Source organism: Colletes latitarsis, chromosome 12, assembly GCF_051014445.1.
Source record: "Colletes latitarsis isolate SP2378_abdomen chromosome 12, iyColLati1, whole genome shotgun sequence".
Taxonomy (NCBI): Eukaryota; Metazoa; Arthropoda; class Insecta; order Hymenoptera; family Colletidae; genus Colletes; species Colletes latitarsis.
Window position 1 is genome coordinate 26,701,734 of NC_135145.1, and position 288,358 is coordinate 26,990,091.

The 288,358-nt window shown below is 33.3% G+C and overlaps 12 protein-coding genes across 30 annotated transcripts; 7 read left to right on the forward strand and 5 right to left on the reverse strand.

The window, feature by feature from the left end:
* Window positions 1-1,208: 1,208 nt before the first annotated feature.
* Window positions 1,209-4,183, reverse strand: Ilk (integrin linked kinase). The gene is made up of 7 exons (XM_076779315.1): window positions 3,664-4,183; window positions 3,293-3,458; window positions 2,695-2,887; window positions 2,538-2,618; window positions 2,037-2,479; window positions 1,744-1,974; window positions 1,209-1,691 (listed from the first exon to the last, which is right to left on the reverse strand). Exons 1-7 carry the CDS (start codon window positions 3,750-3,752, stop codon window positions 1,545-1,547), a joined length of 1,350 nt encoding a protein of 449 aa, XP_076635430.1. The 5' UTR covers window positions 3,753-4,183; the 3' UTR covers window positions 1,209-1,544.
* A 648-nt stretch (window positions 4,184-4,831) lies between these two features.
* On the forward strand, window positions 4,832-6,567 carry Med27 (mediator complex subunit 27). The gene is made up of 4 exons (XM_076779993.1): window positions 4,832-5,157; window positions 5,229-5,489; window positions 5,738-6,038; window positions 6,111-6,567. Exons 1-4 carry the CDS (start codon window positions 4,913-4,915, stop codon window positions 6,243-6,245), a joined length of 942 nt encoding a protein of 313 aa, XP_076636108.1. The 5' UTR covers window positions 4,832-4,912; the 3' UTR covers window positions 6,246-6,567.
* A 2,987-nt stretch (window positions 6,568-9,554) lies between these two features.
* Window positions 9,555-10,700, forward strand: Ppib (peptidylprolyl isomerase B (cyclophilin B)). Its single transcript, XM_076779995.1, has 4 exons — window positions 9,555-9,743; window positions 9,958-10,165; window positions 10,237-10,421; window positions 10,487-10,700. The coding sequence occupies exons 1-4, from the start codon at window positions 9,651-9,653 to the stop codon at window positions 10,619-10,621; spliced, it is 621 nt and encodes a 206-aa protein (XP_076636110.1). The 5' UTR covers window positions 9,555-9,650; the 3' UTR covers window positions 10,622-10,700.
* Window positions 10,701-14,439: 3,739 nt separating this feature from the next.
* On the forward strand, window positions 14,440-15,361 carry LOC143349031 (mitochondrial import inner membrane translocase subunit Tim8 A-like). 2 transcript variants are annotated; one of them, XM_076779879.1, is made up of 2 exons: window positions 14,440-14,728; window positions 15,039-15,361. In XM_076779879.1, the coding sequence occupies exons 1-2, from the start codon at window positions 14,636-14,638 to the stop codon at window positions 15,225-15,227; spliced, it is 282 nt and encodes a 93-aa protein (XP_076635994.1). In that variant the 5' UTR covers window positions 14,440-14,635; the 3' UTR covers window positions 15,228-15,361. The 2 variants fall into 2 exon arrangements, with proteins under 2 accessions (XP_076635994.1, XP_076635993.1); XM_076779878.1 differs by having other exon boundaries at window positions 14,440-14,749; window positions 15,039-15,227.
* Pex3 (peroxisomal biogenesis factor 3) lies at window positions 15,206-16,947 on the forward strand. Its single transcript, XM_076779877.1, has one exon. It carries the CDS (start codon window positions 15,349-15,351, stop codon window positions 16,483-16,485), a length of 1,137 nt encoding a protein of 378 aa, XP_076635992.1. The 5' UTR covers window positions 15,206-15,348; the 3' UTR covers window positions 16,486-16,947.
* Window positions 16,948-17,462: 515 nt separating this feature from the next.
* LOC143349070 (uncharacterized) lies at window positions 17,463-20,818 on the forward strand. The gene is made up of 4 exons (XM_076779992.1): window positions 17,463-17,845; window positions 18,608-18,883; window positions 19,477-19,692; window positions 20,186-20,818. Exons 1-4 carry the CDS (start codon window positions 17,582-17,584, stop codon window positions 20,660-20,662), a joined length of 1,233 nt encoding a protein of 410 aa, XP_076636107.1. The 5' UTR covers window positions 17,463-17,581; the 3' UTR covers window positions 20,663-20,818.
* On the reverse strand, window positions 20,802-24,283 carry LOC143349072 (ADP-ribose pyrophosphatase, mitochondrial). Its single transcript, XM_076779994.1, has 2 exons — window positions 23,969-24,283; window positions 20,802-22,333 (listed from the first exon to the last, which is right to left on the reverse strand). The coding sequence occupies exons 1-2, from the start codon at window positions 24,192-24,194 to the stop codon at window positions 21,699-21,701; spliced, it is 861 nt and encodes a 286-aa protein (XP_076636109.1). The 5' UTR covers window positions 24,195-24,283; the 3' UTR covers window positions 20,802-21,698.
* Window positions 24,284-25,877: 1,594 nt separating this feature from the next.
* LOC143349067 (uncharacterized) lies at window positions 25,878-36,244 on the reverse strand. 3 transcript variants are annotated; one of them, XM_076779984.1, is made up of 13 exons: window positions 35,766-36,244; window positions 34,824-35,652; window positions 34,675-34,763; window positions 34,404-34,604; window positions 34,277-34,312; window positions 33,714-33,953; window positions 32,470-32,642; window positions 31,928-32,389; window positions 28,738-29,060; window positions 28,554-28,657; window positions 27,564-28,496; window positions 27,180-27,443; window positions 25,878-27,111 (listed from the first exon to the last, which is right to left on the reverse strand). In XM_076779984.1, exons 1-13 carry the CDS (start codon window positions 35,880-35,882, stop codon window positions 26,896-26,898), a joined length of 3,987 nt encoding a protein of 1,328 aa, XP_076636099.1. In that variant the 5' UTR covers window positions 35,883-36,244; the 3' UTR covers window positions 25,878-26,895. The 3 variants fall into 3 exon arrangements, with proteins under 3 accessions (XP_076636099.1, XP_076636098.1, XP_076636097.1); XM_076779982.1 differs by having other exon boundaries at window positions 25,880-27,111; window positions 27,180-28,496; window positions 35,766-36,243; XM_076779983.1 differs by lacking the exon at window positions 34,277-34,312 and having other exon boundaries at window positions 25,879-27,111; window positions 27,180-28,496; window positions 35,766-36,243.
* Window positions 36,245-36,252: 8 nt separating this feature from the next.
* Dtd (D-aminoacyl-tRNA deacylase) lies at window positions 36,253-38,016 on the forward strand. The gene is made up of 4 exons (XM_076779996.1): window positions 36,253-36,393; window positions 37,062-37,152; window positions 37,229-37,464; window positions 37,548-38,016. Exons 1-4 carry the CDS (start codon window positions 36,351-36,353, stop codon window positions 37,658-37,660), a joined length of 483 nt encoding a protein of 160 aa, XP_076636111.1. The 5' UTR covers window positions 36,253-36,350; the 3' UTR covers window positions 37,661-38,016.
* Gcc88 (GRIP and coiled-coil domain containing 88 kDa) lies at window positions 38,014-56,912 on the forward strand. Of its 5 annotated transcripts, none has more exons than XM_076779990.1 (10): window positions 38,014-38,139; window positions 38,387-38,486; window positions 38,589-38,689; window positions 38,755-38,919; window positions 39,266-39,411; window positions 39,509-39,743; window positions 39,818-40,127; window positions 40,189-40,490; window positions 40,558-41,018; window positions 56,843-56,912. In XM_076779990.1, exons 2-10 carry the CDS (start codon window positions 38,423-38,425, stop codon window positions 56,895-56,897), a joined length of 1,839 nt encoding a protein of 612 aa, XP_076636105.1. In that variant the 5' UTR covers window positions 38,014-38,139; window positions 38,387-38,422; the 3' UTR covers window positions 56,898-56,912. The 5 variants fall into 5 exon arrangements, with proteins under 5 accessions (XP_076636105.1, XP_076636100.1, XP_076636102.1 ...); XM_076779985.1 differs by lacking the exon at window positions 56,843-56,912 and adding an exon at window positions 41,081-41,248; XM_076779987.1 differs by lacking the exon at window positions 56,843-56,912 and adding an exon at window positions 41,081-41,248 and having other exon boundaries at window positions 38,589-38,683.
* A 1,522-nt stretch (window positions 56,913-58,434) lies between these two features.
* On the reverse strand, window positions 58,435-203,338 carry Cic (Putative transcription factor capicua). Of its 11 annotated transcripts, none has more exons than XM_076779976.1 (23): window positions 202,978-203,338; window positions 138,504-138,581; window positions 89,389-89,672; window positions 84,973-85,364; window positions 80,322-80,886; window positions 79,305-79,568; window positions 77,234-77,345; window positions 76,939-77,145; window positions 76,752-76,864; window positions 75,813-76,681; window positions 75,530-75,746; window positions 75,229-75,309; window positions 70,935-71,218; window positions 65,304-65,714; window positions 64,923-65,232; window positions 64,527-64,822; window positions 60,945-61,173; window positions 60,489-60,689; window positions 60,122-60,388; window positions 59,621-59,813; window positions 59,360-59,562; window positions 58,806-59,285; window positions 58,435-58,741 (listed from the first exon to the last, which is right to left on the reverse strand). In XM_076779976.1, exons 4-23 carry the CDS (start codon window positions 85,342-85,344, stop codon window positions 58,671-58,673), a joined length of 5,745 nt encoding a protein of 1,914 aa, XP_076636091.1. In that variant the 5' UTR covers window positions 85,345-85,364; window positions 89,389-89,672; window positions 138,504-138,581; window positions 202,978-203,338; the 3' UTR covers window positions 58,435-58,670. The 11 variants fall into 11 exon arrangements, with proteins under 11 accessions (XP_076636091.1, XP_076636094.1, XP_076636090.1 ...); XM_076779979.1 differs by having other exon boundaries at window positions 60,945-61,134; window positions 64,527-64,840; XM_076779975.1 differs by having other exon boundaries at window positions 79,305-79,574.
* A 9,622-nt stretch (window positions 203,339-212,960) lies between these two features.
* On the reverse strand, window positions 212,961-240,055 carry Trx (histone lysine N-methyltransferase trithorax). Of its 2 annotated transcripts, XM_076779252.1 has the most exons (11): window positions 239,805-240,055; window positions 237,915-239,322; window positions 237,243-237,809; window positions 236,751-237,169; window positions 236,531-236,692; window positions 236,075-236,470; window positions 228,115-234,413; window positions 227,888-228,050; window positions 224,839-224,985; window positions 223,288-223,480; window positions 212,961-223,177 (listed from the first exon to the last, which is right to left on the reverse strand). In XM_076779252.1, exons 1-10 carry the CDS (start codon window positions 239,967-239,969, stop codon window positions 223,307-223,309), a joined length of 9,900 nt encoding a protein of 3,299 aa, XP_076635367.1. In that variant the 5' UTR covers window positions 239,970-240,055; the 3' UTR covers window positions 212,961-223,177; window positions 223,288-223,306. The 2 variants fall into 2 exon arrangements, with proteins under 2 accessions (XP_076635367.1, XP_076635366.1); XM_076779251.1 differs by having other exon boundaries at window positions 212,961-223,480.
* Between the last annotated feature and the right edge of the window lie 48,303 nt (window positions 240,056-288,358).

A 288,358-nucleotide genomic window follows, 5' to 3' on the forward strand; every position in this document is an offset into this window, starting at 1 on the left:
TCTAAATAATCCTAATCGCGCTCAAAATAAGATTCTATTTAAACAATAAAATCGACCTTGAAATCTCTGCAAATTTATCAAAAAAAAAGTAGCACTTTTCATAGTCAAAAGAATTCTTGTGAACACTTACCCTCAATTTTGAAGTCTTGTGGCGTCGCTTCGCGTGCTCGCCGCCAGAGGGCTTGCGCTCTCACAAACGTTCCACGACTCTCAGTTCCTATATAAGCACTCCTCGAACGACGTCCAATATTCCAGTCTTTCGAGACTGGACTTGCCAAGGGGGGGGGGGCGTTTTTTTTTCTCGTCCTTTTACGATTTTCACGAGCAGCGCCATCAGAGGTATAGTAAACTCAAAAATCACATCTTAAATGTTAATAACTTTTCAACGAAGCCTCAATCAACAAATTGTTATTCTTGATTTTCGTCTTATTTTGGCCCCCAGAATCTCCCATTAAAATTTCATTCCCAGGAGTAACCAAACACCCTATATATAACATACCTCACCCCTGTGAATATATTAACTATTTATAAACATTCTTAAAAATGTTTTAAACAAAACTAAATTTCACTAAATTAACTAAACTTTTTCTCTGCCTTCTTCGATAATGAAAAAACATTAATAACGTTCATCATAAATTACTATATTCATGAAAATATTCTTTTTAATAGCGGCTATTTAAACAATTTCAACGAACTATTAAAACTCACGATCACAAAAAATGATAAACAATTCTTACATTATAATAGATGCTTTAACACTAATTCAAGTCTATTTGAATCGTCTAAATAATCCTAATCGCGCTCAAAATAAGAAAAATATAAGGTTCTATTTAAACCATAAAGTCGACCTTGAAATCTCTGCAAATTTATCAAAAAAAAAGTAGCACTTTTTATAGTCAAAAGAATTCTTGTGAACACTTACCCTCAATCTTGAAGTCTTGTGGCGTCGCTTCGCGTGCTCGCCGCCAGAGGGCTCGCGCTCTCACAAGCGTTCCACGACTCTCAGTTCCTATATAAGCACTCCTCGAACGACGTCCAATATTCCAGTCTTTCGAGACTGGACTTGCCAAGGGGGGGGAGGGGGCGTTTTTTTTCTCGTCCTTTTACGATTTTCACGAGCAGCGCCATCAGAGGTATAGTAAACTCAAAAATCACATCGTGTAGCATTCAATATCGACACAATAGGTGCAAATATTCAAACAGAGGGATTTGAAAAGAAACTAGAATAATGAATACACATTTATAACATTCAACAAACGACAATAATGTAACGAAATCCAACTGAAGTACGTTTAAAAAAGAATGTTAATATTTCATTAGACAACGTGTAGATAAGAATAAATACATTTATAAATTATATGCAACAGTAAACTCGTCACTGTATAAATACACTATGGAAGCTTTACGAGGCACATATCTTGAAATATTACTATAAAAAATAGAATTCAGTCGTTTTAATAGAGGCACTGCTTTTGATCCTTTCTTTCGGGGAATGAAGTATTTCTTTCAGTGTTTTTGCGATTAGAAAATGAGAAATGTTGCAGTTAGCGTTTCATTTTGTCGAGTATTGGGACAACCATGTCGAAAGATGGACGTTTCCCGGGATCCTCGTTCATGCATATTCGAATGAGCTTGGCGAGGTGCGGCGAGATCCCTGGCGGTATGCTGACGCGGAGATCCTCGAGTGCAATCTGAAAGATGACACGCGTGATCAAAAACTCATTTGAAATGTTTAAAACTGACCTTCATGCCGCACTCCATCGGCGAAAGGTCCGCGAATGGGACTTCTCGCGTCGCAAGCTCCCACAGCAGCACAGCGAAACTCCACATGTCACTGGCTTCGAGGTTTATGTCTGCTGGACGTTTGCTTAAAGCTTCTGGCGACATCCAAGCTGGCTCGTAGATCCGACCAACCTCTTGGAACGAGAATTTCGAGTCCGCCATGTTCACACGGGCAGTCAAATCCTCGTCGATCTACGATATGATAGATAAAAACTGATATAGGGAAGAATCGAAGCATGGAAGAGGGAACGTACCATAATGTGTTTGCTATTCAGATGAAATCTGCATCTGTTCTGCCTCTCCAGCCCGTGCAGGAACGCCATGGCTCTTGCAATGTCGAGAGCCAATCTCAATGCTCGCGCTGTGTCGACGACCACGCCTGTACCCCCATGGAGGAGGCGGTGCAAGCTACCGCGAGCCATGTACTGCGAAACAGTGGCCAATTGAGGCGGCTGATTGACGCAGCCAAGCACAGGGAGGACGTTGGGGTGTGAGAAAATCCTCAGTTTGGGGAACTCCTCGTTGAAGTCTCTCGAGATGCGCGCGGTGCAGTCGCGTATGTTCAAGATCTTCGCCACTATGTCGTTGTTCTGCCAGCGTCCCCGCCACGTCTCGCCGCTTGGCGTGCTCGCTAAATGCGTATGCAACGACAGGTCTGCCATGTTTATTCCTTTGTGCCTCGACAGTGTTGCATCTCCTGAACAAAATTAGAAATTCAATATTCCATCGAACAACATACACGATACATCACTTACTACTTCTGGTTTTCAGGCCCAACCAGCTCTGATCCTTGAACTGGATCTTCTTCAAATCCTGCCCGTACTCTACAGCCAAGTCTAACAAAAAGTTAAATCCTGCGTTAGTTCACTGTACCACAGACTTAATGTGGCTTTTTGATCATTGATTGGCTACCGTGCAGTCTCTTAGCAAGGAGACCCCTCGCTTTATCCAGAGGAGTGTCTCCATCTTTGTTCGCAATGGACACGAGAGCACCAGCAGCCACCAACTCTTCAGCGACTGGTTGGTCACCCCAAAAACAGGCATAGTGAAGAGCAGTGTTCCCATGCTCGTTTGTGACGTTAACGTCTGCGCGATTTCTGAGCAACTGCAAGTTTAAATTCTGTTCAAGTCTTTGCATCTTCGCTTCGTAGACAATATCTGAACTGCTCGATTCAAAGTTTGTTGCTAGAAACTTTTTTATTGTAATTCGCTGTGTTAACAGTTACGTTCAAATGCAAGATTTCTTTTAATCAGTGTATATTCAATTAAACAACAAATAATGTTTATAAGTTCTGTAACGTTAGGTTTAGAACCTTAATTAGGCCAAGCTTGAGTATCACGAGTCAGGCTCGTCGTTCAATTTCATGTCAAATGTGAATAACTCGACATTTCAACGAAACATGAGTACCACGAGTCAAACTAGTGAATATCGTGTTTCAAGCTCCGATATCAGGGCTCGTTTCTTCAGAATTTCAGCGTAGTGCAATTAATAGTGTTAGATTTACTTTACCAGTTGAACTATTTCCTTGTGACCGTGAGCGGAAGCAAGATGAAGCGGAGTATCGACTCCTCTGTTCGTAGCATTGATTCTCGCACCTCTGCTAACTAGCAACTCCGCCAACTTCAAGTGGCCTTCCTTGCAGCACCAATGGAGTGGACTGAACCCATGGTCATCGCTATAGATAGAACGTGAAGTCATGAATGAAGTAAAATTCAAGTCGAAACAACCATGACGAAGGAAACAGTCTGGTATTTGTTATATATTTGTTTGGAGTCAGTAAATGATTAAAATTCAACTTAACCAAAAAAAAAAATTTTTTAAATTCGAAAACCACAAGATTGAACGAGTCTATTTTGGGAAAAGAGTTTTCGTATATTCACCCTTGGTTCATGTCATGTTCAGTGTCGTCCAGCCAAACGCGCACTTGCATGGCGTTTCCTTCGCGACACCATTGAAAAATGTCCTCCATTTTCCCGAAATTATCAAACAAAATGAAGATATATGAGTATTGCGGCGGGGGAGTGGCAGTGTTTCGTACTCCACAACACTATAGTCGTCATATACTAAATATAACCATACTTCCGCGCGAGCGACACTGGCGCAAAAACTGCATAACTTCTTTATACTTGACGGACTAATTAATCCGTAGTATTTATATGAAAGTGTTGATCAAGTGTGACAACGTAAAAGTGAATATGTGTATTTGTACACCGTATAATGTCTGATATAATACAGATCGTGGTATAATGTGTGCAGAAATATACGTGTGACCATATATGACGCGTGGAATCGCGTAGTACTACTTCATCCAGGATGCGGTTACTTCATATACCCCACTTTTGTAAAAACTTCCTGGTTACTACCGCAGATGGCGCAGTGAGCGTCAAATGCCAACCGTCGAGATGGAGGCAGGGGTGCTCTAGGGGATTTGTTTCTAGGAACTCCCTAGTCCTCGCGATAATCACCAGGGCCCCCTGGTGCTAAAACGCCCAAGTTTGTCGTGGAATAGTTCCTTATTTCCAACGATAGATGGCGGTTTTTTATCGACCTCAGACCCTCTGGTGCTAAAACGCCCAAGTTTGTCGTGGAATAGTTCTCTATTTCCAACGATAGATGGCGGTCTTTTATCAACCTTGTGGAGGCAGTTGCGTTCTACACTGCCGACTGGAGGTTTGAAATCAAGGCTTGTTATGTTAGAAACGTTAATGTTAATGATTTTGTTTATTGCTAGGAGACGATTACAAAAAGATTGTTTAATAGATAATAAGAATACAGCAGAATCCTCCATACCTTCTAAAGAGCTGTATTTGTTAGTGTTTTACGGCTATAACCTCATGATTCAACTATTCCACGACAAACTTGGGCGTTTCAGCACCAGAGGGCCTAAAGTCGATAAATACGCGCCACTAGCGTTGATAATAACGAATTCCACGACAAACTTGGGCGTTTTAACACCAGAGGGCCAGAGGTCGATAAAAATCGCCATCTAGCGTTGAAGATAATGAACTATTCCACGACAAACTTGGGCGTTTTAGCACCAGAGGGCCCGAGGTCGATAAATAAGCGCCATCTAGCGTTGAAGATAACGAACTATTTGTGGAAGATGTTTTTGTGTACTTTTGAGGTTAAATGCCGGCAGTGTTTCCAAGGAAACTTAATGTCATAAATCCTCACTATGCTCGTATTTTAAACAACGATAAAATGGAACAACTGCAGACTGCATTGACAGCAATTAAAGTACTTCGTTCCAGTGTTGGCCAAGTATTCGATTCTCTGGGAAATGGATTAAGAGCAGATCATGGGGAGGAAAATAAAGAGAATAAATATTTGCTCGAATTGCAAGAACTCTTAACAACTGTCAGCGTTAATTTACGGTAATACTGTTGCGTTAGAAAAGTACATTCATCTTGTAGATGTATTATATTCAATCTTTTTTCTTATTTAGAGACGTCGAACAAGCTGTGAGTAGTTTAAATCCACCGCCAGGGCCATTTAATCTAGCAAGTACTGCGTATCTTAGTCAAGAGACTACGCAAGAAAGACAAGCATTGTACAGTACGCTGGTAAACAGTTACAAATGGACCGACAAAATTCACGAATACAGTAACGTTGCTCAAACACTGCTTAGCCAAAATTCGTTGAAAAGGTCTTCTAGTAGAACAAAAAGAGGCAGAGTTCAAACGAGTAATCACAATGTTCCTCAACAGTAAGTTTAATAATTCCAGCTGTTCGACACTTTGACTGCCACGACGACAGGACCGTCAGATGCAAGATTTCGTAGAAATTAACCTTTCATTTTCAGTGTTCCAATGAAAATTTTTAACTGCTCAGAATGCACTAAGTGTCAATTTTCATTCAACTCCGGTCACCGATGGTCACCGTGGCAGTCAAAGTGTTGAGATACAAGATATTACGTATTGTTATAGAATTGTTACGATATGTTTTGCTTCACAGGCAAGTAGATTCGATGATAGCTACTTTCGATAGACTTTTCAATGACATGACAGTATCTATATCACGACCATTTGCATCAAACGTAGTGTTACATGTTACGCTGGGACACGTTTTAAAAGGGGTGATAGCATTTAAAGGTGTAATGATTGAATGGGTGGTTGTTAAAGGTTATGGTGAAACTATGGATCTGTGGACAGAATCCAGACACAAAGTTTTCAGGAAAGTGACAGAAAATGCTCATGCTGCGATGTTGCACTTTTATTCGCCAGCATTACCTGAATTAGCTGTTCGATCATTTATGGTAAGTAAATTATAGATTGTAAATAATTTGATCATTTAATGAAACTTGATATCTTGCATTCTTTTTTCCTAGACTTGGTTCCACAGCTTGAATAATTTATTTAGCGATCCATGCAAACGTTGTGGCTTGCATCTACATAGTGCCTTACCCCCAACATGGAGAGATTTTCGAACCTTGGAACCTTATCATCAAGAATGTAAACCATAATAATTTCTATTAGTCTTCCATGACGTAAAAAGAAAAGTGTATTATAATTTTGTTCTTTTGAAAATATATTTAATGTACGTAACACCAGAGGGCGCCACTAGCGTTCGCGCCTTTTTTTAAATCTTCAGTGTTACCAGTCCTCCAACAAAAAATACTAAACCTAGGGACAATTATATCACTAGATCGAGAATGTTCGATCGATAATCGAATTTTCTACGAGTTTCCTGTTTCTTATATTTGTGGTTACGTAGTAAACACACCTTCGTTTATAAAAATCAATGAAATTTGTTTAACTTCACATCCCTGGAATAAATTTATGATCAAGTAAATGCGTTTGCTTTGTATCTAATATGTAACCTTTTCGTAACTAGTAAGATGTTAACTCGTTGCTAATATTTCTTGTTGATGACACTAAGAAAACCTGAGTAATCTGTCAGTAACTCTTCGTTTTTGTTTTATTAGGTATTATGTAAATTTTTTCTTATTTATTCGTGTGAAAACATTACATTTGAGTAAATGCCCAATCTGTTCATTGCATGCTAATTTTTACATTATTTTTATATAATTTAACCATGTAATACAACGCCATAGAGTAACTAGTGATTGCTAGAACTGCTATTTATGAATCATGAATAATTTGGTCACGTTTAATTTTACACTATTATTTAAATGAATAATATTACGATGTTAACATTGATATTTTACCCTTCAAAATACTGATATAAAATAGGGGAAAAATAATTGAATTACTTTTTATTTTTAAAACATAGAGTAATTTAAAATTTATGTTATACAGGGTGTTATTCAAAAATATCAATTTGTTGATGGAGGCTTCGTTAAAAAGTTATTAACGTTTAAAGTTTCCCCAGTAATGAATTTTTTTCTCGAAAGTGGGTAGGATTTCGAGGTTATGTCTAATGACCAAAAATGATTGCTATTGACCCCCACAGCAAACAATATTTTTTTCAGAAAGATTTGAAATATTTTAATTTCGTCGAAAAATTTCACAGCTTCTCGAATTTTTTTCTCAAAAGTGGGTAGAATTTCGAGGTTATGTTTAATGACCAAAAATGATTGCAATTAACCCCCGCAATTGAAAATAATTTTTCCAGAACGATTTGAAATTTTTTTTTTTCGTCGAAAAATTTTGGCGCCAAATTAGATTTTCGGTTAGGAATTTTTTTCTCGAAAATGCGTAGGAATTTGGGGGTATGTGTAATGACCAAAAATGATTGCAATCGACCCTCGCAACAGAAAATAATTTTTTTAGAATGTTTTGAAATTTTTTAATTTCGTCGAAAAATTTCAAATCTTCTCGAATTTTTTTCTCGAAAGTGGGTAAGATTTCGAGGTTATGTCAAATGACCAAAAATGATTGCAATCGACCCTTGCAACAGAAAATAATTTTTTTAGAACGATTTGAAATATTTTACTTTCGTCGAAAAATGGCGCATAATTAGATTTTCGGTTAAGAATTTTTTTCTCGAAAATGCGTAGGAATTTGGGGGTATGTCTAATGATCAAAAATGATTGCAATCGACCCTCGCAACAGAAAATAATTTTTTTAGAATGTTTTGAAATTTTTTAATTTCATCGAAAAATTTCAAATCTTCTCGAATTTTTTTCTCGAAAATGGATAAGATTTCGAGGTTATGTCAAATGACCAAAAATGACTGTAATTGACCCCCGCAGCTAACAATATTTTTTTCAGAACGATTTGAAGTATTTTAATTTCGTCAAAAAATTTTGGCGCCAAATTAGATTTTTGGTAAGGAATTTTTTTTCTCGAAAATGCGTAGGAATTTGGGGGTATGTCTAATGATAAAAAATGATTGCAATCGACCCTTGCAACAGAAAATAATTTTTTTAGAACGATTTAAAATTTTTTAATTTCGTCAAAAAATTTCAAACATTCTCGAATTTTTTTCTCGAAAGTGGTTAGGATTTCGAGGTTATGTCTAATGACCAAAAATGATTGTAATTGCCCCCTGCAGATAACAATATTTTTTTCAGAACGATTTGAAATTTTTTAATATAATTATTAATAACTTTTTAACGAAGCCTCAATCGACAAATTAGTATCTTTGATTTTCGTCTTATTTTGGTCTCTAGAATCCTCCATTAAAAATTTTCCCAGAAGTATTCGAACACCCTGTATGCAAGCTACGTCAAAGTATTTTACAAGAAATAATTCAATCAAAATATACAATTGTAATTACAGTAAGCAAATTCACGCAAACACGCTGCAAGTCGGAACGAAAGAATCACGATCACGGTTATGAATGAGGTTAAGTCACGACCATGATCGTGATTTTGCAATTACTATAATAAATAACGATTAGTGACTTTGCTCGCCATCTTTAGTAACAACTATGCTACACTGTGACAACGTTACAACATGACTGAACAAAAACAGACAGTGAATTGTAGCGACAATGATATCTGGAATAGAAAGCTTCCTTTCAATTATATCAATCTCCAGAACGTTTTATTCATTCGACCATATACAGGGTGTTCAATCATTGAAAATTAAAAAATTTCAAATCGTTCCAAAAAAAATATTTTCGATTGCAGGGGTCCATTACAACCATTTTTGGTCATTACACATAACCTCGAAATTTTACTCATTTCCTAGAAAAAAATTCGAGAAAATTTGAAATTTTTCGACAAAATTAAAAAGTTTCAAATCGTTCCAAAAAAAATATTGTTAGCTATGGGGGGCAATTACAATCATTTTTGGTCATTAGACATACCCCCAAATTCTCACGCATTTCCTAGAAAAAAATTCGAGAAAATTTGAAATTTTTCGACAAAATTAAAAAATTTCAAATCGTTCCAAAAAAAATATTGTTAGCTATGGGGGGCAATTACAATCATTTTTGGTCATTAGACATACCCCCAAATTCTCACGCATTTCCTAGAAAAAAATTCGAGAAAATTTGAAATTTTTCGACAAAATTAAAAAATTCCAAATCATTCCAAAAAAAATATTTTTGACTTTAGGGGTCAATTACAATCATTTTTGGTGAAAAGTCATATCCCCGAAATCCTACCCATTTCCTAGAAAAAAATTCGAGAAAATTTTGGAATAGTTTAATCAAAGAATATAAATATTTTATTCTGATATTTCTTAGGCTTCCATAGTGAATACTTCTATTCCAAATTGTGTGCAAGCCTGCCCATAATTCGCTTCAACTTTCTATTATTTTTAATTCTTCGTAAAATTGTTCATACGTCACTGCACGAGTGAATGTAACCAATCGCACGGTCCCACATTTCTAACGTATGCGCGCGCACAGGGCTCCACGTTCGACTGTGTCCAGCACAGTGCGTTCCACTCTGACAGAGCGCAGTCGTTGAGAAGCCTTTGTCCAGTTGGCTCCTGACGAATTAAAACATTCAATAATGAAATTACTTTTGTTAGTGGGTATCGTCCTGTCGGTCTTTTGTTCGAGTAGTAACGCCGACGATAAAAAAGGCCCGAAAGTAACAGACAAGGTAAGCAAATTTCCTGTATCGATTCATACACGATAACAAAGGATTCATGTTTCCATATAGAGTTGGTAAGAATAAAATTTCTGAAATTTCTCTATTATAAAATAACAATTTCATTTATCTTTAATTTGTAGTATTTTCATTTATCTGTAATTTGTAAATTCCATTTAATGGTTTGTAACATTTTTGTTAAAAATAAGTCAATGCGTACGTATAGGTGTGGTTTGATATTACCATCGATGGCAAACCCGAAGGAAGAATCGAAATTGGTCTGTTCGGGAAGACTGTCCCGAAGACAGTCAAAAACTTCGTAGAACTGTCTAAAAAGCCTCAGGGGGAAGGATACAAGGGTAGCAAGTTCCATAGAATCATTCGTGAGTTTATGATCCAAGGAGGAGATTTCACAAAAGGAGATGGAACCGGAGGTTTGACTCGTCATCGATTCGCACATTCAACACGGAGCGACACAGTTCACTTAAAAGTTTCCAACTTTCAGGACACAGTATTTACGGAGCTCGCTTCGAAGATGAGAACTTCAAACTGAAACACTATGGCGCAGGATGGCTGTCCATGGCAAACGCTGGCAAAGATACCAACGGTTCTCAGTTCTTTATTACCGTTAAGAGAACTCCGTGGCTTGACGGTAGACATGTTGTGTTTGGTAAAATAATTAAAGGAATGGTACGTCATAGATATGTTAGATACGTATTAAAGTGTACAATTTTTACGTGAGAATATTTTTACAGGATTTAGTTCGAAAAATTGAGAATGTGAACACAGATACTCGCGATAGGCCAACGAAGGATGTTGTAATTGCTGATTGTGGAGCTGAGGCTGTAACTGAGCCATTCAGCGTATCGAAGGAAGATGCTGCTGAATAAGCGTTACATTTTCCTCTGTTTTTTTAAGTCTAAACAATTTCCAATCGCTGTGTATTAAAAGGACAATTTTGTTTACTCTGATTCTGTATGCCTCGAAACTTGATTAGGGAAGAATATACTATTGAAAATTTTGCTCTAAAATCTGTAGAAACTTGCTTCGATATAATTGTTCAAAGTATTAATATGTTTCTTTAAAGTATAGTTTAATTGAAACTGATTATAAAGGTTCAGTGTAGAATCTTTATTTTTGGTAAGCTCTATCACATATCTAAAATAGAATTTTATAAAATACACGGAGTTAAGAAATTGCAACATTGCGTGTATGGTATCTTATCATCCACTGTTATCGTATTCCAACTTTTATAAGAACGTATATACATGTCAGGACGCGCAATAAATTTTATATATCTGTAATCGCATTTTTAAAAGTAATAAATATAATTTGTTTAAAATAGTGCGTCACTTTTTTGCTGCATAGTTTTATTGTTAATTGTTATCTAGCGAGAAGTAGAGTGATAGAAGGTGATATTAGATGAGATGAGAGTTAGAGTAAGCAGCGGATAGAAATAGTTGAGTTTTTTCCATTAGTATTGCGGGAACGTAGCCTTTCACTTTAAAGTTCATGACATTCTCACAAGCCTCGATCGTGAATTCTCCATTCAATTACGTGCGATGGATATTTATTATGCGATTAACGTTGTTACCGAAGTATGGTAATGTATCGAAATTGAAACATTTTTGAAAAGTGGAGTTAAGCTTTTCAACTCCATATGCATGTAGGGTATATAGGGTAAAATTTTAATGGGGGATTCTGGAGGCCAAAATAAGACGACAATCAAGAATAACAATTTGTTGATGGAGACTTCGTTAAAAAGTTATTAACAATTAAATTCAAAAATTTCGAATCGTTCTGGAAAAATTATTTTTAGCTAGAGGAGTCAATTACGATTATATTTGGTGAATAGACATACTCCCAAAATTTTGCGCATTTTCGAGAAAAAAATTCGGGAAAGTGTGAAATTTTTCGACAAAATTAAAAAATTTCAAATCGTTTTGAAAAAATTATTTTCGGTTGCAGAGGTTAATTGTAATCATTTTTGGTGAAGAGTCATATTTCCGAAATCCTATCCATTTTCGAGAAAAAAATTCGAGAAGGTTCAAAATTTTTCAACGAAATTAAAATATTTCAAATCGTTCTGAAAAAAATATTGTTAACTGTGGGGGTCAATTGCAATCATTTTTGGTGAATAGACATAACCTCGAAATCCTACCCAATTTCGAGAAAAAAATTCAAGAAAGTATCAAATTTTTCGACAAAATTAAAAAATTTCAAATCGTTTTGAAAAAATTATTTTCGTTTGCAGAGGTTAATTGTAATCATTTTTGGTCAACAGACATAACACCGAATTCCTACCCATTTTCGAGAAAAAAATTCCTTACCAGAAATGTTACCCCGAAAAATTTTAAAAATGTCATAACTTCTGAACGGATTGGACAATTTTAATGTTCAAAAAGCCAAACGCCGCGTATTTTAGTGTAGAATATGTAGCAATTATAAAAATATTGGAAAAGTTGCACCTTGACCTCGCAAAATGAGAAAAACCCCATAAAAATGGTTGTAATTTTGAAACGGCCATAACTCCTACAATAATGAATATATTTCAATGAAACTTTTTTCTGAAGTAGAGCTCATAGATATCTACAAAAAAGTATTAGACAACTTTTCTGTAAAGCGTCAAACAAATTTATTAAAAATCAAAAACGAAATTTTAAGAAAAATCGACAGGGGGTAGGTACTGAAATTTTTCGATAAAAAAAAAAATTCCAAAATGTTCTAAAAAAATTATTCTTAGTTGCAGGAGTCAATTACAATAATTTTTGGTGAATAGACAAACTTGTTTTTTAATTCTGCAAAATGAGAAAAAAACCTATAAAAATGGTCCAATTTTCAAACAACCATAACTCCTACAATAGTCAATATATTTGATTGAAATTTAGTTTGGAAGTAGAGCTCATGGTTACCTACAAAAAAGTATTAGACAACTTTTCTGTAAAACGTTAAACAAAATTATTAAAAATCAAAAACGAAATTTTAAGAAAAATCGACAGGGGGTAGGTACTGAAATTTTTCGATAAAAAAAAAAATTCCAAAATGTTCTAAAAAAATTATTCTTAGTTGCAGGAGTCAATTACAATAATTTTTGGTGAATAGACAAACTTGTTTTTTAATTCTGCAAAATGAGAAAAAACCTATAAAAATGGTCCAATTTTCAAACTGCCATAACTCTTACAATAGTCAATGGATTTTATTGAAATTTAGTTTGGAAGTAGAACTCATGAGTATCTACAAAAAAGTATTAGGCAACTTTTCTGTAAAGCGTCAAACAAAATTATTAAAAATCAAAAACGAAATTTTAAGAAAAATCGACAAGGGGTAGGTACTGAAATTTTTCGATAAAAAAAAAAATTCCAAAATGTTCTAAAAAAATTATTCTTAGTTGCAGAAGTCAATTACAATAATTTTTGGTGAATAGACAAACTTGTTTTTTAATCCTGCAAAATGAGAAAAAACCTATAAAAATGGTCCAATTTTCAAACTGCCATAACTTCTACAATAGTCAATGGATTTCATTGAAATTTAGTTTGGAAGTAGAACTCATGAGTATCTACAAAAAAGTATTAGACAACTTTTCTGTAAAACGTTAAACAAAATTATTAAAAATCAAAAAAGAAATTTTAAGAAAAATCGACAGGGGGTAGGTACTGAAATTTTTCGTTAAAAAAAAAATTCCAAAATGTTCTAAAAAAATTATTCTTAGTTGCAGGAGTCAATTACAATAATTTTTGGTGAATAGACAAACTTGTTTTTTAATTCTGCAAAATGAGAAAAAACCTATAATAATGGTCCAATTTTCAAACTGCCATAACTTCTACAATAGTCAATATATTTCATTGAAATTTAGTTTGGAAGTAGAGCTCATCGTTAGCTACAAAAAAGTATTAGAGGAAATTTCTGTACAGTATCAAACAAATTTATTAAAAATCGAAAACGAATTTTAAAGAAAACTCGACAGTGCCTAAATTTTTTGACGAAAAAAAAATTCCAAATCATTCTGAAAAAAATATTGTTAGCTGTGGGGGACAATTACAATCATTTTTGGTCATTAGACATACCCTCGAAATCCTATCCATTTTCTAGAAAAAAATTCAAGAAGGTATCAAATTTTTCAACAAAATTAAAAAATTTGAAATCGTTCTGAAAAAAATATTCTTAGTTGCAGGGGTCAATTACAATCATTTTTGATCATTAGACATACCCTCGAAATCCTATCCATTTTCTAGAAAAAAATTCAAGAAGGTATCAAATTTTTCAACAAAATTAAAAAATTCTGTATTTAACCAGCATCGTGCATTAACCTGCAGAGATCAATACCATAAATTCAGACATAGTGGTTTATGTCGTCTCCCAGGAAGAATAAATGTACAAACTGTTGCACTGAACAATAATATTCTTCCATTAGTCTTAATAAACCGAATATACGTCTTCTCTCTTTGGCGATATCGAGAGGAGTAACTGCGCATGCGCATCCTCGCATCCCTCCAAAAGCGCGCGTTTTATTAACTAATCTCACCAACCACCTATCCCAAAATCCCTAACCCACGACTAGAAATTAACTAACTCATCTTAACCTAGTTACCACCAGATGGCGCGTCGAACGCCGGGCGCTACTGGCCGCTGGTCGCTACACAGAAATCGCATTATTCCGAAGAATAACATGTAGTTCTATTGAACTTAAACCTAGAAAGTTTACCATTAACCTAAGAGTATTATCGTTATCGAGTTTGTTAACTTTATTTCTGCCGAGAAAGTCACTTACTGCGGATGTAATTTTGACTGTTTTACTGGTCGTTCGCGCATATGAAATTCGGAATAAGGTTCGTACGAGTGATAACGATCTAAAGGTCGAATGTTTCCACTATTTCAGTATTAAAAAGTACCGTGGGGATTAAAGAATGAGTTTTATGGAGGAGCAAAGGTCGCAAGGTGCGGTTGATGAACGATTTGAAGCCTTCATAGAGACTGAAGCTAAAAAGCAGCAGTTTCAAGTTAGTCGCGAATTGATATCGGTATTTTCATTACGATGTTCGCGATTCTGTGAGAATTCTTTCAAGTCAAACTACCAACATTAATTCAAATGTATATATAGCACAATTACAAGGAAAAAGTAGTCATTAATATTAACTTTGTATGTAACAGTATAGCAATAATCGAAACTGTATCTTTTAACAGTGTCTTACACCGTTTCTCTAAACGAATTTATTCATATATAAAGAATGCATTTTCTCAGTTAAATCATCCGACACATAAAATATATGTGCTTCTCAAACACTCTCAAACGTAACGATTTACTTTCAGGGTTTGGCGTTTAATTTAACTGACATTTGTTGGGAAATCTGCGTTGAGAGTCCCACTTCACGTTTGGGTCCAAAAATTGAGAAGTGTCTGATAAACTGCGTAGATAGATTCATCGATACGACAAATTTTATCACGAACAGATTAGAACGTGTAGTTTTAAACAACCGTGGTGAAATGGACGTACAGTAAATAGCTTCGTGATCGAGGGGAAAGCGAACAATCGAATTCCAGGGAAATACGTTATCGATGTTTGAGACAAACTATGCGCATTTTACACCCAACAGCTACTTCACGTAAATTATTTTAGAAGATGTTATCGAGAATCCGTGCTTTCATTAACCGTCACAGGCAAAAGTTTATACTGGGAAGCGTCGTTATCAGCAGTGTTATTTTCATAAGATACATGCAACGCAAGCTTCGAGAATGGCAAGAGAAAGAGATAAGGGAGATGCTCGAAAGGACGAAAAGGAGACAGTACTTTGATTGTACCGAGAAAACTTGCGATCAGATGATTATTTCCCTCGCATCGACTTTGAGAGTCTCTATAATGAAGGTTGTAGATACGGAAGTGATTCTAAATAAACTTAGAAGCGGCTGCACTGACAAAATAGTGTGTTGGAATGAGTTAAGAGTTACCACGATCACTAAGTCGGCTGTAATAATATATTCGTACGCCATGTTAGCTACTTTAATAAGGATTCAGTTTAACGTAATGGGTGGCCACGTTTACAAAGACACCCAGAAACCCAATGGTACCACCACAGAAAACATTGTACAGACGAAATATATGTCTCTCTCAGGTAGTTTTATGCACGACGGAATAAAAAGATTAAGCTCGCTTATAAAAGATAAAGTCGCAGAAATAGTAACCCCGATGTCTTTGAAAGATCAGGTATACTTAAGGGATATAGAAGAAATATATTGGGCATTAACGTCGTCTATATCTACAGATACCTCGAGGGATCCTGTGAAAAATCTTGCCAAATACATGTTAGAAATAAACTGCGATCAACAAGAAACCACGATAGGGAAATTAATCAACGAAACTCTTGATCTCCTGGAGAGCGAAGAAGTACAAAAGATTACGCAGAGTAATATCAGGAGTGGGTTTAGTTTGTTGGTGGATCACATTTCTGCATTTTTCATTCAACCATGCGCAGCGAAGAACGACAAAACCCCAAATGATATTTCGATACCAGGAACATCGAGTCAGAATCATACGACTTGGAAGAAAATAGGTAACGAAGAAGCAAACTGCCATGAGAATTCATTCGTCAGTATCAGTCAGGTGTCGATGCCCATGGCTAAAATAATACCAATCATAAATTGCCAAGTACCGGATAAATCTGCTTCGCAAAATTTTCAGGCAGATTTATTGCAACATTTTGTGACAAATAACGAACTTAAAACGCTCGGTGCAAATATTTATGAAGCATTTAGTTTTTAAGTCCAACGATGGAAATATTGAAACTGTACACAGTACGCGACATGGCATTACGCAAAATTACAACGTATGATCTTGAACTGTACATTATTTCAAATAGAAGCGCATTGTTTTTAAAAGAAAAATACAAATGTATCTTTTGTAGCAGTACGTTGTAACAAACGTTTTGTTAATTATAATATGTTAAGATTTTGAAAAGACAAGTCTATTAGTTTTGTATCCAATTTATATTCATATCTTAGTAACGGGGCTACTACAGTTGTATGTAATGCAAAAATAGAATTGTAAAAATATGTCTCGATCCTCTTGTTATCGTACATAATTTTCTCAAGGAATTATAATACATTTTTACTTTTCGAAAATGCTTTCTTTCATTTCGATTTCTTCAGCTATTAATTTAGAAATGTAAACAACGAATATTTATAATTAACTTAATCTTTGAGTAATAAAGATAATATGATTCAACATTTTTTCCGTGCTATTACTTTAATGAATAAAAGTATTTATAAGAATGGAAATTATGTTTAAGGCGACTTCGTTCGACTCGTTAACACTTTAGGTACCTATGTCATAAATTTAGAGATGAATTGCTACTTTTGAATCACGAGTGATTCGATCGCATTCATTCCCAATCACGATGATTCGTGATTTTGTGATAAATCACTAACTGTAGTCAGTGTCCGTAACTTTGGCGCTGTGCACGCTGTCGTGCCCCTAGCGACGAAAGCGCGAACTGTTCTTTACCCTAGCGGTGACAGTCGCAGCCATTATCTCAAGCCTAGTTTAGAACACGTGCATTGTAGAAGGAGCATTTTTGTTTAACATTGTTCTTAAAAATAAATATAGTGAAAAAAACTCGCCGCTAGGGTGAAGAACAGTTCGCCCTTTCGTCACTAGGGGCGCGCCAGCGTGCGCAGCGCCAAAGTTACGGACACTGGCCACAGTTAGTGATTTAGCACGCCATCTCTAGTCACGATACATCAGTGCGCTGCTTTGCCTTCCGAGGTGAGGGCGCATTGTAGATAATAGTAAGGTCGCGGTGAAATTGAAAGACGATATTTGTTAAATTTTAATTCTATCAACGTCGTAACAAGCAACTATGTGGAAATTTGTAACTCGTGGTATTCGTGAAACTCTAGAACGTCGTACGTGTCGTACAAATGTTTATTCGCAAACGTCCCAAGATAATAACCCTAAAAATGAGGTTAAAACCAATTTGACGTGCAATCACAAGTTCCTGGCACCAAGCTTCTCGGTTTTCAATCAGGAATTTTGTGGGTCAGCGAAAGCTGACGATGCTAAAGACAAGAACCAAGATTCCAAATGGAATACGAAATATACTTGGTCGGATGCTGTGGGATGGGTAAATTGCGTCGTTATACTTATCTTACATATTTACTTGAAGTATGAGAGTTTAATTATTTTCTATGACAAATACAAAGACAAATGAAATTTTCAAAATTTACAATAAACAAAAAGTTTTATTTATTCCATATTTAAAAACGTCTGTTCATTCTGTATCAAACGAGTTTAAAATGTGTGTTAAATTTATTTTGACGATCACTTATTTTATACTTTGTAAACAAAGACTATTTGTTATCGTAATGTGAACTTCATTTCAAATTTTTCACATCAATTTGAGGCGATGCATTTTGTATGAAAAATGTCTCAACTGGAACAGACTACGTCTCCTAAACGGTTGCGAATACTTATGTGCATCGGTGCATCGGAAAAATGCAACTGCACTCTTTTTTTAAATGGAAACTTACATTTTTTAGTGCATCAGTCGATGTAGTTTCTTATCCTCTACATAAAAGTATTAATATACTTATGCTCTAAACTTAATCGTTGGGAAGTTATCGAAGGTAAAAGTTCTCTGAATTATTTCGGTCTCTCAGCAAGCGTACCAGAGTACTTATGTTACAACGAGTGTTCGAACGATCCTTCATTGCAGTCCCAAGCATCGTTCCATCCGTTTCTACGCATCGTCATTTAACATCTTTTTCTATTCCCAACCGTTTAAGAGGTACCAGCCTGTTCCAGTTGCATGAGACACCCTGTATACATAACTTCATTTAGAAATCTGTAATGTAATTGATCTATTAAACGAATAATTTTTTAACAGAGCAGTGTATTAGCCGTTGGATGGGTGGTATGTCAAACGTTGTGTCTTCGCAGAAGACTTTTCGAGAAGGAGAAGAGCGAATCTTTACAAAGCAAGCTATCTCAATTTTCAGAAGCACGTTTCAGCCACTTATTTGGCCAAGTGTTGAATTTAAAGTCAAAGCATATTCTACCTGTTACTAACTGTGTTGGAAACAGTAACAAAAAGTACGTACAAGAGGATTCAGACGTAGAGTGGAAACCAGATAAGCCGTTCGGACCAATCACCATCGAAGAGGTGAGAATGTTGTTTTGTAGACATTACAATTCATAATGAAACAAACATTTTCAATAGATAATAATAGAAAAGTAGGAATATATATGTATACCTGACCATCATACCACAATTTGTAATTTCCAATAATCTTTGTGCATTTTTTATCTGTAAATAACACTTATGGTTTTCATTTCATTTGTTTTTAATTTCTAACATGTAATTTGACCTTTCCGTAATCATCCAATGTACTATTGTTTCAAGTATTTTATTGTGGAAACGTAATATATTTCTGTAAAATTAAAAATAGAAACATAAATTTATAATCTTATTTTATTTCCTTCCCGAAACACATTTTTTTTTCATTCGATCTGAATGTAATATAGTACCGTTGAAGAAATTATTGGAGACATTTTTATTTATTTCTAATAATTACAAGTTAATTAAAATATTTATCGATTAATAGATTGTTAATTCCTTTAATGCTCTTTAATGTAATTAAAAAATCATGCATTTTTAAATTCTTTGCATAATATGGACAACAAAAATATGTATATGTTACGTAACAATGATTTTTGTGAGCGTTGTTTAATACTTATATTCCTGTGCATTCTTAGGCTCTCAAAGAAGCTACAGATGAATTTGCCAATGTTCATAAATTGGCTATGGGTGAATATGAGCTTCGTTACGGTCTGAAAGCTTTAGAAGAAAAACGTTATACGGATGCAATAAAGCATTTTGATACTGGTGCCAAACTATCGTCTACTGCTAGTATGTTCAATTTGGGCTTGTGTTACGAATTAGGGCTTGGAACATTAATCGATCATGCAAAGGTACGATATTACTTTTCAACGAGTCCTCAAACTTTGTATATATTTCAATCCTTTCGATATCAATGGTGACTACGGTCATTCATTAGAATGAACCTCATGCCCTAAGCCTAATAGTTCAAGAGTTATGATAGTAAAGTTTACTAAATTTATTTAAATAGAACTTACGAAGACAGTTACATAGCGTAGCCAGAAAAATGAGCCAAATTCTATTTCTGAGGAGTGTCTACTTATCATTAGTTCGCACCGTGCAGTAATATTTAGTGCACCATTTGATGCTGCTTAATTTGTATCGCCAGTCAGTTTAGGGACTTTTCTCAGTTACATGAGACAGTACGTAAGGTCAATACAACTTGCATAAGAAACCAATAATTTATATGATGCGAAAAAGTATCAAATATCAACACTCTGTCTTCAAGTTTGCCATATCGAAAGGGTTGATTGAAAATGAATTAACCACATAATATTAATAAAACATGTATCTCTATTTCCTTAGGCTGCAAAATATTACAATGATGCAGCAGAACAAGGTCATGCAGATGCCATATATAATTTAGGAGTATTTTATGCTCAAGGCAGAGGTGGTTTGTCAGTAGATGTTGCTAAAGCTCGTAGTTACTTCACTAAAGCAGCGACGTTAGGTCAAAATCAAGCGCAGCGTGCACTTGATTTAGAGAAACGTTATTACCAATCTAAAGAGAAAGAAAATAATATATCGTACGCAGACAAACGTGAAATTACTGTAAATTATATACAGAATAGCAAGAATGTGAAACATATTCTTAAAAAGTTAATCAATTACAATAATCCGTTAAATACACATTTGAGCGTAGAATCTTTAGAAAATTCGGATTATAATCAAGTTGGAGTAGAAGCTAAGAGTCCAACGGAAGTATTCTTAGACATACTTGGTTTAAACAACCCAAATATATTGCCCGTACCAGTGAGGTCAAATTGTACCGTGCCATGTTGAAGCGCAAGAAATAATTGGAAGTGAAAATATAAATTTCTGTTATATTTCTTTTATAACGTTTATGTAAATTATATAATTATTTCATATTCTCACTTCCATGATTATTAATTGTATGGCAAGATCTATTGAACACAAACAGTATTTTTACAAAAATATTTATTGTTTGTTATAGTATACTTGTAAATAATTGCTTTTAAAAATATTCCCGAAACAATATTGTGATTTAAGGTAGCATATAGGATTTCATTTTTATGCCCAACAGAAATAGATCTTGTTTCATTCAAATAAATTCACATTCTTTTCGTGAATAGATATATCATGATTTTTACACATTATCTTTGGTAAGATACGTAGTGGGTACAAAGGTTCCAAGTTTAATAGTTACTTAAATTTAAACAGTTCCAAAATGGATTGTACTGTGATGAATACATAGTTTACGTATATACATGTAATATATGTCGGGGAATGAGTCAAAAAGTTCAACTGTGGTTCACGAAGACCATTCATATTTATGATTCTCATTCATACGGTTTTCCACTACTCTTGCGTAGACAAAACTGAGTCCTCGCTCTTCTTAAAATACTTCCAAGATCCTGGGTACGTTTAACAAGGTGTCCTTCTTTGCATCGTTTACAATGAGTCCCAACGTAACTTATTTTATTTCAATTGGACATCCACAACGATTTCACTTAATGTACAAAACCCTTCGCGATTAAATATTTCATAATTTAATCCTAAATAGATGCTTACGAATAGCTTCCTTCGAAACTCTGTTATCGGTGAACCCCACAACGTTGACTACTATTGACATGACTTGTACGACAAATGAAATATATCATAGTTCTTTGGAAAATTATATTATTCATTCTTTTTTATAATACATGATTTCATTATTTTCTATGAAACGTATAAATTGTTCTTTATAAAACATATTTTGTGTGCGTGTAAATGTCTTCAATACATTTTTTGTAAATACAAGTATAAAAATAAAATTTTCTCAAACAAGCAGTAGCATTTATGTTTTCGTAGAGAATCGTCACCAGTGTGCATTACGCTTTCGTACTGTTCTCTTAATGAGTTCGATATGATTGGCATATAAATTCAGGTTTCTATCGACGGTCATCCACTTTGCATTACGTGCATCATCTCCTGCTGTTAAAGTTATCTGACCAACAGCGCTACCATGTTCATCGTGGAAATTTGAAGCTACGGTTTCCATCCAAGCATTGTCTGTGTTTCTAGGATCATCCACGTATCCTTCGTAGAGTTCTTCTCCTTTCTCAAAAAATTCTTTGATGGAGCTTTCTAACTCCTCCTTTCCTATATCGTCCTTTTCCAGGGAATTCATAGCTTCTTCCATGAATTCTCTTTTGAGCGTTGTTGAGATGGTCTCACCCGGGTCAACCATACCGCCAGGTATAGCCCATTCTCCTGAATCTCGTCTTTGTATCGCAACAAACTGCAGAATCGGTTTGTCAGTTGTTTTGTCAATTTCCAACGCTCCAGTAGCGTTTCGTTTCCAGCGAGTTACGATCGGATCCGCCGCGTGATTCGGTCCCCATCGTCCCAGGAGACCACGTCCGATAACACCGGTACGACCGACAGGATTTAAAGGATAACCATCCTCGTTTATAACATAATCACCCGTAAAACTTTTGCGATTCACCTTTTCTGTTGACATGGAATTTGTACAACAAAGAGTATTACGACACACGATGTGAATTTTGGTAACAAATACAGCAGCTCACGAAAGTATTCGACTGCTCGCTATTGAAACTTTAAACAATAAATCCATGTTAGATTTAAATTAGGAAAGTAGTGTTGTAATAAGTATCAAAGTTAGTACAGGATTCTTTTAAAATAGAGTGACTGTTACTTAAAATTGTACTGAATTATTGAGACTCATATGGAGGTATATAGTGTAATGTTTCTTTATTTGATACATAAAAATACAAAAAAATATTTAGTAGTACTCAGTGAATTAAATAAAATTTGAGGTTGTGTATGAAATTTAGCTGTCGGTAAAAATCGTACACTGTCGGTAACGTAGGAAATCCGGTGAATCCCCAATTGCGTGTGAAATTTAGCTGTCGGTAAAAATCGTACACTGTCGGTAACATAGGAAATCCGGTGAATCCCCAATTGCTTTTTGTCTAACACTTAGCAACCATAGAATTTAGCTGATTTAGCAGCATTCTGATTGTTATATGCGTTGTTCTGCCAAAAAATCAATAAAAAAAAGAGCGTAAATTAGTTATTTACTACTATAAAAACAAACAAGTAGTAGTTAGTAAAATTATTAACAGAAGTAGAAGCACAGTTCTATGTATAATAAAACGATACAAAGTGTAGTGAATAAATTAAAGGAGAGATCTCATAAGAAAATGAATATCAGAGATGAACAATGGGTTGTTAGAAAGATCAAGGATGATCCAAAGATTAGTGCTGCATAATTAGCGTCTCAATATTAATATAAACAAGTTTTATTATATATTATTCTGAAACTGTATCTTATTTTCTCTGTACAATTTTTACTAACAGCTAAGTTTACCAATATTTCTAATCTTTCATAGAAAAATATTATTTGCTCGTTTAATTTCTAAACATTCAAATACTTTTCCTGTTTCGAACTCCTACAAATAGTGTTAGATTCATTTCAAATTTTAATATACGATCTCAATACTTGTGTCTTGTAATAGTTACAGCGTTACCATCAGATCTCAAGTTAACCATACACATTTTATCGTTTAAAATTTCTTTTTTTTAGCGAGCATTCGAATATTTTCGTGAATCACTGTATCGTGTTCGATCGACATAGCAGCAATGTCCTTCTAAACTTCCATGTATGACGTAACATTACGACAAAAAAGGTATGATGAATGATAATTGTAAAACAACCGTACGAAGGTTGAATGGACAAAAAAATCAGTATGCATGAATTTTTCATGTTAACGATGCATATATCATGGTAGAAAAATGAAAAACAAATTGAGATTGATAATTTGGTTTCGCTTGGTTCAGAAACCCTGGAATGTTTATTTTAAATTATAATTTCCACCAAAAATGAGTATGTATTAATAATGCTATTTGATAACAACAATTAAAGAATTTTTTTATTATTCTATCCCGACAGCGTTTTTACAGTAATTTGTGTCGCAATTTAAATAGTTTAAAATTAACCTACAATTCCTGCAATTTCTGAAAAAGTCAAGACCACAAACTATGTGGAAGAATTTTGAGGTTAGGTGCGATCAATTTGAAAAATATCGAATGAAACGGAAGCATATTTTACGTGTAGTTTCTCACCATCGAAAGTGTTCCAATTTGGTTTGAACGAAGCATCTTCGATTTCCGGATCCGCCCAGGGTTTACCTTCAAGAACCGAAGCGGTGTATTTGACTGGTTCGTATTCCGGGAAATCGACGTTCCATGGCACTTTATCTTCAGGCACTTCGAACCGTTTCACATTGCTAGAGGGGTAGATACCCTGTCTGCATTTATAGTGCATCATTCTGACCAACGTATTGCGCATAGAGACGTGTTTGGATTATCGTCGAGGTGTGTTGACGATTGAAATTAGATTTAAAGCAGTTACGACGCAGTCTCCTGCGAGTTATGAAAATTACACGAACCTCAGTCGGTAAAGTAACTGAACACCGTTTTACGTATTGAGAAAGCAAATCATTAATATTCACATATTTATTCAGTATGTAAAAACGAAACGGTCCTCTTAAATCTTTTTGAAAATGTTTTGTCTTTTACAGGCAACAATCAGATATGCGTAAATCTCAGTGATGTAAGGTAGACTTGTTATCTAATGGAAATTTGCATCACATGATTGGTGAATTAATTTCATGAGTCATGAGATCATTTTCGTAAATAACCATTCTTATCGGTTCAAAATGGAGAATGGTTGTGGCACAGATCTATCATTTAACAGGACAATAAGCTCATAGGTTAAAATATAAATATGACAGAACACGCATGCGCTACTATATATCACATCTGAGAACACTCAGGGATGGCAAAATGGCGGCTCGCGAGCCAGTCGTGGCTCTTTTCCTCGCTTTTCTATTCTGCTTAACACTTCGAATGTCACCCATATATGGGTGACAGGATTTACCATTATGATAGAAAAATGCATTCTCGAGTTAAGACAACGAGGGAAATGAATTTGAATGGAATTTGTGAATTCTAACGAGGTTACGAAAATAAGTACCGAAACGAATTTTAGGTTATGTAACTCACAATCACAATTTTACTTTTGCAGAATATTATTTTGGTCTGGCAGTGAATGTGGTAAGCGTGAAAGAATTTCCTTCTTTGTGTCTCTTATGTCGCTGGATCTAGATTTGGCATAATTGAGTGCATCGAGGGCAACGCCAGTCAGAGATGCCAGTCTCGAACAGTAGACAAAGACAGACTGACGCATGCGCTCTTTCTCGATTCTCCGAAGCTACCCGAAGTTTCTCACGAGGCGGTCCGAAGTTGCTTCGGGAAACTTCGGAGAATCGAGAAAGAGCGCATGCGTCAGTTTGCTTTTGTCGACTGTCGAGACTCCACGAGCTCACTTACGCGCGATCTGGCACAGTGTGAGTAGTGCACTCGATCTCTGTCTCTGACGAGGAATTCCCGGTATCCCCGATGCTCGATTTGGTAACACTGATAACTTGTTATTAACATGAGTCTGTCGATTGTAAATTTGTTTTATTTTTATGCAAAAATTTTGATAGTCCATATAACTTTGTTTTTATTAAATAATACATGAAATGTTACTAATCTGTTTTCAGTATAATTTCAAACAGAATTTAATGGATATTGCAATTGTTAGGTGTAGAATTATTTAATTTTTATACACTATGGAATAAATTTACATATGACTATATCATATAGGAGTGACTGCATTATTATTCAAGACGTAATACATTGTAATAAAATGTTTTTAACAATATTATTTACTAGAAGTACATGATTTTCATATCCATTGATATATTACGTATATTATAAAAATAACTGTAGGGTTTTATTTTATCTAAATCGAGTAATTTAATAGACACTGACATAAAATCTTTATTACAAAAAATAAATTAATTCACTCTACATACAAAAATACATAACTAATATTAATAATACTCTCTATTCAGTGATGATTTAATAATTATACCACTATCAAAGATCATTATTATCAAAACATAACGATGATGACACCGGTAAAATTAATAGTATATAATGTACAATAGATAATGCATAAGTGTCGCAAGTTTCAATCAAGATACGATAAATTTCCAAAATATATATTTCAAAATCATAACATTTCTTTTGAGAATGTTTCTTTTTTCGAGAATAAGAGAAAGCTTACTAGAAACTAGCCTTAAAATTATCGTAAAAAGTTTCATAAAACAAAAGTAATCGCAGCAGTCTGTAGTTTGATAATTATGAGTATATTACACGCATGGGCAATCTTACAAAATAAATTATAAGATTAGAGAAAATTATGGCTTCTTACTTCATTTACAACAAAATGTTTACACGTGTTTGTACAAAACATTTTCTACGTATCTGCTCAAAAATTGAGATGAAATCGACAAAAGTTTGTTCCACTCGACTCTTACATTCTTTCAGATTTCTGAGTTCTAGATCAACATAACCTTCTTCAATTTTAAATTTCAATGTACAAATTGAGAACAATTTCTTAATACTCAAGGGTATACTTCGACATTCTTAGCCATAAGGAAAGTACATTTATTTCGCTAGAGCAACTTAAAGTCTACGAGAACACCTATTTCGTAAGAAAAAAAGAAGATCTATTAATGATCCAGTCTTGCGTTATAATATGTCATAATGTTTAATGAAAACACGTGACTAAGAGTTTCTATCTCACTTATCCGGTAGTACTCGTTCATGCTTTAATTTATAAAATTATGAAATGATTATAGTTCTATTCTCTTTTTACAATTTCACATCTCTTCCAACTAACATGTAGATTTTAATAACTAGTACTCTATTAATTAACCGGGAAATTGTACTTTCGTATTTGCCTTTAAAATTAACGATTAATAATTCTATCAATGTACATATATCGATTTTAACTTATTGGTCCCTAAAATAAAAATCTTCTAATACAGTGTTGTACAATAAAGTGCTTTAAATTAAAAAATATCTAGCCTCTTCTAACTACGGTTTGCTTTTAAACTACGAAAGCTATATTGCGTACTAAAATATTAATACATATTTCAACATTTACTTTTGTACTTCAGTGTAAGTCGCATTTGTTCTATCCTTTCTGTATACTGACATTCAAGTTCTTTGAGCTTTGTCGCTACTTGTTCCTCTTGAGTACTAACAATTGCGTCAAGTTTCTGTTGTACTTGATTCATGGCTCTTTTGTACCCTTCTTCGATACGTTTACATTCACTTAACAAGAATTTCTCTTTATTTTCCGCGTGCTCCTAAAATAATTTGCGCATTAAATCTGAAATACACACAGAAATCTCTTTACTTTGGCATTATGAATTACCTTGTAATTGTTCGCTGTCTTCTTCGCTGACTGATACTTATGTTTCAATATATCGATGTTGTTTTTCATTTCTTTCTCCTTCTCTTTCAGCGTGTCTATTTCTGCCTTCAAATTCTCTTCGCTTTCCTTCAGCTGTTGCAATTTTTCATTCATTTCAACTTCTTTGTCTTTTATTTCCCTAATCTCTGTGGCCCATTTAGTCATTACTTGGGCCATTAAATTTCTCTCCTCCTCCACGTCATTTTCTTTCTGACTCAACTCTTCCTGTAACTTTTCGATTTTCAACTTTCGCGCTACCAATTCTTTGTAGTAAGTTTCAAGTTTTGTTTCGATCATTTGACTAACAAATTGCTCCTTCGCCTTGAAAGACGAATGAATCTTTACCTTTTCCGATAGCATAGCTTCTTTCAAAGTCTCCACTTCCTGCGCCTTTTCATTACATCTGGTTTGTAGTTCCAATAAAACTGTCTTATACCTCTCTTCTAGCTCCTTTCTCTTCTCTCGATGCTGTTCCTCAATGCCCCTAAGTTCCTCCACAACTTTCTGTTCCATCTCTTCACGGACCTCTTTTATCATAATTTCTTTCAACTTTTGAAAGTCTGTGCCATCGCTAGAACTTCGCGGTGATAAATTCAATTCTGCAGACACTTGCTTCTGATTTTTAACATACTGTTCGAACTGCTTGGCTTGATTTTTCAATTTCAAGACAAGTTGTTCCCTTTCTTCCTTTATCTTCTCGAAGTCCTTCAATCTTTCCAATCTCTCATCCTTCCCTTGCAAATCTTTCTCCAATTGTTTGATTCTTTGCTCCATAACCAGATCGCTCTTCCTCCCAGCTTTTAAAACATTTATTTTGCTGCTCAACTGCGTCACCAAATCTTTGTAATGAGCGAGTTCTTTCTCCAGTTCGCACTTCGAAGACACTTCGTTACTTTTCTTGAACCTACTTTCAAAATTCACGATTATTTTCTTGGCTTCTGACAATTCTGCTTCCAACTGTGAGATTTTATCCTTGGAAATGTTTCTCTCGCCATATAAGTTTTCACATTTAGTTTTTAAAGCTTCATTTTCCACTTGATATCGAGCTACTTTCAGTTTTACATCGTCAGAATCCTCCATTTTAGAGATTTTATTAATTAAATCATTCTTCTCGCTGATTGCATTTTCGTATTTCTTTTTCCATGACTCCTGGGAAATTTCTATTTGTGCTATTTTCAATCTGGTATCGTCCAACTCAGACTGATATTCAGACATCTTTTTATGTTCATCGACAGCAGCATGCAATTTTTCCTCTAAACGTTTGCAGTCCTCTTCCAGCTATAAATGTATCAAATTTAAAACATTGTATGTATACATTTATTAAAATGTACATACCTGATTAATTTTTTCTAAATGTTCAGAACAATGATCTGGCAAAAGAACGCTTATTTCTTGATTCGGATGAGCATTGCGCAGTTCTTTCAATGCTTCCTCTTTAGCTGTAAACATTGCATATCATTTTTTTAATACAGAATGCAATAAAGAATATAAAAGTACTTATAATACTTATAATACTTACCTCTTTCAATTTCTTGATGAATTTTCTTTGTGTATTCTTCTTTTTTCTTTCTTTCGTAACTCAAATCTTTTTCTAATTCGATCACTTTAACTTTATACGTGTCACACTCTTGCGTGAATTTTTCTGCTATTTTTATTTGTACCTGCAAGTCATGTTTATATTTTTCAATGTCCTTTTCACGTTCCTCTAGCGTAGAATATTTTTCTTTTAACATTTTGATTTCAGACTTGTGTTCACTTATCAACTGCTCCTTTGTACTACAGACATCTATATACAATTCCTTAACACGATCCAACTCTTTTTGTGTTTGTTCTAATTGCACGCTATAAATTAAAACATTCCTTACATACGAGTGCATTATTAAACATTCTAACGTACATTGCAATTTTATTATATAATTATTTATACAGAGTGATCGACCACTGCTGGGGGAAATTTTAATGGGGGACTCTAGAGGCCAAAATAAGACGAAAAGGAAGAATATCAATTTGTTGATTGTGGCTTTGTTAAAAAGTTATTAACGTTTAAAGTTTCATCGGTAATAAATTTTTTTCTCGAAAATGCGCAGGATTTTGGGGGTATGTCTAATGACCAAAAATGATTGTAATTGCCCCCTACAGATAACAATATTTTTTTCAAAACGATTTGAAATATTTTAATTTCGTCGAAAATTTTTGGCGCCTAATTAGATTTTTGCTAAGGAATTTTTTTCTCGAAAATGCGCAGGATTTTGGGGGTATGTCTAATGACCAAAAATGATTGTAATTGCCCCCCACAGATAACAATATTTTTTTCAGAACGATTTGAAATATTTTAATTTCGTCGAAAATTTTTGGCGCCTAATTAGATTTTTGCTAAGGAATTTTTTTTCTCGAAAATGCGTAGGAATTTGGGGGTATGTCTAATGACCAAAAATGATTGTAATTGCCCCCCACAGATAACAATATTTTTTTCAGAACGATTTGAAATATTTTAATTTCGTCGAAAATTTTTGGCGCCTAATTAGATTTTTGCTAAGGAATTTTTTTTCTCGAAAATGCGTAGGAATTTGGGGGTATGTCTAATGACCAAAAATGATTGTAATTGCCCCCCACAGATAACAATATTTTTTTCAGAACGATTTGAAATATTTTAATTTCGTCGAAAAAAGGCGCGTAATTAGATTTTCGGTAAGGAATTTTTTTTCTCGAAAATGCGCGGGATTTTGGGGGTATGTCTAATGACCAAAAATGATTGTAATTGCCCCCCACAGATAACAATATTTTTTCCAGAACGATTTGAAATATTTTAATTTCGTCGAATAATTTTAGTACCTCTTCGAATTTTTTTCTCGAAAGTGGGTAGGATTTCGGGGGTATGTCTAATGATGAAAAATGATTGTAATTGCCCCCTACAGATAACAATATTTTTTTCAGAACGATTTGAAATATATTAATTTCGTCGAAAAATTTTGGCGCGTAATTAGATTTTTGCTAAGGAATTTTTTTTCTCGAAAATGCGTCGGAATTTGGGGGTATGTTTAATGACCAAAAATGATTGTAATTGACCCCCACAGATAACAATATTTTTTCCAGAACGATTTGAAATATTTTAATTTCGTCGAAAAATTTTTGTACCTTTTCGAATTTTTTTCTCGAAAGTGGGTAGGATTTCGGGGGTATGTCTAATGACCAAAAATGATTGTAATTGCCCCCCAAAGATAACAATATTTTTTTCAAAACGATTTGAAATATTTTAATTTCGTCGAAAAAAGGCGCGTAATTAGATTTTCGGTAAGGAATTTTTTTCTCGAAAATGTGTAGGAATTTGGGGGTGTGTGTAATGACCAAAAATGATTACAATTGACCCTTGCAACAGAAAATATTTTTTTTAGAATGATTTGAAATTATTTAATTTCGTCTAAAAAATTTGTCCATCTATTCGAATTTTTTTCTAAAAAATGGATAGGATTTCGAGGTTATGTCTAATGACCAAAAATGATTGTAATTGCCCCCTGCAGATAACAATATTTTTTTCAGAACGATTTGAAATATTTTAATTTCGTCGAAAAATTTTGGCGCGTAATTAGATTTTTGCTAAGGAATTTTTTTTCTCGAAAATGCGTAAGAATTTGGGGGTGTGTGTAATGACCAAAAATGATTGCAATCGACCCTTGCAACCGAAAATAATTTTTCCAGAACGATTTGAAATTTTCGAATTTAATTGTTAATAACTTTTTAACGAAGCCTCCATCAACAAATTGGTATTCTTGATTTTCGTCTTATTTTGGCTTCTAGAATCTCTCGTTAAAATTTTTCCCAGGAGTGGATACTAGAGGCCAAAATAAGACGAAAATCAAGAATACCAATTTGTTGATGGAGGCTTCGTTAAAAAGTTATTAGCAGTTAAATTAAAAAATTTCAAATTGTTCTAAAAAAATTATTTCCGATTGCAAGAGTCGATTATAATCATTTTTGATGAATACACATACCTTCGAAATCCTATCCATTTTCGAGAAAAAAATTCCTTACCGAAAATCTAATGTGAGGCCAAAAATGGTTCCCCGAAATTTCGTGCGAATTTTTTAAATATCATAACTCCTGAATGGATTGCAGGATTTTAATGTTTCAAAATGCAAATAATGCATATTTTGGTGAAGAATATGTAGAAATTCTAACAATATCGAAAAAGTTGTTCCTTAACCCCGTAAAGTTAGGAAAACCCCATGAAAATGGTCCAATTTTCAAACAGCCATAACTCCTACAATAGTCAATGGATTTTATTGAAATTTAGTTTGAAACTAGGTCTCCTGGGTGCCTACAAAAAAGTATTAAACAACATTTTCGTAAAACGTCAAACAAAATTACTAAAAATCAAAAACAAATTTTTAAGAATAATCGACTGGTGCCTAAATTATTTGGCGAAAATAGAAACTTCAAATCGTTCTGGAAAAATTATTCTTAGTTAGAGGGGTCAATTACAATAATTTTTAGTCAATACACATACCTCTGAAATCTTAACCACTTTTGAAAAAAAAATTCATTACTGCTGAAACTTTAAACGTTAATAACTTTTCAACGAAGCCTCAATCAACAAATTGGTATTCTTCATTTCCGTCTTATTTTGGCCTCTAGAATCCCCCATTAAAATCGTTCCCATCGTTGTCGAACACCCCGTATAATTTAATACAAATGACCATGTTCACACTTACGATAATTGCACTATTTCAATTTGTGCTTCTTGTCGAACTTTCTCTACAGTCTTAGCATGTATTTCTAAATACTCTTTATTGTACTCGTTAATGGTGTCTTTCGCTTGCTGATTCATACTCTCCTGGTGCAGCTTTTTAAGCGTCTCCTGATTAATTGCTAATGATTCCTCTAGCTTTTGCTCTAATCCGATTTTCTCCTCTCGCAGTAATTCATGTTGTTTCTTTACATCGTTCAGGTGATCGGATAGTTTCTGTATTTGAGCGTTCGCTTTTATAGCTTGATCTGTAAGTACAGATTTAAGTTCTTGCTCCAACTCGTTAACGCGTTTAGCGTATCGAGCCGCTTCTTGCCTGCACGTATCAGCCATCGTCAAAGCTTTCTCGACTTCTTTCTCCTTTTGCGATAAAGTATTCTCTAATCGAGTTATTTCCTTTCTTTTAACAGCATGTCCAGCTAAACACCTGAAAATTAATAATAAAGAAGCAGATATTAAATGAAATAGCGATTGAGTATAATATTATTTTAAGTAAATATTGTTTACCTTTGTAATTCCCCCCTTAGTTTATTTATCATATCGTCAGATGGCTTTGATTTCGACCTATTGTGAAGATCGCCTAATTTCATTTGTCTAATAGAGTCAGATTCTTCCTCCAACGTTGTTGTCAGTAACGAATCATATTGTACTACATCTCCTCTCGCCACTTCTAATTTATTCTACAAATACATTTATATTCATGTGCAATTTATTTCTAGTTTGAATGTACATATACAGAAAGATTTTAATAGAGGATTCTGGAGGCCAAAATAAGACGAAAATCAAGAATAACAATTTGTTGATGGAGGCTTCATTAAAAAGTTATTAACGTTTTTAAGTTCTAATTTAAAGGAATTTTTTTCTCGAAAATGGGTAGGATTTCAAGGGTATGTCTAATGACCAAAAATGATTGTAATTGCCCCCTACAGATAACAATATTTTTTTCAGAACGATTTGAAATTTTTTTTTTCCGTCGAAAAATTTCATACATTCTCGAATTTTTTTGTACAAACTGGGTAGGATTTTGAGGGTATGTCTAATGACCAAAAATGATTGTAATTGACCCCAGCAGCCAAAAGTATTTTTTTTAGAACGATGTGAAATTTTTTTTTTCATCGAAAAATTGAGGCACCTACGCCATATTGATTTCTTTTAAAAATTAGTTTTTGAATTTTAGTAATTTTGTTTGACGTCCTACAGAAAAGTTGTTTAATACTTTTTTGTAGGTATCCACGAGACCTACTTTCAAACTAAATTTCAATAAAATCCATTTACTATTGTAGGAGTTATGGTCGTTCGAAAATTAGACCAGTTTTATGGGGTTTCTCCCCGTTTACGGGGTCATGGATCAACTTTTCTTATATTTTTGCAATTTCTACATATTCTTCACTAAAACACGCGTTGATTGTTTTTTTAAATATTAAAATCGTTCAATCCGATCAAAAGTTATGGTGTTTTCAAATTTTGGAGTGCCATTTCTGACCTGAAATTATATTTTCGGTAAGGAATTTTTTTCTCGAAAATGGTTAGGATTTCGAGAGTATGTCTAATGACCAAAAATGATTATAATTGATCCCTGCTACCGAAAATAATTTTTCCAAAACGATTTGAAATTTTTTAATTTAACTGTTAATAACTTTTTAACGAAGCCTCCATCAACAAATTGCTATTCTTGATTTTCGTCTTATTTTGGCCTCTAGAATCCTGTATATAATTTCTCAGCTCCTATCACGATTTAATTTAGAGAATACCTGTAATTCCTGAACCAACTTTTGCATTTCTTCTTTCTCTTGCGTCAGAATCTTAATCTGTGCTTGAAATTGCATTAACTGCTGAGTATTATTCGTGGCCATCAGATTGTGGCATTGTGCTTGACTCTCTTCCAATGCTTGTGCCAGACGGTTCATAGTATCCCCTTTCTCCACCATAAGCATCTCGTGTGCTCTTCTCACATCGACCAACTTATTTTCCAAAGCAACGTATGACGTTTCCTGTTGATAAAAAAGAAACATTACATACTATGAAATAAAATAAGAAAACATTTTCCAGGGATGTGCGGGATCCTCTAAATTCCAGTCATGGAAACATTCGAGATTCCTAGAATGCTGGAAAAAATTACAAATTTTTAATTTTCAAGAATCCTCCAAAATCATTGGGAATCCCGCACACCTCTGATATTTTTCTACAATCTTATCATGCAACATTTCTCATTGGTTGAAGAATTCGTTCACTCGAAAACCAACATAATTTATAAACATTAATACTTGAATTCGAGAAGACAATTATACTTTGTGAAAAAATATCAGAAACTTGCCCATATACAATGAGTCTTGGCATCCACATTGAGCAGCTATGACAAATACACCGAAATCGTTTTTTCATTCAAGTATGACCATCAAATTAAAAATAAGTGTAAACTTTAAGGATAAGTTTGTAAATACCTTTGCGTTAAGCTTGTCTGTGAGGACATTTATTTGAGTTTGCATATTTCTCATTTCAACTGCGTGCTTTTCTTGCGCCTGCTTTAAAAATTTCTCATGCGTCTTGTCATTCGTTTGCAATGCCTGTACTCTTTCTAATACGGATATCTTCTGTTGCAATTCTATCACAGAATTTCTTGCAACATTCAGCTCCACTGTTGTCTGCAATTTATATGAAATTAGCAATAGAGACAATTACATTAATAAATTAGAAAACACTAAAGAATCTCACGTTTTCGTTAGCTTTTTCCAAAACTGCATTCTTTTCTTTCAACGATGTTATTTGATTGTAAAGATCAACAATTTCTGCTTTCGCATCAACTATAAGAATTCACAAAATTTTATAACGTATACTTATCGTAATGTTTCGTTAAACCTTACCCAAAGCATGCTGCGTTTGGTTCCTCGACATGCTTGCTCTGTCAATTTCTGCTTGTAAAAGCGTAATCCTTCTACTAAGCTGATTCTTTTCTTCCTCCTTCTCCAATTGCAGCTGTTGCATTTCTTCCGTTAATCTTTTGATCTCTCTCATTCGAACCGTATACAAAACCTCCAATTGTTCTTTGCTTTCATATTCAGCAGTTTTATAGGCCACGCTGTTGTCCTGCGGCCTACCGTTTGGACTTGACTTGTAACAGTGATTCAAGTGATCGGAAGTAATATTATCGCTTCCAAAATCACAGATTTGTTTGCATTGTACATTATTTTCATAACCGTCGATGTAACCATTATTTGAATAAGCTTTACGTTGAGCATCGTAATGATTAGATGGTGTTTGATAATTATATGGATAATATTCTTCGTCGACTTGAGATCTTAAATCTCTAGTAAATCCAGAATTTGGTGTTTCAGCAACGATACTATGAGTGTCGTTGCTCCTACTCTTAGAATACGGCGTATCTGTTTGATCGTACACATCGAAATCTCTCTGTATCTCAGATATCGAAGGTCTAATTTCCAACTCCGATCTGTGATTTGTCATAGCATTGTCATAGTTTGAATTTTCAACATGATCGTAATGCCCAAATTCTTTCTGCAGCTGTGATACAGTCTGGCTATTGGGAGACGCAGCCTGTTGAACACAGGAATTAATCCCCGTATTCGAGTCATCCACTTCCTTAGTACTATCTCTATAATGACTGCTATTCACCGAACTAATGTCATCGTCTTCCTCCAAGTCGTTGAACGCATTAGTCAGGAGATCTTTGATCTAAAAAGTTAAAGCTTGCGTTAAACTCGTTTCTTCCAAGTGGAACAGAAGATCGAAGGTAATGTCTCGTAATAAACTTCTACAGGAATAAGTTAACATAAAGTAAGATACACCTCCTTGTTACGTCGCTTGATATCTTCCTGTTCTTCGTCCTCTTCTACGCCTTGTGTGCTTGTGTTTAATCGTATACTTTCTGAGCCTTGGAACAAGCTCAGACCTGGGCCCTCCATCCCTAACGTCTGGCATGCAAGAACTAATCATGAAAGCCAAACATTTGCACCCAACATATTTTTGTTTATAACACCATAACCTAAACGCAACAAGTGGGTCACAGAAAATTAATTTCAGCTACCATCTTGAGCCCAGCGATAGATCGCGAACTCTTGACGGGGTCATTTTTTATCAGTCCCGATGAGCTCGGTGGAAACAACCTAATGAATATTGAACCTTTTAAGCGATTTATGCCCTCTGTAATTTGCTTGTAAACAATCTTTGAAAAGTCAAACTGCACTACAGGAAGTCCATACGCGGAAATAAGCTTTCCGAATGCTCCGACTTTCCTATTGGCTCGTTCGTCGAGTGTCACTAGTAGCGCATTTGGTCGTAGCAGCGTATTTTCTTGGAAAAAATATGCAATAAGGAATTTATTTCCGACGATACGGCGATTGCATCCACGATATTACGAAGCGACGTTCGATATGAAAGCAGTAATACAACGGGTGACGAACGCGAGCGTTTCAGGTAATGATTAAGGTTATACAGGGTTCATTGCAATAACCAAATGATCCAAAATATAAATAAGAGTCAGACCAAATTTATGGAACGAAAAAAATATTTAATATTTTGGAACGCGATAAGTAACCCATTTGCATCATAAATATGAAAAGAAGGCCCAATTTTTTCAAGTATAGAAACTTCATATTTCAGGGAAAATAAATTGCTGATATTTTATATGTCACTGATAATGGCGGAATTGTTGGTTAGTTTGGAATGTTGAATGCTTGAAGCCACTTCACAATAAATTGAAGATTGCGCTACTGGTTGTACTCTACCGTTCACTACGTATCACTCATTTTCCAGTCGAACGTAGACATTCCATTGGGTCGCTGATCTTCGCTTGATCTTTTCGTGCCAATGGTACTCAAAGGCACCTGATGTTTCAGTCTCCGGTTTGTGACTGAACCAGACTATTATAATTTCAAGTACGTGGATCTGTACGACCAAACTTGAGCGTATATGCTAATGATGCAAATGGGTTGATCAATCGACCATAGACGATTGAAATTTGAGTCACAAAATGTTCCACGATTCTTTACTAATACATTTTGCGTTAGGAGTTACGTACCATTTCGTGTTACTACGATTGTGTATTCGTACAGCACCGATGTGACTGTGGCATAATTTTTCAGTTGACGGTGAAATTATTAGTAACATCGGGAAAGGTCTTTGCATCTTAATCGGTATCAAAAGAGAGGACTCGATGGAGGATATGAAATATATGTAATAATACTTTTTTTCTTTGTATCGTAGTTGTTTCATAGTTGTACGAAATGAGAAACAATGTTGTTGTCCTTAGAGTAAGAAAAATATTAAATACTAAAATATTTGATGGCGATAATGGTAAAAAGTGGAGCGCCAGTGTGATGGATAAACAGTACGAAATATTGTGTATCAGTCAGTTCACGTTGTACCATAGTCTGAAGGGAAATAGATTAGATTTCCATAGGGCTATGCCCGCGCAAGATTCAGAATCATTTTATAATAAATTTCTTACCGAACTTAGTAGAAATTATAAACCAGAATTAATTAAAGGTAATGACCAATATAATGCATCGTTATAGTTGATTATAACTCAGAGATATTGTTAGTAATAATATGTTTATATATCTCTACAGATGGTAAATTTGGTGCAATGATGGAAGTTAATATACAAAACAGTGGGCCTGTAACGTTAGAAATAGAATCCCCAATTAACTCGAATAACTTGAATCGATCTATTGAAGCCTAATGAATCTTAATAAAATTTATAATGATCTATTTAGTAAAGCTTTATCAACAATTGCTCGATAGAAAGAGACAAAATTTGGTTCGATAACTGTGTAATTTTGCGAGTGCAAATACTAAATAATTTCTTGAAATTGTCTTGACGCAAGAAATAATTTGTCTTTGTATTCATTCTTCAGCGTGTTTGTATATTTTCCAGGAACAAGAATTGTAGAGTAATAGCTCGTAGCGTAATATTTAATCAGCTGAGGAACATATGCATTTTATCATTAGAAATTGAAGTGCGAACACTTAGAAATATTGTTTTCAAACTTTTATATTACCATATTGTTAAAATAAATGTTATTTGTCATAGAAAAATGTGTTTATCTTTAGAAGATCGTTTTATCTATCGAAAGAAACGATAAGTTCGACGTCAGACATTGAACATTGAGGATTTTGGATGAGGAATTCATATCCAGATAGCGATTCGACAATAAGTAAGTAACAAATGCGGTGATTTTCACTTAGGCCAACTTCTGTTTTTTTTTAGTATGATTTGAAATATTTTAATTTAATTTTTTAATAACTTTTTAACGAAGCCTCAATCAACAAATTGATATCTTGACTTTTGTCTTATTTTGGTCTCTAGAATCTCCCATTAAAATTTTTCCTAGCGCCCATATAAGGAAAATTATAAAAACTAAATCAAGCATTACTTTCTTCAAGCAATTTAAATATTTTCTTTTAGGAATTTTTCAATCTATCAATATTTTAATGAGATACAATGGAAGACATTAGTGATCACAAAAAATCTGAAGAACTAAATTTAGAAGATCATACTTTGGAAGGTACGTTCAATATATAATAATATTACTATAAAACTGGTATAAATTTTCAAATTATTAATAAGTATTATTATTTTTCAATACTGATAAATAATTGTACATTAGAAAAGTCAGATGGCCCATCGCAAGGAGAAAAGGCAGATGTCGAAGATCTGGAACCGTGCAAATCTATAACAAATACTGTAAACGAATCACCAATTGTACAAGTACGATAACATTAAAAGGATTCAATAATACAAAATGAATAATAATTTCAAATGTTTACTTTCAGTCGTGTGGAATTCAAACAGACTCCGCAAATACAGAAACTGTGCAGGAATTGAAGAATCAGTTGGGCACTTTAATGAATTCTCTAGCCACTCTTTCGGCTGAAAAGTCGAAAATGGAAGCAAACTTTCAAGTAGATAAGAAACAGCTGAGAAACGAGCGAGATGAAGTACGTTTCTACCATCTTCATTAATTGAAACAATTTCAAACATTGAGTTTCTTTTTGAATCCAGCTTTACGCAAATGGTTTAAGACTGTTTTGTGGTCTTTCTTTAGCTTAGCGGTCTACTTCGATTTCCATGATTTTATTCTCATCCTCCATCGAAGCAAAATTGTAAAATATACTGAATTTTCTCTTTGTTAACTTCCATCTATTACACCATGTAACCCACCAATTGATCAACTAAAAGACTGAAAGAATTTTTCCAACGACTACGAGTCTCAATTTGTCACTGTTTAAGTAAAAAATATTTCTTTTCCCCATAATACATATATTAAATATGAAACTGTTGCAGTATGAGAAACTAGTGAAAGATTTAAAAGAGAAACTAAAAAAAACGCAAAATACAAATTACTCAGACACCGAGCATATAAAATGTAAATTAATCATGGAACGTCACGAAAGGGAAAAAGAGCAAGCAGATCATGCCAAAATGATAAAGTACGTGGCAAATATAAAGAAAAGTAAATAGAAAATACAGCATTCGGAACTATTGTCACGCAGAAAGGATATTAACTTTTCTTCGCTGTCTCGTCAGGGAGCTCCAGAAGTTGGTGTACGATGAGCGCAGAAGCAAGGAACAGTTAGAATCACAGTTGAAAAGTCAGTTCGCAAATAAGACGCAGTGTAAAATACTAGAAGCTGAATTAGAAATAACTAGAAACAAGCTCAAGCAAGCGGAGGAGGCAGCCAAAGAGACACCTCCAATTTTGCTATCGCTCCAATCTGAAATGGCTCTCATGAAAAAGCAGCATCTAAATGCAATACACGAAGTAACTCCAAAATACATAGAATAATTAAATTGATATTCTCTAATCGGATCTGAAGCTATCGGTTTGTTTTTAAGGAGCAGAAACGAGCTGCTGCTGCGGAGCAACAAGCTAGAGTTTTGGTACTGACTCACGAAACAAGAGTCGCAGTCTTGGAAGCAAGACTTGCTGAGCTTTCTGACATCGTTGGAGGGTACGACAGGCTCAGGCAACAAGATCAACAAGCCATTCAGAAACTGAAAGACCAGCTAATGAATTTGCAAGACTCTGAACGCGACTATCTCACTTTGAACAACGAACCGGACGAGATCATCTCCAAAATAAAAAGCCTTTACAGTAAATTGTTAAATTTGGATAATAAGAAAAACGAGTCAGCGCATGTTAAATGTGAGTCAGAGAAGATATAAGCCTAATATGGAGAAAGTTACTAATGTATTTTTTGTTTTAGCACTGTTGCATAGTTTAGATTTGTATGACAAGCAACAGATCGTCGATTATAAGGAAAAGTATGAGAATCTACTTCAAGAATTTGAGGAGTACAAGCAGCAGATGATATATAAATATAATAATGCAAATATGGCTCATAATATTCAGAGTCAAAATATGACAGCGCATGATAAGAATAATAAAACACAATTGCACCTTTTGAAGGCGCACAATAATAATTTGGAAGAGAGGATACGTATTCTGAGTAATGAAATTGTGAATAAAGAGACTGAGTTACGGTTGAGCTTGGAACACCAGAAAAAAGCAAGTTCTATTTGTTGTTTTTTAGTAGATTTACATTGAATGGAGTTAAGAAGTATTAATTTTGCAGTCCTTTCAAGACGAACGCGCGAAACTGGAGCACACGTTGCTACAGAAGGACAACGAGTTTCGCAGCAAAATGTCCACATTGGAGCAGCAATTGTCGCGCCAACGGGAACGATCGATGGCTCTAATTGAAGAGAAGGACAAGGAAATATTGACTTTGAAAACCTCGTTTCACGCATTGCTGCCTAAGAAAGAGAATACTATTGCAGAGAATGAAACAAATGTTCCAAAGTACGAAAGGAGAGGTGAACAGGTGGTTGACCTAGTGACAGGACTGTTAACGAGCGACAGTCCTCCTATATTACATTACAGCCAGGAACTGGCGAGGAAGGAGGTCCAAGTGTCAGCTTCCAGGAGGAGGATTTTAGAGTTGGAAGCTGCATTGAGAGAGAAGCAGAGAGAGATCGTTCACGCCAAGGAGAAACAGAAAGAAGAAACGAAAGCTTTTCATGCACAGATTGCAAGGTAATCTTAGCGTAAAGCTCATCGAAAGGATGGTATATTTATGTGTGTAATTGACGTTGCAGGCTCGAAGCTTGCAAATCTAGAGAGGGTGCTAATCTTGAATATTTGAAAAACGTTTTCATAAACTATTTAACGACAAATGATGTTTCCAGCAAACGACACATGCTAAATGCTATCTCCACTGTACTGCGTTTCACTGCGGAGGAATTAAATAAGATTAAGCATTGATAGTTAGGTTTTTTAAAAAGGGATATAGAATCCCAACATTCCTCATATTATGTATATAATTTAATCTAATGAAATGTAAAGAGAAGTTAATATAAAAGTTTTGGATGAAATGTTTGTAACAAAGATTTTCACAATTTCTAGTGAAATATGTACACGTGAATTGTACCTTCTATTTTTAATATATTGTTACAAAATGTTACTGCAGTTTGATGGACTTAGGAGAAGAATAATGTAGAAAGTTTGTCATTGGTTTATATTGTAATCTTACAATTACATAATTGGCAAATGTGGAGAACTTAGAAGGAAAATTAAGCTCTTTGTTGACATACAAAGTACGGACATTTTGATACATTGATTAATAACATTGCCACTATATGTTCGAACTTATGTTTTCGATATTGGGGGAATAACTCTTAAATGCTCGCGGTTTTTCAGATTCGACTACCTCGAAATTAACAACAGAAACACGCATTTTCTTTTACATATTCCGTCGTGTTTATTTGTAATTCAGTTTTATGCTACGTGCGTTATGTACAGAGACGTTTGGCATGTATTTAGCAAATTCTCGGTGAAAAAACTGAAGAACTCATCGACAATGTCCTGGATAAATATAGATCGTACGCTTCGAAGATGTCGATGTTCCATAGATCATAGAAATTTCTGAAAATTTAAAATATCAATCTGTAAATATTCAATGTGTGATGAAACACAAAACAAACGACTAAGAAATTAGTATTCTTGGAATTCTAATCTTCGACATTCTTCGATCGTGATCGTGCAAACTTCGTGAATTTCCTATTTCTCAGACGTAATTTCTGCACAGGTTTGCGGTCTGAAGAACGCGTGAAACGTGTCACGTATCCTCCCGTGTCCCAATTGAACGTTTTTATTTATTCTCGAGACGTAATGCTCACCTGTTCGATGGTTTTCAGAACTCGGAACGTCGGCGATTGTCAACACAGATTACAACATTTTATTTTCATAACACTCGTTCGATATTTTATAATCAGACATCGGTATATAATATATATGTCATTCTTTGATATATATATATATTTCATTAAGAATATTTCTTGCGTATAATATTCCGTATTTATCTGCTTTCTGGTAATTTGTAATTGGTTGTCTGCTGAGATCTTTGTTTTTGTTTCTTTTACGACAGTATACACACACACACACACACTACGCGCGCGTGTGTGAATTCATATGTAAGTGTTTTTGATTCATGTCGTTTTTGTTTCTTTTACGACAGTATACACACACACACACTACGCGCGCGCGCGTAGTGTGTGCGTGTGTGTGTGTGTGAATTCATATGTAGGTGTTTTTGTTTCTTATACGCGCACGCGCGTAGTGTGTGTGTGTGTGAATTCATATGTAGGTGTTTTTGTTTCTTATACGCGCGCGCGCGTAGTGTGTGTGTGCGTGAATTCATATATATGTGTGTGAATTCATATGTAAGTGTTTTTGTTTCATATTGTTCTTGTGTCTTTTACGACAGTATACACGCACACACACACACACACACACACACTACGCGCGTAGTGTGTGTGCATGAATTCATATATATGTGTGTGAATTCATATGCAAGTGTTTTTGTTTCACATTGTTCTTGTGTCTTTTACGACAGTATACACGCACACACACTACGCGCGCGCGCGTAGTGTGTGTGTGTTTCGATTCATGTGTGTGTGCGTGCGAATTCATATGTAGGTGTGTGTGTGTCTTTTACGACAGTACACACGCACACACACTACGCGCGCGTAGTGTGTGTGTGTGTGTGAATTCATATGTAAGTGTTTTTGTTTCATATTGTTTTTGTGTCTTTTACGATAGTATACACACACACACACACTACGCGCGCGCGCGTAGTGTGTGTGTGTCAATTCATGTGTGTGTGCGTGCGAATTCATATGTAGGTGTGTGTGTGTGTCAATTCATGTGTGTGTGTGTTGTGTGTGTGTGTGAATTGATATGTAGGTGTTTTTGTTTCATATTGTTTTTGTTTCTTTTACGACAGTATACACACACACACACACTAAGCGCGCGTAGTGTGTGTGTGTGTGTGAATTCATATATAAGTGTTTTTGTTTCATATTGTTTTTGTGTCTTTTACGATAGTCTACACACACACACACACTACGCGCGCGCGCGTAGTGTGTGTGCGCGTAAATTCATATGTAAGTGTTTTTGTTTCATATTGTTTTCGTATCTTTTACGACAGTACACACACACAAACACACACACCGCGAATTCATATGTAGGTGTGTGTGTGTGCGCGCGCGCGCGCGTGAGAGAGAGAGAGAGGGGGGAGAGAATTCATATATAGGGCGTGTGTGTGTGTGTTGTTTCTTGTATAAGAAACAAAAACAAAAATCTTCTATATATATATATATAATATACATATATATTCTTATACAAGAAACAGTACATATATCTATATATGCTGTTTCTATATGATATCGTTAATGTACAGAGGCCCTTAGATAACGTATCCCCGAGAACAATCTTCGTGTATGTTGCGACAACATCCCTTTTGTGCATCTCGCTGAAAGTACCAGCGCCCTCGCCATTAATTTACACGTATCGAAAGATCGAAAGCTGATCGTAATAGGGGTGCATGAGTAACCGAAATTTCCGACGCGGTTCCTTGCCACACAGAGTCTGGCACTTTATACATTCAGGTACAATTTGGGGTTAGTGAATTGCAATTTCGAAAAGTTAGGAACCCGATGGTTCTCAGTTTCGTTGCCTTGGAGTCTTTGGTTAGACAGTTTGTGGGATTCTTAACCACTCGAGGCTCAGCTGTTCTTCAGGTGTACGGTCAGAAATGTATTCTAGGGTTTGAGCAAGAGTTTCATGTGTGACACATTGTACAGTGACGATACCCCAATTCTAGCCGTGAATAGGGCAAGAATGGTTATGGAGACCCCACTACTATGCAGCATGACGTCAGAGTAAGCTTCTTCAGTGGGAATAAGGCAGCGTGAAGACATCTACTTGCCCCGTTTGGGTTGTAGCTGCCTAGCCAACAAGTCATCATTGGATAGTACTATATGGAGATTATTCCCACTGGAGAGGCTTGCTTTGGCGTCACGTGGCATAGTAGGATGGAATCGTAGTTGTAAGCAGCCCAACCAATAACAATAACGCGTGTGAAGTGGCAAAAATGGCTATGGAGACCCTACTACTACGTAGCATGACGTCAAAGCAAGTTTCTTCAGTGGGAATAAGGCAGCGTGAAGACCTCTAGTTGCCCTGTTTGGGTTGTAGCTGCCTAGTCAACATGTCATCTCCATATACTACTATTCAATGATGACTTGTTGGCTAGGTGCATCGATTGGTGGTAGCGCAATAGCAACACCTGCTCTCACATTATTGGTTGGGCTGCCCACAACTACAATTCCAACGCATGATAAAGAATGTGAACCAAATGTATAGAGACAGAGCAGGGTAGGACAAGACTGACAGGCATTGGCGTAGCCATACACTCAAAATACTAGGCCAAAAGGGCAAAATACTAGGATGAATAAGGCAAAAATGGCTATGGAGACCCTACTACTACTTTTCAATGGGAATAAGGCGGTGCAAAGACCTCCCCTCCTTGCTTTACCCCATTTGGGGTGCAAGTGCTCAGCCAAGAAGTCATCGCAGGGTAGTAAATAATGAATTAGCTCAAAAAGACGAAATCAGTAGAATAAACAGACAAGTAAACAAAAAGTAGAAGGGGGTAAGCTCGACAATGGTTTGTGGTGGCTTGTTGTATGGGGGTGAGTGAGTAAATGAGATAGCAGGACGAAAGAAAAGGGTGAGAGTGGTAGCATTGCGTCAGTCTGCTAGATAAAGCCATTTGAGACATACAATTATGTTTCATAGATTTTAATTCTAGATTATCTCACTCATCGCGGATAATCGACCAATCATATGTGGCAAGAATGTTTCGAAACCCTAATTCGACCTCGTTTGACATAAAATTGTCGGGTACTCAGGCATCTCTGGCAATCAATGAACTCTCTGCACCTAGAAGCTCCTCATCTATTGACTACTTCCTGATCAGCAAGTGTTTTCATTATAATCTTAATACAAAACACTAATATTTTATACAACGATAACCTCATACCCTCTGGTATACAATTTGTATTAAAATTATAATAAAATTGAGCTCGACGGAGCTATTCGAGCCTCTAAAAAAGCAAATGAAGTAGTCCACCAATGCATTGCATTGCAAGACTGTCGAAGTATCACTCTTCCGCCAGTAGATGGCGCAGTGTGTTTGCATCCCCACTCCTGACTCACAGCCATTGGTCGAATACGATGACGAAATCAGTGACAGCCAATCAGAGGACTGCAACAAAAGGGGATGTAAACACACTGTGTCTCGTCGAAGGACTTGGAGAGCACACAGGGTGTTCCACCCCTGGAAAAATTTTAATGGTAGATTCTAGAGGCCAAAATAAGACGAAAATGAAGAGTACCAATTTGTTGTTTGAGGCTCCGTTAAAAAGTTATTAACAATTGCGTCTGCAGTGGCGCGATGGGGGCTCTCAGGCTGCGCCACCACAGACGCAATTGTTAATAACTTTTTAACGGAGCCTCAATCGACAAATTGTTATTCTTTATTTTCGTCTTATTTTGGTCCCTAGAATCCCCCAGGGGCGGCCAAACACCCCGTATTTTTCTGTTTCAAAGACAAATACAATAAACGGTCATGGACTTTTGTTTACAAATATATATATATATATATACGTATGTAATAACTCCTTAATTGATTCAATCTTCGTCTTAAGACCGACTATACAGAGAAACGATACAAAATACCTACTAAAACGAACGTAACCTTGTGCATTATTCGTTACAATAGGCGACAACGATGGTTCTTTATCGTACAGTGATGCAACACGATTTGTTACGATTTTAAGAGCGTGGTTTTAGGTTTCATTACAGTAATTTTTCGCTTAAATCCGAATATCGGTATTTTTCATTGCACGAGATAGAACAATAGCAGAAATTTGAAAGTGATTTCGAATGTTGTGTTGGTACTGATGGGAATTAAAATTTTTTTTTTATGGTAAGAACAATGTCAATCTCTTGTGTGAGCAATGTGACATTTAAAATGGACGATAATTACGATAAATGAGCCCTAATTTTTGACGAACTTTGTCAACAAAATGGCAAAAATTGACGAAGGTCTTTTTATAGTGATAGTTCGATTTTTAGTAGGTGGTTCTGGGAAAAATTTTAATGGGGGATTCTAGAGGCCAAAATAAGACGAAAATGAAGAATATTAATTTGTTGATTGAGGCTTCGTTAAAAAGTTATTAACGTTTAAAGTTTCAACAGTGATGAATTTTTTTCTAGAAAATGGGTAGGATTTGGGGGGTAGGTTTACTCACCAAAAATGCTTGTAATTGACCCTTGTAACTAAATATAATTTTTTTAGTATGATTTGAAATTTTTTAATTTTTTCGAAAAATTTCATAGCTTCTTGAATTTTTTTCTCGAAACTGGGTAGGATTTTGAGGGTATGTCTAATGACCCAAAATGATTGCAATTGACCCCCCTAGCTAAATATAATTTTTTTAGTATGATTTGAAATTTTTTAATTTTTTCGAAAAATTTCATAGCTTCTTGAATTTTTTTCTCGAAACTGGGTAAGATTTCAGGGGTATGTCTAATGACCCAAAATGATTGCAATTGCCCCCTCTAGATAAATATAATTTTTTTAGTACGATTTGAAAATTTTTAATTTTTTCGAAAAATTTCATATCTTCTTGAATTTTTTTCTAGAAAATGGGTAGGATTTTGAGGGTATGTGTATTGACCAAAAATCATTGTAATTGACCCCCCTAGCTAAAAATAATTTTTCCAGAATGATTTGAAATTTATTAATTTTTTCGAAAAATGTCATAGCTTCTTGAATTTTTTTCTAGAAAATGGGTAGGATTTTGAGGGTATGTGTATTGACCAAGAATGATTGTAATTGCCCCCTCTAGCTAAAAATAATTTTTCCAGAAGGATTTGAAATTTTTATTTTTGCTAAATAATTTAGGCATTTACCAACAGTCGATTTTCCTTAAAAATTCGTTTTTGATTTTTAATAATTTTGTTTGACGTTCTACAAAAATGTTGTTTAATACTTTTTTGTAGGTATCCACGAGACCTACTTCCAAACTAAATTTCAATAAGATACCTTTACTATTGTAGGAATTATGGCCGATTAAAAATTGAACCACTTTTATGGGGGTTTTCACATTTTACGGGATCAAAGAGCAACTTTCCCAATATTTTTAGAATTTCTATATATTCTCTACTAAAATACGTGTTGATTGCTTTTTTGAACATTAAAATCCTTCAATCCGTTCAGAAGTTATAACATTTTAAAGATTCGCATGAAATTTCGGGGAACCATTTCTGATTATATTTTCGATACAGAATTTTTTTCTCGAAAGTACGTAGGTTTTCGAGGGTATGTGTAATGACCAAAAATGATTGTAATTGCCCCTTCTAGCTAAAAATAATTTTTTTAGTATGATTTGAAATTTTTTAATTTTTTCGAAAAATTTCATATCTTCTTGAATTTTTTTTCTCGAAACTGGGTAGGATTTCGAGGGTACGTCTAATCACCAAAAATAATTGTAATTGCCCCTTCTAGCTAAAAATAATTTTTCCAAAACGATTTGAAATGTTTTAATTTCCCCGAAAAATTTCATCACTTACTCGAATTTTTTTCTAGAAAGTGGTTAGGATTTCGGGGTTATGTCTAATCACCAAAAATGCTTGTAATTGCCCCTTCTAGCTAAAAATAATTTTTCCAGAACGATTTGAAATTTTTTAATTTAATTGTTAATAACTTTTCAACGAAGCCTCCATCAACAAATTGGTATTCTTGATTTTCGTCTTATTTTGGCCTCTAGAATCCCTCATTAAAATTTCTCCCAGGGGTGGCGGAACACCCTGTATACATATATATATATATTGTTTAAAAAAATTATTTTCCATTTCGCGATATAAATACAAGTCCATCGTAAACGTCACAATGCTCTCGAGTAAATTACGTGTTGACTTTGTTATACTAATGCCTCGTATCATTTAAATTGTTCTCTAAAAAACGTGACGCATCTGTAAGTCAAAATGGCCGCACTGGCAATTTGGTCCAACTGGTTCTCGTATAAGGGCATCGGAGTTAAAATCTGCCAATCGTGACCAACCTTTTGCACACGTTGCATTTACAATTCACATATCTACGCATGTAATACAGTATGTACCAAAATGAGTATATAGAGCGACGAAATAACACGAAACACTGACACATATCTCAACATCCACAGAAACCAAAACAGTAATTTAAATGGCCGCCATAAAAGGGGGGAAGTATCAGAAAAATAGAAGAAAAATTCGAAATAATTGGCATTAAGGATTGTTAAAGTATATTTTTATGCTTTCATCGAGTTTACAATGATATTTTCTGATAACAATATTGTGTTCGATTTGTATACTCATTTTGAAACAGCTTCCACGTAACAGATGCAATTTATTTTTCTTTTGTGAATTAATTGAATTATGTTTAAACAATCATGTTTAATTATGCAAGAAATTATTAAGTAGAATTCTTTAATGAATATATAGCAATTTATCTTCGAGATAATAATAATTGAAAGCGACCTGTACGTTTAACTGTCTCTGATACTTAAAATATTATGTGCATAGATATACAATATGTGTGTATATACAGGGTGTACGGACAACCGTGGGAGAAATTTTAATGCGGGATTCTAGAGGCCAAAATAAGACGAAAGTCAAGAATACCAATTTGTTGATGGAGGCTTCGTTAAAAAGTTATTAACGTTTAAAGTTTCAACAGTATTGAATTTTTTTCTCGAAAATGAGCAGGATTTCGGGGGTATGTCTGTTCACCAAAAATGATTGTAATTGACCCCCGGAAGGGAACATAATTTTTCCAAAACGATTTGAAATTTTTTTTTTTCCGTCGAAAAATTTATACTTTCTCGAATTTTTTCCTGGAAAATGGTTAGGATTTCGGGGGTATGTGTAATGATATAAAATGATTATAATTGACCTCTGTAACCGATAGTAATTTTTCTAGAATTATTTGAAGCTTTTCAATATTCAGGGTAACAAGACAGTTGTGGTCAGACATTATATTTTTAGTAATGAATTTTTTTCTCGAAAATGGTTAGGATTTCGAGGGTACGTCTAATGACCAAAAACGATTGTAATTGACCCTTCTAGCTAAAAATAATTTTTCTAGAATGATTTGAAATTTTTATATACGCCAAATAACTTAGGCACCCTACCCCCTGTCGATTTTTCTTGAAAATTCGTTTTTTATTTTTAATAATTTTGTTTGACGCCCTACAGAAAAGTTGTCTAATACTTTTTCGTAGGTATCCTCGAGACCTACTTCCAAATTAAATTTCAATAAAATCCATTGACCATTGTAGGAGTTATGGCTGTTTGAAAATTGGACCAGTTTTATGGGGTTTTCCTAACTTTAAGGTGTCAAGGATCAATTTTTCGAATATTTTTGCAATTTCTAAATATTCTTCATCTAAATACACGTCGTTTGCGTTTTTGAAAATTAAAATCGTTCAATCCGTTCAGAAGTTATGACGTTTTCAAATTTTGGAGTGACATTTGGTAGCTTCTTGAATTTTTTTCTCGAAACTGGGTAGGATTTTGAGGGTATGTGTATTGACCAAAAATTATAGTAATTGACCCCTTTAGCTGAAAATAATTTTTCCAGAACGATTTGAAATTTTTTAATTTTTTCGAAAAATTTCATACCTTCTTGAATTTTTTTCTCGAAAGTGGGTAGGATTTCAGGGGTATGTCTAATGACCCAAAATGATTGCAATTAACCCCTCTAGCTAAAAATAATTTTTCTAGAACGATTTGAAATTTTTTAATTTTTTCGAAAAATTTCATAGCTTCTTGAATTTTTTTCTCGAAAACGGTTAGGATTTTGAGGGTATGTGTATTGACCAAGAATGATTGTAATTGCCCCCTCTAGCTAAAAATAATTTTTCCAGAACGATTTGAAATTTTTTAATTTTTTCGAAAAATTTCATATCTTCTTGAATTTTTTTCTCGAAAGTGGGTAGGATTTCGAGGGTACGTCTAATGACGAAAAACAATTATAATTGACCCCTCTACCTAAAAATAATTTTTCTAGAATGATTTGAAATATTTTAATTTTGTCGAAAAATGTAGGTACCAACCCCCCGTCGATTTTCCTTAAAACTTCGTTTTTGATTTTTAATAAATTCGCCTGACGTCCTACAGAAAAGTTGTCTAATACTTTTTTGTAGGTACCCACGAGTCCTACTTTAGGAAAAAGTTTCACTGAAATATATTCACTATTATAGAAGTTATGGCTGTTTGAAAATTGGGCCATTTTTATGGGGTTTTTCTCATTTTGCTTGGTCAAGGATCAACTTTTCTTATATTTTTGCAATTTCTACATATTCTACACTAAAATGCGCGTTGATTGCTTTTTTAAACATTAAAATCGTCCAATCCGTTCGGAAGTTATGACGTTTTAAAGATACGCATGAAATTTCGGGAAACCATTTCTGATTATATTTTCGGTAAGGAATTTTTTTCTCGAAACTGGTTAGGATTTCGGGGTTACGTCTATTCACCAAAAATGCTTGTAATAGACTCCTGCAACCAAAAATAATTTTTCCAGAATTATTTGAAACTTTTCAATATTAAGGATAACAAGATAGTTATAGTCAGACATTATATCTTCAGTAATGAATTTTTTTCTCAAAACTGGTTAGGATTTCGGGGTTACGTCTATTCACCAAAAATGCTTGTAATTCACTCCTCTAGCAAAAAATAATTTTTCCAAAACTATTTGAAATTTTTTTTTTCCCGTAGAAAAATTTCACACCTTCTCGAATTTTTTTCTAGAAAGTGGGTAGGATTTCGAGGGTATGTGTAATGACCAAAAATGATTATAATTGCCCCTCACAACCGAAAATAATTTTTCCAGAATTATTTGAAACATTCCAATATTAAGGATAACAAGACAGTTATAGTCAGACATTATATCTTCAGTAATGAATTTTTTTCTCGAAAATGGTTAGGATTTCGGGGTTACGTTTAATCACCAAAAATAATTGTAATTCACCCCTCTAGCTAAAAATAATTTTTCCAAAACGATTTGCAATTTTTAAATTCAATTGTTAATAACTTTTCAACGACGCCTCAGACAAGAAATATTCTTAATTTTCGTCTTATTTTGGCCCCCAGAATCCCCCATTAAAATTCTTCCCACAATTAACCCAACACATATAGTCCTTTTACCCCCATCACTTACATAGTACAATTAAAAACATTGTTTCTCGCATATCATTCTCCATTAAAACATTTTACCAAACGTTCTCTATTTCCCTCTGAAAAAACAACACTGGATATGTATGTATATCGCGTTTTTTGAACCTGACATCGAACGGAACTTGTCCGAAACTGTCCACGCTCGGTACTCTACGCGTAATTTCACACAACAATGGCTCTTTCGAGTATTTCTCAGCTTATTCTCGATCTCCATATTCGCCAATGTTATTAATTCCTTTCATCTTTCGTATCGTTTTACTACTAAGTTTACTTTCAAGAGTTCGAACTTGTTAGAAACAGGTTTGGTTCCGTGATTTCTGTCAAAACTTACGATTACATCTTACTTTTCTGTCTTTTCTTTCCTCGTACATGCGCAAGCAATGACAAAAGGGGAAGAATATCCGCGTATCTTCGAATATATATCGTTAATAAGAAAAATACTTGTTCCTTTTCTTTCCCTTAGATCGCGTAATAAGCTCGTGAAGTGCATCGTCGATACCGCGAAGACCGCGGATGTTCTTCGCATGAACGCGTGAAAATGGCGAACAATTAGAAAGCACGATTCAAAAACGAGTATTCAAACGCACAAGCAACTGATTATTCACTTCTGTAATTAAAAAGATTTCGTTGAAATGCAAACGTCGAGGACGCAGAACAATATTTACATAGTTTATATCGTAACACTGATAATCACATTTCCTCGGTCTTAATTAAAATTTACATACGGAATTTAATTATGTACATGAAATTCTGTTGGCAAGGGACCACCCCGAGATGTAAATCTCCAATTTCGATGAAACTTCGCAGTTATGTAGTTCTCGTAAATCTATTAGACACGTATTTTTTTGTAGCTGATAATATTCACTTTGAGGGGTTGAAATCGGTCCTCAAAGTTCGGGGTTCGAAACATACTTTGTTGAATATCTCGGGAACTATTAGAGATAGGGGTGTGCTTCAAAGGGATGAAATTTGTGTTTTTAAACGGCGAATTTGATGGTGTAAAGAGATTTGCGAAACTTTTATTTGTTTAAACAATATGTTGAAAAATAGCACTTTTTTTTATTTTTCTCGTTGGATATCAATGATTTTTTTTTCTACATTTGTACAGGGAAACTACACATCCATGTACAAAATACGGATAAATTGGAATTTTGATTTTTTTATAATAAAGAATGATTTTATATTTGTAACTTTTTTTCGTAGTTCGTGTTGTACGAAGTACCAAATCGCATACAGGGTGTTCGACAATCATGGGAAAAATTTTAATGGGAGATTCTGGAGGCCAAAATAAGACGAAAATCAAGAATATTAATTTGTTGATGGTGGCTTCGTTAAGAAGTTATTAACGTTTAAAGTTCCGCCAATACTGAATTTTTTTCTCGAAAATGCGTAGGAATTTGGGGGTGTGTGTAATGACCAAAAATGATTGCAATCGACCCTTGCAACAAAAAATAATTTTTTTAGAATGATTTGAAATTTTTTAATTTCGTCTAAAAATTTTTGTACCTTTTCGAATTTTTTTCTCGAAATTGGCTAGGATTTCGAAGTTACATCAAATAACGAAAAATGATTGTAATTGACCCTCACTGCTAACAATATTTTTTTCAGAACGATTTGAAATATTTTAATTTTGTCGAAAAATGTAGGTACCTACCCCCCGTCGATTTTCCTTAAAACTTCGTTTTTGATTTTTAATAAATTCGCCTGACGTCCTACAGAAAAGTTGTTTAATACTTTTTTGTAGGTGCCTATGGGCTCTACTTCAGAAAAAAGTTTCATTGAAATATATTCATTATTATAGGAGTTATGGCTGTTTGAAAATTGGACCATTTTTATGGGGTTTTTTCCCGTTTACGGGGTGAAGGATCAACTTTTCTTATATTTTTGCAATTTCTACATATTCTTCACTAAAATACGCGTCGAATGCCTCTTTAAATATTAAAATCGTCCAATCCGATTAAAAGTTATGACGTTTTCAAATTTTGAAGTGACATTTTATACCTTCTTGAATTTTTTTCTCGAAAGTGGTTAAGATTTCAGGGGTATGTTTATTGACCAAAAATTATTGTAATTGACCCCTCTAGCTAAGAATAATTTTTTCAGAACGATTTGAAATTTTTATTTTTGCCAAATAATTTAGGCACATACCCCCAGGCGATTTTTCTTGAAAATTCGTTTTTCATTTTTAGTAATTTTATTTGACGCCCTACAGAAATGTTGTCTAATACTTTTTTGTAGGTACTCATGAGCTCTACTTTAGAAAAAAGTTTCATTGAAATATATTCATTATTGCAGGAATTATGGTCGTTCGAAGTTTGGACCATTTTTATTGGGTTTTTCTCATTTTACGGGGTCAAGGACTAACCTTTCGAATATTTTTGGAATTTTGACATATTCTACACTAAAATACGCGTCGTTTGCTTTTTTAAACATTAAAATCGTACAATTCGTTCTGAAGTTATGATTTTTTAAAGATTCGCATAAAATTTCAGGGTACCATTTTCGGCCTACAATTATATTTTCGCAAAGGAATTTTTTTCTCGAAACTGAGTAGGATTTCGAGGGTATGTTTAATGACCAAAAACGATTGTAATTGATCCCTCTAGCTAACAATAATTTTTCCTGAACGATTTGAAATTTTTATTTTCGCCAAATAATTTAGGCACCAACCCCCTATCGATTTTCCTCAAAAATTCGTTTTTGATTTTTAATAATTTCGCTTGACGTCCTACAGAAAAGTTGTTTAATACTTTTTTGTAGGTACCTATGGGCTCTACTTTAAAAAAAAGTTTCATTGAAATATATTCATTATTATAGGAGTTATGGCTGTTTGAAAATTGGACCATTTTTATGGGGTTTTTCTAATATTACAGGGCCAAGGAACAACCTTTCCAATATTTTTATAATTTCTACATATTCTACACTAAAATACGCGGCGTTTGGCTTTTCGAACATTAAAATCGTCCAATCCGTTCAGAAGTTATGCCATTTTAAAGATTCGCATGAAATTTCAGGGTACCATTTCTGGCCTGCAATTATATTTTCATTTAGGAATTTTTTTCTCGAAAATGGTCAGGAATTCGAGGGTATGTCTATTGACCAAAAATTATTATAATGTGTCCCTGCAATCAAAAATAATTTTTTTAGAACGATTTAAAATTTTTTAATTCTGTTGAAAAATTTCACACCTTCTCGAATTTTTTTCTCCAAACTGGGTAGGATTTCCGGGGTATATCTATTCATCAAAAATGATTGTAATCGGCCCTTGCACCCAAAAATAATTTTTCCAGAATTATTTGAAACTTTTCAATATTCAGAGTAATAAGACAGTTATGCTCAGACATTATATCTTCAGTAATGAATTTTTTTCTCGAAAATGGTTAGGATTTCGAGGGTATGTCTATTCACCAAAAATGCTTGCAATTGCCCCCTCTAGCTAAAAATAATTTTTCCAGAACGATTTGAAATTTTTTATTTTAATTGTCAATAACTTTTTAACGAAGCCTCCATCAACAAATTGGTATTCTTGATTTTCGTCTTATTTTGGCCTCTAGAATCTCCCATTAAAATTTCTCCCCTGTATGCGATCTGGTACTTCGTGCAACACGAACCACGAAAAAAATTACAAATATAAAATCATTCTTTATTATAAAAAAATCAAAATTCCAATTTATCCGTATTTTGTACACGGACGTGTAGTTTCTCTGTACAAATGGAGAAAAAAAAATCATTGATATCCAACGAGAAAAATAAAAAAATGTGCTATTTTTCAACATATCGTTTAAACAAATAAAAGTTTCGCAAATCTCTTTGCACCATCAAATTCGCCGTTTAAAAACACAAATTTCATCCATTTGAAGCACACCCCTATCTCTGATAGTTCTCGAGATATTCAACAAAGTATGTTTCGAACCCCGAACTTTGAGGGCCGATTTCAACCCCTCAAAGTGAATATTATCAGCTACAAAAAAATACGCGTCTAATAGATTTACGAGAACTACATAATTACGAAGTTTCATCGAAATTGGAGATATACATCTCGGGGTGGTCCCTTGTGAGATTCCTATCGTTAATAAAAGCAGAGAGTTGATTTCAAACGATGCGTTTAATCGAAAAATATTAACAATAATCGTTTCCAGGGTCCAGCGAACCATCTGCAAACTGCATTTGTCTAGATTGGTACAGATTTTAATACCTCAGCCTTATTATTTTTTCCTACGGTACGTGTAATATATATTGTATATATGTTCTATATGCATTTTAAAATATTAAGTATTTGACTGTGTCCGTCGCTTCTTCATTTTTTTTTTTAGTAAAATTACGCTTTATTATGCGTGTACTTTCTAGCACAGTGCCACCGATGCTGTACATAACAAAGATCCACTGTACGGTTATACGCAGAGTCATTTTACCACTTCTATTACCATTAGTTTCTCTCACATAAGGTTTTTTACATCGTTCGGCGGCCGATATATATAATTACATAACAATTTTAAAAATATTTCAGAATCAAACAGAGAAATAATAAAATGACTAAGATAGCAACTTAGAACGTAGTAAAAATACATTAATTGCAAATAATAATAATAGTAATAAAAAAAGAAAGTTACGAAGGTGCAAATGGGGGGGGGTTTGATCGGTGCTTTATACACGGAGGGGGTGAGGAAGGAGCGTAGGAAGAGAATTACGGTGAAGAAAATGCCAGTAGAGTAGCCGCCATTTTACTTTACTTCTGTTTCCCTAGATCACAGTCACATGTATGGCTGCTAAATCACGGACCATCTTTCATCACCATTTCTAACGAAAAAAAAGAGAGGAAGAAAATTATGAAAGTACTTTCAGAATCTTATCAATACTGGAAAATAGTTCGCTAGTTTATACAAGTACAAAATATAATCCGTTTAAATTCTTCGAGGGGGCAAGTGGGAGACACTCGATCCCTGTTAAGATCTCTTCCTGTACGTACAAATATTTAAAACACTTTCCAGCAGAGGGTACGGTTTCTCTGAAATTAAAAAACAGCTAACGTAAAACATATCGAGGGAATCGAAACTCTAAAATGAGGACTCGAATGGATCCAGCGTATTGTAAATCATGATGATCAATTTTAAAATACGATAAAACAGATGCAACGGATACGAAACACCTTACGGTCTGGGAACTGCGAAGAATATTTCTTGACCAGCCTGACCGATGAACATTAATGATTAATTTCCTTTTCTTTCTGTTCGCAGAAGTGATCGGTGCAGATTTCAAGTGTCTCGTCTCTCAATCGCTTGCCACCGGTGAGTCAAACGCTCCATAGAAAACTGATAAACCGAGAAATGGTAAGAGATTAATGTAATTATATACAAATAATAATATCCTAACAGTTTAGGAGAGGGTTAACTTTGGAGGGGGTTTGGGGGGAAGGCCCAGAATCTGCAATCGTATCCTAATCCTGTCCGAATGATCATTCTACAAATTACAGCGTTACATTCTACCACTTCGGATTTACCCTATATTTCATAATATATATATTCAGTTAGTGTATCGTATATTTGTTCTATTTACAAAATATGTAGAATAGACATTGTTCCTATCCTAACTACAATATGCGTGCCGTGGCGCGAGACTTTAAACCTTTCAAGGTGCGCTTTTTATAAACATATCGCTAATTACATAATCTATTTTACAGCCAAATTCAACAATCCCCGCTGAAACTCAGCGCGTTGCCCAAAAATTTCGAAGCTTCTGTAACGTAAAAGGGTAACTTTATCGATAAAATACGTTAAAACAAACGGGGTACGAGTTGGAGATAAAAACAAACGAGTTTGTCAGGGCCCAAAAAAAAAAAAAAAAAAAAAAGAAAAATAATACGGCCTGTATAAAACCGCTTACGACTAAATTGGCCCAAAAGAAATAAACAGACCAATTTTAAAATATTCATAAAATGCGTGTGGGGAACGCGTTGAATTCCAGCAGAGCTCTAAAAACAGTAGATAAGTACTTTCAAGAATATTGGAAACATATTAGATATTATCTATATCAAGTGGTGTCTAACAATTAATTCTTCGCTATTTGAGGGACTTATTACGCATGCATTGCCTTGTTTGTCGCCGCACAATGGCACGATTTCCTTCGTCTCCGCTGTTATATATTCTATGTATCACCAAAGAATCGTAGATACTCGAAACCTCCCATTCAAAGTCACGCTATAGTATATACAAGTAAAATAAACATATTTGTTACTGCATTACGTAGATTTTGTGCAATATTTATCGCAGTTCTCTATAGTTTCCTCTCGTCTCCATCTATATCATATATAAAGTATAACTAAAGTATATAAACTCTGATTTCATTTTATAATGCTTCGTTAATCCTAATATTCTCTAATTACGATTCTCTCTCCTTTCTTCAGACACACCACACGCACTCTATTTCTCTCTACCTGGATCTCATAGCATTTTTAACAATGTTTAACAACGGCTTAGGCCTTCCATAATCCTGCCAAGGTGTTTCGATGTACAAATATCGGTCGCGCTTGCAATTGTACAACTATGATTTTCATAACGTAGTAAAATAGCTCCCGCACTTCTATCATTAACCTCTTCTATAAGTCATCTTTGGATTTAGAATGCAGAGTAGTATTGTCTTTCCCTCCGACAGAAGGAAGCTTACCTTTTTCGAATTGCACGTCTCGAAACAGTTAACACGAGATTGTTTTAAGCCTCTAATTTCCTAACTTCACCAGGCGATCGTCTCACGATTATCCAATGGAACACAGTTATTCGAACACACGGTCATCGAGTCAACGTCTCGGCGATGCCACCCCCAAGCTTCTTCCCTTTTATATACAATACGAAAAATGCACTGATATGTGTACATCAACTCACCTTGATATGCCTGTCTAAATCACCTGCAACAGGTTACATCAAAAGTTTGAATTGCACTAAAGCCTTGCAGCACTTTACAACTTGTACATCAACGATTCCCCCGATAAAACCTCTCTCTTCAATGGATAATGATGTACTCGTGCTGTGGAGTAAGGGGATGCATAGTATCACAGTTGGCACGTGGGTGCTAGCTACCACTGCTGCTTACAGGCAGTGAATGTGGAGCTCCCATCGATGTAGGTGGAGCAGTCAATGGTCCTGCAAGAGCAACGTTCATGAAATACCCACTGTATCGTCCCCAACTACACAACTCAATAATTACCAGTCACGTTGGGCGAAGGCTCAGCAACTGGCAATGGGCTAACCAGACTGTTAGCGCTCATTGGCGTCGAATTGGCTTTCAACTTTTGCCTAACTTCCCTGATCTTCAACTGCAAACTCGACTTGTTAGGGAATATATCCGAATGTTTCGTTTGAAACGCTGTGGTCGCTTGCGTCGAGGGGAAGTAGCCGTTCTCTTGGAACAGCTGCATCACGAGGAGCCGGCGTTGTTCCAACACTTTTCTATGACCGCGTTCGTTCTCGCTTCTGCCAATCCCGACTGAATTCACAGCACCTCCTCCAGGCGTCTTTGGCGTTCTAGGAGAATTCGCGTCGACGTCCCCTACTATGTCGCTGGCGGTTCTGTACGCGTCAACGTTGAAGTCTGGACCAAAGAACGTGTTTCCCGTCAACTTGACACTGGAAGTTGATTTTGGAGTGGCGGACACTGACGCGTCTGACTCGATGTCGTCCTCATTCACTATTTGAAAATACAGTTTTACTAAAATGAACGGAAAAACAAGACTACATCTCTTATTAAGGTGTTGAGATTACTTGTAGGCCTATGAGGTCCCTGCGCAGATTTCTTTCGGTAGCTTTGCATTTGCATCGACGATTGCAAGCCTGTCGTCACTACTGAACCGTGGCCAGACGATCCTGCTGTACTGATACTGATTGCACTTGGACTCTGTATGTCTTCTGGCTTGAATTCCGGCAAGGACGAGAACTTCTCTTGGAAGTTGACTTGTTCGAGAACTCTGGAAACACACACGCTGGAGTAATTGAAATAATGAAGCTTAAGCTGTCTTTACATACCTGTCCATTCCGTCTTCAACGTTTTTCTTGAAGAAAGATCCCTTCTTTGTGGATGGTGAAGGTGATGCATGAGATTCTGAAAAATTTTGTTGTATCTGCTCCGTGGTTTGGGATGTGTTTGCTTGTGGACGATTGTCGCAATGCTGGGACGTCAGAGGCCCATGGTCTCCTGCATTCGATGTGGGAGGCATTGCTACGAAGAGAACATATTTCACTCGTTGAAGTTGGTTTAACCGAAATCAAATATATATGTCTGACATGTGGACCTCGCTTCAGTTCACAGATTCTAAACAGCTTCTTAGATGGTGAATAGTCTGTTTATTCAACATTTATTTTGACCGTAACCTGCTTTCGAACCAAAGGTTGCCACTTCGACACTTTCTACGGAGTCAATTGAAGCATCGTTCATATGAACTGTTTCCTTTCGAAGCGAGTCCCACATTTTACGATACATGAAGTATATAGAGAAATGATTAAGACATTACGATAAGAGAATTATACCCATTGATTGTCTCCTTTGTAATGGTGCTCGACCAAGTTGTGCCGGAGTTGGGGCAAGCATGAATGGACCTTTAGTTGGACCTATATCATTATTTTGGGCTTCGTCCATGGAATATGACTTATTTGCTGAGACGTCAGTGCTACCGTGATTACTGAGAGGTGTATGAGGAGTATGTGGAGTAGATGGCTGTTTATGCTTATCGTTCGTAGCAGGCAGAAGAATACTCATCGTATCTTTTCTATCTTGCTCAGATTTTACATTAGTTACTGTAACAAAAGTAGATTGATCTCCAATTTCCTTTTAAATATACACTTTGAGACATTTCAGTCTCAGTGTCAGTGAATCGAAACATATATTACACCTTACCATAAAACTGAGCGTGATTGTTTCCTACTTGGTTCTCATTTTTCTCAGGTTCTGCGAGACGTGCTATCGGATGACCAATGCCTCGGTAAGTCGACGTTGTAGAAGTTGTCGAAACCGAGTAAGGTTTACTCACAATAACACTTTGAGTTTCCAGTTTATTAGAAACTAAACCTTGCGCAGATATGTTGCGGTTGCCAGCATCTTTAATAAATAACACGCTTTTAGTTCTTATGCACTTTACGGAGTGTGGTAAGGTGTTCGATCACTATTGCGAACAATTTTAATAGGAGATTTTAGAAACCAAGATGAAACAAATTTCATTCGCTTCGAGGGGTGGCTGAACTGAATAATTTATTTCAAAAATTGCTGACAACCAAATGGAAATACTCAAGTATCATATGAAATGACACGAAGGCTATGTTGATTGTAAAATGATTGTTCGTAGAGTAGACTTACCAGAGATTGGGATGTGAAAGCCACAGTACATCCGGGGATGTGGTGGTGTTGGGCCAAGGTACTGCGATCCCTGCTGCGGTTTGGAAACAGCCACCAAATCGTTATCGAGCAATGTTAGAGTGAACGATGGTTGATAAGGGACAGCTGAAGTAAGGGGGCGAAGAATAGTGCCTAAGGACTGCAACGGCTGCTGTTGTTTAAACAGAGCCATCATGGATTTTGACCCACACTGTTAATATTGTTAAATTTACAACTTAATCTCTGAGTTTATTCGCATGTGTTTACATGTTAATCTTTGGAAACGCAAGGGTCCGATGCTCCCTCAATTCAGGTTTATTAAAAAAAAAAATTAAATAATATTGTAGCGATGCAAGTAGGCACGTGCGAATAGCACTCGAATTGTACTAATTAACATTTTACTAACCTTATTCCCAAACATTTATTTAATTGAAAACTAGTCATAATAAAATATTAATCTTGGCAACATAATTGTAAAAAAGGAAGTAAAGATTAAAAAACTTGACAATTTCTACACTCATACCTCATTATACGCTGTGGTTCTTAGCGATGTTCAAACTTATCTCAAAGAATTTTTCAAAATTTTGTAAATTGTTCAACTTACAGATGTGTAAAGTAGAGTGCTACCTTTTTTTTAGAAAAATTATAGCTACTGAACTAGCAAACCGATAAGAATATGCTTTGGGCTGCTTGTAGCGTAGACATTAGAGTACCAAATAAAAATTGTTTGAAACAATTGTATAGAAACAATGCTCTGCTTTTGGAAACGTTTAAGAATCTAAAGAAAAATGACAAGAGCACTATTTGTCCTCTTGATGGATAGTTTTTCAAAAAATTTGTTGAGGAATGCAGTGTCACCATCTATCAGACTTATTCAAATGGGACTTCCCCGTGCTAAGCCTGGAATGTTGGTAGTATTCGATGGTGAAACATTTCCTCTTTTTATTTCCGTAAAAGTTATGTAGTATTAAAGCATTATTAGAGTAATAATAACTACATAAAATACGTTCATGTTAATGGTGGCCTTTCCCAAACTATAATAATAGACAATTTAAAATTGGCCCTATAAAAATTAATTTCGGTGAACACTGTGTCATCATGTTCATATAAGCTACAGTTGTCATTGTTTTAGAAGATGTGAGATATTTATAATACTACTGGAAATTTAGGAACTCATTCTCTGTCGATGACACAAGTTTTTGGAAACATTTCTGTGCCGCTACTTGATGAAGTAGATTCATGACTGGGGAAAAAGATTTAATTTCTATTAAAAGAGAAGGTTTAAAAATGCATATTCAGAAATTTTAATTTTAGATGATTTAGGGGAACATTATTCACTTTTCAAACAAGAAAATTGAATAAATTGCTCCAGCTTCGTTCTGAAAAGTGTATGTCAACAGGACAGAGTGGAGCACATTCTGTGCGTGTGTATGACTCACAGATTAAAATGTGTAGTTAATGCTTGAAAAATCATTGACGAAGACAAACTCTTAAGGTTCTGAACTTTCTTTTGCAAATTTGAAATAACTACTCCAATTTTTTGAAATTAAATCATGAACTTGTATATCTCAACTTTTTAATTTATTAAATTAGTCGTTCAATTAATCCTTAAATATTTTACCCATTCTAAATTATGTCTATCAGTATTTGTCCATTAGCATCGCAAGATAGATATAATGAAATGCTTTTTAAAAAATCTTTCTAACACTCTACGAATTAAAAAAAATTGTTTTTCACTATTTTTGTTGTAATTGAAACAAATGTCCTGCTTTTGTACCGGAGAAATGTTTAAGAATCTAAAGAAAATGACAACACAGCCACAGTTGTGTTTCGACAATTTAAAAATTAGTTTCAGCAACAAGGTGGTTATACTTGTCGTTGTTTTAAAGAGTATTCGATCATATCCTAGTAGGGGCACAGAAATATTTCCAATAATTAGTGTCATTAAGCAAAGAGTGAGTTTCTAAATTCCCAGTAGTATTATAAATATTAACTGTCTTAACAGTGATCGCATATCCTTTAAAACAATGGCAGGTATAACCACCTCGTTGCAGAAATTAATTTCCATAGCCAATTTTAAATTGTCAAGAGGGCAAATATGGTTATGTTGTCAGTTTTCTTTAGATTTTCAAATATTGAAAACCCTGGCACTGTCAGGACAATTGTAGCAAAAATAGTGGAAAACAATTTTCTTTTAATCGGTACAATATTTATTTGATACTTTAATGCCTTCGCTGCAAGCAGCCAAAAACGCATTCTCATCCGTTAGTTCAGTAGCTATAATTTTTTTAAAAAAGATAGCACTCAACTTTACATCCCTAAGGGCTACGATATAGTCAAAATTGAACATAGTTTGAAAGCGTACTCTTAAATATTTCCGCAGTAAAAAACAGGGCATTTGAATTGCAAAAAGAATAATGGAAAACAATTCTTTTTAATTGGTACAATTTTTATTAGTCTACTTTCTTTGCTGCAAGCAGCCAAAAAGGCATTCTCATTCATTTGTCAGTTCAGTAACTATAATTTTTTAATCACTCAACTCAACTTTATGTGTAGTTATTTTTACTGATTGTAGTTGGTAGCACTGGAACGGGGGAATAACCTTGAAGTAGTGTGTAATGTTGTGAGGGAACATGTGGAGAGATATATACATTTATTGTTAAAATTAGAAATAAATGTGTTTAAGTATAATAATGAGTTGTTTAGAATTACTGGCCCCCAACACTTTACAAGTCTGTAACCTCAAAAATTTACTCAACTTTGGAAAATCCTTTGAGATACCTTTAAATGTCACCAAGGACCACAACGTAACAAAAATTGATCATTATTTGAAAACTTACTCCAAAAAAATCTCCGAATGACTTGTGTTTTGGCCATAACGGTTACTATTATTAGTCAATTCATTCACCGTACAATGAGGTATGCGTGTATATTGGTCAAAAATGGTACATAGGTACGAACACAGACCTTTTAAGTATTCACACATGCCTGAGTGAAAAGGAAAAACAAAACACTGCTATAAAGGGTGTTCCAGGTTTTGGGTAGTCTCGAAAGGGCCCCAGTGGACTATCGTTGTGAGATTTAGAAGAGAAGGGGAGCGGGGAGAAAAGAACCGAAACCTAAAATTTCAGTTTTTAAATATAACTAAGTGCCATTCGAATTATAATGTATTTTGTGGTTCATCTCCTCACCCAGGCATTCGAACTCCCCTTAGTGATGAAGATACATGTGCCCCAAACCAAATTGAGTGTTCGATGGGTCATTCGATAGCTCATCGAAAGGAAACCCTTAACCCCAATTCTACTGGATAAAAAATTATAAAAAAATTCAGAGACATTTGGGGTAGCGGAGCACATATTTTGGAAGTTTTTCAGATCGAAGGACCAGGCAGTAAAAAATAAAAGAATGCTGACAAATTGAAGCAGTTGCAGGCTTGCAATAATCTTTAAAATATACCAACAAAGTTTGATTCAAAACCTGGGACACCCTGTATGTAGTACATTCCTGCCACGTCTGGGTTATTTTAGGTATGCACGTTGAAATGTTTCTAATAGTAGCACTTACAGAATGTAGCACCGGAGCAGCTGTAAATTTAGGCATGTTCCTCCCATTTTCATGAATGCTTGCCACCAGATTGCTCATGCTATATTGAGTACTGTACTGCTGCTCGGTTTTCACTGGCTCTGGCTTAATAACTTTCGGAGATATTGGCATTGTTATGAACGCTCCGCCAGTAGGCTGGAAGCCTGACACTCCAGTGGGATTCACAGGACTGTGATAAGGATACGTGCTCGATAAGACTGACACAGTTCCTGCCTTGTCCATAGACGCGTGATGGTACTTCGTCGTGGTTTCGATACCTGTTGAAGGTATTCGTGCTAGACAAACGGAGAAATTGGCTTTATCATAGAATACTACATTACTAAACATTGTGATATTTAATTGTATATTGAGACGAACCTTTTATGGGTTTAGGCCTACAGGTGACTTCTTGTTTGACGGTTATTGCCTCCCTTTTCTGGCCACTCATAGGCGAGAACCGCGACTGAGAGTAACATTTCTTATCGATGTCTTCATCCTGTACGTCGTTATCGCTGTCAGTTAGTTTATCTTTGCATTTCAAGTCTATTTCAGGCTGTGGATCCTCGCAGATCACCATCTGATCCTCGTCCGACGCGTTACCATCTTCGTCCTGCTTTATTTCAGGCTCTGCACTCTCGACTGGCGCGGGCATCTCCATTATCCGATGTGTGTGCGATTGATTGATAATCTGGACAACAATGAATTGCTTTATGTGACAAAGGGTCAATTATTGTTTAAACTTTGTGGGTTTGAATTTACCTCAATAGTGGGGACATCGTTATAGACTGCAGTAACGGGGACGGTGATTTCGTCGGTACCCCTCGGCGTTAAGGGTACGTCTTCCGCTGGTGGCCCCATGTCAGTGTCCTCGCCAGTGCTGTTCAGTTTCCCCCGAGATTCGCTACCTTTGAAACTCGTCGTCGAAGATTTCCGCCTGTCTTTGCTGCACCACTTCCAATCTGGATGCGCTTTGAAATGCGCCTCTTTCACCTCCGACGCAAGGTCATGGTACTTTTGCTTCTCCTCTGGGCCTAAAGCGTACCACCACTCCCCTAATATTTTGGATACAGTACGGTTATCTTGATTCGGGTGTCTCTGATGTACCACTGCACGATGACGTTTGGAGAAAATCATAAATGCATTCATCGGTCGGCGTATCCTATCTTTAGTCTGTAACATTATATTGTGAAGGTAGAGTTTTAGTATTTACATAACAAGGGACCACCCTGAGGTGTATATCTCCAATTTTGATGAGACTTCGCAGTTATGTAGTTCTCGTAAATCTATTAGACACGTATTTTTTTGTAGCTGATAATATTCACTTTGAGGGGTTGAAATCGGCCCTCAAAGTTCGGGGTTCGAAACATACTTTGTTGAATATCTCGGAAACTATTAGAGATAGGGATGTGCTTCAAATGGATGAAATTTGTGTTTTCAAACGGCGAATTTGATGGTGCAAAGAGATTTGCGAAACTTTTATTTGTTTAAACAATATGTTGAAAAATAGCACATTTTTTTATTTTTCTCGTTGGATATTAATGATTTTTTTTTCTACATTTGTACAGGGAAACTACACATCCGTGTATAAAATACGGATAAATTGGAATTTTGATTTTTTTATAATAAAGAATGATTTTATATTTGTAATTTTTTTTCGTAGTTCGTGTTGCACGAAGTACCAGATCGCATACAGGGGAGAAATTTTAATGGGAGATTCTAGAGGCCAAAATAAGACGAAAATAAAGAATACCAATTTGTTGATGGAGGCTTCGTTAAAAAGTTATTAACAATTAAATTAAAAAATTTCAAATCGTTCTGGAAAAATTATTTTTAGCTAGAGGGGACAATTACAAATATTTTTGGTGAATAGACATACCCTCGAAATCCTAACCATTTTCGAGAAAAAAATTCATTACTAAAGATATAATGTATGAGCATAACTCTCTTATTACCCTGAATATTGAAAAGTTTCAAATAATTCTGGAAAAATTATTTTCGGTTGCAGGAGTCGATTATAATCATTTTTGATGAATAGATATACCCCGGAAATCCTACCCAGTTTGGAGAAAAAAATTCGAGAAGGTGTGAAATTTTTCAACAAAATTAAAAAAATTTAAATCGTTCTGAAAAAATTATTTTTGATTGCAGGGACCAATTGTAATAATTATTGGTCAATAGACATACCCACGAAATCCTAACCATTTTCGAGAAAAAAATTCCTAAATGAAAATATAATTGCAGGCCAGAAATGGTACCCTGAAATTTCATGCGAATCTTTAAAATGGCATAACTTCTGAACGGATTGGACGATTTTAATGTTCGAAAAGCCAAACGACGCGTATTTTAGTGTAGAATATGTAAGAATTATAAAAATATTGGAAAGGCTGTTCCTTGGCCCTGTAATGTTAGAAAAACTCCGTAAAAATGGTCCAATTTTCAAACAGCCATAACTCCTGTAATAGTGAATATATTTCAATGAAACTTTTTTCTGAAGTAGAGGCCATTGGTTCCTACAAAAAAGTATTAAACAACTTTTCTGTGCGACGTCAAGCGAAATTATTAAAAATCAAAAACGAATTTTTGAGGAAAATCGACAGGAGGTTGGTACCTAAATTATTTGGCGAAAATAAAAATTTCAAATCGTTCTAGAAAAATTATTGTTAGCTAGAGGGACCAATTACAATCGTTTTTGGTCATTAGACATACCCCTGAAATCTTAACCACTTTCGAGAAAAAAATTCAAGAAGGTATGAAATGTCACTTCAAAATTTGAAAACGTCATAACTTTTGAACGGATTGGACGATTTTAATGTTCAAAAAGCCAAACGCCGCGTATTTTAGTGTAGAATATGTAAGAATTATAAAAATATTGGAAAGGTTGTTCCTTGGCCCTGTAATGTTAGAAAAACTCCGTAAAAATGGTCCAATTTTCAAACAGCCATAACTCCTGTAATAGTGAATATATTTCAATGAAACTTTTTTCTGAAGTAGAGGCCATTGGTTCCTACAAAAAAGTATTAAACAACTTTTCTGTGCGACGTCAAGCGAAATTATTAAAAATCAAAAACGAATTTTTGAGGAAAATCGACAGGGGGTTGGTGCCTAAATTATTTCGCGAAAATAAAAATTTCAAATCGTTCAGGAAAAATTATTGTTAGCTAGAGGGACCAATTACAATCGTTTTTGGTCATTAGACATACCCTCGAAATCCTACTCAGTTTCGAGAAAAAAATTCCTTTGCGAAAATATAATTGTAGACCGAAAATGGTACCCTGAAATTTTATGCGAATCTTTAAAAAATCATAACTTCTGAACGAATTGTACGATTTTAATGTTTAAAAAAGCAAACGACGCGTATTTTAGTGTAGAATATGTAGGAATTCCAAAAATATTCGAAAAGTTAGTCCTTGACCCCGTAAAATGAGAAAAACCCAATAAAAATGGTCCAAACTTCAAACGACCATAATTCCTGCAATAATAAATATATTTCAATGAAACTTTTTTCTAAAGTAGAGCTCATGAGTACCTACAAAAAAGTATTAGACAACTTTTCTGTAGGGCGTCAAATAAAATTACTAAAAATGATAAACGAATTTTCAAGAAAAATCGACTGGGGTAAGTGCCTAAATTATTTGGCAAAAATAAAAATTTCAAATCGTTCTGAAAAAATTATTCTTAGCTAGAGGGGTCAATTACAATAATTTTCGGTCAATACACATACCCCTGAAATCTTAACCACATTCGAGAAAAAAATTCAAGAAGGGATGAAATGTCACTTCAAAATTTGAAAACGTCATAACTTTTGAACGGATTGAACGATTTTAATATTTAAAAAAGCAATCAACGCGTATTTTAGTGAAGAATATTTAGAAATTGCAAAAATATGCGAAAAGTTGATCCTTGACTCCGTAAACGGGAAAAACCCCATGAAAATGGTCCAATTTTCAAACAGCCATAACTACTGTAATAGTGGATATATTTCAATGAAACTTTTTTCTGAAGTAGAGCCCATAGGTACCTACAAAAAAGTATTAAACAACTTTTCTGTGAGACGTCAAGATAAATTATTAAAAATCAAAAACGAATTTTTGAGGAAAATCAATAGGGGGGTTTTGGTGCCTAAATTATTTGGCGAAAATAAAAATTTCAAATCGTTCTAGAAAAATTATTGTTAGCTAGAGGGACCAATTACAATCGTTTTTGGTCATTAGACATACACCTGAAATCTTAACCACTTACGAGAAAAAAATTCATGAAGGTTGAAATGTCACTCCAAAATTTGAAAACGTCATAACTTCTGAACGGATTGGACGATTTTAATGTTTAAAAAGGCAAACGACGCGTATTTTAGTGGAGAATATGTAGAAATTCTAACAATATTGAAAAAATTGTTCCTTGACCCCGTAAAGTTTGGAAAACCCCATAAAAATGGTCCAATTTTCAAACGACCATAACTCCTACAATAGTGAGTGTATCTCATTGAAATTTAGACTGGAACTAGAGCTCATGGATAGCTACAAAAAAGTATTAAACAACTTTTCTGTGGGACATCAAGATAAATTATTAAAAATCAAAAACGAATTTTTGAGGAAAATCGATAGGGGGTAGGTGCCTAAATTATTTAGCGAAAATAAAAATTTCAAATCGTTCAGAAAAAATTATTGTTAGCTAGAGGGACCAATTAGAATAGTTTTTGGTCATTAGACATACCCCTGAAATCCTACTCAGTTTCGAGAAAAAAATTCCTTTGCGAAAATATAATTGTAGGCCGAAAATGGTACCCTGAAATTTTATGCGAATCTTTAAAAAATCATAACTTCTGAACGAATTGTACGATTTTAATATTTAAAAAAGCAAACGACGCGTATTTTAGTGTAGAATATGTAGAAATTCCAAAAATATTCGAAAAGTTAGTCCTTGACTCTGTAAAATGAGAAAAACCCAATAAAAATGGTCCAAACTTCAAACGACCATAATTCCTGCAATAATGAATATATTTAAATGAAACTTTTTTCTAAAGTAGAGCTCATGGGTACCTACAAAAAAGTATTAGACAACATTTCTGTAGAGCGTCAAATAAAATTACTAGAAATCAAATATGAAGTTTCAAGAAAAATCGATGGGTGGTAAGTGTTTAAATTATTTGGCGGAAATAAAAATTTCAAATCGTTCTGAAAAAATTATTCTTAGCTAGAGGGGTCAATTACAATAATTTTCGGTCAATACACATACCCCTGAAATCTTAACCACATTCGAGAAAAAAATTCAAGAAGGGATGAAATGTCACTTCAAAATTTGAAAACGTCATAACTTTTGAACGGATTGAACGATTTTAATATTTAAAAAAGCAATCAACGCGTATTTTAGTGAAGAATATTTAGAAATTGCAAAAATATGCGAAAAGTTGATCCTTGACTCCGTAAACGGGAAAAACCCCATGAAAATGGTCCAATTTTCAAACAGCCATAACTACTGTAATAGTGAATATATTTCAATGAAACTTTTTTCTGAAGTAGAGCCCATAGGTACCTACAAAAAAGTATTAAACAAGTTTTCTGTAGGGCGTCAAACAAAATTACTAAAAATCAAAAATGAAGTTTTAAGAAAAATCGACTGGGGGTAGGTGTCGACGAAAAAAGAAAATTTTCAATTAATTCTGAAAAAATTATTTTCGGTTACGTGGGTCTATTACAATCATTTCTTGTCATTACACATACCCCCGAATTCCTACCCAGTTTCTAGAAAAAAAATTCAGTATGGTCAGAACTTTAAACGTTAATAACTTCTTAACGAAGCCACCATTAACAAATTAATATTCTTGATTTTCGTCTTATTTTGGCCTCCAGAATCTCCCATTAAAATTTTTCCCATGATTGTCGAACACCCTGTATGCGATTTGGTACTTCGTGCAACACGAACTACGAAAAAACTTACAAATATAAAATCATTCTTTATTATAAAAAAATCAAAATTCCAATTTATCCATATTTTGTACACGGATGTGTAGTTTCCCTGTACAAATGTAGAAAAAAAAATCATTAATATCCACCGAGAAAAATAAAAAAATGTGCTATTTTCTAACATATTGTTTAAACAAATAAAAGTTTCGCAAATCTCTTTACACCATCAAATCCGCCGTTTAAAAACACAAATTTCATCCATTTGAAGCACACCCCTATCTCTGATAGTTCCCGAGATATTCAACAAAGTATGTTTCGAACCCCGAACTTCGAGGGCCGATTTCAACCCCTCAAAGTGAATATTAGCAGCTACAAAAAAACACGTGTCTAATAGATTTACGAGAACTACATAACTGCGAAGTTTCATCAGAATTGGAGATTTACACCTCGGGGTGGTCCCTTGTAAGAGACTGTTTTGATTTCAACTCACTTTAAGTGGACTCTGAGGCTCTTTGGAATGCAACGCACTAAGGGACTGGCTGCGTCTCTTATTGGCATTAGCCTCGACTTCCGCAGGTGTTGTTGGTTCTGCTTCAAAGACATCGTCGTCCTCTTCTTCGGCTGGTGTGATGGGGTCTGGGCCTGGGCCAGGCCCGTCTTCGCCAGGGGTGCTCATGCTTATTGGAATCGGTGGCGCGCTCAGAGGAGGACTCAATGCAGATGGCGGAGGACTTACTTCTGACTGATCCAGCACCGTCGTCTGCCAGGAAAAGGCTGCAATAAAATTTGGTTGTTAGTTGAGACTGATCAATAACAACTAATAAAATAAATTAAGCTTCATGTCGAATTCACATGAAATTAAATGAATGAAATAATACTATTGCAAAATGTTGACCATTTCAAGTAACTTTAAAATATCTTAACCGTCGCTTCTGAATAGTTTAATTATTAATTATTATTTATTTATTGATAAGTAATAATATTACAGCAAAAATGAAAGAAATCACCCTTCCCCAACATTAAAGTAACATTAAATATTGAATGTGATTTGCAATTTTAATTAAAGTAGGATAATGTGTAGTACATTGTTGAAATACGAGCAAGAAACTGATTAGTTGGTATTTGTTGTAATGTAGATAATAATTTTATTGAATTGTGAAGATGCAACACTAATAAAATGTACATTGTATTTATATATAAATTTTTCAATAAATGTAGATTGTAATTATTGTTTTATACTTGATTTTGAATCAGAGTTGGGAGAATTTTATTTACAAAAAAGTTAAGTTGGTTTACGAATGAAGCTAAAATTTGCACTCGTTAATCGCGAATAAAGTTTATTTAACTCTGCTTTTGATATGTTTCAACGATTATAATAGAATAATGATATTTTTTATCATATGACATTTATTGATGATAATATATGTTCGTGAACTATTTCATTTGTAATTTATAAAAATGAAGGGTAAAGTAAATATTGATACTATATTTTTATTTCTGCATTTCTGCTGTTGCATTATATGTAATTTATAAGTTATGTGTTTAACAAATACAGGGTGTTCGACAACCATGGGAAAAATTTTATTGGGGGATTCTAGAGGCCAAAATAAGATGAAAATGAAGAATACCAATTTGTTGATGGTGGTTTCGTTAAGAAATTATTAACGTTTAAAGTTCTGACCATACTGAATTTTTTTTCTAGAAACTGGGTAGGAATTCGGGGGTATGTGTAATGACAAGAAATGATTGTAATAGACCCACGTAACCGAAAATAATTTTTTCAGAATTAATTGAAAATTTTCTTTTTTCGTCGACACCTACCCCCAGTCGATTTTTCTTAAAACTTCATTTTTGATTTTTAGTAATTTTGTTTGACACCCTACAGAAAAGTTGTCTAATACTTTTTTGTAGGTACCCATGAGCTCTACTTTAGAAAAACGTTTCATTGAAATATATTCACTATTACAGTAGTTATGGCTGTTTGAAAATTGGACCATTTTCATGAGGGTTTTCCCCGTTTATGGAGTCAAGGATCAACTTTTCTTATATTTTTGCAATTTCTATATATTCTTCACTAAAATACGCGTTGATTGCATTTTTAAATATTAAAATCGTTCAATCCGTTCAAAAGTTATGACGTTTTCAAATTTTGAAGTGACATTTCATACCTTCTTGAATTTTTTTCTCGAAAGTGGTTAACATTTCAGGGGTATGTGTATTGACCAAAAATTATTGTAATTGACCCCTCTAGCTAAGAATAATTTTTCCAGAACGATTTGAAATTTTTATTTTCGCTAAATAATTTAGGCATCTACCCCCTGTCGATTTTTCTTACAAATTCGTTTTTCATTTTTAGTAATTTTGTTTGACGCTCTACGAAAATATTGTTTAATACTTTTTTGTAGGTATCCACGAGACCTACTTCCAAACTAAATTTCAATAAAATCCATTGACTATTGTGGGAGTTATGATCGTTCGAAAATTAGACCAGTTTTTGGGGGTTTTTCTCACTTTACGGGGTTAAGAATCAACTTTTCGAATATTTTTGGAATTTCTATATATTCTACACTAAAATACGCGTCGTTTGCTTTTTTAAACATTAAAATCGTCCAATCCGTTCAGAAGTTATGACGTTTTCAAATTTTGGAGTGACATTTCAACCTTCTCGAATTTTTTTCTCGAAAGTGGTTAAGATTTCAGGGGTATGTCTATTGACCAAAAATTATTGTAATTGACCCCTCTAACTAAAAATAATTTTTCTAGAACGATTTGAAATTTTTATCTTCGCCAAATAATTTAGGAACCTCACCCTCTGTCAATTTTTCTTAAAACTTCCTTTTTCATTTTTAGTAATTTTGTTTGACGCCCTACAAAAAAGTTGTCTAATACTTTTTTGTAGGTACCTATGGGATCTACTTTAGAAAAAAGTTTCATTGAAATATATTCATTATTGTAAGAATTATGGTCGTTTGAAGTTTGGACCATTTTTATGGGGGTTTTCTCACGTTAGGGGGTCAAGAATCAACTTTTCGAATATTTTTGGAATTCCTATATATTCTCCACTAAAATACGCGTCGTTTGCTTTTAGAAATATTGAAATCGCCCAATCCGTTCAGATGTTATGACGTTTTCAAATTTTGGAGTGACATTTCAACATTCTTGAATTTTTTTCTCGAAAGTGGTTAAGATTTCAGGGGTATATCTATTGACCAAAAATTATTGTAATTGACCCCTCTAACTAAAAATAATTTTTCTAAAACGATTTGAAATTTTTATTTTCGCCAAATAATTTAGGAACCAACCCCCTGTCGATTTTCCTTAAAAATTCGTTTTTGATTTTTAATAATTTCGCTTGACGTCCCACAGAAAAGTTGTTTAATACTTTTTTGTTGTTACCTATGGGGTCTACTTCAGAAAAAAGTTTCATTGAAATATATTCACTATTATAGGAGTTATGGCTGTTTGAAAATTGGACCATTTTTATGGGGTTTTTCTCATTTTACGGGGTCAAGAATCAACTTTTCTTATATTTTTGCAATTTCTATATATTCTTCACTAAAATACGCGTTGATTGCATTTTTAAATATTACAATCGTTCAATCCGTTCAAAAGTTATGACGTTTTCAAATTTTGGAGTGACATTTCAACCTTCTTGAATTTTTTTCTCGAAAGTGGGTAAGATTTCAGGGGTATGTGTATTGACCAAAAATTATTGTAATTGACCCCTCTAGCTAAGAATAATTTTTCCAGAACGATTTGAAATTTTTATTTTCGCCAAATAATTTAGGAACCTCACCATCTGTCGATTTTTCTTAAAACTTCATTTTTCATTTTTAGTAATTTTGTTTGACGCCCTACAAAAAAGTTGTCTAATACTTTTTTATAGGTACCCATGGGCTCTACTTTAGAAAAAAGTTTCATTGGAATATATTCATTATTGCAGGAATTATGGTCGTTTGAAGTTTGGCCCATTTTTATAGGGGTTTTCTAATTTTGCGGTGTCAAGCATAAACTTTTTGAATATTTTTACAATTTCTATATATTCTCCACTAAAATACGCGTCGTTTGCCTTTTTAAACATTAAAATCGTCCAATCCGTTCAGAAGTTATGACTTTTTAAAGATTCGCACGAAATTTCTGGGTACCATTTTCGGCCTGCAATTATATTTTCGCAAAGGAATTTTTTTCTCGAAACTGAGTAGGATATCGAGGGTATGTCTGTTGACCAAAAATGCTTGCAATTGACCCCTGCATCTAAAAATAATTTTTCCAAAACGATTTGAAATTTTTCTTTTTCCGTCGAAAAATTTCACACCTTCTCGAATTTTTTTCTCGAAACTGAGTAAGATTTCGAGGGTACGTCTGTTGATCAAAAATGCTTGCAATTGACCTCTGCAACTAAAAATAATTTTTCCAGCACGATTCGAAAGTCTTTCTTTTCACCCATAACTTTCATCACTTACTCGAATTTTTTTCTCGAAAATAGTTAGGATTTCGAGGGTACATCTATTCACCAAAAATAATTGTAATCGACCCCTCTAACTAAAAATAATTTTTCCAGAACGATTAGAAATTTTTCAATTTAATTGTTAATAACTTTTTAACGAAGCTTTCATTTTCGTCTTATTTTGGCCTCTAGAATCCTCCATTAAAATTTTTCCCACGTGTGGCCGAACACCCTTGTATAAACTGCTATTGTATGCAATTATATGCACCATTGACAATATACTTTACAACAAATATGAACACAATCGTACATTTTGTTTGGCAATGAGAATTCAAACCTTTTTTCCAGTTGCGCACTGCATTATTCAGTAATGATGGGGGATGGGGCTGGTATACAGGAGGAACATCATGGCTGCCATCTGTGAAAGCCTTTCCGTTTAGTCAAATCCACTAACATTACGAAGATATTAATGCAAAATCATGAAACTGAATACTCATTTCACCACTTTGTAAAGTGGTAACCTAACATCAAACTATATTTTATATCAAATTGTTATGTCTCAGCTAAAGCGTAAACATTTAACTACAAAAGTCCAAAAGAGCAAAGCTGAAGGAGTATAATACACGTCCTGAACTTACACAACACTCCGTTGTTTTTCGAGCTTTCTTCTCTAGATTGCTGAGTCTTTGGAATCTGTACCAAGTGTCCAGGTTGAACGATTACATGCTGGAAGACGCTGGTTGGTGTAGGTGGATTTGAAGCTTCTGCAGTGGTTGTCATCACTACACTCGTGGGTGGCGGTTGACTCCTCTGCAAATCCATGTGTGTGGACACGTGAGTGGCCACTTTGCTTGCCTGACAATACAAAATGCCGTTAACACTGAAACCAATAATTAATAATATTCCACTAGAACCACTTACTTGCTGCAAAACCGACAGTTTGTCAATATGGACGGATGAGACAGCAGGCGACTGTGGAGGCTGACATTGCGTTTGATGCAACGACGGTGGAAGCTGACCCAAGTGATTCATCAATCCCGGCCTATACTTGTCCTCCTGATTAGCTATGTGGCCTGCTGCGGATACGTCCATACTATTCTTTATCACAAGATACTTCTTTTCGTGCTGATGCTGCATCACGTAGATCGGCTGGCTCTGCGTTTGCGGCTGAGCGTAGTCGACTGGCTGCTCCAGAGGCTTATGCAAGAGAGTCAAGTTCTGCGGCGCTGGCGCGGACAGTGGCATGTGAGGCGAGTGGGACTGTTTCAATATCTGCGAATTTTGCTCCGGGATTTCAGAATGATTGGGGAACCCGTTGTTTGTCGTGAGTGCGTGTTGAAGAATTATGCCCTGTTGCTGTTGGGCTATGGTCGTCACGACAGAAGGATGACGCGGCGGTGGGCTCTGCTCCGACCACGCCAACGTCAAGTTGGATCCAGGTATGCCACGGCTCACGGGAGAGATTCGTATCACGCTTGTTCCTATGCTAGCGGGGACAGGGGCCGTTGGAGCTGGTCGATTTGATCTGACCACTCGATTAGGTTCAGGCTTTATCACCTGTTGCTGATACTGAGTAAGAAACGTGGACTGAGTTGGCGAGTGCTTCCATTTCGCGCCAGGCGAGATCAATGGAGGGGCATGATGAGCGGGACTTGAGATGGGCATAAACACATTGTTTTGATTGAGACCCAATGGTGGGACTGGGGACTGATTGATGCACGGGGATATCGAAGATTGTCCTGTCGGCGACGAGAAGGCTGGTGTTGCTGATCTAGAACTTCCTAAAGACACTGCAATAACAGTACTATCGTCAGTATACATAGGTGCATGACTGCAGCAAGATACGAACAGAAAACTCACCAAGCATATTAGCAGCTTCAGTTTCGTCCTGATCAAATCGACCAGCAACTCTTCTATCTCCATAATTTGGAGAAGTGTCAGAGTCCCTCGACGTCTCTTCGCCATCCATTTTGCTATTGCAGAAACACGTGATTACGCAACGAGTCTTTTATTGATGATTTATGGGAATTATCGCGAATTTGCTTACCCAGGAAACGTATTTGTTGGACCCCTCAGACCAGATCCTTTTAAACTAAGATGACGAGAACAATATCCCCTTCGTTGGCTTTCTTTGGAACATCCCTCTTTGCTACAGAGTCGACGCCACTGTTTACCATTGAACTTTTTTCTAACTCCACTTGGTGTAGCCACTACATCACCTTTTTTATATCTATGTGGCGTTGCCGCCTGAGATCTATTTAACGTGCAATAAAGAATTCATGCATCTATAGTAGTCCCTTTTAAATGTTAACAGAGTCATTGTATGCGAACTACTGTGATACCTGGGCGTGGCTGCTTGAGAACGAGGAGTTATACTGCGTTGTTCAACTAGACTACTGGTACTCCCCCGACTTTGCATACTGCTCCTTTTACTGCTTCCTGATAATTTTGCATCTGTCAGTTGAATACATTTGAATTACTATACTATTGTTTTAATAAGATACGTAACACAAGTTATGCAATATATCAAAATATGTTTGATCCTTGATCAACTAGCAACTCAAGACGATTTTGCAAACATTTGACGAAGTCTCACAGTTAACGTAGAATGATTTTCTATAGAAATTTGTTACGGAGTCATTCCATGAGTATGCTTTCAAACCATGTTCAATTTTGAATATATCGTAGCCCTTAGAGATGTAACTGAACTAACAGATGAGAATGCGCTTTTGGCTGCTAGCAGCGAAGACATTAGAGTATCAAATAAGTATTGTACCGATTAAAGAAAAATTGTTTTCCACTATTTTTGCTGCAATTGTCCTGACAGTGCCAGGGTTTTCAATATTTGAAAATCTAAAGAAAACTGACAACATAACCACATTTGTCCTCTTGACAATTTAAAATTGGCTATGAAAATTATTTTCAGCAACGAGGTGGTTATACCTGCCATTGTTTTAAAGGATATGCGATCACTATTAAGACAGTTAATATTTATAATACTACTGGGAATTTAGAAACTCAGTCTTTGCTTAATGACACTAATTATTGGAAATATTTCTGTGCCCCTACTAGGATATGATCGAATACTCTTTAAAACAACGACAAGTATAACCACCTTGTTGCTGAAACTAATTTTTAAATTGTCGAAACACAACTGTGGCTGTGTTGTCATTTTTCTTTAGATTCTTAAACATTTCCCTGGTACAAAAGCAGAACATTTGTTTCAATTACAACAAAAATAGTGAAAAACAATTTTTTTTTGATTCGTAAAGTGTTAGAAAGATTTTTTAAAGAGCATTTCATTATATCTATCTCGCGATACTAATGGACAAATACTGATAGACTCAATTTAGAATAGGTAAAATATTTAACGATTAATTGAACGACTAATTTAATAAATTAGAAAGTCGAGATATACAAGTTCATGATTTAATTTCAAAAAATTGGGGTAGTTATTTCAAATTTGCAAAAGAAAGTTCAGAACCTTAAGAGTTTGTCTTCGTCAATGATTTTTCAAGCATTAACTACACATTTTAATCTGTGAGTCATACACATGCACAGAATGTGCTCCACTCTGTCCTGCTGACATACACTTTTCAGGACAAAGCTGGAGCAATTTATTCAATTTTCTTGTTTGAAAAGTGAATAATGTTCCCCTAAATCATTTAAAATTAAAATTTCTGAATATGCATTTTTAAACCTTCTCTTTTAATAAAAATTAAATCTTTTTCCCCAGTCATGAATCTACTTCGTCAAGTAGCGGCACAGAAATGTTTCCAAAAACTTGTGTCATCGACAGAGAGTGAGTTCCTAAATTCCCAGTAGTATTATAAATATCTCACATCCTCTAAAACAATGACAGCTGTAGCTTATATGAACATGATGACACAGTGTTCACCGAAATTAATTTTCATAAGGCCAATTTTAAATTGTCTATTGTTATAGTTTGGAAAAGGCCACCATTAACACGAACGTATTTTATATAGTTATTATTACTCTAATAATGCTTTAATACTACATAACTTTTACGGAAATAAAAAAAGGAAATGTTTCACCATCCAGTACTACCAACATTCTAGGCGTAGCACGGGGAAGTCCCATTCAGATAAGTCTGATAGATGGCGACACTGCATTCCTCAACACTACTTGAAATTTTTCAAATCATAACCCCAAAAAGAGATATTTAATTTAGGGGGACATTATTTACCTATCAAACAAGAAAATCCGTCAACAAAAATTGAATTCTATAACTTTGCTCAGCTTCGTGCTGAAGAGTTTATAAAATTTTTAAGAATCCTTTCTTAATTTCAAAGAACATGTCAAAAATTGAATACGCCTGAACTAGAATATCCTCTTAAACCTTTCTGTTAAAGTATCTACATTTTAAATGTATGTAGTAGAGTTTCATCTAACCTGCATCCGAAGGGAATGTAATATCTTCCCTGTCTAAGTCATCTTCGCTCTCTAAGTCATCGTAAGGTCGATTCCCATTACTTAATGCTATGCTGGCAGAATGTGCAGAAGTGCCTAAAGTCATGAGAGGACTAGTGCCAGTCGTTCTGTAATAACTGCTTGTGTCATTATGAGTTGATATATGAGATGTATGTTGAGGAGTGTGATGGAGTTGTAAAATTGGCACTGCTGTTGGAGCTTCCGAAGAATTTCGATAGCCATGTTCTGTAACTAACAAAATATTTCTCTGAAATTAATAAGACAAGTATACGTATATTACATAGAGTTCTCCAATAAGAAAGATTAAACTTTCAATCGTTACAGTCACCATTTGTTGTTCACTTGGTTGATTATATTCTAAATTCTTAGTATAGCGTAAGAAACTATTAGTACTGTATAATGAGCCCCCAGATTATCTTTTGTAGCTTTAATTTTCTTTAAATTCAAAGTCCTATCGCTCTCATTGGAGAACGCTGCATTAACCCCTCGAAGCTCATATTTTTCCAAGAATGATCAGTTTTCTGGACTTGCTTCTAAACTATATAAAAATGTGGTTCTTGTTAATTACAATGCTGTTTCTAACCTATAATTTGATGGGAAACGTTGGTATCCCTTGAACTGTTGAATTAAACACAAATATCATTTTTCAAAGCAGTCAGACTCGGGCAAGAATAATTTAATTTTCTCTAAATTCAAAGTTCTATCGCTCTCATTGGAGAATGCTGCATTAACTCCTTGATGCTCATATTTTTCCAAGAATGATAAGTTTTCTGGACTTGCTTCTAAGCTATATAAAAATGTGATTCTTGTTAATTACAATGCTGTTTCTAACCTATAATTTGATGGGAAACATTGGTATCCCTTGAACCGTTGAATTAAACACAAATATCATTTTTCAATGCAGTCAGACTGGGGTATGAGCGTTAAGGGGTTGACAAGACACATTAATTATTACTGTATTATATAGAGAAGCCGTACCAATTCCTTCAACCCTTGAAGAATCACAGTCTTCCAATCCCTCTTCTAGTTCATCCCACCAAGGAGGCTGCACTAACCGCAGATCTGCACGTTTCACAACATAACTATCACTCTGATCATCTTCCCTTGGTATCTTAACAACAAAACGTTTAGGCTTTGTTAGAATCTTGCACACCGTTCCTTTTACAAACACTTTAGCCGCGTCTGTGTGATTGTTTGACGTTGGACACCTGATGCAAACTTTTGCATCTAAAGTCACTTGCCCTACGGAGGGGCTTGCGTCGCCTATGACGTCGTACCTTCCCGCACCCAAAACGTCAGTGTAACGCACTAGTTTCCTTTCCCCGTCGAATTCTATGTAAATCTCTCCTTGAACAACGTTACGTATAACACCTGGATAATAATATGAATCCCTTAAAGCTAACACTCTGTGGTCGCGCCACTCACTGAGATCAATAGCAACAGTAGCAGGCCGAGGACGAGAACGCAAAGGTTCTTCTCGAAGAGAATAATCCACTGCTGTACTTTGGGGTGGTAAAACTACCACCGAATGTGCTGAGGATATCTGAAAACACACATGGATATTATAATTAGTAACCGTTACACTATGATTACTTAGTTCAATAATGTTTCCAACTGTTGCGTTGGTCAATTTTGTGAAGACGCCTGAAAATATTTAACGATACCTATGAGCTATGATATTGAAAGCTATTCTTCTGGGAAATGTTAGAGATACAAGATCTTTTTCTTCATTATTAGGATATAAACCTTTTACATGGCAAGCAGATAGAGACTCTCATCTTCAATTCTTTCAAATACAAATTTCTGAAGTTTTGAACAGCTCTAGCAATTTCTAACGATGTTTATGCTATTTTTATATGCTCATGCTTTTTCATAGTGAAAGAGGTTTAAAGAACTTTCGATTCTCGACTTAAAATACCAGACTGCATGTAATCGTTATACTATGATTACTTAGTTCAATAATGTTTCCAACTGTTGCGTTGGTCAATTTTGTGAAGACGCTTGAAAATATTTAACGATACCTATGAGCTATGATATTGAAAGCTATTCTTCTGGGAAATGTTGGAGATACAAGATCTTTTTCTTCATTATTAGGATATAAACCTTCTACATGCCAAGGAGATAGAGACTCTCATCTTCAATTCTTTTAAATACAAATTTCTGAAGTTCTGAACAGCTCTAGCAATTTCTAACGATGTTTATGCTATTTTTATATGCTCATGCTTTTTCATAGTGAAAGAGGTTTAAAGAACTTTCGATTCTCGACTTAAAATACCAGACTGCCATTTTAAATATTCAAAACGCATTTCATTTGTCTCTAAATATGTATGTTTAGAGTGTCTGGACATTGCATTTCGTTTTAGCTTGGACAAAGGAATTTATAACAACTTGTTTTCTTTAAAAAAGCATTGAAGTGAAGGAGCAACCGTGGGAAAAATTTTAATGGGGGATTCTAGAGCCCAAAATAAGACGAAAATGAAGAATACCAATTTGTTGATGGAGGCTTCGTTAAGAAGTTATTAACGTTTAAAATTCCGTCAATTCTGAATTTTTTTCTCGAAAATACGTTTTCCATTTTTAATAATTTTGTTTGAGGCCCTATAAAAAAGTTGTCTAATACTTTTTTGTAGGTACTCATGAGCTCTACTTTAGAAAAAAGTTTCATTGAAATATATTCATTATTGCAGGAATTATGGTCGTTTGAATTTTGTACCATTTTTATTGTGTTTTTCTCATTTTACGGGGTCAAGGACTAACTTTTCGAATATTTTTGGAATTTCTACATATTCTACACTAAAATACGCGTCATTTGCTTTTTTAAACATTAAAATCGTACAATTTGTTCAATAGTTATGATTTTTTAAAGATTCGCATAAAATTTCAGGGTACCATTTTCGGCCTGCAATTATATTTTCGCAAAGGAATTTTTTTCTCGAAACTGAGTAGGATTTCGAGGGTATGTCTAATGACCAAAAACGATTGTAATTGGTTCCTCTAGCTAACAATAATTTTTCTAGAACGATTTGAAATTTTAATTTTCGCCAAATAATTTAGGTACCAACCCCCTGTCGATTTTCCTTAAAAATTTGTTTTTCATTTTTGGTAATTTTATTTGACGTCCTACAGGAAAGTTGTTTAATACTTTTTTGTAGGTACCTATGGGTTCTACTTCAGAAAAAAGTTTCATTGAAATATATTCACTATTATAGGAGTTATGGCTGTTTGAAAATTGTACCATTTTTATGGGGTTTTTCTAATATTACAGGGCCAAGGAACAACCTTTCCAATATTTTTATAATTCTTACATATTCTACACTAAAATACACGGTGTTTGGCTTTTCGAACATTAAAATCGTCCAATCCGTTCAGAAGTTATGGTATTTTAAAGATTCACATGAAATTTCGGGTACCATTTCAGATTATATTTTCGGTAAGGAATTTTTTTCTCGAAAAAGGTTAGGATTTCGAGGGTACGTCTATTGACCAAAAATTATTATAATTGGTCCCTGCAATCAAAAATAATTTTTTTGGAACGATTTTAAATTTTTTAATTTTGTTGAAAAATTTCATACCTTCTCGAATTTTTTTCTCCAAACTGGGTAGGATTTCCGGGGTATATCTATTCATCAAAAATGATTATAATCGACCCCCGCAACCGAAAATAATTTTTCCAGAATTATTTGAAACTTTTCAATATTCAGGGTAATAAGAGAGTTATGCTCAGACATTATATCTTCAGTAATGAATTTTTTTCTCGAAAATGGTTAGGAATTTGAGGGTATGTCTATTCACCAAAAATGCTTGTAATTGTCCCCTCTAGCTAAAAATAATTTTTCCAGAACGATTTGAAATTTTTTATTTTAATTGTTAATAACTTTTTAACGAAGCCTCCATCAACAAATTGCTATTCTTGATTTTCGTCTTATTTTGGCCTCTAGAATCTCTCATTAAAATTTTTCCCATGATTGTCGAACACCCTGTATGCCATCTGGTACTTCGTATAACACGAACTACGAAAAAAATTACAAATATAAAATCATTCTTTATTATAAAAAAATCAAAATTCCAATTTATCCGTATTTTGTACAGGGTCGTGTAGTTTCCCTGTACAAATGTAGAAAAAAAAATCATTAATATCCAACGAGAAAAATAAAAAAATGTGCTGTTTTTTAACATATTGTTTAAACAAATAAAAGTTTCGCAAATCTCTTTACACCATCAAATTCGCCGTTTAAAAACACAAATTTCATCCATTTGAAGCACACCCCTATCTCTAATAGTTTCCGTGATATTCAACAAAGTATGTTTCGAACCCCGAACTTTGAGGGCCGATTTCAACCCCTCAAAGTGAATATTATCAGCTACAAAAAAATACGTGTCTAATAGATTTACGAGAACTACATAATTGCGAAGTTTCATCAAAATTGGAGATTCACACCTCGGGATAGTCCCTTGTAAGTAACTAACAACTACCCACAGACGCAACTGTTAATAACTTCTCAACGAAGCCTCAATCAACAAATTACTATTCTTGATTTTCGTCTTATTTTGGTCTCCAGAACACCCGATTAAAATTTTTCCCATGAGTGGCCGAAAACCATATACAGGGTGTTCGACAACCATGGGAAAAATTTTAATGGTAGATTCTACAGGCCAAAATAAGACAAAAATCAAGAATAGTAATTTATTGATTGAGGCTTTGTTAAGAAGTTATTAACGTTTAAAGTTCCGGGGAGCTCCGATCAGCTACGTCTGAACTTCAAACGTTAATAACTTCTCAACGAAGCCTCAATCAACAAATTACTATTCTTGATTTTCGTCTTATTTTGGTCTCCAGAATCCCCCATTAAAATTTTTCCCAGGGGTGGTCGAAAACCATATACAGGGTGTTCGACAACCATGGGAAAAATTTTAATGGTAGATTCTAGAGGCCAAAATAAGACAAAAATCAAGAATAGTAATTTATTGATTGAGGCTTTGTTAAGAAGTTATTAACGTTTAAAGTTCCGGGGAGCTCCGATCAGCTACGTCTGAACTTCAAACGTTAATAACTTCTCAACGAAGCCTCAATCAACAAATTACTATTCTTGATTTTCGTCTTATTTTGGTCTCTAGAACCCCCCATTAAAATTTTTCCCATGGGTGGCCGAAAACCATATACAGGGTGTTCGACAACCATGGGAAAAATTTTAATGGTAGATTCTAGAGGCCAAAATAAGACAAAAATCAAGAATAGTAATTTATTGATTGAGGCTTTGTTAAGAAGTTATTAACGTTTAAAGTTCCGGGGAGCTCCGATCAGCTACGTCTGAACTTCAAACGTTAATAACTTCTCAACGAAGCCTCAATCAACAAATTACTATTCTTGATTTTCGTCTTATTTTGGTCTCCAGAATCCCTCATTAAAATTTCTCCACGATCGAACACCCTCTATAGTTAGAAAAATCTCCTTTACAATGTCGAATTAAAATAAAAATTAAATACACGAGTTCAAATGATGAACCAAATCATTAATCGTTACAGTTTATATTTTCCGAGTATATAGTCCTCTCTGTTGGCAGTCTATGTAAAAGTATATTTGCTATTTCGAGGGTTAAGTATAGCAAAACGTTCCAATTCTTGCACGTACTTGATAACAATCTGATTCTTGTTGCTGTGGAGATTGCCGAGTTGCTAAGGTTGACTGCTGGACTAAACCTGATTGACCGAGTGGCATGTTCGGCGCCCGTATGTTCACCATATTGTTTATATTGCTTGTTACATTGCTGATTTTGTCCATCTCCTCGAGCTCCGACGGATCGAATTTTCGTTTCTTTGGAAGTTTCTTAGCGCTGATCGTTGGATCGGAGAGATCCCGCTGGGGAGGCGCCGGCGGCGGGGGTGGTTGTTCCAGAATAGATTTTTTTTCAATCGAACTTCCGCCACCACCCCCGCCTGCTCCATATTGTCCGCCTCCAAGGGGGTCCCGTTTCTCGTGCATCTCAGAATGAGCAGTCAGCATTTTGGCCACCTCACGCTGCTCTGAAAATTGAAAATACACACATTAGAATCTTGCAATTTATTAATTATTAATTATTGATTTTAGAAATCTTGATTGTAACCATTTAATCACCCCATCTTCCCCCCTATTTTGTACAGAAAGCCAAGAATTAATGTGTTGGTTGAGAACGAGGGTTGAAAATGTTAATTAAAAGTAGTTTGTTTTAGTAATTTTATTAATTTTATTTTTTAAGTAATTTTATTAATTTATTCGATATTTCAAGTAATTTTATTAATTTATTCAATATTTCAAGTAATTTTATTAATTTATTCGATATTTCAAGTAATTTTATTAATTTATTCAATATTTCAAGTAATTTTATTAATTTATTCAATATTTCAAGTAATTTTATCAATTTATTCAATATTTCAAGTAATTTTATTAATTTATTCAATATTTCAAGTAATTTTATTAATTTATTCAATATTTCAAGTAATTTTATTAATTTATTCGATATTTCATTCATTAGATATTTTAAACAATTTGTTATTAGGCTGTTACAATGCAGTGCCACGAATTTGATTATTTAATAATTAATTGTTGATTTATCGTTGGTGTTTAAATAATAACCGAAAATATATTTAATTATAGATTTATTGAAATCGTCAAATTGAATCCAAGTTACAGAGTTTGTTAATATTATTTTGTTGGTAATTTATTTTGAATTTGATTATTGTTACTATATGAATATATGTAAATATTATAATTAAAAAAAATACTTAGAATTAGATATGAATAGAGTCAATAAATATTAAGTTTGCAAAGGCTACAACAATTTTTTTTTTTAATTTCAACAAATTACTGTTGAAATTAATTCAACAAATCTTGTCGAATTTTTTTCTCGAAAATGGTTAGGATTTCGAGGATATGCGTAATAACCAAAAATGATTGTAATTGACCCTTGTAACTAAATATAATTTTTTTAGAATTATTTGAAATTTTTTTTTTTTCGTCGAAAAATTTCATATTTTGTCGAATTTTTTTCTCGAAAATGGGTAGGATTTCGAGGATATGTGTAATAACCAAAAATGATTGTAATTGACCCTTGTAACCGAATATAATTTTTCTAGAATTATTTGAAATTTTTTTTTTTTCGTCGAAAAATTTCATATTTTGTCGAATTTTTTTCTAGAAAATGGGTAGGATTTCGAGGATATGTGTAATGACCAAAAATTATTGTAATTGACCCCCACAACTGAAAATAATTTTTCCAAAACGATTTGGAATTTTTTTTTTCCAGTCGAAAAATTTCATATCTTCTCGAATTTTTTTCTAGAAAGTGGGTAGGATTTCGAGGATATGTGTAATAACCAAAAACAATTGTAATTCACCACTCTAGCTAAAAATAATTTTTCTAGAATTATTTGAAATTTTTTTTTTTCGTCGAAAAATTTCATATTTTGTCGAATTTTTTTCTCGAACATGGGTAGAATTTCAAAGATATGTGTAATAACCAAAAATGATTGTAATTGACCTCTGAAACTAAATATAATTTTTTTAGAATTATTTGAAATTTTTTTTTTTTCGTCGAAAGATTTCATATTTTGTCGAATTTTTTTCTCGAAAATGGGTAGGATTTCGAGGATATGTGTAATAACCAAAAATACTTGTAATTGACACTTGTAACTAAATATAATTTTTTTAGAATTATTTGAAATTTTTTTTTTTTCGTCGAAAGATTTCATATTTTGTCGAATATTTTTCTCGAAAATGGGTAGGATTTCGAGGATATGTGTAATCACCAAAAATGATTGTAATTGACCCCAGTAACAAAATATAATTTTTTCAGAATGAATTAAAAATTTTTTTTTTCGTCGACACCTACCCCCAGTCGATTTTTCTTACAAATTCGTTTTTGATTTTTATTAAATGTGTTTTACGCTCTACGAAAATGTTGTTTAATACTTTTTTGTAGGCATCCACGAGACCTACTTCCAAACTAAATTTCAAAGAAATCCATCGACTATTGTAGGAGTTATGGCCGTTTGAAAATTGGACCACTTTTATGAGATTTTTCTCATTTTACGGGGTCAAGGAGCAACTTTTACAATATTTTTAGAAATTCTACATATTCTCCACTAAAATACGCGTTGATTGCTTTTTTAAATATTAAAATCGTCCAATCCGTTCAAAAGTTATGGCGTTTTAAAGATATGCATAAAATTTCGGGGGTGCATTTCTTAGATGTTCGGTCAGGAATTTTTTTCTCGAAAATGGGTAGGATTTTGAGGGTATGTGTAATAACCAAAAATTATTGTAATTGACCCCAGTAACTAAATATAATTTTTTTAGTATCATTTGAAATTTTTTAATTTTTGTCGAAAAATTTCATATCTTCTTGAATTTTTTTCTCGAAAATGGGGGGGATTTCGAGGATATGCGTAATAACCAAAAATTATTGTAATTGACCCCAGTAACTAAATATAATTTTTTTAGTATCATTTGAAATTTTTTAATTTTTGTCGAAAAATTTCATATCTTCTTGAATTTTTTTCTCGAAAATGGGGGGGATTTCGAGGATATGCGTAATAACCAGAAATACTTGTAATTGACCCCAGTAACTAAATATAATTTTTTTAATATTGTTAGAAATTTTTTCAATTTTGTCGAAAGATTTCATACCTTTTCGAATTTTTTTCTCGAAAATGGGTAGGATTTCGAGGATATGCGTAATAACCAAAAATGATTGTAATTGACCCCCGCAACCGAAAATAATTTTTCCAAAACGATTTGAAATTGTTTAATTTTGTCGAAAAATTTCATAACTTTTCGAATTTTTTTCTCGAAAATGCGTAAGAATTCGGGGGTATGTCTAATGACTAAAAATGATTGGAATCGACCCTTGCAACATAAAACAATTTTTCCAGAACGATTTGAAATTGTTAAATTCAATTGTTAATAACTTTCTAACGAAGCCTCCATCAACAAATTATTATTCTCGATTTTCGTCTTATTTTGGCTACTAAAATCTCCCATTCAATTCTTTCCCAAGGTTAATCGAACACCCTGTATATTCAAAAAATACACAACTATTAATCAACTCAAATTTTAAACAAGATAACAATAATTAAAGTCTTTCTTGCGTTTCCTCTTACGGACATATACTTACGAACAATATGTCATTACATTGTTTTTAATAACAAAATTAGATTAAATGTTACTTTAACTCATATCAATATCGATGATGGCAGCACCATCAACCTGAAATATCAAAGCAAATGCTTTGCAAGTTTATAATACTTAACCCCTCAGTCACTATGCGCCACCATAGTTGTGGCCATCATTCGACACTTTGGCGCTTCTACATTAATACCGTCATGCCTCTAGTGGCCAAATAACAGAAACAATTTCACCACCAAAATCACACACTCTCTCTCAGTTCACAAGTATCATTTGAGTTTTATTAAATAAATAAATAAATATACGTTTAATTTGATTCACCTCGTTCACTAATATATTTGAATATAGCCACAAGCGCTATATAGTGTCTTTCGCGAGTGCCATCTATCTGAACAACTCGCCACTACAGTGTCTTTCGCGGACGCCATCTATCTGAACAACGCGGTACCATAGTGTCTTTCGCGGACGCCATCTATCTGAACAACGCGCCACTACAGTGGCGCACTCTACCGACACACTCGCTCACCATCTGAATAAAGTAATCGTTTTCAAATATTCTTTCACACTAATTTTACATTCACATCGATTCTTAATTATTTCCACAATATACAGCTTATTTTATTGAATTTCTTGCTTTTCATTTAAATAAATATACCATTTGATTTTTCTTTCTTTATATTCATTTGATTTGATTCTGACGTTGGTCTTCGTGTTGCACCATACTGAATTGTATTATTAATTACTAGAATAAATTGTCAAAGTTAAAATGCGTCTAAACTCGTGCAAAGAACACATTGCAGTGCCGTATCATTTACACGTAATTTGTCGTGTCTAAGAGGTTAGAAAAAAGAATTCGACTCGTGGAGGGTTGAAGCGTATACTTACAGTCCGTACAGTCGAGAGGGGGCTGCGTGCTGAAATGTGGCGAGTTGACGCTGGGAGGGTGGTGACACCTGCTGGGCGCATACCTCAGCACCCGGCTGTCGGGGACAGGATGCGTCGAGTCTGGGCTCTCTCGTCTTTGTCTATCTTGCGACGGGGCTGCTGTTCCCTCTCCCAACTCCAATTCTTCTTCCCAGCCCCAACTGCCGAGCATCCTCCTCCGAAAATTCTCCGCTTAGGCGAACACTTCCCTCTTCTTTCTTAATTGTCTTCTTCTAGTCAATGTCCTGCGCAATAGAACGTATTTCGGAACTGTTACCAACTCTTCTGCGCATTCGACTCACATTTATTATATTTCATTTATTATTATACATTTGTCTTGTTTGCTACGCCACAATTTTAAGGGAATTTTTTTCTCCCCTTTAGAGATTTTTTTACTCCCCCCAACAGATAGAGGGAAACTAATTTTGGATAAAATTTTAAAAAGGAGATATTTCCATTTTTGTTTGATGCTGCGCAGTAGAACGTATTTCGGAACTGTTACCAACTCTTCTGCGCATTCGACTCACATTTATTATATTTCACTAATTATTATAGATTTATTTGTTTTGTTTGCTACGCCACAATTTTAAGGGAATTTTTTTCTCCCCTTTAGAGATTTTTTTACTCCCCCAACAGATAGAGGGAAACTAATTTTGGATAAAATTTTAAAAAGGAAATATTTCCATTTTATTTTGATGCGCAGTAGAACGTATTTCGGAACTGTTACCAACTCTTCTGCGCATTCGACTCACATTTATTATATTTCACTAATTATTATAGATTTATTTGTTTTGTTTGCTACGCCACAATTTTAAGGGAATTTTTTTCTCCCCTTTAGAGATTTTTTTACTCCCCCAACAGATAGAGGGAAACTAATTTTGGATAAAATTTTAAAAAGGAGATATTTCCATTTTTGTTTGATGCTGCGCAGTAGAACGTATTTCGGAACTGTTACCAACTCTTCTGCGCATTAGACTCTCGTTTATTATATTTCATTTATTATTATACATTTGTCTTGTTTGCTACGCCACAATTTTAAGGGAATTTTTTTCTCCCCTTTAGAGATTTTTTTACTCCCCCAACAGATAGAGGGAAACTAATTTTGGATAAAATTTTAAAAAGGAGATATTTCCATTTTTTTTTGAGGCTTTGGATTTTGGATTCTTTTTTATTATTGGGTGACTGTGATTAAGGGGGTGAATGATGAAAGAAAGGGTAAAAAAATGCAATTTTTGGGATCGTTTTATACTACAGAAAGTATAGTTGTTGACAAAATTGATTTTAATGATATACACTCGATATTTATGTATTATTCGATATTTTTATTTGGAATTTTGGTAATTTCCTGGTCTTCTTTTTTGATATGTGTTTTATTGTTTTGAGAATTCATTAATTGCTTTTAAAATGGGAAACTTTTAGTATTATTTGAAATTTTTAAATTTTGTCGACAGATTTCATATCTTCTTGAATTTTTTTCTAGAAACAGGGTAGGATTTTGGGGGTAGGTCTAATGACCAAAAACAATTGTAATTCACCCCTCTAGCTAAATATAATTTTTTTAGTAGGATTTGAAATTTTTAAATTTTGTCGAAAGATTTCATATCTTCATGAATTTTTTTCTCGAAAATGGGAAGAATTTCGAGGGTATGTCTATTCACCAAAAACAATTGTAATTCACCCCTCTAGCTAAATATAATTTTTTTAGTACGATTTGAAATTTTTTAATTTTGTCGAAAGATTTCATATTTTCTCGAATTTTTTTCTAGAAACAGGGTAGGATTTTGGGGGTAGGTCTAATGACCAAAAACAATTGTAATTCACCCCTCTAGCTAAATATAATTTTTTTAGTAGGATTTGAAATTTTTTAATTTTGTCGAAAGATTTCATATCTTCTTGATTTTTTTTCTCGAAAATGGGAAAGATTTCGAGGGTATGTCTATTCACCAAAAACAATTGTAATTCACCCCTCTAGCTAAATATAATTTTTTTAGTAGGATTTGAAATTTTTAAATTTTGTCGAAAGATTTCATATCTTCATGAATTTTTTTCTCGAAAATGGGAAGGATTTCGAGGGTATGTCTATTCACCAAAAACAATTGTAATTCACCCCTCTAGCTAAATATAATTTTTTTAGTAGGATTTGAAATTTTTTAATTTTGTCGAAAGATTTCATATCTTCTTGAATTTTTTTCTAGATACAGGGTAGGATTTTGGGGGTATGTCTATTCACCAAAAACAATTGTAATTCACCCCTCTAGCTAAACATAATTTTTCTAGAACGATTTGAAATTTTTTAATTTTGTCGAAAGATTTCATATCTTCTTGAATTTTTTTCTAGAAACCGGGTAGGATTTTGGGGGTAGGTATAATGACCAAAAACAATTGTAATTCACCCCTCTAGCTAAATATAATTTTTTTAGTAGGATTTGAAATTTTTTAATTTTATCGAAAGATTTCATATCTTCTTGAATTTTTTTCTAGAAACAGGGTAGAATTTTGGGGGTAGGTCTAATGGCCAAAAATAATTGTAATTCACCCCTCTAACTAAATATAATTTTTTTAATAGGATTTGAAATTTTTTAATTTTGTCGAAAGATTTCATATCTTCTTGAATTTTTTTCTAGAAACAGGGTAGGATTTTGGGGGTAGGTCTAATGACCAAAAACAATTGTAATTCACCCCTCTAGCTAAATATAATTTTTTTAGTAGGATTTGAAATTTTTTAATTTTGTCGAAAGATTTCATATCTTCTTGAATTTTTTTCTAGAAACAGGGTAGGATTTTGGGGGTAGGTCTAATGGCCAAAAACAATTGTAATTCACCCCTCTAGCTAAATATAATTTTTCTAGAACGATTTGAAGGTTTTTAAATTCGTCGAAAGATTTCATATCTTCATGAATTTTTTTCTCAAAAATGGGAAGGATTTCGGGGGTATGTCTATTCACCAAAAACAATTGTAATTCACCCCTCTAGCTAAATATAATTTTTTTAGTAGGATTTGAAATTTTTTAATTTTGTCGAAAGATTTCATATCTTCTTGAATTTTTTTCTAGAAACAGGGTAGGATTTTGGGGGTAGGTCTAATGACCAAAAACAATTGTAATTCACCCCTCTAGCTAAATATAATTTTTCCAAAACGATTTGAATTTTTTTTTTTCCTGTCGAAAAATTTCATACCTTCTCGAATTTTTTTCTCTAAAATGCGTAGGAATTCATGGGTATGTGTAATGACATAAAATAATTGTAATTGTCCCCCGTAACCGAAAATAATTTTTCCAGAACGATTTGAAATTTTTGAATTTAATTGTTAATAACTTTTTAACGAAGCCTCCATCAACAAATTAGTATTCTTGATTTTCGTCTTATTTTGGACTCCAGAATCCCTCATTAAAATTTTTCCCTCGCTTGTCAGGACACCCTCTATCCATTTATCAAAATTAAAAAGAAATTGTAATTTAGTGTATCATATTTCACAATTTCATATTCCTTTTAATCTGCTCAATTAATCATTCCACATTTAATAACTCAACACATCGAAAGAATCATTCTATATCACGAAACAACGTAAACAAAAAATTCAATCAATTTCCAATTTTTCTAACCTAATAAAATCGCCTTTCAGTAAATCTCAATTACTAAATCTATTCTATATCGGAGAAACGTGATTCTTAACCTATTTCAGGCACACTACCTCTAGTTAAATCATTCAGAAACATTGAAAATTAACATTTAAGCAATGGCCGCCTCAAATCCTTCACATTTCGTCAAACTCCAAATTCCACAAATTCCAAGCTACAAGTGGCGCCAGAGTCATATTTCCACCAAACGAAACAAAAAAGTCACTATCCAATTTTCACCGCGACTGACACATCGACTGACGCCAAACTCGGTAAACAACTGTTGATCGTATCTTTCGTAAACCCTGCCACGTGTTGAACGAATAAAAAACCTCGGTTGGTTCGTTTTCAAGAGCCCGACGAACCTCGTTCGGGAAACCGGACGATAATCGCTGGGAATCGATACACACTTCCTCTTTCACAGATCGCGTGTCGACCTTCCGGCGCTGACAGGAAAAACAGAAACTCCGACATAACCTATTCCGTGAAACCGCGCTTGGAACCGGCACACGGTCCCCGTGGCAGCGCCGGCGAAGGTTCCACGGGCGACTGACGAGTTGTCAACAGGCGCTTAGTTGCCGCCGCCGCCGCCAGCGACGCGGAGGAGTACGAGACCACGCACGAAAGGAAACAAACGCGAGATAGGAAAGTTTCGAGGTGAGACAAGGTCGATCCTCCTTCGCGCATCGATTGGAAATCACCGTTGTCTATCCGCCCCGACCGGCGCGTCTCGCGAGAGTCTTGCATATGGAGGAACGAGCAAAAAGAGTGGGGAGAGTGGGGGGAGGCGCTGAGTGCGCGTGAGCGACGAGGACAGAGCGTTGGAGCGAGAGAGACGGTGAAGTAGGAGGGAGGGGGAAGAGAGAGAGACGTTACTACGCTTCTCCGCCTCTTTCGCGATCTGACACCGAGTCCTGAGAGCATTAGTTCGCCCCCCGTGCCACAGAGGGCTGGAACCGAAGATTTTTGGTGAGGTTTTACTAACAAATGAACATTCACATATCGATTTTTAATCGATTGGTGTTGTTTTTGAAATTTTTACTGGGTTTTAGAGATTCAAGAATTGGGGAAATTGACTATGAATTGTGGATATATTGAATTGGTACAGTTTAAGGTTTTTGAATGTAGGTTTGGTGATTGAATAATGTAGTTTCTTTTTCTAGGGGGTTTTGAGGATCGCGTTTAAGGTTTTTATCAAATTGAAAAATATTAATTATGACTGGAGTTATTTTATTTATTGTGTTGGGAACGTAACGTTGAATGTATTGCGGAATATTTTTGCAAAATGATTTCAAATTTTTTTTTTCGAAAAATTTTACATTTGAATTTTTTTGTAGGAAGGGGGTGGGATTTCGAGGGTATGTTTAATGACCAAAAATGATTGTAATTTACCCCTATAGACGACAATATTTTTTTTAGAGCGATTTGAAATTTTTTAATTTTGATGACAAATTTCATATTTTCTGGAATTTTTTTCTAAGAAATGAGTAGGATTTCAAGGGTATGTTTAATGACCAAAAATGATTGTAATTAACCCCTACAGGCGACAATATTTTTTTTAGAGCGATTTGAAATTTTTTAATTTTGATGACAAATTTTATATTTTCTGGAATTTTTTTCTCGAAAATGGGTAGGATTTCAAGGGTATGTCTATTCACCAAAAATGATTGTAATTAACCCCTACAGGCGACAATATTTTTTTTAGAGCGATTTAAAATTTTATAATTTTTGTCGACAAATTTCATATTTTCTGGAATTTTTTTCTAGGAAATGAGTAGGATTTTGGGGATATGACTCTTCACCAAAAATGATTGTAATTGACCCCTACAGGCGACAATATTTTTTTTAGAGCAATTTGAAATTTTTTTTTTCGTCGACACCTACCCCCAGTCGATTTTTCTTAGAAATTCGTTTTTGATTTTTAATAATTTTGTTTGACGTCCTACAGAAAAGTTGTTTAATACTTTTTTGTAGGTACCTATGGGTGCTACTACAGAAAAAAGTTTCATTGAAATATATTCACTATTATAGGAGTTATGGCTGTTTGAAAATTGGACCCGTTTTATGTGGTTTTTTCAATTTTGCGGGATCAAGGATCAACTTTTCGAATATTTTGGCAATTTCTACATATTCCTCATCTAAATACGCGTCGTTTGAGTTTTTGAAAATTAAAATCGACTAATCCGTTCAGAAGTTATGATTTTTTAAAGATTTGCACAAAATTTGGGGGTACCATTTCTGGCTTGCAATTATATTTTCGGTAAGGAATTTTTTTCTCGAAAATGCGTAGGATTTCTGGGATATGTCTCTTGACCAAAAATGCTTGCAATTGACCCCTGCAACTAAAAATAATTTTTCCAAACCGATTTGGAATTTTTTTTTTCCGTCGAAAAATATAGGCACCTATTTTTTGTCGATTTTTCTTGAAAATTCGTTTTTGATTTTTAGTAATTTCGTTTGACGTCCTACAGAAAAGTTGTTTAATACTTTTTTGTAGGTATCCATGAGCTCTACTTCAGAAAAAAGTTTCATTGAAATATATTCACTATTGTAGGAATTATGGCTGTTTCAAAATTGGACCATTTTTATGAAGTTTTTTTCATTTTGTGGTGTCAAGGACCAACTTTTCGAATATTTTTGCAATTTCTACATATTCCTCACCTAAATACGCGACGTTTGAGTTTTTGAAAATTAAAATCGACCAATCCGTTCAGAAGTTATGATTTTTTAAAAATTTGCACAAAATTTGGGGGTACCATTTCTGGCCTGCAATTATATTTTCGGTAAGGAATTTTTTTCTCGAAAATGCGTAGGATTTCGGGGGTATGTCTATTGACCAAAAATGCTTGCAATTGACCCCTGCAACTAAAAATAATTTTTCCAAACCGATTTGAAATTTTTTTTTTCCTTCGAAAAATTTCACACTTTCTCGAATTTTTTTCTAGAAACTGCGTAGGAATTCAAGGGTATGTCTATTCACCAAAAATGATTGTAATTAACCCTTAAGGCCAACAATATTTTTTTTAGAACGATTTGAAATGTTTTAATTTTGTCGACAAATTTCATATCTTCGCGAATTTTTTTCTCGAAAATGGGTAGGATTTCGGGGATATGACTCTTCACCAAAAATTATTGTAATTGACCCCTACAGCCAAAGATATTTTTTTTAGAACGATTTGAAATTTTTTAATTTTGTCGACAAATTTCATATCTTCTCGAATTTTTTTCTCGAAAATGGGTAGGATTTCGGGAATATGACTCTTCACCAAAATCAATTGTAATTCACCCCTCTAGCTAAATATAATTTTTTTAGTATGATTTGAAATTTTTTAATTTTGTCGACAAATTTCATATCTTCTCGAATTTTTTTCTCGAAAATGGGTAGGATGTCGGGGATATGACTCTTCACCAAAAACAACTGTAATTCACTCCTCTAGCTAAATATAATTTTTTTAGTATGATTTGAAATTTTTTAATTTTGTCGACAAATTTCATATCTTCACGAATTTTTTTCTCGAAAATGGTTAGGATTTCGGGGATATGTCTCTTCACCAAAAATGATAGCAATTAACCCCTACAGCCAACAATATTTTTTTTAGGACGATTTGAAATGTTTTAATTTTGTCGACAAATTTCATATCTACTCGAATTTTTTTCTCGAAAATGGTTAGGATTTCGGGGATATGACTCTTCACCAAAAACAATTGTAATTCACCCCTCTAGCTAAATATAATTTTTTTAGTATGATTTGAAATTTTTTAATTTTGTCGAAAAATTTCATATCTTCTCGAATTTTTTTCTCGAAAATGGGTAGGATTTCGGGGATATGTCTCTTCACTAAAAATGATAGCAATTAACCCCTACAGCCAACAATATTTTTTTTAGTATGATTTGAAATTTTTTAATTTTGTCGACAAATTTCATATCTTCTCGAATTTTTTTCTCGAAAATGGGTAGGATTTCGGGGATATGTCTCTTCACTAAAAATGATAGCAATTAACCCCTACAGCCAACAATATTTTTTTTAGTATGATTTGAAATTTTTTAATTTTGTCGACAAATTTCATATCTTCTCGAATTTTTTTCTCGAAAATGGGTAGGATTTCGGGGATATGTCTCTTCACCAAAAATGATAGCAATTAACCCCTACAGCCAACAATATTTTTTTTAGAACGATTTGAAATTTTTTAATTTTGTCGACAAATTTCATATCTACTCGAATTTTTTTCTCGAAAATGGTTAGGATTTCGGGGATATGACTCTTCACCAAAAACAATTGTAGTTCACCCCTCTAGCTAAATATAATTTTTTTAGTATGATTTGAAATTTTTTAATTTTGTCGAAAAATTTTATATCTTCTGGAATTTTTTTCTAAGAAATGAGTAGGATTTCGGGGATATGTCTCTTCACCAAAAATGATAGCAATTAACCCCTACAGCCAACAATATTTTTTTTAGAACGATTTGAAATTTTTTAATTTTGTCGACAAATTTCATATCTTCTCGAATTTTTTTCTCGAAAATGGGTAGGATTTCGGGGATATGACTCTTCACCCAAAACAATTATAATTCACCCCTCTAGCTAAATATAATTTTTTTAGAACGATTTGAAATTTTTTAATTTTGTCGACAAATTTCATATCTTCTCGAATTTTTTTCTCGAAAATGGGTAGGAATTCGGGGATATGACTCATCACCAAAAATGATAGCAATTAACCCCTACAGCCAACAATATTTTTTTTAGAGCGATTTGAAATGTTTTAATTTTGTCGAATTATTATATCAATCATATATTTCCATATAATCCAAAAACTAAACGTTTTCCAATACAAAATTGCCTAAGAAACTAATATATCTAAAATAAGAAATACATATCTCATTTCTCAATACAAATTATCTAAGAAAATAACATATCCAAAATAAAGAATACACTTCTCTTTCATTGCTCCACATTTGTCAGAAACAATTACATTCAAAACATTAGACATAGCCCAATCAAATAAAACATAAATATAAAATCAATCACAACATAGTACAAGTAATTACAAAATATTCTATACGTTATTAAATCGTCAGAATTTTTTATCTTTTGATATCTTGATGGTTCAAAATTCATTCCAAATATTTTTTTAATTATCTTTATTATATCTAAGAATTTGGTATCTGTGATGGTTCGAAAGTTACACTAAAATTTTTTAATATTTTTCCGTGCAAACCGTACTTTGGTATCTTCAATGGTTCCAAAATTATTCTAAAATGACACTAAAATTTTTTAATATTTTTCCGTGCAAACCCTACTTTGGTATCTTCAATGGTTCAAAAGTTCTACCAAAATATTGCTAAAATTTTTTAATATTTTTCCGTGCAAACCCTACTTTGATATCTGTGATGGTTCAAAAGTTACACTAAAATTTTTTAATATTTTTCCGTGCAAACCCTACTTTGGTATCTTCAAAGGTTCCAAAATTATTCTAAAATGACACTAAAATTTTTTAATATTTTTCCGTGCAAACCCTACTTTGGTATCTTCAATGGTTCAAAAGTTCTACCAAAATATTGCTAAAATTTTTTAATATTTTTCCGTGCAAACCCTACTTTGATATCTGTGATGGTTCAAAAGTTACACTAAAATTTTTTAATATTTTTCCGTGCAAACCCAACTTTGGTATCTTCAATGGTTCCAAAATTATTCTAAAATGACACTAAAATTTTTTAATATTTTTCCGTGCAAAGCGTACTTTGGTATCTTCAATGGTTCAAAAGTTCTACCAAAATATTGCTAAAATTTTTTAATATTTTTCCGTGCAAACCCTACTTTGATATCTGTGATGGTTCAAAAGTTACACTAAAATTTTTTAATATTTTTCCGTGCAAACCCAACTTTGGTATCTTCAATGGTTCCAAAATTATTCTAAAATGACACTAAAATTTTTTAATATTTTTCCATGCAAACCCTACTTTGGTATCTTCAATGGTTCAAAAGTTCTACCAAAATATTGCTAAAATTTTTTAATATTTTTCCGTGCAAACCCTACTTTGATATCTGTGATGGTTCAAAAGTTACACTAAAATTTTTTAATATTTTTCCGTGCAAACCCAACTTTGGTATCTTCAATGGTTCCAAAATTATTCTAAAATGACACTAAAATTTTTTAATATTTTTCCGTGCAAACCCTACTTTGGTATCTTCAATGGATCAAAAGTTCTACTAAAATATTGCTAAAATTTTTTAATATTTTTCCGTGCAAACCCTACTTTGGTATCTGTGATGGTTCAAAAGTTACACTAAAATTTTTTAATATTTTTCCGTGCAAACCCAACTTTGGTATCTTCAATGATTCCAAAATTATTCTAAAATGACACTAAAATTTTTTAATATTTTTCCGTGCAAACCCTACTTTGATATCTGTGATGGTTCAAAAGTTACACTAAAATTTTTTAATATTTTTCCGTGCAAACCCAACTTTGGTATCTTCAATGGTTCCAAAATTATTCTAAAATGACACTAAAATTTTTTAATATTTTTCCGTGCAAACCCTACTTTGGTATCTTCAATGGTTCAAAAGTTCTACTAAAATATTGCTAAAATTTTTTAATATTTTTCCGTGCAAACCCTACTTTGATATCTGTGATGGTTCAAAAGTTACACTAAAATTTTTTAATATTTTTCCGTGCAAACCCAACTTTGGTATCTTCAATGGTTCCAAAATTATTCTAAAATGACACTAAAATTTTTTAATATTTTTCCGTGCAAACCCTACTTTGGTATCTTCAATGGTTCAAAAGTTCAACTAAAATTTTTTAATATTTTTCCATGCAAACCCAACTTTGGTATCTTCAATGGTTCCAAAATTATTCTAAAATGACACTAAAATTTTTTAATATTTTTCCGTGCAAACCGTACTTTGATATCTTCAATGGTTCCAAAATTATTCTAAAATGACACTAAAATTTTTTAATATTTTTCCGTGCAAACCCTACTTTGGTATCTGTGATGGTTCAAAAGTTACACTAAAATTTTTTAATATTTTTCCGTGTAAACCCAACTTTGGTATCTTCAATGGTTCCAAAATTATTCTAAAATGACACTAAAATTTTTTAATATTTTTCCGTGCAAACCCTACTTTGATATCTGTGATGGTTCAAAAGTTACACTAAAATTTTTTAATATTTTTCCGTGCAAACCCAACTTTGGTATCTTCAAAGGTTCCAAAATTATTCTAAAATGACACTAAAATTTTTTAATATTTTTCCGTGCAAAGCGTACTTTGGTATCTGTGATGGTTCAAAAGTTATTAAAAAATGTTTGATGCGTCCCACTGAGCGTGGCCAGGGCTCCTCCGAGGAAAACAACGCTCCCGATGGACGGTGGCGTGGGTACTAAGGGGGAATGCACTAACCTCGCTGCCCCCTACCACAAGGCTGACTCACGTTGCCCGGCTCGGCCGCCATTGTGTCCGTGTCGCCTCTCTCTCGTTTTCGCGAGGGTGTGCATGTGCACCGGGACGAAATTCAAAACCTGTTACGTGACGCCCCGGAGACGTCTGAATCGAACTCGACCGTTTTTATTCAAAATCCCCATCCGTGGATCGACTTCGAAGTTCCTAACCTTCCGTCTCACGAATGACCTTCAAAATAGTTCGAACGATACGAGGAGAAACAATAGATCGAGTTTAATATTCGGGAGATGTTAGAGTTGGTAATTTTCTGATGTCACTAGCGTGTTTCAGGGCATGCTTTCTAAGACTAAAATCCCTAGTAATAATATTAATTATAGCCATGAGAATGTTGGTTGCTTAGGGGCTGTAACTATTTTAAAAATGGCTGACAAAACTGTGTTTTATGTTTCTTTCTTTCGTTTGTTAAATGGTTGTTTTTAAACGTTTTCTTCGTGTTACAGAGTTGAGAATATTTACTATTTTTTGTATTATTTACATGTGGAAAATAATTCTTTTAGTATGATTTGAAATTTTCTTTTTGTAGACAAATTTCATATATTCTCGAATTTTTTTCTGGAAACTGGGTAGGAAATCAGGGGTATGTGTAATGACCAAAAATGATTGTAATCGACTCTTTCAACCGAAGGTATTTTTTTTAGGACGATTTGAAATTTTTTTTTTTGGGGCCAAAAAATTTCATATATTCTCGAATTTTTTTCTGGAAACTGGGTAGGAATTCAGGGGTATGTGTAATGACCAAAAATGATTGTAATTGATGCCTGCAAGTGAAAATAATTTTTTCAGAACGATTTGAAAAATTTTTTTAATTTTGTCGAATTTCATATTTTCTCGAATTTTTTTCTCGAAAGTGCCTAGGAATTCAGGGGTGTGTGTAATGACCAAAAATGATTGTAATCGACTCTTTCAACCGAAGGTATTTTTTTTAGAACGATTTGAAATTTTTTGGTTTTCGTCAAAAAATTTCATATATTCTCGAATTTTTTTCTAGAAACTGGGTAGGAATTCAGGGGTATGTGTAATGACAAAAAATGATTGTAATTGATGCCTGCAAGTGAAAATAATTTTTTCAGAATGATTTGAAAAATTTTTTTAATTTTGTCGAATTTCATATTTTCTCGAATTTTTTTCTCGAAAGTGCGTAGGAATTCAGGGGTGTGTGCAATGACAAAAAATGATTGTAATGGACCCCCATAACCGAAAATAATTTTTTCAAAAGAATTTGAAAAATTTTTTTTTCTTCGAAAAATTTCATATCTTCTCGAATTTTTTTCTGGAAACTGGGTAGGAATTCGGGGGTATGTGTAATGACCATAAATGATTGTAATTGATCCCTCTAGCTAAAAATAATTTTTTTGAAATTTTTATTTTCGCTAAATAATGTAAGCACCCACCCCTTGTCAATTTTTCTTAAAATTTCGATTTTTATTTTTAGTAATTTTGTTTGGCGCTTTACAGAAAATTTGTCTAATACTTTTTTGTAGGTATCCATGAGCTCTGCTTTCAAACTAAATTTCAATGAGATACACTCACTATTGTAGAAATTATGGTCGCTTGAAAATTCGACCATTTTGAGATGGTTTTTCTCACTTTACGGTATCAAGAAACAACTTTTTCAATATTGATAGAATTTCTACATATTCCCTACTAAAATACGCGTCGTTTGCAGTTCGAAAAATTAAAATCCTCCAATCCATTCAAGAGTTATGATATTTTAAAGATTCAAATGAAATTTCATATCTTCTAGAATTTTTTTCTAGAAACTGAGTAGGAATTCGGGGGTATGAGTAATGACAAGAAATGATTGTAATGGACCCCTACAGCTAAGAATATTTTTTTTCAGAACGATTTGAAATTTTTTTAATTTTGTCGAATTTCATATTTTCTAGAATTTTTTTCTCGAAAGTGCGTAGGAATTCAGGGGTATGTGTGATGACAAAAAATGATTGTAATCGACTCTTTCAACAGAAGGTATTTTTTTTAGAACGATTTGAAAAATTTTGTTTTTGTCGAATTTCATATTTTCTCGAATTTTTTTCTCAAAAGTGCGTAGGAATTCAGGGGTATGTGTAATGACAAAAAATGATTGTAATCGACTCTTTCAACCGAAGGTATTTTTTTTAGAACGATTTCAAAAATTTTGTTTTTGTCGAATTTCATATTTTCTTGAATTTTTTTCTATAAACTGGGTAGGAATTCAGGGGTATGTGTAATGACAAAAAATGATTGTAATCGACTCTTTCAACCGAAGGTATTTTTTTTAGAACGATTTGAAAAATTTTGTTTTTGTCGAATTTCATATTTTCTCGAATTTTTTTCTCGAAAGTGCGTAGGAATTCGGGGGTATGTGTAATGACAAAAAATGATTGTAATCGACTCTTTCAACCGAAGGTATTTTTTTTTAGAACGATTTGAAAAATTTTGTTTTTGTCGAATTTCATATTTTCTCGAATTTTTTTCTATAAACTGGGTAGGAATTCAGGGGTATGTGTAATGACCAAAAATGATTGTAATCGACTCTTTCAACAGAAGGTATTTTTTTTAGAACGATTTGAAAAATTTTGTTTTTGTCGAATTTCATATTTTCTTGTATTTTTTTCTCGAAAGTGCGTAGGAATTCAGGAGTATGTGTAATGACAAAAAATAATTGTAATTGACCCCTATAGCTAAAAATAATTTTTCCCAGGACGATTTGAAATTTTTGAATTTAATTGTTAATAACTTTTCAACGAAGCCTCCATCAACAAATTGATATCCTTGTAAAAAGAATTCTCTCTAAATCCACTTACAAAACTGTGCAATGATCTATTCTGCACTATACATTTTTTAATTTATCCAGAATTATTTAAAAATAATTATTAAACTCAATATTCAAAATGTTTAATTTACTACAATTACTTCGTTTATACTATGTTTCCCTTTAAAACTATGGAAAATTCACACAACGTGATACTTATCCTCACGCGCGAGAAAATTATAAAAATGGTGGCTTATCGTTTAATAAAAGCTTCAGTATTTTATCTTAACTATTGTTATCTCGTCTCTAATTGTGAATGAAATCATTGAGGCAACGTTTCACGTTATCATTTAAAAATCTAACAAATAAAAAATAAACAACTTATCTAACCAGTTACTCCTTAAATAAACATAGAATAAAACATTCAAAAACAAAAATTAAAATGTCACGTGTCTCAAATTTCTTTTATTTATTATTCAACTGAAATTTTACCCATTTTTTATACAAATTAAATTTTTACGAGTGTCTAGAAAATATGTAAACTGTACTAATTCGTTAATCTAAATCCATAAATTTTAATTGTAATAATTACAGGAATAACACACGCAAAACTGTGAATTTGTAACACTGGTGCATCGTTAAGATTAACTCGCTGCCATCGAGGTAAAAATGAGTCATAGCGCGTGAGTAATATGATAAAAGTGGGGTTTTAATTGTTCCATAGTCGCAATACTGTAAAATAACTGCACTTACACGGCTCCAAACAAGAAAGGTCGTAACTCCACGCGATTTACGAAGTTAAATTAATAAATTGATCGTTTAAAATTATGTCAAATTACGTCAGCGTTATTTACTGAAGAAAAATAATTTAAATGAAAGATTTACTCTTAAAAATTTAATTAAAAACGATTTTATACACTATTTTTAAAATAAAAGCAAAAGTAATTTTTCCAACGATAAATATCAATTGGAATACATTTTACAAATAAATATCGAAATTATTTCTTTGGTGGACCAAATTATTTGGCAAAAAATTTGATAAAAAGCTTTTAAAAGCTTATTTTGGCCTCAGATAACTAATAAATTGACGAAATTGAACATGGATTAGTTTTTAGAATTTTGATTAAATATATTTTTGTTATTAGTTAATCAATTTCGTTATAATTTGGTATAAATAAACTTTATACATGTGGTCATTTATAATCAAAAATTTATCGCAAAATTTTAAATGCATCCCTTGATTTCAACCCCTCAAAAGCAACGAGGGAACGAAAATTTATGGGGTAGACAGTTTTGAACATTTAATATCATTTTTCTCGAAAACTATTGTCTTCATGATAAAAATCAATAGGGCATAAAATGTGTATTTTGTTGGGGCCTACAACTTTTATCCGAAGCATTTTTCAAAATTCCCATTATTTACGGAAGTAAATGTAAAAATAAAATTTAATGTATGAAGTTTCGAACATATAATATCGTTTTTCTCGAAAACTACTGTCTTCATGACAAAAATCAATAGGACATGAAATGTGTATTTTGTTGGGGTCTACAACTTTTATCCGAAGCATTTTTCAAAATTCCCATTATTTACGGAAGTAAATGTGAAAATAAAATTTAATATATGAAGTTTCGAACATATAATATCGTTTTTCTCGAAAACTATTGACTTCATGACAAAAATCAATAGGACATAGAATGTGTATTTTGTTGGGGCCTACAACTTTTATCCGAAGCATTTTTCAAAATTCCCATTATTTACGGAAGTAAATGTAAAAATAAAATTTAATGTATGAAGTTTCGAACATATAATATCGTTTTTCTCGAAAACTATTGTCTTCACGACAAAAATCAATAGGATATAAAATGTGTATTTTGTTGGGGTCTACAACTTTTATTCGAAGCATTTTTCAAAATTTCTATTATTTACGGAAGTAAATGTAAAAATAAAATTTAATGTATGAAGTTTCGAACATTTAATATCGTTTTTCTCGAAAACTATTGTCTCCATGACAAAAATCAATAGGACATGAAATGTGTATTTTGTTGGGGCCTACAACTTTTATCCGAAGCATTTTTCAAAATTTCTATTATTTACGGAAGTAAATGTAAAAATTAAATTTTATTGTATGAAGTTTCGAACATATAATATCGTTTTTCTCGAAAACTATTGTCTTTATGGCAAAAATCAATAGGACATAGAATGTGTATTTTGTTGAGGTCTACAACGTTTATCCGAAGCATTTTTCAAAATTTCTATTATTTACGGAAATAAATGTGAAAATAGAATTTGCGCCAAATTTCACTATCACACTAGTAATCAGCACGCCAAAATACGTGAGAATCCTGAGTATAAAAAAAATCGAAGGTATAAATCTCAACTATAGCTTCTTTATAATAACAATGTTTATTTATAATAAAAAATTTATCACAAAATCTTAAATGGCTGACTGTATATGAAGTTTCGAACATTTAACATCCTTTTTCTCGAAAACTATTGTCTTTATAACAAAAATTAATAGGACATGAAATGTGTATTTTGTTGGGGCCTACAACTTTTATCGGAAGCATTTTTCAAAATTCCCATTATTTACGGAAGTAAATGTGAAAATAAAATTTAATGTATGAAGTTTCGAACATATAATATCGTTTTTCTCGAAAACTATTGTCTCTATGACAAAAATCAATAGGACATAGAATGTGTATTTTGTTGGGGCCTACAACTTTTATCCGAAGCATTTTTCAAAATTCCCATTATTTACGGAAGTAAACATGAATAAGTGTGAGTCTCAAGGATATCCACACAGAACTAATAAAACACATAGAAGGCGTAGTGTAAATAACTTTTAGGCATCTGCTCGTCGTAGACGCGTGTTTACGTCGGTATCGTCGCGTGTCGAGTTACGCGACACTTAATATTGCCAAAACAGGAGACTTCTTTAGCGAGGAGAACCGAGGTTCGATGTCACCCCAAATAACGATTGGAAAATGCCTTACGAAAACATTGAGCTAATTGGATTACAGTAGGGTGCACGTGTTGCGTGAGGAAAACCGTGTTCAGAGAATTATATTTCCGGAAAGTAATTAAATTGACAACGTTGTAGTTCTATGTAATCTTTATTTTTTATTTACAACAATGCATTGCATCATATACAGGGTGTTCGTGGGGGAAATTTTAATGGGGGATTCTGGAGGCCAAAATAAGACGAAAATTAAGAATATTAATTTGTTGATGGAGGCTTCGTTAAAAAGTTATTAATGTTTAAAGTTCCGACTGTAATGAATTTTTTTCTAAAAAGTGGGTAGGATTTCGAGGGTATGTGTAATGACCAAAAATTATTGTAATTGACCCCTAAAGCGGAAAATATTTTTTTTGGAGCGATTTGAAATTTTTTAATTTTGTCAAATTTCATATTTTCCTGAATTTTTTTCTAGGAAATGAGTAGGAATTCGAGGGTATGTGTAATGACCAATAATTATTGTAATTGATCCCTAAAGCGGAAAATATTTTTTTTGGAGCGATTTGAAATTTTTTAATTTTGTCGAATTTCATATTTTCTTGAATTTTTTTCTAGGAAATGAGTAGGAATTCGAGGGTATGTGTAATGACCAAAAATTATTGTAATTGACCCCTACAGTCGAAAATATTTTTTTTGGAGCGATTTGAAATTTTTTAATATTGTCGAATTTCATATTTTCTTGAATTTTTTTCTAGGAAATGAGTAGGATTTCGGGGATATGACTCTTCACCAGAAATGATTGTAATTGACCCCTGTAACTAAATATAATTTTTCCAGAACGATTTGAAAAATTTTTTTTTCTTCGAAAAGTTTCATATCTTTTGGAATTTTTTTCTCGAAAGTGTGTAGGAATTAGGGATTATGCCTGTTGACCAAAAATGCTTATAATTGACCCTAGCAAACAAAAATAATTTTTCCAGAACGATTAGATATTTTTTTTTGTCGCCAAAAAATTTAAGTATCTATGCCCTGTCGATTTTTCTTAAAAATTTGTTTCCCATTTTTAATAAATTTAGCTGGCACTGTAGAGAAAAGTTGTTTAATGCTTTTTTGTAGGTATCAATGAGCTCTAGTTCCCTACTAAATTTCAATCAAATTCATTCACTATTGTAGGAGTTATGGCCGTTTGAAAATTGGACCATCTTTATGGGGTTTTTCTCATTTTACGGTATCAAGAAACAACTTTTTCAATATTATTAGAATTTCTATATATTTTCCACTAAAATACGCGTTATTTTTCATTTTGAAAAACTAAAATCCTCCAATTTATTCAAGAGTTACGACATTTTTAAAATTCGCGTGAAATTTCAGAAAATCGTTCACATCAGATTTTCAGTAAAGAATTTTTTTCTCGAAAGTGCGTAGGAATTCGGGGGTAGGTCTATTGACCAAAAATGCTTGTAATTGACCCCTGTAACTAAATATAATTTTTTTAGTATGATTTGAAATTTTTTAATTTTTTCGAAAAATTCCATATCTTGTCGAATTTTTTTCTCGAAATTGGGGAGGATTTCGAGGGTATATGTAATGATCAAAAATGATTCTAATTGACCCCTGTAACTAACTATAATTTTTCCAGAATGATTTGAAATTTTTATTTTCGCCAAATAATTTAGAGGCACCCTCTGTCGATTTTTCTTAAAAATTCTACGTTTTTTATTTTTAGTAATTTTGTTTAAAGCCCTACAGAAAAGTTCTGTAATACTTTTTTGTAGATACATATGAGCTCTACTTCCAGAATAAATTTCGATGAGATACACTCACTATTGAGGGAATTATGGTCGTTTGAAAATTGTACCATTTTTAGGGGGTTTTTCTCATTTTACGGTATCAAGAAACAACTTTTTCAATATTATTAAAATTTCTATATATTCTCCACTAAAATACGCGTTATTTTTCATTTTGAAAAACTAAAATCTTCCAATTTATTCAAGAGTTACGACATTTTTAAAATTCGCGTGAAATTTCAGAAAATCGCTCACATCAGATTTTCAGTAAAGAATTTTTTTCTCGAAAGTGCGTAGGAATTCGGGGGTAGGTCTATTGACCAAAAATGCTTGTAATTAACCCCTGTAACTAAATATAATTTTCTTAGTATGATTTGAAATTTTTTAATTTTGTCGAAAAATTCCATATCTTGTCGAATTTTTTTCTCGAAATTGGGGAGGATTTCGAGGGTATATATAATGATCAAAAATGATTGTAATTGACCCCTGTAACTAACTATAATTTTTCCAGAATGATTTGAAATTTTTTAATTTTCTCGAAAAATTCCATATCTTGTCGAATTTTTTCTCGAAATTGGGGAGGATTTCGAGGGTATATGTAATGACCAAAAATGATTGTAATTGACCCCTGTAACTAACTATAATTTTTCCAGAATGATTTGAAATTTTTTAATTTTCTCGAAAAATTCCATATCTTGTCGAATTTTTTTCTCGAAATTGGGGAGGATTTCGAGGGTATATGTAATGATCAAAAATGATTGTAATTGACCCCTGTAACTAACTATAATTTTTCCAGAATGATTTGAAATTTTTTAATTTTCTCGAAAAATTCCATATTTTGTCGAATTTTTTTCTCGAAATTGGGGAGGATTTCGAGGGTATATGTAATGACCAAAAATGATTGTAATTGACCCCTGTAACTAACTATAATTTTTCCAGAATGATTTGAAATTTTTTAATTTTCTCGAAAAATTCCATATCTTGTCGAATTTTTTTCTCGAAATTGGGGAGGATTTCGAGGGTATATGTAATGACCAAAAATGATTGTAATTGACCCCTGTAACTAAATATAATTTTTTTAGTATGATTTGAAATTTTTTAATTTTCTCGAAAAATTCCATATCTTGTCGAATTTTTTTCTCGAAATTGGGGAGGATTTCGAGGGTATATGTAATGATCAAAAATGATTCTAATTAACCCCTGCAACCGAAAATAATTTTTCCAAAACAATTTGAAATGTATATTTATTTAATCAGTTCCTATGCAAAGGGCGCCGCCATTTTCCAGCGCAAATACTACCGGAATTTTTAGGTTATGTAATTCACGATTGTCCAAAATCAAAGTTTCGATCTCGCAAACAATTTTACGGTTTCAGACTGGCAGTCGACGCGTTAATGGAAGAAAAGGTTAAAAAAAATCTTAAAACGATTGGAAAGTTCGCGAATTATACGTGAGGTCGTGCAATACAATGGAAACCGTCGTTCCAGAAATTTCAGTCATATGCAAAGGGCGCCGCCATTTTCCAACGCAAATACTACCGGAATTTTTAGGTTATGTAATTCACGATTGTCCAAAATCAAAGTTTCGATCTCGCAAACAATTTTACGGTTTCAGACTGGCAGTCGACGCGTTAATGGAAGAAAAGGTTAAAAAAAATCTTAAAACGATTGGAAAGTTCGCGAATTATACGTGAGGTCGTGCAATACAATGGAAACCGTCGTTCCAGAAATTTCAGTCACATGCAAAGGGCTCCGCCATTTTCCAACGCAAATACTACCGGAATTTTTAGGTTATGTAATTCACGATTGTCCAAAATCAAAGTTTCGATCTCGCAAACAATTTTACGGTTTCAGACTGGCAGTCGACGCGTTAATGGAAAAAAAGGTTAAAAAAAATCTTAAAACGATTGGAAAGTTCGCGAATTATACGTGAGGTCGTGCAATACAATGGAAACCGTCGTTCCAGAAATTTCAGTCACATGCAAAGGGCGCCGCCATTTTCCAGCGCAAATACTACCGGAAATTTTAGGTTATGTAATTCACGATTGTCCAAAATCAAAGTTTCGATCTCGCAAACAATTTTACTGTTTCAGACTGGCAGTCGACGCGTTAATGGAAAAAAAGGTTAAAAAAAATCTTAAAACGATTGGAAAGTTCGCGAATTATACTTGAGGTCGTGCAATACAATGGAAACCGTCGTTCCAGAAATTTCAGTCAGATGCAAAGAGCTCCGCCATTTTCCAACGCAAATACTACCGGAAATTTTAGGTTATGTAATTCACGATTGTCCAAAATCAAAGTTTCGATCTCGCAAACAATTTTACGGTTTCAGACTGGCAGTCGACGCGTTAATGGAAGAAAAGGTAAAAAAAAATCTTAAAACGATTGGAAAGTTCGCGAATTATACGTGAGGTCGTGCAATACAATGGAAACCGTCGTTCCAGAAATTTCAGTCACATGCAAAGGGCTCCGCCATTTTCCAACGCAAATACTACCGGAAATTTTAGGTTATGTAATTCACGATTGTCCAAAATCAAAGTTTCGATCTGGCAAACAATTTTACTGTTTCAGACTGGCAGTCGACGCGTTAATGGAAGAAAAGGTTAAAAAAAGTCTTTTTTTCTGGAAACTGGGTAGGAATTCGGGGGTATGTGTAATGACAAAAAATGATTGTAATCGACTCTTTCAACCGAAGGTATTTTTTTTAGAACGATTTGAAATTTTTTGGTTTTCGTCAAAAAATTTCATATCTTCTCGAATTTTTTTCTAGAAACTGGGTAGGAATTCAGGGGTATGTGTAATGACCAAAAATGATTGTAATTGATGCCTGCAAGTGAAAATAATTTTTTCAGAACGATTTGAAAAATTTTTTTAATTTTGTCGAATTTCATATTTTCTTGAATTTTTTTCTCGAAAGTGCCTAGGAATTCAGGGGTGTGTGTAATGACCAAAAATGATTGTAATCGACTCTTTCAACCGAAGGTATTTTTTTTAGGACGATTTGAAATTTTTTTTTTTGGGCCAAAAAATTTCATATATTCTCGAATTTTTTTCTAGAAACTGGGTAGGAATTTAGGGGTGTGTGTAATGACCAAAAATGATTGTACTTGATGCCTGCAAGTGAAAATAATTTTTTCAGAACGATTTGAAAAATTTTTTTAATTTTGTCGAATTTCATATTTTCTCGAATTTTTTTCTCGAAAGTGCCTAGGAATTCAGGGGTGTGTGTAATGACCAAAAATGATTGTAATCGACTCTTTCAACCGAAGGTATTTTTTTTAGGACGATTTGAAATTTTTTTTTTTGGGCCAAAAAATTTCATATATTCTCGAATTTTTTTCTAGAAACTGGGTAGGAATTCAGGGGTATGTGTAATGACAAAAAATGATTGTAATTGATGCCTGCAAGTGAAAATAATTTTTTCAGAACGATTTGAAAAATTTTTTTAATTTTGTCGAATTTCATATTTTCTCGAATTTTTTTCTCGAAAGTGCCTAGGAATTCAGGGGTGTGTGTAATGACCAAAAATGATTGTAATCGACTCTTTCAACCGAAGGTATTTTTTTTAGAACGATTTGAAATTTTTTGGTTTTCGTCAAAAAATTTCATATCTTCTCGAATTTTTTTCTAGAAACTGGGTAGGAATTTAGGGGTGTGTGTAATGACCAAAAATGATTGTAATTGATGCCTGCAAGTGAAAATAATTTTTTCAGAACGATTTGAAAAATTTTTTTAATTTTGTCGAATTTCATATTTTCTTGAATTTTTTTCTCGAAAGTGCGTAGGAATTCGGGGGTGTGTGCAATGACAAAAAATGATTGTAATGGACCCCCATAACCGAAAATAATTTTTCCAAAAAGATTTGAAAAATTTTTTTTTCTTCGAAAAATTTCATATCTTCTCGAATTTTTTTCTGGAAACTGGGTAGGAATTCGAGGTTATGTGTAATGACCATAAATGATTGTAATTGATCCTTCTAGCTAAAAATAATTTTTACAGAACGATTTGAAATTTGTATTTTCGCTAAATAATTTAGACACCTACCCCCTGTCAATTTTCCTTAAAATTTCGATTTTGATTTTTAGTAATTTTGTTTGACGCCTTACAAAAAAGTTGTCGAATACTTTTTTGTAGGTACCCATGAGCTCTGCTTTCAAACTAAATTTCAATGAGATACACTCACTATTGTAGGAATTATGGTCGTTTGAAAATTCGACCATTTTTAGATGGTTTTTCTCACTTTACGGTATCAAGAAACAACTTTTTCAATATTGTTAGAATTTCTACATATTCTCTACTAAAATACGCGTCGTTTGCAGTTAGAAAAATTAAAATCCTCCAATCCATTCAAGAGTTATGATATTTTAAAGATTCAAATGAAATTTCATATCTTCTAGAATTTTTTTCTAGAAACTGAGTAGGAATTCGGGGGTATGAGTAATGACAAGAAATGATTGTAATGGACCCCTACAGCTAAGAATATTTTTTTCAGAACGATTTGAAATTTTTTTAATTTTGTCGAATTTCATATTTTCTTGAATTTTTTTCTCGAAAGTGCGTAGGAATTCAGGAGTATGTGTAATGAAAGAAAAGGAAGAGTTAATGGAAGAAAAGGTTAAAAAAAATCTTAAAACGATTGGAAAGTTCGCGAATTATACGTGAGGTCGTGCAATACAATGGAAACCGTCGTTCCATAAATTTCAGATGTTCCATCGAGATTGTGGAAATTCGAAAACTACAACGCGAGGTTGCAACAGACGCGTACTATAGCACGTGGAGATCCAAATGCAGTTGTACACGAATGCCCACGCGATATTATGCAAAAAGTAGTTTGCGCAACGTCTTTATTAGCGGTCCGCTTTCCCACTGCGCAACGCTCGCGGCGAAGGAAAAAAAAAAAAATCGTTTCCACTTTAATTTATCGCGATCATAACATTATACCATCCAGCGGAAATTAATCAATTTCTAGTACGCGAGCAGCTTTCTACAAACGTGTTTCGCGTACTGGTCGTCTTCAATCGTTTCCTAAGAATCACTGCAATGCAAATGGACGAAATCTGACCAGTTTAGTTTGAATTCTCCCGCCATTTGGTGGGCGTCCATTTTCCAAAAACATCGAGTTTGATGGTTACTGTTGAGATTTTAGTGTATATTATTTTAATTGTTTATGGTTTATTTGTAACTACTGAGAAGACAGTAGGCAAATGGACGAAATCTGACCAGTTTAGTTTGAATTTTCCCGCCGTTTGGTGGGCGTCCATTTTCCAAAAACATCGAGTTTAATGGTTACTGTTGAGATTTTAGTGTATATTATTTTAATTGTTTATGGTTTATTTGTAACTACTGAGAAGACAGTAGGCAAATGGACGAAATCTGACCAGTTTAGTTTGAATTTTCCCGCCATTTCGCGGGCGTCCATTTTCCAAAAACATCGAGTTTGATGGTTACTGTTGAGATTTTAGTGTATATTATTTTAATTGTTTATGGTTTATTTGTAACTACTGAGAAGACAGTAGGCAAATGGACGAAATCTGACCAGTTTAGTTTGAATTTTCCCACCATTTGGCGGGCGTCCATTTTCTAAAAACATCGAGTTTGATGGTTACTGTTGAGATTTTAGTGTATATTATTTTAATTGTTTATGGTTTATTTGTAACTACTGAGAAGACAGTAGGCAAATGGACGAAATCTGACCAGTTTAGTTTGAATTTTCCCGCCATTTCGGGGGCGTCCATTTTCCAAAAACATCGAGTTTAATGGTTACTGTTGAGATTTTAGTGTATATTATTTTAATTGTTTATGGTTTATTTGTAACTACTGAGAAGACAGTAGGCAAATGGACGAAATCTGACCAGTTTAGTTTGAATTTTCCCGCCATTTGGCGAGGCGTCCATTTTCCAAAAACATCGAGTTTAATGGTTACTGTTGAGATTTTAGTGTATATTATTTTAATTGTTTATGGTTTATTTGTAACTACTGAGAAGACAGTAGGCAAATGGACGAAATCTGACCAGTTTAGTTTGAATTTTCCCGCCATTTCGCGGGCGTCCATTTTCCAAAAACATCGAGTTTAATGGTTACTGTTGAGATTTTAGTGTATATTATTTTAATTGTTTATGGTTTATTTGTAACTACTGAGAAGACAGTAGGCAAATGGACGAAATCTGACCAGATTAGTTTGAATTTTCCCGCCGTTTCGTGGGCGTCCATTTTCCAAAAACATCGAGTTTGATGGTTACTGTTGAGATTTTAGTGTATATTATTTTAATTGTTTATGGTTTATTTGTAACTACTGAGAAGACAGTAGGCAAATGGACGAAATCTGACCAGTTTAGTTTGAATTTTCCCGCCGTTTGGCGGGCGTCCATTTTCCAAAAACATCGAGTTTGATGGTTACTGTTGAGATTTTACTGCACAGTATATTATTCGAACATTTAATATCGTTTTTCTCGAAAACTACTGTCTCCATGACAAAAATCAATAGGACATAAAATGTGTATTTTGTTGGGGTCTACAACTTTTATCCGAAGCATTTTTCAAAATTCCCATTATTTACGGAAGTAAATGTGAAAATAAAATTTAATATATGAAGTTTCGAATATATAATATCGTTTTTCTCGAAAACTATTGTCTTCATGACAAAAATCAATAGGACATAAAATGTGTATTTTGTTGAGATCTACAACTTTTATCCGAAGCATTTTTCAATATTCCCATTATTTACGGAAGTAAATGTGAAAATAAAATTTAATATATGAAGTTTCGAACATATAATATCGTTTTTCTTGAAAACTATTGTCTTCATGACAAAAATCAATAGGACATAAAATGTGTATTTTGTTGAGGTCTATAACTTTTATTTGAAGAATTTTTCAAAATTCCCATTATTTACGGAAGTAAATGTGAAAATAAAATTTGCGCCAAATTTCACTATCACACTAGTAATCATCACGCCAAAATACGTGAGAATCCAGAGTATAAAAAAAATCGAAGGTATAAATCTCAACTATAGTTTCTTTATAATAACTATGTTTATTTATAATAACAAATTTATCACAAAATCTTAAATGGCTGACTGTATATGAAGTTTCGAACATTTAACATCCTTTTTCTCGAAAACTACTGTCTTCATCACAAAAATCAATAGGACATAAAATGTGTATTTTGTTGAGATTTACAACTTTTATCCGAAGCATTTTTCGAAATTCCAATTATTTACGGAAGTAAATGTGAAAATAAAATTTAATATATGAAGTTTCGAACATATAATATCGTTTTTCTCGAAAACTATTGTCTTCATGACAAATATCAATACGACATAAAATGTGTATTTTGTTGGGGTCTACAACTTTTATCCGAAGCATTTTTCAATATTCCCATTATTTACGGAAGTAAATGTGAAAATAGAATTTGCGCCAAATTTCACTATCACACTAGTAATCAGCGCGCCAAAATACGTGAGAATCCAGAGTATAAAAAAGATCGAAGATATAAATCTCAACTATAGTTTCTTTATAATAACTATGTTTATTTATAATAAAAAATTTATCACAAAATCTTAAACGGCTGACTATATATGAAGTTTCGAACATTTAACATCCTTTTTCTCGAAAACTACTGTCTTCATGACAAAAATCAATAGGACATAAAATGTGTATTTTGTTGAGATCTACAACTTTTATCCGAAGCATTTTTCGAAATTCCAATTATTTCCGGAAGTAAATGTGAAAATAAAATTTAATATATGAAGTTTCGAACATATAATATCGTTTTTCTTGAAAACTATTGTCTTCATGACAAATATCAATACGACATAAAATGTGTATTTTGTTGATATCTACAACTTTTATCCGAAGCATTTTTCAATATTCCCATTATTTACAGAGGTAAATGTGAAAATAAAATTTAATATATGAAGTTTCGAACATATAATATCGTTTTTCTCGAAAACTATTGTTTCCATGACAAAAATCAATAGGATATAAAATGTGTATTTTGTTGATATCTACAACTTTTATCCGAAGCATTTTTCGAAATTCCAATTATTTCCGGAAGTAAATGTGAAAATAAAATTTAATATATGAAGTTTCGAACATATATCGTTTTTCTTGAAAACTATTGTCTTCATGACAAAAATCAATACGACATAAAATGTGTATTTTGTTGGGGTCTACAACTTTTATCCGAAGCATTTTTCAAAATTCCCATTATTTACGGAAGTAAATGTGAAAATAAAATTTAATATATGAAGTTTCGAACATTTAATATCGTTTTTCTCGAAAACTACTGTCTTCATGACAAAAATCAATAGGACATAAAATGTGTATTTTGTTGAGATCTACAACTTTTATCCGAAGCATTTTTCAAAATTTCTATTATTTACGGAAGTAAATGTGAAAATAAAATTTAATATATGAAGTTTCGAACATTTAATATAGTTTTTCTCGAAAACTACTGTCTTCATGACAAAAATTAATAGGACATAAAATGTGTATTTTGTTGATATCTACAACTTTTATCCGAAGCATTTTTCAATATTCCCATTATTTACGGAAGTAAATGTGAAAATAGAATTCGCGCCAAATTTCACTATCACACTAGTAATCAGCGCGCCAAAATACGTGAGAATCCAGAGTATAAAAAAGAGGTGGAGTTGCAGAGGTCGATTACAATCATTTTTGGTTATTACACATACCCTTGAATTCCTACGCATTTTCGAGAAAAAAATTCGAGAAAATATGAAATTCGACAAAATTAAAAAAATTTCGAATTGTTCTGGAAAAATTATTTTCAGTTGCAGAGGTCGATTACAATCATTTTTGGTTATTACATGTACCCCTGAATTCCTACACATTTTCGAGGAAAAAATTCCTGACCGAAAATCTAATGTGAAGCCAGAAATGCACCCCCGAAATTTCATGCGAATCTTTAAAATGTCATAACTTCTGAACGGATTGGGGGATTTTAATGTTCGAAACGGCAAACAACGCGTGTTTTGGTAAAGAATCTATAGAAATTCTAAAAATATTCGAAAAATTGTTCCTTAACCTCGTAAAGTGACAATAACCCCATAAAAATGGGCCAATTTTCAAACGGCCATAATTCCTACAATAGTGAATGAATTTGATTGAAATTTAGTAAGAAACTAGAGCTCATAGGCACCTACAGAAAAGTATTAGACAACTTTTCTGTTGGGCGTAAAATAAAATTACTAAAAATCAAAAACTAATTTTTAAGGAAAATCGACAGGGGGTTGGTGCCTAAATTATTTGGCGAAAAACAAAATTTCGAATCGTTCTAGAAAAATTATTGTTAGCTAGAGGGACCAATTACAGTCTTTTTTGGTCATTAGACATACCCTCGAAATCCTACTCAGTTTCGAGAAAAAAATTCCATTGCGAAAATATAATTGTAGGCCGAAAATGGTACCCTGAAATTTTATGCGAATCTTTAAAAAATCATAACTTCTGAACGAATTGTACGATTTTAATGTTTAAAAAAGCAAACGACGCGTATGTTAGTGTAGAATATGTAGAAATTCCAAAAATATTCGAAAAGTTAGTCCTTGACCCCGTAAAATGAGAAAAACCCAATAAAAATGGTCCAAACTTCAAACGACCATAATTCCTGCAATAATGGATATATTTCAATGAAACTTTTTTCTGAAGTAGGGCTCATGAGTACCTACAAAAAAGTATTAGACAACATTTCTGTAGGGCGTCAAATAAAATTACTAGAAATGAAAAAGGAATTTTTAAGAAAAATCGACTGGGGGTAAGTGCCTAAATTATTTGGCAAAAATAAAAATTTCAAATCGTTCTGAAAAAATTATTCTTAGCTAGAGGGGTCAATTACAATAATTTTTGGTCAATACACATACCCCTGAAATCTTAACCACTTTCGAGAAAAAAATTCAAGAAGGTATGAAATGTCACTTCAAAATTTGAAAACGTCATAACTTTTGAACGGATTGAACGATTTTAATATTTAAAAATGCAATCAACGCGTATTTTAGTGAAGAATATATAGAAATTGCAAAAATTTAAGAAAAGTTGATCGTTGACCACGCAAAATTGAAAAAACCCCATAAAAATGGTCCAATTTTCAAACAGCCATAACTCCTATAATAGTGAATATATTTCAATGAAACTTTTTTCTGAAGTAGAGCTCATGGGCACCAACAAAAAAGTATTAGACAACTTTTCTGTAGGGCGTCAAATAAAATTACTAAAAATCAAAAACGAAGTTTTAAGAAAAATCGATGGGGGATGCCCTAAATTACACGACGAAAAAAAAAATTTTTAAACGTTCTAAAAAAAATATTTTTGGCTGCAGGGGTCAATTATAAGCATTTTTGGTCATTAAACATACCTTCGAAATCCTACCCACTTTCTAGAAAAAAATTCGAAAAAGTATGAAATTTTTCGATAAATTTAAAAATTTTCAAATCGTTTTGGAAAAATTATTTTCGGTTGCAGGGGTCAATTACAATAATTTTTGGTTATTACACATACCCCCGAAATCCTACTCAGTTTCTAGAAAAAAATTCGAGAAAGTATGAAATTTTTCGATAAATTTAAAAATTTTCAAATCGTTTTGGAAAAATTATTTTCCGGTGGGGGAGTCAATTACAATAATTTTTGGTTATTAGACATACCCCCGAAATCCTACCCACTTTCTAGAAAAAAATTCGAGAAAGTATGAAATTTTTCGGTGAAATTAAAAATTTTCAAATCGTTTTGGAAAAATTATTTTCGGTTGCAGGGGTCAATTACTATAATTTTTGGTTATTACACATACCCCCGAAATCCTACCCATTTTCTAGAAAAAAATTCAGTACTGATGAAACTTTAAACGTTAATAACTTTTTAACAAAGCTTAACAATTGATCAGAAATAAACTAACATTTAGAAGAACTTATTACAAAAACTTTGCAATTAATATTAATAAACAAACTCCTAAAAAATAATTATTGATACTGAAAACGAAAATTTTGATTAGCCAACAATTTTGGTAAAATAAATAACACAAAAAAATTCGTCATATTCCCTCTAAAACATTATTAATAAATAACTATTAATTCCATCGTACAATATACCCCCCTTTGCACTGCTAATTTGCCCCCTTTCGATGTTCCTTGAGTACCCCCTAACCCCCCCAATGCCTCAATTAAAATTCTTATTTCAGTATCAAATAATAAACAATTAACTATTATTAAAATCAAGAAAAGAGTGGTTCCTAGAAACCACGAGAAGTCCTCAAAAAGACATAATTAATAAACAAGTGTTACTTCCATCGTACAATGTACCCCCCTTTGCACTGCTAATTTGCCCCCTTTCGATGTTCCTTGAGTACCCCCTATCCCCCCCAATGCCTCAATTAAAATTGTCATTTCAGTATCAAATAATAAACAATTAACTATTATTAAAATCAAGAAAAGAGTGGTTCCTAGAAACCTCGAGAAGTCCTCAAAAAGACATAATTAATAAACAAGTGTTACTTCCATCGTACAATGTACCCCCCTTTTGCACTGCTAATTTGCCCCCATTCGATGTTCCTTGAGTACCCCCTAACCCCCCAATGCCTCAATTAAAATTCTTATTTCAGTATCAAATAATAAACAATTAACTATTATTAAAATCAAGAAAAGAGTGGTTCCTAGAAACCACGAGAAGTCCTCAAAAAGACATAATTAATAAACAAGTGTTACTTCCATCGTACAATGTACCCCCCTTTGCACTGCTAATTTGCCCCCTTTCGATGTTCCTTGAGTACCCCCTATCCCCCCCAATGCCTCAATTAAAATTCTTATTTCAGTATCAAATAATAAACAATTAACTATTATTAAAATCAAGAAAAGAGTGGTTCCTAGAAACCACGAGAAGTCCTCAAAAAGACATAATTAATAAACACGAAAGGTCCTCAAGACCTAAACGTCCATTGAGGCTGCTCCGTCAACCTTGCGCCGACATCCGCAGTCGGTATTACCGACTGCAGGTATGACGTCACCGCGTTTGAAATACACCCATCCCCCCCTCCAGCCCCCCCAGCGCCCCCCCGCAGAAGAACATCGAGCCTGCAACCGATACTTTCCCCGCCCCCCCGGGGAACGTCATCGTGCACAGGTGCCATTCAAGTTCAAGTACGGTACACGGGTCCCGAGGGGCGCGTTACAGCCCCGGGGGGCGCGTTGCAGCCCCGGGGGGTTGCTGACTCCAAGCCTGGGGGGGTGCTTCGAAAGTCCAGGGTGGGTATCGACTGCAGGAATTACGCGTGAAGGAGAAAATGGTGGATCAAATGGGAGCGGTGCCACCCGCGGCTGGGCCGCTCGCCAGGTTCTCCTGAAGGGGCCAGCCTTCCAGGGGGCCCGGGGGTCTTGAAACCGATACCTGTGCCCTCTCGAGAGACCCCCGGACCCAGCTCTGTTTACTTCTTTCACCTCGGTCGCGGCGAATGGCCTGAATGGGGGGGGTCAAATGGCCGCGCGGAGGTACGCTGCCTGCTTGGCGCGGCGTTTGGGCCAGCTCCCAGCCACAATGGGGCCCCGCGCTGGAGGGGGGTGGGGGTCCTAGGCTAGCTGGGGGTATAAATCAACTGTACGACGGGAATTACTAAGCTTCAGGTAGACAGGGAACTCGGCCCAACGACGATTCTCCGGCTCATTGTGGCGCGTCCCTGCCCCCTGTCTTGGGGCACCTGCCTCTTCTGAGGATTTTAACGCGTTGGACCCCCATGTAACGCACTGTGGCGGACATGCTGATCATTATACTTCCGTTAGTGTCTTATTTTGTTGATAGAATCGTTTTATTTTTGTTAGGTGACTCTTTAAGAGAGGTGGGGACACGCTATTAGAGCATTTGCTTTGAATTTCTTGCCTCTTCTAGGGATTTTAGTGCTTTGGACCCCCATGTAATGCACTGTGGCGGACATGCTGATCATTATACTTCCGTTAGTGTCTTATTTTGTTGATAGAATCGTTTTATTTTTGTTAGATGACTCTTTAAGAGAGGTGGGGACACGCTATTAGAGCATTTGCTTTGAATTTCTTGCCTCTTCTAGGGATTTTAACGCGTTGGACCCCCATGTGACGCACTGTGGCGGACGTGCTGATCATTATACTTCCGTTAGTGTCTTATTTTGTTGATAGAATCGTTTTATTTTTGTTAGGTGACTCTTTAAGAGAGTTGGGGACACTATTGAGATGTATGCTTAGAGCATTTGCTTTGAATTTGTTGCCTCCAAAGCAGTTTTAGCTAGTTTGTTTGTGTGTTTAGGCGGTGTGTATACATGGACAATGGTCCAAAGTTGTATTTAGCGACGAAAGTAAGTTCAATTGTTTAGAATCAACAGGTAAAATTCATGTGAGATGTGTTGGAGCAAAGTGTACCAAATGAAATGTTAATGAAAATGGTGGATTCGAATTTGTTTGGGGGTTACTATTAATGGAACAGGTTCCATTTGTTGTTTCGAGGGAACGATGGATCGTTTTGTTTATTTAAACATTGTTAATTTCATTGATGATTGTGAATTATCAGCAGTTGGATTTATCAGGCTGATAAGAGGCGAAAGTATGTGAAAAAAATTGTGAAATAATTTTTGGATGAGAAATTAATGTTTTAAAATGGCCGACACGAAGGTAGGATTTAAATGTAATTGTTGAAAAAATGTTAACGAATTATATAAATTAATGGAAGCTTCTTGGAATTCGATGCATTTGTTTGATGCAATCTTTGCAAAGAAGTTGTGCAATTATTAAAACAAATGGTAAAATAACAAAATATTAAAATTAATATGAGTTGAAGTAAGATTTAATCTAATTTTATTATTAAAAATAATGTAGTGACATTGATAATATTATATTTTTCGTAAGACGAAACGCAAGAAAGACTTTAATTATTGTTATCTTGTTTAAAATTTAAGTTAATTAATTATTATGTATTTTTTAAATATACAGGGTGTTCGGCTACACTTGGGAAAAATTGTAATGGGAGATTCTAGAGGCCAAAATAAGACGAAAATTAAGAATATTAATTTCTTGAGGCTTTGTTAAAAAGTTATTAACAATTAAATTTGAAAATTTCAAATCGTTCTGGAAAAATTATTTTTGGTTGCAAGGATCGATTACAATTATTTTTGATGAAGAGTCGTATCCTCAAAATCCTACGCATTTTTGAGAAAAAAATTCTCAAAAGTATGAAATTTGTCGACAAAATTAAAAAATTTCAAATCGTTCTGGAAAAATTATTTTTGGATGCAAGGGTCGATTACAATTATTTTTGATGAAGAGTCGTATCCTCGAAATCCTACGCATTTTTGAGAAAAAAATTCGAAAAGATATGAAATTTTTCGACGAAATTAAAAAATTTCAAATCGTTCTGGAAAAATTATTTTTGGTTGCAAGGATCGATTACAATTATTTTTGATGAAGAGTCGTATCCTCGAAATCCTACGCATTTTTGAGAAAAAAATTCGAAAAGATATGAAATTTTTCGACGAAATTAAAAAATTTCAAATCGTTCTGGAAAAATTATTTTTGGATGCAGGGGACAATTATAAGTATTTTTGGTGAAGAGTCATATTCCCCAAATCCTACGCATTTTTGAGAAAAAAATTCGAAAAGGTATGAAATTTTTCGACGGAAAAAAAAATTTTTCAAATCGTTTTCAAAAAATTATTTTCGGATGTAAGAATCGATAGTAATTATTTTTTGTCATTTCACGTACCCCCGAAATCCTACGCATTTTTGAGAAAAAAATTCTCGAAAGTATGAAATTTGTCGACAAAATTAAAAAATTTCAAATCGTTTTGAAAAAAATATTGTTAGCTGTGGCGGTCAATTACAATCATTTTTGGTTATTAGACATACCCCCGAATTTCTACGCATTTTCGAGAAAAAAATTCCTAATCGAAAATATAATCTGTAGCCTGAAATGGTGCCCCAAAATTTCATGCGAATTTTTGAAATATCATAACTCCCGAACGGATTGGACGATTTTAATTTTTAAAAACGCAAACGGCGCGTATTTAGATGAAGAATATATAGAAATTGCAAAAATATTCGAAAAGTTGATCCTTGACCCTGCAAAATGAGAAAAACTGAAAAGCCATTTTATAAAAATGACCCAATCTTCAAACGACCATAACTTCTAGAATACTGAATGTATTCCATTGAAATTTAGTATGGAAGTAGAGCTCATGGATACCTATAAAAAAGTACTAAACAAAATTTCTGTAGGACGTAAGACAAATTTATTAAAAATGAAAAACGAATTTTTAAGAAGAATCGACAGGAGGTAGATAATGAAATTTTTTGGCGAAGAAAAAATATTTCAAATCGTTCTAAAAAAAATATTATTGGTTGTAGGGGTCAATTACAATTATTTTTGGTGGATAGTCATATCATCGAAATCCTGCGCATTTTCGAGAAAAAAATTCTCGAAAGTATGAAATTTGTCGACAAAATTAAAAAATTTCAAATCGTTCAGAAAAAAATATTGTTAGCTGGGGGGGTCAATTACAATCATTTTTAGTTATTAGAAATACCCCCGAATTCCTATGCATTTTCGAGAAAAAAATTCCTAAGCGAAAATATAATCTGAGGCCTGAAATGGTGCCCCAAAATTTCATACGAATCTTTGAAAAATCATAACTCCTGAACGGATTGGACGATTTTGATTTTCAAAAACGCAAACGACGCGTATTTAGATGAAGAATATATAGAAATTGCAAAAATATTCGAAAAGTTGATCCTTGACCCTGCAAAATGAGAAAAACTGAAAAGCCATTTTATAAAAATGGCCCAATCTTCAAACGACCATAACTTCTAGAATACTGAATGTATTCCATTGAAATTTAGTATGGAAGTAGAGCTCACAGATATCTATAAAAAAGTACTAAACAAAATTTCTGTAGGACGTAAGACAAATTTATTAAAAATGGCAAACGAATTTTTAAGAAGAATCGACAGGGGGTAGATGATGAAATTTTTCGGCGAAGAAAAAATATTTCAAATCGTTCTAAAAAAATATTATTGGTTGCAGGGGACAATTATAAGTATTTTTGGTGGATAGTCATATCCCCGAAATCCTACGCATTTTCGAGAAAAAAATTCTCGAAAGTATGAAATTTGTCGACAAAATTAAAAAATTTCAAATCGTTTTGAAAAAAATTTTGTTAGCTGTGGGGGTCAATTACAATCATTTTTAGTTATTAGACATATCCTCAAATTCCTAAGCATTTCCAAGAAAAAAATTCCTAATCGAAAATATAATCTGTAGCCTGAAATGGTCCCCCAAAATTTCATGCGAATCTTTGAAATATCATAACTCCTGAACGGATTGGGCGATTTTAATTTTCAAAAACGCAAACGACGTGTATTTAGATGAAGAATATATAGAAATTGCAAAAATATTCGAAAAGTTGATCCGTGATCCTGCAAAATGAGAAAAACTGAAAAGCCATTTTATAAAAATGGCCCAATCTTCAAACGACCATAACTTCTACAATACTGAATGTATTCCATTGAAATTTAGTATGGAAGTAGAGCTCATGGATACCTATAAAAAAGTACTAAACAAAATTTCTGTAGGACGTATGACAAATTTATTAAAAATGGAAAACGAATTTTTAAGAAGAATCGACAGGGGGTAGATGATGAAATTTTTCGGCGATGAAAAAATATTTCAAATCGTTCTAAAAAAAATATTATTGGTTGTAGGGGTCAATTACAATTATTTTTGGTGGATAGTCATATCCCCGAAATCCTGCGCATTTTTGAGAAAAAAATTCTCGAAAGTATGAAATTTGTCGACAAAATTAAAAATTTACAAATCGTTTTGAAAAAAATATTGTTAGCTGTGGGGGTCAATTACAATCATTTTTAGTTATTAGAAATACCCCCAAATTTCTACGCATTTACAAGAAAAAAATTCCTAATCGAAAATATAATCTGTAACCTGAAATGGTCCCCCAAAATTTCATACGAATCTTTGAAAAATCATAACTCCTGAACGGATTGGACGATTTTGATTTTCAAAAACGCAAACGACGCGTATTTAGATGAAGAATATATAGAAATTGCAAAAATATTCGAAAAGTTGATCCTTGACCCTGCAAAATGAGAAAAACTGAAAAGCCATTTTATAAAAATGGCCCAATCTTCAAACGACCATAACTTCTAGAATACTGAATGTATTCCATTGAAATTTAGTACGGAAGTAGAGCTCACAGATATCTATAAAAAAGTACTAAACAAAATTTCTGTAGGACGTAAGACAAATTTATTAAAAATGGAAAACGAATTTTTAAGAAGAATCGACAGGGGGTAGATGATGAAATTTTTCAGCGAAGAAAATATATTTCAAATCATTCTAAAAAAAATATTATTGGTTGTAGGGGTCAATTACAATTATTTTTGGTGGATAGTCATATCCCCGAAATCCTGCGCATTTTCGAGAAAAAAATTCGAGAAGGTATGAAATTTGTCGACAAAATTAAAAAATTTCAAATCGTTTTGAAAAAAATATTGTTAGCTGTGGGGGTCAATTACAATCATTTTTAGTTATTAGAAATACCCCCGAATTCCTACGCATTTCCAAGAAAAAAATTCCTAATCGAAAATATAATCTGTGGCCTGAAATGGTCCCCCAAAATTTTATGCGAATCTTTGAAATATCATAACTCCTGAACGGATTGGACGATTTTGATTTTCAAAAACGCAAACGACGCGTATTTAGATGAAGAATATATAGAAATTGCAAAAATATTCGAAAAGTGGATCCTTGACCCTGAAAAATGAGAAAAACACTATAAAAATGGTCCAATTTTCAAACAGCCATAACTCCTACAATAGTGAATATATTTCAATGAAACTTTTTTCTGAAGTAGAGCTCATGAGTACCTACAAAAAAGTATTAGACAACTTTTCTGCTGGACGTCAAATAAAATTACTAAAAATCAAAAACGAAATTTTAAGAAAAATCGACAAGGTGGTAGTTGCCTAAATTTTTCGACGAAACAAACATTTCAAATCGTTCTAAAAAAAATATATTTGGCTGTAGGGGTCAATTACTATAATTTTTGGTGAAGAGTCATATCCCCGAAATCCTACTCATTTCCTAGAAAAAAATTCCAGAAGATATGAAATTTTTCAAAAAAATTAAAAAATTTCAAATCAAACCAAAAAAATTATAGTCACTTGCAGGGGTCAATTACAAGCATTTTTGGTGAATAGACACACCCTCGAAATCCTCCCCATTTTCGAGAAAAAAATTCGACAAAATTAAAAAATTCTTCGTTGGTCGTAAATGCTACACTATTTTTTTTTTTTTTTTAATGATAGATAGGCTATTTTGTACTGAGACTTTGCAGATACATTTATTCATCTTCCAAGCATGTACGATATTTTTTTCATGGAAAAATATTAAAAATCGTGGGAATTGTAACTTCTTATTTAATGGCTCCTTTGGAAAAGGTGCTCCAATGGCTTCCAGGGTTCCAGATAATTTTAAACAGAGGGGGTTAAAGTATCTTCATAAGGAGGGTTGTAGTTACAGCAGGAACCAGGGAGAAGTCGAAATCCTGATAAACAAAGAAATGGCGACGCTTCGAGTTTCGAATTTCTATTTGTCAATCGTTCGTTCGTCTTTAGCGTATCGAAAAAAATAGTAGAGCTCAATATTTTTTTAAATCTCCAGTTCCAGCTATAGTGGCGTGTCTGCTGAATATTCCCTCCAAATTTGAAGTCGATCGGTCCGCTGGATCTCGAAATATCACGTGAGCCAGTTTAAATGCGTTTTTTTTAAACAAGAAGCTATAACTCCCGCAATTTTTAATATTTTTTGATGAAAAAAATACTGTGCATACCTGTGGGACGAATAAATATATCTGCAAAATTTCGCTACGAAACGAGCTGCCTGTCGTTAAAAAAAAAATCGCGAAAAAAGGCCGGAGAAATGACAGCGTAGACAGCAATGCTCCCTTAAAGGCTCTCGAGTCTCTTACGCGAGATAGTACGTTTTTAAAGTTCGTCTCGATGACCTTCAGTTGCGTGATAAAGACGCGATTCGTGACGTATGGAAGAGTGAATGAGATGTTATCGACTAATATCCCGAACGCCACGCGCGATGTTTGCCCATAACTGGAGTAAATCGTCGACAGTATCTATAGCCACGTTGGACTAATCTATGAAACGTTAAACAAATTTTTTTATCGCCTGACATAATTGCTGTATGAATTAACCGATCAGCTGCTACTATCGTAGCTACACGTTAAAAGCGTTTGACGTTCCACGGAATTTTATTTACACGATTGTTGGCGAAAGCAACCTAGTTATCGATTTGAAATCAATATTCCGTTTAACAAAATGGCATCCACGAGTAAATTTAATAATGATATTATAGTTCTCGAATTTTTTTCTCGAAAGTGGGTAGGAATTCGGGGGTATGTCTAATGACCAAAAATGATAGTAATTGACCCCTGCAACCGAGTATAATTTTTCCAAAACGATTTGAAATTTTTTTAATTTTGTCGAATTTCATATATTCTCGAATTTTTTTCTAGAAAATGGGTAGGATTTCGGGAATATGTCTAATAACCAAAAGTTATTGTAATTGACCCCCGTAATTGAACATAATATTTCCACAACGAAACTTTTGAATTTTGTTAAATTTCATACCTTCTTGAATTTTTTTCTCCGAAGTGGGTAGGATTTTGGGGGTATGTCTAATGACCAAAAATGATTGTAATTGACCCCTGCAAGTGACTATAATTTTTTTAGTTTGATTTGAAATATTTTAATTTTCTTGAGAAATTTCATATCTTCTTGAATTTTTTTCTCGAAAATGGGTAGGATTTCGAGGGTATGCCTAATGACCAAAAATGCTTGTAATTGATCCCTGTAAGTGACTGTAATTTTTTTAGTATGATTTGAAATTTTTTAATTTTCTTGAAAAATTTCATATCTTCTTGAATTTTTTTCTCGATAGTGGGTAGGATTTCGAGGGTATGTCTAATGACCTAAAATGTTTGTAATTGACCCCTGCAAGTGACTATAATTTTTTTAGTTTGATTTGAAATTTTTTAATTTTTTTGAGAAATTTCATATCTTGTTGAATTTTTTTCTAGAAAATGGGTAGGATTTCGGGGGTAGGCCTAATGACTAAAAACAATTGTAATTGATCCCTGCAAGTGACTATAATTTTTTTAGTTTCATTTCAAATTTTGTTAATTTTTTTGAAAAATTTCATATCTTGTTGAATTTTTTTCTTGAAAGTGGATAGGAATTCGAGGGTAGGTCTAATGACCAAAAATGTTTGTAATTAACCCCTGCAAGTGACTATAATTTTTTTAGTTTGTTTTGAAATTTTTTAATTTCTTTGAGAAATTTCATATCTTCTTGAATTTTTTTCTCGAAAATGGGTAGGATTTCGAGGGTATGCCTAATGAATAAAAACAATTGTAATTGATCCCTGCAAGTGACTATAATTTTTTTAGTTTGATTTGAAATTTTGTTAATTTTTTAGAAAAATTTCATATATTCTTGAATTTTTTTCTCGAAAGTGGGTAGGATTTCGAGGGTAGGTCTATTGACCAAAAATTATTGTAATTGATCCCTGCATGTGACTATAATTTTTTTGGTTTGATTTGAAATTTTTTAATTTCTTTGAGAAATTTCATACCTTCTTGAATTTTTTTCTCGAAAATGGGTAGGAATTCGAGGATAGGTCTATTGACCAAAAATGCTTGTAATTGACCCCTGCAAGTAACTGTAATTTTTTTAGTTTGATTTGAAATTTTTTAATCTTTTTTGAGAAATTTCATATCTTCTTGAATTTTTTTCTCGAAAGTGGGTAGGATTTCGAGGGTAGGTCTAATGACCAAAAATGCTTGTAATTGACCCCTGAAAGTGACTATAATTTTTTTAGTTTGATTTGAAATTTTTTAATTTTTTTGAGAAATTTCATATCTTGTTGAATTTTTTTCTCGAAAGTAGGTAGGAATTCGGGGGTATGTCTAATGACCAAAAATGATTGTAATTGAGCCCTGCAAGTGACTATAATTTTTTTAGTTTGATTTGAAATTTTTTAATTTTCTTGAGAAATTTCATATCTTCTTGAATTTTTTTCTAGAAAATGGGTAGGATTTCGGGGGTAGGCCTAATGACTAAAAACAATTGTAATTGATCCCTGCAAGTGACTATAATTTTTTTAGTTTGATTTCAAATTTTGTTAATTTTTTTGAAAAATTTCATATCTTCTTGAATTTTTTTCTCGAAAGTGGGTAGGATTTCGAGGGTAGGTCTAATGACCAAAAATGCTTGTAATTGACCCCTGAAAGTGACTATAATTTTTTTAGTTTGATTTGAAATTTTTTAATTTTTTTGAGAAATTTCATATCTTGTTGAATTTTTTTCTCGAAAGTAGGTAGGAATTCGGGGGTATGTCTAATGACCAAAAATGATTGTAATTGAGCCCTGCAAGTGACTATAATTTTTTTAGTTTGATTTGAAATTTTTTAATTTTCTTGAGAAATTTCATATCTTCTTGAATTTTTTTCTAGAAAATGGGTAGGATTTCGGGGGTAGGCCTAATGACTAAAAACAATTGTAATTGATCCCTGCAAGTGACTATAATTTTTTTAGTTTGATTTCAAATTTTGTTAATTTTTTTGAAAAATTTCATATCTTCTTGAATTTTTTTCTCGAAAGTGGGTAGGATTTCGAGGGTAGGTCTGTTCACCTAAAATGTTTGTAATTGATCACTGAAAGTGACTATAATTTTTTTAGAATGATTTCAAATTTTTTAATTTAATTTTTCATAACTTTTTAACAAAGCCTCAGTCAAGAATCTGATATTCTTGATTTTCGTTTGTCCATATCTATAGCCACGTTGGATTAATCTATGAAACGTTAAACAAATTTTTTTATCGCCTGACATAATTGCTGTATGAATTAACCGATCAGCTGCTACTATCGTAGCTACACGTTAAAAGCGTTTGACGTAGTTATCGATTTGAAATCAATATTCCGTTTAACAAAATGGCATCCACGAGTAAATTTAATAATGATATTATAGTTCTCGAATTTTTTTCTCGAAAGTGGGTAGGATTTCGAGGGTAGGTCTATTGACCAAAAATGTTTGTAATTGACCCCTGCACGTGACTATAATTTTTTTAGTTTGATTTGAAATTTTTTAATTTTCTTGAGAAATTTCATATCTTCTTGAATTTTTTTCTCGAAAATGGGTAGGAATTCAAGGGTAGGTCTATTGACCAAAAATGTTTGTAATTGACCTCTGCAAGTGACTATAATTTTTTTAGTTTGATTTGAAATCTTTTAATTTTCTTGAGAAATTTCATATCTTGTTGAATTTTTTTCTAGAAAATGGGTAGGATTTCGGGGGTAGGCCTAATGACTAAAAACAATTGTAATTGATCCCTGCAAGTGACTATAATTTTTTTAGTTTGATTTCAAATTTTGTTAATTTTTTTGAAAAATTTCATATCTTGTTGAATTTTTTTCTTGAAAGTGGATAGGAATTCGAGGGTAGGTCTAATGACCAAAAATGATTGTAATTGACCCCTGCAACCGAGTATAATTTTTCCAAAACGATTTGAAATTTTTTTAATTTTGTCGAATTTCATATTTTCTCGAATTTTTTTCTCGAAAATGGGTAGGATTTCGAGGGTATGCCTAATGACTAAAAACAATTGTAATTGATCCCTGCAAGTGACTATAATTTTTTTAGTTTGATTTGAAATTTTTTAATTGTTTTGAGAAATTTCGTATCTTATTGAATTTTTTTCTCGAAAGTAGATAGGAATTCGAGGGTATGTCTAATGACCAAAAATGATTGTAATTGACCCCTGCAAGTGACTATAATTTTTTTAGTTTGATTAGAAATTTTTTAATTTCTTTGAGAAATTTCATACCTTCTTGAATTTTTTTCTCGAAAATGGGTAGGAATTCGAGGATAGGTCTATTGACCAAAAATGTTTGTAATTGACCCCTGCAAGTGACTATAATTTTTTTAGTTTGATTTGAAATTTTTTAATTTTTTTGAGAAATTTCATATCTTCTTGAATTTTTTTCTCGAAAATGGGTAGGATTTCGGGGGTATGCCTAATGACTAAAAACAATTGTAATTGATCCCTGCAAGGGACTATAATTTTTTTAGTTTGATTTGAAATTTTTTAATTTTTTTGAGAAATTTCATATCTTCTTGAATTTTTTTCTCGAAAATGGGTAGGATTACGAGGGTATGTCTAATGACCAAAAACGATTGTAATTGGTCCCTCTAGCTAACAATAATTTTTCTAGGACGATTTGAAATTTTGTTTTTCGCCAAATAATTTAGGCACCTACCCCCTGTCGATTTTTCTTAAAAATTAGTTTTTCATTTTTGATAATTTCCTTTAACGCCCTACAGAAAAGTTGTCTAATACTTTTTTGTAGGTACCTATGGGCTCTACTTTAGAAAAAAGTTTCATTGAAATATATTCACTATTGGAGGAGTTATGGCCGTTTGAAAATTGAACCATTTATAGAGGGTTTTTCTCATTTTGCGGGTTCAACGATCAACATTTCGAATATTTTTATAATTTCTACATATTCTACACTAAAATACGCGACGTTTGCCTTTTTAAAAATGAAAATCGCTCAATCCATTCAGGAGTTATGGCATTTTAAAGATTCGAATTCGAGGATGCATCTGGTCTCACATTAGATTTTCGGTAAGGAATTTTTTTTCTCGAAAACGCGTAGGATTTCGAGGATATGTGTAAGGATTAAAAATGATTGTAGTTGACCCCTGCAAATGACCATAATTTTTTCAGAAAGATTTGAAATATTTTAATTTTCACCAAAAAATTTGTGTATCTATTGGAATTTTTTTCTCGAAAATGCGTAGGATTTCGAGGATATGTCTAATGATAAAAAATTATTGTAATCGACCCTTGCAACCGAAAATAATTTTTCCAGAATTATTTGAAATTTTTCAATCTCACGGAAAATTTGAGCACCTACCCCCTGTCGATTTTTCTTAAACATTCGTTTTTGATTTTTAATAATTCTGTTTGGCGTTCTATAGAAAAGTTGTCTAATACTTTTTTGTAGGTATCCATGAGCTCTACTTCAGGAAAAAGTTTCATTGAAATATGTTCACTATTGTAGGAGTTATGGTCGTTTGAAAATTGAACCATTTATAGGGGGTTTTTCTCATTTTGCTGATTCAAGGACCAACTTTTCGAATATTTTTATAATTTCTACATATTCTACACTAAAATACGCGTCGTTTGCCTTTTTAAAAATGAAAATCGCTCAATCCATTCAGGAGTTATGGCATTTTAAAGATTCGAATTCAAGGATGCATCTGGTCTCACATTAGATTTTCGGTAAGGAATTTTTTTCTCGAAACTGTGTAGGATTTCGGGGGTATGTATAATGATCAAAAATGCTTGTAATTGACCCCTGCAAGTAACTGTAATTTTTTTAGTATGATTTGAAATTTTTTACTTTTTTTGAAAAATTTCATATCTTCTCGAATTTTTTTCTCAAAAGTGGGTAGGATTTCAAGGATATGCCTAATGACCAAAAACAATTGCAATTCACCCCTCTAGCTAGAAATAATTTTTCTAGAACGATTTCAAATTTTTTAATATTGTCGAAAGATTTCATATCTTCTCGAATTTTTTTCTCGAAAGAGGGTAGGAATTCGGTGGTACCTCTATTTACCAAAAATGCTTGTAATTGACCCCTGCAAGTGACTATAATTTTTTTGGTTTGATTTGAAATTTTTTAATTTTTTTGAAAAATTTCATATCTTCTTGAATTTTTTTCTCGAAAGTGGGTAGGAATTCGAGGGTAGGTCTAATGACCAAAAATAATTGTAATTGACCCCTGCAAGTGACTATAATTTTTTTAGTATGATTTCAAATTTTTTAATTTTTTTGAAAAATTTCATATCTTCTCGAATTTTTTTCTCGAAACTGGGTAGGATTTCGAGGGTATGCCAAATGACTAAAAACAATTATAATTCACCCCCCTAGCTAAAAATAATTTTTCTAGAACGATTCCAAATTTTTTAATTTCGTCACATAATTTAATTTTGACATCGACGAGTAAATTTAATACTGACATAATAGTTCAAACATAAACACTTCGCGAAACCTTGGACACTTTTGTCACACAAGTTCTGCTTACGTTCAACGATTCGTCATACGATTACAATGTGTATGTACGACAGTCATAATTCACTGGACGTCGATTCTCTGAATATCTACTACGTAAAAATTGAGGTACATTACTAAACAAGCTCTGAGACATAATGTTTGTATTTCGACTATCACCGTCATTAGGTATGCTACTCATGCACGTGTGCTTTGCTATAAACAGCTTTTTGTGTTTGTTAATCGCGATGTTACATCTGTTTTCTTCTAATTATACGTAAAGTTTCTACGTTTTTCATGAGATGAGGATTATTTATCTGAGGAAGCCATTTTGACTTTCATATAAACTTCCATTTTGTTCGTTCTTTGAATGGAAGCCATTTTGACTTTCATATAAACTTCCATTTTGTTCGTTCTTTGAATGGAAGCCATTTTGACTTTCATATAAACTTCCATTTTGTTCGTTCATTGAATGGCTTCCATTTTGACTTTCACACAAATCCCCATTTTGTTCATTTATCGAATGGAAGCCATTTTGACTTTCATATAAACTTCCATTTTGTTCGTTCTTTGAATGGAAGCCATTTTGACTTTCATATAAACTTCCATTTTGTTCGTTAATTGAATGGCTTCCATTTTGACTTTCACACAAATCCCCATTTTGTTCATTTATCGAATGGAAGCCATTTTGACTTTCATATAAACTTCCATTTTGTTCGTTCTTTGAATGGAAGCCATTTTGACTTTCATATAAACTTCCATTTTGTTCGTTCATTGAATGGCTTCCATTTTGACTTTCACACAAATCCCCATTTTGTTCATTTATCGAATGGAAGCCATTTTGACTTTCATATAAACTTCCATTTTGTTCGTTCTTTGAATGGAAGCCATTTTGACTTTCATATAAACTTCCATTTTGTTCGTTCTTTGAATGGAAGCCATTTTGACTTTCATATAAACTTCCATTTTGTTCGTTAATTGAATGGCTTCCATTTTGACTTTCACACAAATCCCCATTTTGTTCATTTATCGAATGGAAGCCATTTTGACTTTCATATAAACTTCCATTTTGTTCGTTTATTGCATCTGAATTTTATTATATCGAACACAGTTAATTATTTCGTATCCTAATCATATATATATACATATATATAAACGAACAAAATGGAAATTTATTGAATGGAAGCCATTTTGACTTTCACACAAACTCCCATTTTGTTCCTTTATTGAATGGCTTCCTTTCGATAAATGAACATATATATACATATATAAACGAACAAAATGGAAATTTTTTGAATGGAAGCCATTTTGAAAAATTCCCATTTTGTCCATTTATCGAATGGCTTCCATTTTGACTTTCACAAAAATTCCCATTTCGTTCGTTCATGGAAGCCATTTTGACTTCCACAAAAATTCCCATTTTATTCGTTCATGGAAGCCATTTTGATTCCACAAAAATTCCCATTTTATTCGTTCATGGCTTCCATTTTGACTTCCACAAAAATTCCCATTTTATTCGTTCATGAAAGCCATTTTGACTTCCACAAAAATTCCCATTTCGTTCGTTCATGGCTTCCATTTTGACTTCCACAAAAATTCCCATTTTATTCGTTCATGGCTTCCATTTTGACTTCCACAAAAATTCCCATTTCGTTCGTTCATGGCTTCCATTTTGACTTCCACAAAAATTCCCATTTTATTCGTTCATGGAAGCCATTTTGACTTCCACAAAAATTCCCATTTTATTCGTTCATGGCTTCCATTTTGACTTCCACAAAAATTCCCATTTTATTCGTTCATTGCATCTTAATTTTATTATATCGACTACAGTTAATTATTTCGTATCCCGACCATAACCATAAACGAACAAAATGGAATTTTATTGAATGGAAGCCATTTTGACTTTCACACAAATTCCCATTTTGTTCGTTCATTGAATGGAAGCCATTTTGACTTTCCCACAAATTCCCATTTTGTCCATTTATCGAATGGCTTCCATTTTGACTTCCACACAAATTCCCATTTTATTCGTTCATCGAATGGCTTCCATTTTGACTTCCACAAAAAATCCCATTTCGTTAGTTCATTGCATTCGAATTTTATTATATCGACTACAGTTAATTATTTCGTATCCCGACCATAACCATAAACGAACAAAATGGAATTTTATTGAATGGAAGCCATTTTGACTTTCACACAAATTCCCATTTTATTCGTTCATCGAATGGCTTCCATTTTGACTTTTACTTAAATTCCCATTTCGTTAGTTCATTGCATTCGAATTTTATTATATCAAATACAGTTAATTATTTCGTATCCCGACCTCATCAACAATTCACTCGCTGCGACTGCAGTTTTCCAACCAGCCGTGCATTCCAGCGATACTATTATCTTCAGAGCGCGCCGGAAGTCGCGCCATACTTGCGTAGGCACAACTCGGTTTCGAGAGTACGTTCCTAGCCGCGACACGACACTGTACCGGAACGCATAGGCGCGATCAATATGTCGCACTTGGAGGAATAAGCAAGTCGGAGAAGAAATAATTAGCTGGATCCAGATTCGGTCGTTTGCGTAACTATTTAACGATCTCGATCCGTTTCACAGCCAGCGTAGAACGAGCTAACGACACGGTTGTCCGCCAGGTGGCGCCTCTATCGCGATTTTTGTCAAAATGATTGCAATTGAAGGATTTGAATTTTGTCGAATTTCATATTTTCTTGAATTTTTTTCTCCGAAGGGGGTAGGATTTTGGGGGTATGTCTAATGACCAAAAGTTATTGTAATTGACCCCCGTAATTGAAAATAATTTTTCTAGACTGAAATTTTCGAATTTTGTCGAATTTCATATTTTGTTGAATTTTTTTCTCTGAAGTGGGTAGGATTTCGAGGGTATGTCTAATGACCAAAAGTTATTGTAATTGACCCCCGTAATTGAAAATAATTTTTCTAGACTGAAATTTTCGAATTTTGTCGAATTTCATATTTTGTTGAATTTTTTTCTCCGAAGGGGGTAGGATTTTGGGGGTATGTCTAATGACCAAAAGTTATTGTAATTAACCCCCGTAATTGAAAATAATTTTTCCAGGACGAAATTTTTTAATTTTGTCGAATTTCATATTTTCTTGAATTTTTTTCTCTGAAGTGGGTAGGATTTTGGGGGTATGTCTAATGACCGAAAATGATTGTAATTTACCGTTATAACTAAAAATATTTTTTTTAGAACGATTTGAAATTTTTTAATTTTGTCGACAAATTTCATACTTTCACGAATTTTTTTCTAGGAAATGCGAAGGATTTCGAGAATAGATCAGTTCACCAAAAATTATTGTAATTGACTACTGCAACCAAAAATAATTTTTTCAGAAAGATATGAAATTCTTGAATTTTGTCGAATTTCATATTTTCTTGAATTTTTTTCTCGAAAATGGTTAGTATTTCGGGAATATGTCTAATGACCAAAAGTTATTGTAATTGACCCCCGTAATAGAAAATAATTTTTCCAGAACGAAATTTTTGAATTTTGTCGAATTTCATATTTTGTTGAATTTTTTTCTCCGAAGTGGGTAGGATTTCGAGGGTATGTCTAATGACCAAAAGTTATTGTAATTGACCCCCGTAATTGAAAATAATTTTTCTAGACTGAAATTTTTGAATTTTGTCGAATTTCATATTTTATTGAATTTTTTTCTCCGAAGTGGGTAGGATTTCGAGGGTATGTCTAATGACCAAAAGTTATTGTAATTGACCCCCGTAATTGAAAATAATTTTTCCAGAACGAAATTTTTTAATTTTGTCGAATTTCATATTTTCTTGAATTTTTTTCTCTGAAGTGGGTAGGATTTCGAGGGTATGTCTAATGACCAAAAATGGTTGCAATTGACCCCTGCATCCAAATATAATTTTTCCAAAACGATTTGAAATTTTTGAATTTTGACGAAAAATTACATATCTTCTCGAATTTTTTTCTCGAAAATGCGAAGGATTTCGAGAATAGATCAGTTTACCAAAAATTATTGTAATTGACTACTGCAACCGAATATAATTTTTCCAAAACGATTCGAAATTTTTTAATTTTTGTCGAATTTCATAATTTCTCGAATTTTTTTCTCGAAAGTGCGTAGGAATTCAGGGTTATGTGTAATGACAAAAAATGATTGTAAGGGACCCCCTCAAGCGAATATAATTTTTCCAAAACGATTTGAAATTTTTGAATTTTGTCGAATTTCATAATTTCGTGAATTTTTTTCTCAAAAATGCGCAAGATTTCGAGGGTATGTCTATTCACCAAAAATTATTGCAATTAGCCCCCACAGCTAATAATATTTTTTTCAGAACGATTTGAAATTTTTTTTTTCGTCGAAAAATTTGGGCACCTAATCCCTGTCGATTTTTCTTAAAAATTCGTTTTTCATTTTTAGTAATTTTGTTTTACGACCTACAGAAAAGATGTCTAATACTTTTTTGTAGGTACCTATGGGCTCTACTTCAGAAAAAAGTGTCATTAAAATATATTCACTATTATAGGAGTTATGGTCGTTTGAAAATCGGGACCATTTTTATGGGGTTTTTTTAACTTTACGGGGTTAAGGACCAACTTTTCTAATATTGTTAGAATTTCTACATATTCTCCACTAAAATACGAGTTGATTGCATTTTGAAAAATTAAAATCCTCCCAGAATGATTTGAAATTTTTATTTTTCAATTTTTTTAAAAACTTGTTTTTTACTTTTGGTAATTTTGTTTGACGCTCTACAGAAAAGTTGTCTAATCCTTTTTTGTAGCTATCCATGAGCTCTAGTTCCAGTCTAAATTTCAATGAGATACACTCACTATTGTAGGAGTTATGGTCGTTTGAAAATTTGGACCATTTTTATGGGGGTTTTCTAACTTTACGGGGTTAAGGATCAACTTTTCGAATATTTTTGCAATTTCTAAATATTCTTCGCCAAAACACACGTCATTTGCATCTTGAAAAATTAAAATCGTCTAATCCATTCTGAAGTTATGATATTTTAAAGATTTGAAGACTTTTCTGGCCTGAAATTATATTTTCGGTAAGCAATTTTTTTCTCGAAAATCAAAAATTCAGACACGGTATAAATTGTCTAGAATAAATTTTTCTATGTCAGACTAATCAACGTATATCTTTTGGTCGATCCAAAACAAGAATTAACAGTTAAAATCGAGTCACTTTTCATCGATAAAAAAAAATTTTTTTTTAATTTTTTCTGCATTAATTAACACGCTGATTGTCAGACAAAAACTGTAAATTTTTCTATAAGAAGAAATCTTCGATTTTAGAGAATTGAAAAATACATAATTTTATATTTGACTTAATATTTATTTTTGTAACCTCACCAGTAGTGTAGCTAGAGGGGGGCGAAGGGGGCGGTCCGCCCCGGGCGGCACTTATTTGGGGGTGGCACTATTGGTCTACTGTAATGAGAAAAAAGTTTTGTTTTTATTGGAAACGATAACAGAAATAAATATTTTTATCGTTGAATAGAAAGATTCAAAAAATATATAATTTTGAAATTTACAAATATAAATCAAATCGCTCTGGAAAAATTATTTTTGGTTGTGTGAGTCAATTACAATCATTTTTGGTGAACAGACCTAACCCAAAAATCCTAACCATTTTCGAGAAAAAAATTCAAGAAGATACTGAAATTTTCAGACGAAATTAAAAAATTTCAAATCATACTAAAAAAATTATAGTTACTTTCAGGGATCAATTACCATAATTTTTGGTCATTAGACATACCCCCGAATTCCTACGCATTTTCGAGAAAAAAATTCGAGAAAATATGAAATTCGACAAAATTAAAAAAATTTCAAATTATTCTGGAAAAATTATATTTCATTTAAAGGACAATTACAATCATTTTTGGTGATTAGACATACCCCCAAATTCCTACGCATTTTCGAGAAAAAAATTCAAGAAGATACTGAAATTTTAAGACGAATTTAAAAAATTTTAAATCATACTAAAAAAATTACAGTTACTTTCAGGGGTCATTTGCCATAATTTTTGGTCATTAGACATACCCCCGAATTCCTACGCATTTTCGAGAAAAAAATTCGAGAAAATATGAAATTCGACAAAATTAAAAAAATTTCAAATTATTCTGGAAAAATTATATTTCATTTAAAAGACAATTACAATCATTTTTGGTCATTAGACATACCCCCAAATTCCTACGCATTTTCGAGAAAAAAATTCGAGAAAGTATGAAATTTTTAGACGAATTTAAAAAATTTCAAATCATACTAAAAAAATTACAGTTACTTTCAGGGGTCAATTGCCATAATTTTTGGTCATTAGACATACCCCCGAATTCCTACGCATTTTCGAGAAAAAAATTCGAGAAAATATGAAATTCGACAAAATTAAAAAAATTTCAAATTATTCTGGAAAAATTATATTTCATTTAAAAGACAATTACAATCATTTTTGGTCATTAGACATACCCCCAAATTCCTACGCATTTTCGAGAAAAAAATTCGAGAAAGTATGAAATTTTTAGACGAAATTAAAAAATTTCAAATCATACTAAAAAAATTACAGTTACTTTCAGGGGTCAATTGCCATAATTTTTGGTCATTAGACATACCCCCGAATTCCTACGCATTTTCGAGAAAAAAATTCGAGAAAGTATGAAATTTTTAGACGAATTTAAAAAATTTCAAATCATACTAAAAAAATTATAGTTACTTTTAGGGGTCAATTGCAACATTTTTTGGTCATTAGACATACCCTCGAAATTCCACCCACTTCGGAGAAAAAAATTCAAGACAATATGGAATTCGACAAAATTCAAAAATTTCGTCTTTGAAAAATTATTTTCAATTACGGGGGTCAATTGCAATCATTTTGGGTCATTAGACCTACCCCCAAATTCCTACCCCCTTCGGGAGAAAAAATTCAAGAAAATATGAAATTCGACAAAATTCAAAAACTTCGACCTGGAAAAATTATTTTCAATTACGGGGGTCAATTCCAATCATTTTTGGTCATTAGACATACCCCAAAATTGCTACCCCCTTCAGGAGAAAAAATTCAAGAAAATATGAAATTCGACAAAATTCAAAAATTTCGTCCTGGAAAAATTATTTTCAATTACGGGGGTCAATTGCAATCATTTTGGGTCATTAGACATACCCCCAAATTCCCACCCCCTTCGGGAGAAAAAAATTCAAGAAAATATGAAATTCGACAAAATTCAAAAATTTCGTTCTGGAAAAATTATTTTCAATTACGGGGGTCAATTGCAATCATTTTTGGTCATTAGACATACCCCTAAATTCCTACCCCCTTCGGGAGAAAAAAATTCAAGAAAATATGAAATTCGACAAAATTCAAAAACTCCGTCCTGGAAAAATTATTTTCAATTACGGGGGTCAATTACAATCATTTTTGGTCATTAGACATACCCCCAAATTCCTACCCCCTTCAGGAGAAAAAATTCAAGAAAATATGAAATTCGACAAAATTCAAAAATTTCGTCCTGGAAAAATTATTTTCAATTACGGGGGTCAATTGCAATCATTTTTGGTCATTAGACATACCCCAAAATTCCTACCCCCTTCGGAAGAAAAAAATTCAAGAAAATATGAAATTCGACAAAATTCAAAAATTTCGTCCTGGAAAAATTATTTTCAATTACGGGGGTCAATTGCAATCATTTTTGGTCATTAGACATACCCCCGAATTCCTACGCATTTTCGAGAAAAAAATTCGAGAATATATGAAATTCAACAAAATTCAAAAATTTCAACCTGGAAAAATTATTTTCAATTACGGGGGTCAATTGCAATCATTTTTGGTCATTAGACATACCCTCGAAATCCTACCCTCTTTCGAGAAAAAAATTCAACAAACCTTATCAATCTTCATAATTTATCAATCATAAAATTCATATCATCGATCTTGTAAATTCAATATAAAATTGACAGTATCAAACATTCTAATAAAGAAATGCAAACGAAATAGAAAAATTGTTTCCCTTAATATCTTTCGGTTCTAGTTTTATTTCGATATTTTTTTATGGTTTAAAAATTCTAGAAAAATTTCACTAAAATTTTCGTTTCGAGTCACTGTACGACTGGGTCCACTTTGTCTCCAAATCGAAACGTCGACGTCATCGAAATTCATTCTTCGTGCGTTCGACGACACGAGAGTTTGAATCGTAAATAGGTCCGCGGCGTATATTCCGATACAAAAATAGCTGGACATTTGTAATTAGATTAATGCCAGCGAATGAACGCCCGGGAAGCGAAATAATCGTTATCGAGTTCGCGTATTTTTACCTGAATGAACTGCATATTGATTTTAGTCGAGCTGGGGATAGTTGAACTTTCGAAGTGCCAACCAAATTAATGCAAATGAAAATAATTTTTCCAGAACGATTTGAAATTTTTTCATTTTGTCGAATTTCATATTTTCTTCAATTTTTTTCTCGAAGCTGGGTAGGATTTCGAGAGGGTAGGTCTACCCACGAAAAATTATTGTAATTGACCCCTCTAGCTAACAATATTTTTTTCAGAACGAAATTTTTGAATTTTGTCGAATTTCATATTTTCATGAATTTTTTTCTCGGAAATGGGTAGGATTTCGAAGATATGTCTAGAGACCAAAAATGATTGTAATTGACCCCAGTAATTGAAAATATTTTTTTTAGAACGATTTGCAATTTTTTATTTTTGTCGAATTTCATATTTTCTTGAATTTTTTTCTCGAAAGTGGGTAGGATTTCGAGGAAATGTATAGAGACCAAAAATGATTATAATTTTCCCTTATAAATAAAAACAATTTTTTTATAATGATGTGAAATTTTTGAATTATGTCGAATTTCATATTTTCATGAATTTTTTTCTCGAAAGTGGATAGGATTTCGAGGGTATGTCTAGAGACCAAAAATGATTGTAATTGCCCCCAGTAATTGAAAATAATTTTTCCAGAACGAAATTTTTGAATTTTGTCGAATTTCATATTTTCTTGAATTTTTTTCTCGAAAGTGGGTAGGGTTTCGAGGATATGTGTAGAGACCAAAAATGATTGTAATTGACCCCCGTAATTGAACATAATTTTTCCAGAACGAAATTTTTGAATTTTGTCGAATTTCATATTTTCTCGAATTTTTTTCTAGGAAATGAATAGGATTTCAGGTATATGACTCTACACCAAAAATGCTTTTAATTGGCCCCTGTAACTTAATATATTTTTTTTTTTAACGATTTGAAAATTTTAATTTTGTCGACAAATTTCATACTTTCTCGAATTTTTTTCTGGGAAATGAGTAGGATTTCGGGGATATGACTGTTCACCAAAAATGATTGTAATTGACCCCTGCAGCCACTAATATTTTTTTTAGAACGATTCGAAATTTTTTTTTTTTCGTAGGAACTACTCCCTGGTCGATTATTTCTTAAAAATTCGTTTTTGATTTTTAGTAATTTTATTTGATGCCCTACAGAAAAATTGTCTAATACTTTTTTGTAGGTACCCATAAGCTCTACTTTAGAAAAAAGTTTCATTGAATTACATTCACTATTGTAGAAGTTATGGTCGTTTAAAAATTTGGACCAGTATTAGGGTGTTTTTCTCATTTTACGGTGACAAAGAACAACTTTTTCAATATTGTTAGAATTTCTAAATATTCTCCACTAAAATACGCGTCGTTTGCGTTTTTGAAAATTAAAATCGACCAATCCGTTCGGGAGTTATGACTTTTTAAAAATTCGCATCAAATTTCAAGAAAGCATTTCCTGGCCTCACATTAGATTTTTCGAAAAGAATTTTTTTCTCGAAAGTGGGTAGGATTTCGGGGTTAGGTCTATTCACCAAAAATTATTGTAATTGACTCACAGAACCAAAAATAATTTTTCCAGAACGATTTGAAATTTTTCAATTTTTTCGAAAAATTTCATATCTACTTGAATTTTTTTCTCGAAATTGGGTAGGATTTCGGGGGTACGTGTAATGGCCAAAAATAATTGTAATTAACCCCTGTAACTAAATATAATTTTTTTAGAATAATTTGAAATTTTTTTAATTTCGTCGAATTTCATATCTTCTCGAATTTTTTTCTCCAAAATGAGTAGGATTTCGAGGGTATGTCTAGTGACCAAAAATAATTGTAATTAACCCCTGTAACTAACTATAATTTTTTTAGAATAATTCGAAATTTTATTTAATTTCGTCGAATTTCATATTTTCTCGAATTTTTTTCTCGAAAATGCCTAGGATTTCGGGGGTATGTCTAGTGACCAAAAATAATTGTAATTAACCCCTGTAACTAAATATAATTTTTTTAGAATAATTCGAAATTTTATTTAATTTCGTCGAATTTCATATTTTCTCGAATTTTTTTCTCAAAAATGCGTAGGAATTCGAGGGTATGTCTAGTGACCAAAAATAATTGTAATTAACCCCTGTAACTAAATATAATTTTTTTAGAATAATTCGAAATTTTATTTAATTTCGTCGAATTTCATATTTTCTCGAATTTTTTTCTCAAAAATGGTTAGGATTTCGGGGGTACGTGTAATGGCCAAAAATAATTGTAATTAACCCCTGTAACTAAATATAATTTTTTTAGAATAATTCAAAATTTTATTTAATTTTGTCGAATTTCATATTTTCTCGAATTTTTTTCTCAAAACTGGTTAGGATTTCGAGGTTACATGTAATGACCAAAAATGATTATAATTGACTCCCTCAACCAAAAATATTTTTTTCAGAATGATTACTAATTCTTTAACAACTTTCTAACGAAGCTCCAGTCAACAAATTCTTAATTTTCGTCTTATTTTGGCCTCCAGAATCCCCCAATTAAAATTTTCCCCATTATTGATCAAACACCCTATATACAAAGAAATCACCACCCACTCGTAAATTTGCAAAACATTATCGAACAATGAACTTTTGCCAAAAATTTTACTTTTCGGTCGCTATTTACGCGCCAGCGAACAACTTGGCTTTTAAAACGTATTGGCAAATATACGCTGCGACGATCTTTGATCTTATTAATTATTAATCTCGCCCGTTATGCAAGCCCGGCGATAATTATTCCGATTAATTGAATAATTGATTACAGATATTTAGGATTTACTGTCCGGAAGGAATAACATGTGTATTTCGTTCATTTACCAACAACTGATAACGCTCGACTGATAAGGATTCTCTTATCAAAGTGAACCTTCGTGAACCGTGGTAGTTTTCTGAGGGGGCTAGGGGGTGAAATAACTGACCACAAAGCTACCCCATAATTATTATTATTTGTTATGAACGCTAGCGAGTAATATGGGGCACACTCAGACACAATTGTAATTAACCCCTGCACATGAAAATAATTTTTTTAGAATGATTTGAAATTTTTTAATTTTGTCGAATTTCATATCTTCTTGAATTTTTTTCGAGATAATGGGGAGGATTTCAGGGGTATGTCTATTCACCAAAAATGCTTGTAATTAACCCCTGTAACTAAATGTAATTTTTTTAGAAAAATTAGAAATATTTTAAATTTTGTCGAATTTCATACTTTCTCGAATTTTTTTCGAGAAAATGCGTAGGATTTCGGGGGTATGTGTAATGACCAAAAATAATTGTAATTAACCCCTGTAACTAAATATAATTTTTTTAGAAAAATTTGAAATTTTTTTAATTTTGTCGTATTTCATATATTATTGAATTTTTTTCTCGAAGGTGCGATGGATTTCGGGGACATGTGTAATGACCAAAAATAATCGTAATTAACCCCTGAACCTGAAAATAATTTTTTTAGAATGATTTGAAATTTTTTTAATTTTGTCGAATTTCATATTTTCTTCAATTTTTTTCGAGAAAATTCGTAGGATTTCAGGGGTATGTCTATTCACCAAAAATGTTTGTAATTGGTCCCTGCAAATAACTGTAATTTTTTTTAGTATGATTTGAAATTTTTTAATTTTCTTGAGAAATTTCATATCTTCTCGAATTTTTTTCTAGAAAATGGGTAGGATTTTGAGGGTTGGTCTATTGACCGAAAATTGTTGTAATTGACCCCTGCACCTGAAAATAATTTTTTTAGAAAAATTTGAAATTTTTTTAATTTCGTCTAAAAATTTCATATCTTCTTGAATTTTTTTCTCCAAAATGGGGAGGATTTCAGGGGTATGTCTATTCACCAAAAATGCTTGTAATTGATCCCTGCAAGTAACTATAATTTTTTTAGTATGATTTGAAATTTTTTAATTTTGTCGATAAATTTCATATTTTCTCGAATTTTTTTCTCGAAAGTGGGTAGGATTTTGAGGGTTGGTCTACTGACCGAAAATTGTTGTAATTGACCCCTACACCTGAAAATAATTTTTTTAGAATGATATGAAATTTTTTAATTTTGTCGAATTTCATATTTTCTTGAATTTTTTTCGAGATAATGGGGAGGATTTCAGGGGTATGCCTATTCACCAAAAATGTTTGTAATTGACCCCTGTAACTAAATATAATTTTTTTAGTATGATTTGAAATTTTTTAATTTTGTCGATAAATTTCATATTTTCTTGAATTTTTTTCTCGAAAGTGGGTAGGAATTCGAGGGTAGGTCTAACGACCAAAAATGATTGTAATTGATCCCTGCAAGTGCGTATAATTTTTCCAAAACGATTTGAAATTTTTTTAATTTTGTCAAATTTCATATTTTCTTGAATTTTTTTCGAGAAAATGGGGAGGATTTCTGGGGCATGTCTATTCACCAAAAATGCTTGTAATTGATCCCTGCAAGTAACTATAATTTTTTTAGTATGATTTGAAATTTTTTTAATTTTGTCGATAAATTTCATGTTTTCTTGAATTTTTTTCTCGAAAATGCGTTGGATTTCGGGGGTATGTGTAATGACCAAAAATGCTTGTAATTGACCCCTGTAACTAAATATAATTTTTTTAGAATAATTTGAAATTTTTCGTCAAGATAACAGCGGTAAATGAACAGATTTATTTTGTGTATTGGGTTTCTTTGAGGCAAGGATTAATGAGAAATATGAAATTTTGGATATTCGAGAATTTCATCATTAGAAATTGTAAATATAAATATTGGAATTTTTATGATTATTCAATATTGATCAACGAATGTTTTCAATAATTTTTTGGGAATGAAATTTCATTTCATATTTATGAATTCATTTCAAATTATGAAATCCTTATATTTCATATTTATGCAATATTTATATTCCATATTTATGAATTCATTTCATATTTACCAAACAATTTATAATTATGTAATTTGCCCAATTCTCAAAAGAATCTATATTTATTAATTTATTATCCACATCAACAATTGTTTAAATTTTAGTGTGAAGAACACAAATATTAAACTTTTTAGGATAATACCACTAATATTTCATTTTATCAAGTTTCATTTCATTTTTATGAAATTTCATTTCATTTTTATGAAATTCTATTTCATATTATGAAGTTCATTTCATATTCATGAAATTTCACTTCATATTATGAAATTTCATTTCATATTTATGCAATATTTATATTCCATATTCATGAATTCATTTCATATTTACCAAACAATTTATAATTATGTAATTTGCCCAATTCTCAAAAGAATCTATATTTTTTAATTTATTATCCACATCGACAATTGTTTAAATTTTAGTGTGAAGAACAGAAATATTAAACTTTTTAGAATACCTCTAATATTTCATTTTATGAAATTTCATTTCATATTCATGAAATTTCATTTCATTTTTATGAAATTTCATTTCATATTCATGAAATTTCATTTCATTTTTATGAAATTCTATTTCATATTATGAAGTTTCATTTCATATTCATGAAATTTCAGTTCATTTTTATGAAATTCTATTTCATATTATGAAGTTTCATTTCATATTCATGAAATTTCACTTCACATTATGAAATTTCATTCCATATTTATGAATTCATTTCATATTTACCAAACAATTTATAATTATGTAATTCGCCCAATTCTCAAAAGAATCTATATTTATTAATTTATAATCCAAATCAACAATTGTTTAAATTCTAGTGCGAAGAACAGAAATATTTGACAATTTAATATTTCATAGCCTACCTAAACGACACAAATTTTATCCTCGAATTTTTTTCTCAAAAGTGGTTAGAATTTCGAGGATACATGAATGCACCAAAAATTATCATAATTAACTCCCCCACCAGAAAATAATTTTTCCAACCCGATTCGAAATTCTCAAATTTAATTTTTCGAAAAACTTTTCAATAAAACCACAATTAAAAAATTAATTCCTACAAATTCCATCAAAATTCCCCCCCAGGGGGGTCTGAGTACCCCGTACACGCTCATCTACGTATACACAGTTCAATAATTTTTTGAGAATGAAATTTCATTTCATATTTATGAAATTTCATTTCATTTTTATGAAATTCTATTTCATATTATGAAGTTTCATTTCATATTCATGAAATATCATTTCATATTTATGAAATTTTATTTCATATTTATGCAATATTTATATTTCATATTTATGAATTCATTTCAAATTATGAAATACTTATATTTCATATTTATGCAATATTTATATTCCATATTTATGTATTCATTTCATATTTACCAAACAATTTATAATTATGTAATTTGCCCAATTCTCAAAAGAATCTATATTTATTAATTTATTATCCACATCAACAATTGTTTAAATTTTAGTGTGAAGAACAGAAATATTAAACTTTTTAGAATACCTCTAATATTTCATTTTTATGAAATTTCAATTCATATTATGAATTCATTTCATATTCATGAAATTTCACTTCATATTATGAAATTTCATTTCATATTTATGAAATTCTATTTCATATTATGAAGTTTCATTTCATATTCATGAAATTTCACTTCATATTATGAAATTTCATTTCATATTTATGCAATATTTATATTCCATATTCATGAATTCATTTCATATTTACCAAACAATTTATAATTATGTAATTTGCCCAATTTTGAAAAGAATCTATATATTAATTTATAATCCAAATCAACAATTGTTTAAATTTTAGTGTGAAGAACAGAAATATTAAACTTTTTAGAATAATACCTCTAATATTTCATATTATGAAATTTCATTTCATTTTTATGAATTTATTTCACATTTATGAAATACTTATATTTCATATTAATGAATTCATTTCATATTGATCAACAAATTTCTAATTATTTAAATTTTAGTGTGAAGAACAGAAATACTAAACTTTTTAGAACAATACCACTAATATTTCATTTTATGAAATTTCATTTCATATTATGAAATTTCATTTCAAATTATGAAATACTTATATTTCATATTAATGAATTCATTTCATACTGATCAACAAATTTCTAATTATTTAAATTTCAGTGTGAAGAACAGAAATATTAAACTTTTCAGAACAATACCTCTAATATTTAATTTTATGAAATTTCATTTCATATTATGAATTCATTTCAAATTATGAAATACTTATCTTTCATATTAATGAATTCATTTCATACTGATCAACAAATTTCTAATTATTTAAATTTCAGTGTGAAGAACAGAAATACTAAACTTTTTAGAATAATACCACTAATATTTCATTTTATGAAATTTCATTTCATATTATGAATTCATTTCATATTTATGAATTCATTTCATATTTACCAAAAAATTTATAATCACGTACTTTGTCCAATTCTCAAAAGAAATTAATTTATTATCCACATCAACAATTGTTTAAATTTTAGTGCAAAGAACACACAAATTCTATCCAATTTCATATCTTCTCGAATTTTTTTCTCAAAATTCTCTAGAATTTCGAGGATACATGAATGCACCAAAAATTATCATAATTAACTCCCCCACCAGAAAATAATTTTTCCAACCCGATTCGAAATTCTCAAATTAAATTTTTCGAAAAACTTTTCAATAAAACCACAATTAAAAAATTAATTCGTACAAATTCCATCAAAATTCCCCCCAAGGGGGGTCTGTGTACCCCGTACACGCTCATCTACGTATACACAGAGTCGTGATACACTCGCTATATTTCTGTTCTAAAAGTGAACGAAAGTTCAAAGTTGATTCACACAATCCTCGATAAGATTACAGCGATGCACACGTGCATCGTCTTTATTCTGCCCCAATGTTGGTAACGCGATCGTCGAATATTCGTCCACCGACGAGGTATGCGAAGAGACATATCGCCTAATGTATTTTTTCGGCCCTGCTCTCTGGGGCTCTAGAGCCCCATTACCATTTCCGTGTCACTCGCAACGTTACCGACAGATTTAGAAATGAACACAAGAGGAAGTGAGACAGAAGATGAAATTTCAGAAATTTTATTACTTCCTAACAAAATGAAAGTTATTAACGTTTAAAGTTCCGACTTTTCATAAAACTTCATTTTTGATTTTTAGTAATTTTATTTGACGCCCTACAGAAATGTTGTCTAATACTTTTTTGTAGGTACTCATGAGCTCTACTTTAGAAAAAAGTTTCATTGAAATATATTCATTATTGCAGGAATTATGGTCGTTTGAAGTTTGGACCATTTTTATTGAGTTTTTCTCATTTTACGGGGTCAAGGACTAACTTTTCGAATATTTTTGGAATTTCTACATATTCTACACTAAAATACGCGTCGTTTGCTTTTTTAAACATTAAAATCGTACAATTCGTTCAGAAGTTATGATTTTTTAAAGATTCGCATAAAATTTCAGGGTACCATTTTCGGCCTACAATTATATTTTCGCAAAGGAATTTTTTTCTCGAAACTGAGTAGGATTTCGAGGATATGTCTAATGACCAAAAAAGACTGTAATTGGTCCCTCTAGCTAACAATAATTTTTTCAGAACGATTTGAAATTTTTATTTTTGCCAAATAATTTAGGCGCCAACCCCCTGTCGATTTTTCATAAAACTTCATTTTTGATTTCTAGTAATTTTATTTGACGCCCTACAGAAATGTTGTCTAATACTTTTTTGTAGGTACTCATGAGCTCTACTTTAGAAAAAAGTTTCATTGACATATGTCCACAATTGTAGGAGTTATGACTGTTTGAAAATTGGACCATTTTTATGGTGCTTTTCTCATTTTGCGAGGTCAGGGTCCAACTTTTCGAATATTTTTGCGATTTGTACATATTCTCCACCAAAATACGCGTCGTTTGCCCCAATGTTGGTAACGCGATCGTCGAATATTCGTCCACCGACGAGGTATGTGAAGAGACATATCGCCTAATGTATTTTTTCGGCCCTGCTCTCTTGGGGCTCTAGAGCCCCATTACCATTTCCGTGTCACTCGCAACGTTACCGACAGATTTAGAAATGAACACAAGAGGAAGTGAGACAGAAGATGAAATTTCAGAAATTTTATTATTTCCTAACAAAATGAAAGTTATTAACGTTTAAAGTTCCGACTTTTCATAAAACTTCATTTTTGATTTTTAGTAATTTTATTTGACGCCCTACAGAAATGTTGTCTAATACTTTTTTATAGGTACTCACGAGCTCTATTTCAGAAAAAAGTTTCATTGAAATATATTCACTATTATAGGAGTTATGACTGTTTGAAAATTGGACCATTTTTATGGGGTTTTTTCAATTTTGCGTGGTCAAGGATCAAGTTTTCTTAAATTTTTGCAATTTCTATATATTCTTCACTAAAATACGCGTCGATTGTATTTTTAAATATTAAAATCGTTCAATCCGTTCAAAAGTTATGACGTTTTCAAATTTTGAAGTGACATTTCATACCTTCTTGAATTTTTTTCTCGAAAGTGGTTAAGTTTTCAGGGGTATGTGTATTGACCAAAAATTATTGTAATTGACCCCTCTAGCTAAGAATAATTTTTTCAGAACGATTTGAAATTTTTATTTTTGCCAAATAATTTAGGCGCCAACCCCCTGTCGATTTTTCATAAAACTTCATTTTTGATTTCTAGTAATTTTATTTGACGCCCTACAGAAATGTTGTCTAATACTTTTTTGTAGGTACTCATGAGCTCTACTTTAGAAAAATGTTTCATTGACATATGTCCACAATTATAGGAGTTATGGCTGTTTGAAAATTGGACCATTTTTATGGTGCTTTTCTCATTTTGCGAGGTCAGGGTCCAACTTTTCGAATATTTTTGCGATTTGTACATATTCTCCACCAAAATACGCGTAGTTTGCCCCAATGTTGGTAACGCGATCGTCGAATATTCGTCCACCGACGAGGTATACGAGTAGACATATCGCCTAATGTATTTTTTCGGCCCTGCTCTCTGGGGCTCTAGAGCCCCATTACCATTTCCGTGTCACTCGCAACGTTACCGACAGATTTCGAAATGAACATAGGGGAAGTGAGACAGAAGATGAAATTTCAGAAATTTTATTATTTCCTAACAAAATGAAAGTTATTAACGTTTAAAGTTCCGACTTTTCATAAAACTTCATTTTTGATTTTTAGTAATTTTATTTGACGCCCTACAGAAATGTTGTCTAATACTTTTTTGTAGGTACTCATGAGCTCTACTTTAGAAAAAAGTTTCATTGAAATATATTCACTATTATAGGAGTTATGGCTGTTTGAAAATTGGACCATTTTTATGGGGTTTTTTCAATTTTGCGTGGTCAAGGATCAAGTTTTCTTAAATTTTTGCAATTTCTATATATTCTTCACTAAAATACGCGTTGATTGTATTTTTAAATATTAAAATCGTTCAATCCGTTCAAAAGTTATGACGTTTTCAAATTTTGAAATGACATTTCATACCTTCTTGAATTTTTTTCTCGAAAGTGGTTAAGATTTCAGGGGTATGTGTATTGACCAAAAATTATTGCAATTGACCCCTCTAGCTAAGAATAATTTTTTCAGAACGATTTGAAATTTTTATTTTTGCCAAATAATTTAGGCACTTACCCCCCAGTCGATTTTTCTTAAAACTTCATTTTTGATTTCTAGTAATTTTATTTTACGCCCTACAGAAATGTTGTCTAATACTTTTTTATAGGTACTCATGAGCTCTACTTTAGAAAAAAGTTTCATTGAAATATATTCATTATTGCAGGAATTATGGTCGTTTGAAGTTTGGACCATTTTTATGGGGTTTTTCTCATTTTACGTGGTCAAGGACTAACTTTTCGAATATTTTTGGATTTTCTACATATTCTACACTAAAATACGCGTCGTTTGCTTTTTTAAACATTAAAATCGTACAATTCGTTCAGAAGTTATGATTTTTTAAAGATTCGCATAAAATTTCAGGGTACCATTTTCGGCCTACAATTATATTTTCGCAAAGGAATTTTTTTCTCGAAACTGAGTAGGATTTCGAGGGTATGTCTAATGACCAAAAGAGACTGTAATTGGTCCCTCTAGCTAACAATAATTTTTTCAGAACGATTTGAAATTTTTATTTTTGCCAAATAATTTAGGCGCCAACCCCCTGTCGATTTTTCATAAAACTTCATTTTTGATTTCTAGTAATTTTATTTGACGCCCTACAGAAATGTTGTCTAATACTTTTTTGTAGGTACTCATGAGCTCTACTTTAGAAAAAAGTTTCATTGACATATGTCCACAATTGTAGGAGTTATGACTGTTTGAAAATTGGACCATTTTTATGGTGCTTTTCTCATTTTGCGAGGTCAGGGTCCAACTTTTCGAATATTTTTGCGATTTGTACATATTCTCCACCAAAATACGCGTAGTTTGCCCCAATGTTGGTAACGCGATCGTCGAATATTCGTCCACCGACGAGGTATGCGAGTAGACATATCGCCTAATGTATTTTTTCGGCCCTGCTCTCTGGGGCTCTAGAGCCCCATTACCATTTCCGTGTCACTCGCAACGTTACCGACAGATTTAGAAATGAACATAGGGGAAGTGAGACAGAAGATGAAATTTCAGAAATTTTATTATTTCCTAACAAAATGAAAGTTATTAACGTTTAAAGTTCCGATTTTTCATAAAACTTCATTTTTGATTTTTAGTAATTTTATTTGACGCCCTACAGAAATGTTGTCTAATACTTTTTTGTAGGTACTCATGAGCTCTACTTTAGAAAAAAGTTTCATTGAAATATATTCACTATTATAGGAGTTATGGCTGTTTGAAAATTGGACCATTTTTATGGGGTTTTTTCAATTTTGCGTGGTCAAGGATCAAGTTTTCTTAAATTTTTGCAATTTCTATATATTCTTCACTAAAATACGCGTTGATTGTGTTTTTAAATATTAAAATCGTTCAATCCGTTCAAAAGTTATGACGTTTTCAAATTTTGAAGTGACATTTCATACCTTCTTGAATTTTTTTCTCGAAAGTGGTTAAGATTTCAGGGGTATGTGTATTGACCAAAAATTATTGCAATTGACCCCTCTAGCTAAGAATAATTTTTTCAAAACGATTTGAAATTTTTATTTTTGCCAAATAATTTAGGCACTTACCCCCAGTCGATTTTTCTTAAAACTTCATTTTTGATTTCTAGTAATTTTATTTGACGCCCAACAGAAAAGTTGTCTAATACTTTTTTGTAGGTACTCATGAGCTCTACTTTAGAAAAAAGTTTCATTGAAATATATTCACTATTATAGGAGTTATGGCTGTTTGAAAATTGGACCATTTTTATGGGGTTTTTACAATTTTGCGTGGTCAAGGATCAAGTTTTCTTAAATTTTTCCAATTTCTATATATTCTTCACTAAAATACGCGTTGATTGTATTTTTAAATATTAAAATCGTCCAATCCGTTCAAAAGTTATGGTATTTTAAAGATTCGCCTGAAATTTACGGGAAGCCATTTTAACCTAAAATTATATTTTCATTTAGGAATTTTTTTCTCGAAAATGGTTAGGATTTCGAGGTCATGTCTATTGACCAAAAACGATTGTAATAGACCCCCGTAACTAAAAATAATTTTTCTAGTACGATTTGAAATTTTTTAATTTTGTCGAAAAATTTCACACCTACACGAATTTTTTTCTCGAAAGGGGGTAGGATTTCGGCGGTATGTCTCTCGACCAAAAATTATTGTAATTGACTCCTGCAACCAAAAATAATTTTTGGACTTTCCTCGTTCATGAAAAATTTCTACACCTGGTCTGCCGTCTGATATTGAAAAAAATTTCAAATCGTACTAGAAAAGTTATTATCGTTTGCAGGGGTCAATTACAAGCATTTTTGGTCAATAGATATACCACCGAAATCCTATCCACTTTCGAGAAAAAAATTCGAGAAAGTATGAAATTTTTCGACAAAATTAAAAAATTTCAAATCGTTCTGAAAAAATTATTTTCGTTTGTGGGGGGCCATTATAGTCATTTTTGGTGGATATACATATCCTCGAAATCCTACGCACTTTCGAGAAAAAAATTCTTCACTGAAAATACAATGTCTCATTATAAATGAAATTTCATGACTAATCCCCTGAAATTTCATGAATATGTTTAAAAAGTCATAACTCGCGAACGGATTGGACGATTTTACTGTTTCAAAAGGCAAACAACGCGTATTTTAGTCAAAAATATGTAGAAATTCTAAAAATATTCGAAAAGTTATTCCTTAACCCCGTAAAGTGAGGAAACCCCCATAAAAATGGTCCAATTTTCAAACAGTCATAACTCCTACAATTGTGGATATATTTCAATGAAACTTTTTTCTGAAGTAGAGCTCATAGGCACCTAAAAAAAAGTATTAAACAACTTTTCTGTAGGACGTCAAGCAAAATTATTAAAAATCAAAAACTAATTTTTAAGGAAAATCGACAGGGGGTTGGTACCTAAATTATTTGGCGAAAAACAAAATTTCAAATCGTTCTAGAAAAATTATTCTTAGTTAGAGGGGTCAATTACAATAATTTTTGGTCAATACACATATCCCTGAAAACTTAACCACTTTCGAGAAAAAAATTCAAGAAGGTATGAAATGTCACTTCAAAATTTGAAAACGTCATAACTTTTGAACGGATTGAACGATTTTAATATTTAAAAATACAATCAACGCGTATTTTAGTGAAGAATATATAGAAATTGCAAAAATTTAAGAAAACTTGATCCTTGACCACGCAAAATTGAAAAAACCCCATAAAAATGGTCCAATTTTCAAACAGCCATAACTCCTATAATAGTGAATATATTTCAATGAAACTTTTTTCTGAAGTAGAGCTCATGAGTACCTATAAAAAAGTATTAGACAACTTTTCTGTAGGACGTCAAGCAAAATTATTAAAAATCAAAAACTAATTTTTAAGGAAAATCGACAGGGGGTTGGTGCCTAAATTATTTGGCGAAAAACAAAATTTCAAATCGTTCTAGAAAAATTATTGTTAGCTAGAGGGACTAATTACAATCGTTTTTGGTCATTAGACATACCCTCGAAATCCTACTCAGTTTCGAGAAAAAAATTCCTTTGCGAAAATATAATTGTAGGCCGAAAATGGTACCCTGAAATTTTATGCGAATCTTTAAAAAATCATAACTTCTGAACGAATTGTACGATTTTAATGTTTAAAAAAGCAAACGACGCGTATTTTAGTGTAGAATATGTAGAAATTCCAAAAATATTCGAAAAGTTAGTCCTTGACCCCGTAAAATGAGAAAAACCCAATAAAAATGGTCCAAACTTCAAACGACCATAATTCCTGCAATAATGAATATATTTCAATGAAACTTTTTTCTAAAGTAGAGCTCATGAGTACCTACAAAAAAGTATTAGACAACATTTCTGTAGGGCGTCAAATAAAATTACTAGAAATCAAAAATGAAGTTTTAAGAAAAATCGACTGGGGGTAAGTGCCTAAATTATTTGGCAAAAATAAAAATTTCAAATCGTTCTGAAAAAATTATTGTTAGCTAGAGGGGTCAATTACAATAATTTTTGGTCAATACACATACCCCTGAAAACTTAACCACTTTCGAGAAAAAAATTCAAGAAGGTATGAAATGTCACTTCAAAATTTGAAAACGTCATAACTTTTGAACGGATTGAACGATTTTAATATTTAAAAATACAATCAACGCGTATTTTAGTGTAGAATATATAGAAATTGCAAAAATTTAAGAAAACTTGATCCTTGACCACGCAAAATTGAAAAAACCCCATAAAAATGGTCCAATTTTCAAACAGCCATAACTCCTGTAATAGTGAATATATTTCAATGAAACTTTTTTCTGAAGTAGAGCTCATGAGTACCTATAAAAAAGTATTAGACAACATTTCTGTAGGGCGTCAAATAAAATTACTAAAAATCAAAAATGAAGTTTTATGAAAAGTCGGAACTTTAAACGTTAATAACTTTCATTTTGTTAAAAAGTAATAAAATTTCTGAAATTTCATCTTCTGTCTCACTTCCTCTTGTGTTCATTTCTAAATCTGTTGGTAACGTTGCGAGTGACATGGAAATGGTAATGGTTCGACGCTCGTATGCGTGCATTCGCGACAAAATAAATGTTATCTTTCGAGGCTCCGGAGATACGCAATCGTATTGCATCATTTTTACGAGTCGATTGACTTGCAACAGTTAACAATCGAATTTCGATGCAACGTCATCGTACTCGTGCGATACACAATATACAGGGTGTCCCGGAAATGTGGCGTGTTGTAGAACGATTTGAAATTTTTTAATTTTATCGACAAATTTCATACTTTCTCGAATTTTTTTCTGGGAAATGAGTAGGATTTCAGGGATATGACTCTCCACCAAAAATGCTTTTAATTAGCCCCTGTAACTTAATATATTTTTTTTATAACGATTTGAAATTTTTAAATTTTATCGACAAATTTCATACTTTCTCGAATTTTTTTCTGGGAAATGAGTAGGATTTCAGGGATATGACTCTTCACCAAAAATGCTTTTAATTAGCCCCTGTAACTTAATATATTTTTTTTATAACGATTTGAAAATTTTTTTTTCGTTGGAACTACCCCCTGTCGATTATTTCTTAAAAATTCGTTTTTGATTTTTAGTAATTTTGTTTGACGACCTACAAAAAAGTTGTTTAATACTTTTTTGTAGCTATCCATGAGCTCTAGTTTCAGCCTAAATTTCAATGAGATACACTCACTATTGTAGGAGTTATGGTCGTTTGAAAATTTGGACCATTTTTATGGGGTTTTTTTAACTTTACGGGGTTAAGGAACAACTTTTTCAATATTGTTAGAATTTCCACATATTCTCCACTAAAATACGCGTTGTCTGCATTTTGAAAAATTAAAATCCTCCCAGAATGATTTGAAATTTTTATTTTTCAATTTTTTTAAAAATTTGTTTTTTACTTTTGGTAATTTTGTTTGATGTTCTACAGAAAAATTGTTTAATACTTTTTTGTAGCTATCCATGAGCTCTAGTTCCAGCCTAAATTTCAATGAGATACACTCACTATTGTAGGAGTTATGGCCGTTTGAAAATTTGGACCATTTTTATGGGGTTTTTTTTAACTTTACGGGGTTAAGGAACAACTTTTTCAATATTGTTAGAATTTCTATATATTCTCCACTAAAATACGCGTTGTTTGCATTTTGAAAAATTAAAATCCTCCCAGAATGATTTGAAATTTTTATTTTTCAATTTTTTTAAAAATTTGTTTACTTTTGGTAATTTTGTTTGGCGCTCTACAGAAAAGTTGTTTAATACTTTTTTGTAGCTATCCATGAGCTCTAGTTCCAGTCTAAATTTCAATGAGATACACTCACTATTGTAGAAGTTATGGTCACACCCTCGAAATCCCACCCATTTTCGAGAAAAAAATTCGACAAATTATGAAATTTTTCCCCAAAATTAAAAAATTTCAAATCATACTAAAAAAATTATATTAGGTTACAGGGGTCAATTACAATAATTTTTGGTCATTTCACACACCTTCGAAATCCCACCCATTTTCGAGAAAAAAATTCGACAAAATATGAAATTTTTCGACATAATTAAAAAATTTCAAATCGTTCAAAAAAAATTATATTACGTTACAGGGGTCAATTGCAATCATTTTTGGTCATTTGACATAACCTCGAAATCCCACCCATTTTCGAGAAAAAAATTCGAGAATATGAAATTTCTCCCCAAAATAAAAAAATTTCAAATCGTTCTAAAAAAAATATTTCCAGTTGCAGGGGTCAATTACAACATTTTTCGGTGAATAGACCAACCCTCAAAATCCTACCCATTTTCTACAAAAAAATCCTAATCAATCGTAACTTAAAATGTTAATAACTTTTTAACGAAGCCTCCATCAACAAATTACTATTCTTCACTTTCGTCTTATTTTGGTCCCCAGAATCTCTCCTGAAATTTTTTCCCATGCTTGTCGGGACACCCTGTATACAACACGTGTGAGAGCACGTTTAGATTAAAATTACCAAAGTCGTATTAAAAATCATTAAAAAAATTTCAAATCTTTCTAAAAAAAATATTTTTGCCTATAGAGGTCAATGGCAATCATTTTTGGTCATTTGACATAACCTCGAAATCTCACCCATTTTCGAGAAAAAAATTCGAGAATCTATGAAATTTCTCCCCCAAAATTAAAAAATTTCAAATCGTTCTAAAAAAAATATTTCCAGTTGCAGGGGTCAATTACAACAATTTTCGGTCAATAGACCAACCCTCAAAATCCTACCCATTTTCTACAAAAAAATCCTAATCAATCGTAACTTAAAATGTTAATAACTTTTTAACGAAGCCTCCATCAACAAATTCCTATTCTTCACTTTCGTCTTATTTTGGTCCCCAGAATCTCTCCTGAAATTTTTTCCCATGCTTGTCGGGACACCCTGTATAGAACACGTGCTAGTGCACGTTTAGATTAAAACCACCAAAGTCGTATTAAAAATCATTAAAAAAATTTCAAATCTTTCTAAAAAAAATATTTTTGCCTATAGGGGTCAATGGCAATCATTTTTGGTCATTTGACATAACCTCGAAATCCCAACCATTTTCGATTAAAAAATTCGAGAATCTATGAAATTTCTCCCCCAAAATTAAAAAATTTCAAATCGTTCTAAAAAAAATATTTCCAGTTGCAGGGGTCAATTACAACAATTTTCGGTGAATAGACCAACCCTCAAAATCCTACCCATTTTCTACAAAAAAATCCTAATCAATCGTAACTTAAAATGTTAATAACTTTTTAACGAAGCCTGAATCAACAAATTACTATTCTTCACTTTCGTCTTATTTTGTCCCCCAGAATCTCTCCTGAAATTTTTTCCCATGCTTGTCGGGACACCCTGTATAGAACACGTGCGAGAGCACGTTTAGATTAAAAACACCAAAGACGTATTAAAAATCATTAAAAAAATTTCAAATCTTTCTAAGAAAAATATTTTTGCCTATAGGGGTCAATTGCAATCATTTTTGGTCATTTGACATAACCTCGAAATCCCACCCATTTTCGAGAAAAAAATTCGAGAATCTATGAAATTTCTCCCCCAAAATTAAAAAATTTCAAATCGTTCTAAAAAAAATATTTCCAGTTGCAGGGGTCGATTACAACAATTTTCGCTCAATAGACCAACCCTCAAAATCCTACCCATTTTCTACAAAAAAATCCTAATCAATCGTAACTTAAAATGTTAATAACTTTTTAACGAAGCCTCCATCAACAAATTACTATTCTTCACTTTCGTCTTATTTTGGCCCCCAGAATCTCTCCTGAAATTTTTTCCCATGCTTGTCGGGACACCCTGTATACAACACGTGCGAGAGCACGTTTAGATTAAAATCACCAAAGACGTATTAAAAATCATTAAAAAAATTTCAAATCTTTCTAAAAAAAATATTTTTGCCTGAGGGGTCAATTGCAATCATTTTTGGTAATTACACACACCCTCGAAATCCCACCCATTTTCGAGAAAAAAATTCGAGAATATGAAATTTCTCCCCAAAATTAAAAAATTTCAAATCGATCTAAAAAAAATATTTCCAGTTGCAGGGGTCAATTACAACAATTTTCGGTCAATAGACCAACCCTCAAAATCCTACCCATTTTCTACAAAAAAAATCCTAATCAATCGTAACTTAAAATGTTAATAACTTTTTAACGAAGCCTCCATCAACAAATTACTATTCTTCACTTTCGTCTTATTTTGTCCCCCAGAATCTCTCCTGAAATTTTTTCCCATGCTTGTCGGGACACCCTGTATACAACACGTGCGAGAGCTCGTTTAGATTAAAATCACCAAAGACGTATTAAAAATCATTAAAAAAATTTCAAATCTTTCTAAAAAAAATATTTTTGCCTGAGGGGTCAATTGCAATCATTTTTGGTAATTACACACACCCTCGAAATCCCACCCATTTTCGAGAAAAAAATTCGAGAATATGAAATTTCTCCCCAAAATTAAAAAATTTCAAATCGATCTAAAAAAAATATTTCCAGTTGCAGGGGTCAATTACAACAATTTTCGGTCAATAGACCAACCCTCAAAATCCTACCCATTTTCTACAAAAAAAATCCTAATCAATCGTAACTTAAAATGTTAATAACTTTTTAACGAAGCCTCCATCAACAAATTACTATTCTTCACTTTCGTCTTATTTTGTCCCCCAGAATCTCTCCTGAAATTTTTTCCCATGCTTGTCGGGACACCCTGTATACAACACGTGCGAGAGCTCGTTTAGATTAAAATCACCAAAGACGTATTAAAAATCATTAAAAAAATTTCAAATCTTTCTAAAAAAAATATTTTTGCCTGTAGGGGTCAATTGCAATCATTTTTGGTCATTTGACATAATCTCGAAATCCCACCCATTTTCGAGAAAAAAATTCGAGAATCTATGAAATTTCTCCCCCAAAATTAAAAAATTTCAAATCGTTCTAAAAAAGATATTTCCAGTTGCAGGGGTCAATTGCAACAATTTTCGGTCAATAGACCAACCCTCAAAATCCTACCCATTTTCTACAAAAAAATCCTAATCAATCGTAACTTAAAATGTTAATAACTTTTTAACGAAGCCTGAATCAACAAATTACTATTCTTCACTTTCGTCTTATTTTGGCCCCCAGAATCTCTCCTGAAATTTTTTCCCATGCTTGTCGGGACACCCTGTATAGAACACGTGCGAGAGCACGTTTAGATTAAAATCACCAAAATCGTATTAAAAATCATTAAAAAAATTTCAAATCTTTCTAAAAAAAATATTTTTGCCTGAGGGGTCAATTGCAATCATTTTTGGTCATTTGACATAACCTCGAAATCCCACCCATTTTCGAGAAAAAAATTCGAGAATCTATGAAATTTCTCCCCCAAAATTAAAAAATTTCAAATCGTTCTAAAAAAAATATTTCCAGTTGCAGGGGTCAATTACAACAATTTTCGGTCAATAGACCAACCCTCAAAATCCTATCTATTTTCTACAAAAAAATCCTAATCAATCGTAACTTAAAATGTTAATAACTTTTTAACGAAGCCTCCATCAACAAATTACTATTCTTCACTTTCGTCTTATTTTGTCCCCCAGAATCTCTCCTGAAATTTTTTCCCATGCTTGTCGGGACACCCTGTATAGAACACGTGCGAGAGCACGTTTAGATTAAAATCACCAAAGTCGTATTAAAAATCATTAAAAAGATTTCAAATCATTCTAAAAAAAATATTTTTGCCTATAGGGGTCAATGGCAATCATTTTTGGTCATTACACACACCCTCGAAATCCCACCCATTTTCGAGAAAAAAATTCGAGAATCTATGAAATTTCTCCCCCAAAATTAAAAAATTTCAAATCGTTCTAAAAAAAATATTTCCAGTTGCAGGGGTCAATTACAACAATTTTCGGTGAATAGACCAACCCTCAAAATCCTACCCATTTTCTACAAAAAAATCCTAATCAATCGTAACTTAAAATGTTAATAACTTTTTAACGAAGCCTCCATCAACAAATTACTATTCTTCACTTTCGTCTTATTTTGTCCCCCAGAATCTCTCCTGAAATTTTTTCCCATGCTTGTCGGGACACCCTGTATACGACACGTGCGAGTGCACGTTTAGATTAAAATCGCCAAAGACGTATTAAAAATCATTAAAAAAATTTCAAATCTTTCTAAAAAAAATATTTTTGCCTATAGGGGTCAATTGCAATCATTTTTGGTCATTACACACACCCTCGAAATCCCACCCATTTTCGAGAAAAAAATTCAAGAATATGAAATTTCTCCCCAAAATTAAAAAATTTCAAATCGTTCTAAAAAAAATATTTCCAGTTGCAGGGGTCAATTACAACAATTTTCGGTCAATAGACCAAACCCCAAAATCCTACCCATTTTCTACAAAAAAATCCTAATCAATCGTAACTTAAAATGTTAATAACTTTTTAACGAAGCCTCCATCAACAAATTACTATTCTTCACTTTCGTCTTATTTTGTCCCCCAGAATCTCTCCTGAAATTTTTTCCCATGCTTGTCGGGACACCCTGTATACAACACGTGCGAGAGCACGTTTAGATTAAAATCACCAAAGACGTATTAAAAATCATTAAAAAAATTTCAAATCTTTCTAAAAAAAATATTTCCAGTTGCAGGGGTCAATTACAACAATTTTCGGTCAATAGACCAACCCTCAAAATCCTACCCATTTTCTACAAAAAAAATCCTAATCAATCGTAACTTAAAATGTTAATAACTTTTTAACGAAGCCTCCATCAACAAATTACTATTCTTCACTTTCGTCTTATTTTGTCCCCCAGAATCTCTCCTGAAATTTTTTCCCATGCTTGTCGGGACACCCTGTATACGACACGTGCGAGTGCACGTTTAGATTAAAATCGCCAAAGACGTATTAAAAATCATTACTGACGCATCGCTGATATAATGCATGCAGTAAACGATGCAGATATCGCGATCGTTGCAAGCACTACTATCCCAACACTCCTCTGAACGCTGACGATACTCGAAGTAGCCAATTAACCACTAATTCGAACCTCTGATCAAGATATAAACGCACATCAACACAGAAATCCCCGCTAATAACAAACTCGACCAATATCCAGCAGTGAAATCACCAAGAAAAGCAACTAAAACATTCCCAAACGTAATCTTGGGTCCATTGTAGTAAAAACCAATATGGCGGGCAGAATTCAAAATCAGTGCACGTTTTCAGCGAAAACAATGTCGACGAACGGAAAGATGCACTGTGCAAAATCGGTTCTGTTACAGTGTAATTGACTAGGAAGACATTTCCTCGCGATGGGAAGCAAATAAAACACTTACTAGGCGCCATTAAGGATCACAGGGAAGTCCCCGACCGCTGGCCACTGTTTCGCGCGCACTGAGCCATGTTTCGATCACCGAAAGTCACCGACATTCCATTCAGTTTCGATGATGCACGGCCACCAACCGAACGAAATTCACCATTTGGTCGGCCTCGACGCGAAGAGGGAGGAGCATCGCACTGAATTCGCAAAATTCGCGTGTCGCGTCCGCCAGCTCCATCTTGGCTCGCGGAGCCGTGCACGTTTTTTCCGTTGGCCGTCCTCCTGGTCAGCGTCTTCCGACGCTGTTACCAACACAATAAATCCATTGTGAGAGAGAGGATTCCTGGCGGCGCATTCCGCGTGCACGTAAGCACGGCTCGCGCGGGGAGGGGCGGAGTCAGCGGGACGGAGAGAGAGAGCCGCGTATGGCCGCGGTATAAATAGACGAGGGACGATATAGCATCGTATAGTGAGGCTCCTAGGGCAGGTAGTGGACGCTCGTGACAGCGAAGCTACTTCCACCGCGGCGCGGAGAGTCACTGACACATAATGCGCACGTGCACGCACACGGAGGCCTGCTCGCGCACGCGTAGCTGCGCAGGCGTGTATATAACGCTGTGAATGCCCGTCGCGGCTGTGTCGCGGTCCCGCAGACCGCCGTGTCACCTACACCGTATCGACGCGCGTAACAATCAGCCACTGATTCTCGCGAAACCCGCAGAGATGGCGAGACTTGGCCACCGCCGAATTATTGACACCGCCGCGGACACTTCCAGCCCTTTCTCGACTCCGACTGAACTCCCGTGACACGCACACACGCTGTACTACTCCGTACTACCGCCACCACCACTGGCTCCGCTGCTACTACCTTCCTCTCCGCCGCCGCCGCTTCATATCTTCTCGAGTACGCACGCACACGAGCCCAGGCGGCGCGCGCACCCACTGCCGTCTCTCTCGCGCCGCGCTCACTGGCGCTGCGCGACCGCCATACGAAACGATCCCCACAGAGCGTGTGGAAGCCTCCAACCCGGAGCACACCTACGCACACCAGCGACCGTTACGCCGACTGCGGCCTCAGGAGCGTCGTAGCGCTTCCCGCGGACCCGTGGCTCCTCTTTTCGTCAACTGGGGGGGCTCGTTATGATTTCTTATTTTAACTGAACGTCCCAATCACTAGTTTAACGTGTTCACTGGCGAATAAAATAAGTAAAATTTGAATTTTATGACCATTGTTAGCTAGATAACCTAAAATTTGTTTTTCTTATTTTCGTTGTAAATTCAGAAGTTCTATTCAGATTTTTTTCCTTGGTGTCTTGACTTGAGAATTCATCTGTCGACTGGGGGGCCCATTAGGGTTTCTTATTTTAACTGAACGCGCCAATCAGTTGTTTAATGTGTTCACTGGCGGATAACCTAAAATTTGTTTTTGTTATTTTCGTTGTAAATTTAGAAATTTTATTTAGATTTTTTTTCTTGATGTCTTGACTTGAGAATCCAGTTTTCTGGTATCATAATAATCGAAATGTTGACATGTTCGACATTGGGTCCCAAAAATTTGAGATTTTTGAGAAATTCGAGTGATTTAAATGGAGATTTTTTTATTCCAGATTGTTGGAAGCTACGTATATGTTAATTGTAAGGTTTTTTTAAGTTTGAAAATAATATTGATTATATAGGGTGTTCGAAAATGGGGGGTACAACTGCAAAGGGGGTGTTTTTACATGAAAAAATGAGTCCAAAATATGGAATAAAAATATTTTCTGAGAGGCTTTGATCATTGTTTTGCAATAAAGAATTTTCTTGTAAATTATTGTCTCGTTCGAAGTTTATGTTGATAAATATTTTGATTATTGTAAACTTTCAAACATTAAAACGAGAGAATATATTATAAAACGGTCATAGAAATTTAATTAGAAGAGCAGAATTATGTTTTAAATAGAATAGACAACATTTTTAATTCATTCATTTTTTTTTCTGAAATGATAAATTTTATGATTGTAATTGTTTATTATTAGACACGAAGCTTGGAATAATAAAGTGTTTTAAATATTTTAATGGGAGATTCTAAAGACCAAAATAAGACGAAAATGAAGAATAGCAATTTGTTGATGGAGGCTTCGTTAAAAAGTTATTAACGTTTAAAGAAAAATTCCGCTGTTTTGGAGAAGAAAAATAAATATGACAAATTGTTCTGGAAAAATTATTTTCGGTTGCGGGGGTCGATTGCAATTATTTTTGGTGATTAGATATATGTTCGAATTCCTACGCAATTTCGAGAAAAAAATTTTTTAATGAAAATATAATTTCAAGGTAGAAATGTTGCTCCAAAATTTCTTGCGTTTTTTTAAAATGTTGTAACTTTTGAACGGATTGAAGGATTTTAATGTTTGAAAAAAGCAATAGACGCGTATTTTAGTAAAGAATATGTAGAAATTCTAAAAATATTGAAAAAGTTGCTCCTTGATCGTGTAAACTGTGAAAAACTTCATAAAAGTGGTCCAATTTTTAAACGGCCATAACTCCTACAATAGTGAATATATTTCAATGAAACTTTTTTCTGAAGTAGAGCTCATGGGTAGCTACAAAAAAGTATTAGGCAATTTTTCTGTAGGGTGTCAAACAAAATTACTAAAAATCAAAAACGAATTTAAAAAAACATCGACAGGGGGTAAAAGATCCTACGAAAAAAAAAAATTTCGAATCGTTCTAAAAAAAATAGTACTGGCTGAAGGGGTCAATTACAATCATTTTTGGTGAATACACATACCCTCGAAATCCTACCCACTTTGCAGAAAAAAATTCCTTACCGAAAATATAATCTGAAGCCTGAAATGGTTCCCTAAAATTTCATTCGAATCTTTAAAAAACCATAACTTTTGAACGGATTGGACGATTTTAATGTTCAAAAAGGCAAACAACGCGTATTTTAGTGAACAATATGTAGAAATTCTAACAATATTGAAAACATTGTTCCTTCACCCCGTAAAATTAGGAAAACCTCATAAAAATTGCTCAATTTTCAAACAGCCATAACTCCTACGATAGTGAATATATTTCAATGAAACTTTTTTCTAAAGTAGAGCTCATGGGTAGCTACAAAAAAGTATTAGGCAATTTTTCTGTAGGGTGTCAAACAAAATTACTAAAAATCAAAAACGAATTTAAAAAAACATCGACAGGGGGTAAGATCCTACGAAAAAAAAAAATTTCGAATCGTTCTAAAAAAAATAGTACTGGCTGAAGGGGTCAATTACAATCATTTTTGGTGAATACACATACCCTCGAAATCCTACCCACTTTGCAGAAAAAAATTCCTTACCGAAAATATAATCTGAAGCCTGAAATGGTTCCCCAAAATTTCATTCGAATCTTTAAAAAACCATAACTTTTGAACGGATTGGACGATTTTAATGTTTAAAAAGGCAAACAACGCGTATTTTAGTGAACAATATGTAGAAATTCTAACAATAGTGAAAACATTCTTCCTTCACCCCGTAAAATGAGAAAACCCCCATAAAATTGGTCCAATATTTAAACAGCCATAACTCCTACGATAGTGAATATATTTCAATGAAACTTTTTTCTGAAGTAGAGCCCATGGGTAGCTACAAAAAAGTATTAGACAATTTTTCTGTAGGGTGTCAAACAAAATTACTAAAAATCAAAAACGAATTTTAAAAAAAATCGACAGGGGGTAAGTTCCTACGAAAAAAAACAATTTCGAATCGTTCTAAAAAAAATAGTATTGGCTAAAGGGGTCAATTACAATCATTTTTGGTGAATACACATACCCACGAAATCCTACCCACTTTGTAGAAAAAAATTCCTTACCGAAAATATAATCTGAAGCCTGAAATGGTTCCCTAAAATTTCATTCGAATCTTTAAATAACCATAACTTTTGAACGGATTGGACGATTTTAATGTTTAAAAAGGCAAACAACGCGTATTTTAGTGAGCAATATGTAGAAATTCTAACAATAGTGAAAACATTGTTCTTTCACCCCGTAAAATTAGGAAAACCTCATAAAAATTGCTCAATTTTCAAACAGCCATAACTCCTACGATAGTGAATATATTTCAATGAAACTTTTTTCTAAAGTAGAGCTCATGGGTAGCTACAAAAAAGTATTAGACAATTTTTCTGTAGGGTGTCAAACAAAATTACTAAAAATCAAAAACGAATTTTAAAAAAAATCGACAGGGGGTAAGTTCCTACGAAAAAAAAAAATTTCGAATCGTTCTAAAAAAAATAGTTTTGGCTGAAGGGGTCAATTACAATCATTTTTGGTGAATACACATACCCTCGAAATCCTACCCACTTTGCAGAAAAAAATTCCTTACCGAAAATATAATCTGAAGCCTGAAATGGTTCCCCAAAATTTCATTCGAATCTTTAAAAAACCATAACTTTTGAACGGATTGGACGATTTTAATGTTCAAAAAGGCAAACAACGCGTATTTTGGTGAACAATATGTAGAAATTCTAACAATAGTGAAAACATTGTTCTTTCACCCCGTAAAATTAGGAAAACCTCATAAAAATTGCTCAATTTTCAAACAGCCATAACTCCTACGATAGTGAATATATTTCAATGAAACTTTTTTCTAAAGTAGAGCTCATGGGTAGCTACAAAAAAGTATTAGACAATTTTTCTGTAGGGTACCAAACAAAATTACTAAAAATCAAAAACGAATTTTAAAAAAAATCGACAGGGGGTAGTTACTACGAAAAAAAAACAATTTCGAATCGCTCTAAAAAAAATAGTACTGGCTGAAGGGGTCAATTACAATCATTTTTGGTGAGCAGTAATATCCCCGAAATTCTACTCATTTCCTAGAAAAAAATTCGAGAAAATTTGACAAAATTAAAAAATTTCAAATCGCTCTGGAAAAATTACTTTCGGAAGCAAGAGTTGATCTCAATCATTTTTGGTCATTACATATACCCCCGAAATCCTACGCATTTTCGAGAAAAAAATTCCTAAACGAAAATATAATGTGTAGCCAGAAATTTTATGCAAATTTTTAAAACATCATAACTTTTGAACGAATTGGACGATTTTAATGTTCAAAAAGCCAAACGCCGCGTATTTTAGTGTAGAATATGTAGGAATTATAAAAATATTCAAAAAGTTGGTCCTTAACCCCGTAAAGTTAGAAAAAACTCATAAAAATGGTCCAATTTTCAAAGAGCCATAACTCCTATAATAGTGTATATATTTCAATGAAACTTTTTTCTGATGTAGAGCCCATAGGTAGCTACAAAAAAGTATTAAACAATTTTTCCGTAGGACCTCAAACGAAATTATTAAAAATAAAAAACCAAGTTTCAAGAGAAATCGATAGCTGCTGAAATTTTTCGAGAAAATTCAAAAATTTCAAATCGTTTTAAAAAAAATATTTTCGGTTGCAGGGGTCAATTACAATAATTTTTGGTCAATAGACCTACCCCCGAAATCCTAACCATTTTCGAGAAAAAAATTCTAGAAGATATGAAATTTTTCGATAAAATTAAAAAATTTCGAATCATAATAAAAAAATTATATTTAGTTACAGGGGTCAATTACAATCATTTTTGGTCATTAGACATACCCCTGAAATCCTAACCATTTTCGAGAAAAAAATTCTAGAAGATATGAAATTTTTCGAAAAAATTAAAAAATTTCAAACCGTTCTAAAAAAAATACTTTCTATTGCAGGAGTCAATTACAATAATTTTTGGTCAATAAACCTAACCTTGAAATCCTACTCGTTTTCTCAATAAAAATTCGAGAAGATATGAAATTTTTCGAAAAAATTAAAAAATTTCAAATCATTCTAAAAAAATTATATTTAGTTACAGGGGTCAATTGCAATCAATTTTGGTCAACAGACCTACCCCCGAAATCCGACTCGTTTTCTCAAAAAAAATTCGAGAAGATATGAAATTTTTCGAAAAAATTAAAAAATTTCAAATCATTCTAAAAAAAATATTTTTCATTGCAGGGGTCAATTATAATAATTTTTGGTGAGCAGACCTACCCCTGAAATCCTACTCGTTTTCTCAAAAAAAATTCTAGAAGATATGAAATTTTTCGAAAAAATTAAAAAATTCTAAATCATTCTAAAAAAAATATTTTCGTTTACAGGGGTCAATTACAATCAATTTTGGTCAACAGACCTACCCCTGAAATCCTACCCCCTTTCAAGAAAAAAATTCTAGAAGATATGAAATTTTTCGAAAAAATTAAAAAATTCCAAATCATTTTAAAAAAAATATTTTCGTTTGCAGGGGTCAATTACAATAATTTTTGGTCAATAAACCTACCCCTGAAATCCTAACCACTTTCTCAAAAAAAATTCTAGAAGATATGAAATTTTTCGAAAAAATTAAAAAATTCTAAATCATTCTAAAAAAATTATATTTAGTTACAGGGGTCAATTACAATCAATTTTGGTCAACAGACCTACCCCCGAAATCCTACCCACTTTCTCAAAAAAAATTCCAGAAGATATGAAATTTTTCGAAAAAATTAAAAAATTCCAAATCATTCTAAAAAAAATATTTTCGTTTGCAGGGGTCAATTACAATAATTTTTGGTCAATAAACCTACCCCCGAAATCCTACCCACTTTCTCAAAAAAAATTCATTATCAGCAGAACTTTAAACACTCATAAAACCCCAAAACAAACTAAATCAGTCAACAAACAAAATAAAAAAAAAATCCCTATTTCGAAAGTTCCAAACCCAGAATATTCCATCAAAGAAAACCACGACCGCCATATTTCTAATATCCAACAACCCACTCAACTCCACTCAACTCAACCTAAAAAACAAACAAACAAAAAAGAAACCCCCCAAAAAAACAAACTTTCAATCAAAAACATTCTATTCAGTTCCCAACTAAATCACGTTACATTTAATTACAAAAATCGTTCGAGAAATTCGAAAACCCGCGCGATAACAATCCCCGCCGATTGCCTAATCGTTACACGATGGGAAACGCATCAGCGAAAGTAATTTATGGCCGGCGTGGATCGTCAAAATGGAGAGTTTCGCTGGTACAGTCGGTCAAGTAACGATAATCCTCTCGAGCCAGTAATCGTCGTCATCTACGTTCATTGAACACTGACCACGCGCGTGTGACGCGCGTCCATTTATCGACAGCCGCGCAAGTACCGAATCGACGCTGCAGAGGGCGCGTCGATCGCGTCGAGTTAACAGTACTCGTGCAGACGCGTTCCAGTCGTGGACCGGGCCAGGTCGATACGGAGCCACGAGCGAAGTAATTTCCAACGTATCGATTCGACTTTGGGTCGAAAATTACAAATGACACAATCGAGGCGCCATCTGATTACAGAATTACATAATAAATCTTTCCTTCTTCGTTGGCTGTAATCGATAACTGTGAAGGAGACGATGACTCGTAGAAAAAGCAACGAGATACGAATAATTGTAGAGAAACGTGCGACTGGCCTTGGCAAATACGTCAATAAGACGTAGTTAATAGTATTCTCGCTGAATGAAAATGCGTAAATGAGACGATACGTAATTGAGCAGTTGTGACTGAGTCTAGAGACTGTTTTATGAATATTTAAGACGTTCACTAAGAGGTTAGAATTGTATAATTCTTTGCAAAAGTAGAATTTTGATTTTTGGGACCATTGAAAGCTACATAACCTAAAATTTGTTTCAGTAATGATTTTCATAGTTAAAATTCACAAATTCCATCCTTTATTTCCCTTTTCCAAGATTAAAATTCTGATTTTAGACTATTGTAAGCTACATAACCTAAAATTTGTCTCGATACTTATTTTCGTAATCTCGTTAAAATTCACAAATTCCATCCTTCATTTCCCTTCTGCGAGATTAAAATTCTGATTTTACGCCATTGTAAGCTACATAACCTAAAATTTGTTTCAGTAATGATTTTCATGAGCTTGTGAAAATTCTCAAATTCCATCCAAATCTATTTCCCTTCTGCAAGATTTAAATTCTTATTTTTTGACCATTGCAAGCTACATAACCTAAAAATTGTTTCAGTGAGTCGAGAGATTGTATTATGAATATTTAAGACGTTCACTAAGAGGTTTGAATTGTATAATTCTTTGCAAAGTAGAATTTTGATTTTGGGACCATTGAAAACTTCATAACCTAAAATTTGTTTCAGTAATGATTTCCGTAGTTAAAATTCACAAATTCCATCCTTTATTTCCCTTCTCCAAGATTTAAATTCTGATTTTAGACTATTGTAAGCTTCATAACCTAAAATTTGTCTTGATACTTATTTTCGTAATCTTGTTAAAATTCACAAATTCCATCCTTCATTTCCCTTCTGCGAGATTAAAATTCTGATTTTACGCCATTGTAAGCTACATAACCTAAAATTTGTTTCAGTAATGATTTTCATGAGCTTGTGAAAATTCTCAAATTCCATCCAAATCTATTTCCCTTCTGCAAGATTCAAATTCTGATTTTGGACCATTGCAAGCTACATAACCTAAAAATTGTATCAGCGAGTCGAGAGATTGTATTATGAATATTTAAGACGTTCACTAAGAGGTTAGAATTGTATAATTCTTTGCAAAGTAGAATTTTAATTTTTGGGACCATTGAAAGCTACATAACCTAAAATTTGTTTCAGTAATGATTTTCGTAACCTCAAAATTCACAAATTCTGTTCAAATTTAATTCTCTCATACATCTTAAATTGAGAATTAATTTCTCTGGTATCATAATGGTAAATCGTAGCCTAATCTAGACCATTGAAAGCTACATAACCTCAAATTTGTTTCAGTGAGTCGACAGACTGTATTATGACTGCTTAACACGTTCATTGTTAGGTTAATATTGTATAATTCTTTGCAAACGTAGAATTTTGATTTTGGGACCACTGTACATAACCTAAAATTTGTTTCAGTGAGTCGAGAGACTGTTTTATGAATATTTAACACGTTCACTAAGAGGTTAGAATTGTATAATTCTTTGCAAAGTAGAATTTTGATTTTGGGACCATTGAAAGCTACATAACCTAAAATTTGTTGATGGAGGCTTCGTTGCAATTCGTTAGTCATTTTTAATAAATTTGTTTGACGTCCTACGGAAATTTTGTTTAATACTTTTTTGTAGGTATCCATGAGCTCTACTTCTATACTAAATTTCAATGGAATACATTCATTATTGTAGAAGTTATGGACGTTTGAAGATTGGACCATTTTTATGGGGGTTTCCTCACTTTACGGGGTTAAGGAATAACTTTTCGAATATTTTTAGAATTTCTCCATATTGTTGACTTAAATACGCGTTGTTTGCCTTTTGAAACAGTAAAATCGTCCAATCCGTTCGCGAGTTATGACTTTTTAAACATACTCATGAAATTTCAGGGGATTAAGCATGAAATTTCATTTATAGTCAGACATTGTATTTTCAGTGAAGAATTTTTTTCTCGAAAGTGCGTAGGATTTCGGGGATATGTATATCCACCAAAAATGACTATAATGGCCCCCCACAACCGAAAATAATTTTTTCAGAACGATTTGAAATTTTTTAATTTTGTCGAAAAATTTCATACTTTCTCGAATTTTTTTCTCGAAAGTGGATAGGATTTCGGAGGTATATCTATTGACCAAAAATGCTTGCAATTGACCCCTGCAAACGATAATAATTTTTCTAGCACGATTTGAAATTTTTTAATTTCGTCGAAAAATTTCATACTTTCTTGAATTTTTTTCTCGAAAGTGGGTAAGAATTCGAGGGTATGTCTGATGACCAAAAATGATGATAATTGACCCCTGCAATTAAAAATAATTTTTTTAGTACGATTTGAAATTTTTTTTCGCCGAAAAATTTCAGCACCTATCGGTTTTTCTTAAAAATTCGTTTTCCATTTTTAATAAATTTGTCTCACGTCCTACGGAAATTTTGTTTAGTACTTTTTTGTAGGTATCCATGAGCTCTACTTCTCTATTAAATTTCAATGAGATACCTTCGCTATTGTAGGAGTTATGGACGTTTGAAAATTGGGAAAATTGCATTAATTGGGATGATAAATTCGACACCCTTAGAAACCCAAAAAAATTATTCTATGTCATTAGTTACCCATATTTTTAAATTTAATCCAACGCAAACCTTTCAATATCTCGAACGCATTTTCGAGAAAAAAATTCAAGAAAGTATGAAATTCGACAAAAATTAAAAAATTTCAAATCGTCCCAAAAAAATTATTTTTAGTTAAAGTGGTCAATTGCAATAATTTTTGGTGAATAATCCTACCCCCGAAATCCTGCGCATTTTCGAGAAAAAAATTCATGAAAGTATGAAATTCGACAAAAATTAAAAAATTTCAAATCGTCCCAAAAAAATTATTTTTAGTTAAAGTGGTCAATTGCAATCATTTTTGGTGAATAGACCTACCCCCGAAATCCTGCGCATTTTCGAGAAAAAAATTCAAGAAAGTATGAAATTCGACAAAAATTAAAAAATTTCAAATCGTCCCAAAAAAATTATTTTTAGTTAAAGTGGTCAATTGCAATAATTTTTGGTGAATAGACCTACCCCCGAAATCCTGCGCATTTTCGAGAAAAAAATTCAAGAAAGTATGAAATTCGACAAAAATTAAAAAATTTCAAATCGTCCCAAAAAAATTATTTTTAGTTAAAGTGGTCAATTGCAATATTTTTTGGTGGATAGACCTACCCCCGAAATCCTAACCATTTTCCAGAAAAAAATTCGAGTAGGATCAGAACTTTAAATGTTAATAACTTTTTAACGAAGCCTCAATCAACAAACTGTTATTCTTCATTTTCGTCCTATTTTGGCCTCTAGAATCTCCCATTAAAATTTCTCGTACGTACAAATTTCGTAAATATTAAAAATAAATTAATAATTACATAATAAAAAGTTTGATAATTCCATTATTAATGATTATTGAATTAATCGTGACTTTCGATTATATCTACTGTGATTACTTATTCACTGATTATTCGATTCAGTAAGCATGATTAATAACACGATTTTACAATAACCATAATCTTCAATCTCCAATTAGATTAGAATTTTAATCTCATTGTTACTTAAACTTGTCGGAAATACTATCGATTTTATACTTTATTTATACGAAAGTATAGGTCACTTATTAATAGCAATTTTCTTCCTGTAGAAAAATCAATCCCCTCGAATTTCATTAATCCTCTTTCACAGTAAACAAAACAATATATTTTCACTTTTAAAACGAAATCTTAAGCTTCGACTTTCAGGTTAGGTTTCCTATACAAGCTAAAAAATTAATTAAATCTCAGAGAAAACCAAACTAGAATTTTTCATGGCTCCAAACTAGCGAGATTTCCATTAGAGGTTATTTAAAGGTCATTAATATCGTCGTTTGCCTCGACGCGCACTATTGCATTATAAAAGATACATGTTCATGTATAAAACAATGGCGACCATTTTGAAAGCTCGAGTCCAAATATATCTTTTCGTGTCGACAAAAACAACGAAAATATTGAGACGTAGATGACAAAATAAACACCCTGTAGATTATTAATTTGATAATTAATAATCTAGTGAAATCAGAATTACACGTTAAGGGTCGAACGTGACTGCAGCAAAGAGAACAGAATTATACGTAACGCTCTCCCATCAGTATTACTGATGACACGGGAATAAATATATATACATATATGTGTAAATTAAGCCACCTTGTATACTTCGAGCAGAAAACGCGACCTTGCGGCAAAATGACGAATTCATTTTTTCCTTACACGTGGACAGAGTCTTATATTGTGGAAAATAGTTACCATCTGAGCGCTAGAGGGCAGCACTGTAGCGTGTTTGGTGTGGATTGATCTACTCTCAATAATTTTATCTCTTTTGTTACCTGTTGTTGTGTGTGCAAATGTATTAATACTGATTACATAGTAAAATAGTGTTTTTTGTCATCGTTAACGATCTTGCAAGGTATTTCGTTCCAACAGATCCAACATATGTAAAATGTATTACATTTCAGTTGTCTCACGCGAGCAGCTTTCTAATTGTTATTTAAAGAAATGTTTTGCACGAGAAGTATTCTACAGAGAGCGTAATTCATACGAATGTACTTTGAATTTTACGAATTCTTGCTCTTGTTTGAAAGTTGAAAACTGGGAATGTTGTTAGAGAGCTTTTGGTTTGTCAAAGTTACTATGTTTTGATTTCTTTGGTTTATAAAGGGTGCTTGGGTAGAGCTCGGGGAAATTTTAATGGGGGGTTCTAGGGGCCAAAATAAGACGAAAATGAAGAATAGTAATTTGTTGATTGAGGCTTCGTTGAAAAGTTATTAACGTTTGAAGTTTGTACGTAGCTGATCGGAGCGCGCTGTTCTACAGGCGGAAGTTTAAATGTTAATAACTTTTTAACGAAGCCTCCATCGACAAATTGGTATTCTTGATTTTTGGCTTATTTTGGCCTCTAGAATCCCCCATTAAAATTTTTCCCATCGTTGTCGAACACCCTGTATATGGTTTTCGGCCACCCATGGGAAAAATTTTAATGGGGGATTCTAGAGGCCAAAATAAGACGAAAATGAAGAATAACAATTTTTTGTTTGAGGCTTCGTTAAAAAGTTATTAACATTTAAAGTTCTGGTCCTATTCGAATTTTTTTCTCGAAAATGCGTAGGATTTCGGGGGTAGGTCTATTCACCAAAAATGATTGCAATTGACCACTTCAACTAAAAATAATTTTTTTAGGACGATTTGAAATTTTTTAATTTTGTCGAATTTCATACATTCTTGAATTTTTTTCTCGAAAATGCGTAGGATTTCGGGGGTAGGTCTATTCACCAAAAATGATTGCAATTGACCACTTTAACTAAAAATAATTTTTTTAGGACGATTTGAAATTTTTTAATTTTGTCGAATTTCATACATTCTTGAATTTTTTTCTCGAAAATGCGTAGGATTTCGGGGGTAGGTCTATTCACCAAAAATTATTGCAATTGACCACTTTAACTAAAAATAATTTTTTTGGGACGATTTGAAATTTTTTAATTTTGTCGAATTTCATACTTTCTTGAATTTTTTTCTCGAAAATGCGTAAGATTTCGGGGATATGTCTATTCACCAAAAATTATTGCAATTGACCACTTTAACTAAAAATAATTTTTTTGGGACGATTTGAAATTTTTTAATTTTGTCGAATTTCATACTTTCTTGAATTTTTTTCTCGAAAATGCGTAGGATTTCGGGGGTAGGTCTATTCACCAAAAATTATTGCAATTGACCACTTTAACTAAAAATAATTTTTTTAGGACGATTTGAAATTTTTTAATTTTGTCGAATTTCATACATTCTTGAATTTTTTTCTCGAAAATGCGTAGGATTTCGGGGGTAGGTCTATTCACCGAAAATTATTGCAATTGACCACTTTAATTAAATATAATTTTTTTAGGACGATTTGAAATTTTTTAATTTTGTCGAATTTCATACTTTCTTGAATTTTTTTCTCGAAAATGCGTTCGAGATATTGAAAGGTTTGCGTTGGATTAAATTTAAGAATATGGGTAACTGATGACATAGAATAATGTTTTTGGGTTTCTAAGGGTGTCGAATTTATCATCCCAATTAATGCAAATTTCCCAATTTTAAAACGTCCATAACTCCTACAATAGTGAAGGTAACTCATTGAAATTTAATAGAGAAGTAGAGCTCATGGATACCTACAAAAAAGTACTAAACAAAATTTCCGTAGGAGGTGAGACAAATTTATTAAAAATGGAAAACGAATTTTTAAGAAAAATCGATAGGTGCTGAAATTTTTCAGCGAAAAAAAATTTCAAATCGTTCTGAAAAAATTATTTTTAATTGCAGGGGTCAATTATAATCATTTTTGGTCACCAGACATACCCTCGAATTCCTATCCACTTTCGAGAAAAAAATTCAAGAAAGTATGAAATTTTTCGACGAAATTAAAAAATTTCAAATCGTGCTAGAAAAATTATTATCGTTTGCGGGGGTCAATTGCAAGCATTTTTGGTCAATAGATATACCCCCGAAATCCTATCCACTTTCTAGAAAAAAATTCGAGAAGGTATGAAATTCTTCGACAAAATTAAAAAATTTCAAATCGTTCTGAAAAAATTATTTTCGGTTGTAGGGGGCCATTATAGTCATTTTTGGTGCATATACATATCCCCGAAATCCTACGCACTTACGGAAAAAAAAATTCTTCACTGAAAATACAATGTCTGATTATAAATGAAATTCCATGCCTAATCCCCTGAAATTTCATGAGTATGTTTAAAAAGTCATAACTCGTGAACGGATTGGACGATTTTACTGTTTCAAAAGGCAAACAACGCACATTTTAGTCAAAATATGTAGAAATTCTAAAAATATTCGAAAAGTTATTCCTTAACCCCGTAAAGTGAGGAAACCCCCATAAAAATGGCCCAATCTTCAAACGTCCATAACTTCTACAATAATGAATGTATTCCATTGAAATTTTGTATAGAAGTAGAGCTCATGGATACCTACAAAAAAGCATTAAACAAAATTTCCGTAGGACGTCAAACAAATTTATTAAAAATGAATAACGAATTTTTAAGAAAAATCGACAGAGGGTAGCTGAAATTTTTCGTCGAATAAAAAAAATTTCAAATCGTTCTGAAAAAATTATTATTGATTGCAGGGGTCAATTATAATCATTTCTGGTCAATAGACACACCCCTGAAATCCTTCCCACTTTCGAGAAAAAAATTCAGTATGGATGGAACTTTAAACGTTAATAACTTCTTAACAAAGCCTCCATCGACAAATTGCTATTCTTGATTTTCGTCTTATTTTGGCCTCTAGAATCCCCCATTAAAATTTTTCCCATCGTTGTCGAACACCCTGTATATGGTTTTCGGCCACCCATGGGAAAAATTTTAATGGGGGATTCTAGAGGCCAAAATAAGACGAAAATCAAGAATACCAATTTGTCGATGGAGGCTCCGTTAAAAAGTTATTAACGTTCAAAGTTCCGCCTGTAGAACGGGGTGCTCCGATCAGCTACGTATGAACTTTGAACGTTAATAACTTTTTAACAAAGCCTCCATCGACAAATTTGTATTCTTCATTTTCGTCTTATTTTGGTCTCTAGTATCCCCCATTAAAATTTCTCTCAGGTCTGGCGGATCACCCTGTATAGAGACTTTCGATTGATTCTGCGTGTAATAATAGCACAACGGGGTGGTGCTGCCGGGCAGTCTGCTAGTGCGCAACTGATTACGAGCTACAGAGACAGTATCACTGGCAATAAGACACTCCGTCATCGACCGGCGTCTGCAAACGAAACTATAACCCAACAATTATTTTATTCCTCGACCACGTTTAAGGGAGCATTGCTATCTACGCTGTCATTTCTTCGGCCTTTTTTCGTGATTTTTTTTTTAACGACAGGTAGCTCGTTTCGTAGCGAAATTTTGCAGATATATTTATTCGTCTCACAGGTATGCACAGTATTTTTTTCATAAAAAAATATTAAAAATTGCGCGAGTTATAGCTTCTTGTTTAAAAAAAACGCATTTAAACTGGCTCACGTGATATTTCGAGATCTAGCGGACCGATCGACTTCAAATTTGGAGGGAATATTCAGCAGACACGCCCCTATAGCTGGAACTGGAGATTTAAAAAAATATTGAGCTCTACTATTTTTTTCGATACGCTAAAGACGAACGAACGATTGACAAATAGAAATTCGAAACTCGAAGCGTCGCCATTTCTTTATTTATCAGGATTTCGACTTCTCCCTGGTTCCTGCTGTAACTACAACCTTCCTTATGAAGATACTTTAACCCCCTCTGTTTAAAATTATCTGGAACCCTGGAAGCCATTGGAGCACCTTTTCCAAAAGAGCCATTAAATAAGAAGTTACAATTCCCACGATTTTTAATATTTTTCCACGAAAAAAATATCGTGCATGCTTGGAAGATGAATAAATGTATCTACAAAGTCTCAGTACAAAATAACCTATCTATCATTAAAAAAAAAATCGCAAAAAGGGCTGTGAAATTAGAAAATCGAACCATTTTTCTTAATTTTTTTTTTAAGGATCTCTTACATCTGACATTATTATTAATTTTCTCAGTTTACTTAGCTATCCTCTGGGAATGTAAAATAATTTTTGTATTAATTTTTATTAATTCAAATTGTTGTTATCACGCAGTAAACATGGTGATTGTAGCTGTCAAGGTTAAATAAAAAAAGAAAATTTTATTCAATAAATTTACAGTTACCGTCCATAGTAAAGTAATTAATTTATATTGCGTATTGACAAAATGGTGGAAGCTTAAAGTAAAAATTACAGGATTTGGTCGGTTTTTTCGCAATTTTTTAATGAAAAGAGTATGAAAAAATCATTGTAATAATTTGATTTTGGTGTGGGTGAGAAGTATTACTATGTGGAGCAACGTGTAAAAATTTGAAAGCAATCGAACGTATAGTTTTCGAGATTTGATCTACGCCAGTTGACTTTTTCGAGGTCTCCCATGGGAATTTTGTTAAATGCGACTGCCACGCTTCTGTCGACGATTTGCAATAACGATTTTCTTACAACGGAGGTGACATTCAACACTAGCGGGTATTTATACGCAGATTTATGTCGTTCAGTGTCCGAGTTACCTTTATCTTACGCAGACAGCAGCAGCGGAGAACTGAAAGAAAGGACAGCGAATGAGGAAAAAAGCATTGTCTTACAATATACACAGCTCGTATCCTTTTTCAAATACAGGGTGTTCGACAACCATGGGAAAAATTTTAATGGGAGATTCTAGAGGCCAAAATAAGACGAAAATGAAGAATACCAATTTGTCGATGGAGGCTTTGTTAAAAAGTTATTAACGATCAAAGTTCATACGTAGCTGATCGGAGCACCCCGTTCTACAGGCGGAACTTTGAACGTTAATAACTTTTTAACGAAGCCTCCATCGACAAATTGGTATTCTTGATTTTCGTCTTATTTTGGCCTCTGGAATCCCCCATTAAAATTTTTCCCATGGGTGGCCGAAAACCATATACAGGGTGTTCGACAACGATGGGAAAAATTTTAATGGGGGATTCTAGAGGCCAAAATAAGACGAAAATCAAGAATAGCAATTTGTCGATGGAGGCTTTGTTAAGAAGTTATTAACGTTTAAAGTTCCACCCATACTGAATTTTTTTCTCGAAAGTGGGTAGGATTTCAGGGGTATGTCTATTGACCAGAATTGATTATAATTGACCCCTGCAATCAATAATAATTTTTTTAGAACGATTTGAAATTTTTTTTCTTCGCCGAAAAATTTCAACAGCTACCCTCTGTCGATTTTTCTTAAAAATTCGTTATTCATTTTTAATAAATTTGTTTGACGTCCTACGGAAATTTTGTTTAATGCTTTTTTGTAGGTATCCATGAGCTCTACTTCTATACTAAATTTCACTGGAATACATTCATTATTGTAGAAGTTATGGACGTTTGAAGATTGGGCCATATTTATGGGGGTTTCCCCACTTTATGGGGTTAAGGAATAACTTTTCGAATATTTTTAGAATTTCTACATATTTTTGACTAAAATACGCGTTGTTTGCCTTTTGAAACAGTAAAATCGCCCAATCCGTTCACGAGTTATGACTTTTTAAACATACTCATGAAATTTCAGGGGATTAGGCATGAAATTTCATTTATAGTCAGACATTGTATTTTCAGTGAAGAATTTTTTTCTCGAAAGTGCGTAGGATTTCGGGGTTTATGTATATCCACCAAAAATTACTATAATGGCCCCCCACAACCGAAAATAATTTTCTCAGAACGATTTGAAATTTTTTAATTTTGTCGAAAAATTTCATACTTTCTCGAATTTTTTCTCGAAAGTGGATAGGATTTCGGGGGTATATCTATTGACCAAAAATGCTTGCAATTGACCCCTACGAACGATAATAATTTTCCTAGCACGATTTGAAATTTTTTAATTTCGTCGAAAAATTTCATACTTTCTTGAATTTTTTTCTCGAAAGTGGGTAGGAATTCGAGGGTATGTCTGGTGACCAAAAATGATGATAATTGACCCCTGCAATCAAAAATAATTTTTTTAGAACGATTTGAAATTTTTTTTCGCCGAAAAATTTCAGCACCCTTTCGATTTTTCTTAAAAATTCGTTTTCCATTTTTAATAAATTTGTCTTACGTCCTATGGAAATTTTGTTTAGTACTTTTTTGTAGGTATCCATGAGCTCTACTTCTCTATTAAATTTCAATGAGATACCTTCACTATTGTAGGAGTTATGGACGTTTGAAAATTAGGAAAATTGCATTAATTGGGATGATAAATTCGACACCCTTAGAAACCCAAAAACACTATTCTATGTCATCAGTTACCCATATTTTTAAATTTAATCCAACGCAAACCTTTCAATATCTCGAACGCATTTTCGAGAAAAAAATTCAAGAAAGTATGAAATTCGACAAAAATTAAAAAATTTCAAATCGTCCTAAAAAAATTATTTTTAGTTAAAGTGGACAATTACAATTATTTTTGGTGAATAGAGCTACCCCCGAAATCCTACGCATTTTCGAGAAAAAAATTCAAGAACGTATGAAATTCGACAAAATTAAAAAATTTCAAATCGTCCCAAAAAAATTATTTTTAGTTAAAGTGGTCAATTACAATCATTTTTGGTGACTAGACCTACCCCCGAAATCCTACGCATTTTCGAGAAAAAAATTCAAGAAAGTATGAAATTCGACCAAATTCAAAAATTTCAAATCGTCCTAAAAAAATTATATTTAATTAAAGTGGTCAATTGCAATAATTTTTGGTGGATAGACATACCCCCGAAATCCTACGCATTTTCGAGAAAAAAATTCGAATAGGACCAGAACTTTAAATGTTAATAACTTTTTAACAAAGCCTCAAACAAAAAATTGCTATTCTTCATTTTCGTCTTATTTTAGTCTCTAGAACCCCCCATTAAAATTTTTCCCATGGGTGGTCGAAAACCATATATAGGGTGTTCGACAACCACGGGAAAAATTTTAATGAGAGATTCTAGAGGCCAAAATAAGCCAAAAATCAAGAATACCAATTTGTCGATGGAGGCTTCGTTAAAAAGTTATTAACATTTAAAGTTCCGCCTGTGGAACGGCGCGCCCCGATCAGCTACGCACGAACTTCAAACGTTAATAACTTTTCAACGAAGCCTCAAACAAAAAATTGCTATTCTTCATTTTCGTCTTATTTTGGCCTCTAGAATCCCCCATTAAAATTTTTCCCATGGGTGGCCGAAAACCATATATAGGGTGTTCGACAACCACGGGAAAAATTTTAATGGGAGATTCTAGAGACCAAAATAAGCCAAAAATCAAGAATACCAATTTGTCGATGGAGGCTTCGTTAAAAAGTTATTAACATTTAAACTTCCCCCTGTAGAACGGCGCGCCCCGATCAGCTACGCACGAACTTCAAACGTTAATAACTTTTCAACGAAGCCTCAAACAAAAAATTGCTATTCTTCATTTTCGTCCTATTTTGGTCTCTAGAATCCCCCATTAAAATTTTTCCCATGGGTGGCCGAAAACCATATATAGGGTGTTCAACAACCACGGGAAAAATTTTAATGGGAGATTCTAGAGACCAAAATAAGCCAAAAATCAAGAATACCAATTTGTCGATGGAGGCTTCGTTAAAAAGTTATTAACATTTAAACTTCCCCCTGTAGAACAGCGCACCCCGATCAGCTACGTACGAACTTCAAACGTTAATAACTTTTCAACGAAGCCTCAAACAAAAAATTGCTATTCTTCATTTTCGTCTTATTTTGGCCTCTAGAATCCCCCATTAAAATTTTTCCCATGGGTGGCCGAAAACCATATATAGGGTGTTCGACAACCACGGGAAAAATTTTAATGAGAGATTCTAGAGGCCAAAATAAGCCAAAAATCAAGAATACCAATTTGTCGATGGAGGCTTCGTTAAAAAGTTATTAACATTTAAACTTCCCCCTGTAGAACGGCGCGCCCCGATCAGCTACGTACGAACTTCAAACGTTAATAACTTTTCAACGAAGCCTCAAACAAAAAATTGCTATTCTTCATTTTCGTCTTATTTTGGTCTCTAGAATCCCCCATTAAAATTTCTCCCAGATCGAACACCCCGTATTTATATTCTCGTCACGCGTATGTTAGTATGCACATACACCGACACAGCTCACAGACTATGGTTAATAGACGTGCTTTCCAGCTTGCAATTTCACATAATCTAATTCGTTTGATCACTATACATCGACGCACCTCGATTCAATCTCGTCAGGAACGTCCAGACTGACCTAATCGTTCCATAAAAATAAACAATATCCCTTTCGATATCATGGTGTTCAACGCTGGAAAATCATGCAAGATGATAGTACACAGCTTCCAATAAGAGGAACCTAATTTTCATTGCAAAACCTTCGACTTTTACTTCTCGATTCCGATTCCTCTCGAACGGATTAACTTTCAACGATTCGACGCAGCCGTGAGTAAAGTTTCGATTTTCATTAATCGGATGTTGCAACGGAAATTCCATCAACAACGCGGTACTTAAAATATCCTGCAGGGAAGTTTATTTTCGGATCACTTGGATCTCGATCTATCGTTAAGGCTATAAACCAGCCTGTCTCCGACTGAATATTACACGTTACGTAGATTTTTAAATGTCACGTCGATATTTTTATCTTTAACTAATGCCACGATGTGGTAAATCGTGGTCAACCAACAGAGGGAGATAAGTAAAAATGCCTTGCACTTTAAATAGAAAATCAATTACAGAACCATAACTTTTTTATATACTGTTAATACCATCAGTATTCGAACCTCCATTGTTTATGGTTGAAATGAAGAGATGCGTATAAAATATTGCAATAAATTTTTGCTGTAAATAAGCATACGTATGAAGTTTATTTATAACAAATTTAGGTGTGTTTAGACGAATTTTAACGCCTATTTGAAGGTAGAAAACTGGCAACGTTGTCAGAAAGCTTTGTTTTGTTTACGTGGCTTCAATTTGTTTCATTTCATATCTTCTTGAATTTTTTTCTAGGAAATGAGTAGGATTTCGGGGGTATGCCTATTCAGCAAAAATGATTCTAATTAATGTCTGTACCTAACTATAATTTTTTCAGAACGATTTGAAGTTTTTTAATTTTGGTCCAGAAATTTCATATATTCTAGAATTTTTTTCTCGAAAGTGGGTAGGATTTCGGGGGTATGTCTAATGACCAAAAATGATACTAATTAATGTCTGTAACTAACTATAATTTTTTCAGAACGATTTGAAGTTTTTTAATTTTGGTTGAGAAATTTCATATTTTCTTGAATTTTTTTCTAGGAAATGAGTAGGATTTCGGGGGTATGCCTATTCAGCAAAAATGATTCTAATTAATGTCTGTACCTAACTATAATTTTTTCAGAACGATTTGAAGTTTTTTAATTTTGGTCCAGAAATTTCATATATTCTAGAATTTTTTTCTCGAAAGTGGGTAGGATTTCAGGGGTATGTCTAATGACCAAAAATGATTCTAATTAACCTATGTAACTAACTATAATTTTTCCAAAATGATTTGAAATTTTTGAATTTTGGTTGAGAAATTTCATATTTTCTTGAATTTTTTTCTCGAAAATGCGCAGGATTTCGGGGGTATGTCTAATGACCAAAAATGATTCTAATTAACCTCTGCAACTAAATATAATTTTTCCAGAATGATTTGAAGTTTTTGAATTTTGGTTGAGAAATTTCATATTTTCTTGAATTTTTTTCTAGGAAATGAGTAGGATTTCGGGGGTATACCTATTCAGCAAAAATGATTCTAATTAATGTCTGTAACTAACTATAATTTCTCCAAAATGATTTGAAATTTTTGAATTTTGGTTAAGAAATTTCATATTTTCTAGAATTTTTTTCTCGAAAGTGGGTAGGATTTCGGAGGTATGTCTAAAGACTAAAAATTATTCTAATTAACCTATGTAACTAACTATAATTTTTCCAAAATGATTTGAAATTTTTTAATTTTGGTCGAGAAATTTCATATCTTCTTTAATTTTTTTCTCGAAAATGCACAGGATTTCGGGGGTATGTCTAATGACCAAAAATGATTCTAATTAACCTATGTAACTAACTATAATTTTTCCAAAATGATTTGAAAGTTTTGAATTTTGGTCCAAAAATTTCATATTTTCTTGAATTTTTTTCTCGAAAATGCACAGGATTTCGGGGGTATGTCTAATGACCAAAAATGATTCTATTTACCTATGTAACTAACTATAATTTTTCCAAAATGATTTGAAATTTTTGAATTTTGGTCGAGAAATTTCATATTTTCTTGAATTTTTTTCTCGAATGTGGGTAGGATTTCGGAGGTATGTCTAAAGACTAAAAATGATTCTAATTAACCTATGTAACTAACTATAATTTTTCCAAAATGATTTGAAATTTTTGAATTTTGGTCGAGAAATTTCATATTTTCTTGAATTTTTTTCTCGAAAGTGGGTAGGATTTCGGGGGTATGTCTAATGACCAAAAATAATTCTAATTAATGTCTGTAACTAACTATAATTTTTTCAGAATGATTTGAAGTTTTTCAATTTTGGTTGAGAAATTTCATATTTTCTAGAATTTTTTTCTCGAAAGTGGGTAGGATTTCGGGGGTACGTCTAATGACTAAAAATGATTCTAATTAATGTCTGTAACTAAATATAATTTTTTCAAAATGATTTAAAGTTTTTCAATTTTGGTTGAGAAATTTCATATTTTCTTGAATTTTTTTCTCGAAAGTGGGTAGGATTTCGGGGGTATGTGTAATGACCGAAAATTATTGTAATTGACCCCCGTAATTGCAATATTTTTTTCAGAATGATTTGAAATTTTTTTAATTTTGTCGAATTTCATAGTTTCTTGAATTTTTTTCTCGAAAGGGGGTAGGATTTTGAGGGTATGTCTAATGACCGAAAATGATTACAATTAACCCCCGCAACCGAAAATAATTTTTCCAGAACGATTTAAAATTGTTGAATGTAATTGTTAATAACTTTTTAACAAAGCCTCAATCAACAAATTAGTATTCTTGATTTTTGCAGAAACTTATCGAATCGAATACTGTATTTTTTTATTTATACTTTCACAAGCGTATATTTCATTTTATACGCAAACTGGTCTTTGTCGTGCGCAATCTTTGAATAATAAAATCATTTCAATTCAATTGTAAAAATCAGAGTAATGCTCGTATGGCATTGAGGTAAGAAAAATGAAAGACTTTCACTCGTAATCGTATCTGATCGCAGATATGGAACGTTTTATCTTGTATTTGTATAAAATTAATATTAGGCGTGTATTAGACTCCCGAAGAACTTTATCAAATTTCACCAGCGATATCTTTTTTTCTCTCCAATAACGATAAGTGCAATTGATTGTACGTTATTTATTCTCTTAGGGGACTACAAAGATGATATCGATAACAAGTAGAACCAATCGATTGGAAGATATTCTTCGTTAAACTTCGTTAAAAAGTTATTAACAATTAAATTAAACTATTTCAAATCGTTCTGGAAAAATTATTTTCTGTTGCAGAGGTTTATTATAATCATTTTTGGTCATTAGACATACCCCCGAAATCCTGCGCATTTTCTAGAAAAAAAATTCCTTACCGAAAATATAATTTCAGGCCAGAAAAGTCTTCAAATCTTTAAAATATCATAACTTCCGGACGGATTAGACGATTTTAATTTTTCAAGATGCAAATGACGTGTATTTTGGCGACGATTATGTAGAAATTCCAAAAATATTCAAAAAGTTTGTCCTTAACCCCATAAAGTTAAAAAAACACCATAAAAATGGTCCAATTTTCAAACGGCCATAACTCCTACAATAGTAAAGGTATCTCATTAAAATTTAATAGGGAAGTAGAGCTCATGGATACCTACAAAAAAGTATTAGACAACTTCTCTGTAGAGCGTCAAACAAAGTTATTAAAAATGAAAAACAAATTTATAAGAAAAATCGACAGGGGTTAGGTGCCTAAATTTTTCGACGAAAAAGAAAATTTCAAATCGTCCTGAAAAAAATATTGTTAGCTGTGGCGGTCAATTACAATCATTTTTGGTGAATACACATAATCCCGAAATCCTAATCACTTTCTAGAAAAAAATTCGAGAAACTATGAAAGTTTTCGGCGGGAAAAAAAAAATTTCAAATCGTTTTGGAAAAATTATTTTCAGTTGCAGGGGTTAATTACAATCATTTTTGGTCATCACATATATTCCCGAAATCCTACGCATTTTGGAGAAAAAAATTCGAGAAATTATGAAATTTTTCGGCGGGAAAAAAAATTTCAAATCGTTTTGGAAAAAATATTCTTAGCTGTGGGGCTCAATTACAAACATTTTTGGTGAATACACATAACCTCGAAATCCTACCCACTTTCTAGAAAAAAATTCGAGACACAATGAAATTTTTCGGCGGGGAAAAAAAAATTTCAAATCGTTTTGGAAAAAATATTTTCAGTTGCGAGGGTCAATTACAATCATTTTTGGTCATCACATATATTCCCGAAATCCTACGCATTTTCGAGAAAAAAATTCGAGAAACTATGAAATGTTTCGGCGGGAAAAAAAAAATTTCAAATCGCTTTGGAAAAATTATTTTCAGTTGCAAGGGTCAATTACAATAATTTTTGGTCATTACATAAAACCTCGAAATCCTACTCACTTTCCAGAAAAAAATTGGAGAAAGTACGAAATTTTTCGGCGGGAAAAAAAAAATTTCAAATCGTTCTGAAAAAAATATTGTCGGTTGCAAGGGTCAATTACAATCATTTTTGGTTATCACACATCACCTCGAAATCCTACCCATTTTCGAGAAAAAAATTCGAGAAATTATGAAATTTTTCGGCGGGAAAAAAAAAATTTCAAATCGTTCTGAAAAAAATATTGTCGGTTGCAAGGTTCAATTACAATAATTTCCGGTCATCACACACAACCCCGAAATCTCGCGCATTTTCAAGAAAAAAATTTATTACTAATAAAACTTTAAACGTTAATAACTTCTTAACAAATCCTCAATCAACAAATTGGTATTCTCGATTTTCGTCTTATTTGGTCCCTAGAATCCCCCATTAAAATTTCCCCCAGACACGAACACCCTGTATAAAATCTTAAATCTATCAGAATCGACTCAGTCCATAAATCTAGTGTTAATTATACTCCAGGTGGCGCTCGAGTTCCCCACAGAATTATCTTATTTGGTCCCTAGAATCCCCCATTAAAATTTCCCCCAGACACGAACACCCTGTATAGAATCTTAAATCTATCAGAATCGACTCAGTCCATAAATCTAGTGTTAATTATACTCCAGGCGGCGCTCGAGTTCCCCACAGAATTGTATCGATTTTCGTCTTATTTTGGTCCCTAGAATCCCCCATTAAAATTTCCCCCAGACACGAACACCCTGTATAAAATCTCAAATCTATCACAATCGACTCAGTCCATAAATCTAGTGTTAATTATACTCCAGGTGGCGCTCGAGTTCCCCACAGAATTATCTTATTTGGTCCCTAGGATCCCCCATTAAAATTTCCCCCAGACACGAACACCCTGTATAAAATCTAGTGTTAATTATACTCCAGGTGGCGATCGAATTGTATCGATTTGGACAATCTAACCGTGGCCGATAACGTCGAATTCGTCATCGATTCTCGGGTGCGTGCGGACGCAACCGGATACGCTTCCGAAAATATTTCATTCAACGTTCGGTCGCCGTGTGGCAAGCATTGACCGTGGACGACGTCTAGCGTGTGTCTATAGACCTATTCCGTCGTCTATTAAAAGCGTAGCGGGCTACATGTACCTGCGCAGGCGCATATGCGCGCGAGGCTGGCGCACCGTAGCAGTCCGGGCCACGCTATAGCGAGATCGTAAACTCGAGTGAAACAAATGAATCGACGGAAATACGAGCACCTGAGGGCCTCAGACGGTAGTCAGGGCCGTACGAAGAAATATTTTTAGAGGCGTCTTGCTCGAGTCTTTAATATCTTCATTTACTGTATCTTAAAATTTATTTATTGTATCTTAAAAAATTAGAGCAGTTATGGGGCACAGAGATGTTGTGTACGGCCCTGAGTGCCCCAGCAGTGGTCCCAACCCTCGAGAGTTTGGTTTTAGACTTGGCTATATCGTGGCGCGGACTACGCATGCGCGGTTAGCGGCAGATTTGACCAGAATTCGGAACTAACCAATCGAAGAGTTTCTTTTGAATTTTGAGTATTTTATATTATGGGATGCGTTAGGTATTTTCGATAGTACTTGAATTAATTAATTTGGTCATCTGGTAACATTTACTAGGCAGAGATGGGGGATTCTAGGGACCAAAATAAGACGAAAATCGAGAATAGCAATTTGTTGATGGAGGCTTCGTTAAAAAGTTATTAACGTTCAAAGTTCATACGTAGCTGATCGGAGTTTCCCATTCCACAGGCGGAGCTTTAAACGTTAATAACTTTTTAACGAAGCCTCCATCGACAAATTGGTATTCTTGATTTTCGTCTTATTTTGGCCTCCAGAATCCCCCATTAAAATTTTTCCCATGATTGTCGAACACCCTATATATGGTTTTCGACCAACCCTGGGAAAAATTTTAATGGGAGATTCTAGAGACCAAAATAAGACGAAAATGAAGAATAGCAATTTGTTGATGGAGGCTTCGTTAAAAAGTTATTAACGTTCAAAGTTCATACGTAGCTGATCGGAGTTTCCCATTCCACAGGCGGAGCTTTAAATGTTAATAACTTTTTAACGAAGCCTCCATCGACAAATTGGTATTCTTGATTTTTGGCTTATTTTGGCCTCTAGAATCCCCCATTAAAATTTTTCCCATGGTTGTCGAACACCCTATATATGGTTTTCGACCAACCCTGGGAAAAATTTTAATGGGAGATTCTAGAGACCAAAATAAGACGAAAATGAAGAATAGCAATTTGTTGATGGAGGCTTCGTTAAAAAGTTATTAACGTTCAAAGTTCATACGTAGCTGATCGGAGTTTCCCATTCCACAGGCGGAGCTTTAAATGTTAATAACTTTTTAACGAAGCCTCCATCGACAAATTGGTATTCTTGATTTTTGGCTTATTTTGGTCTCTAGAATCCCCCATTAAAATTTTTCCCATGATTGTCGAACACCCTATATATGGTTTTCGACCAACCCTGGGAAAAATTTTAATGGGAGATTCTAGAGACCAAAATAAGACGAAAATCAAGAATACCAATTTGTTGACTGAGGCTTCGTTAAAAAGTTATTGAAAAATTTTGAATCATTCTGAGAAAATTATTTTTGATTGAGGGGGTTGATTATGATAATTTTTGGTGAATAGGCATACTACTGAAATCCTATGCATTTTTGAGAAAAAAATTCGAGAAGGTGTGAAATTTTTCGACGGAATTAAAAGATTTCTAATCGTTTTGGAAAAATTATTTTCGGTTGTGGGGGTCAATTGCAATCATTTTTGGTCATCACATATATTCTCGATATCCTATGCATTTTCGAGAAAAAAATTCGAGAAAGTATGAAATTTTTCGACGAAATTAAAAGATTTCTAATCATTCTGAGAAAATTATTTTTGATTGAGGGGGTTGATTATGATAATTTTTGGTGAATAGGCATACTACTGAAATCCTATCCATTTTCGCGAAAAAAATTCAAGAAGATATGAAATCTTTCGAAAAATTTAAAAATTTCAAATCAAACTAAAAAAATTATATTTAGTTAGAGGGGGCAATTACAATCATTTTTGGTCATTACACATATACCCGAAATCCTACGCATTTTCGAGAAAAAAATTCCTAAATGTAAATACAATGGAAGGCCAGAAAAATCCTCGAAATTTAATTCAGATCTCTAAAATATCATAACTTCTGAACGGATTAGACGATTTTAATTTTTCAGGATGTAAATGACGTATATTTTGGAGAAGAATATATAAAAATTCCAAAAATATTCAAAAAATTGATCCTTAAACCCGTAAAGTTAGAAAAACACCATAAAAATGGTCCAATTTTCAAACAGCCATAACTCCTATAATAGTGAGTATATTTCAATGAAACTTTTTTCTAAAATAGTGCTCATATGCAGCTACAAAAAAGTATCAAACAAGATTTCCGTACAGCGTCGAACAAATTTATTAAAAATGAAAAACGAGTTTTAAAGAAAAATCGACAGAGGGTAGATACCTAAATTATTTGGCGAAAATAAAAATTTCAAATCGTTCTGAAAAAAATATTGTTAGCTAGAGGGATCAATTACAATCATTTTTGGTCATTACACGTACCCAAGAAATCCTACGCATATTCGAGAAAAAAATTCAAGAAACTATGAAATTTTTCGACAAAATTCAAAAATTTCAAATCATTCTGAAAAAAATATTGTTAGTTGCAGAGGTCAATTACAATAATTTTCGGTCATTAGACATACCCCCAAAATCCTCCCCATTCTCGAGAAAAAAATTCAAGAAACAATGAAATTCGACAAAATTAAAAAAATTTCAAATCCTTCTAAAAAAATTATAGTTAGTTGCAGAGGTCAATTACAATAATTTTCAGTCATTAGACATACCCTCGAAATCCTACGCATTTTCGAGAAAAAAATTCAAGAAGATATGAAATTTTTCGACAAAATTAAAAAATTTCAAATCGTTATGAAAAAAATATATTTAGTTGCAGGGGTCAATTACAATAATTTTGGGTCATTAGACATACCCTCGAAATCCTACCCATATCCGAGAAAAAAATTCAAGAAAATATGAAATTTTTCGACAAAATTCAAAAATCTCAAATCGTCCTAAAAAAAATATATTTAGTTACAGTGGTCAATTGCAATAATTTTTGCTCATTAGACATACCCCCGAAATCCTACCCATATTCGAGAAAAAAATTCAAGAAAATATGAAATTCGACAAAATTAAAAAAAATTTCAAATCCTTCCGAAAAAATTATTTTCAGTTTGGGGGGTCAATTGCAATAATTTTCGGTCATTAGACCTACCCTCAAAATCCTACCCATATCAAAAAAAAAATTTAAAAAACTATGAAATTCTCAAAATTAAAAATTCCAAACCCTTCTAAAAGAAATATTCACCAATAAATTTAATGTGTTTATAAATAATTATTGCAAGTATCCGCTACATGAATCCTCCCCACGAATTTCGAGCCAGTCTTCCGTTTCGATTTAGCTCGAATAGTGAAATAACTCACAACGAACGAAACTCGTCAGGTCCGCCACGTGAGCGACGAACACTTACGCGATGCTGGCTACGTGCGCGTCGCGAGTCGAATTTCGGAATTATTTCATAACGCGTGGCGGTTTGCCCAATGTCTCATTGATTGGCACTGATAGCATACGTGGAAACAGAAGTTGAATTCCCCGCCGCTTGGCAGACACTCTCACCTACTCACTTGGCTCACATTCCACTTCGAACCATTAATGATCACAGATTTACTATATCCACGATACAAATCAATTTAAAACTTTAATAACATCAAGTTGGCACCACTGTGCAAGAAAAACGAGACCACTCACAAGAATAATAATAATTTTAATGTAAAAATTGTTTAACGAAGAATGAAAGTTGATTTTGTAACACAAAAGTCTGGACTAGTTTTATTTCTAGGGAGATTTAGTTTTCTTGGGGACTCGAGCTTCCTTAAGAATTGAGGACGCCATTTTGAACTTAATGGACTTATTACGAACTGGAGAAGACTGAATAATATTAATTTTAATGTAAAAATTGTTTAACGAAGAATGAAAGTTGATTTTGTAACACAAAAGTGTGGACTAGTTTTATTTCTAGGGAGATTTAGTTTTCTTGGGGACTCGAGCTTCCTTAAGAATTGAGGACGCCATTTTGAACTTAATGGACTTATTACGAACTGGAGAAGACTGAATAATATTAATTTTAATGTAAAAATTGTTTAACGAAGAATGAAAGTTGATTTCGTAACACAAAAGTGTGGACTAGTTTTATTTCTAGGGAGATTTAGTTTTCTTGGGGACTTGAGCTTCCTTAAGAATTGGGGACGCCATTTTGAACTTAATGGACTTATTACGAACTGGAGAAGACTGAATAATATTAATTTTAATGTAAAAATTGTTTAACGAAGAATGAAAGTTGATTTTGTAACACAAAAGTGTGGACTAGTTTTATTTCTAGGGAGATTTAGTTTTCTTGGGGACTTGAGCTTCCTTAAGAATTGTGGACGCCATTTTGAACTTAATGGACTTATTACGAACTGGAGAAGACTGAATAATATTAATTTTAATGTAAAAATTGTTTAACGAAGAATGAAAGTTGATTTTGTAACAAAAAAGTGTGGACTAGTTTTATTTCTAGGGACATTTTGTTTTCTTGGGGACTTGAGCTTCCTTAAGAATTGAGGACGCCATTTTGAACTTAATGGACTTATTACGAACTGGAGAAGACTGAATAATATTAATTTTAATGTAAAAATTGTTTAACGAAGAATGAAAGTTGATTTTGTAACACAAAAGTGTGGACTAGTTTTATTTCTAGGGAGATTTAGTTTTCTTGGGGACTCGAGCTTCCTTAAGAATTGGGGACGCCATTTTGAACTTAATGGACTTATTACGAACTGGAGAAGACTGAATAATAATAATTTTAATGTAAAAATTGTTTAAGGAAGAATGAAAGTTGATTTTGTAACACAAAAGTGTGGACTAGTTTTATTTCTAGGGAGATTTAGTTTTCTTGGGGACTTGAGCTTCCTTAAGAATTGAGGACGCCATTTTGAACTTAATGGACTTATTACGAACTGGAGAAGACTGAATAATAATAATTTTAATGTAAAAATTGTTTAACAAAGAATGAAAGTTGATTTTGTAACACAAAAGTGTGGACTAGTTTTATTTCTAGGGAGATTTAGTTTTCTTGGGGACTTGAGCTTCCTTAAGAATTGAGGACGCCATTTTGAACTTAATGGACTTATTACGAACTGGAGAAGACTGAATAATATTAATTTTAATGTAAAAATTGTTTAACCAAGAATGAAAGTTGATTTCGTAACACAAAAGTGTGGACTAGTTTTATTTCTAGGGAAATTTAGTTTTCTTGGGGACTTGAGCTTCCTTAAGAATTGGGGACGCCATTTTGAATACTGGGGTTATGGTATGTGTCGATTTGACGCATTCAGATTTTAAATTTGACGTTATGGGGCTCGTGAATATTATTTATGGTGAATTGAATCGATGTATATTTTAATTGAAAGAAAAATTGCATTTTAATGCAACTGTAAACGTTGAGAATTGTGCAACGAGTGTCTGTAAACCTCGTAATGACGCCATTTTGATGGAGAGAGTTAATGCGTCCATTTAGAGTGACAATAGTTCGTAATTTCGAGTTTATTTTTATTTTATTGTTAATGGAAGTGTGTATGTATTTATGTGTGTAATAATTATTGTGTTTTATTAAGGAATAGAGGAAAGTATTCTTAGTTATATTGAATTTAGCGCGTAAATAGTTCAATAGTTCGAAATTTCGAGTTTATTTTTATTTTATTTTTAATGGAAGTGTGTATGTATGTGTGTGTGTAATAATTATTGTGTTTTATTAAGGAATATAGGAAAGTATTCTTAGTTATATTGAATTTAGCGCGTAAATAGGTCGGTAAGTTAGATCTCCGATTGTATCAAGACAGGTGGCGCCAGTACAAGATAAGCCAAAGTGCAAAGATATGGAAACTACAAAAGAATTATAACAAATTACATATGAGAGACTTAATCAAGAAACAACGGTGTGAATAATAGCGATGAATGTTGTTTCTTTGTTATTATTAATAATTAGTCTAAGTTATTATATATTTTGCTCAAAATAATGAAATCTTTGTTATTGCAGAGAAACAATTCTACTTATTATTCACCAATAACCTGCATATTAAATAAAACATTATGTGTATAATGTTATATAATTTGAAAAAAATTCAAGAAACTATGAAATTCGACAAAATTAAAAAAATTTCAAATCATTCTGAAAAAATTATAGTTAGTTGCAGAGGTCAATTACAATAATTTTTCGTCATTACAGCTACCCTCAAAATCCTATCCATTTTCGAGAAAAAAATTGAAGAAACTATGAAATTCGACAAAATTAAAAAAATTTCAAATCCTTCTAAAAAAATTATAGTTAGTTGTAGAAGTCAATTACAATAATTTTTCGTCATTAGAGCTACCCTCAAAATCCTACTCACTTTCGAGAAAAAAATTCAAGAAACTATGAAATTTTTCGACGAAATTCAAAAATTTGAAATCCTTCTAAAAAAATTATAGTTAGTTGCAGAGGTCAATTACAATAATTTTTCGTCATTAGAGCTACCCTCAAAATCCTACTCACTTTCGAGAAAAAAATTCAAGAAAATATGAAATTTTTCGACAAAATTCAAAAATTTCAAATCATTCTAAAAAAATTATAGTTAGTTGCAGAGGTCAATTAGAATCATTTTTGGTGAGTAGGCATACCCCCGAAATCCTACGCATTTTCGAGGAAAAAATTCCTAAACGAAAATATAAAGTGTAACCAGAAATTTTATGTGAATTTTTAAAACATCATAACTTCTGAACGGGTTAGACGATTTCAATGTTTCAAAAGGCAAATAACGCGTATTTAGATGTAGAATAAGTAGAAATTCCAAAAATATTGAAAAAGATGGTCCTTAAGCCCGTAAAGTTAGAAAAACGCCATAAAAATGGTCCAATTTTCAAACTGCCATAACTCCTATAATAGTGAGTATATTTCAATGAAACTTTTTTCTGAAGCAGAGCCTATGGATACCTTCAAAAAAGTATTAGACAACTTTTCTGTGGAGTGTCAAACAAAATTACTAAAAATCAAAAACGAAATTTTTAGAAAAATCGACAGAGGGTGCCTAAATTATTTGGTGAAAATAAAAATTTCAAATCGTTCTGACAAAAATACTGTTAGCTGTGGGGGTAAATTATAATAAATTTTAGTGAATAGACATACCCCCGAAATCTTGCGCATTTTCGAGAAAAAAATTGAAGAAACTATGAAATTCGACAAAATTAAAAAAATTTCAAATCATTCTGAAAAAAATATTGTTAGCTCTGGTGGTCAATTACAATCATTTTTCGTCATTACACATAATCCTGAAATCCTACCCACTTTAGAGAAAAAAATTAAAGAAACTATGAAATTCGACAAAATTAAAAAAATTTCAAATCATTTTGAAAAAAATATTGTTAGTTGCAGAGGTCAATTACAATAATTTTCGGTCATTAGACATACCCCCAAAATCCTACTCACTTTCGAGAAAAAAATTCAAGAAACTATGAAATTCGACAAAATTAAAAAAATTTCAAATCCTTCTAAAAAAATTATAGTTAGTTGCAGAGGTCAATTAGAATCATTTTTGGTGAGTAGGCATACCCCCGAAATCCTACGCATTTTCGAGGAAAAAATTCCTAAACGAAAATATAAAGTGTAACCAGAAATTTTATGTGAATTTTTAAAACATCATAACTTCTGAACGGGTTAGACGATTTCAATGTTTCAAAAGGCAAATAACGCGTATTTAGATGTAGAATAAGTAGAAATTCCAAAAATATTGAAAAAGATGGTCCTTAAGCCCGTAAAGTTAGAAAAACGCCATAAAAATGGTCCAATTTTCAAACTGCCATAACTCCTATAATAGTGAGTATATTTCAATGAAACTTTTTTCTGAAGCAGAGCCTATGGATACCTTCAAAAAAGTATTAGACAACTTTTCTGTGGAGTGTCAAACAAAATTACTAAAAATCAAAAACGAAATTTTTAGAAAAATCGACAGAGGGTGCCTAAATTATTTGGTGAAAATAAAAATTTCAAATCGTTCTGACAAAAATACTGTTAGCTGTGGGGGTAAATTATAATAAATTTTAGTGAATAGACATACCCCCGAAATCTTGCGCATTTTCGAGAAAAAAATTGAAGAAACTATGAAATTCGACAAAATTAAAAAAATTTCAAATCATTCTGAAAAAAATATTGTTAGCTCTGGTGGTCAATTACAATCATTTTTCGTCATTACACATAATCCTGAAATCCTACCCACTTTAGAGAAAAAAATTAAAGAAACTATGAAATTCGACAAAATTAAAAAAATTTCAAATCATTTTGAAAAAAATATTGTTAGTTGCAGAGGTCAATTACAATAATTTTCGGTCATTAGACATACCCCCAAAATCCTCCCCATTCTCGAGAAAAAAATTCAAGAAACTATGAAATTCGACAAAATTAAAAAAATTTCAAATCATTCTCAAAAAAATATAGTTATTTACGGGGGTCAATTACAATAATTTTCGGTCATTACACATACCCTCGAAATCCTACCCCCTTTCGAGAAAAAAATTCAAGAAACTATGAAATTCGACAAAATTAAAAAAATTTCAAATCATTCTGAAAAAAATATAGTTATTTACGGGGGTCAATTACAATAATTTTTCGTCATTACACATACCCTCGAAATCCTACCCCCTTTCGAGAAAAAAATTCAAGAAACTATGAAATTCGACAAAATTAAAAAAATTTCAAATCATTCTGAAAAAAATATTGTTATTTACGGGGGTCAATTACAATAATTTTCGGTCATTAGACATACCCTCGAAACCCTACCCCCTTTCGAGAAAAAAATTCAAGAAACTATGAAATTCGACAAAATTAAAAAAATTTCAAATCGTTCTGGAAAAAATACTGTTATCTACAGGGGTCAATTACAATAATTTTTCGTCATTAGACATACCCTCGAAATCCTACGCATTTTCGAAAAAAAAATTCAAGAAACTATGAAATTCGACAAAATTAAAACATTTCAAACCCTTCCAAAAAAATTATATTTAATCGCAGAAGTCAATTACAATAACTTTCAATCATTACACATACCTCCGAAATCCTACCCACTTTCAAGAAAAAAAATTCCAAACATTAAACTGAATTCTACGTTTCAAATTTATTTCTTTCGTACCATATCCCACAGAAGCTTTTAACCCTTCCAAAAAATCTAATATCTCACTATCAAAAAACATATGTACATTACATTCAAATCAACAAAACAATCATTACAAAAATACAAAACCCCAAAAAAAAAAAATATTTCAATACAAATCTCGACTAAAAGAAAGAGTTTAATTCCATTCCCTATTTGACGCGTTTCATCAACGATATTGATCCCCTGATCTCCCTAATGAATATTATATTTCCTACAGTCGACGATTACTAATGCATCAAAGACGATCAAACACTGAATCACTGGATTGTGAATGAAAAGTACGCACATGGCAGTTACCGCCAGTACGTACTTTGCCCATCGAACGAGGAAAAAGCAAAGGAACACGAGGAACGCGTTATTTCATGTCACACGGAAGCGACAGCATGCATAATGCAATAATTCTGGCGTCTTGTCGAAGCTTCGACTTATTCTCCGCCGCGCACACCTACTGCGCATCGGAGCCAGCAGCGCTTAGTTCATCGTTTGCACGCACTGCATCGGTGACCTAAGCAGCGAAAGTTCCTTTGTTTACCTGAGAACCAGCATCTCATGAACTTTCATGAGGCATCTTTGCGAAATATTCACATCGAGCACAATTGTACAATACACCTAACCTCCAATCGACACTCTCGAATATGCTTTGGAAAGATCATTACTCAACAGTAAACAGAAAAGTACTGAAAATGTCGCATTTGAATCAAATTTATAATACTGGGGGAAAAAAAATTGCGAATCGAATGAATTCGTCCGGTCGATTGTTACTTTCACGAGCTCGTACGCTATTTACGCTGCACTTACGTACCGTCGGGTCACGCCTAAGCATCGCGTAGAGATAAGCGTATGTATCTTTCATGTACGATATATCGCTCGTGTCACGAACGCGTTCGATCCCGTGGAGCTCACGTGCCGTAAATTATTCGGTGAGAATAGCGGAGCGGCCGTGTCGCGGCGCATGCGCGTCGCCCGCGGTCGAGGCAGAAATTAAACTGCGGGTCGCTGCGATCGAAATAACTCGCGACAGGGGAACAGGTTTCCACGGGTTTGCGCCATGGATGAATCTCCCGACTGTCACGACGATTAACACTTCCCTCACTCCGACTCATTCAACTCGTTTTTAAATCAAATAAAAATTTCACGAATCGGGGTGAATTATACTCGATTCCTCTAATTCATCACATATGCATTTCATTGAACGGAGATTCGTTTTTTATGAACTCGCAAAGTTGCAGTAGAAAAGTTAGGTTATGTACATATTTCACAGGTGACTACGTTCCATGTTACAAATTATAAATGATCCAATTTGATAATTCTACATTTCTAGAACGTCTATGCATATTTTTTTGAAACTTCTTGCAAAGTTGCAGTAGAAAAGTTAGGTTATGTACATATTTCACAGGTGACTACGTTCCATGTTACAAATTATAAATGATCCAATTTGATAATTCTACATTTGTAGAACGTCTATGCATATTCTTTAGAAACTTCTTGCAAAGTTGCAGTTGAAAAGTTAGGTTAGGCACATATTTCACAGGTTCACAAGTGACTATGTTCCATGTTACAAATTATAAATGATCCAATTTGATAATTCTACATTTGTAGAACGTCTATGCATATTTTTTTGAAACTTCTTGCAAAGTTGCAGTAGAAAAGTCAGGTTAAGTACATATTTCACAGATTCACCAGTGACTATGTTCCATGTTACAAATTATAAATGATCCAATTTGATAATTCTACATTTCTAGAACGTCTATGCATATTTTTTAGAAACTTCTTGCAAAGTTGCAGTAGAAAAGTCAGGTTAGGTACATATTTCACAGATTCACAAGTGACTATGTTCCATGTTACAAATTATAAATGATCCAATTTGATAATTCTACATTTGTAGAGCGTCTCTGCGTTAAAATCATGTTCTACGCATTGAGTTTGCATGAATCGATCAGCTAGACAGTATCTCTCACAACAATTAACCCTCATCCACATAACTCAGACCTACTCAGACATTGTCGAATGGGTGTCAAAGTTTACATGCAACTCTGACAGTGATTACGTGTAGACAATACAATAAATTACAATTGTATGTACTGCGTTGATTTTAACTTTCTTTTACTGTTAAATTTCATTATCGTCTAGATTATATTTTCCACAGAGTCTTCGGCCAAATTTAGATTCGTCTATTTCTACCACTTTGCCTGGCCCGCCAAGAATCTCATGAGTTTTGTAGCCAATCAGCCATCACTTGATTTGCAAAATAGTTCCATCGAGAAACAGTGTTTTTATTCAATTACAATTCTCGTGTTATATGGTACTGTTCAAAATTATGGACTAACATGTACGTTAATTTTAACACTATTTCGTAAGAAAGGTTTGAGAAACTGAAAAAATCGAGTTACCTTAATAGTTACATTTGTACATGATCGTTTCATTCTGAAGCAGCTTGTTACTAATATATTTAAAATCCTTAAGATTTTGTAACACGAAAATTTGCTTGTTAATGAAGCAATGAGAAAGTTTATTTTGAAAGTGGCGTAAGTCCCATTGCGAGAGTTTCAAATGGATATGGAAAATATTATGAGATCCCAGCTTTTTTATTTTGTTGCGTAGTGTTATCAAAGTAGTTGAATTATCAATGTGCAATGAATTTGAAAGCTAGAAACGTGACTTTTTAAAGACTAAAAAGTACTGACGACGAATGAGTAAATTGGTTTAAAATATGTTGGATGAGATTTTTGAGAAGCGATCCATATAAATTGTTCTACAAAATGACAACAAACGAGAATGCACCATTCGAAACATTGGATTTACTATTGCAATGGGGAAACTCGAGAAACTTTAATAATATCAAGTTGGCACCACTATATAAGATAAACGAGACCACTCACAGACCTAAAATACAAGGACTTAATGGATTTATTACAAACTGGAGAAGACTGAATAATAACTAATAAAACAATATTAATTTTAATGTAAAAATTGTTTAACAAAGAATAAAAGTTGATTTTTTTGATTTTATAACACAAAAGTGTAGACATTTAGTTTTATTTCAAGGGAAATTTAGTTTTCCTGTGGACTTGCGATTTCTTAAGAATTGAGAACGTCATTTTTAACACTAGGTTTATGGTATGTGCCAATTTGACGCATTCAGATTCTAAACTTAACGTTATAGGACTCATAAATACTATTTGTTAGCAATTTATGTGGAATTAATGTAACGATGTATCCTCTAATTGAAAGAAAAATTGCATTTCAATGCAACTGTCAACGTAGCGAGTTATAATAAAAATATGTGCAACGAGTGTTCGTAAACCTAGTGTTAAAGTGACGTAAGTCCAATCATAGCCATCAGAAATGTATTATTTCTTAAATGATGTTAATTATGCTAATTGGAATGATAAATTTGACTCTTAGAAACCCAAAAACATTCTACTATGTCATCTGTTACCCATATTTCTAAATTTAATCCAACGCAAACCCTTTGATATCTCGAATCGAACATAAATGGACTTACGCCACTTTCAAAATAAACGACTCATCTAGTAAACGTACCTAATAGGAAAATGGTGATTTATTCAATGAAATTTCATTCGATAAACGTTTAACCAGTTAACTGCAATCTTTTTGCAAAGCGTCCACCAAGTGAGTGTCGCAATAATCAAAACAATGACAGGGATATTCGTCAAACACAGAGTAAGTGGCGCTGTTGAAATACTGAGTCAAAAAGATGACTTTATTCCAGAAAATGAACAATGTTATTAGTAATATTTACACAGTCGCTCAACATGAGCATATATTTACACAAAGTGAACAGAAGACTAAGAAAAAGAAATCAAATATTTATAGTAGTTAAAAATCATCGCAGAGAATCTAACTTTGTTTTGTTTTTGGGTTTGATGCATCGAGATGAAAAAGTGTTACAGGAAGTTATGAATCCAACCAAAATTGTTTACAATTTCCATTTCGTCTTAACCTCTAAACATTTCAAGTATATTAAAATTTACTTTTCAGTTTTCGCCAATTTCAATTACAACTTGAATATCAAATTTTAACAAAATTTTACGAACACACTTAACTGGTTAACAAATTAGCATTCGACTACAGTAACGAAAGTGTTTCCACCTGTGAACCTGTCAGAGTACACATAACCTTACTTTTTTTGTCAAAGTACACTTAACCTTACTTCTTTTCGCCAAAGTACACTTAACCTTACTTTTTTCGTCAAAGTACACTTAACCTTACTTTTTTCGTCAGAGTACACTTAACCTTACTTTTTTACTGCAACATTACAAGTTTACAAAAAACTAACGAACTTCCGGGAATAATGAAATGCATATCGATAACGTATCGAATTAGACGAATCGAATGACGTGTAACTCACCACAATCGGTGAACCATCCGTTTGCTAGAAATCTACCTCAAAAAATGTTCGTTCTGGTACCTCTGAAAAAAGAGATGTAATTGATACTATAAAACCGTGGTAGATGCAAGCGTAAGACTGCACGGTCATCTACCTCTTAATCTTTGGCATCTATTTTCAGGTCACGTTGCGCGTAACTATATTTCGCGTATATTTTCACGTCAGAGCCTGCACCTAACCTCACTCTCTCATCCCGTGACAGCACTGGTCTTTACCTGCGGCCTCCGTGGTAACGAGCTCGCGTCCGGAACAAAGGCGAGAAGGCGGCTGCGTGTTGATACGGCGAAGGAAGAAGAGGAGGAAGAGTAGGAGAGACACGAGGCGACGGCAGCCGATGTATTCCCCGTTCCGTGCACAGGCGGCGTTGCTATCGCGCGGAACTCTCGCTTGGAAACCACTATCGTAGCACCAACGCACCTTCTTCCATGTTGCGTGCACACGAAACGAACAAGTACCACTATTATCGACGCTCACTCGCGTTGAACGTAGCACAGCGTGCGGAGCACGAGGTCGAGGAACGTCGCCGGTGCCCCGTATATCCGCGTCGGCTACGCACGTATCTCGCGGCACAACCTCCGGTCCAGGACTGATGCACCACGGCGCGCGGGGACCCGTCGCGGCAGCCGCGAGAAAGAGAAAGAGAGAGTCGTGACGCGCGACGCTCGGCCGGGCGCCATTTACAGAAACGCACGCATCGACGCGACCTCTCTCTCTCGCTCCCGCTACTCGCCTACCCCCACTCCGCCACTCTCTCTCTTCCCCCTCCAAGCGTCCATCCGACCTATCCCAATTACAGTGAACGTCCTTGAGGTGACTAACACCTCGCCGTCCACTGCTCGCGAGGGACGCACGGAGAGGGGGAAAAGGAGTAGGTGAGTGGGGCTACCGAACCCTCGTCGACGAGTCGGAGAACAAAGACAGAGAGCGGCGAATGTAACGCTCGGGCTTTCTTGGTGCTGCAAGAGAGGGAGTACGCGTAACCAGCTTCTCGAGTGTGAGAACGAGGAGGTTATTCACTGTTACGCCTTTTAAAATCGAGATTCTCGTTTCAATAAAATTAGGTTTTATTGAAAATACCGAAACCTACCAATACTCCCCTGGCTAGTAATTAATCGTTACGCGATGCCATATTTACAGTTTATCTACATTCGATTACATTCAATAATTACGATTAAGATAGTGAAAATAATTTTCCCCGATTTGAAATTTTTTTAATTTTGTCGAATTTCATATTTTCTTCAATTTTTTTCTCGAAAGTGAGTAGGATTTCGTGGGTGTGTCTAATGACGAAAAATTATTAGAATTGACCCCTGGAACCGACAATAATTTTTCCAGAATGATTTGAAATTTTTTTAATTTTGTCGAATTTCATAGTTTCTTCAATTTTTTTCTCGAAAGTGAGTAGGATTTCGAGGGTGTGTCTAATGACGAAAAATTATTAGAATTGACCCCTGGAACCGACAATAATTTTTCCAAAACGATTTGAAATTTTTTATTTCCGTCGAAAAATTTCATACTTTCTTGAATTTTTTTTCGAAAATGGGTAGGATTTCGAGGGTGAGTCTAATGGCCAAAAATTATTAGAATTGATCACTGGAACCGACAATAATTTTTCCAAAACGATTTGAAATTTTTTATTTCCGTCGAAAAATTTCATACTTTCTTGAATTTTTTTCTCGAAAATGGGTAGGATTTCGAGGGTATGTCTAATGACCAAAAATTATTAGAATTGACCCCTGGAACCGACAATAATTTTTCCAAAACGATTTGAAATTTTTTTAATTTTGTCGAATTTCATATTTTCTTCAATTTTTTTCTCGAAAGTGCGTAGGATTTCGTGGGTGTGTCTAATGACGAAAAATTATTAGAATTGACCCCTGGAACCGACAATAATTTTTCCAAAACGATTTGAAATTTTTTATTTCCGTCGCAAAATTTCATACTTTCTTGAATTTTTTTCTCGAAAATGGGTAGGATTTCGAGGGTGTGTCTAATGACGAAAAATTATTAGAATTGATCACTGGAACCGACAATAATTTTTCCAAAACGATTTGAAATTTTTTATTTCCGTCGAAAAATTTCATACTTTCTTGAATTTTTTTTTCGAAACTGGGTAGGATTTCGAGGGTGTGTCTAATGACCAAAAATTATTAGAATTGACCCCTGGAACCGACAATAATTTTTCCAGAATGATTTGAAATTTTTTTAATTTTGTCGAAAAATTGCATAGTTTCTTGAATTTTTTTTTCGAAAATGGGTAGGATTTTGAGGGTATGTCTAATGACGAAAATTTATTAGAATTGACCCCTGGAACCGACAATAATTTTTCCAAAACGATTTGAAATTTTTTTAATTTTGTCGAATTTCATAATTTCTTGAATTCTTTTCTCGAAACTGGGTAGGATTTCGAGGGTATGTCTAATGACCAAAAATTATTAGAATTGACCTCTGGAACCGACAATAATTTTTCCAAAACGATTTGAAATTGTTTTAATTTTGTCGAATTTCATAGTTTCTTGAATTTTTTTCTCGAAAATGGGTAGGATTTCGAGGGTAGGTTTACCCACGAAAAATTATTGTAATTGACCCCTCTAGCTAACAATATTTTTTTCAGAACGATTTGAAATTTTTATTTTCGCCAAATAATGTAGGCACCTACCCTCTGTCGATTTTTCTTAAAATTTCGTTTTTGATTTTTAGTAATTTTGTTTGACATTCTACAGAAAAGTTGTCTAATACTTTTTTGTAGGTAGCCATGGGCTCTGCTTCAAAAAAAAGTTTCAATGAGATAGCTTTAGTATTATAGGAGTTATGGCCTTTTAAAAATTGGACCACTTTTATGGAGTTTTTCTAACTTTACGAGGTTAAGGAATAACTTTTTCAATATTGTTAGAATTTTTACATATTCTCCACTAAAATACGCGTTATTTGCCTTTTGAAATATTAAAATCCTCTAATTCGTTCAGGAGTTATGACATTTTAAAGATTCGCATGAAATTTTATGGAAGCATTTCTAACCTCACATTAGATTTTCGGTAAAGAATTTTTTTCTCGAAACTGCGTGGGATTTTGGAGGTATGTCTAATGACCAAAAATGATTGTAATTGACTCCCACAGCCAATAGTAATTTTTTTAGAACGATTTGAAAAATTTTTAATTTTCTCGAAAAATTTCATATTTTCCGGAATTTTTTTCTCGAAAATGGTTACGATTTCGGGGGTATGTCTATTCATCAAAAATGATTCTAATTGATCCCCACAGCTAACAGTATTTTTTTCAGAACGATTTGAATAATTTTTAATTTTGTCGAAAATTTTCATACTTTCTTGAATTTTTTTCTCGAAAATGGTGAGGATTTCGGGGGTATGTCTATTCACCAAAAATGATTCTAATTGATCCCCAAAGTTAACAGTATTTTTTTCATAACGATTTGAAATTTTTTAATTTTGTCGAAAAATTTCATACTTTCTTGAATTTTTTTCTCGAAAACGGTTAGGATTTCTGGGGTATGTCTAATAACCAAAAATGATTGTAATTGACCCTTGTAACTAAATATAATTTTTCCAGACTGATTAGAAATTTTTTAATTTTGTCGAAAAATTTCATACTTTCTTGAATTTTTTATATATGTATTCGCCAAAAATGATCGTAATTAAGGACGTAGGCATAACAAGCTTCTCGAGTGTGAGAACGAGTTATTCACTGTTACGATTTTTAAAATCGAGATTCTCGTCTCAATAAAATTACTTTTTATTGAAAATACCGAAAGCTACCAATCCTCCCCTGGCTAGTAATTAAGCTACTTTTAATCGTTACGCGATACCATATTTACAGTTTATCTACATTCGATTACATTCAATAATTCCCACAATTGTATCGCTGCAATGCCAATCGATTAATATTACAAATATCGTTCGAAACTATTTATTGCTCCTCTCAATTTAATACCGATCCCGAAAGGTCGCAGAGTCGATTTCAAACGCGATCGTTCTTTGTTTTGGTGGAATATTTTTTCCTGGACTCTCGTAAGGAACGATTCCTTCCTCTTTACAAGGTGCGCGCAGCGGACAACATTCGAGCGGCGACGCGCATTTTGTCGAATTTCATACTTTTTTGAATTTTTTTCTCGAAACTGGGTAGGATTTTGAGGGTGTGTCTAATGACGAAAAATTATTAGGATTAACCCCTGGAACCGACAATAATTTTTCCAAAACGATTTGAAATTTTTTATTTCCGTCGAAAAATTTCATACTTTCTTGAATTTTTTTTTCGAAAATGGGTAGGATTTCGAGGGTGTGTCTAATGACGAAAAATTATTAGAATTGACCCCTGGAACCGACAATAATTTTTCCAAAACGATTTGAAATTTTTTTAATTTTGTCGAATTTCATATTTTCTTGAATTTTTTTCTCGAAAGTGGGTAGGATTTCGAGGGTGTGTCTAATGACGAAAAATTATTATAATTGACCCCCGCAATTGGTAATAATTTTTCCCGAACGATTCGAAATTTTTTTAATTTTGTCGAATTTCATATATTCTTGAATTTTTTTCTCGAAAATGGGTAGGATTTCAAGGGTAGGTCTACCCACGAAAAATTATTGTAATTGATCCCTCTAGCTAACAATATTTTTTTCAGAACGATTTGAAATTTTTATTTTCGCCAAATAATGTAGACACCTACCCTCTATCGATTTTTCTTAATATTTCGTTTTTGATTTTTAGTAATTTTGTTTGACATTCTATAGAAAAGTTGTTTAATACTTTTTTGTAGGTGTTCATAGGTTCTGCTTCAGAAAAAAGTTTCATTGAAATATACTCACTATTATAGGGGTTATGGTTGTTTGAAAATTGGACCATTTTTATGTGGTTTTTCTAACTTTACGGGGTTAAAAACCAACTTTTTCAATATTTTTGGAATTTCTACTTATTCTACATCTAAATACGTGTTATTTGCCTTTTGAAACATTAAAATCGTTCAATCCGTTCAGAAGTTACGAAATTTTAAAGATACGCATGAAATTTCGAAGACTTTTTTGATTCAAAATTATATTTAAGGAATTTTTTTCTCGAAAATTGTTAGGATTTCGGGGGTATGTGTAATGACCAAAAATGATTGTAATTGATCACCACAGCTAATAATATTTTTTTCAAAACGATTTGAAATTTTTTAAATTTTGTCGAAAAATTTCATACTTTCTTGAATTTTTTTCTCAAAAATGGTTAGCATTTCGGGGGTATGTCTAATAACCAAAAATGATTGTAATTGACCCCTGTAACTAAACATAATTTTTCCAGACTGATTTGAAATTTTTTAATTTTGTCGAAAAATTTCATACTTTCTTGAATTTTTTTCTCGAAAATGGTTACGATTTCGGGGGTATGTCTATTCACCAAAAATGATTCTAATTGATCCCCAAAGTTAACAGTATTTTTTTCATAACAATTTGAAATTTTTTAATTTTGTCGAAAAATTTCATACTTTCTTGAATTTTTTTCTAGAAAGTGATTAGGATTTCAGGGGTATGTCTAATGACCCAAAATTATTGTAATTGACCCCCCAAACTGAAAACAATTTTTTCGGAAGGATTTGAAATTTTTTTTAATTTTGTCGAATTTCATAATTTTTTGAATTTTTTTCTCGAAAATGGGTAGGATTTCGAGGGTAGGTCTACCCACGAAAAATTATTGTAATTGATTCCTCTAGCTAACAATATTTTTTTCAGAACGATTTGAAATTTTTATTTTCGCCAAATAATGTAGACACCTACCCTCTATCGATTTTTCTTAATATTTCGTTTTTGATTTTTAGTAATTTTGTTTGACATTCTACAGAAAAGTTGTCTAATACTTTTTTGTAGGTACCCATAGGTTCTGCTTCAGAAAAAAGTTTCATTGAAATATACTCACTATTATAGGGGTTATGGTTGTTTGAAAATTGGACCATTTTTATGTGGTTTTTCTAACTTTACGGGGTTAAAAACCAACTTTTTCAATATTTTTGGAATTTCTACTTATTCTACATCTAAATACGCGTTATTTGCCTTTTGAAACATTAAAATCGTTCAATCCGTTCAGAAGTTACGAAATTTTAAAGATACGCATGAAATTTCGAAGACTTTTTTGGTTCAAAATTATATTTAAGGAATTTTTTTCTCGAAAATTGTTAGGATTTCGGGGGTATGTGTAATGACCAAAAATGATTGTAATTGATCACCACAGCTAACAATATTTTTTTCAAAACGATTTGAAATTTTTTAAATTTTGTCGAAAAATTTCATACTTTCTTGAATTTTTTTCTCAAAAATGGTTAGCATTTCGGGGGTATGTCTAATAACCAAAAATGATTGTAATTGACCCCTGTAACTAAACATAATTTTTCCAGACTGATTTGAAATTTTTTAATTTTGTCGAAAAATTTCATACTTTCTTGAATTTTTTTCTCGAAAATGGTGAGGATTTCGAGGGTATGTCTATTCACCAAAAATGATTCTAATTGATCCCCAAAGTTAACAGTATTTTTTTCAGAATGATTTGAATAATTTTTAATTTTCTCGAGAAATTTCATACTTTCTTGAATTTTTTTCTCGAAAATGGTGAGGATTCCGGGGGTATGTCCAATGTCCAAAAATGATTGTAATTGACCTCTGTAACTAAACATAATTTTTCCAGACTGATTTGAAATTTTTTAATTTTGTCGAAAAATTTCATACTTTCTTGAATTTTTTTCTCGAAAATGGTGAGGATTTCGGGGGTATGTCTATTCACCAAAAATGATTCTAATTAACCTCTGCAACTAAATATAATTTTTCCAGACTGATTTGATATTTTTTAATTTTGTCGAATAATTGCATACTTTCTTGAATTTTTTTCTCGAAAATGTTTAGGATTTCGGGGGTATGTCTAATAACCAAAAATGATTGTAATTGACCCCTGTAACTAAGCCTTTTAAAATCGAGATTCTCGCTTCAATAAAATTAGTTTTTATTGAAAATACCGAAAGCTACCAATCCTCCCCTGGCTAGTAATTAATCGTTAAGCGATTCCATATTTACAGTTTATCTACATTCGATTACATTCAATAATTCCCACAATTGTATCGCTGCAATGCCAATCGATTAATATTACAAATATCGTTCGATTGCTCCTCTCAATTTAATACTGATCCCGAAAGGTCGCAGAGTCGAGTTCAAACGCGATCGTTCTTTGTTTTGGTGGAATATTTTTTCCTGAACTCTCGTAAGGAACGATTCCTTCCTCTTTACAAGGTGCGCGCAGCGGACAACATCCGAGCAGCGACGCGCATTTTGTCGAATTTCATACTTTTTTGAATTTTTTTCTCGAAAGAGAGTAGAATTTCGAGGGTATGTCTAATGACGAAAAATTATTAGAATTGACCTCCGGAACCGACAATATTTTTTCCAAAACGATTTTTGCAAATCTTTTATTTCCGTCGAAAAATTTCATATCTTCGTGAATTTTTTTCTCGAAAGTGAGTAGGATTTCGAGGGTAGGTCTACTCACGAAAAATTATTGCAATTGACCCCTCTAGCTAACAATATTTTTTTCAGAACGATTTGAAATTTATTTTTCTGTCGAAAAGTTCAGCAACTACCCCCTGTCGATTTTTCTTAAAATTTCGTTTTTGATTTTTAGTAATTTTGTTTGACATTCTACAGAAAAGTTGTTTAATACTTTTTTGTAGGTACTCATGGGCTCTGTTTCAGAAAAAAGTTTCATTGAGATAGCTTTACTATTATAGGAGTTATGGCCTTTTAAAAATTGGACCACTTTTATGGAGTTTTTCTAACTTTACGAGATTATAAAATAACATTTTCAATATTGTTAGAATTTCTACATATTTTCCACTAAAACACGGATTGTTTCCATTTTGAAAAATTAAAATCCTCTAATTCGTTCAGGAGTTATGATATTTTAAAGATTCGCATGAAATTTCAGGGACGCATTTCTAACCTCACATTAGATTTTCGGTAAAGAATTTTTTTCTCGAAACTGCGTAGGATTTTGGAGGTATGTCTAATGACCAAAAATGATTGTAATTCACCCCTGTAACTAAATATAATTTTTTTAGAATGATTTGGAATTTTTTTTTTCACCGAAAAATTTAGGTACCTACCCCCTTGTCGATTTTTCTTAAAATTTCGTTTTTGATTTTTAGTAATTTTGTTTGACATTCTACAGAAAAGTTGTCTAATACTTTTTTGTAGGTACCCATGGGCTCTGTTTCAGAAAAAAGTTTCATTGAGATAGCTTTACTATTATAGGAGTTATGGCCTTTTAAAAATTGGACCGTTTTTATGGAGTTTTTTTAACTTTACGAGGTTAAGGAATAACTTTTTCAATATTGTTAGAATTTCTACATATTCTCCACTAAAATACGCATTGTTTGCCTTTTGAAATATTAAAATCCTCTAATTCGTTCAGGAGTTATGACATTTTAAAGATTCGCATGAAATTTCATGGAAGCATTTCTAACCTCACATTAGATTTTCAGTAATGAATTTTTTTCTCAAAAGTGGGTAGGATTTCGGGGGTATGTCTAATAACCAAAAATGATTGTAATTGACCCCTGTAACTAAACATAATTTTTCCAGACTGATTAGAAATTTTTTAATTTTGTCGAAATTTCCATACTTTCTTGAATTTTTTTCTCGAAAACGGTTAGGATTCCGGGGGTATGTCTATTCACCAAAAATGATTCTAATTGATCCCCAAAGTTAACAGTATTTTTTCATAACGATTTGAAATTTTTTAATTTTGTCGAAAAATTACATACTTTCTTGAATTTTTTTCTCGAAAATGGTTAGGATTTCGGGGGTATGTCTATTCACCAAAAATGATTCTAATTGATCCCCAAAGTTAACAGTATTTTTTTCAGAACGATTTGAATAATTTTTAATTTTCTCGAGAAATTTCATACTTTCTTGAATTTTTTTCTCGAAAATGGTTAGGATTTCGGGGGTATGTCTAATAACCAAAAATGATCATAATTGACCCCTGTAACTAAACATAATTTTTCCAGTCTGATTTGAAATTTTTTAATTTTGTCGAAAAATTTCATACTTTCTTGAATTTTTTATATATGTATTCGCCAAAAATGATCGTAATTGAGGACGTAGGCATAACCAGCTTCTCGAGTGTGAGAACGAGGAGGTTATTCACTGTTACGATTTTTAAAATCGAGATTCTCGTCTCAATAAAATTAATTTTTATTGAAAATACCGAAAGCTACCAATCCTCCCCTGGCTAGTAATTAAGCTACTTTTAATCGTTACGCGATACCATATTTACAGTTTATCTATATTCGATTACATTCAATAATTACGGTTAAAACAGTGGAAGTTCCCACAATTGTATCAATGCCAATCGATTAATATTACAAATATCGTTCGAAAAGTATTTATTGCTCCTCTCAATTTAATACCGATCCCGAAAGGTCGCAGAGCTCTTTGTTTTGGTGGAATATTTTTTCCTGGACTCTCGTAAGGAACGATTCCTTCCTCTTTACAAGGTGCGCGCAGCGTACAACATCCGAGCAGCGACGCGCATGAGTCAGCGACGCGCGCGCTCGACCGAGCACGCGCATAAAAAAGGTTCTCACACGCGGAGGAGCCACGGCCCGCGACGCACGTCGCTGTTACAATGAACGGGCGGTGTCGTCGATTACAATATGGTACTCGCGGTGAACAAAGAGAGATAACCGCCCTGAACTAATCGCCGACAACGTTTCGAGCCTTCGTTCGTTATACAGTGTGGGATATTTACACGATCGTCTTTTAATTTCTGTTTTTATTTTGTTAATTTCTCATATAATACTAACAAAACATTTAAATACAAAACATGGGCGTACGGGTCCGTGTGTGATGTTCGAAATGAAAGCGGTATTCTATGTGTATCTGGTTAATGTAAATATTATGGTTTACAAGTTCCCTAGGATAAGTAGATATAACACGCTGAAACGCGTACAGTAAATACGTCCCATTTGCCCCGCAGCGTCTCTTCGGTTTAATTTTACGATCATCGATCCTGTAATCATCTCTTTCTGTTTATTCTAATTAATATGGGAACGCAATATAGATAAAAACGCTACTGTACGATAATATAGCACGATCGTAACCACGTTATTATAAATAGCTTTCAATAATTATTTGTCCAAACACTGAATATTTTACAACAGCCATCGATCTCAACTATTTATAACTCTATTAAACAGTTAGCAACTTTTACAGTTTCAATTTTTTATTTTTTAATATTATGCGTGCCCGATCCAATATCGTATCAATAATAGGGGTATATCCGTAAATTTTGTAATTTGCTAAAAAATATTCTCTAAAAAATATGTCGACCTAAAGATTATTATGACTGATAATCACAGACAATTTTTTCAATTTTTTCCTTTCGTTTTTTTTTTTTTTTGTTTTTAAATTTATCGATAGTATTATTTAGATTTACATTTTTCTTCTTCTTTAAACAAGTACAATATTTTGAGTAGTATTCCTTTGTATACGGGGTGTTCGGTCATTCTTGGGGGGTATTTTAATTGGGGGATTCTGGAGGCCAAAATGAGACGAAAATGAAGAATATAAATTTGTTGATTGAGGCTTTGTTGAAAAGTTATTTAACAATTAAATTTAAAAATTTCAGATCGTTCTGGAAAAATTATTTTCGGTTGTGGGGGTTAATTATAATCATTTTTGGTTATTATATATACCCTCGAAATCCTATGTACTTTTGAGAAAAAAATTCGAGAAGGTATGAAATTTTTCGACAGAATTAAAAAACTTAAAATCGTTCTGAAAAAAATATTGTTAGCTGTGGGGGTCAATTATGATTATTTTTGGTCATTACACATAACCCCGAAATTCTACCCAGTTTCAAGAAAAAAATTCAAGAAAATATGAAATTCGACAAAATTCAAAAAATTTCAAATAATTCTAAAAAAAATATCTTCGTTTATGGGGGTCAATTACAATAATTTTTGGTGAGTAGACCTACCCCCGAAATTCTACCCAGTTTCAAGAAAAAAATTCAAGAAAATATGAAATTCGACAAAATTCAAAAAATTTCAAATAATTCTAAAAAATATATCTTCGTTTATGGGGGTCAATTACAATCATTTTTCGTGAGAAGACCTACCATCGAAATCCTATGCACTTTCGAGAAAAAAATTCCAGAAAGTATGAAATTCGACAAAATTAAAAAAATTTCAAATAATTCTAAAAAAATTATCTTCTGTTGTGGGGGTCAATTACAATCATTTTTGGTCATTATCCATACCCCCGAAATACTAACAATTTTCGAGAAAAAAATTCCTTAAATATAATTTTGAACCAAAAAAGTCTTCGAAATTTCATTCGAATCTTTAAAATTTCGTAACTTCTGAACGGATTGGAGGATTTTAAAGTTTCAAAAGGCAAATAACGCGTATTTTAGTGGGGAATATGTAAAAATTCTAACAATATTGAAAAAGTTATTCCTTAACCTCGTAAAGTTAAAAAAACTTCATAAAAACGGTCCAATTTTTAAAAGGCCATAACTCCTATAATACTAAAGCTATCTCATTGAAACTTTTTTCTGAAGCAGAGCCCATGGCTACCTACAAAAAAGTATTAGACAACTTTTCTGTAGAATGTCAAACAAAATTACTAAAAATCAAAAACGAAATTTTAAAAAAAATCGACAGGACGTAGATGCCTAAATTATTTGGCGAAAATAAAAATTTCAAATCGTTCTGAAAAAAATATCGTTAGGTAGAGGAGTCAATTACACTCATTTTTGGTGAATAGACGTACCCCCGAAATTCTACGCACTTTTTAGAAAAAAATTTGAGAATGTATGAAATTTTTCGACAAAATTAAAAAATTTCAAATTGTTCTGAAAAAAATACTGTTAGCTGTGGGGGGCAATTACAATTATTCTTGGTCAATAGACATACCCCCGAAATCTTGCGCATTTTCGAGAAAAAAATTCAAGAAACTATGAAATTCGACAAAATTTAAAAAATTTCAAATCATTCTGAAAAAAATATTGTTAGCTCTGGTGGTCAATTACAATTATTCTTGGTCAATAGACATACCCCCGAAATCTTGCGCATTTTCGAGAAAAAAATTCAGAAAAGTATGAAATTCGTCAAAATTAAAAAAATTTCAAATCATTCCAAAAAAAATATTTTCAATTGAAGGTGTCAATTACAGTCCTTTTTGGTCATGAGACCTACCCTCGAAATCCTACCCACTTTCGAGAAAAAAATTCAAAAAACTATGAAATTCGAGAAAATTAAAAAAATTTCAAATCATTCTGAAAAAAATATTGTTAGCTAGAGGTGTCAATTACAATCATTTTTGGTCATTACACATAATCCCGAAATCCTACCCACTTTCTAGAAAAAAATTGAAGAAACTATGAAATTCTACAAAATTAAAAAAATATCAAAAAATTATGAAAAAAATACTGTTAGCTGTAGTAGTCAATTACAATCATTTTTCGTCATGAGACCTACCCTCGAAATCCCACCCACTTTCGAGAAAAAAATTCAAAAAACTATGAAATTCGACAAAATTTAAAAAAGTTTCAAATCATTCCAAAAAAAATATTTCCAGTTGAAGGGGTCAATTACAATCCTTTTTGGTCATGAGACCTACCCTCGAAATCCCACCCATTTCCGAGAAAAAAATTAAAGAAACTATGAAATTCTACAAAATTAAAAAAATATCAAAAAATTATGAAAAAAATACTGTTAGCTGTAGTAGTCAATTACAATCATTTTTCGTTCTGAGACCTACCCTCGAAATCCTACCCACTTTCGAGAAAAAAATTCAAGAAACTATGAAATTCGACAAAATTAAAAAAATTTCAAATCCTTCTAAAAAAATTATAGTTAGTTGGAGACGTCAATTACAATAATTTTCGGTCATTAGACATACCCTCGAAATCCCACCCATTTTCGAGAAAAAAATTAAAGAAAATATGAAATTTTTCGACAAAATTAAAAAATTTCAAATCGTTATGAAAAAAATATATTTAGTTGCAGGTGTCAATTACAATAATTTTGGGTCATTAGACATACCCCCGAAATCCTACCCATTTCCGAGAAAAAAATTCAAAAAACTATGAAATTCGACAAAATCAAAAAAATTTCAAATCATTCCAAAAAAAATATTTTCCATTGCAGGGGACAATTACAATCCTTTTTGTTCATTACACATACCCCTAAAATCCCACCCATTTCCGAGAAAAAAATTAAAGAAATTATGAAATTCGTCAAAATTAAAAAATTTCAAATCATTCCAAAAAAAAATATTTTCAATTGAAGGGGTCAATTACAATAATTTTAGGTTATTACACATACCCCCGAAATCCCACCCATTTTCAAGAAAAAAATTAAAAAAACTATGAAATTCGACAAAATCAAAAAAATTTCAAATCATTCCAAAAAAAATATTTTCCATTGCAGGGGACAATTACAATCCTTTTTGTTCATTAAACACACCCCCAAAATCCTACTCACTTTCGACAAAAAAATTCAAAAAACTATGAAATTCAACAAAATTAAAAAATTTCAAATCATTCCAAAAAAAATATTTTCCATTGCAGGGGTCAATTACAATCCTTTTTGTTCATTAAACACACCCCCAAAATCCCACCCATTTTCAAGAAAAAAATTCATTACCCTCGAAAATTCAAACGTCAATAACTTCTCAACCAAACCTCCCTCAACAATTGACTATTCTCCATTTTGTCTCACTTTGGCCCCCAGAATCCCGCCATTAAAATATCCCCCAAACCTATCCAAACACCCTGTATAACTTTCAAAAAGCGTTTTACATTTAAATCGTTAATTCCTTAATTTTACTTAATAAAAACGAAGAAATCCAACGGACACGAAGAGATGAAACTCTTGCACGCAAGAGGATGCAACGCTGCGATGCTCTGAAATTGTAAAAAGTAACAACGCGTACAGTTCCACGAATAAACCACTCATTTCATTATCACACCAAACTATCAGATGTCAAACACTTCCATTACCTAAAGCAACTTTATCTCGAGGCAAAGTATACATATTCGAGCTTTTTGGGGGGGTTATAATCGTATATTTTCTCTAACCTCACTTTTTTTCCATTTTCTCACACGAATCGGTTTTTTTTTTAAAAAAAAAGGTGCTGACGGGTATAGTAAACAAACTGTGCAAAATATGAGTGGTGATGTATTATGCTATCTTCTTGTGTAGATTATAATTAATTGTAATAATAATAATGATAATAATGGAGGCTGAATGCGTAATACTAAGGAGCACGTACAGGCTCCGCGAGTTAGGGAATCGTCTTTAAAAGATACAGAGTATGTTTCAGAAAGCGTTCGACAAATTCGTTCGAGGTTCCTCGGAAATCTGCTGATAACAAACATAATCGTCATTCGTCACGCGGGCGCTAAGAATTACGTTCTCTCGGAGTATAAAACATTTATGTTTTTTTTTTTTTTTTTATAGATAAAAATATAATTAAGAAACGACGTCCTTAATTTGTCTACCGATACGTAAATATACTCGACACGGAGTATAATTTCTATTGTTACGATCACCATGGATATTACTCTGCGGTGGGAGTATAAAGTATATTAAATGCATTGTACAGGGTGTTCGATCGATCGAGGGAGAAATTTGGGGGATTCTGGGGGCCAAAATAAGACGAAAATTAAGAATAGTAATTTGTTGATGGAGGCTTCGTTGAAAAGTTATTAATGTTTGAAGTTACAATTTTTTTTGTTTTGTCGAATTTCATAGTTTCTTGAATTTTTTTCTTGAAAGTGGGTAGGATTTTGAGGGTGTGTCTAATGACGAAAAATTATTGTTATTAACCCCTACAATTGACAATAATTTTTTTAGAATTATTTGAAATTTTTTTTTAAATTTTGTCGAATTTCATATTTTCTTGAATTTTTTTCTTGAAAATGGTTAAGATTTCGGGGGTGTGTCTAATGACCAAAAATTATACTAATTGTCCCCCGGAACTGTCAATAATTTTTCCAAAACGATTTGAAATTTTTTTAAAATTTTGTCAAATTTCATATTTTCTTGAATTTTTTTCTTGAAAATGGGTGGGATTTCGGGGGTGTGTCTAATGACGAAAAATTATTGTTATTAACCCCTGCAATTGACAATAATTTTTTTAGAATTATTTGAAATTTTTTTTTAAGTTTTGTCGAATTTCATATTTTCTTGAATTTTTTTCTTGAAACTGGGTAGGATTTTGGGGGTGTGTCTAATGACGAAAAATTATTGTTATTAACCCCTACAATTGACAATAATTTTTTTAGAATTATTTGAAATTTTTTTTAAATTTTGTCGAATTTCATATTTTCTTGAATTTTTTTCTTGAAAGTGGTTAAGATTTCGGGGGTGTGTCTAATAATGAAAAATTATTGTTATTAACCCCTGCAATTGACAATAATTTTTCCAGAATTATTTGAAATTTTTTTAATTTTGACGAATTTCATATTTTCTTGAATTTTTTTCTCGAAAGTGGGTAGGATTTCGGGGGTGTGTCTAATGACGAAAAATTATTGTTATTAACCCCTGCAATTGACAATAATTTTTTTAGAATGATTTGAAATTTTTTTTAAAATTTTGACGAATTTCATATTTTCTTGAATTTTTTCCTCGGAAGTGGGTGGGATTTTGGGGGTGTGTCTAATGACGAAAAATTGTTAGAATTACCCCCCGCAATTGACAATAATTTTTCCAGAATTATTTGAAATTTTTTTAAATTTTGTCGAATTTCATATTTTCTTGAATTTTTTTCTTGAAAGTGGGTAGGATTTCGGGGGTGTGTCTAATGACGAAAAATTATTGTTATTAACCCCTGCAATTGACAATAATTTTTTTAGAATTATTTGAAATTTTTTTTTAAATTTTGTAGAATTTCATATTTTCTTGAATTTTTTTCTTGAAACTGGGTAGGATTTTGAGGGTGTATCTAATGACGAAAAATTATTGTTATTAACCCCTGCAATTGACAATAATTTTTCCAGAATGATTTGAAATTTTTTTTAAATTTTGTCGAATTTCATATTTTCTTGAATTTTTTTCTCGAAAGTGGGTAGGATTTCAGGGGTGTGTCTAATGACGAAAAATTATTGTTATTAACCCCTGCAATTGACAATAATTTTTCCAGAATTATTTGAAATTTTTTTTTAAGTTTTGTCGAATATCATATTTTCTTGAATTTTTTTCTTGGAAGTGGGTGAGATTTCGGGGGTGTGTCTAATGACGAAAAATTGTTAGAATTACCCCCCGCAACTGAATATAATTTTTTTAGAATGATTTGAAATTTTTTTTAAATTTTGTCGAATTTCATATTTTCTTTAATTTTTTTCTCGGAAGTGGGAGGGATTTCGAGGGTATGTCTAATGACGAAAAATTATTGTTATTGACCCCCGCAATTGATAATAATTTTTTTAGAATGATTTGAAATTTTTTTTAAATTTTGACGAATTTCATATTTTCTTGAATTTTTTTCTTGGAAGTGTATGAGATTTTGGGGGTGTGTCTAATGACGAAAAATTGTTAGAATTACCCCCCGCAACTGAATATAATTTTTTTAGAATGATTTGAAATTTTTTTAAAATTTTGTCGAATTTCATATTTTCTTGAATTTTTTTCTTGGAAGTGGGTGGGATTTCGGGGGTGTGTCTAATGACGAAAAATTGTTAGAATGACCCCTCGCAACTGAAAATAATTTTTTTAGAATGATTTGAAATTTTTTTAAAATTTTGTCGAATTTCATATTTTCTTGAATTTTTTTCTCGGAAATGGGTGGGATTTTGAGGGTATGTCTAATGACGAAAAATTGTTAGAATTGCCCCCCGCAACTGAAAATAATTTTTCCAGAATGATTTGAAATTTTTTTAAAATTTTGTCGAATTTCATATTTTCTTGAATTTTTTTCTCGAAAGTGGGTAGGATTTCGGAGGTGTGTCTAATGACGAAAAATTATTGTTATTAACCCCTGCGATTGACAATAATTTTTCCGGAATGATTTGAAATTTTTTTTAAATTTTGTCGAATTTCATATTTTGTTGAATTTTTTTCTCGGAAGTGGGTAGAATTTCGGAGATATGTCTATTCACCAAAAATGATTGTAATTGACTCCCATAGTTAACAATATTTTTTTCAGAACGATTTGAAATTTTTATTTTTCCCAAATAATGTAGGCACCTACCCTCTGTCGATTTTTCTTAAATTTTCGTTTTTGATTTTTAATAATTTTATTTGACACTCTACAGGAAAGTTGTCTAATACTTTTTTGTAGGTACCCATGGGCTCTGTTTCAGAAAAAAGTTTCATTGAAATACATTCACTATTATAGGAGTTATGGCCGTTTGAAAATTGGACCATTTTTATTGGGATTTTTCTTCAATTTTTTTCTCGAAAACGCCTAGGATTTCGAGGGTATGTCTAATGACGAGAAATTATTGCAATTGCCCCCCGCAACTGAAAATATTTTTTTTAGAACAATTTGAAATTTTTTTAATTTTGTCGAAAAATTTCATATTTTCTCGAATTTTTTTCTCGAAAACGGTTAGGATTTCGAGGGTAGGTCTGTTGACCAAAATTGATTGTAATTGACCCCTATAACTAAATATAATTTTTTTAGAACGATTTGAAATTTTTTAATTTTTGTCGAATTTCATACTTTCTCGAATTTTTTTCTCGAAACTGGGTAGGAATTCGAGGGTATGTCTAATGACCAAAAATTATTATAATTGACCCCCGCATCCAAATATAATTTTTCCAGAACGATTTGAATCTGTTTAATTTCGTCGAAAAATTTCATATTTTCCCCAATTTTTTTCTCGAAAATGCGTAGGATTTCGGGGGTGCGTCTATCCACCAAAAATGATTCTAATTAACCCCTGCAACTAAATATAATTTTTCTAGAACGATTTGTATCTGTTTAATTTCGTCGAAAAATTTCATATTTTCCCCAATTTTTTTCTCGAAAATGCGTAGGATTTCGGGGGTGCGTCTATTCACCAAAAATGATCCTAATTACCCTCTGCAACTAAATATAATTTTTCCAGAATGATTTGAAATTTTCTAATTTAACTGTTTAACGAAGCTTCCATCAACAAATTAGTATTCTTCATTTTCGTCTTATTTAGGCCTCCAAAACCCCCCATTAAAACGTTCCCCAGGGGTGGCCGAACACCCTGTACATTTCATAATCCCAAATAATGTGTGGTGACATTGATCAGACGTGTAACAATAACTTCGGTGCATTTCAGAAGAGAAAAGGACGCTTTTTTTTTCTAAAAAAAAAAGCCGACGCTCGTATTTTTCTCAACAACATTAGACCATCGTGTGCACCAAGTTCTAAATTACGTTTAATTCAATTAGTACATCTCGTCAACCCTAGAACCGTCATCCGTAAGTAATAAATATCAATAAAATATCTAACATTGCTATTATATTTTCAAGTAAATTACCTTTCTTATATCGTATTACCTTTTTTACAGATTAAAAATAATTATCATTATATTAACAATATTCATCTTCCAATAATAGTCATTAATTACTGGTAATAATATTTAAAAAAAAAAAGATTCAAAATACCTAGAAAAAAAAAAAAAAAAAAAAAAAAAAAAAAAATGGCAATTTCTCGTGACCAGAACAAGTTTCCATTTTTTCCCCTTGTGTTTTTTTCCTTTTTATAACTTTTTACAAATCAGCGTACGCATTTTGTACCAAACCAGGCCGATTAAAATTCTCACACGACCGACGTTACCTCGCGTGCTCAAATAATGTTCCTGCCATCATTTATTCTTTATATTACCTCTTTAAATAATCCGCGGTCGATATTCTTCGTATAACGCATTTCTTATTATTATCAAACTCTTCCACCGCCGCTATCTCTTACTCTAGGCCATTTTTTCATTGTAAAGTGCACTTAACGGTGTCCACGGAGCACCAAATTTAAGGGACAACCAGACCTCGGCAGAAATTGATACAATCGCACTAAAATACTTTTTATCGTAGCTTAATCGACGTTCGCAGACGCAATTACAGTTTTCAGTTTGAATACAAGTCATCGGGGCACATCTAAATCTATCACCGGGTTAAAGCGTAGGTACATTAAAGGTAAGGCAAAACTGCATCTCACAGAAAGGTGTTTCCACGGAACACGTAATATCCGTAAAATCTGAAATACATTCCTATAAAGAACATTTATAATTTTCCCCCCGCTGTGGGGAAATATCACAAACATTTTCTAGTACCCTAGAAAAGTTCACTCGAAACAATGATCTAATTAACTTTTTCACATTTCACCAACGTAATCAGTTTCTTACGATCCGTAAAGAATTTTGGACAGAAATTCTTCCTTCTTTAAATATAGAAAAATAATGAGATTGACATATTGGCAAGGCGGAAGCACAAATATGGGTGCAATGTTTAACAATCTATGAAAAAGAAATATCAAAATAACCCTCCGTTACGAAACGAGCAGACTTTAATTACTTGGGGAAGCAAGCTTTCGTTTCACTTTCGTTTCGCTTTCTTTCCACTAGAATAAGACTTAAAGTATCATCAATGTCTGCCAAAGTAGGTACGCCTTCCAACAGCATCCCACGCTAGGGAACTGTTCCTTCTTGCCATTCTCTCTTTCGCTCTCACTCATACGCTCTCCTCTCTATATCGTTAACTTAAGCTAAACTGGTACCTGTACTTACATCGAGACAATGTCTAATCTAACAATTACATATTTTACAAGAACATTTGAAATCTGGCCCTACGGCGGACATGAAATGCCACAAAGTTAGTCGTACACTTTACACTAAATTCAACACGTAGAAATCTGCAACCATACCAGTAAACTAACCTAAAAATTCCCTCCTTTTGTATAATTTTTGTAAACTTACATCGTAATCATTGCATCTACATTACGTGTGCTATGTTTCGATATATTCAAGACCGGTGAACAATGCAAACTTTCACAGCATGTCGGAACAGAAAAATGTCAACGACCACTGAGGATGAAGAGTTGAGACCGTATTGGGTGCGAACCAGTTAATTTGAATACAAAAAGGTTATAAGCTGAAGGCGTTTTGGATTTAGTGTAGAGTGACGCTGACTTGTACACTTAAGCCTCAATATAGATAATAAGTAGTCTAGAAAGACGTGCGTGAAAGCACAGGCGTGGATAAAAGTAACTTTCATGAGGACCCACCGGGTACGAAAGCAGGACATATTCAATTTATTGCTACAAGTATACTCCTTAAATCAACTACGGTGTGTAGCCGTTTAAAGTAACATTGTCATAACGCGATGTTTCGTGTACTATATCTGGCCTTCTATTTTAAATGTATATCTATTCCCTTTATAGTAATAAAAAGCTGCAATCTCTGAAAATAGTTTGACGATTAAATGAATAACGTTCAATAAAATGAATCCTATTCCAAAGCACGCGTAATTATAGCACGTATGTTCGCGATGACCTGTTTGGGCTGCTTACGGTGGCTATTTACGTAGTCTCAATTGAGGTATTTGCGACATCTGCGGGAACCGCAGGTACATGGAATCTTGATATCCTCGAAGGGGAATTTGTAGTCATACGTCAACTCTTCCCCTTGAGTGATGCGACGAAGAGCGAAAATTAAAATGTGCTTCTTACCTAGAATGTCCACCACTCTCGAGTAACAGTTTGGCTGCAACAGAACGCACAGGTTACGGGCTCATTTCTACTTTCTCTTTTTACTTCAAGCGTACTCACTTGAATAGACAATTGTTCAGGAATTTAAGTTAAATATCTAACACATAATATGTGAGTAATAAAGAAACAATTATATGGGGTGGCCTACGCAACTGGAGCAGGTTGTATCTCTTGAACGGTTGGAGACCAGACGATATCTAATATGAAACTAATTTTACACACTTCTCTGCGTCAGAAAGATGCAACCTCTTTTTAATGTTAACCTACAATTTTGATTGCACCGGTCGATGCAGTTATGCTCTACGTAGAAGTTCTCTGAATCCATTACAATGTTTTCCATGTTGAACAATGTTGAATCCATTTCCATCGATGACTATTTACTACTCGTGTGGAGTCACGAAACAAGGAAGTCTGGTGTGGAGTTCTTGACAAATGGACTATCGGTCCACATTTCTTTAACGGAACACTGGTAGCTAAACTTTCTGGAGTCTAACCTACAATTTCTCTTCCACGATGCAGAGATTCCTCTGAGTAAAGTACTTTCAAGACGGTGCTCCAGCACAGAATTCACAGATGCCAGACATTTAAATGAAACTTGGATCAGTGCACAAGTGGAGTCACGATTAAACAAGGAAGTTTGGTGTGGAGTTCTTGACAAATGGACTATTGTTCCTCATTTCTTTAACGGGACACTGGTAGCTGAACTTTCTGGAGTCTAACCTACAATTTCTCTTCCACGATGCAGAGATTCCTCTAAGTAAGGTACTTTCAAGACGGTGCTCCAGCATAGAATTCACAGATGCCAGACATTTAAATGGAACTTGAGAGTGATCACTAGATCTCACAAGCTTCGACTACTAAAAGATGTGAATTTGCACCGCATTGCTATCTTGAGGAGCTCCACCAACGCAAGAAATATCCAATATTATGGAAAGAGACATGAGGAATGCATTGTGCAACGTCTGGAAACTGATAGAAAGACGCTTGGACTGCAATGGAGGACCTTTCGAACACTTGTTGTAACGTAAGTACTCTGGAACGCTGGCTGAGAGATGAAAATAATTCAGAGAACTTTGATCTTCGATAACTTCCTAACGAGTAAGTTTAGAGCACAAGTAGGTTAATACTTTTACGTAGAGCATAAGAAACTACATTGATTGATGCAGCCAAAAATGAAGGATTCTATTTAAAGAAAAAGTATAATTGCATTTTTCTGATGCACCAATGAACATACGTGTGTAAAATTGGTTGAGTATTATGCATCATTTGATTTATAACATATTTTTCTATTCCTAATCGTTTAGGAGGTATAGCTTGTTCCAGTTGCGTGGGACAGCCTGTAGAGATAGATACCTCGCATGAGTGGTTAATAAATCTCGCTGCATTTCCCTTCATTGTAGCATCGACGACTAAATGGTCGTCAATTTTAAACATATAACACCCTATATTTTTACTATCATAGTACTTTTCTCGTTTGTCTGTCAAAGAGGCTCGAATTACCTGGAAATATTGATAAAATATTAGGAACCCAAAGTATCTATTATGAAAAATATACATATACTGGGTTACACTGGGAAAAATTTTAATGGGAGATTCTGGAGGCTGAAATAAGACAAAAATCAAGAATACTAATTTGTTGATGGAGGCTTCGTTAAAAAGTTATTAACGTTCATAGTTTCAACCATTCTGAATTTTTTTCTCAAAAATGCGTAGGATTTCGGGGGTATATGTAATGACCAAAAATGATTGTAATTGACCCCCATAGATAACAATATTTTTTTCAGAACGATTTGGAATTTTTTAATTTTGTCCATAAATTTGACACTTTCTTGAATTTTTTTCTTGAAAGTGGGTAGGATTTTAGGGGTATGTCTATTGACCAAAAATAATTGTAATTGACCCCTACAGCTAATAGTATTTTTTTCAAAACGATTTGAATTTTTTTTTTTCGTCAAAAAATTTGTTGATTGTTCTTAAAACTTCGTTTTCGATTTTTAATAATTTTGTTTGGCGTCCTACAGAAAAGTTGTTTAATACTTTTTTGTAGGTGCCCGTGGAATCTGCTTCAAAAAAAAATTTCAATAAGATACGTTCACTGTTGTAAAAGTTATGGACATTTGAAGATTGGGCCACTTTTATAGGATTTTTCTCATTTAGAGAATATTAAGAATAACTTTTCGAATATTTTTGGAATTTGTATATATTCTACATCAAAATACGCGTTATTTGCATTTTGAAACTTTAAAATCCTCCAATCCGTTCGGAAGTTATGAAATTTTAAAGATTCGAATGAAATTTCGAAAACTTATTTGAAATTATATTTTCGGTAAGGAATTTTTTTCTCGAAAATGGTTAGAATTTCGGGGGTATGTCTATTCACCAAAAATGATTCTAATTGACTCCCACAGCCAACAGTAATTTTTTTTGAACGATTTGAAAAATTTTTAATTTTGTCGAATTTCATACTTTCTTGAATTTTTTTCTCAAAAGTGGGTAGGATTTCGAGGGTATGTCTAATGACCAAAAATGATTGTAATTGACCCCCACAGCTAATAGTATTTTTTTCAAAACGATTTGAAATTTTTTTAATTTTGTCGAATTTCATATTTTCTTGAATTTTTTTTTTTGAGAAAGTGGGTAGAATTTCGAGAGTATGTCTAATGACCAAAAATGATTGTAATTGACCCCCACAGCTAATAGTATTTTTTTCAAAACGATTTCAAATTTTTTTAATTTTGTCGAATTTCATATTTTCTTGAATTTTTTTTTTTGAGAAAGTGGGTAGAATTTCGGGAGTATGTCTAATGACCAAAAATTATTGTAATTAACCCCTGCAACTAAATATAATTTTTTCAAAACGATTTGAAATTTTTTTTTCGCCGAAAAATTTAGGTACCAACCCCCTATTGATTTTTCTTAAAAATTGGCTTTTCATTTTTAATAATTTGTCTGACACTCTACAAAAAAGTTGTCTAATACTTTTTTGTAGGTAGCCATGGGCTCTATTTTAGAAAAAAGTTTCATTGAAATACATTCACTATTGTAGGAGTTATGGCTAGTTTGAATATTGGACCATTTTTATGGGGTTTTTTTTAACTTTACGGGGTTAAGAACCAACTTTTTCAATATTTTTGGAATTTCTACATATTCTACATTAAAATACGCGTTATTTGCATTTTGAAACATTAAAATCCTTCAATCCATTCAAAAGTTATTAAATTTTAAAGATTCGCATGAAATTTCGAAGACTTTTTTGAAATTATATTTTCGGTAAGGAATTTTTTTCTCGAAAATGGTTAAGATTTCGGGGGTATGTCTATTTACCAAAAATGATTGTAATTGACTCCCACAGCTAACAGTATTTTTTTCAAAACGATTTCAAATTTTTTTAATTTTGTCGAATTTCATATTTTCTTGAATTTTTTTTTTTTGAGAAAGTGGGTAGAATTTCGGGAGTATGTCTAATGACCAAAAATGATTGTAATTGACCCCTGTAACTAAATATAATTTTTTCAAAACGATTTGAAATTTTTTTTTTCGTCGAAAAATTTAGGTACGAACCCCCTATCGATTTTTCTTAAAAATTCGTTTTTAATTTTTAATAAATTTATTTGACGCTCTACGAAAATGTTGTTTAATACTTTTTTGTAGGTATCCACGAGACCTACTTCCAAACTAAATTTCATTGAAATACATTCACTATTGTAGGAGTTATGGCTGTTTGAAAATTGAACCATCTTTCTGGGGTTTTTCTAAGTTTACGGGGTTAAGAACCAACTTTTTCAATATTTTTGGAATTTCTACATATTCTACATCAAAATACGCGTTATTTGCCTTTTGAAACTTTAAAATCCTCCAATCCGTTCAGAAGTTATTAAATTTTAAAGATTCGAATGAAATTTCAAAGACTCTTCTAGCCCAAAATTATATTTTCAGTAAAGAATTTTTTTCTCAAAAATGGTTAGAATTTCGCGAATATCTCTATTCACCAAAAATGATTCTAATAGACCCCCGCAGCCAATAATAATTTTCTTAGAACGATTTGAAACTTTTCAATTTTGCCGGATTTCATACTTTCTTGAATTTTTTTCTCAAAAACGGTTAGAATTTCGAGGATATGTCTAATAACCAAGAATAATTCTAATTACCCCCCGCAACCAAAAACAATTTTTCCACAACAATTTAAAACCTTTTAATCTAACTTTTAACAAATCTTCAATCAAGAAATGATTCTCAACTTCTGTTTCACTTTCACCTCTAAAATCCCCCATTAAAATTACCCCCAGGATTATTCCAACACCCTGTATAACACAACAACAATCTCTCATAACATCACAAAGAAAAATTCCCTCAAATACTCCACAAAACCTTAACAAAACGCCTTTCCACCATTGTTACGTACCTCACCAGCATACTCAATAACCATCTCCCCGGCTTCAATATCCCTCAAACAAAACAGCCCTCTACCATGAATGTGAGAGTGATACACTCCAACAGATTCCTTCGACGTTTCCTTAAGTATCCTAAACCGCATCGCCATGGGCAAATTTGTGCTTGCCACTCGTCTGCAAACCAAAAAACCAACATTACATAACCTCACTCAACTCCAAACTGTTTCACAAGCATTACCTGGACTCAGCCTCAGAAATGGCGATCATTTTTGGTTGCTGCCTGTGTCTGGACGCGAGCCAGCTGAACATGTCGTGAACCTTCCTCCCTCTGAACGGTTCAGCGCGCGCAGCGCCATTGTCACACGCCTTTGGCAAATCAGCTTCAGTTTCCCCAGCTTTGGGCGGCGCCAGATTGTGGAACCTGGGCTTGTACTTGCTGCACTTGTTCACATTGGGCAGCTGCTCCACCAAGTACACCGTAGCATTATTTTCCAGTCCCAGGTTCTCACTGATAGAATTATGAGGCAACGGAGGCAAATTGTGAGCTTTCCTGGCGCTCTGAACAGCCTGGAACACGGTCTCCCACACTTCAGCCATCGAAGAAGCAGTGTGGCTGAAGCCATCCTGAGACTTGATTTCGTACATCAAAGTGGGCCCTCTGGCACACTTCTGCGTGTTCGTAGACTTGATCGACTTGCTAACCAGTCTAGGCTTCTTCACAGCAACTGGCGGAGTCTTGCTTTTCAATAAGTTGAATTTACTATCCATAGGTTTGACCTTCTCGTCGATCTTGTTCGTCTTCAAGGTGAACGTCTTTATCGGCAGCAGCTGCAAAGAGGCTATCTGAGGCACCTGCTTGGAGGGCAAGATCTCCACAGACGTCACTTGCGGGGTCTTCTTGCTCTGCGCCACGGCTTTCATGTTGTGTGTGATTTTGTAAGAACCGTCCTGCAGCTGTTTCTGCAACACTATCTTCAACGAGGCGTTCTGGAGCTTCTCTTTGTCCAATTCTAGCTTGAAGTTCTCTTTGACCTTCTCGATGGCTTCAGTGTTCAGTTTGAGCGTGTCGTTTATGTTGCTTATAGTTGTCTCAGGCTTCTTTGCTGCTGGTGCTATGGTCTCGACGATTTCCTTCTTAGATTCTGTAAGTTTCTGCTCCAATTCAGGCTCTGCTGGTTTGATCACTGGTTTCGTCGGTTCTTCTATAATAATCTCCGTCTTCTGCGTGACTTTAGTCGTGTCCTGTTTCGGGATTACAGCCTGCATTGGCAGCACTCTGTTCATCGGTCGACTCGTCGGAACGTTGCTCGCAGACATCGTGATTTTATTCTGTGTAGTCGAGTTGGCTACAACTGGATTATTATTTGTACTTACATTAATGTTAGAATTCGGTACAATACTACTATAGTTATGCACAGTATTTACATCGTGGTTCAACTTATTTACAATCACGTCCCTTTGCGTTATGCAGTGATTAGGTAGTGGGAGTATTTTTGATGATATGCTAGACTTTATCATACTGGTGTTCTCCGACACGTGTTTGGAGTCGAAGTACGGCTGAACGCTGTTGTTCATCATCTGCTCCGAGCCAAACAGCGACTCCGTGAGCTTCCAGGGCCCGTTGCTCAGCTGTGCCATCGAATTGGAGACCGGACTCGGGCGTACAGCCACCCTGGGTATCGTTGGAATGGAGTTTTGCAGCAGCTTCGGTGACGGGGTGACTCTGGTCGCAGCTTGAGGCTCCGAGGAGCACTCAGCGACGTTTTGACACGACACAGGCAGCATGGCTGGCGCGAAGCTCCGTTCAGCCACGATGGACTCTGCTACAGCTGGCTGGTTCACTACTACGTACCCACTGGGTATGTTAGGGACGTTCCCCACGGATTGCACACTGGGCGACAGGCTGGAAACATTGGACACATTTTGGACTGTTGGTAGGTTGGGTACGCTGGCTGGATTAGGCATGGTTGGCATGTTAGGTAAGCTGGATGCACTGGGTATGTTTGGTACGCTGGGTACATTGGGCATTGGCAGGTTGGGTAGGTTTGCTATGTTGGATACGGAGGGCACTGTGGGCATAGTTGGCATGGGAACGTTCGAGACATTAGTTACATTGGGTATGGATACATTGGGGACGCTGGTAACGTTAGGTACAGTCTGCACTGCCGCCACAGTGGGGACGCCTGGGACAGCCTGAACGTCTACAATAGGTTCCATGAGCTTCGAAGCTTGAAACACTTGCGTTGTCGTCTGGTAACTGCTCGCCAACACCTGAGGCACCGCACCAGCCATGAACTGACTGGAAGACATCACTGTGTTGCTCACGATGGTCTCCAGCCCGTAGTACATCGGCTGATTCGACAGAAACATGCTGCCAGTCGAGTCTGTGAACATTTCCAGCGTTGGCGTTGAACTCAGTAGCAGTTGCTCCGATGAAATGACTCCACATTGAATTGCGCTAGGCTGCTGCTGGATAATCGTCCCCAGCACTGTCGGTTGCGTCTGGGCGATCTGCACGCCAGGCAGTATGGAGATACCTCCGTTCTGCAGCGTCAACAAATTATCAGAAGGCGCTTGTATGTACGCGCCAGGGACCAAGTGGTTAGTCGCAATGAACTGGGGCTTGAACGCGGCTTCGTGCTGGCCGCCAATCGTCGTTACGTACTGAAGATTCTGTCCAGACTGTTGCTGCAGCGTTTCGACGTAAGCAGACATGATACCAGGCGATGCAACCTGCTGCAAAATGACTGTAGGTGCGCTAGGTCTTTGAGTCTGTTGCAACTGTATGACTGGAGTACTGTTTTGCATCGGTTGGAACCTGGGCCCGCTTGGCGACTGGACTGTGTTCTTCGCGACCTGCGTTTTGATCCCTTTCGTCCTAGACTTTGGCGCCCTTGGAGACTTCGATTTGCTTAATTTTGTTATCTGAACGTTTGCTTGAGAGTCGTTGTTTGCTGTTTGCACGCCTGTGGAGGAGAAGGATGGCGACACTTGCGGGCTGGGGACAGTCTGCAAGCTTGCACCGCCTGGAGAGTTCATCGGTGTGTTGATGATGTTCTGCGTAATACTGGAATCGCTCGCGACGGACGGCGGGTCTGTGATCTCCGTTATTTGGACAGTACTCTCCTGGGGTAATACTGTAGCGTTTGGTAGCGTGGTGGTGGTCCTGGTGTACTGCGTTTGCACGATCATGTCGTTGGATGTTAATACTGTTTGGTGAACAGTCTCCACGGTGGCGTGGGTGTGGATTTGAGGTGTGATGATTGCTTGCGCTATGGGCTCGATTTGAATAGCTGGATGGGGCGATGGTACAGAGGCTTCCAAGGGAGACGTGGCTTGCATGTCTGGATAGTCAGACGAAAGAGTGTGTCCTTCAGATGGCGACAGAGTTATGAACTGCGGAGACACGGAGCCGACACTTGGCGAGAACCTAGAGTCAGGCGACGCCAGCTTGTTGTCCATAGTCTCAGAGTCACTGTCGCTCGTTATCATGATATCACAATGCGTCAAGTGTCTGTTGTAGCTGTCTTGCGTTCTGTACGTGCAGCGACAGCGTTTGCAAGTCACAGGGCGGTCTATGTGGTCGAATGGCGTGTCGCATTGGGAAGCAACACCGAGTCCTTCGTTCTCCACGCGTTGGGGCGATATGCACTCATCGTCGCTGGAAATATCGTCAGCGCCGTCCAACTGAGGTATCTCCAAGTTCAACTTCAGCATCGCGTTCTGCGGTTTCTCGCTGCTCTTCGCGATGTGCGACCTGATGAACCCGTAGATTCGTTTCGACCGTTTCGAGCAGGAGTTGAAGTCCTTTTCTGCCGGCGAAACGAACTCGTTGCTGTCGCAAGAGGACTCGTCGTTGATCCCGTCCAACTGGGGGATCAAGTGCTCTGGAACGCGTAGTTCTGCGGTGTACTCTGGCGAGCTGCACTCGCTGGCGCTGCTTGGGTCAGCTGGCCCGTCCACTTGCAGTATTCGCGGCTGCTGCCTCGCGTGCCAGAACAGTCGCTTGTGTTCCTTGGCCTCCTCGCGGTTGGTCGACAGTATCCGTCGATTGATACCGTTTGCATCTTCGATGCAATACTTCAACTCACGCATCGAATCGGACAAAATGTTGGGTGTGTTCGTTCTGCCCACTGTGACCATGATACCATCAGGAATTCTCAGCTCGTGCAAAGTCGGTGGACGTTCATTCTGCGAGTCTAGTACCATCACGCTCGTTTCGTTCGATTTTGACATGCTGGAGTTCCTCGACAACTTCCTCCTCTTTATGGTGGGGCCGTAAGGACTGTCCAACTTGCAACTCCAAGTCAGACTGCAAGATCGTTGATGGTGTCTTTGCCCCCCAACGATCAGAGGACTGTTCGACATCACTTCCGATTTAGATCTCTTCAGCTCTCTGCCTCCGCGTTTCTGGTTCTTGGAATTCAGTAGATCGTCCATCAAATCCTGAACGGAGGTCTTCGTCTCCAGGTGGACCCAAAGATCGTTATGAGGAGCTAACTCTAACAGAGATGGGTCCACCTTTGAAATTTTACTTTCTGGTGGTTTTATCATTTCGTCCACTTCTGACGCCAACATGTCGTCCTTGAACAGATCGGTTGCAAAGGTGCCATCGTTCTTCAAATCCATGGCTAAAAAATCCTCGTACGTCATCTTTGGGAATATATCCTGCATGGAGATACCATCCAACAAATCGTGAGGCAAATCTTCGAATATGGCTTCTTTCAACTCCGGGGGCAGCAGATCCGTGTTGTTCTGCTCCGCCAAGTTCTCGTCGACCTCCTTGTTGCAGACTGTGTCGATCAAAGTGTCTAACGTTTGCTTCACGGCTAAATACTCCGCCTTCTGAGTGTCTAAAATGTCTTCTTTCTTCTCCTCCTTAGTGTGGTCGATGGTCACGTTGTTTTCCAAGTCGGGAGACATTTCTGGCATGTACATCTGCACGTACGTTCTAATATAGTAGCGTACGATTTTGAATGGATTCACCGTAGACCAGTACAGTCGAGAACATTTGTAATCACAGGGTACCAGCTTCTCAACCGCGTCAGAGTACTCAGGCACAACAGTGCCTAAGCAGTCGATCATCAACGAGCCTATCATGACCTTTACTTTGCTAGGTTCAGCGTACTTCTTCTTCTTGCGATCCAGTTCCACATAGACTGGCCTGCGCAAACTAAACTCGCTTTCATTTTGCAAAGTCTTGTGGGAGCAATTGTTTAAATGCAAAGAGCAAAATACTGTTTTGTCGTCGTTGAAGGTCAGCCCAACGTTCCTCGCGCAGGGATAGTGAAAGGTGCTGCTGCAATTCTTTGCACAGCAACCGATGCTCGCCCCTTTCTTCCCACACTCCGAGCAACGTATCAAACGACCTCTGGAAATGGCGCTATGCACGTTCTGCAAGGAGCCATCGATTTCCTCGAACACCTCGTTGGACCAAAGAGCACAGTTCGAATGAATCCATTCGTTCTGTCCACAATACAACAGGCGACCTTCCTTCGTTTCCAGGCCATCGCCCAGTCCCTTGCACAAGCAACAGGACCTGCTGTCTTCTATGTTGATATTATGCAAATTTGCCGTTTTGGCTGCTGCTGTTTTCGGTGCTTTCATCGCTTCCTCCTTCCACACTTCCAATATAGAGTCAAGTTTTGTACTTGGACTCTCATCCTTACTATCCTTCGCGAGGCTCACCATATCGCTTTTGCCATTACTCTTCAAATTCTTGGGGCTGAACCATGGGAACACCTCTTGCAGAATTTCGTGATAGGCTTCGACCAGTTCCTTGGTCGCAGTGCAGTTGATTACGTGCTCCATATCGCAATGGAACTGAGACAATGTTTTGTATTCGTTGTTATTAACTTTCCGCTTTACCGACATCAACGTGGGCGAGGGTCTCACAATGATTTGTTGATCTGAACAGTGACACTCTGTGTCGTTTGAACTGCTGTTCGAATTCTCTTGAATCGAATCCTTCTTCTCATTGTCTTGGACATCTTTCAGGGCACAGTTTTTTACTCGAACTGAACATTCTTTTAAGTGAAACTTTTGTCGAAGTCGTCTCAAGCCTCTCCTGTTAGTGCAATCTGTTGGCTGATCTTCGTTCTGTTTGCCTGTTGCTTCTGATTTTGAATTACCATTGGAACCAGCTTCTGTATCTTTAAGTTTTTCATTGTTGGACTCTTCAGACCTTTCTACGGTTAGAATTTCTTTAACATTCGTTACGTTTGAATCTGACTTTTCATTCGAGAAGTCTAGCTTTCTTATGCTGGGAGTAGGTCTGCACAAACACTCTTTCCTTGGACTCCATTTCAACGCTGCACAAGCCTTACGGTTTTTACTTAATGCCTTAATAACCCCTATGAAACCAGCCTTAAGCTCAGCCTCTATAGCATTTCTCCAAATAGAATTAGGATTAGAGGAACATTGGCTGCACGTGAATTCGATAGAATCTGGTAGATAACTAAGAATTTGATAATGTTCATCGGAGAGTCCTTCGCAACGAGAGTGCACCCAATAAGAACATTCGCTACATTCCATCATCTGAAAAATTTAATACAAAATTACTTAAATAATGCTCCACCTAAACTTTTTATTTGTATTGTGTGAAATTTCTCTATTTTAAAAAAATGTATTCGCATTTCTTAAATTTCTATTTTATGAGGTTTCGTACGCTCTAAAATTTTTCAGAGCAATAGATAAATATAAAGTTCTAGCCATAAGAATAATAATTTTCCTTTTTTATTGAAGAATATTCAAAAATCTTTATTACGACAAGTTCAACAAAAATGAAAAGTAATGGATAATTATACGATGTAAACTGTTGCTAATTTAACCCTTACGTAGGCAAATATCATCGTTGGACAAGTTAGCCAGGTACCCCATTGTTTCTAGTAAAATAGAAAATGAAATTTTCCATCGCAATACAAAATAGAGAACAAACCAAAGAATTCAATCAATTTTTGTATAAATAGGATGTGTATTATGATGTATCGTAAAACCGATTAAAGTTGAAGCACATCAATAGCTCGCAGTAGTTCCATGTAGGTTAAGTTGTTGCAAATTAGAATAAGAATACCAGCCCTTCTGAAGGTCGTGAAGCCAGCGAAGTGAAATTCATCTGTTCGTGCTTCTTCCAAGAGCCAAGACTCATTGTTCTTCTTTTCTTATGATGCTTCTTGGGTTTCGAAACAGAATCCTCAAATCTTTGCGATGATAGGTGGACATGATCGAGTTGTGCTGATTGTTCTTTGCTCATCAATACTGCCATCGGTCTTCTATACCATTTCATAGTAGCGTCAGTCTGGATCTATTCTTGATGCTTCCATCCGTAAGGAGTCACGCAAAGTAGATTATCAGAGGATTCATATTTCTTTAATATCACTGCATCCTTTCGTCTGTTCTATAAAGCTCTTTAGTTGTAACTTAATTGTTGCAGATTGTCACTTTCAGTAAGGTGTTCCTTTAGCGGAGATAGGATCAATAGTCATGTCGAAGGTTGTCAGTATTTCCAGGATTATTCTAGGTTTCTTCTTCCTGAGAGGTTATATTTTAGCTTCTTTGTCGTTCTTCTCATTGGAGGAATCATCCAAAGTAGGGTTACAATCTGTTTTACTATTTGATACTTGTGAAGTTTCTTAATTGTTTCAGAATGTGATGTGGAACGACAGGGCAGACACTTCATAAAACAATTCTTTTTTGTGATTAATGATCGCTTTTTTAGGAGCTTGTTACCAATTTGGATTGTTTCATTATTCTCTGTGAGCTTGTTCGCTACTTCTCGACTTGCCAAATACATACAAACTCTATTTTTAGAAATTCTGGAAACAACTCTGATGTTCGATGGGCTAATCAGTGATCCTATTGCTGTAACGTATTCTTTTATAGCGATACCTTCCACAGCATCAATAACAATTGCATCTTTGGTTTGAAAGAGCTTAAACAGTAGACGCATAGGTAAATGCTTGTTGGGTTGAAACAATATTCATCATGGTTCCATTACAAATTATGGTTCATCCGTTTAACCATAATTTGTCTTACAACCCGGTTACCCTGGGTTGTACAAAATTATTAAAAGGAATATACGAATGGGTACCGTAGTACTTGCCCACATAAGAGTTAAAAAGTGAATGTTTCGAAACCCCAAGACACTATTTCATTTGTCGAATATGTTAAATATATTTAGTAATTTTATGTATACCTACCTTCGTATCGAAATCGTTTTCGTTGTAACACCTTTGACACAGGGGACAATAATTTCCTTGCTGGCGTAATTTGAAACACATGGAGCATAATGGTAAATTGCCCACGTGGACATTAACTCCTTCGCTACCACAGCTTTTACACTTTACACAACTTTGACACACAAAAGGTCTTTCGGGACTGTATAGTCTCGCACTGACACCAGATTTTGACAAACACGAGTGATGAAATGATTGACGACAACGAATGCAAGACAATTTTGGACCAGATCTTAGATGGCAGGATTGGCATATTGTACATCGGGGACAGCACCAATTTGGTTGGGCACAAGCATTCCATTCACTGGGTTCCAAACAAAAGGCATGATATGGCTCGCAACAGCATTGACAATGGATGAGCTGGAAAGATTGCTACAATGTACAACTGTATATAAGAATATACATATATACATTACTTACTGGTTCTTTCCCAGCACTTCCACAAAGGTAACAAATAGCAGGAATATGGAAGAGTTCTGAACCAATAAGGGCGAAACCTTTTGCACCAACCTCTGAAGGATCGTACTGTTCCCAAAAATCTATAGATACTGTGTGCAGTACGTCAGTATTTGTCTTGGATACCTGAAATGATTATTTTTAAATCGAACTGCGAAGATTAATATTAATTTCAGCTACTCACCACTTGAAAGTTTGACGCAGACATATTTTGCTGTGTTTTTCCTCTTTTCAAATGAGACTGATGCGTTACATTGACTGTATTCTCATCGTTGTGTTTCTGCGACTCTTTCTCTTTTGCGTAATCCTTTTTCTCTGACCTGTCGCTTTCTTTCAATGTTTTCGGAATGTGCTTATTGCTTTCGTTATCATCTTTCCCATCTACAGAAGGAAAAGTAGCAATCGGTTGGCCAAGAGCAACGCTTGCACTTCGACAAACATGTTTCACTCTTGGACCCTTCAATTCGAGTCTCTGTCTAAGGGGCTGCGGACACTGATTTGTAGATGGCGAGGAGAACACTGGATTTTTTATTTTCTTCCTCACTTTTATCCTATTGTTTTTTCTTCTCTTTTTATTAGGTGATATATTCAGCGATGAATCGACTGTAGAAACATTCACAAATATTAAAACCGGTTACGACAGATCTGTTGAATTAAATACCATCGATTAACATACATTTATCTAATTTTGTATACAGAAAACCAGCAGTGCCTTGGTAACTAGTTTTCTGATCCATTTCTACGTTTCTCCAATTCATTGCTGACTTAAATAAGTTTTTCTCTGAACTGTCTTCCGCTGGCCAACCTAACTTGCAAGATATTAACTTTTGACCTTGATTATCATTATCGTCTTGATTCAACGACAAAGGAATACTTAGAGGGTCTCTCATTATCGGCGGTAATAATGCATTTAAACCTGTTCTCAACAAAGAAGGAATGTTATAACATTTCAAACACATTTTTAACCAGCATGCTGGACATCTAGCTTTATAAACACATCTCATGAGATTCCATTGTTGACTTCGCACAACAGGTGGAACTAAGCATAAACCGTCTCCTTTGTGGCATTGAAGAACCGGAAGGGTACTGTTTGTAGATTTTGCACAAGCTTGTCGCTTAATCATCTTACTGATAAACTTTCGACAAGACTCGCAACTGTGGATACCAAATTTTCGAGCTTGTTTTACGAATCGATAAAATCTGACAGCACCGCAAACGCCACATTTAATAGTACCTGTTAAACCTGAAGCATTACGAAGAGAAAATCATTTTGTTATCATACAGTGTAACGCACTGCTTGTTATGGAAAATCAAAAAATTAAATTCGTAAGAAATATTAGACGCATACCCAAGTTGGTGTTCCCATTTGTGACGTTGTTGTTATTTGTCGTTGAGAAAGGTCCTTCGGTCCCACCCACACATTTATTATCTAACTTTAATCTCGCTTTTCTTAAAATGACTTTCCCACCGTTCAATTTCATTCCAGTCCATTCCGACTGTTCATCCTCTGTGTGATTGCTATGTTCGCTTCCACTCTCAGACAATGTACTTTCCGTGTCAAAGTTATCTGAATTCCCCTCCGTTGTTTTATTTCCGCTATCAGAATTATCCTGACTTTTCATGCTGGTGTTTTCAGAATTTATTTCAATTTCTGGATCGGTGGCCTCGCTTTGAGTTCCTGATCTCGTTTGGATCCTGGAAGACTCTGAACTTGGAACATCAGAATCAGGAAGAACTTTCGTAGGAGCAGAGATCGGTTTCTGAGTTTTGGACGCAGTTGATTTGAAATTTTGAGCTTTCTTAATTGTACTTTGCGAACAATCTTGAGTAGCACTCGATTCATCGGATGGCGACTTTAACACTTTGTTCTTACTCGATACGTTATTTCTTTTTACATCTGTACTAACAATTTTTGATACCTGCGCATCTTGTACGGAAGGTGCTAACTTTTCGCAATTCTTCGCAGACTGTATTATAGTTTGGGCATTGGAATGCGCACGCTGAATAACTTTCCTAGTCTTATTTCTTACTTCCTTATCTTTCAATATTGTACATAATTTGCTAATATTTCCTTCTTTCAATTTTGGATCTTGATTGCAGAACTTGTTCAACGTAAACTTAGCCTTCTTCACATGCGCACCGATTTCATTCTCGCTGTGCTCAGTGACAGAAATTTCCTCCAATTCTTCGATAAATCTCTTATTTGGCTTAATAACTCTCGACGAATGGGCGCTTCGAACTGGTAAAATAAACTTCCTCACAGCGTTTGGCTTGTCCCCGCATTGCGCAGTCATATTGCGTGCATTATTACTATTAGACTTCGCCCTTTGCAGTAATCTCTTCGCAGTACTGTTACGTAGTTGTCTTGTTCGTTGATGCTGATCTAAGATATTGTTCACTGACTTTAATACTGGTGTTTTCATGAAGTTGGAGAATTTGATATTTTTGCAGCTCCTACGAGTCTTGGATCTATGAAATTTAGAAGCACATTTCGAATTCAATACGGTCACGTCCTTCTTAACATTATCGGTCGGTTCTACGTTCTTCTCGCGTAGCTGCTCCGCGTTAGCCTCGGTGCTTGGAAGAGAATTTTTAACATCCGTGACGGTTTGTTCGTTCGATTTTGGTGCAGGGTTCTCGACAGGGTTGGATGGCGATCTAACAGTTGCGTTTCCAGTGTCATGTTGTTGCGTTTTTATATACGACACGGACAGATTAGCCTCTTTCGTGCTAAAACCATGGAATGGTGGATGTTCCTATAGAAAGAAATTCGACGTAAACAGTGACGTCGAACACTAATTAATAATTGTAATGTAAATGTGTTTCTGTACGCACAAAATAGGTATCGTAGAATATTTACATTCACAACGATACAAATGTATGTTAAGAACAGACATATGAAAATTAAAAACACTTAGAAATGAAGAGGGTAGAAAATAATAACGTAAATAAAACAAAGAATTTTTCATCGAGTCATTGACACTTTGAACTATAGCGTGTCAGTACATATTATACACATCTGCCATTCCGAGGCAGCGATTCCCTTCTAATAGGTTAACCTTCATTCTGCAGCCGAATCTTGGCGACTTTCTGGCCACCGAATCGGCGCCGTATGGGTCCCTACGACGCTTATTAAACAACCACGGCGGTTCGCGAGTCGCGAAAGGACCGTTCCACGGGCGATTCTAATTAAGCGCCCTCCATCAGATGCTGTTCGAGCGAGTAAACTACGAATTACCTTCTCGTTGTCACCAAATGTTTCGTTGAACAGGGAAAGTCCGTAGTAGATGTTCTCGGCGACGGTTACCGAATCGCTTTGGACTACCTCGGGCTGGCCGAGGACTTTGATCCGTTTCCTGGTGACCGTCTTCGGCGGCTTCCCGGGAAACTTGGACCTTCCCATGTTCACTTTTTTCAACGGCCAACCTCAACCTCACAACGAAATTCTGTTTCCATTTTACGCGATTTTGCCCAGTCGAAGCGCACCAACTAAACACCAACGAACACTTAACACACACGGAGCTGGCCAGCCTCGGCGAACGTCGGCCGCCGTCGGCCGGACTCGGCGCCAGCGAAATACGCGCGCACTGTCAAACGCAGAACCGCCAATAGCGAGGTGGGTTATGTATTTTCGAATACTCTCGCGCGCGTCCATCTAGTGATTCTCATTCGAGCGACTCTTGGCTCGCGTGGGCACCATTGTCAAAGAATTTTACATCGACCGTGCTATTTTCGGATCGAAACACGCGAATTGAATCGCTCGATGTTTACGAATCATCGTTGCTGCTTCGTAGGGAGTTCGAGTGAATTGTATCTGGAGCTAACCTCAACCTCGCGACGAAATTCCGTTTCCATTTTACGCGATTTGCCCGGTCGAGGCGCACCGACGAACACACACTCACGGAGCTGGCCAGCCTCGGCGAACGTCGGCCGCCGTCGGCCGGACTCGGCGCCAGCGAAATACGCGCGCACTGTCAAACGCAGAACCGCCAATAGCGAGGTGGGTTATGTATTTTCGAATACTCTCGCGCGCGTCCATCTAGTGATTCTCATTCGAGCGACTCTTGGCTCGCGTGGGCACCATTGCCAAAGAATTTTACATCGACCGTGCTATTTTCGGATCGAAACACGCGAATTGAATCGCTCGATGTTTACGAATCATCGTTGCTGCTTCGTAGGGAATTCGAGTGAATTGTATCTGGAGCTAACCTCAACCTCGCGACGAAATTCCGTTTCCATTTTACGCGATTTGCCCGGTCGAGGCGCACCGACGAACACACACACACGGAGCTGGCCAGCCTCGGCGAACGTCGGCCGCCGTCGGCCGGACTCGGCGCCAGCGAAATACGCGCGCACTGTCAAACGCAGAACCGCCAATAGCGAGGTGGGTTATGTATTTTTGAATACTCTCGCGCGCGTCCATCTAGTGATTCTCATTCGAGCGACTCTTGGCTCGCGTGGGCACCATTGCCAAAGAATTTTACGTCGACCGTGCTATTTTCGGATCGAAACACGCGAATTGAATCGTTCGATGTTTACGAATCATCGTTGCTGCTTCGTAGGGAGTTCGAGTGAATTGTATCTGGAGCTAACCTCAACCTCGCGACGAAATTCCGTTTCCATTTTACGCGATTTGCCCGGTCGAGGCGCACCGACGAACACACACACACGGAGCTGGCCAGCCTCGGCGAACGTCGGCCGCCGTCGGCCGGACTCGGCGCCAGCGAAATACGCGCGCACTGTCAAACGCAGAACCGCCAATAGCGAGGTGGGTTATGTATTTTCGAATACTCTCGCGCGCGTCCATCTAGTGATTCTCATTCGAGCGACTCTTGGCTCGCGTGGGCACCGTTGCCAAAGAATTTTACATCGACCGTGCTATTTTCGGATCGAAACACGCGAATTGAATCGCTCGATGTTTACGAATCATCGTTGCTGCTTCGTAGGGAGTTCGAGTGAATTGCATCTGGAGCTAACCTCAACCTCGCGACGAAATTCCGTTTCCATTTTACGCGATTTGCCCGGTCGAGGCGCACCGACGAACACACACTCACGGAGCTGGCCAGCCTCGGCGAACGTCGGCCGCCGTCGGCCGGACTCGGCGCCAGCGAAATACGCGCGCACTGTCAAACGCAGAACCGCCAATAGCGAGGTGGGTTATGTATTTTCGAATACTCTCGCGCGCGTCCATCTAGTGATTCTCATTCGAGCGACTCTTGGCTCGCGTGGGCACCGTTGCCAAAGAATTTTACATCGACCGTGCTATTTTCGGATCGAAACACGCGAATTGAATCGCTCGATGTTTACGAATCATCGTTGCTGCTTCGTAGGGAATTCGAGTGAATTGTATCTGGAGCTAACCTCAACCTCGCGACGAAATTCCGTTTCCATTTTACGCGATTTGCCCGGTCGAGGCGCACCGACGAACACACACACACGGAGCTGGCCAGCCTCGGCGAACGTCGGCCGCCGTCGGCCGGACTCGGCGCCAGCGAAATACGCGCGCACTGTCAAACGCAGAACCGCCAATAGCGAGGTGGGTTATGTATTTTCGAATACTCTCGCGCGCGTCCATCTAGTGATTCTCATTCGAGCGACTCTTGGCTCGCGTGGGCACCATTGTCAAAGAATTTTACATCGATCGTGCTATTTTCGGATCGAAACACGCGAATTGAATCGCTCGATGTTTACGAATCATCGTTGCTACTTCGTAGGGAATTCGAGTAAGTGGTATTTATATAATTTTATTTATTGTTTTCTCATCGTGTACAAATGTCACATTGAAGTCGATTGGTTCGAATTCCCTAGTATAAGATGGCGGGTGCAATAGCTGGCACGCGATTGGTTCAATACATCGCGTATTGAGCGCTGTTTACTCTGAACCCGCCATAATGCAGTGGACTCTAGGGAATATTAAGCTACTTTCAGTAACATTCGTGGGAATAATTATCGTTTTATAACATTTGTTTAATTATTGTTGTATATTTCATTTCTGTAGTTTTCGTTATTATAAAAATTGTTTTCAATTCTGATACAGTGAGGAAATGATTAAAAAAAATTGAGAAGCCTAGAATTTTTTTAGAATTTTTAATTTTTTAACGCCAAATGTTTTGATGCAAATCGTCGTTGTTATTTATTAACTTTGATGATTTATTAATTTTAAGAAAAATTGTTTTTTACTCTGTTTTATGTTTTTAAAGTTTCTTATTTTCTTTTTATAGGTGTTTAAGATGGCAATACTTGAATATTTGATATTAATATAGGGAAATTTAATTCATACTGTAGTATTTGTTATTTTTGATTTTTTGATATAAAGTTTTTTAAATGAGATTTGTTTTATTCTTTTTGCTAAAACTAACTGTGCAATTTGCACGAATTGTTGAGTCTGCAGAGACACAAATATGTTTTATTGTTGTTTAAAATTTGTTTTTAAATGATTTTATTTTGACTTTATCGAATTTATCTTTTACGAAATTTGTCTTTAGGGTAAATGAAGTGTCAATGTTTAACACATTGACAACTATACTAGTTTTTTATGGCTACATTTTTGTGGTATTTTTGGTATTTTTGATATTTTTGATATTTTCAGTAAGGAATTTTTTTCTCGAAATTGCGTAGGATTTCGGGGGTATTTCTAATGACCAAAAATGATTGTAATTGACCCCTGTAACTAAATATATTTTTTTTAGTATGATTTGAAATTCTTTTTTCCCCGAAAAATTTAGGTACCTACCCCCTGTCGATTGTTCTCAAAAATTCGTTTCTGATTTTTAATAATTTTATTTGGCGCCCTACAAAAAAGTTGTCTAATACTTTTTGGTAGGTACTCATGGACTCTACTTCAGAAAAAAGTTTCATTCAAATACATTCACTATTATAGGAGTTATGGCTGTTTGAAAACTGGACCATTTTTATAGGGTTTTTCTCATTTTGCGGGGCCAAAAAATAACTTTTCGAATATTTTCGGAATTTCTACATATTCTACATCAAAATACGCGTTATTTGCCGTTTGAAACATTAAAATCCTTCAATCCGTTCAGAAGTTATGATGTTTTAAAGATATGAAATTTTCGGGTGACATTTTTGGCCTCAAATTATATTTTTAGTAAGGAATTTTTTTCTCGAAATTGCGTAGGATTTTGAGGGTATGTGTAATGACCAAAAATGATTGCAATTGACGCCCACAACCGAGGATAATTTTTTTAGAATTATTTGAAATTTTTTTAATTTTGTCGAATTTCATACTTTCTTGAATTTTTTTCTCAAAAATGCGTAGGATTTGGGGGGTATGTGTATTATGCAAAAATGATTGTAATTGACCCCCACAGCTAACATTATTTTTTTCAGAACGATTTGAAATTTTTTTAATTTTGTCGAATTTCATACGTTCTTGAATTTTTTTCTCGAAATTGCGTAGGAATTCGGGGATATGTGTATTAAGCAAAAATGATTGCAATTGACCCCCATAGTTAACAATATTTTTTTCAGAACGATTTGAAATTTTTTTAATTTTGTCGAATTTCATACTTTCTTGAATTTTTTTCTCTAAATTGCGTAGAATTTCGGGGGTATGTGTAATGACCAAAAATGATTGCAATTGACTCCCTCAGCTGACAATATTTTTTTCAGAACGATTTGAAATTTTTTTAATTTTGTCGAATTTCATACTTTCTCGAATTTTTTTCTCAAAAATGTGTAGGATTTTGGGGGTATGTGTAATGACCAAAAATGATTGTAATTGACCCCCAAAGCTAACAATATTTTTTTCAAAACGATTTGAAAGTTTTAAATTTTGTCGAATTTCATACTTTCTTGAATTTTTTTCTCGAAATTGCGTAGGATTTCGGGGGAAGGTCTGCCCACCAAAAATTATTGTAATTGACCCCCACAACCGAAAACAATTTTTTTACAGTGATTTGAAAAATTTTTTGTTCGCCGAAAAATTTCAGCAGCTAAACGATTTTTTTTCTCGAAAGTGGATAGGATTTCGAAGATATGTGTATTGACAAAGAATGATTGTTAATGACCCCTGAAACCAAATATAATTTTTTTGGAACGATTTGAAATTTTTTAATTTTGTTGAAAAGTTTCATATATTTTCGAATTTTTTTCTCGAAAGTGAGTAGGATTTCGAGGGTATGTCTACTCACCAAAAATGATTGTAATTGACCCCTCTAGCTGAAAATAATTTTTCCAGAACGATTTGAAGTTTTTATTTTCGCCAAATAATTTAGGCACCCTCTATCGATTTTTCTTAAAAATTCTATGTTTTTCATTTTTAGTAATTTTGTTTGACGCTCTACAGAAAAGTTGTCTAATACTTTTTTGTAGGTGCCCGTGAGCTCTATTTTAGAAAAAAGTTTCATTGAGATACGATCACTATTGTAGAAGTTATGGCCGTTTGAAAATTGGACCATTTTTATGGGGTTCTTCTAACTTTACGGGGTTAAGGAACAACTTTTCGAATAATTTTGGAATTTCTACATATTCTACATCAAAATACGCGTTGTTTGCATTTTGAAACATTAAAATCCTTCAATCCATTCAAAAGTTATGACGTTTTGAAGATATTGGACACCCTGTATTGTAAAATACAAAAATATAAAAAACAACAGTTAAAAATACTTTTTATTTCACAGCATTCCCAATAACAGTAACATTATTTACAATTTTTAAAACATGTGAGTCTAAAATGCATTTCTTCTTGCATTTAAAATGCAAATTCTTCATTGCAGCTTAAAAAATTGCCAACTTTTCCAAACTGCTAGTTACCTAACCTCTAAACAAGATATTCTAACCTCAAATTTCACATATTTCGCCATTTTACGAATTTTCTTTGCAACAAAAGGAAAAGTAAATGTCCCTTAATTTCCACATTTTGCATACATTTATTTACGTTTCAATTATATTCATTATTAAGGCTCGTCCATTGCATTTTAAAACATGTGAGTCCAAAATGGCGGCCACTGGCGGCCATTATGAAAGAAGCATACATTCCATCATTTTTCACGTCTATTTTTGCATAAAATAAACATTGCATCGAATAAAATTAAGCAAATCACGAATATACTAAGTAAATTGATTAAAATAATAAATATTTTGTAAACATTGCCAATATTTATTACACCCAAACACAATGCAAAGTCTCAGGATAATTCATTCCTTACTTTTTCTTCATTGCAGCTTAAAAAATTGCCAACTTTTCCAAACTGCTAGTTACCTAACCTCTAAACGAGATATTCTAACCTCAAATTTCACATATTTCGCCATTTTACGAATTTTCTTTGCCACAAAAGGAAAAGTAAATGTCCCTTAATTTCCACATTTTGCATACATTTATTTACGTTTCAATTATATTCATTATCAAGGCTCGTCCATTGCATTTTAAAACATGTGAGTCTAAAATGGCGGCCACTGGTGGCCATTATGAAAGAAGCATACATTCCATCATTTTTCACGTCTATTTTTGCATAAAATAAACGTTGCATCGAATAAAATTAAGCAAATCACAAATATACTAAGTAAATTGATTAAAATAATAAATATTTTGTAAACATTGCCAATATTTATTACACCCAAACACAATGCAAAGTCTCAGGATAATTCATTCCTTACTTTTTCTTCATTGCAGCTTAAAAAATTGCCAACTTTTCCAAACTGCTAGTTACCTAACCTCTAAACGAGATATTCTAACCTCAAATTTCACATATTTCGCCATTTTACGAATTTTCTTTGCAACAAAAGGAAAAGTAAATGTCCCTTAATTTCCACATTTTGCATACATTTATTTACGTTTCAATTATATTCATTATCAAGGCTCGTCCATTGCATTTTAAAACATGTGAGTCTAAAATGGCGGCCACTGGCGGCCATTATGAAAGAAGCATACATTCCATCATTTTTCATGTCTATTTTTGCATAAAATAAACATTGCATCGAATAAAATTAAGCAAATCACAAATATACTAAGTAAATTGATTAAAATAATAATTACTTAAATAAATGGACGTCGTTTGTCATTGTGTAAATTATTGTTAGGTTAATACTGTAATAATGTAATCCTGTAAATGTTACGATGTGAAATTTTGCATTCAGAATGAACGATTAGTTTCGAAAATGAAAATAACAGAATTAATAATTCGTCGAAACGATGGAGCACCATAAAACATACGAAATTTCGAATGTAATAAAAATGGACGTTGGAACAATTAAGTTTCATTATCGACGTGGAAAAAATTGTTTCCAATGGCGTCGAGCAACAATCGATTATCATTTTATTGCTTTTCCAATCGATTGGCCAATCGCGATAGAAATGAAATTAATCGAGTTTAAATATGTGATTTGTAATTATTAATTACTAATCGTGAAACGAGAGATTAAACTATAAAATCAGGATTACAGAGTGTGAAAAAAATAAAATTAATTTGATTGAAAATTTCCCTCGAATTCGTTGAATTAAATTTTTGTTGAATGTAAGATAATGTTAATAATAAATTAGCGATTAGTATAGCATTTAAAAATGATATTAATAATAATAGTAATAATAAAATTGAAATAACAATGAATTATACGAACAAAAAATTCGGAATTTTTTTTTTAAACGCAGAAAAATGGAATAAATGTTTTCATTATTGTATAAATTAATGCAACAATTTTTAGAACAATATACTCTGCTATATTGAAGAATAAATAAAAAATTTCATGTAAAATATTTATATATATTTTCTTTTGTTTGGTTTCGATTTTAAAAGAAAAGAAAAAGAGTATTTTGATAATGTAGATATGTTTTTTAATGAGAAATTGATTGATTTTAAATATTTAATAATTTTTGAGTGGTGGATTTGATTATTAATATTTCAGTTATTTAATAAGATTGATATGAGTTTGTTATCGTTATCAGAGCCTGAGAAAATAGTTTGCAATACTGTATGACTCACTATGGACATATAGAATGATAACTGTAGGGTACAAAGTTGCACGAGAAATATGTTGAAAGAAAAATTGTGTTTCAATATTTCATAATTTATAATGTGATATTCATTTTATACATTTGATCGAATTAACAAGATATGTACATAATTAGAAATTTTAATGGGGGATTCTAGAGGCCAAATTAAGACGAAAATGAAGAATAGCAATTTGTTGATGGAGGCTTCGTTAAAAAGTTATTAACAATTAAATTTAATAATTTCAAATCGTTCTGGAAAAATTATTTTCGGATGCGGGGGGAAATTACAATAGTTTTTGGTTATTACATGTACCCCAGAAATCCTACGCATTTTTGAGAAAAAAATTCGTGAAAGTATGAAATTCGACAAAATTTAAAAAATTTCAAATCTTTCTGGAAAAAATATTGTTAGCTTTGGGGGGAAATTACAATAGTTTTTGGTCATTACATGTACCCCAGAAATCCTACGCATTTTTGAGAAAAAAAATTCGAAAAAGTATGAAATTCGACAAAATTTAAAAAATTTCAAATCGTTCTGGAAAAAATATTGTTAGCTGTGGGGGTCAATTACAATCATTTTTGCTTAATACACATACCCCGGAAATACTACGCATTTTTGAGAAAAAAATTCGAGAAAGTATGAAATTTGACAAAATTTAAAAAATTTCAAATCGTTCTAAAAAAAATATTGTTAGCTTTGGGGGTCAATTGCAATCATTTTTGGTCGTTACACATACCCCAGAAATCCTACGCATTTTTGAGAAAAAAATTCGAGAAAGTATGAAATTCGACAAAATTTAAAAAATTTCAAATCGTTCTGGAAAAAATATTGTTAGCTGTGGGGGTCAATTACAATCATTTTTGCTTAATACACGTACCCCTGAAATCCTACGCATTTTCGAGAAAAAAATTCGAGAAAGTATGAAATTCGACAAAATTTAAAAAATTTCAAATCGTTCTGGAAAAATTATTTTCGGATGCGGGGTTCCATTACTATAATTTTTGGTCATTACACATACCCCCAAAATCCTGCGCAATTTCGAGAAAAAAATTCCTTACCAAAAATATAATTTGAGGCCAAAAATGTCACCTGAAAATTTCATATCTTTAAAATATCATAACTCCTGAACGAATTGAAGGATTTTAATGTTTCAAACGACAAATAACGCGTATTTTGATGTAGAATATGTAGAAATTCCGAAAATATTCGAAAAGTTATTTTTTGGCCCCGCAAAATGAGAAAAACACTATAAAAATGGTCCAGTTTTCAAACAGCCATAACTCCTATAATAGTGAATGTATTTGAATGAAACTTTTTTCTGAAGTAGAGTCCATGAGTACCTACCAGAAAGTATTAGACAACTTTTTTGTAGGGCGCCAAATAAAATTATTAAAAATCAGAAACGAATTTTTGAGAATAATCGACAGGGGGTAGGTACCTAAATTTTTCGGGGAAAAAAGAATTTCAAATCATACTAAAAAAAATATATTTAGTTACAGGGGTCAATTACAATCATTTTTGGTCATTAGACATACCCCCAAAATCCTACGCAGTTTCGAGAAAAAAATTCCTTACCGGAAATATAATCTGAAACTTGAAGTGGTTCCCCGAAATTTCATGCGAATCTTTGAAACATCATAACTTTTGAAGGGATTGGACGATTTTAATGTTTCAAACGATAAACAACGCGTATTTTAGTCAAGAATATGTTGAAATTCCAAGAATATTTAAAAAGTTGTTCCTTTACACCGTGAAGTGAGAAAACCCTAATAAAAATGGCCCAATCTTCAAACGTCCATAACTTCTACAATAGTGAACGTATTTCAATGAAAGTTAGTATGGGAGTAGAGTTCATGGATACCTACAAAAAAGTACTAAACAAAATTTCCGTAGGATGTAAGATAAATTTGTTAAAAATGAAAAGCGAATTTTTAAGAAAAATCGACAGGGGGTTGGTGCTGGAATCTTTTGGCGAAAGAAAAAAATTTCAAATCGATCTGGAAAAATTATTTTCGGGTGCTGGGATCAATTACAATTATCTTCGGTCGATAAACATACTCCCAAAATCCTACCTGCTTTTTAGAAAAAAATTCAAGAAGATGTCAAATTTTTCGACAAAATTAAAAAATTTCAAATCGTTCTAAAAAAATTATGTTTGGTTTCAGGGGTGATTAAGAATCATTCTTTGTCAATAGACATACCTTCGAAATCCTAGCCACTTTCGAGAAAAAAATTCAAGAAAGTATGAAATTTTTCGACAGAATTAAAAAATTTCAAAAAGCCATAACTCCTACAATAGTGAATGGATTTCAATGAAACTTTTTTCTGAAGCAGAGCCCATAACTACCTACCAAAAAGTATTACACAACTTTTTTGTAGGGCACCAAACAAAATTATTAAAAATCAGAAACGAATTTTTAAGAACAATCGACAGCTGCTGAAATTTTTGGGCGAAAAAAAAATTTTAAATCAATCTAGAAAAATTATAGTTGCTTTCAGGGGTGATTAACAATCATTCTTTATCAATAGACATACCTCCGAAATCCTACCCACTTTCGAGAAAAAAATTCAAGAATGTATGAAATTTTTCGACAGAAGTAAAAAATTTCAAACAGCCATAACTCCTACAATAGTGAATGTATTTCAATGAAACTTTTTTCTGAAGCAGATTCCATGGGCACCTACATAAAAATATTAGACAACTTTTTTGTATGGCGCCAAATAAAATTATTAAAAATCAAAAACGAATTTTCAAGAACAATCGACAGCTGCTGAAATTTTTGGGCGAAAAGAAAATTTCAAATCATTCTAGAAAAATTATAGTTGCTTTCAGGGGTGATTAACAATCATTCTTTGTCAATAGACATACCCCCGAAATCCGAGCCACTTTCGAGAAAAAAATTCAAGAAAGTATGAAATTTTTCGACAAAATTAAAAAATTTCAAACTGCCATAACTCCTACAATAGTGAATGTATTTCAATGAAACTTTTTTTCTGAAGCAGAGCCCATGAGCACCTACAAAAAAGTATTACACAACTTTTTTGTATGGCGACAAATAAAATTATTAAAAATCAAAAACGAATTTTCAAGAACAATCGACAGCTGCTGAAATTTTTGGGCGAAAAAAAAATTTCAAATCATTCAAGAAAAATTATAGTTGCTTTCAGGGGTGATTAACAATCATTCTTTGTCAATAGACATACCCCCGAAATCCTACCCACTTTCGAGAAAAAAATTCAAGAAGGTATGAAATTTTTCTATAGAATTAAAAAATTTCAAACAGCCATAACTCCTACAATAGTAAATGTATTACACTGAAACTTTTTTCTGAAGCAGAGCCCATAGATACCTATCGAAAAGTATTAGACAACTTTTTTGTATGTCGCCAAATAAAATTATTAAAAATCAAAAACGAATTTTTAAGAACAATCGACAGCTGCTGAACTTTTTGGGCGAAAAGAAAATTTCAAATCATTCTAGAAAAATTATAGTTGCTTTCAGGGGTCATTAACAATCATTCTTTGTCAATAGACATACCTCCGAAATCCTACCCACTTTCGAAAAAAAAATTCAAGAAAATATGAAATTCGATAAAAATAAAAAATTTCAAATCTTTTTGGAAAAATTATTTTCGGTTGCAGGTGTCAATTACAATAATTTTTAAAACATAAATAAATATATAAAATGTCGAAATTAACAGACTTATACTTTCTTTAGTAAAAGAAATCCCTAAAAAGTCTGAAAAAATGAAACTCTAGACTAGAATGTCGTTTTTCGATCGATAAGTTCTCCGAGATTCTCGTTTAGTGGTTAATACCGATTATTTTACCAGCGAAAACAAAGCAGAAACGTAGCTAAGTAGTTGGCGCGAGCTTCTAATAGCGTACAATGGAATTTTCATCCACTTTCTTTGCGAATACAAAAGAAATATTCAACGAGCCCTTTTTACGGTCAAGTTCTTAACAAGAGAATACGAGAAGCTCGATAACCATTTATGCTTTCATAGTTGTACAAATTGAGGCGCATTATATCAGCCACCAATACCGCATCCCATTTTATCGATCTCCCCGTATCATAAATATTTATGTACCTGTGAATACACGCACGTCCCTGCTAATAAACTGTATATTTTTAATAAAGGGACACCGATACTGCATTACGTGTTTTCCTTTCGTATCGTTGCCATAAATTCTAAAAATAAGTTATACTCTTCCATGAGAAATATTTGGACATTGTGGTGGCTTCCTATGTTACTCTTAACGCTGGGGAAAAATATAATGGAGGATTCTAGAGGCCATTTCAGCAGCTGTTGATTGTTCTTGAAAATTAGTTTTTGATTTTTAATAATTTTATTTGGCGCACTACAAAAAAGTTGTCTAATACTTTTTGGTAGGTACTCATGGGCTCTGCTTCAGAAAAAAGTTTCATTGAAATCCATTCACTATTGTAGGAGTTATGGCTGTTTGAAGTTTTTTAATTTTGTCGAAAAATTTCATACTTTCATGAATTTTTTTCTCGAAAGTGGGTAGGATTTCGGAGGTATGTCTATTGACAAAGAATGATTGTTAATGACCCCTGAAAGCAACTATAATTTTTCTAGAATGATTTGAATTTTTTTTCGCCCAAAAATTTCAGCAGCTGTCGATTGTTCTTGAAAATTCGTTTTTGATTTTTAATAATTTTATTTGGCGCCCTACAAAAAAGTTGTCTAATATTTTTTTGTAGGTATCTATGGGCTCCGCTTCAGAAAAAAGTTTCATTGAAATACATTCACTATAGTAGGAGTTATGGCTGTTTGAAGTTTTTTAATTTTGTCGAAAAATTTCATACATTCTTGAATTTTTTTCTCGAAAGTGGGTAGGATTTCGAAGGTATGTCTATTGACAAAGAATGATTGTTAATGACCCCTGAAAGCAACTATAATTTTTCTAGAATGATTTGAAATTTTTTTTTCGCCCAAAAATTTCAGCAGCTGTTGATTGTTCTTGAAAATTCGTTTTTGATTTTTAATAATTTTATTTGGCGACATACAAAAAAGTTGTGTAATACTTTTTGGTAGGTACTCATGGGCTCTGCTTCAGAAAAAAGTTTCATTGAAATACATTTACTATTGTAGGAGTTATGGCTGTTTGAAATTTTTTAATTTTGTCGAAAAATTTCATACATTCTTGAATTTTTTTCTCGAAAGTGGGTAGGATTTCGGAGGTATGTCTATTGACAAAGAATGATTGTTAATTACCCCTGAAAGCAACTATAATTTTTCTAGAATGATTTGAAATTTTTTTTTCGCTCAAAAATTTCAGCAGCTGTCGATTGTTCTTGAAAATTCGTTTTTGATTTTTAATAATTTTATTTGGCGACATACAAAAAAGTAGTGTGATACTTTTTGGTAGGTATCTATGGGCTCTGCTTCAGAAAAAAGTTTCAGTGAAATACATTCACTATTGTAGGAGTTATGGCTTTTTGAAATTTTTTAATTTTGTCGAAATATTTCATACTTTCTTGAATTTTTTTCTCGAAAGTGGGTAGGATTTCGAAGGTATATCTATTGACAAAGAATGATTGTTAATGACCTCTGAAAGCAACTATAATTTTTCTAGAATGATTTGAAATTTTTTTTTCGCCCAAAAATTTCAGCAGCAGTCGATTGTTCTTGAAAATTCGTTTTTGATTTTTAATAATTTTATTTGGCGACATACAAAAAAGTTGTGTAATACTTTTTGGTAGGTACTCATGAGCTCTGCTTCAGAAAAAAGTTTCATTGAAATATATTCACTATTATAGGAGTTATGGCTGTTTGAAATTTTTTAATTTTGTCGAAAAATTTCATACTTTCTTGAATTTTTTTCTCGAAAGTGGGTAGGATTTCGGAGGTATGTCTATTAACAAAGAATGATTGTTAATGACCCCTGAAAGCAACTATAATTTTTCTAGAATGATTTGAAATTTTTTTTCGCCCAAAAATTTCAGCAGCTGACGATTATTCTTGAAAATTCGTTTTTGATTTTTAATAATTTTATTTGGTGACATACAAAAAAGTTGTCTAATACTTTTTGGTAGGTACCTATGGGCTGTGCTTCAGAAAAAAGTTTCATTGAAATACATTCACTATTGTAGGAGTTATGGCTGTTTGAAATTTTTTAATTTTGTCGAAAAATTTCATACTTTCTTGAATTTTTTTCTCGAAAGTGGGTAGGATTTCGAAGGTATGTCTATTGACAAAGAATGATTGTTAATGACCCCTGAAAGCAACTATAATTTTTCTAGAATGATTTGAAATTTCTTTTTCGCCCAAAAATTTCAGCAGCTATCGATTGTTCTTAAAAATTCGTTTTTGATTTTTAATAATTTTGTTTGGTACCCTACAAAGAAGTTGTCTAATACTTTTTGGTAGCTATCTATGGGCTCTGCATCAGAAAAAAGTTTCATTGAAATACATTCACTATTGTAGGAGTTATGGCTGTTTGAAGTTTTTTAATTCTGTTAAAAAATTTCATACTTTCTTGAATTTTTTTCTCGAAAGTGGGTAGGATTTCGGAGGTATGTCTATTGACAAAGAATGATTGTTAATGACCCCTGAAAGCAACTATAATTTTTCTAGAATGATTTGAAATTTTTTTTTCGCTCAAAAATTTCAGCAGCTGTCGATTGTTCTTGAAAATTCGTTTTCGATTTTTAATAATTTTATTTGGCGCCCTATAAAAAAGTTGTGTAATACTTTTTGGTAGGTACTCATGGGCTCTGCTTCAGAAAAAAGTTTCATTGCAATATATTCACTATTGTAGGAGTTATGGTTGTTTGAAATTTTTTAATTTTGTCGAGAAATTTCATACTTTCTTGAATTTTTTTCTCCAAAGTGGGTAGGATTTCGAAGGTATGTCTATTGACAAAGAATGATTGTTAATCACCCCTGAAAGCAACTATAATTTTTCTAGAATGATTTGAAATTTTTTTTCGCCCAAAAATTTCAGCAGCTGTCGATTGTTCTTAAAAATTCGTTTTTGATTTTTAATAATTTTATTTGGCGACATACAAAAAAGTTGTGTAATACTTTTTGGTAGGTACTCATGGGCTCTGCTTCAGAAAAAAGTTTCATTGAAATACATTCACTATTGTAGGAGTTATGGCTGTTTGAAATTTTTTAATTTTGTCGAAAAATTTCATACATTCTTGAATTTTTTTCTCGAAAGTGGGTAGGATTTTGGAGGTATGTCTATTGACAAAGAATGATTGTTAATCACCCCTGAAAGCAACTATAATTTTTCTAGAATGATTTGAAATTTTTTTTTCGCCCAAAAATTTCAGCAGCTGTCGATTGTTCTTGAAAATTCGTTTTTGATATTTAATAATTTTATTTGGCGCCCTACAAAAAAGTTGTCTAATATTTTTTTGTAGGTGCCCATGGAATCTGCTTCGGAAAAAAGTTTCATTGAAATACATTCACTATTGTAGGAGTTATGGCTGTTTGAAATTTTTTAATTTTGTCGAAAAATTTCATACATTCTTGAATTTTTTTCTCGAAAGTGGCTAGGATTTCGGGGGTATGTCTATTGACAAAGAATGGTTGTTAATCACCCCTGAAACCAAACATAATTTTTTTAGAACGATTTGAAATTTTTTAATTTTGTCGAAAAATTTGACATCTTCTTGAATTTTTTTCTAAAAAGCAGGTAGGATTTTGGGAGTATGTTTATCGACCGAAGATAATTGTAATTGATCCCCGCAACCGAAAATAATTTTTCCAGAAAGATTTGAAATTTTTTTCTTTCGCCAGAAGATTCCAGCACCCACCCCCTGTCGATTTTTCTTAAAAATTCGCTTTTCATTTTTAACAAATTTGTTTTACGTCCTACGGAAATTTTGTTTAGTACTTTTTTGTAGGTATCCATGAACTCTACTCCTATACTAACTTTCATTGAAATACGTTCACTATTGTAGAAGTTATGGACGTTTGAAGATTGGGCCATTTTTATTAGGGTTTTCTCACTTCACGGTGTAAAGGAACAACTTTTCAAATATTCTTGGAATTTCAACATATTCTTGATTAAAATACGCGTTGTTTGTCGTTTGAAACATTAAAATCGTCCAATCCCTTCAGAAGTTATGATGTTTCAAAGATTCGCATGAAATTTCGGGGAACCATTTCAAGTTTCAGATTATATTTCCGGTAAGGAATTTTTTTCTCGAAAGTGCGTAGGATTTTGGGGGTATTTCTAATGACCAAATATGATTGTAATTGACCCCTGTAACTAAATATATTTTTTTTAATATTATTTGAAAATCTTTTTTCCCCGAAAAATTTAGGTACCTACCCCCTGTCGATTGTTTTTAAAAATTCGTTTCTGATTTTTAATAATTTTATTTGGCGCCCTACAAAAAAGTTGTCTAATACTTTTTGGTAGGTACCCATGGACTCTACTTCAGAAAAAAGTTTCATTCAAATACATTCACTATTATAGGAGTTATGGCTGTTTGAAAACTGGACCATTTTTATAGGGTTTTCCTCATTTTGCGGGGCCAAAAAATAACTTTTCGAATATTTTCGGAATTTCTACATATTCTACATCAAAATACGCGTTATTTGCCGTTTGAAACATTAAAATCCTTCAATTCGTTCAGGAGTTATGATGTTTTAAAGATATGAAATTTTCGGGTGACATTTTTGGCCTCAAATTATATTTTTAGTAAAGAATTTTTTTCTCGAAATTGCGTAGGATTTTGAAGGTACGTGTAATGACCAAAAATTATTGTAACGGAACCCCGCAACCGGAAATAATTTTTCCAGAACGATTTGAAATTTTTTAAATTTTGTCGAATTTCATACTTTCTCGAATTTTTTTCTCGAAAATGCGTAGGATATTGGGGGTATGTGTATTAAGCAAAAATGATTGTAATTGACCCCCACAGCTAACAATATTTTTTTCAAAACGATTTGAAATTTTTAAATTTTGTCGAATTTCATATTTTCTCGAATTTTTTTCTCAAAAATGCGTAGTATTTCGAGGATATGTGTAATGACCAAAAATGATTGTAATTGACCCCCGCAACCGAAAATAATTTTTCCAGAACGATTCGAAATTTTTTAATTTAATTGTTAATAACTTTTCAACGAAGCCTCGATCAACAAATTCTTGATTTTCGTCTTATTTTGGCCTCTAGAATCTCCCACTAAAATATTCGGGACCTTTCGCATAACGATTTTAACTCTTCAAACTATTATTAAAGCCAAAAAACAATATATTGAATTTTTCAAAATTTAAGTTACCCAACCCTTAAGCGCCCAGAGTTTACAAAGGGAAAACACACACAGCGTGTAACGTCGGAAATGGTTGTTTCTAAAAGCAGTGCTCGATGGAGGAGTCGATGTCTTTTGAATTAAGTACAGGTCATTGCGCATTCGACTTTGTTTTTACGTGCGTAGTTATAATGAATCGATTTAATTAAAACCGTCGAAGCTTCGTTATTATTAGACTCGAACGCTGAAATCACCGAAGACAGAATCTTTTCGACGAGAAACGCTCGATTCCCCTCGATAATAATAATCAAAACACTCATCTGGGGGGAGGGGAGGTGGAGGGGACAAAAACATGGCTAAAAAAGGGCTCAATTCTCAATTTAAAGTAATTAATAATTATTTGGAATGTTTATGCATTTATGGGGAAATTTTTATTCTCAAACTACATTATCGACAGAACACATTATTACCGACGGAACTCATTATCGACAGAACACGTTACTACCGACGGACAGACATTACCGACGGAACACATTACCGACGGAACACACATTACCGACAGAACACATTACCGACGGACAAACATTATCGACGGAACACACATTACCGACAGAACACATTATCGACAGAACACATTACCGACGGAACACACATTACCGACAGAACACATTACCGACGGACAAACATTATCGACGGAACACACATTACCGACAGAACACACATTACCGACAGAACACATTATCGACAGAACACATTACCGACGGAACACACATTACCGACGGAGCACATTATCGACAGAACACATTACCGACGGACAAACATTACCGACGGAACACACATTACCGACAGAACACATTACCGACAGAACACATTACCGACGGAACACATTACCGACGGAACACACATTACCGACAGAACACATTACCGACGGACAAACATTATCGACGGAACACACATTACCGACAGAACACATTATCGACAGAACACATTACCGACGGAACACACATTACCGACAGAACACATTACCGACGGACAAACATTATCGACGGAACACACATTACCGACAGAACACATTATCGACAGAACACATTACCGACGGAACACACATTACCGACGGAGCACATTATCGACAGAACACATTACCGACGGACAAACATTACCGACGGAACACACATTACCGACAGAACACATTACCGACAGAACACATTACCGACGGAACACATTATCGACAGAACACATTACCGACAGGGAACGAGTAGTCTCGTTTTACGACAAATGTGTGTGTTTTTCTAGTAAATCATAACACGAAAAAAAAATTCTATTATCCACGTATAACTTCTGAAAATTCTAATGAACCATATTAATTACAAAAACACTCATTTTTAGTATACATATATAAAAAAAAAAATTCTATTATCCATGTATAATTTCTGAAAATTCTAATGAACTATATTAATTAATAATTTAAACAAGACACGAATTATTCTATCTAGGGGTTGAGAGAATTTTCTACACAGCTCCAATTTCGTTAATTTTATTAACAGATATGTGAACTTGTCTAATAATTGTAAAATAATTTACCAAAAGCATCCCATCGAGTTTCGACGAAGGTCCAATTTCGAAATTCTAATTATTCATTGTGTAATTAATCCGAACGCTCGAGAAGACGTATAAAATTTGACGAAATTCCCCTCTCGACATGGTTATTAAATCAATTCGTCATATTTAAAAAACGATGTGTATTATTCGAGCGCAATAAATTTCGCAATAATCGGAAATAAAACGGGGGAACGAAATATGCGTAATTTGATTTTTTAAATCGACAGGAATTTGCTTCAAATCCGTGAAAAGTGTCGATGACGAAATATGTTATGGAAATTCAATCTCGACAACTCTATACGCGCTTTAAAAACGATGTTTTTATCAATTTGTTTTTTCTTTTTGTTAACGAAACTTTGGTATTATTATTGAAACTTCAACAATCAGTATTGAAAGAAATGGATTGCATTGTGCACCAGTAAATAAAAGACTATTCAAGTAAGAAGTATAATGAAAATAATTTTTCCAAAACGAATTGAAATTTTTTTAATTTTGTTAAATTTCATACTTTCTTCAATTTTTTTCTCGAAAGTGGGAAGGATTTTGGGGGTATGTGTAATGACCAAAAATGATTGCAATTGACCCCCATAATTAACAATATTTTTTCCAGAACGATTTGAATTTTTTTAATTTTGTCGAAAAATTTCATATTTTCTTGAATTTTTTTCTAGAAAATGCGTAGGATTTTGGGGGTATGTGTAATGACCAAAAATGATTGTAATGAACCCCCATAATTAACAATATTTTTTTCAGAACGATTTGAATTTTTTTAATTTTGTTAAAAAGTTTCATATTTTCTCGAATTTTTTTCTCGAAACTGGGCCGGATTTCGAGGTTATGTGTAATGACCAAAAATGATTGTAATTGACCCTCATAATTAACAATATTTTTTTTAGAACGATTTGAATTTTTTTAATTTTGTCGAAAAATTTCATATTTTCTAGAATTTTTTTTTCGAAACTGCGTAGGATTTCGGGGGTATGTGTAATGACCAAAAATGATTGTAATTAACCCCCATAATTAACAATATTTTTTTCAGAACGATTTGAATTTTTTTAATTTTGTCGAAAAATTTCATATTTTCTCGAATTTTTTTCTAAAAACTGGGTAGGATTTTGAGATTATGTGTAATGACCAAAAATGATTGTAATTGACCCCTATAATTAACAATATTTTTTTCAGAACGATTTGAATTTTTTTAATTTTGTCGAAAAATTTCATATTTTCTAGAATTTTTTTCTCGAAACTGCGTAGGATTTCGGGGGTATGTGTAATGACCAAAAATGATTGTAATTGTCCCTCATAATTAACAATATTTTTTTTAGAACGATTTGAATTTTTTTAATTTTGTTAAAAAATTTCATATTTTCTAGAATTTTTTTCTCTAAAATGCGTAGGATTTTGAGATTATGTGTAATGACCAAAAATGATTGTAATTGACCCCTATAATTAACAATATTTTTTCCAGAACGATTTGAATTTTTTAATTTTGTCGAAAAATTTCATATTTTCTCGAATTTTTTTCTAGAAAATGCGTAGGATTTTGGGGGTATGTGTAATGACCAAAAATGATTGTAATTGACCCTCATAATTAACAATATTTTTTTTAGAACGATTTGAATTTTTTTAATTTTGTCGAAAAATTTCATATTTTCTAGAATTTTTTTCTCGAAACTGGGTAGGATTTTGGGGGTATGTGTAATGACCAAAAATGATTGTAATTGACCCCCATAATTAACAATATTTTTTTCAGAACGATTTGAATTTTTTTATTTTTGTTAAAAAATTTCATATCTTCTCGAATTTTTTTCTCGAAATTGGGTTGGATTTTGGGGGTATGTGTAATGACCAAAAATGATTGTAATTGACCCCCATAATTAACAATATTTTTTTCAGAACGATATGAATTTTTTTAATTTTGTCGAAAAATTTCATATTTTCTAGAATTTTTTTCTCGAAAATGCGTAGGATTTCGAGATTATGTGTAATGACCAAAAATGATTGTAATTGACCCCTATAATTAACAATAATTTTTCCAAAACGAATTGAAATTTTTTTAATTTTGTTAAATTTCATACTTTCTTCAATTTTTTTCTCGAAAGTGGGAAGGATTTTGGGGGTATGTGTAATGACCAAAAATGATTGTCATTGACCCCTATAATTAACAATATTTTTTCCAGAACGATTTGAATTTTTTTAATTTTGTTAAAAAGTTTCATATATTCTCGAATTTTTTTCTCGAAAATGCGTAGGATTTCGAGATTATGTGTAATGACCAAAAATGATTGTAATTGATTCCTATAATTAACAATATTTTTTCCAGAACGATTTGAATTTTTTTAATTTTGTCGAAAAATTTCAAATTTTCTAGAATTTTTTTCTCTAAAATGCGTAGGATTTCGAGGGTAGGTTTACTCACAAAAAATTATTGTAATTGACACCTCTAGCTAACAATATTTTTTTCAGAATGATTTGAAATTTTTTAATTTTGTCGAATTTCATACATTCTCGAATTTTTTTCTAGAAAATGCGTAGGATTTCGGGGGTATGTGTAATGACCAAAAATGATTGTAATTAACCCCCATAATTAACAATATTTTTTTGAGAACGATTTGAAATTTTTTTAATTTTGTTAAAAAGTTTCATATTTTCTCGAATTTTTTTCTAGAAACTGGGTAGGATTTTGGGGGTATTTCTAATGATCAAATATGTTTGCAATTGACCCCCGCAACCGAGAATAATTTTTCCAGGGCGGTTTAAAATTTTTTTTTCAATTGAAAAATTCAGGCCTGTCGATTTTTCTTAAAAACTAGTTTTCCATTTTTAATAAATTTGTTTGACGCTCTGCGGAAATTTTGTTTAATACTTTTTTGTAGGTACCCATGAGCCTTAGTTCAGAAAAAATTTTCAATGAAATCCATTCACTATGATAGGAGTTATGGTCATTTGAAGATTGAACCACTTTTATGGGAGTTTTCTCAATTTATGGGGGTCAAAAACAAACTTTTCCAAATTTTTTAGAATTTCTAAACATTCTTCATTAAAATACGCGTCGATTGTTTTTTTAAACTTTAAAATCCACCAATCCGTTCCAAAGTTATGACACTTTGAAAATTCGCATTTTTTCGAGCAACATTTCTGGAGCCATAAATTACATTTTCGATTAGGAATTTTTTTCTCGAAAATGCGTAGAATTTCTGGGATACGTGTAATGACCAAAAATGATCGTAATTCACCCCCGCAATCGAATATAATTTTTTTAGAACGATTTGAAATTTTTTTATTTGTCAAAAAATTTATATACCTACCCTCTGTCGATTTTTCTTAAAAATTCGTTTTTGATTTTTAGTAATTTTATTTGACGCCCTACAGAAAAATTGTCTAATACTTTTTTGTAGGTATCTATGGGCTCTATTTCAGAAAAAAGTTTCATTGAAATACATTCACTATTGTAGGAGTTATGGCTGTTTGAAAACAGGACCATTTTTATAGTGTTTTTCTCATTTTGCGGGGTCAAAGAATAACTTTTCGAATATTTTTAGAATTTCTACATAATCTTCATTAAAATACGTGTCGATTGCTTTTCTAAACTTTAAAATCCCCCAATCTGTTCCAAAGTTATGACAATTACTATCTTTAGTTTACAAAAATAATTTGTACACTCTAAATGTGAACTGATGCATAGTTTCTTTTTACAAAAAAACTGAAATATTACATTCTAGACAAGAATGCCCCCCCAAGAGTTTCTTTAACCAGACTCAAGCCACAGAATTCTTACTATTTTTTGTCCACAAAAATAATTTGTATACTTCAAATATTAGTAAATATGTGTACCAGAACTACTACATAGTTTTATAGTTTCTTTTTACAAAGAAACTGAAATACCACATTCTAGACAAGAATGCCCCCCCAAGAGTTTCTTTAACCAGACTCAAGCCACAGAATTCTTACTATTTTTTGTCCACAAGAATAATTTGTATACTTCAAATATTAGTAAATATGTGTACCAGAACTACTACATAGTTTTATAGTTTCTTTTTACCAAAAAACTGAAATACCACATTCTAGACAAGAATGCCCCCCCTAAGAGTTTCTTTAACCAGACTCAAGCCACAGAATTCTTACTATTTTTTGTCCACAAAAATAATTTGTATACTTCAAATATTAGTAAATATGTGTACCAGAACTACTACATAATTTTATAGTTTCTTTTTACAAAAAAACTGAATTACCACATTCTAGACAAGAATGCCCCCCCAAGAGTTTCTTTAACCAGACTCAAGCCACAGAATTCTTACTATTTTTTGTCCTCAAAAATAATTTGTATACTTCAAATATTAGTAAATATGTGTACCAGAACCACTACATAGTTTTATAGTTTCTTTTTACAAAGAAACTGAAATACCACATTCTAGACAAGAATGCCCCCCTAAGAGTTTCTCAGTAAATTAGTGAAATGTTTCAAAGAGGGTTTCCAGGGTGAAAATACGAAATACTCTGCTGAATAAAACTGAAATCGAAGGGGATCTGAGGCGATAGTTTACCTGTACGCCGGGAAACCTGAGACTCGTTTCAGCGGCGAGCGAACGAGTTTATCTCCCGATCATTCCGTTCAAAATACTCGAGCGGGTGTGGTACCCGAGTATTCGTTGGGAACGGTCAGCTAGCCGGTTGTAACGGAGCTATAAGATCTGCTGTTCCGTTTCGTTGCTTTGCATTGCGTACTCTCCACTGCTCTGCGCCGGTGCACGGACAAGTGTGCGATCCTAGAAGGATAACGCGTATACGCCCCATAGTTGCTGGACCAGCGGAAAGACCGATGGTCGGTTATGCATATTAATATCTCCACACGCCTTACTCCAACGCAAAAACATTTCCAACTTCCACTTCAATTCTAATATGCTTTTGAAGAACTCTAATAGAGTATTCCCTCTTTACATATTCAAAATATTAGCTCTAGATACTCAATAGTTTTTGGAATATTATTGTCCATTTGTTAGACACTTTAGGACAAAGATGAGATATGTGAGGAGCCACAGAAGTGGATTTTACATAGTCAGACATTATCTCTTAGTGACTTTAACATTTCAATGTGCTTTTGAAGAATTCTAATAGAGTATTCCCTCTTTACATATTCAAAATATTAACTCCAGATGTTCAATACTATTTGAAATTGTATTGTTCATTTATTGAACACTTTAGGACAAAGATGAGATATGTGAAGAGCCATAGAACCACTTCAATCCACATTTTACATAGTCAAACATTATCTCTTAGTGAATTTAACATTTCAATGTGCTTTTGAAGAATTCTAATAGAGTATTCCTTCTTTACATATTCAAAATATTAGCTCTAGATGTTCAATACTATTTGAAATTGTATTGTTCATTTATTGAACACTTTAGGACAAAGATGAGATATGTGAGGAGCCACAGAAGTGGATTTTTCATAGTTAGACATTATCTCTTAGTGAATTTAACATTTTAATGTGCTTCTGAGGAATTGTAATGGAGTATTCTCTCTTTACATATTCAAAATATTAGCTCTAGATGTTCAATACTATTTGAAATTATATTGTTCATTTATTGAACACTTTAGGACAAAGATGAGATATGTGAGGAGCCATAGAACCACTTCAATCCACATTTTACATAGTCAAACATTATCTCTTAGTGAATTTAACATTTCAATGTGCTTTTGAAGAATTCTAATAGAGTATTCCCTCTTTACATATTCAAAATATTAGCTCTAGATGTTCAATACTATTTGAAATTGTATTGTTCATTTATTGAACACTTTAGGACAAAGATGAGATATGTGAGGAGCCACAGAAGTGGATTTTTCATAGTTAGACATTATCTCTTAGTGAATTTAACATTTTAATGTGCTTCTGAGGAATTGTAATGGAGTATTCTCTCTTTACATATTCAAAATATTAGCTCTAGATGTTCAATACTATTTGAAATTATATTGTTCATTTATTGAACACTTTAGGACAAAGATGAGATATGTGAGGAGCCATAGAACCACTTCAATCCACATTTTACATAGTCAAACATTATCTCTTAGTGAATTTAACATTTCAATGTGCTTTTGAAGAATTCTAATAGAGTATTCCTTCTTTACATATTCAAAATATTAACTCTAGATATCCAATAGTTTTTGGAATATTATTGTCCATTTGTTAGACACTTCAGGACAAAGATGAGATATGTGAAGAGCCATAGAACCACTTCAATCCACATTTTACATAGTCAAACATTATCTCTTACTGAATTTAACATTTCAATGTGCTTTTGAAGAATTCTAATAGAGTATTCCTTCTTTACATATTCAAAATATTAACTCTAGATATCCAATAGTTTTTGGAATATTATTGTCCATTTGTTAGACACTTCAGGACAAAGATGAGATATGTGAAGAGCCATAGAACCACTTCAATCCACATTTTACATAGTCAAACATTATCTCTTACTGAATTTAACATTTCAATGTGCTTTTGAAGAATTCTAATAGAGTATTCCTTCTTTACATATTCAAAATATTAACTCTAGATATCCAATAGTTTTTGGAATATTATTGTCCATTTGTTAGACACTTCAGGACAAAGATGAGATATGTGAAGAGCCATAGAACCACTTCAATCCACATTTTACATAGTCAAACATTATCTCTTAGTGAATTTAACATTTCAATGTACTTTTGAAGAATTCTAATAGAGTATTCCTTCTTTACATATTCAAAATATTAACTCTAGATACTCAATAGTTTTTGGAATATTATTGTCCATTTGTTAGACACTTTAGGACAAAGATGAGATATGTGAAGAGCCATAGAACCACTTCAATCCACATTTTACATAGTCAAACATTATCTCTTACTGAATTTAACATTTCAATGTGCTTTTGAAGAATTCTAATAGAGTATTCCTTCTTTACATATTCAAAATATTAACTCTAGATATCCAATAGTTTTTGGAATATTATTGTTCATTTGGTAGACACTTTAGGACAAAGATGAGATATGTGAAGAGCCATAGAACCACTTCAATCCACATTTTACATAGTCAAACATTATCTCTTAGTGAATTTAACATTTCAATGTGCTTTTGAAGAATTCTAATAGAGTATTCCTTCTTTACATATTCAAAATATTAACTCTAGATGTTCAATAGTTTTTGGAATATTATTGTTCATTTGTTAGACACTTTAGGACAAAGATGAGATATGTGAGGAGCCATAGAACCACTTCAATCCACATTTTACATAGTCAAACATTATCTCTTAGTGAATTTAACATTTCAATGTGCTTTTGAAGAATTCTAATAGAGTATTCCTTCTTTACATATTCAAAATATTAACTCTAGATATCCAATAGTTTTTGGAATATTATTGTTCATTTGGTAGACACTTCAGGACAAAGATGAGATATGTGAAGAGCCATAGAACCACTTCAATCCACATTTTACATAGTCAAACATTATCTCTTAGTGAATTTAACATTTCAATGTGCTTTTGAAGAATTCTAATAGAGTATTCCTTCTTTACATATTCAAAATATTAACTCTAGATGTTCAATAGTTTTTGGAATATTATTGTCCATTTGTTAGACACTTTAGGACAAAGATGTGATATGTGAGGAGCCACAGAACCACTTCAATCCACATTTTACATAGTCAAACATTATCTCTTAGTGAATTTAACATTTCAATGTGCTTTTGAAGAATTCTAATAGAGTATTCCTTCTTTACATATTCAAAATATTAACTCTAGATATCCAATAGTTTTTGGAATATTATTGTTCATTTGGTAGACACTTCAAGACAAAGATGAGATATGTGAAGAGCCATAGAACCACTTCAATCCACATTTTACATAGTCAAACATTATCTCTTAGTGAATTTAACATTTCAATGTGCTTTTGAAGAATTCTAATAGAGTATTCCTTCTTTACATATTCAAAATATTAACTCCAGATGTTCAATACTATTTGAAATTATATTGTTCATTTATTGAACACTTTAGGACAAAGATGAGATATGTGAGGAGCCACAGAAGTGGATTTTTCATAGTTAGACATTATCTCTTAGTGAATTTAACATTTTAATGTGCTTCTGAGGAATTGTAATGGAGTATTCTCTCTTTACATATTCAAAATATTAGCTCTAGATGTTCAATACTATTTGAAATTATATTGTTCATTTATTGAACACTTTAGGACAAAGATGAGATATGTGAGGAGCCATAGAACCACTTCAATCCACATTTTACATAGTCAAACATTATCTCTTAGTGAATTTAACATTTCAATGTGCTTTTGAAGAATTCTAATAGAGTATTCCTTCTTTACATATTCAAAATATTAACTCTAGATACTCAATAGTTTTTGGAATATTATTGTCCATTTGTTAGACACTTTAGAACAAAGATGAGATATGTGAGGAGCCACAGAACCACTTCAATCCACATTTTACATAGTCAAACATTATCTCTTAGTGAATTTAACATTTCAATGTGCTTTTGAAGAATTCTAATACAGTATTCCTTCTTTACATATTCAAAATATTAACTCTAGATGTTCAATAGTTTTTGGAATATTATTGTTCATTTGTTAGACACTTTAGGACAAAGATGAGATATGTGAAGAGCCATAGAACCACTTCAATCCACATTTTACATAGTCAAACATTATCTCTTAGTGAATTTAACATTTCAATGTACTTTTGAAGAATTCTAATAGAGTATTCCTTCTTTACATATTCAAAATATTAACTCTAGATATCCAATAGTTTTTAGAATATTATTGTCCATTTGTTAGACACTTCAGGACAAAGATGAGATATGTGAAGAGCCATAGAACCACTTCAATCCACATTTTACATAGTCAAACATTATCTCTTAGTGAATTTAACATTTCAATGTGCTTTTGAAGAATTCTAATAGAGTATTCCTTCTTTACATATTCAAAATATTAACTCTAGATGTTCAATAGTTTTTGGAATATTATTGTTCATTTGTTAGACACTTTAGGACAAAGATGAGATATGTGAAGAGCCATAGAACCACTTCAATCCACATTTTACATAGTCAAACATTATCTCTTACTGAATTTAACATTTCAATGTGCTTTTGAAGAATTCTAATAGAGTATTCCTTCTTTACATATTCAAAATATTAACTCTAGATATCCAATAGTTTTTGGAATATTATTGTTCATTTGGTAGACACTTCAAGACAAAGATGAGATATGTGAAGAGCCATAGAACCACTTCAATCCACATTTTACATAGTCAAACATTATCTCTTAGTGAATTTAACATTTCAATGTGCTTTTGAAGAATTCTAATAGAGTATTCCTTCTTTACATATTCAAAATATTAACTCTAGATGTTCAATAGTTTTTGGAATATTATTGTTCATTTGTTAGACACTTCAGGACAAAGATGAGATATGTGAAGAGCCATAGAACCACTTCAATCCACATTTTACATAGTCAAACATTATCTCTTAGTGAATTTAACATTTCAATGTGCTTTTGAAGAATTCTAATAGAGTATTCCTTCTTTACATATTCAAAATATTAGCTCTAGATGTTCAATACTATTTGAAATTATATTGTTCATTTATTGAACACTTTAGGACAAAGATGAGATATGTGAGGAGCCACAGAAGTGGATTTTACATAGTCAGACATTATCTCTTAGTGAATTTAACATTTCAATGTGCTTCTGAGGAATTGTAATGGAGTATTCCCTTTTTACATATTCAAAATATTAACTCTAGATACTCAATAGTTTTTGGAATATTATTGTCCATTTGTTAGACACTTTAGGACAAAGATGAGATATGTGAGGAGCCACAAAAGTGGATTTTACATACTCAAACATTATTTAATGAAAATAAATTAATTTACAATATGTTGCAAGGATGATTTTAGACTTTCTAATGACTGTTCGATTAAATCTGTTTTAGTGTCTAAAATTTTTTTAATACGATTCGAAATTTTTCAATTTTGTCGAAAAATTTGTCAACCTTCTTGAATTTTTTTCTCGAAAATGCGTAAGATTTTTGCGGTACGTCTATTGACCAAGAATAATTGTAATTGACTCCCACAGCTAACAATATTTTTTTCAGAACGATTTGAAATTTTTTTTTTTCGTCGAAAAATTTTGGCACCTTCTTGAATTTTTTTCTCGAATATGCATAGGATTTTGAGGGTACGTCTATTGACCAAGAATAATTGTAATTGACCCCCACAGCTAACAATATTTTTTTCAGAACGATTTGAAATTTTTTTTTTTCGTCGAAAAATTTTGGCACCTTCTTGAATTTTTTTCTCGAATATGCGTAAGATTTTTGGGGTACGTGTATTGACCAAGAATAATTGTAATTGACCCCCGCAGCTAACAATATTTTTTTCAGAACGATTTGAAATCTTTTTTTTTCGTCGAAAAATTTTGGCACCTTCTTGAATTTTTTTCTCGAATATGCTTAGGATTTGGAGGGTACGTCTATTGACCAAGAATAATTGTAATTGACTCCCACAGCTAACAATATTTTTTTCAGAACGATTTGAAATTTTTTTTTTTCGTCGAAAAATTTTGGCACCTTCTTGAATTTTTTTCTCGAATATGCTTAGGATTTTGAGGGTACGTCTATTGACCAAGAATAATTGTAATTGACCCCAACAGCTAACAATATTTTTTTCAGAACGATTTGAAATTTCTTTTTTTCGTAGAAAAATTTTGGCACCTTCTTGAATTTTTTTCTCGAATATGCTTAGGATTTTGAGGGTACGTCTATTGACCAAGAATAATTGTAATTAACCCTTGTAATAGAAAATAATTTTTTTAATACGATTTGAAATTTTTTTTTTTCGTCGAAAAATTTTGGCATCTTCTTGAATTTTTTTCTCGAATATGCGTAGGATTTCGGGGGTATGTCTATTCACCAAAAATGATTGCAATTAACCGTTGTAATAGAAAATAATTTTTTTAATACGATTTGAAATTTTTGAATTTTGTCGAAAAATTTGACACTTTTTTGAATTTTTTTCTCGAATATGCGTAGGATTTTGAGGGTACGTCTATTGACCAAGAATAATTGCAATTAACCCTTGTAATAGAAAATAATTTTTTTAATACGATTTGAAATTTTTTTTTTTCGTCGAAAAATTTTGGCATCTTCTTGAATTTTTTTCTCGAATATGCGTAGGATTTCGGGGGTATGTCTATTCACCAAAAATGATTGCAATTAACCGTTGTAACAGAAAATAATTTTTTTAATACGATTTGAAATTTTTGAATTTTGTCGAAAAATTTGACACTTTTTTGAATTTTTTTTCTCGAAAATGCGTAGGATTTTGGGGGTATGTGTAATGACCAAAAGTGCTTGTAATCGACTCTTGCAACCAAAAATAATTTTTTTAATACGATTTGAAATATTTTAATTTAATTGTTAATAACTTTTTAACAAAGCCTCCATCAACAAATTTTTGATTTTCGTCTTGTTTTTGCCTCTAGAAACCCCCAAAAAAATTTTTCCCAGGCTTTTACAAGCATCAGAATTGGTGGTAATTAAATAAATTGTCCCTCGATTTAAATAAGCGCCATATTGTTAAGTTTAGTAATAGAAAAATAACATTGTTTATAATTATACTCTAAATGGCATCGAACTAACTCTTAATCATGTCAACGACCTTGGTATAACTTTCTCTTCTAACTTATCTCTCAAAGTTCATTATGAAAACATTATTTCGCAAAGTCTCTGCTCTTTGGGACTTATTCATAGCCTTTCCAGATACTTTGGTAAAACTTATACACTTAAAATCTTATATTGTGCTTTGACTATTCAGAAATCGTTCCTCGAAATTTCATACGTATCTTTAAAATATCATAACTCTTGAATGGATTGGACGATTTTAATATTTAAAAAGGCAAACAACGCGTATTTTGATGTAGAATATGTAGGAATTGCAAAAATATTCGAAAAGTTATTCTTTGACCCCGCAAAATAAGAAAAACCCTATAAAAATGGTTCAGTTTTCAAACAGCCATAACTCCTACAATAGTGAATATATTTCAATGAAACTTTTTTTCGAAGTAGAGCTGATGGATACCTACAAAAAAGTATTAGACAACTTTTCTGTAGGGCGTCAAATAAAATTATCAAAAATGGAAAACTAATTTTTAAGAAAAATCGACAGAGGGTAGGTATATAAATTTTTTGACGAAAAAAAAAAATTTTAAATCATTCTAAAAAAATTAGGTTTAGCTGGGAGGGTCAATTACAATCATTTTTGGTGAATATACATACCGTCGAATTCCTACCCACTTTCAAGAAAAAAATTCAATACTGAAATTCTAATGTGAGGCCAAGAAATGCTTCCCTGAAATTTTATGCATATCTTTAAAACGTCATAACTTCTGAATGGATTGGACGATTTTAATGTTCGAAACGCCAAACAACGCGTATTTTAGTGTAGAATATGTAGGAATTGCAAAAATATTCGAAAAGTTATTCTTTGACCCCGCAAAATGAGAAAAACCCTATAAAAATGGTCCAGTTTTCAAACAGCCATAACTCCTACAATAGTGAATATATTTCAATGAAACTTTTTTTCGAAGTAGAGCTCATGGATACCTACAAAAAAGTATTAGACAACTTTTCTGTAGGGCGTCAAATAAAATTATCAAAAATGGAAAACTAATTTTTAAGAAAAATCGACAGAGGGTAGGTATATAAATTTTTTGACGAAAAAAAAAATTTTAAATCGTTCTAAAAAAATTAGGTTTAGCGGGGAGGGTAAATTACAATCATTTTTGGTGAATAGACATACCCCTGAAATCCTGCACACTTTTAAGAAAAAAATTCAATACCGAAATTCTAATGTGAGGCCAAGAAAAGCTTCCCTGAAATTTTATAGACATCTTTAAAACGTCATAACTTCTGAATGGATTGGGCGATTTTAATGTTCGAAACGCCAAACGTCGCGTATTTTAGTGTAGAATATGTAGGAATTGCAAAAATATTCGAAAAGTTACTCTTTGACCCCGCAAAATGAGAAAAACCCTATAAAAATGGTCCAGTTTTCAAACAGCCATAACTCCTACAATAGTGAATATATTTCAATGAAACTTTTTTTCGAAGTAGAGCTGATGGATACCTACAAAAAAGTATTAGACAATTTTTCTGTAGGGCGTCAAATAAAATTATCAAAAATGAAAAACTAATTTTTAAGAAAAATCGACAGAGGGTAGGTATATAAATTTTTTGACGAAAAAAAAAATTTTAAATCGTTCTAAAAAAATTATATTTAGTTACAGGGGTCAATTACAATCATTTTTGGTCATTAGACATATTCCCGAAATTCCACCCACTTTCTAGAAAAAAATTCGAGAAGGTGTAAAATTTTTCGACGGAAAATAAAAATTTCAAATCATTCTAAAAAAAATATTGTTAGGTGTGGGGGTCAATTACAATCATTTTTGGTAAATAGACATACCCCCGAAATCCTACTCACTTTCGAGAAAAAAATTCCTTAACAAAAATATAATTTGAGGCCAAAAATGTCACCAGAAAATTTCATGTCTTTAAAATATCATAACTCTTGAATGGATTGGACGATTTTAATGTTTAAAAAGGCAAACAACGCGTATTTTGATGTAGAATATGTAGGAATTGCAAAAATATTCGAAAAGTTATTCTTTGACCCCGCAAAATGAGAAAAACCCTATACAAATGGTCCAGTTTTCAAACAGCCATAACTCCTACAATAGCGAATATATTTCAATGAAACTTTTTTTCGAAGTAGAGCTGATGGATACCTACAAAAAGGTATTAGACAATTTTTCTGTAGAGCGTCAAATAAAATTAGTAAAAATCATAGACATGCGTTCGTTCGTAGTACAACTTAAAGCAATATTTTAAATATATAATACAACTCTTTTCTTTTGCAAAACCATTGTTTCAAATTTATAGAAATTGTTGGTATATTTAAAATTTCAAAACTCCCCCGAAACTAGCAAATTTCGTTTTACAAATTTTAATTTTGAATTAATTAAATTAATTGTAATTCGAATTATAAATTTTATCTTCGTCGATTTGAGAATACCAAATGACACGAACTATGAATTATCTTGCACAAGCAATTACTATCACTGCTGCTACAATCCTAACATTCAACTAAATCGATCGCAGAACGTACATAATTTGTCTCGTAAGATAGTATTATTATTGATGTATTTATTATTCATAATATACACGCAAACATGCGATTTGAGGCTCGTGATATTACGTGGGATTGATTCTTCCGTTCTGGTAATAGGTTTTTCCGATAATAGATTTTCTTATACTCGACATTTGGGGTAATCGACGTTCCGATAATCGATGTTCCACTTGTAATTGAAAACTGCGATTGATAAGATGTATAGTCCGTCGCAAAAGTACATTTATAGATTCTGTGAGAAAGCGATCTATACAGGGTGTACAGCCACCCCTGGGAAAAATTATAATGAGGGATTCTAGAGGCCAAAATAAGACGAAAATCAAAAATACCAATTTGACGATGGAGGCTTCGTTAACAATTAAATTAGAAAATTTCAAATCAGTCTGGAAAAATTATATTTAGTTGCAGGGGTTAATTAGAATCATTTTTGGTGAATAGGCGTACCCCAGAAATCCTACGCATTTTCGAGAAAAAAATTCGAGAACATATGAAATTTTTCGACGAAATTAAACAAATTCAAATCGTTCTGGAAAAATTATTTTCGATTGCAGGGGTTAATTACAATCATTTTTGGTCATTAAGCATACCCTCGAAATCCTACCCACTTTTGAGAAAAAAATTCGAGAAGGTGTGAAATTTTTGGACAAAAATTAAAAAATTTCAAATCGTTCTGGAAAAATTATGTTTGTATGCGGGGGTCAATTACAATCAATTTTGGTCATTAAGCATATCCTCGAAATCCTGCCCACTTTCTAGAAAAAAATTCGAGAAGGTGTGAAATTTTTTGACAAAAATTAAAAAATTTCAAATCGTTCTGGAAAAATTATGTTTGTATGCGGGGGTCGATTACAATCATTTTTGGTGAATAGACCTACCCTCGAATTCCTAACCAGTTTTGAGAAAAAAATTCAATAAGAGGATAAATTTTTTGACAAAATTGAAAAATTCCAAATCATTCTGAAAAAATTAGTTTTAGTTGCAGGGGTCGATTACAATCATTTTTGGTCAACAGATATACCCCTGAAATCCTACCCACTTTCGAGAAAAAAATTCCTCACCAAAAATATAATTTCTAGCCAAAAATGTCACTCGAAAATTTCTGGAATATCTTTAAAACGTCGTAACTTTTGAACGGATTGAAGGATTTTAATATTTAAAAAAGCAATCAACGCGTATTTTAGTGAAGAATGCGTAGAAAATCTAAAAATATTCGAAAAGTTGATCCTTGACCCCGCAAAATGAGAAAAACCCCATAAAAATGGTCCAATTTTCAAACGACCATAACTCCTACAATAGTGAATATATTTCAATGAAACTTTTTTCTGAAGTAGAGCCCATAGGTACCTACAAAAAAGTATTAAACAACTTTTCCATACAGCGTCAACTAAATTTATTAAAAATTAAAAACAAATTTTCAAGAAGAATAGACAGGGGGTGGTGCCTAAATTTTTCGGCGAAAAAAATAAAATTTCAAATCGTTCTGGAAAAATTATGTTTGTATGCGGGGGTCGATTACAATCATTTTTGGTCATTAAGCATACCCTCGAAATCCTGCCCACTTTTGAGAAAAAAATTCGAGAAGGTGTGAAATTGACAAAATTAAAGAATTTCAAATCGTTCTGGAAAAATTATGTTTGTATGCGGGGGTCGATTACAATCATTTTTGATGAATAGACCTACCCTCGAAATCTTGCGCATTTTCGAGAAAAAAAATTCAGTATAGATAAAACTTTAAACGTTAATAACTTTTTAACGAAGCCTCCATCAATAAATTGTTATTCTTGATTTTTGTCTTATTTTGGCCTCTAGAATCTCCCATTAAAATTTTTCCCAGGGTTGGCCGTACACCCTGTATGTGTTTGATTCAAATATTATGTTTTTCATTCATATTTATTTATTTATTTCCTGTTGTATTAAATATATTACATATTTAAACAAATACTGTGTTTATCATTCATATTTATTTATTTATTTCCTGTTGTATTAATTATATTACTTATTTAAACAAATACTGTGTGATAAATTCTGTCAGATTCCAATATTATCGACACTACGAAAAGTATTAAACAATTTTTCTATCAAAACAAAAATATATTTTTGAAAAAAAAGAAGCCTTCTGCTGATTTCTAAAAATCTTATTCAGTTCCAAGTATCGCGTTTAATGGTCTTTTTACAAAAAATTTAAGATGAGGTTTTCCTAATCGATAATTTAATCAATTTTTACACACTTTTTGAAGTATGTGTTATTTTATATTTTTGTTTTTGGTTTTGTATCTACTGCATTTGGTTGCAATTGATGTAAATGATTGCAATTGATCCCTGTAACTGAAAATAATTTTTCCAAAACGATTTGAAATTTTTTTAGTTTTGTCGAATTTCATACTTCTTGAATTTTTTTCTCGAAAGTGGGTAGGATTTTGGGGGTATGTCTATCCATCAAAAATGATTGCAATTGACCTCTGTAACAGAAAATATTTTTTTTAATACGATTCGAAATTTTTCAATTTTCTCGAAAAATTTGTTAACCTATTCGAATTTTTTTCTCGAATATGCGTAGAATTTTGGGGGTATGTCTATCCATCAAAAATTATTGCAATTGACCCCTGTAGCTGAAAATATTTTTTTTAATACGATTCGAAATTTTTCAATTTTGTCGAAAAATTTGTCAACCTACTCGAATTTTTTTCTCGAATATGCGTAGGATTTTGGGGGTATGTCTATCCATCAAAAATTATTGCAATTGACCCCTGTAACAGAAAATATTTTTTTTAATACGATTCGAAATTTTTCAATTTTGTCGAAAAATTTGTCAACCTACTCGAATTTTTTTCTCGAAAGTGAGTAGGATTTCAAGGTTATGTATATTCACCAAAAATGATTGCAATTGACCTCTGTAAAAGGAAATATTTTTTTTAATACGATTCGAAATTTTTCAATTTCCTCGAAAAATTTGTCAACCTTCTCGAATTTTTTTTCTCGAAAGTGAGTAGGATTTCGAGGATATATGTAATGACTAAAAATATTTGTAATTGAACCCTGCATCCAAAAATATTTTTTTTAAAGGCATTGGAAATTTTTTAATTTTCTCGAAAAATTACACACCTTCTCGAATTTTTTTCTAGAAAGTGGTTAGGATTTCGAGGGTATGTCTAATGACCAAAAATGATTGTAATTGACCCCTGTAACTAAATATAATTTTTAAACTGCTTAAAAACCGCATAACGCATTCCTGGAGAAACGAACAACTGTTTCCAGCGTTTGTTAAACGAGCATTCAAACGTGGCGCCAATATTTCAGGGGCGGGCGCCCGCGAAATTAATGATGGCGCCTGAAGTGCAATCTACATACGCGAAACTGTATTATTTGTCTCGACCACGCAGCTTGATTAAACGCACTTCGAACTCTCGATGAGTCAAATTACTTTCCTGCGTTGGAATGTTATTAACGAAGGGCTTTCGCCGGAGTTTTTCCGATTTTTAAAGCCTGAGAGTCGTACGGTCATTTGTGAAGCGCCAAAAGGCCATGAATATATGGGGTTCCGACAGTACTGAATTTTTTTCTCGAAAATGCGTAGAATTTTGGGGGTATGTCTGTTCACCGAAAATGATTGTAATTGACCCTAGCAGGCGACAATATTTTTTTTAGAACGATTTGAAATTTTTTAATTTTGTCGATTTTCATATTTTCTCGAATTTTTTTCTCGAAAGTGGGTAGGATTTCGAGGGTATGTTTGATGACCAAAAATTATTATAATTGACCCCCGGAACCGACAATATTTTGTCCAGAAGGATTTGAAATTTTTTTAATTTTGTCGAAAAATTTCGTACTTTCGCGAATTTTTTTCTAGGAAATGAGTAGGATTTCGAGGAAATGATTCTTCACTAAAAATAATTGTAAATGACCCTAGTAGACAAAAATATTTTTTTTAGAAAGATTTGAAATTTTTTAATTTTGTCGATTTTCATATTTTCTCGAATTTTTTTCTCCGAAGTGGGTAGGATTTCGAGGGTATGTCTAATGACGAAAAATTATTATAATTGACCCCCGGAACCGACAATAATTTTTGCAGATGGATTTGAAATTTTTTTAATTTTGTCGACAAATTTCATACTTTCGCGAATTTTTTTCTAGGAAATGAGTAGGATTTCGAGGAAATGACTCTTCACCAAAAATTATTGTAAATGACCCCAGTAGACAAAAATATTTTTTTTAGGAAGATTTGAAATTTTTTAATTTTGTCGATTTTCATATTTTCTCGAATTTTTTTCTCCAAAGTGGGTAGGATTTCGAGGGTATGTCTAATGACGAAAAATTATTATAATTGACCCCCGCAACCGACAATATTTTTTCCAGGAGGATTTGAAATTTTTTTAATTTAGTCGAAAAATTTCATACCTTCGCGAATTTTTTTGTAGGAAATGAGTAGGATTTCGAGGAAATGACTCTTCATCAAAAATAATTGTAAATGACCCTAGTAGACAAAAATATTTTTTTTAGGAAGATTTGAAATTTTTTAATTTTGTCGATTTTCATATTTTCTCGAATTTTTTTCTCCGAAGTGGGTATGATTTCGAGGGTATGTCTCATGACCAAAAATTATTGCAATTGACCCCTGGAACCGAGAGTAATTTTTCCAAAATAATTTGGAATTTTTCTTGACGCCCAAAAATTTCAGCAACTACCCCATATCGATTTTTCTTGGAAATTCGTTTTTGATTTTTAGTAATTTCGCTTGATATCCTACAGAAAAATTGTCTAATACTTTTTTGTAGGTACCTGTGGGCTCTACGTCAGAAAAAAGTTTCATTAAAATATATTCACTATTATAGGAGTTATGGCTGTTCGAAAATTGGACCATTTTTATGGAGTTTTTCCCCGTTTACGGGGTCAAGGATCAACTTTTCTTATATTTTTGCAATTTCTACATATTCTTCGCTAAAATACGCGTTGATTGCTTTTTTAAATATTAAAATCGTTCAATCCGTTCAAAAGTTATGACGTTTTCAAATTTTGGAGTGACAATTTTGGCCTAAAATTATATTTTCAGTAAAGAATTTTTTTCTCGAAAATGCGTAGGATTTCGACGGTCTGTCTAATGACGAAAAATTATTATAATTGACCCCTGGAACCGACAGTAATTTTTCCAAAATAATTTGGAATTTTTCTTGACGCCCAAAAATTTCAGCAACTACCCCATATCGATTTTTCTTGGAAATTCGTTTTTGATTTTTAGTAATTTCGCTTGATATCCTACAGAAAAATTGTCTAATACTTTTTTGTAGGTACCTATAGGCTCTACTTCAGAAAAAAGTTTCATTCAAATATATTCACTATTATAGGAGTTATGGCTGTTTGAAAATTGGACCATTTTTATGGAGTTTTTCCCCGTTTACGGGGTCAAGGATCAACTTTTCTTATACTTTTGCAATTTCTACATATTCCTCACTAAAATACGCGTTGATTGCTTTTTTAAACATTAAAATCGTTCTATCCGTTCAAAAGTTATGACGTTTCCAAATTTTTGGCCTGAAATTATATTTTCAGTAAGGAATTTTTTTCTCGAAAATGGTTAGAATTTCGAGGGTATGTCTAATGACGAAAAATTATTATAATTGACCCCTGGAACCGACAGTAATTTTTCCAAAATAATTTGGAATTTTTTTTTACGCCCAAAAATTTCAGCAACTACCCCCTGTCGATGTTTCTTAAAAATTTGTTTTTAATTTTTAGTAATTTCGTTTGACACCCTACAGAAAAATTGTCTAATACTTTTTTGTAGGTATCTATAGGCTCTACTTCAGAAAAAAGTTTCATTCAAATATATTCACTATTATAGGAGTTATGGTCGTTTGAAAATTGGACCATTTTTATGGAGTTTTTCCCCGTTTACGGGGTCAAGGATCAACTTTTCTTATACTTTTGCAATTTCTACATATTCTTCACTAGAATACGCGTTGATTGCTTTTTTAAATATTAAAATCGTTCAATCCGTTCAAAAGTTATGACGTTTTCAAATTTTGGAGTAACATTTCTGGCCTGAAATTTATATTTTCAGTAAAGAATTTTTTTCTCGAAAATGGTTAGGATTTCAAGACTATGTCTAATGACGAAAAATTATTATAATTGACTCCTGGAACCGACAATAATTTTTCCAAAATAATTTGGAATTTTTCTTTACGCCCAAAAATTTCAGCAACTACCCCATATCGATTTTTCTTGGAAATTCGTTTTTGATTTTTAGTAATTTCGCTTGTCGTCCTATAGAAAAGTTGTTTAATACTTTTTTGTAGGTACCTATAGGCTCTACTTCAGAAAAAAGTTTCATTCAAATATATTCACTATTATAAGAGTTACGGCTGTTTGAAAATTGGACCATTTTTATGGAGTTTTTCTAAAATTACGGGGTCCAGGATCAATTTTTCTTATACTTTTGCAATTTCTACATATTCTTCACTAAAATACGCGTTGATTGCTTTTTTAAATATTAAAATCGTTCAATCCGTTCAAAAGTTATGACGTTTCCAAATTTTCGAGTGACATTTCTGGCCTGAAATTTATACTTTCAGTAAGGAATTTTTTTCTCGAAAATGCGTAGGATTTCGAGGGTATGTCTAATGACGAGAAATTATTATAATTGACCCCCGGAACCGACAATAATTTTTCCAAAATAATTTGGAATTTTTCTTGACGCCCAAAAATTTTAGCAGCTACCCCATGTCGATTTTTCTTGGAAATTCGTTTTTGATTTTTAGTAATTTCGCTTGACGTCCTACAGAAAAGTTATTTAATACTTTTTTGTAGGTACCTATAGGCTCTACTTCAGAAAAAAGTTCCATTCAAATATATTCACTATTATAGGAGTTATGGCTGTTTGAAAATTCGACCATTTTTATGGGGTTTTTCCCCGTTTACGGGGTCAAGGATCAACTTTTCTTATACTTTTGCAATTTCTACATATTCTTCGCTAAAATACGCGTTGATTGCTTTTTTAAATATTAAAATCGTTCAATCCGTTCAAAAGTTATGACGTTTCCAAATTTTGGAGTGACATTTTTGGCCTGAAATTATATTTTCAGTAAAGAATTTTTTCCTCGAAAATGCGTAGGATTCGAGGGTGTGTCTAATGACGAAAAATTATTATAATTGACCCCTGGAACCGACAGTAATTTTTCCAAAATAATTTGGAATTTTTCTTGACGCCCAAAAATTTCAGCAGCTACCCCATGTCGATTTTTCTTGCAAATTCGTTTTTGATTTTTAGTAATTTCGCTTGACGTCCTACGGAAAAGTTGTCTAATACTTTTTTGTAGGTACCTGTGGGCTCTACTTCAGAAAAAAGTTTCATTAAAATACATTCACTATTATAAGAGTTATGGCTGTTTGAAAATTGGACCATTTTTATGGAGTTTTTCTAAAATTACGGGGTCCAGGATCAATTTTTCTTATACTTTTGCAATTTCTACATATTCTTCACTAAAATACGCGTTGATTGCTTTTTTAAATATTAAAATCGTTCAATCCGTTCAAAAGTTATGACGTTTCCAAATTTTCGAGTGACATTTTTGGCCTGGAATTTATATTTTCAGTAAGGAATTTTTTTCTCGAAAATGCGTAGGATTTCGAGGCTATGTCTATTGACCAAAAATTATTATAATTGGTCCCTGCAATCAAAAACAATTTTTTCAGAACGATTTGAAATTTTTTGATTTTGTCGAATTTCATATTTTCTTGAATTTTTTTCTCGAATATGCGTAGGATTTTGGGGGTATGTCTACTCTCCAAAAATGATTGCAATTGACCCCTGTAATTGACTATAATTTTTTTAATACGATTTGGAATTTCATTTTTCGTCGAAAGATTTAGGCACCTACCCCCTGTCGATGTTTCTTAAAAATTCGTTTTTAATTTTTAGTAATTTCGTTTGACACCCTACAGAAAAATTGTCTAATACTTTTTTGTAGGTATCTATAGGCTCTACTTCAGAAAAAAGTTTCATTCAAATATATTCACTATTATAGGAGTTATGGTCGTTTGAAAATTGGACCATTTTTATGGAGTTCTTCTAAAATTACGGGGTCCAGGATCAATTTTTCTTATACTTTTGCAATTTCTACATATTCTTCGCTAAAATACGCGTTGATTGCTTTTTTAAATATTAAAATCGTTCAATCCGTTCAAAAGTTATGACGTTTTCAAATTTTCGAGTGACATTTTTGGCCTGGAAATTATATTTTCAGTAAAGAATTTTTTTCTCGAAAACACTGCCTTGGAACGCGCGCCGCGAGGATAGGTTCCCGGCCCTCAGGGCCGTATTTTTGCGCGGCGGATTACACAATTTACTCGCGCGGCGAGCGTGGAGAGCCCAGAAGTCGGTTCATCGCGCGGGGAACGCGAGAAATACGTCATTCCACTTCTTTTTTCTGCCCCCTCCTTCCTATTCCTGTACTCGAAGTAGCGCGTATAGTAAACTCGCGTAAATAAGACCGCCATAGCCGCGCCCCCCTGCCCCCCCATTAAACAGGTAGTTGGATGAAAACAAAGCCGCTCCTCCGCGTACCGAGTTGGTTCGAAAAAACTTTAAAAACGGGAATCCAACAAAGGTAGAAATTGAGCGTCGTTGGATCAATTAGGATTTACAATATGGGGAATATTATGGGGTTAACAACCCTTAATGGGTCTGTGTAATTTTGAGGTGACATACTATATCGACATTCCTCAAATCAAACTAATAATTATAATATAAATTTTAATAAATATTGTATTTTTATGAAAAATTAAAATAAATCGTAATAGTCCATATGTTCCTAATTTGAATAAATATTCTATTATTATAAAAAATTCAAATCGTTTCGAAAAAAATATTTTTGGGTACAGGGTTCAATTATAATTGTTTTTGGTGAAGAGTCATATCCCCGAAATCCTACTCATTTCTTAGAAAAAAAATTCGAGAAAATATGAAATTCGACAGAATTAAAAAAATTTAAAATCGTTTTAAAAAAAATATGTTTGCCAGCAGGGTTCAATTGCAATAATTTTTCGTCATTAGACATACCCTCGAAATCCTACCCACTTTCGAGGAAAAAATTCGAGAAAATATAAAATTCGACAAAATTTAAAAAATTTCAAATCGTTTTAAAAAAAATATTTTTGGGTACAGGGTTCAATTATAATTATTTTTGGTGAAGAGCCATATCCCCGAAATCCTACTCATTTCCTAGAAAAAAATTCGAGAAAATATGAAATTCGACAGAATTAAAAAAATTTTAAATCGTTTTAGAAAAAATATGTTTGCCAGCAGGGTTCAATTGCAATAATTTTTCGTCATTAGACATACCCTCGAAATCCTACCCACTTTCGAGGAAAAACTTCGAGAAAATATGAAATTCGACAAAATTAAAAAAATTTCAAATCGTTTTGAAAAAAATATTTTTGGGTACAGGGTTCAATTACAATTATTTTTGGTGAAGAGTCATATCCCCGAAATCCTACTCATTTCCTAGAAAAAAATTCAAGAAAATATGAAATTCGACAGAATTAAAAAAATTTAAAATCGTTTTAAAAAAAATATGTTTGCCAGCAGGGTTCAATTGCAATAATTTTTCGTCATTAGACATACCCCCGAAATCCTACCCACTTTCGAGGAAAAAATTCGAGAAAATATGAAATTCGACAAAATTAAAAAAATTTCAAATCGTTTTAAAAAAAATATTTTTGGTTACAGGGTTCAATAGCAATCATTTTTGGAGAATAGACATACCCCCGAAATCCTACGCACTTTCGAGAAAAAAATTCCTTACTGAAAATATGATCTGAAATCTGAAATGGTACCCCGAAATTTCATTTGAATCTTTGAAATATCATAACTCCTGAACGGATTGGACGATTTTAATGTTTAAAAAGGCAAACAACGCGTATTTTAGTAGAGAATATGTAGAAATTCTAAAAATATTGGAAAAGTTGCTCCTTGATACCGTAAAATGTGAAAAACCCCATAAAAGAAGATCAATTTTTAAACGGCCAAAACTCCTGCACTAGTAAAGGTATCTCATTGAAACTTTTTTCTGAAGTAGAGCCCATAGGTACCTACAAAAAACTATTAAACAACTTTTCTGTAGAACGTCAAGCGAAATTATTAAAAATCAGAAACGAATTTTTAAGAAAAATCGACAAGGAGCCTTTTTTTAACGAAAAAAGAAATTTCAAATCGTTTTGGAAAAATTATTTTCGGTTGCAGGGGTCAATTACAATAATTTTTGGTCATTAGACATACCCTCGAAACCCTACTCAGTTTCGAGAAAAAAATTCTTTACCGAAAATATAATTTCAAGCCAAAAATGTCACCCCTAAGTTTCATGCGAATCTTTAAAACATCATAACTCCTGAACGGATTGAAGGATTGCAATGTTTCAAACGGCAATCAACGCGTATTTTGGCGAAGAATATATAGAAATTCTAACAATATTGAAAAGTTATTCCTTGACTTCGTAAACTAAAAACAACTTCATAAAAATGGTCCAATATTCAAACGACCATAACTCCTATAATAGTAAGTGTATTCAATTGAAACTTTTTTCTGAAGTAGAGCTCGTGGGTACCTACAAAAAAGTATTAAACAACTTTTCCGTAGAGTGTCAAACAAATTTATTAAAAATGAAAATCAAGTTTCTACGAAAAATCAACATGGTGCCTTTTTTCGACGAAAAAAAGAATCTTCAAATCTTTATGGAAAAATTATTTTCGGTTCCAGGGGTCAATTACAATCATTTTTGGTCATTACACATATCCTTGAAATTTTGCTCACTTTCGAGAAAAAAATTCAAGAAAATATGAAATTCGACAAAATTAAAAAAATTTCAAATCGTTTTAAAAAAATTATTTTCAATTACAGGGGTCAATTGCAATCATTTTTGGTGGGCAGACCTACCCTCGAAATCCTACCCAGTTTCGAGAAAAAAATTCGAGAAACTGTTCGCCAAAATAAAAAAATTTCAAATCATTCTAGAAAAATTATTTTCAATTACAGGGGTCATTTGCAATCATTTTTGGTGGGCAGACCTACCCTCGAAATCCTACCCAGTTTCGAGAAAAAAATTCGAGAAACTGTTCGCCAAAATAAAAAAATTTCAAATCATTCTAGAAAAATTATTTTCAATTACAGGGGTCATTTGCAATCATTTTTGGTGGGCAGACCTACCCTCGAATTCCTACCCAGTTTCTAGAAAAAAATTCGAGAAACTGCTCAACAAAATAAAAAAATTTCAAATCGTTCTAAAAAAAATATTCTCGTCTGCAGGGGTCAATTGCAATCATTTTTGGTCATTAGACATACCCTCGAAATCCCACCCACTTTCAAGAAAAAAATTCAAGAATCTTAAAACAGAAAGTTAAAACTCATTTACAATCAAAACACCTACAAATCTCAGCTCAGAACTCACTTACACTTAGAATATCATTCAATTTACAGTCACAACAATCAGAAATAACAACTTACTCTTCCAACAGAACTCAGTTACAAGTTCCAAGTCCCAAGTCACACCAGTTACAATCAAACAACCAAAGTAAACAAGAAAATTCAAGTTTGCACAAAGTAGCCTTCAAATACCTCTAGAAACCACCCTTAACCTATTATCATTAACCCATTATCTGAGCATAGACAATGTTGGTAACAAATTTAACCTGTTTGGAAAAACCTGAACTTCTTATTAAACTCATCTATTTACTACAGAACTTGGCCCAATGAACTTTGTGGGAGCCAGCTACGCCCTCCATTTTGTTTACGACCCACAGAAAGTGAGTCAATCATTGGGCAATAGCAAACAGTGTTATCAAAATGGTGTAACCCATTTCTCAAGCACTTCTGAGAAGAATTTTTCAGAGTTAAATAAACATTACACAGTTCAATCAAAATTCCAAATAATACAAATCATGCGAACCATGTCAAATAGAGTAATAATAGACAATTTTCAATAACACTTTGGTCACTAATGAAATTACTAATCTTGATACAATTTATAAGGTTGATTATGATGATTATGAATTCATTTCCTGACAGAAATGAATGTTTGGACCCATTGCGTCAACTGTTTGGTTGCAATTGTCTCATTGCATCGACTGTTTGGTTGCAATTGTCTCATTGCATCGACTGTTTGGTTGCAATTGTCTCATTGCATCTACTGTTTGGTTGCAATTGTCTCATTGCATCGACTGTTTGGTTGCAATTGTCTCATTGCATCGACTGTTTGGTTGCAATTGTCTCAGTGCATCGACTGTTTCGTTGCAATTGTCTCATTGCATCGACTGTTTGGTTGCAATTGTCTCATTGCATCTACTGTTTGGTTGCAATTGTCTCATTGCATCGACTGTTTGGTTGCAATTGTCTCATTGCATCGACTGTTTGGTTGCAATTGTCTCATTGCATCGACTGTTTGGTTGCAATTGTCTCATTGCATCGACTGTTTGGTTGCAATTGTCTCATTGCATCGACTGTTTGATTGCAATTGTCTCATTGCATCGACTATTTAGTTGCAATTGTCTCATTGCATCGACTGTTTGGTTGCAATTGTCTCATTGCATCTACTGTTTGGTTGCAATTGTCTCATTGCATCGACTGGTTGCAATTGTCTCATTGCATCGACTGTTTGGTTGCAATTGTCTCATTGCATCAACTATTTAGTTGCAATTATCTCATTGCATCAACTATTTAGTTGCAATTGTCTCATTGCATCAACAGTGAAAGGGAGCAGCCATTTTGAGTTCTACGTGAATTTCCATTTTGTTCGTTTGTTGTATCTGCTGAGTTTATTTCGTATCCTAACCTCATCGACAAATAGAGAACTGAGATAGATACAAATAAAGAACGCAGAAATGAAAGAAATGAAAGGTGGACAGTGGGAGGGGGAAGAAGGGAGTAGGAGAGCAAGAGGGGGGAGAGAAAGAGGCGAATGCACGCGTATACATATTAAAATGGCGGTGGTGGTGTCCATGTAGGTATACAGGGACCGGTTCGCGCTTTACGAGAGAGTCGAACGTTGCAAGGGGGCCCACGCCCGTGCAGCGATCCAGTTTAAACACCCACGTGGCTGGCGTCCATTATCTACATGGAAGGAATCTGCTTTATTGCGGTTACCGACTGAGAATTCTTGGTTGGAATTGGCTCCGATTTTGATGAAACTTCGTACACTTATAAAGCAGCCCAAAATAATCGACACGTGTTTTTTTTTGGTGGGGTAGCTCGAGTTTGAGGGGTGGAACCACCCCTTGACGTTTTGGTTATCTCGAGAACGGGAGGACGTGGGAAAAAATTGTTTATGGTTTCTTGTGTACGATAATGTGGGGGTTGAAAAATTTCATAAAATAGAATTTGTTTATAACAAAGAAAAATTTGTTAGCTTTTCTTTTTATTTGAATTTTTATGATGACAAATATGGTGTTTTGTTTTGAATTTATTGGGATGTGATATTTTTAATATTGATTCTTATGGTTTTGATGATTTTTATGATTTAGGTCTTGGGTGTAGGGTACATCTACTATGGTAGTAGATGTTTCGACTTTGATTTTAAGATGAAAATTAAGAATATTAATTTGTTGATGGAGGCTTCGTTAAAAAGTTGAGAAAATTGAATTAAAAATTGTTGAATCATTCTGAAAAAATTATTTGGGTCGCAGGGGTTGATTGTAATTATTTTTGGTTATTATACATGTCCCTGAAATCGTATCCAGTTTCGAGAAAAAAAATCGAGAAGGTGTGAAATTTTTCGACGAAATTAAAATAATTCAAATTGTTCTGGAAATATTATTTTTGGTTGCAGAGGTTAATTATAATTATTTTTGGTTAATAGACATACCCCAGAAATTCCATGTATTTTCGAGAAAAAAATTACTGAAAATCTAATGTGAGGCCTGAAATGGTGCCCCAAAATTTCATGCGAGTTTTTTAAAACGTCATAACTCCTGAACGGATTGGACGATTTTAATGTTTGAAAAAGCATACAACGTGTATTTTAGTGTAGAATATTTAGAAATTCTAAAAATATTCGAAAAGTTGATCCTTGACCCCGTAAACTGAGAAAAACCCCCTATAAATGGTTCAATTTTCAAACGACCATAACTCCTACAATAGTGAATATATTTCAATGAAACTTTTTTCTGAAGTAGAGCTCATAGATACCTACAAAAAAGTATTAGACAACTTTTCTATAGAACGCCAAACAAAATTATTAAAAATCAAAAACGAATGTTTAAGAAAAATCGACAGGGGGTAGGTGCTCAAATTTTTCGGTGAGATTGAAAAATTTCAAATCATTCTGGAAAAATTATTTTCGGTTGCAGGGGTCAATTACAATCATTTTTTATCATTAGACATATCCTCGAAATCCTACGCATTTTCGAGAAAAAAATTCCAATAGATAGACAAATTTTTTGGTGAAAATTAAAATATTTCAAATCTTTCTGAAAAAATTATGGTCATTTGCAGGGTTCGATTACAATCATTTTTGATCCTTACACATATCCCCGAAATCCTACGCATTTTTGAGAAAAAAAATTCCTTACCGATAATCTAATGTGAGACCAAATGCATCCTTGAATTCGAATCTTTAAAATGCCATAACTCCTGAATGGATTGGGCGATTTTCATTTTTAAAAAGGCGAACAACGCGTATTTTAGTGTAGAATATGTAGAAATTATAAAAATATTCGAAAACTTGATCGTTGACCCCGTAAACTGAGAAAAACCCCATAAAAATGGTCGAATTTTCAAACAGCCATAACTCCTACAATAGTAAATATATTTGAATGAAACTTTTTTTTGAAGTAGAGCCAATGGGCACCTACAAAAAAGTATTAGACAATTTTTCTGTAGGGTGTCAAATAAAATTATTAAAAATTTGAAACGAATTTTTAAGATCAATCGACAGGGGGTAGTAGATACCTAAATTTCTCGGCGAAAAAAAAATTTCAAATCGTTCTAAAAAAATTATACTTAGTTACAGGAGTCAATTACAATTATTCTTGGTCATTAGACATACCCTCGAAATTTTGCCCAGTTTCGAGAAAAAAATTCGAGAAGATATGAAATTTTTCGACAAAATTCAAAAATTTCAAATCATTCTAAAAAAATTGTATTTAATTACAGTAGGCAATTACAATCATTTTTGTTTATTATACATACCCCCGAAATCCTACGCATTTTCGAGAAAAAAATTCCTTACTGAAAAAATAATTTCTTGCCAGAAATGTCTGCCCGAATTTTCATTAAAATCTTTGAAATATCATAACTCCTGAACGGTTTGGACGATTTTAATATTACGAACGCCAAACAACGCGTATTTTAGTGTAGAATATATAGAAATTCTAACAATATTGAAAAAATTGTTTCTTCACCCCGTAAAATGGAAAAAACCCCATAAAAATGGTCGAATTTTCAAACGACCATAACTCCTACAATAGTGAATATATTTGAATGAAACTTTTTTTTGAAGTAGAGCCAATGGGCACCTACAAAACAGTATTAGACAATTTTTCTGTAGGGTGTCAAATAAAATTATTAAAAATTTGAAACGAATTTTTAAGAACAATCGACAGGGGGTAGTAGATACCTAAATTTCTCGGCGAAAAAAAAGTTTCAAATCGTTCTAAAAAAATTATACTTAGTTACAGGAGTCAATTACAATTATTCTTGGTCATTAGACATACCCTCGAAATTTTGCCCAGTTTCGAGGAAAAAATTCGAGAAGATATGAAATTTTTCGACAAAATTCAAAAATTTCAAATCATTTAAAAAA

Coding starts and splice junctions, on each gene's coding strand:
- Ilk (XM_076779315.1), bottom strand. CDS start 3,752: ATGGAGGACATTTTTCAATGGTGTCGCGAAGGAAACGCCATGCAAGTG. Junction 2,888..3,292: donor ACAAGGAAATAGTTCAACTG/GTAAAGTAAATC, acceptor TTAAACTTGCAG/TTGCTCAGAAATCGCGCAGA. Junction 1,692..1,743: donor CGATGGAGTGCGGCATGAAG/GTCAGTTTTAAA, acceptor GTCATCTTTCAG/ATTGCACTCGAGGATCTCCG.
- Med27 (XM_076779993.1), top strand. CDS start 4,913: ATGCCGGCAGTGTTTCCAAGGAAACTTAATGTCATAAATCCTCACTAT. Junction 5,158..5,228: donor ACTGTCAGCGTTAATTTACG/GTAATACTGTTG, acceptor TTTCTTATTTAG/AGACGTCGAACAAGCTGTGA. Junction 6,039..6,110: donor TAGCTGTTCGATCATTTATG/GTAAGTAAATTA, acceptor CTTTTTTCCTAG/ACTTGGTTCCACAGCTTGAA.
- Ppib (XM_076779995.1), top strand. CDS start 9,651: ATGAAATTACTTTTGTTAGTGGGTATCGTCCTGTCGGTCTTTTGTTCG. Junction 9,744..9,957: donor GCCCGAAAGTAACAGACAAG/GTAAGCAAATTT, acceptor GCGTACGTATAG/GTGTGGTTTGATATTACCAT. Junction 10,422..10,486: donor GTAAAATAATTAAAGGAATG/GTACGTCATAGA, acceptor ATATTTTTACAG/GATTTAGTTCGAAAAATTGA.
- LOC143349031 (XM_076779878.1), top strand. CDS start 14,636: ATGAGTTTTATGGAGGAGCAAAGGTCGCAAGGTGCGGTTGATGAACGA. Junction 14,750..15,038: donor TTAGTCGCGAATTGATATCG/GTATTTTCATTA, acceptor ATTTACTTTCAG/GGTTTGGCGTTTAATTTAAC.
- Pex3 (XM_076779877.1), top strand. CDS start 15,349: ATGTTATCGAGAATCCGTGCTTTCATTAACCGTCACAGGCAAAAGTTT.
- LOC143349070 (XM_076779992.1), top strand. CDS start 17,582: ATGTGGAAATTTGTAACTCGTGGTATTCGTGAAACTCTAGAACGTCGT. Junction 18,884..19,476: donor GACCAATCACCATCGAAGAG/GTGAGAATGTTG, acceptor GTGCATTCTTAG/GCTCTCAAAGAAGCTACAGA. Junction 19,693..20,185: donor CATTAATCGATCATGCAAAG/GTACGATATTAC, acceptor CTATTTCCTTAG/GCTGCAAAATATTACAATGA.
- LOC143349072 (XM_076779994.1), bottom strand. CDS start 24,194: ATGCGCAATACGTTGGTCAGAATGATGCACTATAAATGCAGACAGGGT. Junction 22,334..23,968: donor AAATTGGAACACTTTCGATG/GTGAGAAACTAC, acceptor CCATGTCAACAG/AAAAGGTGAATCGCAAAAGT.
- LOC143349067 (XM_076779982.1), bottom strand. CDS start 35,882: ATGGAGGGCCCAGGTCTGAGCTTGTTCCAAGGCTCAGAAAGTATACGA. Junction 35,653..35,765: donor TCAAGCGACGTAACAAGGAG/GTGTATCTTACT, acceptor TTAACTTTTTAG/ATCAAAGATCTCCTGACTAA. Junction 34,313..34,403: donor CAGACAAGCTTAACGCAAAG/GTATTTACAAAC, acceptor TATTTGTCATAG/CTGCTCAATGTGGATGCCAA.
- Dtd (XM_076779996.1), top strand. CDS start 36,351: ATGAAAGCAGTAATACAACGGGTGACGAACGCGAGCGTTTCAG. Junction 37,153..37,228: donor ATGGAGGATATGAAATATAT/GTAATAATACTT, acceptor TGTTGTCCTTAG/AGTAAGAAAAATATTAAATA. Junction 37,465..37,547: donor TAAACCAGAATTAATTAAAG/GTAATGACCAAT, acceptor ATATCTCTACAG/ATGGTAAATTTGGTGCAATG.
- Gcc88 (XM_076779985.1), top strand. CDS start 38,423: ATGGAAGACATTAGTGATCACAAAAAATCTGAAGAACTAAATTTAGAA. Junction 40,128..40,188: donor CGAGTCAGCGCATGTTAAAT/GTGAGTCAGAGA, acceptor TTTTTGTTTTAG/CACTGTTGCATAGTTTAGAT. Junction 41,019..41,080: donor TTTCATGCACAGATTGCAAG/GTAATCTTAGCG, acceptor TTGACGTTGCAG/GCTCGAAGCTTGCAAATCTA.
- Cic (XM_076779971.1), bottom strand. CDS start 85,344: ATGCTGACTGCTCATTCTGAGATGCACGAGAAACGGGACCCCCTTGGA. Junction 76,865..76,938: donor CCAACAAATACGTTTCCTGG/GTAAGCAAATTC, acceptor TTTCTGCAATAG/CAAAATGGATGGCGAAGAGA. Junction 59,563..59,620: donor GTTGAAGACGGAATGGACAG/GTATGTAAAGAC, acceptor GTGTGTTTCCAG/AGTTCTCGAACAAGTCAACT.
- Trx (XM_076779252.1), bottom strand. CDS start 239,969: ATGGGAAGGTCCAAGTTTCCCGGGAAGCCGCCGAAGACGGTCACCAGG. Junction 234,414..236,074: donor AAAACGATTTCGATACGAAG/GTAGGTATACAT, acceptor TAAATTTTTCAG/ATGATGGAATGTAGCGAATG. Junction 223,481..224,838: donor TTATTAACCACTCATGCGAG/GTATCTATCTCT, acceptor GTTCTGTTGCAG/CCAAACTGTTACTCGAGAGT.